Source organism: Mizuhopecten yessoensis, unplaced genomic scaffold (assembly GCF_002113885.1).
Source record: "Mizuhopecten yessoensis strain PY_sf001 unplaced genomic scaffold, ASM211388v2 scaffold10209, whole genome shotgun sequence".
NCBI classification, from domain to species: domain Eukaryota; kingdom Metazoa; phylum Mollusca; class Bivalvia; order Pectinida; family Pectinidae; genus Mizuhopecten; species Mizuhopecten yessoensis.
In genome coordinates, this window is record NW_018408433.1 from 341,226 (window position 1) to 577,466 (window position 236,241).

The 236,241-nt window shown below is 36.1% G+C and overlaps 5 protein-coding genes across 9 annotated transcripts in view; 4 read left to right on the top strand and 1 right to left on the bottom strand.

Annotated features, from left to right (window-relative positions):
• LOC110459769 (E3 ubiquitin-protein ligase NRDP1-like) overlaps nt 1-4,412 on the top strand; it is a 20,203-nt gene extending 15,791 nt beyond the window's left edge. For both annotated transcript variants that reach the window (XM_021512189.1, XM_021512190.1), the window contains exons 7-8: nt 1,623-1,758; nt 2,845-4,412. In XM_021512189.1, the coding sequence (XP_021367864.1) occupies nt 1,623-1,726 (104 nt within the window). In that variant the 3' untranslated portion in view covers nt 1,727-1,758; nt 2,845-4,412. The remainder of the gene's footprint in view (nt 1-1,622; nt 1,759-2,844) is intronic.
• A 39,495-nt stretch (nt 4,413-43,907) lies between these two features.
• LOC110459755 (cardioacceleratory peptide receptor-like) lies at nt 43,908-173,914 on the top strand. Of its 2 annotated transcripts, XM_021512171.1 has the most exons (7): nt 43,910-44,784; nt 110,811-110,946; nt 155,998-156,195; nt 160,072-160,217; nt 169,225-169,378; nt 172,019-172,147; nt 173,426-173,914. In XM_021512171.1, the coding sequence occupies exons 1-7, from the start codon at nt 44,707-44,709 to the stop codon at nt 173,662-173,664; spliced, it is 1,080 nt and encodes a 359-aa protein (XP_021367846.1). In that variant the 5' UTR covers nt 43,910-44,706; the 3' UTR covers nt 173,665-173,914. The 2 variants fall into 2 exon arrangements, with proteins under 2 accessions (XP_021367847.1, XP_021367846.1); XM_021512172.1 differs by lacking the exon at nt 155,998-156,195 and having other exon boundaries at nt 43,908-44,784.
• Nucleotides 121,216-131,742, top strand: LOC110459754. Of its 3 annotated transcripts, XM_021512168.1 has the most exons (3): nt 121,216-121,337; nt 122,923-122,995; nt 129,040-131,742. In XM_021512168.1, the coding sequence occupies exons 2-3, from the start codon at nt 122,930-122,932 to the stop codon at nt 130,966-130,968; spliced, it is 1,995 nt and encodes a 664-aa protein (XP_021367843.1). In that variant the 5' UTR covers nt 121,216-121,337; nt 122,923-122,929; the 3' UTR covers nt 130,969-131,742. The 3 variants fall into 3 exon arrangements, with proteins under 3 accessions (XP_021367843.1, XP_021367844.1, XP_021367845.1); XM_021512169.1 differs by lacking the exon at nt 121,216-121,337 and having other exon boundaries at nt 122,869-122,995; XM_021512170.1 differs by lacking the exons at nt 121,216-121,337; nt 122,923-122,995 and adding an exon at nt 123,209-123,307.
• Nucleotides 173,915-182,881: 8,967 nt separating the features above from the next.
• On the top strand, nt 182,882-195,808 carry LOC110459770 (solute carrier organic anion transporter family member 4A1-like). The gene is made up of 12 exons (XM_021512191.1): nt 182,882-183,013; nt 184,167-184,492; nt 184,869-185,078; nt 185,715-185,817; nt 186,550-186,671; nt 187,471-187,583; nt 188,580-188,718; nt 189,720-189,918; nt 190,311-190,482; nt 193,314-193,585; nt 194,274-194,338; nt 194,808-195,808. The coding sequence occupies exons 1-12, from the start codon at nt 182,883-182,885 to the stop codon at nt 195,089-195,091; spliced, it is 2,136 nt and encodes a 711-aa protein (XP_021367866.1). The 5' UTR covers nt 182,882; the 3' UTR covers nt 195,092-195,808.
• Nucleotides 195,809-199,309: 3,501 nt separating this feature from the next.
• Nucleotides 199,310-223,114, bottom strand: LOC110459768 (acetylcholine receptor subunit beta-type acr-3-like). The gene is made up of 7 exons (XM_021512188.1): nt 222,922-223,114; nt 220,805-220,944; nt 212,761-212,805; nt 206,126-206,235; nt 204,258-204,411; nt 202,707-203,073; nt 199,310-201,816 (listed from the first exon to the last, which is right to left on the bottom strand). The coding sequence occupies exons 1-7, from the start codon at nt 222,992-222,994 to the stop codon at nt 201,395-201,397; spliced, it is 1,311 nt and encodes a 436-aa protein (XP_021367863.1). The 5' UTR covers nt 222,995-223,114; the 3' UTR covers nt 199,310-201,394.
• Between the last annotated feature and the right edge of the window lie 13,127 nt (nt 223,115-236,241).

A 236,241-nucleotide genomic window follows, 5' to 3' on the forward strand; every position in this document is an offset into this window, starting at 1 on the left:
AATATTACATGTTAATAACTTGATTGGAATTATAACCTTGAATTGACAGTTTGATACTTTGAAAATTTTGAGCCAGCCCTACCCCCAAGGGCTGTAGGGTGGGGCTCAAAGGAGTCAGTGTGCTAAAATTTCTTCATTTTCCTTGTTAAGAATCAGAGGTGCTAGTTTCAAATCCTTTTTAGTCTGAAATCTGTATGCTAGATATTGAGTAAGGTGGTTTTATTGTTTTTTGTCACTTTGAATAATATTTCTGTTCATGTTAAAAACAAAATCAACTCTCTGTATAAATATATCAGGTGGCCGTTAAGGCCCATGGGCCTCTTGTTTATGTAGGTTCCCCTTGGTCCATAGCTGTGCAGGGCAATTGTAGAGACTGATCGGATAAACAACATGGCCGACAGGCAGCCATCTTCAATTTTGATCAGTGAAAGTTTTTCATCACTATTTCTCGTGAAGTACGGGAGGGATGTTTCTCAAATTTTAAATATATGTTCCCCTTAATCCCTTGTTGTGCATGTTATATTTTGAGACTGATCATAAAAACAAAATGGTTTAAAAGAAGAACTAAACAGATCTTTCTCATATTGCAATGATCGATTCTATTTCTTTCACGTTAAGTACTGTACTAGTAAATATGTGAAATGACAAACTCACTTTGAAGGTTGGCTTTCATACACATCAGTATTACGTTTAGATCAAAAGTTACCTCAAGGTGCATTTATACTGTTAACATGACTCGATCAAACAGATTAGAGGAAAAAAGAGAAAAGATCGAACTGACAAAGAACTAATGAAGATGGTACAAAGGTGGGCGCCAAGATCCCTCTGGGATCTCTTGTTCTTCCCCCCTATGAATTCCTGTATACATTTCCCTCAATTTACCGTCAAATCCTTTTAAAGCACCAAACGTTTCTCTGGACAGAATATGGGAGTATAATGAGGTTTTACTATACATAAGTGGTAATGTTTTGTGGGGTTGTTCTGTTTGCACCATGTCGTGTGTGTATCTCACCAGGAAAACAGTATATAAGTGATAGTGTATTGTGGGGTTGTTCTGTTTGCACCATGTCGTGTGTGTATCTCACCAGGAAAACAATTGACAATGTATTGTGGGGTCCTTCTGTTTGCACCATGTCGTGTTTGTATCCCACATGGAAAACAATTGACAATGTATTGTGGGGTCCTTCTGTTTGCACCATGTCGTGTTTGTATCCCACATGGAAAACAATTGACAATGTATTGTGGGGTCCTTCTGTTTGCACCATGTCGTGTTTGTATCCCACATGGAAAACAATTGACAATGTATTGTGGGGTCCTTCTGTTTGCACCATGTCGTGTTTGTATCCCACATGGAAAACAATTGACAATGTATTGTGGGGTCCTTCTGTTTGCACCATGTCGTGTTTGTATCCCACATGGAAAACAATTGACAATGTATTGTGGGGTCCTTCTGTTTGCACCATGTCGTGTTTGTATCCCACAAGGAAAACAATTGACAATGTATTGTGGGGTCCTTCTGTTTGCACCATGTCGTGTTTGTATCCCACAAGGAAAACAAGTGACAATGTATTGTGGGGTCCTTCTGTTTGCACCATATGCATGTTGTGTTTGTATTTCACCAGGAAAACAAGCGGTTGTGGTGATGGCCTGCGAGAACCAACACATGCCCGAGGATCTCATCATGGAGCCGGGACTTGTAATGATATTTGCTCACGGAGTGGAATGAGTGTGGATAGCTTCAAGTGTTCCCTTGGTCAGGTGAGCTACACATCATGGTGAACAACATATATGATGTGTTGTTATTGGCTGATGAAGTAGAATACAGATGAACAGCTATTTTCGTCCTAAAACTCGTAGACATGATTTTGGCTACCCTACCACTGATCACATGATAAACTGGTGTTTGCTTCCTTTTGACTATTGCAGGGCCAGAAAATTGGTTTCAAAAACATTAATCAGCGGGCTTGTAGGTTCCAAATTTGCTAGTCCTTTATAACAAGTGATATCATATTTTGACTACTCAGTCAGGATCAGGCTAGTGGGTTTTACCACTACATGTATAGTCAAGCTAGTAATTTTAGTAGACTCAGACTATTGGGCTACTATTATCGTCTACTGTCTAGCCCTCGTTGGGTCACATGATAATATACTGGTGTTTGCTACCATACAACTTTTCACTGGTCATGTGCAATGTATTTGAACCACCTAATTTTCAAACAGTATGATAAGAATTTTTTTATGGGTCAATAATGGCCTTTTCATGGTCAATGCATGCAGTAGTGAATGATTAAGAAAGCAGGGTGTTCTGCTTTGGCTAGGCCTAAATGATGGAAAGATTTTAAGATCCAAGAAGACCTTGTGCAGTGAATTGAAAAAGTAACTCAGTAAGAACTAAAGCATTATGATAAAGGGGTCGGTAAGAGTTGTGAACGTGTACAGTACTGCTATTAAATGTAGATTTGTTACTTAACTGTTTGTTTTCCATTGGTGACGTTGATTTAGTAACACAATTATTGTGTCTCCCTCAGAGTTGGGATCCACTATATATCAACTGTTTCCCTCGGCCTGTGGCCTCAGGGAAAGAGTTTATCTAGTTTGTTCCAACTCCTTGGGAAAATAGTATTGACTGTTTACTGAGAAGTCATGAAACAACCGTAAATAGTTTTGTTCTTATCAGTCAGTGTTCACGGTTTATTCCATTTGTAACACTGAGACTTTAAAAAGATGGGCATTACTTCTATGATAACGACTTATTTCATTCATCATTTGTCTCAGATTCTTATAAGGAGAACATGGACTTTGAGAGAATCAGAAATTGATCTTGATTTTTTTTCTTTCTTTCAGACCCTAACAAAAATTCCCTTGCTGCTGGTTGCATCAGTGATGTCATCAGCAAAACTGTGAAGGGTTCTTTGGAGGATTTATAGTGTCGATGAACTAGTGGATATCTCTGACAAACTCCTGGCTTAGAGCTCAACCACTTCAAGGATACAACTTATTCGTAAAAGATATTTGGATAAAGAAAGACTGACATCTACAGAAGAACAGGAGAAGATTGGATTGTTTTGAAGATAATTCTGATGAATCAGTGGATATCTCCTACTGCTATAAATAGGAGTACTACTGGTTCACTGAAGAAGACTCGCACCAATCAGAAAGTTCCAATGCTTGTTACAACAAGTCCTTCACTATCACATAAAAGATGTTTTTTAAAGCCCATGTGTCTTCCAAAATATGACACCATTCCAAGTTTCTTTCATGTGATGTGATATTTCAGTCCAATTTCAAAATTGACCATTGTAGTTCTGATGTCATTCAAATGCTTTTAACATCAACTTATTCCTTGGAGTGAGTGAAGTTCAAAATATCACCAAGCTAGTTGTGTTTCATCTCTTGAACAGCTTACCATCATAGCAACCATTCATTTTCACTTCTGAGGATAATTTTTCTAAATATGATATTTTGAGTTTCCGATATTGTTCATTGATGACTCGTATACAGAGTTCATCTTAAACATTCATGTATGTGCAGTGCACAGGTCTCTACCAACAAAAACACCCGCTGTTGTCAACAGCGAACAAGTTGGGATGATACACATGGGCAGAGGAACAAAGCGGTGCTGAATCTCACCTTAAACCTGTGTGTGTGATAAATTATATACATATATTTAATATTGTGACCAGAATAGGTTTTAATTTTTATTTAGAGACCCAAGAAAATTTCCCTTCACATTGCTTTCAATCTGTTCTGTCTTGGTATGGCTAATTGTTTGCTGATTTTAAGTAGGTGAACGTTGGTTTACTTTTGTCACTTTATGATAAATCATTATGATAAATCATTTAGCTTAATTACTTGCACTAAGAGCCGGTTTTACCACAAATGACATCCATCTTCAGTGACTTTCGGACACAAACATTTTCATTGTGGGTAATTCTCATTAACAGCAGTAGTTCAACTTGTGTTTTATTTCATGAAATAGAAACTTTATTGAACAGATTTGGGAATAACTACATAACGGCATAAATCTAGAATATTGATTGGCTGTTTATTAGAGGTGCTATTTTTAGTATAGTCTTTGAGCTTTGTTTCACAACGGTGAAGTTTTCCTTGGCAGTGGGTTCTGTTTTTTTCTACACTGATGTCATTGTCTGTGAGACGGCCTTTGTCATAATTTAATGTGGTCATCTAAAACATCTTTCTGTTTGAAGCCAATTCTGTTGGGAGAAAATGAGGTAACACAAAATATCTTTTTTCTGTTTAAATTGGGAGCTCTTTATATGTACTATAAAAACTGTTTTCAGTTTAAACTCAATGGAAACGCCTTCAGATGTACTAGATATTAAATACATGTATACCATATATATAAACTTTATTTATTTTACAACAACTATGAAACAAGTTATTTCAACTTATATTAATCACTCTTGTTGGCCTGTATGTTAGCGTGTGGGGGGGTCTTAGTGTGGGAGGAAACTGGAGTGCCCGGAGAAAACCCACGTGATCGGGCAGGTAACTCCAACCTTTTCATGTCCGATCGGGGAATCGAACCCTGGCCGCCTTGGTGAAAGGCAAGTGCGCTATCCACTGCACCACCCGACCACCCAAATACATGTTTACCATCTCATCAGCAACTGTGATAGTATATATTCCAAGGGCTGTTATAGTACTCGAGAATGATATTGAAAGTATAGTGCACCATGAAATATTTTCGCACTTTTAAATGACACTGGACAAACTTAAGGGTATATGCTACATAGTACATGTGATGTGATTTATGTGAGTTAACTCCCTTTCAAAAAAATGATTGTAATTTAGCATTGTTTACTACCTGAACATCATCAGTGCAAATCTTATTGTGGGTCATTTTAATATAGTGTCAGTCTCAATTAGGGTTATCAGTATTTTCTCATTGCAATACAATGCATGGGACTCAACTAGGAAAAGTCATTTCTTTTCATTGTTAAATCAAGACTTTATATAGAAAAATAATTCAAGCTCAAAATCCATTTGTGTAAAAAATGGTCAGTGTTTAGTTTTCTTGAAAGTCCTTTTTACCTGTACAGTCGACACTCCAAACAAAGTTCAGTCTGACTATAGATTGATCCAGTTCACATACACAGGAAACTGCTCTGTTACTTTGAATTGATATTATGGTAAGAGGTTTATAAATACAAGAAAGTTCATTGAGGCATTACATTTCAGGACGTCGCACCATATCACTACATGTGTAAATTATAACATATATTGCTTGCTTTGATTTAATATTACAATCAGAACACTGTAGTTGAAGCTTGTTTAAACAAATTGATTTTTGAAAATCATTTTTTCCCTTTTTTTTAATCATGTGATGTGGAAACTTCGACAGTTATCTTAATTTCACGGCTGAATTCACCAGTCATGTCTGAAATCATGTTATATCTTTGTTCATCCTTGCGAGATGAGGCGTGATCCTCAAAAATATTTAAAGGAAAGCAATTCATTTTTTTGTAGATGCTTAAATAAACAATGTTTGTAACACACAGGTATCTGCCATGCTAGTGTAGAAAATCAGGTGATACTTACTATATACTGTTACTACAGTACATTTCCCTTATTGTCATGTGTCGTTAACAAAAAAAAAATGAGGTGTGATATTAAGAGGAAAGCGATATTAAAAGGAATTACATCACTTAATGTTTGAGGTTTGATGTATGTAACATATTAAGAAACAAGTTTGTAATAACTGTATCTAGACCTTCTAAATATATGTCGTAATGTGAAGAAATTTCATTTTTTTTTTGGCTCTAAATCCAGGTGTTGGTACAAACTTTTCCATTTGGCAATCACAGAAAGTTATCATTGTTTTCATAAAACTTAAGCCTGTACAGGTAATATTTACATGAGACTTGAAAGACGACTTGCAGCTGGACAGGATATAAACAGCTCGGAGTTGACATCAGCTTTAATGTTAAAATACAAAATGTTCATACCTGTAGGCGGAAATGGTGATTAAAAAATTGTGATATTATCAGAAATATGACATTAAGGGACATGACATTAAGTGGGATATCACATTATTATTGAGTATTTATCAGTTACGTCTTTCACATACTTTTCTGAACACCTTTGCAGAGAGTGCTGTAGATAAGGGGAAGCAATTTAGAGCATTGTGATTTTTGCTAACCACAGGAATGAAGGTCTTTAAAAGATGTCATTACTTGTAAATGGTTATATATATAGATACATATATAAATAAATAAATGTTACTTTTAAAAAGTATTATGTGTAAATGTGTACCCACCATATGTAAATTTTCCTGTAAGTGTTTGTTATAATGCAGAGTGTAAACCACAGGTGCTGGTCGACACACGAATAGTAATATGATGTGTATGTATATACTATATAATATTAAGGTATTTTTTTCTACTTTAAATGAAGATTATTTTGAAGGTAAGGTGTTTAGGAACCAAACCAGTGGTTTTCATGAGTACATTAGGGTTTGCGTTCCGATTTGAAAGCGGTTTAGGTAGCTGTACTGCCGATTTTATTATATATATTTTTTTCAAACAGGTTTTCGGACTTGCCGTTATATACCTTTACTATTATATAGTATACACACGTCATATTACTATAAGTGGGTCCACCACCTGTGGTGTAAACATTGTTTGATGGAGTACATTCATTCAACATTTGTGATAATTATATAGAAAATATTATATGACGGTTGAATCTGAATAGATCTGTATTTTTAGAGGCGAGTGTAATTTGCTTTGGAAGAAATATTTTTCTGAATATACTGTCAATTGTTTTCTTAACCCTTAACCCTTATGCAACTTTAGTAGACTCTACCATGCATTGATTTGATATGGATGAGTCCACTATGGCCTACAGTGGTGAAAGGGTTAAAAGTTTCAAATCGTTAAATTGCCCTGTCGGCTCATCGGTAGAGACAGATTACTTGCAGGGCTCTATAAACACAGGTTGTCTGTAAAAATCTTCCTTTCAGGTTAGTAGAAATGATAAAATGTTTGTGTCTATTCTTTGGGTTCCTATAGGTGTAGTTATCCGTGCTTTCCTTCACTTTTTCAAAGCAAAAGATATAGCCTACAACATCTATATAGCGCCCTGTATAATATGCAAATACAGGGTGCTTTACGACACATGAATAATGTCGCTTGCACAGCTATGATAATGGGCAAATAATGAACACCTACTGCACACAAAGCTTTCTAAACAGGTATTAATGTCTACAAGTTATAACAGCCATCTTACTGTTAGTTTGAGGTATACCAAATACATAGGGGAGGGATGGGGTTAATGTGGGTAGGAGGGGGCAAAGAAACATGTGTACGTTTGATTGATTATAAATAGGTACATGTAGTGGGGTCTAAGTACATGTTAACATTTGTAATTCACACACACACACCCCCTAAAAAATAAAATAAAAATTGGGTCACAAAAATATCCTCATAAATGTATATTTCTGGAATGGTCTTTTCGGTGATTTTGTGACCATCAAAGCGAGAAGGGTGTTATTGTACTACATGTATCTCACCAGTATTCTGTAATGACCTAGAACACTAGGTCAAAACAGCCAAAATGTCAACTTGCGGTACGAGACTTTAAAGCTCTGTAAGCTTCTTCTATCCTTTTTTTTTTGGTTCGCTCCACCATAGTTTTACAGACTTGCTTGAAAAATGTGATTTTTACAGCTTTTAAGTTTTAAATGTTCTGCAATAATTTTCATTCTCTGAAAATAACCAAGTGCACAGGAAACATACTGCATCTTCATTTCATGTCCCTGTCGAATACCCGTAAACACATTATGTTTTGTGATAGAGTGTAACTAGCTCATTGTAACAGTGCTGGGGACACGAGTGACATCACTTGTAACCTTAAGTTATGGATGAAAGATCTGATCAATATTGGCTCAATTTGTTTCCCGAACTGGATCCTAAGTTTGTCTGAACCAGAAGCTCCTGTTTGGTTGGAATATAATGTGTTTCATTGTAACATGACAATACAATTTTTATGTAATCCTGTAATCTAGATCTGTCATTCATGGTCACAGCATAATGTAGCATCATTGTCAAGTGGCGTAGCATACATGTAGGCTTGTATGCTCAAGCATACACGGACATTTTCAATATTTTTTTAATCCTATTATATATATATTACAAATGTGATTTCTTTTTTAATGATTAATATGGACCATCTGTATCAATCAAAAGGAAAGAATGAACAAAAAAATCTTCTTGAAAATTTTAGTCTGATAAAAACATTGAAAAAAACTAGTTAGTGAAGAACAAAATTTAATATCATTCATACAAAAAGTTGTGCTTTACTTGTTAATAATCAGACTAAAAGGATTTCCCAGAACACGAGAGATTGCCTCTAGGACCAAGTAGGATTCTATTATAATTTTTTTCATGCTGTAGGAGGGGGAACTCCCCATCCCATACCCATCCCATACCCTTCACCTCCTCCGGTGCTACGCGTCTCGGACGCTCGATCCTCCGTGAGCATACACTCCAAAAAATGATTTGCTATGCCACTGTTGTTGAAATCTTGAATTGCATTGCATGTTGACACTTTCACCAGTGATTGGGGACCGAGAAATATCATTATAGTATACAATGATAGTTGGTACATGTGTACTTCACATATTCTTAATGGAGAATCGTGCCAGTGCATGTACGTATACTAAGACTAGGCTTTGATTATGTATAAATAATCCAGTTGACATTTTTCAACTTAGATTCATTTTTGTATTCATGTCTTATGTTTTCAGACCATGACATTTTTTCGTTTATTTCATATTGTAATTTTGCATCATCAGGGGATATATAATATTTTGATTTGTCTAAGATATGAGAAATGTGTGTTCAAGGTAAAGAGTACCATGAAGCTATACATGTTTTAACTGGCATTATTATAAAGTTTTTGTTTTAAGGTAATTTTCTACAGATCTTCAGATGCATTTTATGGAACTACACTTGAAGTATTTCAAAAAGAAATTTAAAAAATGAGACAAAAATAAAAGTTCTACTGGTTGCGCTCAGAGCTAACTAACATGTATGTTTATTCAGACGCATCTAAAGAAACATGTGACTATTTCAAATTGTTCGAAGCATGATTAAAGAAAGTTATTTAAACAAAAAATGAAGTTATGTACACTTTGAAGCGCTTTCTCATTTCTAAGAACTCAAATATTCGGTCAACAGCTTATTAGCAACACAACTCTTTTGATTTTCTGAGATTAATGGATTGAGTTAATCATGTTCCCTTGACCAAATTAGTTTCTGAAGTAATTTTGCACTGTCATTATTGTTAAACAGTTTTCAATATCAAGACTTGAAATAATTCATGTACATAGGTTGTACATGTATATACCATAAGTATGTGACAACCTTATTTGGTTTGCCATCAACTTCAGATGTCCGACTAAAAAACGGATAATGTAATTAAATTTACCATTTTCAGCTCTTGATGTGTAGCTTTTGTAAGAGATGTATTGAAGTTGATGTTCAGTGTAAAATAGAAATAAAATGCTATGCGTATCTGTAAATAACTAAAATTTTGTGAAACAAATTTTCGTTTAATAGCATAATGCTTAAAATCGTAGCCTTATTGAGAAGATTGTTCAATAAAATGTGTATGAATTTGAAGGCTTTAAATGTAGAAAGTGCTGGAAGTCAGAGTTGCTTCCCTTCCATTACTTTAGTTCAATGGCAAATTCCCGAAGAGCTATCGATTTGACATATTCCGGGTGCAGATGTGCGAGTATCGTGGATGTTGCTTTGAGAGCTAAGAGAAATAGATTTGTAGAGTATAATAATATATAAATATATGTGTAAAAAGTCACTTTGTAATACATTTTCAGCTTTGTGGTAGATCATGACTGTAGGATGTCTGTTCCGCCGTCGATCACGACAGTATACGATGTCTATAGATCTTGTGTTGAGATTGTATGTTGATGGGTGTTTTCATATTAAGTTTGTGCAAGTGCTCCTGTTTACGTGTCGAGACATTGTGATAACGTGTTTGTATCGGAAATTGCTATTATAAACTATGATCAATGATTCATGGATTATGATTATTTTTGTAAACTTTTTTTCCCTGAAATAAATTAAAAGTATGATAATTATCTAGAAAGTCTCGTTGTTCATGTCTGCCTGTTTATGCCGCCGATACAAATGGGGGGCATCTAGTGTTGTACCTGTATCCTTCCCATCCAGACGTGCCGTGATTCATTGTCACGGCTCAACCGTGCGATACAATTATACTGACTCTGGGCCTATAAGACGGACGTCAGGAAGATATCGTTTGTCCGTGCTGATTGGTTTCCGATCGAGAGGAAAACAGTATTTCAGCCTCTGTTTAACGGATTGGTATCAAAATATGTTTATGTGTACATCATGGGAAGGTGGTGTGTTGCGTCCTAGACGAGGTCACTGTGACCTTTATTTGGCATTTGACATTGACCTGAAGTAATAAAATACAGAGTAACAGAAGTTTTTAGGAGCTTATAATAATCTCCACCACGAGTAAGTGACTTGGCATCATTAATGCCGTGGTATGGTGTAGCCCGGCATATATTGGTTCACCACTGGAGGGCAGTCATGCTCCGGCAGCACGATTTACCCCAAAACACCCAAAAACAATAAATATACGTAAAATATTTATACTTATGCCACCTGACATTGAGGGCATGTATTTAACGTAATGATATTTCCCGCTAATTCGATAGTTATCGTGACGCGAGTAATAATAATTATACGTATTTGAGTTACTTCCACTGCCAACAAGTTTGCCATTTCACCATCCCCGATGACAGAAGCTTTATCGATATTTGTAATGTAAAATAAATTCTAGGGGAATTCACCCCCAATCTCAACATAGTTTTATATTAGTGTGGGGATGCGGCTTCTCTTGTATTACAGGAGTCTAGCTGCTCTCATCATGGCTTCTCTAGGGGTGTTCACAACCAGAGTCTAGTCGCTTATCTGAAGACATTTTCGGAGTCTAGCGGCTTCTCTTGTATCACAGGAGTCTAGCTGCTCTCATCCTGGCTTCTCTAGGGGTGTTCACAACCAGAGTCTAGTCGCTTCTCTGGAGACATATTCAGAGTCTAGCTGCTCACTTCTCTGGGCTGTGTAGGTGCTTCTCTGAAGACATTTTCAGAGTCTAGCTGCTTCTCTCAATACCCCCGGAGTCTAGCTTGTTCAAAAAATAGTAGCATACATATATGGTAGTAAAATTGTTGGAGTGAGAAGCCCCTGATGCGCCAAATGTATTACTGTATGTAAATATGTTGCTAACAAGAGTAATAAACAGGTTAACTGTTTCCTGTGTGTTAGTTGTATATAAAATGATGATTTGATATTTAATATATTAAATTATAGTTTAAATACAACGATGTAGCTAGCTCCTCTTTTGTTTTAGCTGTTATAATAATATAAGTTGTTTTGTATAGTTTATATCCAACTCATGACGTTTCCCTATCCAGTCATGATAATTGCATGGGCTGTATGGTTATAATTATTATATGTTAATGAAGGTATGGTAATTAGTAGATGAGAAATTGACCAATCACAGAGCAGTATATTGTCCTCTATAGGGGTCTCTTAAATGGGTAGCAGCCCCCTTCATCCGGGGAGGCTGCAGAGAACCACGGTTGTTTATGTGTACCCACCCACCATCCCCAGCTACATGCCAAGGTTCATATATGCATATAAGTTCTGCCAATTGTAATGTAGTACTTATCTCTTGTTGTTTCCCTGTATTTAGCAGGTGTTCCTTTTCTCTTTACATAATAAGAGAGGTACCAACACGCATCACAGATTATGTACTTTTATCACGGAGTAAGTCCGTGCTTTTATTATCAAATATTTTGAGTAGCTCGGTTTGAATTTCAATTTTCGGGTACACGGGACTAAAAGTCAAAACAAACACCAACATTGATTATGTAACTCCGTAATAGTAGAAAAAAGACTTTTTGTTCTAACAAAAACGTACATTGATGACTCTGTCGGCAAATTTCTTAGCCATCAATCACTAGAGAAACGAGCCAATCATCGTTCAAGGTAAGTACCTCACCTTATCAGTGACCCCGCCCTCCTGTGAACACAAAAGCTGAATGGTTATTTGGGTGGGTATTGAATATTCGCGTCGCGTGGCGAGTGGACAATTCAGTATGGGTAATTACACATGATTATCTTGTCAGATGAAACTGAGAAAATGAATTCACCAGCTAAACTCAGAATACTATCTCATCGGACAACAACGCAGATGCTTTTCACAGAAAATGGTTTCAAATTAATATTTTCTGATCTTATATAGCTGTTTGTAACAAAATTGAACGTGCGTCAAAATAGTACACGTTTCCTTTGAGCATTGTCCTTGTGTCTGGTCACGGACTTAGATAACAGGGATTTCTAATCTAATCCCGTGGTCTGGTTAGCTCTGTCGCGTCAGAGACGTCTCGTATGCCAATCAATTTCGCTTTCAATGACAGAGCAGAGACGTATATACTACACTCTGGCTTTACATGTCTCTGGACAGAGTGGGTTTGGTTCGGTACAAGCGGTGATATTTAGGCAAAGTTGAGATTGTTTTTAGCTAAGGCGTTAGCCGCCAGCTATTGGTATTACTTTAGTTAATGAGCTCAGATATTCATAAATGTCGATTTCACACAGACGGCCTCTAGCGATAATCACTGGTACTAAATTGAATCATATACCGGACCTACTGTCTTTATTATGCATAACTTTGGACTCAAATGCACTTGAATGGCTTGTAAATATCATTCCTTTTCTTTATAGAACATATGATCTTATCACAACGTCGTATTCTTATTGAAAATGCACCCTGTTTATCTCAATCGGGAACTGCTACTTGACTGTAGGTCATGCATGCTACACGCAACTTCCGGTAAAAATACTTCAGTTAATGAGCTCAGATATTCATAAACGAGACATAACGTCACCTACCAGTAATACTAAACAAACTGCAAATAAAATCCATTACCACGGACTCAAGTTCACTCAAACGTCATTGGATATAATCTTATTCTTAGTTAGAACTAAGTATCCTTCTAAAACTTCGTATTTACTCTTGGAACTGTCGCTGGATTAACCCTTTACACGGAAATATTGTCCTGTGATTGGCTAAAATTGGTGACATTTACGTCCCTGTTTACAATTATATATTGCGTGGTCAGAGCTATGAAGCGGTCCTGTTCCAACTAACTGAGGATAATCAAAAGTGCTAATCAGTAATAATATATCTGATTCACGCTTCATATGATTATAATGTTATCAAAATATTGCATATTCGTTCATCGTTAAAATAACAAATCCTTACTAAAAACTCTAAAAAAAGAAACGACGGCCATGTTAGATCACGCGTGATGTTATCCGTTTCCTTATATGGCCTTCACGGCCAAATATAGTATTACTACTGATGCGGTCATGTTTACTACAATTTCCATATTTGGTCATGACACCCATATTTAGACGTCTGACCTATATCGGAAAGATTGAGGAAGTTTCCAACATGGCAGTCAATTAGGATTTCGCTTGCACTTGTTACGTAAACTTGATAATTTAACGAAATATAAGGCGGAGTATAACTTACAATTATGTAGGAGATCAACATAAAAAGTTCATATTACAAACCTATTAATGGATACGGATCCTGTCAATTAATTCTAAAATCGCCTCCGTGTGATTCACACCAGGCTTGCCTAACTAAAATGGGATCAACCGGCCGGGGCAGATGAGACCGGGAATCATGTTAGAACTAGCCACTGTCCTTCTCTAGTTCCATATTGGTATTCTAACCTGAAGGCTTTTTTTACCTTCGCAGTATTATCATTTTGTTCTATTTTCATCATAAGATATGCTATTGCATTTTTATATCGCCTTCTCGCTAATTACAGCTCAGCCAGAAACGAAAATATGCTCCGATAGGCCTACATTTTATATGTCTGTTGGTGTGATTTGTGTTTTTCGTTTATTGAAGTATTACCATATAACAGGACTCTTTTATTTCAATATACACAAAAACAACAACACCTTCGGAATGATTTCAGACATATACTGCGGGAAAACACGAGTGATCTCCCTTACATTTAGACATGCGCACATTTTACTTTCGTTTTGTGTAGGCCTAGACATCATTCGCAACGCGAAGCGGAAAAGACGAAAATGCAGGCGAGTGTTGACTTAATGTTAGGCATGTTGTTTAAGCAGCATTGACAATGAACAATATACATACACTTCTGCAACGTTTACCTACTACTGATTCATAAATAAGGCTATGTATCCCGATTTCGGTGACTTGTGGCCAAGCATGCGGCCGAAGCCGCAGAGAATGGCGCATGTTGTCAGCGGCGATGACAAAAAGGAAGGTGCTTCTACGGTATGTATAGCAGTTATTATGCAAAAACAAACATAATAAACGGACGTTTTACTCTAGTGAATTACAGCGTCACGAGGAACGTCTTTCTCCAGACGTGTTGCAAAATTTTCGAACTGCTTAGTTGCAAACTGATTTCACTTAAGCGTTGTTTGTGAGGATATTTGGCCTTACATTTCTTCTCATTCAGTTAAAAAAAAACATGTTATAAACATTGTATTATTAGATTCATTGTGATGTTGGCTTTCATTGAAGTTTCAATTGTTATACTACTTGATGTTTTGGAAACTTAAACAAGTATAGTAGTTCTAAATATTATGAAATGACAGAAACATTAGGCCAAACAAATTACTTGTGTTTCTACTATCAGAAAAAAATAGGGTAGGTATGTATTAGCTAGGCATTTTATTGTTAATTTGAAAAATATCTTTACTGCGCTAATATAGAGCAGGAGTTCTGACTTTAACAGTGCATATAAAAACTTAAGGGTATTGTAGAACACAAATCTGAGATAAGTCTGGTTAACCACACTGGTGTCGAACACACCAATAAGTATAGTGTGTATAATATATCATAGTTTATACACATCATATTACTATTAGTGTGTCCAGTATCTGTGGGGTTAGCATAAACTCAATATTTGTTTTAAACTTTTAATTGGCCTTATATAATGATCATTTATAGGTCAGACAGGGTTTGGTTTCCAATTCGGAAACTAGACCTGTTAAAACAGTTATCATTTGTAATTTAGAGATTAAATATTTCTAAGCAGAAAAAAATGAACTATAAATATTTTTCAACCTTTTCTGAGTTGTACAATTTTAGAGTATCTTCTGTCTGAAATCTGAACATAACTTGTTTTATGATAAATGTGTAAAACAATTCCTCATACTGGGGTAAAGTTTTTCTATATATAGTCCCAAAAACTACAGATAAAATCCTTGAGCACGTACAAGATACAAAAATATATATTTTACGTCCATTTTGCAAAACATACAACATAAGCTACAAAGACAAAACATGAGTATAATAACAGAGACCAAAATATTACAACATGGAAAAATAAAATAAAAACATGTATGTACATGTAGTATACTGTAAGCTCAGAAAAAGAGTTTATCACTTGGAAAGCACTTAATAGGCACATTGAACACGGTAAGCACATCAGCACATGGTAATTTAAGCACATTTAGAACATTTGCATACAGCACATAAAAAACAAAACCATAACATGGAAAGCTTATTAGCACATAGTAGGCACATTTGCACATTGTAAGCAAAATAAAGGAGTGCAATGGACATCTCCATGTTTCCTGGTTAATTTCTTCTTTATGGAAACAACCAGGGGAGAGTGATGTTCTGCTTCATCTTTTGTATTAATGAAAACCGTGAATATCTAAGTGCGTGTGTTTAAACTAATTTTGTTTTGTTTTTACTGGTACCTTTTTATGTACACATGTTTTACCACCTAAGGAATTAGATGTCTTAAGCCCCCATATGATGTGCTGTTATAAGTTGAATTTAATGTACATTTTGTTTATATTTAGTTCTGCTACCAAAGAGATTGACTTATTGAAATGTTTTTGAAACATTTTAATGAACTCCTCAGCTTTAATGCCTTATTTCTCACTATACAAGCTCATATTGCTATGCCTCCTATTTGTTTGAATATCATCTCTAAACATTATTGCTGGTGCAGAAATTATATGGTAACTATGTTCTATTTTAGGGGGGGAAAGCAATCAATATTACAACAGACAGGGATGGTTATTGATGGGAGAAAGGAGGATGAGAAATAGGAACTGTACCAACTCTCTCATACCTTTGAGGACTTCATGAACTTTTTCAAAAGGCTGCAAGAACTATACCAACAGTGACATGACATTTTGAAATCTGTCAGTTACTTTATAGAGGAGGAACCTCTGACTAAATCATTTTCTCTCAGACACATGAAAGCCGAGTCCACAGATCCTTCCATCAGCGAATAGTTCAAATGTAGTTCAAATGCTTTCCTCGCAAACTTTTCCTTAATGGAGAAGTCAGTGATCTTTACTTGGAACAGATTGAATCTGTGAATATTGATGCTGAAAGCCTGATGAATGTGATTGAACAGCCCCTACTTGATGCTGAAACCCTGATGAATGTGATTGAACACCCACTACTGACTAAGGGCACAAATGTTGGAAACAACGTTTGTTTTGATCAATATAACACTATGGGTGGTGGGAGCAAATTGGAAAAAAAATTAAAAGTATGTTTTTAAAGATAGAAATACTGGTCATGGCTTCCTTTTAGTTTTTGTCCAATGAATTAAAAGTCAACGCAAATGTTAAGTAGTAAAAGAAATGTAAGATCCCTGGTATACATTGTACTTTTAACAATGCTTATGATCAATATCAATAAAATAAAATAAAAGTTATAATATGTAACTTGATATTTGTTAACTTCGCTCGATTTTACTGTGTCCAACATTTGATATTAAATCTTGTGTGATATATGAGAGGGATAGCACACAAGATTGTATCAATGTCAATGAAAGCAATTATTTCTTAAGTTTTCAACCATATTTCTTGAAACTTCATTTCTAAATTTCATACATCAATTGTTCAAGACAGTTTTAAGGTCAATTTCATTCAGTCAAGGTGAAGGCTACAGCTTCACAACCTGTTCATGTACATGTGACAGAGAAATTGTCAGTGCATTCCTAACTAAGTATTCAAACCAAATTTTATAAACCTTGATCCATCATTCTCAACATTAAATCATGCACTACCTGTTTGCATATACACAAGCAACCTCAACTTTCAATAAGTCCTGTTGTCAACATTTGTTGCACAATGCTATCAGTTCTGAAACCAACAATCATGACAACTGTAATAACATAGTATGTGTTCTAGCTGGTACATTTGCAGTACTCTTTTGAAATGTATTTGAAATTAATATGTGCATCTTATTTCAAATGCTAGCCTATGAAGATGATAAAGCTGAACATATGCTATAAAGTTGTTGTTTTCTTTGTGAAGAATTTATGCAATGGAAATAGAGGGAAAATAATGTAACTCTCCTAATCTTGTGTGTGTGTGTGAGTATGTATGTTTATATTTTGTTTATCTTATTCAATATTGAAACATACAACAATGTATCATATTGAATTAGAGTGCTTTTTATATTATTTGTTCATGGGAACACAGATTCAAAATAGTTCCATTTTTCATAAGAAGAGACCTTTTCACTGCAGTGAATATGTAAAACACTTTATTTAAAAGTTTTTCAAAATTATTGAGAGACTTGTAAATTTATAGGTAGCAGTAATCCACTTGCTTATCCACAATTTAGTTTCGGCAAGTAAACATCCTTATAAATATTGTTCTGTAACAATATACACTGACTGATGCAAAATTGAAACTTGAACAAAATTCACACGTATTAAAAAGCATGCCAACCCTGGTCGATGTGCACACTTTACAAGATAACTTGCTTGAATATATATTGATCAATATACAAACTTAGACGATAAGTTCAAAGTTGAGTGAAATCCATGCCTAATTAATTAGCATACTGTACTCTGATTGGTCAATGGTTTTATGCCAAGTAACTTTGTTAGATAAGGCAAGGGTTGATATCTTATTCAACAACAAAGGCAAAGTTCAAAGATGTTCACAATCTGTGCATAATCTATTCAATGGTTTAAAATAATCAGGTATTGGTCAAAGGGGTAAATGCCAGTTTCAGTTTTTAATGTTCTATGAAATACATTGTATGGACAAAGGGAAGCAATTCCTAATTCCTATGCAAATTAATTATCCAAAGGTTTAAAATGATATATTCTAGAGGAAACTTGGTACCACTCTTCTGACAAACCTATAAAGATATACTGTACACACAAGAAGAATAACTTCACAGTGGTACACTTTTACATAAAACTTTGGTTCATAACAACTTAACAGTAAATCCTTCTGTACAATATGATGGGAACTTCTTCTTTATTTTGTTCTCCATTCCAAAAATAATAATATATCTTTTGCCTTAGCTTTCAGTACTTTCAGTACTTTGATTTTTTAAACGAATTTCATTTCGGAATAAATTTGAACAAGGTAGTGGTCACAAATTATTACAACTTATCATAGCCTTCTCCCATAAAAGGTAAACGTTGATGAAAGTATCCTGATAAATTTTTAATCATCTTGAAAACTCTACGCCAAGTCAACGAAACCTCAACGAAACCTCCTCGAAGTACAACGTTGCTCATTGCACATTTTTTTTAGAATCTTTATCAATTAACAAACTTATTCAATTAACTTTGGAGAAAAAACTGTTATGACATCGTAATAAACCGAAATAAATAAGACCCAGGACTTACATACATGTTGCTGTAATGTTTTATGTCTAAAATTAGATATTGCCCCTGGACGGGATTGGATAAAGTCTGTGGTTATGCATTTATATAACTTGACATGTGTTTTAAAGAGTCAAATATATTTTGATAAATTCGACACGTTACCTACTATTATTATTATTCTCTTTATTTCCTCCAATTTGAAGATAACATTTAAACAGAATAATGCGCACATATTTACATTACAAAAGAAAATCATATTGAATACACATAAGCACCAAATAACATACATGACATATACAGACTTAATTACATTGAAGTCATACATTCAATAAATATCATTAATAAGTGTATATATGATGAGGTAATACATACATATCATATTAAACATTCATATTATTTTTTATATTTATTTTATTTATATTAATCTTTATCAGGATGTGAGATTATATCTACACACTACCGGTAGTATAATTTGTGCATCTTTTCGACAGCTGCTACTGATTTCAATCTAAATTCATTCATGTCTACTACATTTAATTCGTAAGTCATTTGTCCCCAAATTAAAATATGAATTAATTCGTGATCTGTCAGAGAGTGTATGTAGCACTCAGCAGAATACCAATATCACTAATGTTTGTGATAGAGCACCACAACTTTTCCTTTAGGTGTTCAGTATAGCTACACTTTAATATGATATGAGTTAATATATCTTGGTAAATAATACCACATCTATGACATAGCTCTTTGGCTTTACCAGTACGAATATTTACTATTAATTTCGTAACATATAATATGGAATCTTTAAACTCCGGGAATTTCATTGCCAGTTTCCATAGTATATGTGGTTGCAATATATTATGAACCATTACAAATCTGTTAAAATCACTATCATTTGACATTCGTTCTTTCCAATCATGTTCCTCTTTCAACAACACAGATTTATTCACAATTATTTTCCATTGCCGTTTTAATGGGAATACACTTGTTCGAATATACTTGTTCAACATATTATAAAGATTGTACTTTTTAAAAATTCTCAAAATATCATTTAAAAGTCCAAAATGGTCACCATATCTGTTCAGCATTGATGCGTATAGTCTTCTTAAAAATATACGTGATGACAATATATTTTTATCTATATAACACAACCTTCCAAAAAACAACAATTTTCTTATATCTAAATAACTTTCTATGGATGTCCATCCAATCAATCCATAGCACATATCAGTACGTGTTCTGTTGCTAAAACCTTGAATTGATTTTAAAATAAATCTTTGCGCTCTTTCCAACAAAAGTAACTCTTTCTTTGATAAAATTCATAGTTCACAACCATATAGTGCTGACGTATATACAACTTGTTTGATAAGTTTTCCGGCAGTAACTGGATTCAACGCGCAAGGATGTGCACCACTCTTAATTAAACTCATTGTACCACTTTTTAATTTGCTACAAGCACGCATTGTACGTTCATATGTCTGGAATTTATTATTTAACATAATACCAACGTGAACAATATCTTCCACTTCCGGTATAATATTATCATATAAATAAAAACTAGTAGGACATTTCACTTTTTTTCTTCTTATTAAAATACATAATCTTACTTTTGGTGTTAGAAAACAAAAATCTCCATTTTTTACTATAATCTTCACACATCCGTAGCATATATTCCAAATCAGTATATTTATTGCTTACGAGGCATATATCATCAGCTTGAGTGGATATATTAACTCTAATGTCGTTGATCATTGATCCCCTGCCACTCTGTTCAATATTTTTCAGCAACATATTAATAAAAACTAAATACATTTTCGCAGATAATGCGCTCCCTTGTAAAATACCTCTCTCCATGGGTAGCCATCTTGATTGTAATCCATTAAAAATAATGCAACTTTTGACACCAGTATACATTCCTTTCAGTAATTTCCATACTTTCGAGTTCAAGCCAATTTCATAAAGTTTGTATAGCAGGCCTGCGTGCCATACCGTATCAAAGGCTTTATGGCTATCTAAAAATCCAACATACACATTATCATCATTTTCTAAGTTATATCTTATACATTCCTGTAAATTAAATGATGTACATAAGCTACATAAACCTTTCTGATAGGCTGCTTGTTGCCTACATGGAAATGTATCTGATTCAAGAATTGAACTTATTCTTTCTGATATTAACATTTCAAAAACTTTAAAAATAACTGGTAATAAAGTGATACCTCTGTAGTTATTGGGATCATCTTTTGGTTTATTGTTCCCTTTATATAACGTAACAATAATTCCTTTCTTCCAATCAGAAGGTATATATTCATTATCTATTACAAGGTTAAATAACCTCGTTAAGTATCTAAATAACTGTTCGTTCCCATTAATAAGATGCTCGTACACTACTCAATCGAATCCTCCTGCTTTTTTGTTATTTAAACTTTTACACATTTTCTCGACTTCTGTAGCAGTGACTTGATTATTTAAAAAAACGTCGCGCTCGTTGTGTATATTCCAATATCGCTTACACTTTTTAAAATGTTACCGTAAAACTGTTTGTCGAAAAGATTACACTGAACATCTTTAAAAAGGTTTTCGAAATGTGTAGCCCAAACTTCCACTATATCATTAGGTGTGCAGAATGGTTTACCGCCATATTTTATTTTAGTCTGTGTATATCTTGACCTAGCTTTCTTACTCTTAAATAAATCCCATAACAGTTTCTGATCTATTTCTCCTGACTGATCTATTTTTTCAAATTGGTCCGACATGTACCGGTTAAAAGCGTTCCGCAGTCGTTTTCTAAAATCAGCTTTGACATCTTTATACTCTCTGTAACTGTTTACAGTAGGTTCTCTAGGTTTATTTTCATCTATCCACNATCTACCGAGTTTCCTCCCTTCTACATACTGTGCGCCACCAGTAGGAATACTAACTGTGCATATCACCGGACTGTGCTCGGATAAATTCAATTCACAGTCATTTAAAACATAACATTTATTCACAAGATCGTATTCACTAGACTCTATCAATATATGATCTATCACAGTATTGAACCCCGTTTGTGGCCAGAATGTAGGAATTGGCCCTTCACATACATCTTGCACATTTACGGATAATAAATGTGCTCTATCCAAGAAATTTTGAAAATAAACGGTACGTTCGTCGTCTTTAAAATCATATCTCGGTCCTCTGACCTTTACATTCATGTCTCCGAGAAAAAACACATTCCCTTTATCCGAATACGTAAAATATAAACACTCCAAAATATCAACGTACTCAAAAAAAACATCATTGGACTTTGACGCTGCTGGCATATAAACAGCAAAACAATATGTAGTTTGGTTTGCGGAAACAATTATTTCCGCACCAACCACTCTCGGATTGTATATCACAATCTCGTGTACATTAAATTCTGATTTCTTACAAAGTAATGCTAATCCACACCTAATATTGCATTTTTGCCTAAAAGGATCAGTTTCAAATACAGGTTTCGCTATAACTTCATACCCTAAAGTATCAAAATTATTGAAATATGACATATCGTGTTCTCTTAACCAATGCTCGGAGAGTCCGCATATATGTATATTGTACTCTTCTAGACATTGTACAAGATACGGGGTCCCCGATTTCAAACCCCCGGTGTTCCAACACATAAAGTTCATGGTATTAACCGCGCCTGTGCTCCTCCATGAACACTTCGAGGGGCATCCATGGTCTCATATGTATGCTCTCAGGCCAGAAATTCTGACTTATCACAATATGTTCATCATCAGCAACGATATTCATTTGGGCAGATGCGGTATTTTTCCACATTTTCTGGAAATATTTTAGATGTGTCACGCGAACATTAGATTGCTCCAAGAATTCACGCATTGACGTTTCGGACGCAATGCGACTATTAATACCATACACGTAGAAACGACTCACTCTTCGTTTACCTGAACTGTTGTATCCAACAAACTTACTTGCATGGGTTTTAGCACTCTCTTTAACAGTTTTACAGGCTGATGTTGGAAAGTGAACCGGTATTGTAGAGGACGCATGCGTATATCTTTTTGTATCGCTCTGTGTTGCATCTGTTGGTACCGTCTCCGAATGCATAACACTTGGCCTGTCTGCCGCCGAGATCGCACTCGCATAACTCTTCTTGTGTACATCATCGCTAGTGCTGTTAGTATCCAGCGCAGTGAAACGATTCGATACCGTTACCATTACCTGTTCCGTTACACCCGGCTTGTCATAGTTATTGTGACGCGAGTGATATTAAGTATCGCCATTAATTATACGTATTTGAGTTACTTACCCTGCAAACAAGTTTACCGTTTGCCATTTCACCATCCCCGAAGACAGAAGTTTTATCAATATTTGTTATCTAAGTCCGTGGTTTAACGGATGGGTATCAAAATATTTGTATGTGTACATCATGGGAAGGTGGTGTGTTGCGTCCTAGACGAGGTCACTGTGACCTTTATTTGACATTTGGCATTGACCTGAAGTACTAAAATACAGAGTAACAGAAGTTGTTAGGAGCTTATAATAATCTCCACCACAAGTTAGTGACTTGGCATCATTAATGCCGTGGTATGGTGTAGCCCGGCGTATACTGGTTCACCACTGGAGGGCAGTCATCCTCCGGCGGCACGATTTACCCAAAGACACCCCAAAACAATAAATATACATAAATATTTATACGTCTGCTACCTGGCATTGAGGGTATGTATTTAACGTAATGATATTTCCCGCTAATTGGATAGTTATCGTGACGCGAGTAATATTAATTATACGTATTTGAGTTACTTCCCCTGCCAACAAGTTTGCCATTTCACCATCCCCGATGACAGAAGCTTTATCGATATTTGTAATATAAAATGGTGTTTTCCTCACTCTTTCCACATTGTCTTATACAGCAAAGGGAGGAAAGGAAGCAAAAAATGGAGAAGTATAGAAAGGAAGGAGGAAAAAACGAGGAAAACATCCAAGGTGGGCAGACACTTGACAACAGGAAAGAACATACGCAGGTACTATCAAGGCAGGTAGGGACCACCCAGCTATCTATGAAGCAAACGCACATGGATCTACTTGCTCCCCTAACAGCCCGTCATAGACAGGACGGCAGAACTACAAGGCCACAACGTACTAGCAGTTCTCAGAGCTCAACGTACTACTCGATTAGCACCCCTGTCAGTACTGGAAGTGCTATGAACCGTCGCAGAAATATAGGTCAGGCTCTGCTGTTTGGGGATTGCTCCGCCACAGAGTCTCTTATAAGGAATGTGAACACGGCAGCACGGTGTACTACAGGGGTAGTTGAAAACTCAGAACAGATACACCCGATCCAACTCAAACCCTCAACCATCAGGGTCACCTAGCCGAATAATGTCTGGAAACATGTCAGTAAGTGACGATATGGACTCAAACGTCTATCTGGACTCGACTATAATATCAGAGGTAGAGAGGACCCGAATATACCAGGAAAGACCACAGGAACACGGAATCTCAAACATTGCAGAGGACCATACGAATTCCGAGACTCCAACATCACCAGTTCTGGAAAGAGTATAGGAAGTTTGTTTTAATGGTAACTCTGGGAATACTGTAAATATAATACCAGGCAAAGCTATACCAGGAAATCAAATTCGATGTCTGTATTCTAATGTAAATGTTATGACCAACACTAAAAAATCTGAACTAATGGAACATATTAACAACGGAGACTTGGACATGATATGTCTGACAGAATTGTTTCCAAAAAGCAACAGTCTACAGTTGTACACTAAATTTTATGATGTGGACAACTTCAACTCGTACTACAGCGAACCAAAAAAGCGTGGTATTGGAATATACGTCTCGAGAAACCTAATCCGTGAAAAATTTCAATATCTTGTGATGCAGTTACCTACTATGTTTTCGTTGACATCATTCAATATTTGTATCGATATGCATCTACATTTAGCCAGAGACGTATATTATACGTCTCTGATTTAGCATTTGTGTATTTGTCTAGTCAAGCACGGAATTAGATTACATTGTACCAATCTAAGTCCGTGAGTTAAGTTAGGCGACTCTGGGGACATCGTCTGTGCTGTATATTTCCTTTATCCATCCAATTAATATGCAAATATAAGACTTAAAACATAACTTTCTAGAGTTACCGTGTCTATGTGTAATAACATGGACTTAGATAATCTAATTCCGTGGTAATAAGTATTTTTTAGAAAAATTTACGATTTGCCAATTCGATTCCAAATTCATCTCCACTTCCGTCTTCATTGCATAACCAATATATATATTTACCTGTAACTGTGATTTAGATAAGGTACCAGTATACACCTAATCAGTGTACCTTCAGGAACTTGGATTGTTACTGCCCGGGGCACAGACCCGGGACATCTGCCCGAGCCCAGAATGAAGCCGTACTCCAGATAACAGATTTCTATTTCATCCTAATTAGTGTCACAACCTTGGGGTTATTAATAGTAGATGTATATCTCTGGGAGTCATTTCAATTTGGAACGCGGAATTAGGCAAAAACTCTTCATGTTGTTTAGTATTTTCTTTTGGATTGATGTATAAGAAGCGAAACATTATTCGTTTTAATTATCTATTTTATTATAAATTGGTAAATGACAACCTACTCGTCTACCCTTCATTAGATTGATCAGATACTTATATCTGGAAAAAATATTAATCTCATTCATTTTCACGTTTTATCAATTTGCTACTGTTAGATGAACCGGCTTAAGCTTGTCCAAAACAGACAACCAAAACAGACTATCGCTGAGTTAATCAATTAATAGAAAGGACTTCGAATCATATATAATTTAAATACTATTTGAATTTCATCTAATTTCAATTTTACGTCTAATTTATTGCATTATGTTTCTCAGAAAATACGTTTCATTCCAACATATTTTATTGACACTAAATATTCAGAGGGATTGTGCACAAGTTCTTACAATTAACCAGAGACGTATATTACATATAATATATACGTCTCTGAACTTACTAAGCTCTCTCCCAACAATACAATATACAAAAACTAAAAGTTTCACATATATTATGTACATGTACTAAATAAATTGATATATAAAATAGAAAGAAAAAGGAAAGGAAAATAGTTTAATTATGAATATCTTTAATCGTTTAAGTTGACACAATTCCTGTATTTTCCTGCCAAACTTTTAAATGTGTCGACCTCTTTAATTTTTAATGCTTTGTATTTCAAATTAAAATTCCTTATTTATGTTTTTCGGGTGTTTTGGGATAAATACGTCATCAGTCTCGAAATTTTCTTTTTCTCTTCCTCTCTCCTTTATCTTTACATTCTCCCACTTCTTTGTATAAAATATTGTGGAAAGAGTGAGAAAAATACCATTTTATATAACAAATATCGATAAAACTTCTGTCAACTGGAATGGTGAAATCTTGTTTGCAGGGGAAGTAACTCAAATACATATACATGTAGTCAATATTACTCGCGTCACAATAACTATCAAATTAACGGGAAATATCATTACGTTACATACATGTCCCCAATGTCAGGTAGCAGAAGTATAAATATGCGTTACATACATGTTCCCGGTCCAAAGAGAAAATCGCACTTATTTAAGCGTACGTGTGATTTCTCCCTTTGACCGAGCAAGGAAGGCGGTGTGTCGCCTCCGAACATGTGGTTATTGTGACCTCTGTTTGTCCTTGACATCAAATGGAAAACAGTGTAATACAGGTTTTCGAATAATATTTTGTCTGCCATCCATAGATGGAATTCAGATTTGGTGTGAGTGTACTTTATAGTCAAGGAATATGTCGGGTAATTGACTTCAAGATTGAAATACAGCACAGGCATAGGTTTTCGGGGCATACATGTGTCGTGGCTATCATTTTATATATGGATGTCGGAATTTAGGTAAAAGTCGGATGTTGTAATGAAGTAAGATTCACGAGTTCAACTTCCAAATATTTTACCTAACTATCAAGAAATATCTATTGAGGACAAGACATGCGAGGAGTGAAGGTATCCTTGAAGCCTTACACTTCACGCTAAATCTAGTTTCTCAGCAGATTTATACGTCAAAGTTTATACGAATGTCAATTATGAGAAACCTTGCATTAGTTATATGTAATCATATCTTTAGGGGTCCATGATCAAGGTCAAGATCACTGCTGCTTTTTATATGTCAACTACGTATACATGGTCAAGGGCGTGGGTATCACTGTCTGACGGACGTTGTTTAGTTTTTGAATACCCTGCTTAAACAAATTAAGTTGTCGTGGGCTACGAGTGCTTCGTCGTCTGTACTTCAGTTTACATAAGAAAAAGAAAATAAATATGAAGTCTCCATCTTTTTACAACTGCTACATGGGTAATACTTGTATCAATAACGCAGCTAGGGTCACTCTTCCGAATACATGTTGCGGATGCCGAACTTGACCTACAGTTCATGCTTCAGTGACTTTAAAATGCTCTGACATATATCATTAAGAACAATAATTAAAGTTCATATTTGGGCAAACAAAAGTGCTACATGGATGATTAGTTCAGCAGTAATTCAGCTAAATTCATATTACTGCAATTATGTTTCAGAAGCTTAATTGACCTACATTTAACGCTTCAGTGATTTTCTTAATATCACCTCATGTTGTTTTAATGGTGAGCCGAGTGCAGAGTTGTCAGTCATCTTAGGTACAAAATCTCCCTAGAGAGGAGTAACAAGCTTCTACGCACCATAGGAAGGAACATAATTAAATCCATATTTTTGTAGCTACAGTGTGTAAGTGCTACATATATGAGTACATGTTGCAGATGCTGAATGGACCTATTGTATAGTTTACCCTGCAGTTGATATATTGTTGATATATGATAACAAATATTGCTAAGTCCATGTCTAGGCAACTACTTGTGTTACGTGTATGATACTTGCACCAATGATGTATCAAGTGTCCTTACTGAATGCATGTTGCGGAGGCTGCACTTATCTAGATAATTCATCATGTATCACATTAGAAGAATCATCAACTCCCTGTCTGACTAAGAGTCGGAACACTCCTCCCTTTGGGTGCAACCACAATAAACTTAAGTGATACTTAATTATTCTACATTTCCCCCCCTCATCTACATCAAACAGACAATACACACATACCTATACTCTCACTTGTAGACAGACGCACGCATTTCTCAATCATCATCGTCATCATTCATAATCATCATCATCATCATCATCATCATCATCTATAAGCAATGTCGCATCATCATCATCACCATCATCTATATACATTGACATCATCATTTATACAAATTGACAAGCATCATCCTCATCATCCTCAGAGCATCATCCCCATCATCATCTGTTCACATTGACCGACATCATCATCATCATCATATCATCATCATCATCATCATCATCATCATCATCATCATCTTTACCAGAGTTAAAAAATTGTTGAGCTCTTAAGGTTCACAATCTGATTAAACCCACGCCTACACCCTGCAGGGATCACCCCCATAGGGTAAAGTATACGAGTTGGATGAGATTGTCAGGTCAAGATGCCCACTGACATTAGCTACGGCTCCGTGGATTATTAACCGGGGTCCATATTGTATATCATAGTTGCTCATATAAGCTCAGTTTCCATCAACAATTATAAAGCAAAAAAAAATCACTTCTACATTGGGAAAACGTGTTTTAAAATTGTAAATACACAAAATCAACATGCGTTAGTTTTATAACTTTTATTTTAAAAGTGTTCGACTTTAATTAATGATAAAGGCGGGAAGAAATGATATATTTCCCGAAAGATCATGCTTCCGTTGGTGCTTTTAGTATTAAAAAGAGAATCGTGAAACCTGATATACCCTATTTTGTGCCAAAATTCACATAATGACCATACAAATAGCATGCCAGAATGTAATTAGAAGGTCTGTTACATAATATAAAGAAACAAACAAACAAACAAACAAACAAACATAATATAAAGAAACGAAGAATTAAGTGATGGGGGCTACGTTTTTGACCTGGGTGCTGTCTTTGGCACAAAATTCCAACAACATCTGTTTTAAATGAATGTAGCAAAAGAAGCTCGTAATGAGCTAGATTAAATTGGACAATGCATCTGACTTTCAGATATTTCAGTACACAATAAACAGTTTTATGTGAGTTAGGTGTACATTGCTGCCTAGTTGTAACTATATTTTTCTGCAATTGCTTTGGTATCATGATTTATTTGGTCATAGAGAGAGAGACAGACAGACAGACACACAGAGAGAGACAGAGAGAGAGAGAGAGACAGAGACAGAGACAGAGACAGAGACAGAGAGACAGAGACAGACAGACACAGATACTGTGATAGACAGAGACGGAAAGAGACACAGACAGAAGACAGACAGACAGACAGACAGACAGACAGACAGACAGAGAAAGAAGAGATCGACAGAAAATACTTTGGACAGAAATGTGAAAAATAAATTGTGAAAAAAATATGTGACCCCATTGAGTATTACAAACAAACTTTAAGCTAATAAAGAAGCTAACAGGACCGATGTATGGAGCATATCTCTGATCCTGATTTATTAACGAACATAGTGACAACATAGTTATAACGCTCCTCCGGGGAAATCACACACGTTAACCAATATAATGGCTTGTTCGGTCGACTATGTAAACACATGATCGATTTTAATATGATACGTTTTATGTGGAAACAGAATCCAGCAGTGAAACTCATTAACCTAGCTCTGTATTTACTCATAGGAAACAGTGAGCGAGTTAAGAACCACGTGACAAATTAAACATCTTTATATTTATTCAATCGGCAATTTTGGCCCGTGATAGTTAGAACGATGGTTGGATTTTGGGTTCCGGCGTCTTGGTCATTTGTTCTACCATTGTTGAAACTAATACATTATATGTGTGTGTGTCCTATTCGGTAAGCCAAATAAAGGACTTCTTTCACATGTGTAATGCTCGCGTGTATGCGTGTATCTGCTTGAGGCGGTATGTTGATGCATGTAGCTCACTGCGATAGCGCGGAACATGTGCTGACTAGAAAGTGCTAACTTACTGAAATAGCAAGCCAAAGCCACCCAGCATAGCATTTCACCTGGTTATATATTATACTGACAACGGGTTCACAACAATACGATCTATTTCATACAATTTATATATGTTACAATGAATATCTTACAGATATCTTGTGCCCAATTGAAATATGAAATATCTTATATATTGTATGCTCAATCAAAATATGAAATATCCTAAGATATAACATGCCAAATTAATATATGAAATATCTTACATATAATGTATCAGATAGCTTGTATATTATATTGCATATTGATTGAGTGTTTTCATTGGCTAGACATTATTATTTGCTACATATTGAGTTTTGGTCATAATGCAAAAGTTACGAGTGCTCCTATTGGCTAGACATTGAAGATAGACACCAAATTGGAAGATAGAACGAGTATTTCTATTGGCTAGATATTGAAGACGGACCAAACTGGAAGATACAACGAGTCTTCCTATTAGTTAAATACTGATACTTGTTCGTGATATTTTAAGTCAAATAAATTATCGTAATCTCTGTAACAAAATATGATATGAAAAGTGTTGATAGTTCTTAACGTTGGACAAGTTTCAAATTGCCAAGAGCAAAAACCAAATGCGCACAGTAGGTTTGGCCATTGTGTTGACACTAGCTGCGAGAAGAGATTTACTGTTACCTCGGTCTGACTCCTGCTACAAAGCAATTTGTATAATGATCATTAACTGTTTTTATGTCGCGAAAAAAACAGTCGGGTACTCCGATTTCCACCTATATTACAACCCCTTGCGCGCTTCCACCCATCCGTGTCAACAAAGGTGATTTACTGAGTTGGAAAAACCCGTTCAATAATCATTGTAAAATAAATAACTTCTGATTAAATGGAAGAAAATGTTATTATTGAGCAATCGACAAAAATATAAACTTCAATCCTATCATATAGCGAATTAGTGAGTAAGCATGTGTTGACTAATCGGACGACTAATTAAATCATTACATATGTATCTAGTGTTTGAGTGGCCATTGCGACCACAGACTGTATATAGTGTTTGTGTGGCCATAGCGACCACAGAATGTATCTAGTGTTTGTGTGGCCATTGCGACCACAGACTGTATATAGTGTTTGTGTGGCCATAGCGACCACATAATGTATTTAGTGTTTGTGTGGCCATAGCGACCACAGAATGTATCTAGTGTTTGTGTGGCCATAGCGACCACAGAATGTATATAGTGTGTGTTTGGCCATGGCGACCACATACTGTATCTAGTGTTTGTGTGGCCATAGCGACCACATAATGTATCTAGTGTTTGTGTGGCCATGGCGACCACATAATGTATTTAGTGTTTGTGTGGCCATAGCGACCACATAATGTATCTAGTGTTTGTGTGGCCATAGCGACCACAGAATGTATCTAGGGTTTGTGTGGCCATAGCGACCACATAATGTATTTAGTGTTTGTGTGGCCATAGCGACCACATAATGTATCAAGTGTTTGTGTGGCCATAGCGACCACAGAATTATCTAGGGTTTGTGTGGCCATAGCGACCACATAATGTATTTAGTGTTTGTGTGGCCATAGCGACCTCATAATGTATCTAGTGTTTGTGTGGCCATAGCGACCACAGAATGCATCTAGTGTTTGTTTGGCCAAACGACCACAGACTGTATCTAGTGTTTGTGTGGCCATAGCGACCACAGAATGTATCTAGTGTGTGTTTGGCCATAGCGACTACAGACTGTATCTAGTGTTTGTGTGGCCATAGCGACCACAGACTGTATCTAGTGTTTGTGTGGCCATAGCGACCACAGACTGTATCTAGTGTTTGTGTGGCCATAGCGACCACAGACTGTATCTAGTGTTTGTGTGGCCATAGCGACCACAGACTGTATCTAGTGTTTGTGTGGCCATAGCGACCACAGACTGTATCTAGTGTTTGTGTGGCCATAGCGACCACAGACTGTATCTAGTGTTTGTGTGGCCATAGCGACCACAGACTGTATCTAGTGTTTGTGTGGCCATAGCGACCACAGACTGTATCTAGTGTTTGTGTGGCCATAGCGACCACAGACTGTATCTAGTGTTTGTGTGGCCATAGCGACCACAGACTGTATCTAGTGTTTGTGTGGCCATAGCGACCACAGAATGTATCTAGTGTTTGTTTGGCCATAGCGACCACAGAATGTATCTAGTGTCTGTGTGGCCATAGCGACCACATAATGTATCTAGTGTCTGTGTGACCATAGCGACCACAGAATGTATCTAGTGTTTGTGTGGCCATAGCGACCACATAATGTATCTAGTGTCTGTGTGACCATAGCGACCACATAATGTATCTAGTGTCTGTGTGGCCATAGCGACCACATACTGTATCTAGTGTTTGTGTGGCCATAGCGTCCACAGACTGTATCTAGTGTGTGTTTGGCCATAGCGACCACAGAATGTATCAAGTGTGTGTTTGGCCATAGCGACCACAGACTGTATCTAGTGTTTGTGTGGCCATAGCGACCACATAATGTATCTAGTGTCTGGGTGGTCACAGCGACCACATAATGTATCTAGTGTCTGTGTCGCCATAGCGACCGCAGAATGTATCTAGTCTTTGGTTGACCATAGCGACCCCAGACTGTCTCTAGTGTTTGTGTGCCCATAGCGCCCACAGAATGTATCTAGTCTTTGTTTGACCATAGCGACCACAGACCGTCTCTAGTGTTTGTGTGGCCATAGCGACCACAGAATGTATCTAGTGTCTGTGTGACCATAGCGACCATAGAATGTATCTAGTGTTTGTGTGGCCATAGCGACCACAGAATGTATCTAGTCTTTGTTTGACCATAGCGACCACAGAAAGTATCTAGTGTTTGTTTGGCCATAGCGACCACAAAATGTTTCTCAATAAAGCAAACATAACGTCTGTATCTACTTATTTTAATATAATTATCTGTGTCTTGGTCCCTTAAGCCGAACCTTTTACTGCAGACAGTTATTTTCAGCGATTATTTATATCTTCTAAAAAATATACAAATATTATAACATTCGGAAACATATCTGAGTAGGTATACATGTGCACCATATTGACACATATATTATAGTAAAAACAGGTCGTTTGGACAAAGTAAACCAACTTTTGTAAAAATCACAACCAATATAGACAAGGGACAATATGAAGATCATTTAGAATATATGACCACAGGAGAATACTCCAGGGGATACGCTCACTTTCGCTCTCTGCACCCCTGGAAGATGTCAAAACAAAATGGAAGTCTCCATGTGCACCACCTTGACGAGAAGACTAGTTTGATCCTTTGATGTACAAAAATAGAATCTCGCGGTCGCGTGACGGTAAAATTGACTGGCTTTGAAGCCGGCTGTCGCTCCTCTGTAATCTGCAAAGGACAGGTATCAGCCTTAGCGATTGGTCAGGTTTTCTTTACCTGAGACTTATCAAATAGTCCATCGGAACGATATCGAAAGAATTTACCTTAGCATTAAATGAAGTCATTTGTGAATATATTCCAGCTTAAACAACAGGTTTCCTTTAGTTGTATAAAAGCTGGTCAAGAAACCCCATATCATGTTTTTAGAAGAACCCTTCGGAATTTGAATTACAGATGACCAAGCACTCGGTGACTACCCTCCCCCATCCCCCATCCACCTCACACACTACTTCCCTACACATGCGACGTAGATGAAGTAAATATCCTACAGTTTTAGTAATCTGCACCAGAAGACTACTTTTACGTCAATTTTCCCTCTTAACCGTTTGCAACTCAGTCAGCATCATGCGATAGAGCAATGCGTTCCCTTTTCAGACCATACAGGTAAGTGTAATCCTAGGTCGGCATTATTTTTTCCTCAGTTCCAGGTATTGCGTCTCTTCAGTAACGAAATCCTCATCAAACCACCAGACCTATCATCCAAGTAATAATCATTAAAGAACTCCACTGATAGGTTCCCATCCCCCAGGGTGTCAACATACGTTAAATGTAAACTTCACACATTTTACAACAATTATGAAACAAGCTATTACAACTAATATTAATCACTCTTGCTGGCCCTGGTTTTAGCGCACCGGGGTCTTAGTGTGGGAAGAAACCGGAGTACCCGGAGAAAACCTACGTGCTCGGGCAGGTTTACCCAAATCCTTTTTCGCGTCCGTTCAGGGAATCGAACCCCGGCCACCTTGGTGAAAGGCGAGTGCGTTTTCCGCTGCACCACTCGACAAACGTTGCTCTGTTATTCACAAAATATGAGAAAAAACAGATTTTCAAGCAATCAAACTGTTTCACAATCTCGAGTTTAAGTCCCAAAACTTAATGTAAATAACTATGGACCAAGGGGATTTCTCTAGTACTTTCTGAGCAGCAGCGCTAACAAACTTGAACTCCCAGAAAGAGTTCAAGATGGCTGCCTGTCGGCCATCGTGGTTTTTCCGACCAGTCTCAAAACGAAATATGCATAACTGAGGACCGCAGGGAACCTGCATGTGAAAATTGAGAAAGATCCCTTCAACATTTGCTGGAAAATAGCGCCAACAAGAATTTGTAAGGATGGACGGACGGACAACGTACAACGGACAAAAGGCAATTCGAACCACCTACAATCTAATGACATTGAGCTAAAAATGATAGCTGAAGCATTTACGACACTGTTTCGTCCAGAATCTGTTTTCTACTCTATATTCACCAAATGTAACTGTAGGGAAATTGGGTTCAAAAATACCTACGCAAACACGGTCGATAACCTATTATGAAAGATAGTATACTAAATAGTAGCCATCACAATACCACCTTACATTGTTCACCCCCGTGAGACAGTCAAGAAACGCCCACCCAAACGTAATTTCAGCACACACCTACCAATAAGGGGTTCTCGAAATATACTTTCTTCCCACATATATAGCACATTGGAACGCCCCCTACGATTAGAATGGAGAAGCAGTCCAAAGTCTGATGCCTTCAAGAAGGAAATCAGTATAACCGCTTTTGTGTAGCATGTAATGGATTGCAACTCCGTCCGTCAATTTAGCTAGTCCCCCTTTTCGAGTATTTCGGTTTCCCCACTCTCAAGTCTACATTTCACTTAAGATATATATATACCACTATAAGAGCTCTCCATAGGGATTATAGTACGTATTGTTTACAGTTTGTCTGGTAGCGAGAATTCGATGGAACTACAGTCTTCATTTGAACTTTACATGCACGTGTAATTGAACATCTGTTTTCGTGTTTGTCTCCATCACGACCTTTTCCTTTGGTCTTAGCAATGTGAAGTTTTGGACACGAAAACTATCATTTATCTTGTACAAGCGGTCACGTTGAGTACACAGCTCGAAAGATGTCGATCCTGGTTTGGTCGATAGAAAGATAGTTATGGTGTTCCTCTTTTGGAGAAAAAAAAGTTGGCATGTATCGCTAGCTTGTTAAGAGTGCAGATAAAATTTATTTAAATAGGCTAGACACCCATACTCTAAGTCTTTGTTGGAAGTTTTAAGTTATTTGAAATTCTGACCCCCATGTCATTCGGATCCAACACCTCTCAGCACTTTACACCGTCCAGCTATATGTAAAATACATTAAAAATAAGTGATTTTAAGGTTTCAACACCTTTGACCTCTGTGACATTGTACAGGGGGGAGGTAACTCATTGAAGGACATTGACAGTATATCATCCCAGCATATTATTGACCAAATATGAACGCCGACAGAACACCGACTTCCGTCAGTGAGATGAAACCCGCAAGGGCGTATTCATGTAGGCGCAAAACCCTTCAACCAACCAACCAACCAATTGACCAAATATTGTCAACCTAGGTCTCTTGTTTATTGAGTAGAAAACGTTTAAAGAAAACTGTTGACGACGGACGGACGACGGGCACCGCACCACGGCATAGCTCACTTGGCTCTTCCATCAATATGATCAAATAATTACTATATACATTCTAACATTATTTCGTGTTTGTGTTTAAAAAATCATGCGATTTATATTTGACAACTGATGATATAAATTCCAAAGCACGTGGTGTGATACGTAATCAACGTGTGTTGTATGCTCATAGTTATGCCAGAATACATCGGCTGTTGATGCCTGCATGTGGGAACCCCTGCAGAATTGGGGATTTGCTTTCGTGCATTCTACTTGGGGACACAAAAGCGACCAAAATAATTATGCTGCACCAATTGCAATAGTCGGGGTCTTTACATTTCTCTCTACTTCTAACTACTTTTTATTTAGGGCTTGGTAATACCTCATGTTTGGCTTTAATATTAAACGTTCAGGTGGGAAGGGCAATGGGTTCTATCCCCAGGCCGGGACATACCAAAGTCCTTAAAAATGGTACTTGTTAGTCCCTGCTTAACGTTAATCATTAAGGGTTATGGCAACAACTAGTTCACCCGTTGTCAGTATAATGTGACCGGGCGGAATGCTGTGCTGTGGCATGGTGTTTCAGTGAGATAGCACTATAAAGTAGGCACTAGATCTCCGCTATCACAAGGAGGTAAATACACCAACATACCTGTATCCGGCACACATACTCACATGCACGCTCACACAACACACGCGGAGGCACGTCCTTTAATGACCTAGGTGAGTTAAAAGGATGTTAAACAATGTAAATTCCAACCAAACCAATCATAATTATGCTATTTTTATGAGTAATCTTGAGACGTTTGGTCAATATACGGTTTGTTATGGGATGACGTAATAGCTTAACTAGATTTTAATCATTGTCATTATGGCTTAAATATATACATTTGTTTTGCTGAACAACGTCAGCTGTAGTCAGGCCCAACGAAGTCTACATTACGTTAATCTTCAGCCAGATAATTGAATTGCACACCTTCACGTATTTTCCTACTTGATGAAGCGAAAACAACATTATTGTACATTTTAAAAACTCCAGTAAATTGCATTTTAATGGATTTATCTTTTTTTTTAATAAACGTTAAGAGATGCTGGTTGCCTGACAAGGAAGGATTGTGATATTTTTAAACATTTTAATAAAAAATTCCGTCAGAAATAATCGTTGTTGAATAAATGCAGTTAAACCCGGACAATATCCGCACATAACTGTGGAATGCATTCTCGAACAACACTAATCGCGCATTCCCGGGCCTTTCCTTTTCCCCTTTTTCCGAATTTGCCGACAAGGCCCGATGATGTGCTACATGTACATGTATTAACAACACAGGTCCCGGTGTCTAGAAAACCGGACTATACTACTTCGTATACAATCCATATTCAGTCATATTTTCATCGTTTAAGCTTTATTAAAGCGTTTCCATATTATAAGTCTTGATTTATATGCTTATCTTCAATCTTCAAACCCCAAACTAACTGTAAATATGAAAGTTCATTTAAAGTTCAGAACGGGACATTACCGAATGTTGCAACATCTGAGATGTCGGTCTGCAATACTTAATTGCATTGATTCTAGAAGGAGGAACTAGTTGTATGGTGCAGAGTAAATCATTTTTGACACATTGTATATCTGTTACCACATTTTATCGGTGCAATTTCCTGTGTGTCGTACGTTCGTCAGCGTTATGTCTTTTGAATTGACTATTGTAGACGCCTCCCGTAGATATCTCTATAGCACTGTACCGTCAAACGTCTGCCATCATATCACGGTTCAGCTAATGCAGAAGCGAATTTCACAGAGTTGGAATGAGTTAGTGGTATATGGTTTTGACGCCGTGCTGATATATATGTATTTCTAATATACTGCTAACTCTTAATGAATGAAAAGAAGGTGCCGTATTCATTATCTAGCCCATAATAGTAGCCAGACAGCAAACACAAACCCATATCAATCACGCGCAGATTAGCTCAACTGTTTCCACATGCACGTGTCAGCCCGTGAATGCATGCCATTATAAACAAGCGTCTGATTGATTCTGGGTCTGGTACAAGTTGTGTATTAGCTACATCCTTACACATCTCCGTGTAGCAAGGCGGTATATTGCTTCAGGTCCAAAAAATCATAGGCAACGGGAACTATACTAAATAAAGCTTAATGCACATTTTTATATTTGACTTCCTGTTATAGAAATTTAAAATGTGTCTGGTATATTCAGAATGATTGTGATGAATCAAACTGGATTCCTTATAATTAGTATTAATGAGGAAAAAATAGATTTTGAATCATTAACGGGACTTTCTAACTCGCAAATTTCCGAAGGAGGCGGAAGGGACCGAGAATAGGTGAATTTTAAATGTGTGCATGATATATTAAGAATAATTGTAATGAATCAATCTGGATTCCAAATAATTAGAATTTATGAGGAATACCTAGATTTGAAATCATTATGGGGACCTTTCGGCGAACTCGGAAAATTTCGAAAGAGGCGGAAGGGACCGATCATGTGTGATTTCTGTGATATTCGAGGGGCTACTGAAGAAGGCAAACACCATGGGCCATGTGTGGCTTCGCGTGGCTAAGATCACTTAATTCATTCGGTTACCTTCAATATAATTATCTACAAATATACGGATTATTTAAAAAAAACAATATGTAAGCTTATCTATTTCAACGAAAAATTTAGATATTTTATGCGGGAACGACCAATCTCAAAATGCTAGCGCTTCTTCGTTTGTTTTGATAGTTCCAGTTGGTATTCATATTTGCTATGAATGCCAACTATGAACGGTTCAATTCTTCAATATACCTGGTTAAAGCAAGTAACCTGAAGTAAAGAAAAACAACTGATTTGTGACACACGTATTCATCACTTTATAATCATAATAATGATAACAATTCAAGGTTCTTATATACCACTTTATCACAACCTGGTTCGTAGGTCGTCTCAAAGCAGTTCACAAATTATTATCCGTGGTTATAGAGCCTTTGCAACTAGCCAATACCTTTCTCAACACCCTAGGGGGCATATAGCCGGTGCTGCCATTTAGGCGCTCCCAGCTAGCATTCTACAAGTCTAGCACTACCCAACCACGTACTCATTTACAGCTGAGTAGACTGGAACAAGCGGAGTAAAGTATCATGCTCAAATATTCAACATAGAGCCGTGTCGTGACTGGAACTCGCAACCCTTCTGTCACGAGCCCGGCGTCCTACCACTAGACTACCGTGCCCCATAATGCGTCTTAAAAAGAAATTTTCCCGGAAATTTTCGATTGTTCTTCCTATTATTCTTTCATGTAGGAGATATTTTACTCGATATATATCACAAGCAGTCCCCCGGATGAAAAGAATAAAATTTATGAGCTCTATCAGATTAATTAATCAATTGTTTAATTAACTGCTAAAGGATCGCACCATAAAAAAGCCGTGCATTTTAATTCGAAGAAAATAAAAAGCGAGGAAAATTAAATATAGGATGATAGTACGCATGGCGCCCAAGATTGTGTTATAACACGATCATACAATTCTCACCAATGCACAATCTCATGATCATAGCGCATTCCATTTCTGATATCATCTGCAGAATGAAATGTCTGATGAAAGATAAAACGGTGATTGTAAGTATTGATCCAAGTTCAAAGTAGAGGTACCGAGAAGGTCACGAACAGTATGTGTCCAGATATACCCAGCGCAACTTACTTTAAAAAGAAAGGTACATGCACAGATGTATCCCAAAGTTATTTGCATTACCCTACATTCACCGATGTATACAAGAGTTCCAGGTTCTACGCGGGCACCCGTCACAATTTCCCAGAAATGCCCAACAATTTATACCAGAATATCTATACATATATATTTTTTAATTTCAATAATCACAAAGGTACGTGTAATAATGCAATCAACAGTCTATTCAATGTTTCTCTTTATTAATATACATTCCTCAATCTATTTAAGAGTTTCCGTTATTTCTTTATCTTCATCAATCTATCAAAGAACTCCCTTTATTGCTCTACATTCGCCATGGTATCCCCGAGTTCTATTTCCTATCATTCCCTCCCAAAACTCCTTTTATTACTTTTACATCAAACAACAAACTATCTAAGAGTTCCCTTTACTATTCTACATTCACCAATCTATCCCAGAGTTCCCTTTACTACACTCCATTCATCAATCTATCCCAAAGTTCCCTTTACTACACTCTATCCATCAACCTATCCCAGAGTTCCCTTTACTACACTCCATTCATCAATCTGTCCCAAAGTTCCCTTTACTACACTCCATCCATCAATCTATATCTATCCCAGAGTTCCCTTTACTACACTCCATTCATCAATCTGTCCCAAAGTTCCCTTTACTACACTCCATTCATCAACCTATCCCAGAGTTCCCTTTACTATTCTACATTCATCAATCTATCCCCGAGTTTCCTTTACTTCTATACATTCATCAATCTATCCCAGAGTTCCCTTAACTACATTACAATCATCAACCTATCCCAGAGTTCCATTGACAACACTACACTCATCAATCTATCCCAGAGTTCCCTTTACTACACTACACTCATCAATCTATCCCAGAGTTCCCTTAACTACATTAACATCATCAACCTATCCCAGAGTTCCCTTGACAACACTACACTCATCAATCTATCCCAGAGTTCCCTTTACTACACTCCATTCATCAATCTATCCCAGAGTTTCCTTTACTACACTCCATTCATCAACCTATCCCAGAGTTCCCTTTACTATTCTACATTCATCAATCTATCCCTGAGTTTCCTTTACTTCTATACATTCATCAATCTATCCCAGAGTTCCCTTAACTACATTACACTCATCAATCTATCCCAGAGTTCCCTTTACTACACTACACTCATCAATATATCCCAGAGTTCCCTTTACTACATTACATTCATCATTCTATCCCAGAGTCTCATTTACTACACTACATTCATCAATCTATCCCAGAGTTCCCTTTACTACACTTCACTCATCAATCTATCCCAGAGTTCCCTTTACTACACTACACTAATCAATCTGTCCCAGAGTTACATTTTCTACACTACACTCATCAGTCTATCACAGAGTTCCCTTTACTACACTACACTCATCAGTCTATCCCAGAGTTCCCTTTACTACACTCCATTCATCAATCTATCCCAGAGTTTCCTTTACTACACTCCATTCATCAACCTATCCCAGAGTTCCCTTTACTACACTTCACTCATCAATCTATCCCAGAGGTCCCTTTACTACACTACACTCATCAATATATCCCAGAGTTCCCTTTACCACATTACATTCATCATTCTATCCCAGAGTCTCATTTACTACACTCCATTCATCAATCTATCCCAGAGTTTCCTTTACTACACTCCATTCATCAACCTATCCCAGAGTTCCCTTTACTATTCTACATTCATCAATCTATCCCTGAGTTTCCTTTACTTCTATACATTCATCAATCTATCCCAGAGGTCCCTTTACTACACTACACTCATCAATCTATCCCAGAGTTCCCTTTATTACACTACACTCATCAATCTATCTCAGAGTTCCCTTTACTACACTACATTCATCAATCTATCCCAGAGTTCCCTTTACTACACTCCATCCATCAATCTATCCCAGGGGTCCCTTTACTACATTACATTCATCATTCTATCCCAGAGTCTCATTTACTACACTACACTCATCAATCTATACCAGAGTTCCCTTTACTACACTACACTCATCAATCTATCTCAGAGTTCCCTTTACTACACTACACTCATCAGTCTATCACAGAGTTCCCTTTACTACACTACATTCATCAATCTATCGCAGAGTTCCCTTTACTACACTACATTCATCAATCTCTCCCAGAGTTCCCTTTACTACACTACAGTCATCAATCTATCCCAGAGTTCCCTTTACTACACTACACTCATCATTCTATCCCAGAGTTCCCTTTACTACACTCCATCCATCAATCTATCCCAGAGTTCCCTTTACTACATTACATTCATCATTCTATCCCAGAGTCTCATTTACTACACTACACTCATCAATCTATCCCCGAGTTCCCTTTACTACTCTACATTCATCAATCTATCACAGAGTTCCCTTTACTTCTCTACATTCATCAATCTTTCCCAGAGTTCCCTTTTCTAAACTACATTCACTAATCTATCCCAGAGTTCCCTTTTCTGCTCTTCATTCATCAATTTATCATATAGTTCCCTTTACTATTCTACATTCATCAATCTATCCCTGAGTTTCCTTTACTACACTACACTCATCAATCTATCCCAGAGTTCCCTTTACTACTTTACATTCATCAATCTATCCCAGAGTTCCCTTTACTACTCTACATTCATCAATCTATCCCAGAGTGTTCCCTTTACTACACTACATTCATCATTCTATCCCAGAGTTCCATTTACTACATTGCATTCATCAATTTATCCCAGAGTTCCCTGTAATACACTACACTCATTAATCTATCCCAGAATTCCCTTTAATACTTTACATCTACCAATCTATCCCAGAGTTCCCTTTTCTGCTCCACAAATTCTACATGGTTATTAGTAATTAATTACTTTGCTTTGCGATTAACATTGCTTTTTAACATCATGAGTACATGGACCTTTCCGCTAAAGTACATTGTATATACAGATATCTGGTTATTTGCTGTTCGAGAACAATGTTTTTAACGAAGTCAAGTAATAATGTTATTTTGTCAAGTATATCACTTACGTTTACATTGGTTCAACCGAAGTGGATTAAAACTACGTTGTTGAAATTAAAATTTCATAATTGCAGTCCATGAAGATTTAAGACATGTCCATCGTTTTTACCCAATTGATAATGGGAGCCATCATTATAAGTTGTTTTCCATTTCGTGTTGTTGTCTCCCGTGTTTCGGTTGTTGCCCTTTCGCACAGCGTTTGAGTTTCCCGATATCATTTCTTTGTTAGTATTTGNCCCCCTAGTGATTCTACATATTACGTGTATTACGTATTGTGTATGCGATCAGCAGAAATCTACTATCAACATAATTCATCATAAAATGCATCTTAAAATTATTTAAAATCATGTAAATTTATTCTTAATTCAAATCGGCTCACGCATTCGTGATGTTTAATCAGATTAGTGTACGTATACATTATTTCTTACCGCTTTTCTTACTGAAACTGCTTTACATCGTAATGAACTCCAGGTAACTTGAACCCGGATTTACTTTTTCCGTAACAATTTTCTCCGATGGTAGAATGCCCCTGTTCTCCTCAATCTACATACCTATCGATTCTTTACGTCATATCTCTTACTCAAGCTTTAGTAAATATTGTCACAAAAAATACCTATGACACAATTTTAATCTCTCTTGTTGACCCGGATGTAAGCGCGCGGTATTATAGGTCTAAGTGTGGGAGGGAACCGGATCCCGGAGTACCCATATGGTCGGGCAAGTGACCCAAAAACCTTTTCCGCCTGGAGTGTGATTCCCTAGTGTGGGTGGATACCCGAGTACCCGGAGAAAACCCATGGGTTTTTCTACTTTTATTTTAAAACATTTATATCCCTTACAACTGTAAATCTGTAAAATGTATCGCAAGGTTTGATATGGAATACATCGATCTGTATAAAATAGTTTTAATAATACAGATGTTTTATAACACTGTTTATGGTATTAATACATTTTGAATTGATAGAACTATTTGAATTGTGAAAGATTGTATTTGTATTTATGACCAATGCTCGTCTTACTCCGTGTCATCAACTATTTTGCTAACAAGAAGATCGATGCTCTCTGTCATGGACACATGTTCGCTCGTCCTCTTATAAGATTCAGAAGCTGCAATGCTGTCACAGGCGGGAAGCCGCTCGCGTTACAGTATCCACGTGGTCGAGAGATACAGTGGCTGGGCTCAGTGGCGGTAAATGCGTTGCTCTCTGTTATACCAATCGCTGAATTATGTCCGATTGAGTATCTCAACTCTTATTTCATGCGTCGCTGCCTGTTGGATAACTTGGGATGAGTTGTTTTGATTTCCTGGCCAGTTTCTATTAGACTGGACTATAATCCGTTTACTTGATCATATATAATCAATTAGATATTTTTATTAATTTTACACCTCGAAAATTGAAAAAACTCTTTAAAATGTACATACACGTATTTGTTAAATTTGTAAATTGAAATTGTTTATCGAATTTACCAGTTTTGCTGTGTAAGTATTGATATAATCCAATATCATATCAGGTATTTGTCAAAAGCTTAAATTATAATTTTTCATCTTTCTAAGATTCAAACACCCATTCTATACATTCGATATTCAGTATTAATTTACATCTAAAGATAGACTTCCAGAATCCTTTCGTCGAATTTGATCACCATCTCCTCGTTGGTGTTGGCATGGTTTAAAGCAGAAATGCTAATTGCTAGATATCAGGAACAAATACGAATAGAATTGGGAAATATATGCCAAATATTTGTTTTGGCTGTGACTTTCTGACAGAGAGAGAAATTTAGATTTGCATTTTTGTCATACTTGAACAACTCCGTGGCGTAAACAGATATATCAGTTCCTCGAAGCGCGTATTCCGGTGAACGTATACCTGTGTCGTATCAGTAGGTTGCGAACTCCTCAAGCATGCTACTGTGCAGAACAGAAATCTTGAGTGGTAATTATCTGACGAATTCGTTTTTATGTGAAGTGACCGATAACAACGCACTGTGTCTTCAAAAAGAGATAGTTTGAAGGTTCTATTAGTGGCAGACTGCAATAGTATCGCTCTTCAAAGGCAAAAAACGTGGATAAACTATCAGAATACAACAGCTGTATCCTTCAGGTATAGCAAGGTGAGACTGTTCTTAAAGCTCACACCGGTTTGATCTCCATAACTATTATGGGATACGATTATGACAAATCGTCAGGACGATATTTAAGTAAACAGGAAACTCCTCTTTAGGTACTCGGGAAAGTAATCACTGGCTTGTCGTAAGAGTATAAGCCTTGTATTATGATTATAAATCAACTAAGTGAAGGAAGTCAAACTATATAATCTACTCGGGAACAATATCGCACAGAAGGAACGAAAATGGAAGTTACAACACAGGGAAGTGGATACAATATCACAGATGCGACGAATGGAACAGACACATTCTTCTTCTACAAGGTAGGTTTTATATTGTTTCGATATCTTTGTAAAAAACACTTTTTTTTTTTTGATCTACAATGTAACATGTCAGACAACGTTTTTCATTTTCTGTGTTTATTATCACATATTTCACGTGCTGAAACAGGAATTTGAACACAACAAATGTCATGCTTCGGTGTGAAGAAGAAAATGCATAATTGCTATATATAGGGTTAGCACACTGAAATAGTCTACCATCGTTACAAGTGAATGACATGCACCCTGTCTAGGAAGAAGATAGACTGCATTGTGTCACAATTTCAAGGGACTATCTTCAACTGCAATGTTAAATAAGCTATTACACTATAGTGTCTCATGGTTCAGGTCATGCAGCGTCCGTTCAAGTCATTGCTTGGAGTACCACCAGCAACAGGTTAAATTGTATACAGATCCAGCGAACTCAGTCTCTCTCCCATAGAAGTAATCAATAAAACAAGCATCGTGTACATTGTAAACAACAAAACAAATATTGCGTTTTCATGAAGGAGTTAAACCTAGTAGGGAAATATCTTGCTACATAGTCAACCTCTACGGTTCATAATGACAAACATCAAAATAGTATGATTTCGTAGGGCTATATCATTGATTGTGTAACAGATGGTAGAGAATACAAGCAAGTTCCCCTGTAACAGTTATAAATGACCGAAAGTCTTACCAAGACATACTAAATTACCGAAAGTCTTACTAAGACATAATACATTACCGAAAGTCTTACTAAGACATAATACAATACCGAAAGTCTTACTAAGACAGAATAAATTACCGAAAGTCTTACTTAGACATACTAAATTACCGAAAGTCTTACTAAGACATAATAAATTACCGAAAGTCTTACTAAGACATAATACATTACCGTGAGTCTTACTAAGACATAATACATTATCGAAGGTCTTACTAAGACAGAATACATTACCGAAAGTCTTACTAAGACATAATACATTCCCGAAAGTCCTATTCAGTCATTATAAAATACCGAAAGTCTTACTGAGACATAATAAATTACCGAAAGTCTTACTATGACATCATACAATACCGAAAGTCTTACTAAGACATAATAAATTACCGAAAGTCTTATTAAGACATAATGAATTACCGAAAGTCTTACATAGACATAATAAATTACCGAATGTCTTACATAGACATAACAAATTATCGAAAGTCTTACTAAGACATACTAAATTACCGAAATTCTTACTAAGACATACTAAATTACCGAAAGTCTTACTAAGGCAAACTAAATTACCGAAAGTCTAACGAAGACATAATAAATTACCGAAAGTCTAACTAAGACATAATGCATCACCGAATTTCTTACTAAGACATAATAAATTACCGAAAGTCTTACTAAGACATAATAAATTAATACAGTTTAGTCAGCTACGATTGACTGCGGTCAGGTAGCTTTCTATGTATTAATGTGAACAGCACTGGTTCAACATTAAACGAGTTTAATACCTGTAGACAGCCTGGGGTCAACTTCCCGATCAGACGTGAAAGGGTATTGGGTCAACTGTTCATATTTGTTGTTTAACAGACAGGTAATAAGTGTAACTTACGATGTTTTAGTTTACATGCATATTGAAGTAACAATGTAATGAATATGCGAGCCATCACGGCTACATGGTTCGGGGTAACACTGGTGGGTTCATGGTCACATTAGTGGTTGCGGGATTACACTCGGGATTGAGGGATTACACTTGTAGGTTCAGAGTCACACTTGTGGTTTCATGGTTACACTGGTAGGTTCATTGGTCACCCATGTGGTTGCGGGATTACACTAGTGGTTTCGGGGTTACAATAGTGGGTTCATGGTTACACTAATGGTTTCGAGGTTACACTGGTGGGTTCATGGTCACACTTGTGGTTTCAGGGTTACATTGGTAGGTTTATTGGTCACACTAGTGGTTGAGGGATTACACTAGTGGTTGAGGGATTACACTAGTGGTTGAGGGATTACACTAGTGGGTTCAGGGTTACACTAGTGGGTTCAGAGTCATACTAGTGGTTTCAGGGTCACACTAATGGTATTGGGGTTACACTGGTGGGTTCATTGGTCACACTAGTGGTTTCGGGGTTATGCTAGCAGGTTCAGGGTTGCACTAGTGGTTGATGTTAAATTGTATCGACATCGTCAACCAATATAGTAACCCTTCGAAGAGATATAATATTGGTTGCTTTAACATTTGCTTGTGTTACTGGGTTACACTAAACGTTGTTTAAAAGTATAGGTTAGCTTGTGTTACCGGGTTGGACTAAACGTTGTTAACAGTTATATGTTTGCTTGTGTTACCGGGTTACACTAAACGGTGTTAAAAGTTATACGTAAGCTTGTGTTACCGGGTTAGACTAAACGTTGTTCAAAGTTATACGTTTGCTTGTGCTACCGGGTTACTCTAAACGGTGTTAAAAGTTATACGTTTGCTTGTGTTACCGGGTTACACTAAACCGTGTTAAACGTTATACGTATGCTTGTGTTACTGGGTTACATTTAACCGTGTTAAAAGTTATACGTTTGCTTGTGTTACCGGGTAACAATAAACGGTGTTAAAAGTTATACGTTTGCTTGTGTTACCGGGTTAGACTTAACGGTGTTAAAAGTTATAGGTGAGCTTGTGTTACCGGGTTATACTAAACGGTGTTCAAAGTTATACGTTAGCTTGTGTTACCGGGTTACACTAAACCGTGTTAAAAGTTATACGTTTGCTTGTGTTACCGGGTTATACTAAACGGTGTTTAAAGTTATACGTTAGCTTGTGTTACCGGGTTACACTAAACGGTGTTTAAAGTTATACGTTTGCTTGTGTTACCGGGTTAGACTTAACGGTGTTAAAAGTTATACGTTTGCTTGTGTTACTGGGTTATACTAAACGGTGTTAAATGTTATATGTTAACTTGTGTTACCGGGTTAGACTTAACGGTGTTAAATGTTATATATTAACTTGTGTTACGGGGTTAGACTTAACGGTGTTAAAAGTAATACCTTTGCTTGTGTTACCGGGTTACACTAAACGGTGTTAAAAGTTATACGTTTCCTTGTGTTACAGGGTTACACAAAACGGTGTTAAAAGTTATACGTTTGCTTGTATTACAGGGTTACACTAAACGGTGTTAAAAGTTAAAGGTTAGCTTGTGTTACCGGGTTACACTAAACGGTGTTAAAAGTTATACGTTTGCTTGTGTTACTGGGTTACACTAAATGGTGTTAAAAGTTATACGTTTGCTTGTGTTACCGGGTCACACTAAACGGTATAAAAAGTTATACGTTAGCTTGTGTTACCGGGTTACACTAAACCGTGTAAAAAGTTATACGTTTGCTGGTGTTACTGGGTTACACTAAACAGTGTTAAAAGTTATACGTTAGCTTGTGTTGCCGGGTTACACTAAACCGTGTTAAAAGTTAAAGGTTAGCTTGTGTTACCGGGTTACACTAAACGGTGTTAAAAGTTATACGTTTGCTTGTGTTACTGGGTTACACTAAATGGTGTTAAAAGTTATACGTTTGCTTGTGTTACCGGGTCACACTAAACGGTATAAAAAGTTATACGTTAGCTTGTGTTACCGGGTTACACTAAACCGTGTAAAAAGTTATACGTTTGCTGGTGTTACTGGGTTACACTAAACAGTGTTAAAAGTTATACGTTAGCTTGTGTTGCCGGGTTACACTAAACCGTGTTAAAAGTTAAAGGTTAGCTTGTGTTACCGGGTTACACTAAACGGTGTTAAAAGTTATACGTTTGCTTGTGTTACTGGGTTACACTAAATGGGGTTAAAAGTTATACGTTTGCTTGTGTTACCGGGTCACACTAAACGGTATAAAAAGTTATACGTTAGCTTGTGTTACCGGGTTACACTAAACCGTGTAAAAAGTTATACGTTTGCTGGTGTTACTGGGTTACACTAAACAGTGTTAAAAGTTATACGTTAGCTTCTGTTGCCGGGTTACACTAAACCGTGTTAAAAGTTATACCTGAGCTTGTGTTACCGGGTTACACTAAACGGTGTAAAAAATTAAACGTTTGCTTTTGTTACCGGGTTCCACTAAACGGTGTTTAAAGTTATACGTTAACTTGTGTTACCGCGTTACACTAAACGGTGTAAAAAAATATATGTTAGCTTTTTATAAAAGGTAGGCAGGTGTTATGAAATATACCTGACACGCTGTGTAAATAGCGATTCAATCTTTAATTTGCACAATATACTTTTCTCAAAAAACTGTCAAACAATGACGGTTCTGTTCCATTAAATTTTGACTTCTTGGAGACACAGACATTTGCATTAATTCAATTTTCAAAGCACTCCATCAAAACTTTATCACGTTTAACACGTTTACCCCCTCCCCCTCCAACATAAACGCCTACGTCATTTCACGAATAAATATTAATAGAGCGAACGTGGTTCATTCAGTTTCTTTACATCTTTATTCCAACACCCTGCATCTTGCACTAATTAAAAACAGCTCTTTCTTTTCCTAATACAACGACCGCTGGAATATAAAACATGATAATGGATTAATATTTCTAGGAATGGCATCATCAAAGCTGCTTTGCGTTGGATAATCAAAGACATATCTATTTTTATCATATATACCCATATCCGTTGCTAATACTAATACCGTCATAAGATGATCCTTATTCGATCTGAGTGTATGGTTAGTTACAACCATATCACTAGTTCGTCGGCGAATAATCATCTCAGTATCTTTGTCTGTGCGGACAATGTCGTATTAAATCCATGGGAACTTGTCCTGTCTAAAGAGCCCACCACATGCACGTTGCTAGCTTACTTGTATAAGATGTATCGATATTATTCATAATCTTTAACGTTGGTGACTTTAAGATTTCACAAGGTTTTGGCTCTTATGAAATACTGATGGGTTTGGTTTGGTTTAATTTTGTTTAACGTCCTATAAACAGCTAAGGTCTATTAAGGACGTGCCTCCATGTGTATAATGTATGCAGGAGACGGGGTATATTGGTGTGCTTGCCTCCTTTTGAAAGCGCGGATCTGATGCCGACTTTATAGTGCTATCTCACTGAAATGCCATGCAGAAGGCACCAAGCACAGCATTCCGCACCGGGTCACATTATAATGACAACGGATGAACGAGTTGTTGCCATAACCCTTAATACTGAACGTTAAGCAGGGAATACCAACCACCGTTTTTAAGGACTTGGGTATGTTCCGGCCTTGGGATAGAACCCATTGTCTCCCTCCCCTTGGCAAACGCTCAACATTTAAGCCAAAGATGAGGTGTTGCCAAGCAAAGCGCTAGGAAATAAAAAGTTGTTAGAAGTAGACAGAAAGATAAAGATCCCCAATATTGCAATGGGCGCAGCAGGTTTATTTTGGTCACTTTTGTGTTCCCACATTAGTCGCCTACTACGATATATGCAGTGGGTAATAGCAGGTGTATTTATCCCCCCCCCTCCTGCAGGGGTGCTATGAAATACTGAGTAGACAAAATTGGATTACATGGTCAAGGTCCGAAATGAAAATCGATACAAAAAGATCGAACTACAGAAACTGAGAAGACACTTAAATAAAACGAAGGAAAAATGGCTGCGAAGCCGAGCGCTCCACAAGAGTAAGAGTTCCGTGTACCACATCGACACCAGTACGCGTCATGATGTGGATCATCGAAGCTATACAATAGTGATCAGACAAAAGATAACGCATTCCAATCTAAAGTTCATCATAAAACGTTTATAGATTTAAAACCCGGATTCCCGTTGTAGTATGTAATTTGAGTGAGTTAGGTGAGATGTAAAAAATCACCCAGTAGTAGGATAAAACAACGTGTTAATGCGTTTACGTCCGTACCGTCGCAAGAATCGGGGAGTTACAATGGAGACGTCTTGGGCACATAACTTAAATCACCAACGAGAAAAGGTTTATGACCACGGGCTCTGTGAACATCTTCTGCCGAGTTCTGAACAAGTTTGTTTGAATAGTGATTCCATACACAATCTATGGCGTAGTTATATCTGCACCGGAAGTCCAACTCGGATATCAGGCGTAGTAAGGTCTGCACCGGAAGTCCAACTCGGATATCAGGCGTAGTAAGAATCTAAGTATTACTCGTGAATTATAAGCTAATATACTTCGTCAGACATGCATCGATATGTTTCCATTGGTAATTTATCACGCATAGTAGGACAATAATACATGCGCATGCATCTATTACTTCCCATCAATTCAGGCACGTGCAGTTGCAAGTTTAAACTGTGAGCGACTTGTAATCGAATAAGATTTGTCAAGTGAGGAGACACGCGTGCATGTGTCATTTATCGTCTCTACATACAAACATCTTAAACTGCTAGCACACGAAAATACAATACAGCGTTTAGAAATGTGCATGTCTTGTTGGTTTAATAAAAACAAGACAACCCTCCACAAGCGCTTCACGTGCAAACGAACAGCGTATTTTAAATAATTGGATGATCTATATAACGTATCTAATAAGAGAAGAGTTTGGCACGAAAGTACATTTAGTTAAATGTTTCTGCGTGTAAGAATAAATGAAATCAGCATTTGTTTGTGCATGTATATTATATGATTCCGGAATTCGAAAATGTTGTAAGCTATTAATTCATGACGAAACGGCCTCCGTCGCTCCCAACTGTTTCCGCCCTCGTTATACGTATACATTGCACCATAACACACGAACATAGAATATGCTGTTTATTTCTTTATCATCTATTATTATTCATAAATACACATATAGTTTATGCTCCTATCGTTATAACGTAACTTAAAAATTGTCAGGGGTATTACCTCTAAATGAATTTTTTATTGCTGACAAAATTGAAAATAAAAAATGCATGTATTGGGAATAGACTTACAGTCTGCATGGATATATTTGTAAAGCTACGATGGTATTTGGGGAAATGTTATTTTGAATATTTCTATCTTTGTCACAACTGAAAAGGTTAAAAGCAGAATAATAATATATTTAACATGATTTGGTTTTGTCGATTCAGTTTTATAAAGTGAATAGCCAGTAAAAGGCTGCAGCTTTGCCCTTCCGCCTTTCTAGACGGACGCTATATTTAGACTCAGCACGTACCATCTCTGAAATTGCTGACGTTGCTATAGTAGTTGGCTTATTCAGCAAAGTAATACATTTCTGTTATTATCAAAATATTATTCCTTAAATGTTTAAAACTCAAAGTTTTTAGAAAAATTTTTTCTTCGCAATAACTCAATTCAAAAGTGTTCATGGGTGAGTAAGTAGCCCAAAAGCCAATTTAGAATGTTATTGCGTTAAAATATAATAAGTTGGATACAGCGAAATGACACTCCGCCTGCTAACATTGTTCCGAAAATAGGCTTTTCAATGGTACGTCGGTAAACGCTTCGACAAGTAACGAACAACACGGAAGACTGAAAAGAAAACAAATGAGGTCCGAATTGTACTGCAATAAGGCCAGCAAGCCAGTTTTGAGCTAGTCTGTAGCGCCCAGAAATGGACACTGAAGCCAATTCCCGATTCTGCCCGGAGCCCAATATTAGTCACCGTCTATAATCATTGTATGGAGTGTTACAGTAAGTAAAGTGGTGTTTTTTTCAAAACTTTGGAACTGATAAAAAAGGTTATTTGGATGGATATATTATTTCATCCATACATTTGAATTATAGAGTCCTCATTTATATTGGAAAGCACAAGGATATCTTCCAGAGACGTTGTATCCGTGGATATTGCCAATCGAACAACAACAGAATATCTCGGAAACGACATTCTGCGTTCATCAGATATTGCAAGAAATAATACAAAAGTATTACAAGACGAATATTGGTTCTTAAGTAAATATACGTGGTTTGCTTTACCGTATAATAGGCAGTATATGGAATCTCGAACCCTCCCTCAAGGATGGTTTACTTTTAATCATACTTTTGACATAATCTATACCATGCCATCTTCTAAAACCGTTGTATCAACGAAAAACACAGACAGGAGTTTTGTCTAGTACTTGTTGTCTGACAATGTTTATCTGAATAAATCTCACAGACGAAATGTTGTATAAGATACCAGTCGCCCTTTATCCATCCGTAAGTAACTCTTAATTAGGTATGCGTTATAAGTTTGCGTGTTAACATTCTTTGTTAAATTTAAACGCTCGTGACCCCGCTCATTTGCATTTTGTTAATTATCTGGGTCCAGTTGTCCCGGTAAATATTTTGATTTTGATGTGTCAACTGACATTTCAAGATGAGACAAACATTAGAGATCTTGAATGAGTCTCCATTTCAAATGGGATTGATTAAAAGTGTTGAAGAACTTTTGCTTCTAGACACAGACGTGTTTCATGAGATTTACATGTACATAAAATGCAACTGATTGTAATATTCTTTTTATCACATAACCTAAAATGTGTTGCAACTATTGCGTAATCAACATTTTTCTCAAACTGGCTTGATATCAAAAATATTTGATAAATTGATGTCAAACATTTGTATTTGAGATGACACAATACCGGAAGTGTGCGACGCCATTACGCAGTCCTAATTGTGACGTCAGAATGGAAACATAAAATCAACTTGAGATCCGCTAAGTATCACACCACATATGTTCATTACACGATTTTTTATCGTGGATGTTATAACCTTGGTCGACCGTTAACACTACCGTATGTCATTGAATCACCGTACTGTGTTGATAAACCGATAAGACAGCAATGTAACCCTGTGAACTATAATTGCTTTGACGGTCCGCCAAAAAAAATGTGTGGCCCGGCATAACTTACTTGCATTTTTGTACCGTTAACACTATCGTGTGGTTGTCTATGGCGTTTTTTCACTGATGACCCCTTACGAATACCGTGTTGTCGTTCACGACTTTATTGGTTTGGTTCCCTGCCTGAGTTAACGGCATTAATGTGGCCACGTTTGTCTTCATTTTGATGATAGTCAGCTGAAATACCGCGTGACCCTTTATGACGTTATTGTATTGATAAAGCATGCAAGCTATCATACTGTAGGCACTTGTTGTCTTGGTGAAAGATAAAGAGTACCACGTGGTCTTGTATGAAACTACCGTTTGGTCCTTTAGAAAGTGATTGTATTGGTTGACTTCTAAGAATACCATGTTCCTCTATGACAGTATATATTGATTGCATATTCACTACTGCGTGGTCATGTGTGAACTTATTGTGTACGTTGGCCACTTAGACCATGGTATGACCCTGTTCAACGTTATTGTTTTGATGGCATGGAAACTACCGCGTGGTCATGTGTGAACTTATTGTGTACGTTGACCACTAAGCACATCGTATGACCCGGTTCAACGTTATTGTTTTAATGGCATGGAAACTACCGCGTGGTCATGTGTGAACTTATTGTGCAGTTGGCCTTTAAGTACATGGTATGACCCTGGTTCAACGTTATTGTATCGATGGCGCTGAAACTACCGCGTGGTCCTCTATAAACATATTATGTTGATTGACCTTTAAGACAATCATGTAGCCCTGTATGACAGAACATATTATTACCATATGATTTGGTGGTCGCGTGGTGTGCAGTGGAAAGTGCACTTGTCTTTCTTCAAGGCGGCCGGGGTTCGATTCCCTGATCGGACGTGAAAAGGTATGGGGTCACCTGCCCGACTACGTGAGTTTTCCCCGGGTTCTCCGGTTTCCTCCCACACTAAGACCCCGCGCGCTAATATCCTGGACAACAAGACTGATTAATATAAATTGAAACAACTTGTTTCATAATTGTTGTAAATAAATAAAGATTATATACATGTATATCATATGATTCCTTATGACATTGTCGATTTGACGGTATGGACTTGTTTTGTTGGTTCACAGTTTAGACTGCAATGTGTATTGTTCGTCCATGTTTTGTACAAATGCCATTGGCGCATAATCAAAGAAACAAACACAACCAATCTAATAAGGGAAACCACGGGACAAGACACACAAGTCTGATCGATGTATTTCTGAAATGTCTTTATACAGATCCACAATTTACTTGGGATTAAATCGCTCTAAATAAACAGAGCAAATCAGAATTCGTGACCAATTCCATTTTTCGGGGTAGTCGTGTCAGAGAGAGAGAGACGTTAGAGACGATTAACAGGGAGGTTAAAATCTGTGGAGACATCGGTAGGAAGTCTAGATTTTCGTGACTGGAAAGGAAATCATATTTACGGTGTCTTTGATTATGAATTGTTATAAATTGTATCTCCGGTCTGACCTTGTTCGTCATAAAAGGCGTCTAGCTGCTGACATTAATGAACAAGGTTGCAGAATAAGGCCTTGGATGATGAATAGTAAACTTCAGCATATGGTCCCTTATACGACATAGAGTCTTTATTAAACTATTCTGTAGCAGTTACCTTTCACTCAACCGTAACATATCTAGTTCTGGAGACATTCAAAGATCAGGTTAGCGTGTCAAAAGTGACCCCAAGCTGTCTCGTTTTTTGCAGTTATTTAGATCAGCGGCATAGAGGTTGTTCTGGGTCGTCAGGACTACGATTGGGCATTGCGATGTATTGCAATATGTAGGAAATATTGCATTTCTAACCATTCATTGTCTTTCTTGAACTTTAAAGTAAATATTTTGGTTTTATAATGAAAAAAACCCGACCAAAGAACATCAGTTAACAAGCTTCAATGATTAATAAAATTTATTCAATACGTTTTGGTAGTTATAAAACCAATCTTTTTATGATAATATTGATTCAATCCAACACATTTTCTTTTAGTTTTTATCATAGATATGGGTTAACTAGAAATTAATTAGGTAAGAACCTATTGCGGTTATCAACTGTTTTATAATTATACTGCAATACATACATTATTTAGCAAATATCGAAATATATTGATATCATAATGGTATTGCCAACCCCTAGTTAGAATCCCTTTGTGATAAGTCTTCATAAATAATGTATTGTTCACCTTTTTTTGCACCTCAGACAGAGATATCCCACCTCATACCCCATGCTAGACTTTTCTATCTCGACCGATCTGTATGTTACCTTGACGTGACATTTCGCGGAATTTTTACACTGCAATGTATTCATTCATGCGTAAACGGCTTGAAATCGACAAACTGCATTAAACATAATATATTTTGTCGTTATATGTATTGTTTTGATGGTGTAAGATATCTGATGTTGTACATACAATATAATCTACACTGTGTTATACGTTGTAAGGACGGACTACATTTCTTACGCGGAAGCATTCAACTGTAGATTTGATAGTGTAGGGGCCATTTTCACTAGAGGCCCCAGACGTGAGACTTGTAGTCTATCGTAAAATTGAATAGGTTTTTTCGAGCTTAAAGGTGCGATTTTTTTATCAGTAAGTGAGCAAGAATTGTAACATCCTAACCTCGGCTTACTCCTCGGTTGGGATTATGCTACATAATCCTAGCTCTCGACTGCGATAACCCGATCTCGCTCACTTACAGGTAATGAATTGTATTAATCCTGTCTGTTATAACACCTGTCTTCATATGACGTAAGATGAGAAAACAGTTTGGAAGAAGACCCCCGAAACGTGGACATATTTTTCCAGAAATGAACTCTGGATCCGCCCTGTAGATGCATGTGTGTTATAAGGGAGAGCGGCCATATGCTACCCTAATAACGGTATCCCACAAACAGGGAGCATGTATCCTATACGTGCGGTGGAGGCACATATGATTGAATACCAGATGGTTACACTCAGCTGCCAATGGGCTGCTTAACGGTTAAGTATAATGAATTTGTATGTCAGCAAGACCTGTTCATTCTATGTGCTACTTTCTGCATCCTTAAACTCTACATGTAAATGAAAATAAAGCATAAAGAACCCGTGCGCGCTATTCCGAGCAAATAAGACTGGTAAATATACAACCGTTTTCATAATAACTTGTACCGAGGAGTCCCGAAGCAGCTGGATGATGCAATGTAATTATTTTTTACCATACTGTATCTATTACGAAATTGTAAAAGTGCAATCACATCTGTGTGTGTGTCACGTTCATCTTTAAAAAAGTTCTGGATCATTTCAATTTAAAAAAATTGCGTTAAACATATACTATAACCTATTTTCCTGTCATATTTGGTGCTATGTTAAACCTGTATAGTGATATTGAGGTTGAAATTTTCATCTATATAGGGGTGTACTATACAATCTATTTATAACAAGGGGCCTAGTCTCCTTTCATTTTAGGAATTGATAACGTCCTCGTTAAAGACATTGTCATAAGAGGACGGGTGTTTAGGGAGACACCACTGGAAAGAGTGGGTAGATAGATAAACTAAAAGAGCCGGAAAGAAAGAAAACGCAAGATTATCCCAAATGTTGCAATTCCGTCTTTGCGTATTGCAGAGTTATCTTCTCTTGGGAGCAGGTATTGATTGTTACGTCACTTGTTTGTGAGAGTAACGTCATCAATTTTTGAGAAAACGACGTAATTTTCTCACACAAACCAATGACGTAACAATCAATACCTGCTCCCAAGAGAAGATAACTCTGCAATACGCAAAGACGTAATACGGACTGCAGCTCAATTTTGGTGTCTTCATCCGTCCTTGCGTATTGCAGACTTATCTTCTCTAGGGAGCAGGTATTGATTGTTACGTCACTTGTTTGTGAGAGAAACGTCATCAATTTTTGAGAAAACGATGTAATTTTCTCACACACCCCAATGACGTAACAATCAATACCTACTCACAAGAGAAGATAACTCTGCAATACGCTAAGACGGAATTATCTTATTCGAAGACACAGAGGATAATATCCCGATTCTGGGGGAGATCATCCTAAGTCGCATCTTACAAAAAAAATGCAGTACGATACATCAGATCTCTTCTAGGTTTCCCGAATATCCCCTAAACAGAAGATAACCCCCTTCTGAAGGGGATTACTGTCATTGTATTAGACAATTAGGTTTATTAAGAATTCTTTGGCACATTTATGTTAATTAACCAGCGCTCTAGTTCGGAACCGCATACACACAACCCTCTCCCTCGAAATTAACCATCACACGAAGCTGCAGGGTCATCTTGTTGCTCTAAAAACCAAGTGTTCCCTTCATTACATGTAGCGGCTGTCATGAGCCGCCTGTCAAATCAAGGAAACATGTAGGTAATCAAAGAATCTTAAACACAGTGTGAACATGTATTTAATTATGGTGAGTGATGAAAACCGCATGCTCTCTTTTTATATCTACCGTTGTTAGTGGCAGGGGTGATGTATGTATATATATATCAACTCAGCACTTTTACGAATTTCTGTTTACAAACATGTTCCATTTTTTTAATTTTTTTTTCAGTTTCATTTCTTGTTGTATTCATCACGTGGACAGTTATGCCTATGGGCAGATGTACTCGGTTTGTAATTGAGCGAAAATAAGTCCCATCGACGTTGTGGTCTAATACGGGCAGATATAGTTACCAAAGATACCGGCCCAAGTACCGTGTATTGAGTCATATATATGCAGAGTATGATTCTAATATGTATTAATTATTTATAATCAATATATAATTATCATCACACTGATCGGCTGCCCGACTACAAATGACGTTTTTGGTACTATTATTTAATTATATATACTGGTTTTATTGGATTATCAATACCGTGATCAGAGGCTGGGGAATACTATGAACGCGCTTAGTAACGGGAAAATGTAATTCTATTGTCTTTCGCGCTAAAACTGAAGAGCTTGTGCAAGAACAATGGTAAATGGACATTTTATATAAGCAATTATATTCATCTCGTTTAACTTAAATAACAGTATACCAGTATCAAAAGATATCTAATGTCAATTGACGCACACGTTGAAGTAAATCTTAACATAATGCAGGACGTAGGCCTATGCACTTTACCGGTAATAAGGTTTATATATAATAACGGTCAAAGGTAGCGAGACGATTAATAAGATCATTTACAAATTCATACTGATAACCAAAAACATCTTATGACAACTTACACAAAGTTTGTATATTTAAAACGACTTGGAATCAAAAAATATCTTAATAAGGCCGATCTTCAATATGACATATGTCTCCTTGACCATACCAAGGCAATCGCTATGGGGAAATTCTGAAATCCTTTATTGACACGCACTGATTATTTTTTGAATTTTTCTCGAATGTGTAATGATTTCACTAGAATGTGGTGTATCATTCATTGAACTACATGATGTACATACGAGTAAAACTTTTTTTCTACCGGAGTTGTAATGGATTTAAAAGTAGCCAAACAGATATTTGAAGCCGTTTGTATTTAATATACATAAAATAAACATTAAAATGTTGTAAAAGTGCGGATTAAGAGATAAATATGATATCAACATAAACGCCGTCAATGAACTGTGACAGATTTGGACACGATAGCATACGGGTCAAATGAAGACTCAAGATGACCTCCCACATTTTCTTTACATAAAAAGTAAAGTAAAAAAAGTATCCAAAGTGCAAACGTTAAAGAACCAAAAACCGTTAGGAAAGGTAATATCAGCAAGCTTTGATTGAAACGGGACTGTACTAATATCCCAAAACTACTGAAGTCGCATCGCATTAGAAAAAATCGTACACTCACTGAATTTGAGAACAAAATCAGACATATAGAGGGATAGTTAGCATCGCCTTGGCATACACCCATACATTTGTCAAATAATCACAATGGTTATGTTTAATATCCACATCTATACGTCCATATATGTCCACTAATTCTTTTGAGAAGTTTCATAGTATCTAGCTACATGTAGTACTCACTGAGGAAATGCACGGAAATCATTTTGTGTAAAAAGTTGTAAGAATCTTAGCGTAAAGTAAGTTAAGTCGTTTGGGGAAAACAGGAGGGAAAGGGCACCAGGAAACCGCACAAAAAGCCGTAAAAGAGACCACTATATGGTGGGTTGAGAAATTAGTTCACGATATGTGGCTCTCATGTCCCCCCCCCCCCCCCCCCCAAAAAAAAACCATACTTGAAATACCGAAAATGGCCCAACTATTTAAAACGTACTCTGTTGATAGGGAGCCGCGGTTGTCAAGTGATTAAGGCGTCTGACATTCTGTCATTCAGCCCTCCGCAACTGGTTCGCGGTTTCGAGACCTACGTGGGGCAGTCGCCATATACTGGCCGTTGGTCGGTGGTTTTTCTCCGGGAACTCCGGCTTTCCTCTGCNAAAAACCCCCCCCCCCCCCCCCAAAAAAAAAATGTTGAATAGTTGTAAACAGTCAAACGTCAAGTTGACGTGATACGTAAGTTATCTTGGTAAACCTCTTTCTGACTCTGAAGCACATAGTTGTGACAATAGAGGTAAATTACATAGTGTTTTGCACTGTTATATACAACTGTAAGAGCTCTGTTTTAGCCCGAGAAAACGATGCACTTAAGATTTGGTTTTGACGGATGAAGACGTCCCTTGGTAACACCAGGTCAAGCTTAAAACATTCAGCGGAAATCTCCTTTCTACATGTAATTGCTACTGTCGACCGATTGTCTGCAGTGTTAAGGAAGTGCATCTAAAACAACTGCCTCCGGGGATACTCTGGTGGGTTCCTAATGCATACAAACGTGCGAAATGTTGAAACTTTTTTCAATTGCCTAGAATTGATCGAATTGCAAGTATGTTTTTTCTGTACCAAACAGGAGGATATTGCAAAACATATCATGAGGGTTTGTATCCGTCCTCGAAAAAAAAGGCGAATAGTTATGTAATTCCTTAATGTTTAGTTTCATTTTGTTCTTTTAAGGAGAAGAGGAAGCCATAGTTGATTAAGTCTTTAAACAATTAAATATGATTATTAAGTACATCAGTTTCCCAAAAAAACTAATATATATGAAAATTAATGTGTACCTTTGGAGACAACGCCAAATAGAAAGAGAAGTGAGAAAAGATCCCAGGTGTTGCAATGGGGGCAGCAGATCATTTTTTGGTTCCTTCATTGTTCCTTAGCAGACGACATGAAAAGGATCCATAGGTTCTGAAGAGGTCCCACATTAGCAGCCTCTTTGTTCTGCAGGCATTGTTTTCTCCCCCGCCCCCTCGAATTAGCAGGGGTTCATATTTTTGTAGGTACATATATCATTAGAGAATATAACAGTCCTTATATACTAGTTTGGATTGGTTCTCCAATAAGAGTCTAACCCTGTCCTCTGATATATTAGATATGTTGGTGTATTAACATCCTTGTAATAGCGCGGAACTGATACCATCTTTATACTGATATCTCGTTAAAAACCATGCCGAAAGCACCAAGCATAGCACTCCGCCCGGTCACATGATATGTTTCCTGTATTATGTTTGGTCAAATGTTATCTTTTCGAGTTGACGCTTTAGCATACATACCTATATATATATGTATATATTATTTCATATCCTGTTTACCTTAAATCGTTTACCCACGTTTTTTCTTGCCGATAAACTACAATATTCAATGAAGAAGTTTAACGCTGATCATTGTTACCATATTTTTGTTTAACTATGTCAGCGTTCGTGCTGTGATACAGTCTGATATTTTACCTTATATCCCTGCAGGCTGGTTGTACAAACTTAACGAGAAGTCAAAAATCGAGTAATGACTATCTCGGTAGCATCCGTAGCTCCATTTAAGACTTTGTAAATCACAGTCGGATATCCAATAACCGACAGTAGGAGTCAGTAAAAGCCCTAGAAGCAGTTTATAATGAATATACTTACATATTATCCCAGCTGTTCAAAGCCTTGTTAGCTTAACGCTATATTTCCTTAAACTTATCATGTGAATAAGTTATCCGAAAACCCGTGGAGGTTCGGTGAAAAAATAGGCATGCTGTTTCCCCACTGGAATATCGTACGAGGCGACTAATTTGGGGACCCTGCAGAATTGGGAGTTACCCTCCGTGTCTTTTTACACGCAGATAAAAAGACAACACTGGATATTTTCTTTTCGTTTTCCATTTCTCCTGGTTTCTTTTCTATCAACTTTCTCTTTCCCGCGGTGCTTCCGTGGCACCCGTCCTCATAAGACCCTAGCTGTTGCGAGGATGTTAAACACCAAACAATCAAAATTGAACCAAAGAGGATGAACTATTTATTATACATTGGCGTCAACACAAAAGGACAAAGTCTATTCGACAGCAGCGGGGAGTAGGAATGTCAAATTTGAAGGAAAGTCACCATTAACTGCCACAAACAACCGACGGTGTTTATGAAGGTAGAGTAATCTTTGACCAGATGTGGCACCCGTGAAGATGATCATCGTAGGTAAAGGACAAAAATAGCACTAGGTGAATGTTGACGTTACCGGTAAAAGGGTTAATTATTATAGGGCGAAAGTTTCCAAGTATACAATATCACAGATTGTCTTTTAAGAGAGGAAGTGTCTCGATCAGGCTCAATTGTAATCCACGCTTGTCTAGCGCCCAAAATATAGAGAAACAAATTAGACCATAAGTAATGCTAGGGGGTCATTAAATAATTGTTTGTCTAAAATATACTCTAGTATATTTCTAACGCTGGGATACTAATTAACTATATATGGAAGTTATATTTCAACAATCAGACGATCTTTCTAAATCGGGGGCTTGGGCCTGTTTAAGAAATAATTAAAGGACTTATTAAGATACGTCCCAGTCTTATATATATTCATCTATGTGATTTCATCCGTTAAGCATGGTATGATTATGGGCAATTAGAGCTAGTTTTGGTATGTTAATCGCCTCGGAAGGTCAGTGTTGCAATTACGACACGCGATTGATTAATGTTATAATTGGATGGGGAAGACGTCTCTCGCAGACAGTTTAGAGTAACGTGATCCGGATAACTCCACTTCAAAGGTATACACTAGATAACTAATGCATCGCATTCATTGCTAAGGAGAAACGGAACTGGGCATGTTTACTACATTACTTTATCTGTCAGTGGAGAGAATTATCTGTTGCATAAAATCCACCAACCGCATCAAATGAATTTGGAAAACCGCTGTTGAAGTATTGCTTTTACTATCATGGTAGACGCATGATATACACTTCTCCATAGTACTGTATACTCTGGCTTGTGATGACCGGTCCACGATATCACATTCAGCCAGAAAGTAATCCCTATCAACATATGCACTGGAAAGCGACATTGTAACATCACATTTACTGTCGAGTGATTCCATGGTATCATATTCACTGTCGAGTGACTCAATATTATCATATTAACTGTCGAGTGACTCCATGGTATCATATTCACTGTCGAGTAACTCAATAGTATCATATTTACAGTCAAATGACTCCATAGGACCATGGTCAAGGTCAAGTGACTCAATAGCATCATATACACTGCCAAGCGACTTTGAAACATCATATTCACTGTCCATTGACTCAATATTATCATATTCACTGTCAAGTGACTCCATATGATCATATTCACTGTCGAGTGATTCAATAGTATCATATGCACTGTCAAATGACTCCATAGGATCAAATTCACTGTCAAATGACTCAATAGTATCATATTCACTGTCAAGCGACTTCGTAACAATATATTCACTGCCAAGCGACTTTGTAACTACATATTCACTGTCGAGTGACTCAACAGTATCATATTCACTGTCGAGTGACTCAAAAGTATCATATACACTGTCGAGTGACTCAATAGCAACATATTCACTGCTAAGCGACTTTGTAACATCATAGTCACTGCCAAGCGACTTTGTAACATCATATTCACTGCCAAGCGACTTTGTAACATCATATTCACTGTCAAGTGACTCAATAGTATCACATTTACTGTCAAGCGACTCCGTAACATCATATTCACTGCCCAGCGTCTCCATAACATTTATTTCACTGCCAAACGTCTCCATATTATAATATTTACTGTCAAATGACTCCGTAGCATCAAATTTACTGTCAATAGACTCTGAAACATAATATTCACTGCCCAGCGACTCCATGTTATCATATTCATTGTTTTAAATATCATACTATATGTATGATGATTAAGCCTGTCATAACTATCCGCATGTTCGGGGAAAGAAATTGCCTGCTTTATCCCGATGCATATGACTAATGTGTGGCCTCTTCAGAATCGGGATGGTTTCTACTTTAGATTCTGCTTAGGGGAAACCGCAGAATTGGATTTGGTGCTCTATATCAATACTGCAGGTACTTGCATTTCCTCTCTACTTCCTGGCAACCTCTTTTGTTTGCTAGTATAATGTTTGATACCTCACTTTTAACAATGGGTTCTGTCCACAGGCCAGGACTTATCAATGTCCTTAATAATGGTATTTATTGGTCCCTGCTTGGCATTCATCATTTAGGGTAATCACAACAACTGGATTCCAAGTTGTCGGTATAATGTTACTGGGTGGAGTACTGTGCTGGGGGCTTGCATCATGGCATTTCAGTGAGCTAGCACGTAATAAAGCTAAACCAAACCTTAACATGTCACAATCTGTATCAAAAGTCGAAAAGTCGAAAAATTGTTCAACGTATTGTCAAGATATAAGAATGAAAAATCGGAACTGAAATAGCCACAAAAACACACAAAATAAACATAAAAAGCACTTAAGTAAGGAAAATGATTAGGTTCCTCTCCTGTCGAATAAAGTTTAAATGTATCATTTTTATTTAATTTTACAATGCTTACTACTTTGTTCATATTTTACATACGTTTATCAATTAATTATTACGATGCTGTTATACTAGTCTAAATGGCGAATGCATCGGTAGCAGGAATGTATTTAGTTGGTGAACGATGTGTTATAGATAAACACTAATCTTCACTGCCATGTATGTTCATTGAGTGTGCGTTATATTGAATTAATGAAGAAATGTTTTTAGGTAAGACTGTGATACTCAGCAAGGGTTGTCTATTTAGCAAATAGCTGTCGATGAAACTTAATGGAAACACAGCACGATCTGTTCATGCAGAATGGCTAACTTAAATGAAATCATTGATCCAAAAGAGCATGCTGCTTATTCATCTAAATGTTCTTCAAAATAAACAAAACGTAATGTCAACTTGCACTTAATTTTGAAAAAAATCCTTTCAACGGTCATAACTCCTTAGATACTGTACTATGCTAACAAACTAAAAATATCACTCTTTGTCCAAGCTTTCGGGCTTAGCCCTTCGTCAGGGATTATATGTTACCGGGCCTCTACGTCACATCCATCTTGACAAATAGGATGAGTAACTAGGATCCTACTGTATTATATATTTTTTATTCCTTTCGTATATAATATCACTATCTCATAGTTACTTTTTAGTTAAGGAAAATCAATCGAAATCAATATCTTATTGTAGGATTTTTTTATCTTCTTGTTAAAAACGTGTTTTTGCTAAATGTCAAATTGATTTCATTCAGTTCTTGGAGCAAGTCAAAACTACATTTCATCTGAAACACATTGCAAAATATTAAACTTAATTATTTTACCTGCTGCACCGTGACTGGGTCATGATGATCACATAAAAACAACATTATCCTTGAATTGTAAGAACCCCTCTTTTAATTTGCGTTATAGTTTAGTAGGCTAACAAAGCTTTTGATATTCCTCGCGATCTGTGAAAGGAAACTACATTCACCTAAATGTACATAATGTAAACAAACGATATTCTCAGAGGTTTTGCAAATCTTCCATGTACTGGAAGCGAAATAGGATGTGCGTTGTGCGATAATTCATTATCTAAGCTTATAATTAAATAAATGTACGCTGTACTAAGCCTCTCATAAATGATGAAAATGTATTAAGGACAAGATTGGTTCCTGCACTGTTAAAGAGATCGGCATAGTTTTGTCATTTATTTACCCTAGTTTGATGCTTGCTTTCCACTGGGGCCATCACCCGGTCAAATATTGGCAAAACGTCCAATATAAAAGAACATTATTTTACATGTTTACTCCTTATAGATCGTGCGTTTATTTTGCGAGATTGCATTTTTTGTGATAAATTGATGTGATTTGTTGAAAGCACACTAAAATCGGAAACTGTAAATTCTTTGTATTTTAGTGTGTACTTATATTGCCAAAAAATCCCTGTTTTTGTGAATGCTTAAAATAGCAGCTGCGCGAAGAAATTTTCAATATGTATGATAAAGAGGTTCCCGAACGATGTGGTGATTGATGATCATGTTTATCTAACTCGTATTAGTTAATCTTCAAATTGCATAAAGACACGAGGTTTACCGAGTGACTTTTACAATTTGCAAATTAACTTACGAGAGTTAGATAAACGTGATAACTAATCATCACGAGTTTGGGGACCTGTTTCTCCCATAATGTTCGTATTTTAACTGATAAAGCACATTTTACCCTTTGAAATACATCAAGTGTGTTTCCGATGGGGAAAACAAATGCCATGGAGCATGGTGTCATTATGGAAAATGACGTCGAAAAGCATTGTTACGTGACGTCATAAGATAAAGATTGACCAATGAAAACACGTACAAGGTGTTACCCACTAGTGGTAAACCAAAAATGTTTACCAACTCCTAGCAGGTTTGTACAATGAGCCGGGAGTGAGGAAATCTACAGTTCTGGTGGGAAAAACTTTGACTGCTATCTGTAGAGTTGGCGAAAATTTGATGGAAGCGATTGAAATAAATTAACAATTATGAATGGGAGTCAAAAATAGAAAGAAGATATACAACTAGGTTATTGGTAATGTTTGACCTAGCTGTATATGTATTGATAACGTGCAATAGGATACAACCGACAGGGGGTTACCGTGTATCATTTGTGTTAGTGCTCAGAGGTCGTATAATTTAGATTAATGGCCGTAGGTAATTATCATTTCACCGTATTGGATGTGTTCCATCACTAAACTATGATCTGATAATAAATTCGGAAAGGCAGACATAATTACTGTTTCCATTCATTCACTCGAGACCAAGCCTGTCTTAATATCCTCAGATTTTTCTACAGATAAGTTGTTATAACATATCAAGGAGATCACTCACTCATGATCATAATCAACCCATATAGTTAAGCACGGCAGTATTTACAATATTTTCTGTCTATTTCCGATTATATTTGAGAAAGAGACGCATCGGGTTCAGATTCAGGTCAATGGGTAAATGGCTCAATTATGGAGTTATAACCATTCGGCAGTTAACACTCGCAGCGTATAGAGTCGATACAGCCCCATGAATCAAACAGTTTCGAATGTTACTGCTAAATGGTTTCCCCTGGAGACTCACTGCACTAACAATAATGGACCTGTGTACCTATGCATGGTGGTAAGAGGCGATGAGTATGGAGCCTTTTTGCAGAACTGTGAATGAATAAAACTGCTGTATCCGATTGCATGATCGTAAGAGGTGACTGATGCGCCAACGACTGAAGAGTGGGGTGTTTTTCCTTGACTTTCATTAAGAGGACATTGAAAAATTCAAGAATAGACCTGCTGTATTCCATTGCATGTGTATAGTAAAAGACGTTTAATATGGGTCCCCCTGCCGAATCGAGGTTTTTCTTCAATGTCTTCTACGAAGAGAACATGGAAGAAACAAACATTGATATGCTGCCCTAAATGCAATACTCGAGTTCTGTTTTCGTTTCCGGTCTTTCCTTCTGTTCCAGGTAGGCACCCGTCCGCATATGACACTTGCTGTTTCAACCCCAAACAAACAAATCTTGGAGACGTTAAGGAAACCAAAGTCAATCCACAGCCCTAATTGCAACGTCTGTGGCTCGTTAGGTTTTCTTTTTAGCCCACCATCATCTGATGTTGGGCTATTCAAATCACCCTGTGTCCGTGGTCCGTCCGTCCGCCGTCCGTCCTTAAACAATTCTTGTTATCGGTATTTCTCAAGAAGTACCAGAGGTATATTTCTCAAATGTTATATGTAGGTTCCCCTTTGTCCTTAGCTTGGCAGGGCAGCTTTTGAGACTGATCGGATAAACAACATGGCCGACAGGCAGCCATCTTGGATTTTGATAGTGAAAGTTTGTTATCGCTATTTCTCGAAAAGTCCCAGAGGGATCTTTCTCAAATTTTATATGTAGGTTTCCCTTGGACCTAGCTATGCAGGGCAACTTTTGAGACTGATCGGAAAAACAACATGGCCGACAAGCAATCGTTCATGGAGATATGACATTATACTTATACATTCAAACATCAATAAAGGTTAAGTTTAACAACAATTCCTAAAAAAGATTATATCTTTGAGGTTTTGTGTAAATCTTTTATGAAGTAAAGGGTTTGGAATGATGATTCGGTTATATTGTTTTCTCTATTTTACCGTTGAGGAGCTGTGTTGTTTTAGTCTTCTTTAACCATTTCAATGTCTTCATGTTAATCTTCCATTTGTTTACATTCTACCATAGCTCCATCGATTCAAAGATTGAAGTACGACTTTGGGATATCTTTTGTTGTTTTTCTCCATCATAAAAAACCCCTAAAACCAAACGTTATCAAATCTCACCATCGTAATACAACGCTATCGTTCTATCGTGATTGCGGTTTCAGTACACAACGAACGTATAAAGCAAAACACTAAAACAATAAAAGTGTTCTGTGTAGTATTCAAACATCACCATACAAACGCATTGGTAAGGATCTGGACCCTGTTATTAAATGTTTGTTCTGATTAACTTATCTTTATGCATATCGTTTTTTTGTTTAATCTCTAAATTGTTTGAAAATATAATAGATACAAAAATGTGTTCAGTTGTCGTGAACGATCAGCTTGATGAATTTATAACGCAGTTTTCCAAAGTGTAATTTGTTTGAGAATCTTCTGAAAAGTTGACAATACTTCGTGTTTTTAAATGGTCGTGAAGTTTCCCAGGCTTTCAACAACCTTGTCTCAGGCCCTGTTATATTAAGGGAAATACATTTCAGTCAGATAAATGATAAATCAACTAACTATAAACATGTGATGTGTTGATATCGATGACCAATTTTGTTTATATATTTCTTGTGATATTTAAGTTCCAGTTTCACTGAGGACAAAATAATTCAACTGTGTTGCTGAAGAAACATACAGTAATTGACCATTAATTTCCTGGATGATATCACTGTAGTTGTCGCTGACCAGTGGGCTAAGTTGGTTAGGGTGACCATATTGTTTCCATGTAAGTCCTGTATATGATGAGTTTCTTCCTAGAAATGGTTAATTACAGCAATGCTGTAAACATTCTCAATTTAAAGTTACATTTTGGCATAAAAGAAAGACGCTGTCTCCATGGAGGAGAGCGTATATTACCATTATCACACATGAATTTCTCCATATATGAACTGTTACCGTCTTGTCAGAGCGGGAGTAAGACTTCGTCTACACAAATCACTTCAAAAGAAAAGATGACTAAAAAACACCAAAATAGTCTCGGCAACTTTAATCCAGTCTACATGTGTCGGTCCTCTAGTTTCAGATGACGGTCCGCCTTGGGGGCCGAAGCATGTAAACTTGATAAATGTTGCCGAGACTCTCCTTTTAATGTCGTCTGGTTATCTGTCCTTTTGGAATTCGACTACCTCCATGATTATATGCGTAGACCCACTAGGCGGCCGTCGTTAAAAACTAATATACTGGATTTAAGTTACCGATTAACTGGGGTATTCTGAACGTCGTCATTATACATAACACTAGTTGATTATACATTAACAGAATCAGCGAAAGTGAAACTGTATACATTAACAGAATCAGTGAAGGTGACACTGTCTACTTTAACAGAATCATTGAAGGTGACATTGTCTACTTTAATAGAATCAGTGAAGGTGACACTGTATACATTAACAGAATCAGTGAAGGCGTCACTATACATTAACAGAATCAGTAAAGGTGACAATGTATACATTAACAGAATCAGTGAAGGCGACACTATACATTAACAGAACCAGTGAAGGTGACACTGTATACATTAACAGAATCAGTAAAGGCGACACTATACATGGACAGAATCAGTAAAAGTGACACTATACATTAACAGAATCAGTAAAAGTGACACTATACATTAACAGAATCAGTGAAGGTGACACTGTATACATTGACATAATCGGTGAAGGTGACATGGCATACATGATCAGAATTAACGAAAGTGACACTATACATTAACCGTATAAGCAGAGGTTACACTGTTTACATTTAAAGGTAACACTGCCTTATTTACAGTATCAGTTTACAACCAATACTTCGACCACTTCATGCATGAACTGCACAGTATTTGTACACTTAGCCTGGAGATGGTTCTGTTGTATGCATTGTTAAAAAGGCCCAACGAGCGCTTAAGTAAATAAGGAATAACAAATCTTCAGAAAAGTTTCCGATATAACCCCCGCCGTCTACATTGACGGCCAGTGGTTTTATCCCTGTAGACACGGGACGGGCCTGATATTCGAGACAAGCCGCTCTAGAGTGCAGCGTGTTTCCAATTAAGTCCCTGTTTGTGTAAATTTAATAATCTAACGGACAATGCAACGATTTGTCAAAAACCAACCATTACAGTTTAGGTAAAAATCTACGAATATAAAATATTTACACAAAATACGTATTATCAGTTTACACTTTCACAGCATAAAAATTGCTTCCCTCAAATAAGACAATCCCGACGAACCGATTCGTTTCGGTAAATTGTCGGATTACATATAGTAGATCGAATGGTACATAGACCTACCTACCGTTCTCGTGTGAAACACACTATCAGTAAAGATTAAACCGATATATAAAATATCACGTGACCTTCTTATGCTTCATATAATAACTTTTTCTATAGTATTTCTTTGATAGACGCATAATAGTACATTGTAGATGGCGTTGATAGGCTTTTCCTTCATACTTTCTTTTCTATATATTTCATGTCATTTATTGAAATGAAACAGACTATATTTCGCTTTTAGTTTATATGCTATCTTTTTAATATTATTTCATAACTTTATTTCTTGAGATAAAATGCATGTTTAGCTAAAAGGCTAGTCTCCCATATGGTCCATTTGTTAGTAAAATGCACGTGTTTGTTAAAAGATGAATATTAATTATTGACACAAACGTAATGTGTCATATTATATTACAGTTACCTTCATAAAAATGTCACATAATACATAGTTTCGAGCAAAAGTGTTTCGTCAGTTAAATGGAAAAAAAACTATTATTGCTAAAGTGATACATACACTATCTTATTTTGGAACGTTAAAGCAAATTTGATATTCACTTCGTCATGCACAACATGGTCTTGAGTTAATCTACGTTCATATATACGTCAAAGAGCTCGTCAAAAAAATCTGTCACTCGGTTGACGTCACACAAATTATCTTTATTTAGTTTTGGTCCTAGTTGATACAATCTTATGACAATAATAAAGTCTGCGTAAAAAGTAAAGGATTTAGTTTTCAAAACTTTTTAAAGGTTTATAATTAAAGTGCATTTGTATACATCAATCTGGCTTTTAGTGTGTTCGGTTGACGTCAGACTATTATTACTATTCATGGTATCTAGTAAAATGTAATTACATCCTTTAATGTTGTAAACCTTTTAAGTTGTCCTGTACACATATTGTATACAACACATCGTCCGTCAACTGTCCGAAATAGACATCGCAATAAGATCATCATCATCATCATCATCATTATTTCGTTAAATGTGGTGTCGCAGGAGGTAAATATTCGTCTCTTTGGTGTACTGATCTGGTTGAACCAACTTGAATAGCAAGTTACTTGTGGCCACTTATGTAGCCTTATCATTTAAATAAAATTTGTACTGGGAGTTACAAAAATAGTAAGATAGTTTAATAGATTCAGGGTGCACGCTAACTACTACTTTAGTAGCCCGATCTATTTCTCATTTTCACTAATCCCGACATGACTGTGGATCCAAATTAAGATCCTGTTGCTTATTTGGTCACAACTGTATCTCTTTAACGCTTTAATATGAAAAGGTCTTTAAACTTAAGTTAGATTCATTTAAACATCTTCACATGCTATTTCAAAAACATTAGAAACGTTCTATATGATTAAAACGCTGATATGAAATTTAAACACCACTTTAGAATTTGAAAGGTCGTTAAATGACTTAAATCAGAAATGATTGCATGAAACATTTAAAAAAAAAGATTTATGAGGTGTTATGTGTTGGTCTGGATCGAATTGCAAAGAATGACTAACGATATGTTTGTATTTAAAGTAATATAAAAATACATCGGTTTTAATACTTAGCACCACACCGATCTTTTTGAGCAGATAACATACCGGTGTATCCTTCCATACCATAATTAGGCGGACCACTAGGCGGCCGTCGTTAAAAACTAATATACTGGATTTAAGTTACCGATTAACTGGGGTATTCTGAACGTCGTCATTATACATAACACTAGTTGATTATACATTAACAGAATCAGCGAAAGTGAAAATGTATACATTAACAGAATCAGTGAAGGTGACACTGTCTACTTTAACAGAATCATTGAAGGTGACAATAAGGTGACAATGTATACATTAACAGAATCAGTAAAGGTGACAATGTATACATTAACAGAATCAGTAAAGGCGACAATGTATACATTACCAGAATCAGTGAAGGCGACAATGTATACATTGACAGAATCAGTAAAAGTGACACTTTACATTAACAGAATCAGTGAAGGTGACACTGTATACATTAACAGAATCAGTGAAGGTGACACTATACATTAACAGAATCAGTAAAGGTGACACTGTATACATTAACAGAATCAGTAAAGGCGACACTATACCTTAACAGAATCAGTAAAGGCGACACTATACATTGACAGAATCAGTAAAAGTGACACTATACATTAACAGAATCAGTAAAAGTGACACTATACATGGACAGAATCAGTAAAAGTGACACTATACATTAACAGAATCAGTAAAAGTGACACTATACATTAACAGAATCAGTGAAGGTGACACTGTATACATTGACATAATCGGTGAAGGTGACATGGCATACATGATCAGAATTAACGAAAGTGACACTATACATTAACCGTATCAGTAGAGGTTACACTGTTTACATTTACAGGTAACACTGCCTTATTTACAGTATCAGTCTACAACCCATACTTCAACCACTTCATACATGAACTGCACAGTATTTGTAAACTTAGTCTGGAGATGGTTCTGTTGTATGCATTGTTAATAAGGCCCAACGAGCGCTTAAGTAAATAAGGAATAACAAATCTTCAGAAAAGTTTCCGATATAACCCCCGCCGTCTACATTGACGGCCAGTGGTTTTATCCCTGTAGACACGGGACGGGCCTGATATTCGAGACAAGCGCTCTAGAGTGCATTCTACTGGTCTGCTAAATGAAACAGCGTGTTTCCAATTAAGTCCCTGTTTGTGTAAATTTAATAATCTAACGGACAATGCAACGATTTGCCAAAAACCAACCATAACAGTTTAGGTATAAATCTACGAATATAAAATATTTACACAAAATACGTATTATCAGTTTACACTTTCACAGCATAAAAATTGCTTCCCTCAAATAAGACAATCCCGACGAACCGATTCGTTTTGGTAAATTGTCGGATTACATATAGTAGATCGAATGCGACCTTAATCCTATGTACAATTGAACCCTGCCACGCTACTCCCCCCTTTTTAAATGTGTTCGCCCTCGAACACCACAACCCAGGTTCTAACTCCCTGTCACCACAGGGAGGGCCACGGACACCATTTGTAACATATCCTGTTGTTGTCCAGCAGTCTCCCTGACTGTGGCTACAACAGGATATTCTCCTATATATTCCAATACAAATGTAAGAAGCACAAGTACTACTAGCTCTATGCCATTGTATTCTACTTGGTCTGGTAGCCATATGCCCAGTTGTGAGTCAAGAGCTCAAGGTCACTCTACCTATAGAGTCAGGCGTAAAGAAAAAGAACCCCAGACCTATGACGGTACTTCTAGTTTTAGGGATTTTCTGATACATTTTGAACAAATTTCGACTTGGAATGAATGGTCCGACTCGGATAAAGCCCAGCAACTAACAATGTGCCTTAGAGGACAGGCCCAGAGAATCCTGTCTGAATTACAGCCTTCAGACCTGATGCAATTTAATGCTGTGAAAATGGTATTGAGCAAACGCTTTGACCCTCCGGGAAGGGAGGCTGCGTATAAATCAGAATTTCGTAATCGATACCGTAGGGAGGGGGAGAGTCTGGTTAATTACGGGGAGGTTTTAAGAATTGCTGCTCGCAAAGCATACCCAGACAAACAGCTGGACTTGTTAGAGGGTGACATTATAGATCAGTATATTGATGGCCTCAATAATTACGAGCTAGGTCGTCATGTCCAATTTTGCCACCCTAAAACACTTGACCGGGCAGTGAGTGCTGCAATTGAGTTTGAGTCTTTTAGTGCTAGGCAGGTGAGTCAAGTTCCTGTTAGGAAACCCAGGGAGTTAAACCCAGAAGCTACAGTTTTTGTTCAGACTGGTACAGAAGAGTCTAGCAAAACGGCTGAAAGAATCCCTGAGCCAGATTTGGGTACTCTTATACTGGAACAGTTTGAAAAGCTGAATAGGAAATTGAATTCCAGAAGTAGAAATTTTGGGAATAAGAATTCAAGTACATCTTCTTCACAGAAGAAGTGTTATGTATGTGATGAATTAGGGCATATCTCATATAACTGCCCTAAGAAGGAACCTGCCAACGAAATGTCAAAGCAGGTAAACTAGACAGAGCTGGTCTCGGGGCCAGAGTACCAGCTCCGGAATCCGAGTGTAAAGGGCCCGTCATAGTGTTGAATACGATTCAACCCAGCTTGTTTGCTGGAATTAGTGTGGGTAGTATAAATTCTAATTTTCTAGTAGACTCAGGATCTTCAGTGACTTTGATAGATGTTGACTTATACAGCCAATTGGAGGGAAGGTATAAGCCTGAGTTGCGAAGCTGTAATATCAAGCTGACAACAGCCTCGGGAAGTAGCATTGTGGTATTTGGGAAGGCGGAGTTTGTATTCCAGTTGGGAGGTCGTAGTTTCATACAAGAAGCTATAGTGGCTACTCTTCAGAGTCTTCAAGGTATTTTGGGTATTGATTTTCTCTCTGGACATGGGGGAGAATTGAATTTTGGTGATAAGATTCTGAAGCTAGGGGGCCACAGGGTTAAACTTGGTGCAGAACCTATAAATGGGTGTGCCCATATCAGGGTATCGGAAACTGTTTCTATTCCCAGGAATTCCGAGTGCTACTTTGCAGGGTATGTTGAAGGAAAGATCGATAGTGAGTTGGGTATAGTTGAGCCCACGAAGCTGGTGTCCACCCAGGGCCTGCTGTTAGCAAAATCATTGATAGCTCCTCAGAAAGGAGGGGGGATAACTCTGTCTGTCTTAAACCTGACTGATAAGGATATTAAGATTCAGGGTAACACCTTTGTAGGTAGTCTGCAACCTGTTGCGCAGGTGCATGAGATAACTGATGGAGGTACAGATTACAATCAAGATTCTAAGTTACCTCCGCATTTACAGGATATGTTGGATAGAACTTCAGACAAGTTGTCTAAGGATCAAAAAGGGAAGGTGGGAGAATTATTGCATGAGTACCAGGACATATTTACTGGTCCTGACGGTATACTAGGACGAAGTTCAATAGTTGAGCATACCATAGATACACAAGGGGCTCTTCCAATAAAGATGGCACCCAGAAGGATTTCACCTGCACAAAAGGTAGTTGTAGAGCAAGAACTTGATGCTATGCTGGAGAAGGGAGTCATTGAGCCTAGTTCAAGTCCCTGGTCAGCTCCTGTAGTGCTATGCACTAAGAAGGATGGCTCTGTGCGCTTTTGTATTGATTACCGTCGCTTAAATTCCGTCACCCGTAAAAATGCATTTCCCTTGGTAAATATCGAGGAAGCATTATCTGCACTTTCAGGCGCGAAATGGTTTTCAACTCTTGATTTGGCAAGCGGATATTGGCAGTGTCGCATGGACAAAAATGATAAAGAAAAAACTGCATTTGCCACCCATAAAGGGCTCTATGAATTTAATGTTATGCCCTTCGGGCTTTGTAATGCCCCCGCAACATTCTCTAGACTTATGCAATTGGTCTTGGGGGGTTTACAGTGGTCAAAATGCCTCTGTTATTTAGATGATGTAATTGTCTTCGGAACCACATTCGAGATAGCCATGTTGAGTCTGAAAAGTGTTTTTGAGTGTTTTAGAACTACAAACTTAAAACTTAAACCCAAAAAGTGTACACTTCTACAGACACAGGTTTCTTATTTAGGTCATATTGTGTCAGAGGATGGGGTGAGTTGTGATCCTGGGAAAATTACAGCAGTTAAAGATTGGCCAACCCCTACTTCCTCTGCTGAAATTAGAAGTTTTTTGGGCCTGGCAGGGTACTACAGAAAATTTGTACCAAATTTTGCCGACATATCCAGTCCTTTAACTAAGTTGACTAGGAAAGGGAAGATATTCAAGTGGGATGATAAGTGTGACAAAGCATTTCAAAAGCTGAAAGACCTGTTGGTGTCCAGTCCTATTCTCTCATACCCTCAGGATTCAGGCATGTTCATATTAGATTGTGATGCAAGCAATGTGGGGATGGGAGCAGTACTGTCCCAGATACAGGGTGGAGAGGAAAAAGTTCTTAGCTATGCTAGTAAAACACTGAGCAGGGCTCAGCAGAACTATTGCACTACTCGTAGGGAATTACTGGCTGTGGTTACCTTTTTGAGGCACTTTAAACATTATGTTGGGGGTACCCATTTCCTCATACGTACTGACCATGCCTCGTTAACTTGGCTTAAAAACTTTAAGGAGCCGGAAGGTATACTAGCCAGGTGGATCAGCGTTATTGATATGTTTGACTGTGAGATTAGACACAGACCTGGTACTCAACATGGTAATGCTGATGGGTTATCACGCAGACCCTCGAAGCAGTGTGGAAGGGAAGCATGCCCTGACTGTGTAGCTTCGGTACATGTTATCTCTACCCCGGAAGACAAAACAAAACCGTCTGTGGGGGAAAGGGATAGTCAAGAGAAATTTACTAACTGGATAGATTCTTGGGGGGTGGAGGGTTTAAGGAAGGAGCAGGATAGCGATCCCCACATTACCGCATTTAAACAGCTCAAAAGGGATAGGGATAGTAAACCAAAAAGAAGTGAGATGAGTGGGTTACCATACGAAGTCCGAGTATACTGCCAAATGTGGGATAGGGTTTCTCTCTCGGAGGATGGGATAGTGTATGTTACCGATTCTGGGCCAGATGGGAACACAATGTATAGGGTGCTAGCCCCTGTAAGTATTAGGGAACAGATTTTGTCCCAGCTCCATGATAATCGGACATCAGGTCATTTAGGGAGGGATAAGACAATCTCTCAGATCAGGAGAAGGTTTTATTGGCCTGGCTGGTCTGATGACGTAAGTCGATGGTGCAGAAAATGTGAAGTTTGCGCACGCCGCAAGCCTGGTCCGGGTAAGGGGAAGGCCCCATTGCAGTCATCCATACACCAGGTTTCCCGTCCCCTAGACAGAATATCTATTGACATTCTTGGTGGTCTACCAGTAACATCCCATAACATGCGTTACATCATGGTTGTCTGCGATTACTTCAGTAAGTGGACAGAAGCTTATGCCCTCCCAGATCACACAGCCCTTACAGTAGCTGATAAGCTGTGCTCCGAGTTTATTAGTAGGTTTGGGGTACCTTACCAAATACATACTGACCGGGGAGGTGAATTTGAAGGGGAACTGTTCACTCTATTGTGCCAAAAATTAGGGATTGAGAAAAGTCGTACCACCCCCTATCACCCATCATCCAATGGATTAGTAGAAAGATTCAATAGGACATTGATACAGATGTTGTCTACTTTTGTAAACACCCAGTATGACGATTGGGATGATCATTTACCCTATGTTCTGATGGCATATAGAGCTACTAACCAGAGCAGTACAGGCTGTAGCCCCAATCTTGTTATGTTGGGTAGGGAAGCCACCTGTCCTTTAGATATAGTTGTTGGAGTGCCTGCCCCTGACCAAGACCCTGTGTGTCAAAACATGTATGTTAACTGGCTTCAACACAGTATGAGGAATACATTTGATTTTGTGGCCAAAAACTTGCAAGTTGCGGCTGAGAGACAGAAAAATCAGTATGATCAAGGGTTACGACCCCGTGGTTATGAAGTTGGTGACTTCGTGTGGCGTTGGTACCCACCCGCGTTGTCATGTAAGCTAGGGAAGGGGTGGACAGGTCCTTATAAGGTAGTTGGAATTTTGTCCGCTTTGACTTATTTAGTACAAAGTAAACCAGGTGTCCGTCCGATGTCTGTCCATGTAGATCACCTAAAACCCTTTGAGGGAAGGTCTATTCCTGTGGCCTGGAGGGAGGAGGATCAAGGGGAGGATGATGGAATGTCGGATGTGTCCGTTTCCCCGGGGGTTACAGCTGACAATGGCCTTGACCTTGCCCAGGAAGTGGGTGTGAAGGACAATTATACGTCAGCTGCGCCTGCAGTAAGTCGTTTCGGGAGGAGAATCAAACCTAAAGTGCTATTCAGCCCCTCGTAACGTTTGTCATGTATTTCCTTGTGGTGTGTCTTCTATGTGTCTGGATGCTGTAAATAGTAAAAGGTAGAGAAACAAAAAAAAAAAAATGAGAAAAGAAGGAAAAAAAGAGGTAATTCTGTTGTGTACTTTTAGAAGGCTAAAAGCCTGATTTCATGTTTGTATTGTAGAAATGGATATTCTGGAAATCAATACCTCCCTGCAGGATTTGGCATCGGTAAACCGGGATTTGAGGCCGGTGTGGGTAGCGGAGGGTATGTCTTGTCCTGTGTCATCCTGTGGGACAAGATTATATAAAACTTATAGTGCCATGCTCCAGCATTGGGCGGAAGTCCATGCCAGGACAGTTGAGTTACTGGGGTGTCCCAGGTGTGGATTCCACCATGTGAGGCGGAACCAGGTGGTCCGCCATATCCGACGGCAACATGGGTTGGGGATGCAGGAAGCCAGTAGGCTGATGGGGGTTTCGGGGTCTGCCTGCCGAACCCTCAATAAACGGCATGTGCCCTCGGAGGGGATGAGCATACCTGTGAAGAGTGCACCTGCAGAAAGATGCTCAGTTGAGGGATGCTGGGAGGGGGATGACGCCTCCTTATTAGTCATGTTTGATGACCTGTTCCATTGACTGTAATCGGAACAAAGTCAATGTCTATGGACTAAGTTAATTTTATTTTATATATGGCTTTACTGTTATTGTTATATTGAATATTGTTATTATTGTTGGATTTATTGTAATTATATATATAAGGACGTTACCGTTGTCGAGAAATATTTACGGTATATATAGTTTTGCTAGATCTTTACTAAAGGCGAATAGTACAAGAATTAGAAAATAGTATAACTATTTTCTTATTGGAAAGGGAGGTGTGTGAAAGTCGAGAGTATTATGAAACCTGGCCAGGTGGTTGCGAATGGGTATGAGTGATTATATATATAAGGATTGTGTTGGTGAAAGTGTCTGGATGAAAGCCTGAATGAAAGGGGTATAAGAAAGTTATCGCATATATATCTACCGTGGGTGTTCGACGTATGTGTTACCGCTGCTATTGGGACTCTGTGTTGTTATCCGGGCTTTTACTCTTTCTAACTTCCTTCCTTATTTTAGTAACCGGTGTTTTCATTGGATGACCCCTACTCTGTGGTAAAACCGTTCTGATTGGCTACCGTGGTCTACATAACATACCCACACATGGGAACTTGTGGAGCTGTACCAATAGCCTCGGCTGGGTATCTCCGTCTTTCTCTGTCTCTTGTCATGTGTTGTGCTGTCATTATCTTCTGACCGGTCCGTGGTGCTAGGTGGGTGTTTGTGTGTTTCTGTACTGTCCGGGGAAAGCCTTGCTAGCTGCCCGCTGTGTTTATACCGTCATGTAGTGTGTTTGTTTACACCTTTCCCGTACATGTCCCAGTAGTAGCCGGGTAGGGGTTGAATAGCTTGTGTCGTCTGTGTATGTATGTTATATGCTCTATGTAATAAATCTATTAAATGTTATACACTATGTGAGTTGTTTGTAATGGAAACCCTGGAACCCCAGGCTCAATGAACCTGGGTAAGCAAAGCCAGGACTTGCTCCTGCTACAGACCTACCTACCGTTCCCGTGTGAAACACACTATCAGTAAAGATTAAACCGATATATAAAATATCACGTGACCTTCTTATGCTTCATATTATATCTTTTTCTATAGTATTCCTTTGATAGACGCATACTAGTACCTTGTAGATGGCGTTGATAGGCTTTTCCTACATAATTTCTTTTCTATATATTTCATGTCATTTATTGAAATGAAACAGGCTATATTTCGCTTTTAATTTATATGCTATCTTTTTATATTATTTTGTAACTTTATTTCTTGAGGATAAAAAGCATGTTTAGCTAAAAGGCAAGTCTCCCATATGGTCTATTTGTTAGTAAAATACACGTGTTTGTTAAAAGATGAATATTAATTATTGACACAAACGTAATGTGTCATATCATATTACAGTAACCTTCATAAAAATGTCACATAATACATAGTTTCGAGCAAAAGTGTTTCGTCAGTTAAATGGAAAAATCTATTATTGCTAAAGTGATACAAACACTATCTTATTTTGGAACGTTAAAGCAAATTTGATATTCACCTCGTCATACACAACATGGTCTTGAGTTAATCTACGTTCATATATACATCAAAGAGCTCATAAAAAAAACTGTCACTCGGTTGACGTCACACAAATTATCTTTATTTAGTTTTGGTCCCAGTTGATACAATCTTATGACAATGATAAAGCCTGCGTAAAAAGTAAAGGATTTAGGTTTGCATTTTTTTTCAAAAGCTTTATCATTAAAGTGCATCTGTAAACATCAATCTAGCTTTTAGGGTGTTCGGTTGACGTCAGACTATTATTATTATTCATGGTATCTATTCAAATGTTATTACATCCTTTAATGTTGTAAACCTAATAAGTTGTCCTGTACACAGATTGTATACAACACATCGTCCGTCAACTGTCCGAAATAAACATCGCAATAAGATCATCTTCATCATCATCATCATCATCATCATCATCATCATCATCATCATCATCATCATCATCATCATCATCATCATCATCATCAGCAGCATTATCATCATCATCATCATCATCATCATCATCATCATCATTATTTCGTTAAATGTGGTGTCGCAGGAGGTAAATATTCGTCTCTTTGGTGTACTGATCTGGTTGAACCCACTTGAATAGCAAGTAACTTGTGGCCACTTGTGTAGCCTTATCATTTAAATAAAATTTGTACTGGGAGTTACAAAAATAGTAAGATAGTTTAATAGATTCAGGGTGCACGCTAACTACTACTTTAGTAGCCCGATCTATTTCTCATTTTCACTAATCCCGACATGACTGTGGATCCAAATTATGATCCTGTTGCTTATTTGGTCGCAACTGTATCTCTTTAACGCTTTAATATGAAAAGGTCTTTAAACTTAAGTTAGATTCATTTAAACATCTTCACATGCTATTTAAATAACATAAGAAACGTTCTGTATGATTAAAAACGCTGATATGAAATTTAAACACCACTTTAGAATTTGAAAGGTCGTTAAATGACTTAAATCATCAGAAAGGATTGCATGAAACTTTAAAAAAAAAAACGATTTAAGAGGTGTTATGTGTTGGTCTGGATCGAATTGCAAAGAATGACGAACGATATTTTTGTATTTAAAGTATTATAAAAATACATCAGTTTTAATATTTCGCACTACACCGATCTTTTTAAGCAGATAACATACCTGTGTATCCTTCCATACCATAATTAGTTACCACTGAACAAAACTTGTTTGTGGGGTATCTTTATCTTTATCCTAGCCAATGCGATCCGTACCGAACAACACTAGCCTTTGAATGGTATATGTACCTAAACTATCCTGGATGTGTTCTTGTTCAAATGAGTTTTACTACCGCCATTGACGTTATAGATTATTGTGGGATCGGATTGTTGTCCATTATCTACACATCTGCAGTTCGGTCCGTGCTTATTAAGAGTATTGTTACTCTCGTTATCCACAAGATGAAGGCATTATATGTCTGTCAGTATTGTAAGCTGTACTTGTACGCTATTTACACGACACCTCTCAGCAATTGACCTTTTGGGTACACACCTGCGTTTAATCCTATCATCTTAATGACGCGTAATTGAGACAAGTCAACACATAAATAAAACTACCTCTCGTACACATCGAACTGGGGGTATAGTCAAAGTCTCTGTTGTTCTGGATAATCTCGGTTGTCACGTAAGTCAAATAAACCCCTAATACCTTGTGCATTTGTTTGCTGATCAAAGGCTAACGGCAATCATTGTATGGCCATTGAGTTTCGTAGATAACGAAGTCTAGCGACCTATGTGTTAAGAAAGATAAACGTTAGACACACACTGGTGGTTGCACAATTAAAATTGGTAATAATACAGCAAACCGAAATTGAATTACCCTGCATCATGCTGCTGTTTCGTCCATTTTGTTGCAATTCTGTAAATTGCTTGTCAAAGGGTATCCAGCAATGTACATGTATGTTTACAACGATCAATTCCCTGTTTATCATGATTCAAACACTTTAAAGTGTAGGTTGTGTTAGTACAAGAATATATTTTTGTGAAGCGAGTAAGTATGACTGTATTTGTACGTTAAGCGGGTTGGAGTACATTAATGTCGCTGACAGAAAAGTGATTTTTAATGAAACAAATTAAACCCGATTAAGATACTTTCCCCATATCAAATAGTCTTCTCTGCAATCCGATGATTATTATACCTTCATATTTTATTTACATCATTTTAAGATTGTTTTGTATTGGCAGAATTTGTTCAAAAGTCAAATATAAGCCTTTCATAAAATATCACGACAGGCAATATAGAGGGTAGTCGTGTGGAACGGCTGAAAGCATTGTTTTCTATTGCCAAGATGGCATTTCTTCGACCCCTAGGCAAAGGAAGAAATTGGGTCACTTGTCCCAAAACGTGAAAATTATTCGTTTACTCCGGTTTCCTCCCACATTAAGACGCTGTGTACGCTTTCATCCCGGCCAACAGAGGTGATTAATATAATATGGTGAAATTCGTTGAATGATTGTCGCAATATATCTAATCGTTTGATCGCATAGTTGTTTTGATTTAGATTGTTTTAAATATGTTATGATTCATTTTATGTTTATATATACGCTATATGTGTGCGAAATATGACATCATTTTTTCGCGTATAGTATTATTGACATTTATACTTATGACAAGCTTCAGTATCGATTTAAGCTTTTGCCAAGATAATTACAGGACAGGTGACCTCACGCACGCTATCATTGCACGAGGATAATGCGTGCGGTTAGTCATATGTTTGTGTCTTTGACATTGATGACAGGCGATTTTAATACGTAGTATCATAGCAGGAAAAGAAAGATAATGCACATGCTGATTGTGTAAGCTATATGTAAATAATATGGAGAGTCAGCAAAAGTAGCCAATAACTTATCTATTTCTATTGTTGCTTTTAAAGTGCATCATTCAAAGAATTCTATCACGACTCCAGCACCTTTGCGTTGGTAAATTTTACAGTAGAAATAACTTTTGGTTCATAGAGTGTATTTAATAGTTTGTACCAATTTAACTTTTTAACAACATTTAATTACTATGAACAAAAATATCGCTTTGAATTCTTATTTTTTTTACATATCCCTACTTGATGGCAAAATATGTACAAGCACTGGCAAAGGTAAAGCTTGATATAAGTTGTTATGACATGACAGCATATCAGATGATCTTACTGGTATATCAGCGTTATTCAGTATCATTTTTCTATCCATTACTAACAAGTATACGAATGATTTATCAATCAATTGCCGACAGTAATAACACGAATTCTGGAAGGGGTTCAACAATAGGTAGAGAGAGCTTTGTTGATTCCTCTCTACTGGCTGTAAGTGATACAAATGTCCCTGTCATTGTAAATAACACATTTCTTGTATCTTGTCATATCGATCCAGTTGGTAGGACAGTTGGTCAATGTTAGACGCACCAGCAGGCAAGTTGACGGTACATTTTGGTGACAGAAGATTCAGTTTGGAAGATAACGATATAAAGTTCGCAAATTATTTGTATCCAGTTGTGTACACTCTATGAACAAATACATGCAAGCCAGCGAAATGAAAATATCAGCAATGACTTATGCAACTTATAAGAATTGATTAAAATAAATATAAAACATATAAAAGCAGGTCATAAAATCTGCGTATAGGAAAAATAGGGAAAACATTGTTTACCGGTTAAGCTTTCGAGATGAGAATATCTGCCTTACTTTATAAGTTGCATCCAATGTTGCTACGCTCAAGATCAACTCTTTAAAATATATTTGTTTTTTTATACAAAATGTTGAATGACGTCTACCGTAGTAACGTACTTATACCAATTCATGTTATATCAAGAGTTTTTTTGGTTTTACAAATTCGCTTAAAAGTAGGATTCGTGTAATATTACCTAACGACTCGCAGTTATTCTAGAAATCGGTCGGATAATGAGGTACTCCTTTTTTTGTATGATTCAGAATACTGCCTTCAACCACACACTGCGTCTGAGAGCACCAGCTTAACTTGCTTTCTCACTTATCTTTAGTTTCCACTATATGCAGCATTCCACGTGATCAAAAACTTGCAAGGATAACTGTACAGTTTATAGTCTTTCTTTGTAAATGGAATGACTATTTAAGGTTTGTGCGATTTTAGAGTCATCAAAACGATTACAAAAATTACATTTCACAATCGTTTTAAATTTAAAAACTGATATTATTTTGAGAAAAACGGTCTTTAGATTCTGGTTACATCTTTTTTGAACCGTAACAACCAGTCGAACTTGAATATTCAGTCGATTTTGTTTTGAAAACATTAAAGAAACAGACCGATACATAGGTCTAATTTTCTCTCTCTCAGAAATATAGTTAAAGTTATACAAACATACAATCCTAAAATGCGATTGGTTATTTGTATATTTTTTAAGTCCTATCAACAGTTTAGGTCATTTAAGGATGTGCCTCCATGTGTGTTGTGAATGCCTGCCTGTGTGTATGTATGCCGGAGACCGGGAATGTTGTTGTATTTGCTTCATTGTGATAGCGCAGATTTCATGCCGAATTTATAGTCCTATGTCACTTTACCATGCCAAATGTACCAAACACAGCATTCCGTCACATTATACTGGAAACGGGTGAAAAATTAACGTTCACCTTCCTATATTTATCAGATATTACAGTTTATGTACAATTTTTGTATGTAGTGCTGTATCTTGTAGAGTTTCTTTTCCTTGATTTCCTTCCTAGGTTAATGCAATTTCCAGAAGTTTTCAAAGACAGACATATTTTATATTAGATCATTGGCATGCGAATTACTACACTAGTATTAAATCTGTGCTTCATTGATGGAGGAAAATGGTTGTGTCACTGTTCCGTACCGAGTTGTCTGCAAACCGTCATAAAAATATAACGGCATTTAGAAGTATTCAAATGTATCAAAGTTAAACTAGTTCCGGTGTATTACATATGCCCGATGCCAGATGTTCTTATGTGCAATGTAGATAATATACCAGATCTAACGTGCTAAAGCAATTTAAATGATACTCATGGCTGTGATGAGCTGTTTACACTCAAGCCATTTATGATTGAATGTGTCGATTTTGTAGAAATGTGTGAAAATCCTTATCAGGAAGCTTTATGTTTGAATCACATTTCACAAGTTAATTTAACCTTACAACATATTTTCTGCATTGTTACTACGGAACTGTTAGCAACCGTAATGATTGTTGTTGCATGGGTAAGATTGATATTTATATACTATTTACAGTATGTTGATTATCGTATCAGCTTAATTGGTTTGCTTAAGTTTTACGTCACATTAACAGCTAATGTCATTTAAGGACATGCCAGAAATGGCAGTGGGGAAAAGCCGGAGAACCCGGAGTAAAACCACAGACTTGCGGCCTAGTGTTGGAAGGCTAGTATTTGTAGATGGTCAGACGCCTTAACCACTCGACCGACGCAGCCCCAATGAAATGAACAACATTTAAAACACATATCACTAACCATGTCAGTCAGTGCAAAAAACAATATATGCTATCTGATGTATAAAATCAAAAATGTTTTATTTGTTCCCAACTTTTTTGATGAATCACCTTTGCAGAAGAAAACTATTTGAATATATTTTGAATAAGATTTGAATGACAATGTAAAAATTTACATTAGATCGTTGCAACCGTTTGCAGTAAAGAATGCGTCACAAGCTAGTTTGCACAAAACAGGCTCAAGTGATTGATGCTGTTACGTAAAGTAACCCTGTCAACGTCCCAGTCATAGCGTGCAAGAATATATGCACGGAAAGTATTAGCAAAAAAGATATCGACAAAAAACTAAAGTGTATTACAAATTGCATATTCATTCTTTGGTCCTCCTGACAACGCTTTTGTATTTCTTTTCCTTTGTTGCTTTCCTTTATTACATAACTTTTTAACTTCTATTTGCACATCTGTCATCTTCCCATTATGTGCCTATTACACAGTAGGGTCGTAAAGTTCGGTTTGAATAGCCCATCGACAATGCAATTCATTGAGAGCTGAACAACTCTGTAAAACGCTCATCAAAAGGAAAAATAAATAGCTGAAATGTGTAAGAGACCTAAAAAATACATCAACAACAAACGAATTGGTTGAAAACTTTTCCATTTTCATCTGATTTCCAAATATAAATGGAGTATAATCATATATAGGCAAACTGCATCAAACAAACTTGACATAGTCGGTTCATCATACAATTTTTCACGAATTTGTTTGAAATCATACAATGTTTGACTGTACAGGGTTGACCACAAGCATGCAAATCGTCACTTTCACACATGTCCAACATAGATCGAAAGATCTATTCTTTATGCACTAGGTGGTATCAATAACATGTTTCGAAGATCATTACGAAAAGCATTTTCAAACGTTTTCTATACCAACCCATGTTTTTTATGGAAATTAGGCCATGAGAAATGGCACATGACTTGTCGAAATCTCGCGTTACCGAAGGTATTTCCCAACGTTATGACGTAGGCCGGCGAGATTTTAGTCACGTGGCATTGGAAGGCGCGGCTATCAAAAAACTAGAGTAAAACAGAGTAAGTTTGAAAAAATATGTTTTTAGTGATTGTATTAGTTGTTTGAGGCATGTTATATATGTTCATCTTGTGCATAAAGAATAGATCTTTCGATCCATGTGCGACATGTGCGTGAAAGTGACGATTTGTTTCTAAAATATCAGTTTAAAGTGCGCTCCGGGCGCGGGTCGCATATTTCCCGCATATTATAGAGGGCCGGAGTTCTGACGTTTATCGACGACAGACTGATATGAAAAAAGTCGTTAAAACGTCAGAATAATTCGGACTAGACCATGTGTGATGTGAGGTCTTCAGTTATGTTAATAACTCTATAATACACGTTAGTTAATGATTTTATACTTCCTGATTTAAACACCTGAACACAGTACATCGGCATTATGTAATTTAGACGCAGTAACGTTATTTAAAATGGAGTCTTTGTTTCGTTATAGCCCTGTTTGTACATAATCATATATATTACATATACAAAACAAGAATATATAGCCCCTAGAGGTACTATTGACAAAAACGAAAAAGCAATGTTCAGTCCTAAATTAAAGCAAAAGGAAATCATCTCTATACCTTAACTGTAGGAAATGTTTCACATAGTCACTATGCATTGCTATATCAGGTATCTTAGCTTGTAAAAATAATTATTCATGGTTCAATGTTCTCATTGTAGTATAGCGTTGCTTTTATATATCAATACGTACTTTTGTGGTTAGTTTTGGTGTTAATGCTCATCAATAAACCATGTATTTTGATGGATCAGCCGTCAAGACAAATTATAGCACAATGAAAAATTCATAGTTTTAAGGGTATATACCGAATACTAATATATTTTCCCGGCTTTAAATTAATTAGTTGTATTGCCGTGGTCTCTTAGATTGTAGATAGTGACAAATAAACATTCCACATTGACATGACACGCTTTTAAAGGTACTATAGTGCTCGGTCAACTGTACAATCCTTAAGCTGTAGCACGGTATAAATTATTAATTGAAAATACGTTAATTCGTTTACCGATTTGTTATAATTGTGAAAACATACGAAAGTCTCAGTTTCCTAAATTTAAACACAATCAAAGATAAGCCTACACTACACGAGATGCTTGGCTCTTTCCATCTCATTTCGATTAGTTTTTATGATGAAGAATTAAATACGCCTGTAATCGTTCAGATACTAATTATTCTGATAATTTTATTTTGCTAATTTGAATATAAAACGCCACTAATTATACATGTGTTTTTGTGTGATTGGTTCTAACGTCCTATGGACAGACCAGGTCATTTAAGGGCGTGCCATCACATGTGTAATGTTATAGTTGGAGGCAGTTTATTATTGAACTTGCCACCTTCCGATAGCTCCGATATGATGCTCCGTTTTTAGAGTTGTACCTCAATCAAAATATCATACCGAAGGTACCAAGCTAAGTACTCCAATAGCATGGACTTACTGCATTTACAATGGTATCATGTGGGTATACAACCATTCAAGTTGTTAAGGTTTGCTTCTTATAAATTGAAGATTTTCGCATCTTTATTGTGATTAATCAAACTTAAAATTACTGAATCAATATTACATTCCATTGTGTTAAACTAGCAACATCAATGCTACAGTAATAGAAATGAGAAGGAATGATATGAGCCTATATAACTGAATGTTATTAAGCTGCCTTAACATTTTTTTAGATACTGGTAGGTTTTTGATGCTATTTGAATTCCAAAATTCAATTAGTTTGTGCAACGAATTTGCGTGTTGAAACGGAATATCATTAAAATGACTTATTTTGATTAGTTCATGTTTGGATAAGTGCTGCAGCATGGTGAAAACATCCATCATTATGATCAGAAATAATTCATCTTTATTTTTTTATAGAGTATAAAAGTGTCAGTTTGCTTCATGTTATAAACCGGTTCAGTCAATTGATTGTGCAAATATTAGCTCAAAGTAAAAGCACTAAATTATCATATCTATGTATCAGACTTCCTGGCTAATACTAAAAGCCGTAGGTTTGCTGTATCCGAGTACGTAATGTAAACATTTTGTTCCATATTTAACAGGAAGTAAAATCAGGATGGAACCAATATATACATGTTTAGCAAGAAAAAGGTATACATATGTATTCAGGAGGATTAAACGTGAGATGAATTTTGATTCAAAAGGACAGAAGGCGCAATGTTTTGCTTGGCGAAAAGTCCATAGTTCCTCATTGCAAAATGATTTATGAAATATACATATACGACATTTGTAGAAACAAATTTAATTTAAAACAGATGGATGCAAAACACAAAGAGGTTATTGCAACACTACAATTTGTTATAAATACTGGATTACACTTCATCATGCAGGCGTTTCTCCCATTTAGGACTCATCGGTAAAATGTGGGACTTCAGTGTCTGCAAACCTGCGATTCTGAAAAAAATGTCCATGGTGTCGGAGAATAATGATGAACAACATATGTTATTGACTCTACAGTCACAATCATGATATGTTTCAGATTTGCCCTTGAAAATGTTGACCTAACCGGCATACATGGTCTTGCCAGCGAAGTTTTGTACATGAGGATATGTTTATGTTTCTCTTCTCTTGATGCCTTCTCAAATTGACGTTGGGGTTTGAATCAGTACTTCGGTTTGCTTCTTTTGTTCCGATTTCCACACAATTTGAACATTGATCTGCTGCTCCCATGCAACGTTTGGGATCTATAATTGTGTGTTTCCTATCTCGCTATTCTTTCCCTTCCTTGTTAGTTCACTAAACATCATTCCTCTGTAGCGAGGACGTTAGACCAGAAACAAACATGAAAAACAAAAGAAATTGAACATATAGCTATTATATATTCATTCAGAGTTGATAATCAAAAGTTAAAAATGAATATTTTAAACAAAGTAAGGCAAGCAAGCATGTCTATTTTCGTTGACTGGTTTGGTTTGGTTTAGTATTGTTTAACGTCCAATCAATAGCTATGGTCATTTAAGGACGGCCTCCCATGTGTGCAAGATGCATGCGTGTAGTGTATGCTTGTGTTTTGGGAGGCTGCGATAAGTTCGTGTTTGTCTCCTTGTGATAGCGCAGAACTGATGCCGAATTTAAAGTGCTACCTCACTGAAGCATACTGCCGAAGGACACCCAGCAGAACACCCCACCCGGTCACATTATACTGACAACGGGCGAACAACTAATCGTCCCACTCCTTAATTGCTGAGCGTTAAGCAGGAGTGGAGTAGAAACTACCAGTTTTATAGACTCTGGTATGCCTCGGCTAGGGGACAGAACCAAAAGCTTCCTCACGGGCCGAACGCTCAACTAAAGGCCAAAATTTATGCATTGTCAAGGGAGACATTAGGTAGAAGAAAGTCATGATCGTAAGAGGCGACTAAATTTGGAACCTTATCTCTTCTCTCCTGTCTAAATAACTTTCTTCGTCTTAATGTCTCCCTTGACAATGCCTCACTTTTGGCTATTTGTTGAGCGTTCGCCCCTGTGAGGAAGGCTTTGGGTTCTGTCCCCTGGCCGAGACATACCAAAGTCTTTAACAATGGTAGTTTATACTCCTGCTTAACGCTCAGCACATTAGGAGTGGGACGACTGGTTCGCCCGTTGTCAGTATAATGTGACCGGGTGGGGCGTCCTGCTGGGTGTCTTCGGTAGTATGTTTCAGTGAGTTAGCACTATAAAGTCGGCATCACTTCCGCGCTATCGCAAGGAGACAAACACGAACATATCGCAGCCTCCCAAAATACACACACATACACTACCCGTATGCATCTTGCACACAGGGGAGGCCGTCCTTAAATGACCTTAGCTGTTAATAGGACGTGAAACAAAATCAATCAAACAAACAAATCCTCTTACGATCATGCAAAGGGGGCAGCAGGTACAATTCATACGCCCTGTCTGCAGAGACAATTAATTGACTGTATTAACCTTTTAACTAACATTCAGCTTCACTGGAAACATAGCCAGAAGGATGTCTGTCGTAAATACACCGGAAAAATGTTTTGTATAGTTTTACGTTATCATTTTATCACTGTGCCTATGGCGGTGTTAATCTCCCGACGTTCATAATGTCCTGTTGTGAGTTTCTCGATTCATAACACATTAGACATTTAACTCAAAACAAAATGGAGATCACTCAAGGAATAAACGTGCGGTACATTATATGCTATATAACATTACAATTTTTCATATAGTTTTTTCAGGAGTTTATGGATTCGAACTTATTTGCTAACATTCCGGTCTACAGATAGTAAGTCACAGCGAAATATATAAATGTGTACCAGACAGTTCACTAAACGAAATCGTAGTTAAGTACAACCGCAGCATTTCAGATATATGTTCTTTGCAATTACATGTAAATTAGGTTATACAGTTGTTTTCTCTTCAAACAAACATGATTGAACAGCATAAATACCTGCTTTAATTACTGCTTTTTCTATCTTTTAAACAAAAATGTTAAGTGGGTTTTTTTCTGCTGAAAAATATACCACGAATTTTATTTCGCCTCAGTGAATATCCTGTCTACAGTAAACTTACAAAATGTGATAATAATGTCTTGTGCATATTGAAATTTCACATCGCCTGTAGGGTTCCCATTATTTTCACGGTTAATAAACCCAACCGGCGTGTCAAATTGTGACCTCTAGCATTTTTTTGTTACATTATATAACCGAAGCATTCATCTAGAAGAAATAAATTGAATACAGAATAATGATAAAAACCTATAAAAATTATTGGAGTCAGTGCGTAGACAGATAATTACACGTTGTTAAACCTAAACCGGTTAAGAATATAAAAAAATAACTTATCTTATGATGTGCATCTGTTACAGAAGAAAGAACATAGCCCCTTTTACTTTTGATGTTGATGTTTGTCATTAATTTTTACGTTTCTTTGATGCTATTTTTTTTCACGCGTCTTATCTACCATTTATTCGCCCTAAAGATCTTTTCTGTGTTGATGTGCCGTTAAAAATTCAATAACCAACCAAGTTAATGATGTTATTCGCCCTAAAGATCTCTTCTGTGTTGATGGGCCGTTAAAAATATCAATAACGAACCAAGTTAATGATGTAATACACCCTAAAGATCTCTTCTGTGTTGATGGGCCGTTAACATTTCAATAACGAACCAAGTTAATGATGTGATTTAGTCAGGAATGCCACTCGCCATTTGTAAATGAACATCCTGGGTGATCGTGACTTAACGTCCACGTAAGAGGCACATAGTTCCATATGAAGGCATGTGGCTAGGTATAAACCGCAGGAACAGATATATTGTAAAGAAAGAGAGAACAGAAACGATAGATAAAGTAAAAAATCACAGGTGTTGTAAGGGGGGCAGCTCTCCTCAAGGTCTTGTTAGTTTAGTAGAAGACAAAAAAAAAAAGACTTTACATGCGCCCAAACTAATTGCCTCTTATGGTTCACATGTAGTGAGATATAGCATGTCTGTTTTTGGTTTCTACGATGTCCCGTGAAAAAAACACACCAGAGATATCACCCCCCGATTCTGCAAGCGGTGGGTCACCGATGGGAAAGGGAGGGGATGGGGCACATATATCGCCTCTTACGATATGCATTGACCCCTTATCTTTCGCTGAACCTGCACGGGTAGGGGTTTGTCCTTTGCCACTATTTTTGATCACCTAACTGTGTCAGTGTTATAATTGCATTATTTCGATTGACCGTCAGTTCCTAACAAATAATGAAAACATCTGCATATTCCACAGTAATACACGTAGAACAGATGCAGTGCTTAAGTTAATTGAATAGGACTGAAAGTACCCGTATATACAAGAAAGAAAATAAAGTCTCATAACTAACATGTTTGTCGGGGGTTTAATGTCCTCGCACCAGCCAGGTTCACATCAAGACGAGCGCCTAGAGAGACATCGCCTGAAACAGAAAGTAGATAGAAAAGACAGAAGACAGGAAAGATAGGAAAGATAGGAAACGAAGATGTCTCATAAACTGAATCCATTTTTCATTAATAATATAGTTTATTTAGTTCTATAATATACAGCCGAAGGATAATTGGAACAATGACGCAGTTATGATTTATCAAAATGAGTTTCAAAGGTTACATTTCAGTAATAAATACCATGTATGACTTGGACAGTAATGTAGGCTTAGTTACGTGTTTCGAAGAAAAATTACTCCGGAGTTTCTGTAATTTTGTGGCTGCTTGTGATATTTTTATAGTCCGCGAACATATTGAGCGTTAACTTTGGGAAACAGACAGGCGAAAAGTTGATGTCCTGGCAATATGGCGGATAAATCAAGCGTAATCCTAATGACACAAACGTACATGTACATAAGAAGCAAAATGTTGAGGCATCATGAGTAACCAGTGCTCTTCTTTCATGTTACAATAAGAAATCCTCTTTTATTAAGAATATTTGGTGCGATGGTAGGGGCTGGTGACCTCGAGGACCTCGAATAAACTTACGGCGCTGACAATTTATGAATAACAGTGTTTTTAAAGAGGAAGTCATAGGCCTGTTGTTTTGTATTTTTCATTGACTCATCTAATTATAAAGATATTGTTTTACCTAAAGATTTATTTGCCTAACAGAAAAAAACATTTGAAGTTTCAAAAGTGCAAAGCAGTGATCTAAATTGAGAAGAATATTTACTGTAAGATACAACCTCTAGCATATCACACAGTACATAACATTACACTTATTTCATCAAACAATTCCTGTAAAAATAATGCTGTAGCAAACGGTGTATCATTTCTACACTGTATATACAATTATGCAAAACTGAAGAACGGTAGTATATACATCATTTCGTTCTGACATATTTCTGTATTTTCTTTTGTGTGTGACATCACATTATATAAACCAATTTCATCTAATTAAAAAAGAAACCATTAACAAACAAACGTATATTTTTGTAGAAATGTATATTTGGAATGTTTATCAAAGAATGTATGTATCATTTTGAACTCTGACAGTATGCAATCTTTCAGATATTTTCACTTGCACAGAGGAAGCAGGGTACTTTGTAATGTGATAGCAACACGCTGACGTTTCTAATCCTTATTGGCTTTGTTGATTTAACTTGAATAAGGATTAAATATGGAATTACACTGGCTGATTGGTACTTCCGACGTGTTTAAAATATCACCCATGTGATGATCTCATTTTGCACTTTAGAAAAAGAAAGCTTGTTATCACAGACAGGTCAATTGAACTGACAAATAACGGTAGAATCCCCCCATGTTTATACCTCTGTTTGAATCAATGCGCTGAATCTTCTTGATAAACGGCATAGGGTTAAGAAAGCGAAGGACAATGTTCTTGTATCAATGGAAGCTGACTCGCAATTTCCTAAAACCTGTCGCAACGCGTGTTACATATATTGCCAATACGTTTCCAATTGGACTACAAACCGGAAGCTAGACCCCTGGGAGACTCAATTAATTCCTTTAAATTGTATATTTTACTCCAACTGTTATTCGTTCCGGCATTAAGCCAAACTAATTGTTTGTTTAAACTCTACACGGGTCGGAGTGATAAATAAGGTTTTGTTCACAGTTCAACTAGGAATTGATACAGGAAAGAATTTCCGCTCTTTGAAAACCGTTTTTTAGTATATATGAAACTCAAACTACATATAGGAAAATCCCCCAAAACAATTTTGTTTTTAAATAATCAGTAATTGAATAGAGCTCAACATATTTCCCGAAATAGTAATATATTCACTTTTTCTCCAAATAACTGAAAAATGTGAAAAAAACCCCCAAAAAACTAAGAGTAACGGAATATAAAGGAACAAACAAACTATGTAAGCTGTGTGTGTTGTTCGTCATAATGACTATTTTGTTTAGGTAGGAATTTAGCTACAAACATCACATTTTATTTAAGAATGAAAGCTGCTGAAGAACAGCACAGGATCGTAATAAGTTGTATATTTAAAAGTGCATTGTGTAACGCAATAGTCAACAATCATGTTTGTACACTAGAAGAGAAATATGAAATTATCGATAACTCGGGCTAGTTATTAAATATGTGTGGAACTTTGATTTTATAAGACTTCAAATGTATTTAAAAGACATGGTTTCGTAGTTGAACAGAAAGACAATATATCAGATATGTTTCTCTATTAATAGTTGTGTTTTGTTTATTGGTGTTTTGATATCAATAATTCAATATGCCGAATCCTTACTTCACAACGATGGAACCTGGGATGGAACAAGGATATACAATACCAGACAACAGTATTTATACCCATATCCAGGGTAAGCGAAATCCTCACCTCCATTCTAAATAAGTGTGTCTTTCATTTTAGCCGGAAAAGATAGCTTGTATTCACCTAGTGGAAGAAAACCTCGTACTGATAGCATTCACTAAATTGTGACGTCATAAAAATGAAAGGAAACTGCAACGTCATATGAAAGAAAATGATGATATTCATGATATTCGATTACAACAGCCATACTCCTATCAGTGGAGTTGTGGCTGAAATGATTCGACGAGAGAAAAATAATCATCTCAAACCTTGAGGATGTAACAGAGAAATATCCAACCATCGCGGAGGAGATTTCGGTGTCACACTTTCAATTTAGCGGAAAATTATCTTAGTCTCACCCTAGGATTGAGACGACGGGTTCCCCCAGTCATGACAATTGTCTGACGTCACAGTAACAATACACTGACCCCAACCATAAACATGTCATGTTGACGCATCAACTATTTGGCAACTAGAAATTCTATCCTATCGGGTTGATATATATCTATCTCAGCTCCACTGGGTGAGATCTTCTATTACTTCCTACCCAATCCAGAATTTACAGGTTTGGCAGAATGGTTAACGTTTTTTCAGTCATCCTTACAGATGGCTAGGGGCTCCTCGCAGGATTGAAAGCTTAGAGAAAATGTTTCTCTCTCTTGCTGACCTTACTCCTAGACCACCGCTAGCGGCGAATAAGACAGCCCCTCTCGAACATGTGTTGATTTTATGATATACTTACTCTAATTTTAAATCAGTTTAAAGTTGTTTATTGCAGTGAGATTTGGTAGGTTGATAAACCTATTGTTTATCTATTTTACCTCGCCCTACTCTCATCCTTGTTACCTAAATACGTATGTACGTTATCAACATGCATGGATGTAAAACACATAATTTGATACTAAAATCGATACTCAATTTCCCTGATGACTGTTTTTAAAACGATTCCAGTATTTGATTATTTCCTCTTTGGGACAGTCAACTTGTTCTATTACTTGCTATTGTCAATATCATCTTAACATATTTCAAATAGAAACATTATTTGCACATAGTGAACAACCATCGGTTGGTCCCATTATTAACGGTCAGTTAACACGAAAATATCCTATAAGACATAGATGCTGATAACATAACGTAAATATTAAAAAGAGCATGAACTAAACTACAAAACATCTATCAGGATAAAAACAGAAAATAACAATGAAAAATAAAAAGTCAATAACAGGAAATAAATGGAATTGATAGGTGAATGATAATAAGTACTTACATTCGTAGGTTCGTATTTGAGTTCGTAGGTCGTCTCAAAGCGGTTCACAAATTATTAAATTATTTAATTAGGGCCTTTGCAACCAGCCAATATCTTTCTCAACTCCCTGGAGGAGCATACAGCCGGAGCTGCTATTTCGGCGCTAACAGCTAGCATTCAACAATTTTAGGACTGCCCAACCACGTACTCATTGACAGCTAAGTAGACTGGAACAAGCGGAGTAAAGTATCTTGTTCAAAGATACACACAGAGCCTTGTCGTGACTCGAACCCGCATCCCTTCGGTCACGAGCCAGGCGTCCTATCAATAGACCAACGTGCCTACAAACAATCAAGCATGAACAGATGAGATACATTTGTTTGTTTGTTTGATTTTGTTTAACGTCCTATTAACAGCTAAGGTCATTTAAGGACGGCCTCCCCTGGGTGCAAGATGCATGCGTGTAGTGTATGTGTGTGTATTTTGGGAGGCTGCGATATGTTCGTGTTTGTCTCCTTGTGATAGCGCGGAACTGATGCCGACTTTATAGTGGTACCTCACTGAAACATACTGCCGAAGACACCCAGCAGGACGCCCCACCCGGTCACATTATACTGACAACGGGCGAACCAGTCGTCCCACTCCTAATTTGCTGAGCGTTAAGCAGGAGTATAAACTACCATTTTTAAAGACTTTGGTATGTCTCGGCCAGGGGACAGAACCCAAAGCCTTCCTCACAGGGGCGAACGCTCAACAAATGGCCAAAAGTGAGGCATTGTCAAGGGAGACATTAGGAAGAAGAAAGTTATTTAGAAAGGAGACCCAAATTTAGTCGCCTCTTACGATCATGCAATTGGGGGCAGCAGGTACAATTCTTACGCCCTACCTGCAGGGTCTAGATGAGATACAAAAACCAAAGGGTGGCAACATTTCTAGGTATAAAAGACCAGAAGCGGAACCAGATTTTCGCTGGGGGTTATGTGTTTCTTACGGTTCATGTATGATTAGTCTCCCGCCACCTCTAGGAATTTGTATTAGTTGCGTTACGACAAGGGGAGGGGTTTCAAATTGTACATGATACCACAATGTATCCATTATGCAGAACGGTACCAATCTTTTTCAAAACCCGTCAAATGTTCTAAGAGACATCCAAAATCCACTTTAAGACAGTATACGACTTGGCACCAGAAGGTTACCATTTTTCGCTCGTATTGACATGTGCACCAAGAACATGATGGATTATGGACTATGTTCTATTCTAGATGTCACCGTAGCAAATACATGGATATTTACGTCAGGTACATTGGATCAACGACACATCGTTACACTTATATCCAAGTGTTGACTCTCGTAGTATCGAAAGTATAAGTACTATGAAAGTGATCACTGAATGTATTCATGTGTTTGTTTTCGCGTTCGCGTTCGTGTTCTCTATCTGTAACACAAATCAAATAATTGTGTACAACATATGCTAACTAAGATAATGATATTTGTGCAGCATATCCACCCGAACTATGTCATTCAAATCGTAGTATTTCCAGAGAGTTCTAGCCACATTTAAGCATTAACTCTACATAGGAAGATGGGATTAATTGAAATAGCAAATGTTGATTGTGTTGTATGGTATCACTACTGTAGATATATATAGATATCCAATTGCAATGTAATGAGTGTTGTGATAACCTTTCAAACTGTTGAGTATTTCATAATGGTTTTTAAAACCAGCACAAGGGATTATCTTTCTTTTGCATGTAATCTGTGGATATCACGTGGTGCTTCCGGTAATATGTCAAGCACCTGCTTGTAGATTACATTGACCTTCAATCAACTCAGTAATTTCTTGACGATAAATCTCTTTTCGAAACAACTGCCGCTACAACTCTTAACTGCATGATAACTTTTGGTCTGTACTTTTCAAGTCGACATTTATCTTTTACCCTTTCGTTTGTTTCAGGTCGCTACCTTATCATGTTTTGTCGGCCTTTTATTAGCCCTGAAGACGTCTTCAGTATTGCTGGGCCTTTAAGAATCTAGTAATAATAATGTAATGTGCTGCTTCTGAGGTATGGACAGTGTACTCTAAAGTAAATTAGCCTTACGAGTTATTACCGCTATGATACATTTGACATTCTGCAGTATATTAGCATTACGAGTTATTACCGCTATGATACATTTGACATTGATGCGGGGTTAGTAATTTAATTTTAATAAATGAGACAAAGAACGAAACTGAAGGACATTCGAATGAGGTGCAGAACAACCGAGAAAGGCAAAATGCCGAATGGGCCTGGTTGTAAGGTGCTTTAGAACTTTGTTTACACTACACCATGTATGTTTGGTCATACAAATCTGAAAGTTCTAACGTATTCAACTACATGATGATCATGTGAGGCGACCAATGCGTGGGCCACTGCAGTAATGGATGTTTTCTGTTGTGTTCTCGTCTGTAGGACAATGAAGCTAATAACATCGATCTTCTGTCATTATTATAACATCTGTCTTTTCTTCGCTGTCAGTTTTCTATTTATTTTGATCATTGATGTCTCCCTAGACACCTCTGGTGAAAGTAGTGTCAGAACAATGACACTTGAGTTAGATGATATGTTCCCGTGTAAGAGGTCCTGGAATGAACTAGTTTTAAGCAAACTTCTCGTCAAACGCGTATGAACTAAACTATTGTGATTATCATGAAACCTGGATAATCTGTGTTCTAGGTATTTCGACATTCTGGCCAATCGAAAAAACTGCTAGAATCAAATTGATATGAAAGCAATCGGTTGTGAAAATCAACCGATATGATCTGTATAAACTGATATCAGGACTAATTTGACCGGTAACTTGTCTCTAAGTGTATATTACATTAGCAAGGTCACACAGTATACATAATTAAAAGTAGTAATACGTGCATAGGACGTTTTGAATTATTGTCTGGAAATATCTTGTACTGTGTATTACCGAAATTTACTTTACATAATTGGATTTACTGTAAACCAATTATTTTGCTATATTTAACTTCATCTCATTTTAAAATTTGACTTAATAATGTTATTCACTATACATTCTCAAATTTAATTTAGGTGACCGAGCTTGCTTCAGTTACTTAATGTACTTTTAATCATAGTGTTTCCGTAAATCACTTCATTTCATTTAAAATCAATTAACTCGGTTTAGATCAATTCGTTTTTTAAAATGATTTCATTTACTGTAAATTGCTTTTTTTAACATTGATTAACCATTTAACTATTAGAAATTTAGATAATTGCACATATACATTTTAATTTAATGTCAATCTGAACATTTTTGCATATTTGTTTCCGCTTATGTGCTACAAAATACGTACTAACGTGAATTTGAGTTTGCAAAATCAATGATAATTGCTGGTTTTTAAAAGTGTTTCGCGTTCCGTACGAATGAACAGAGCAAAAACATCATTCACAAAAACATTAGGATTTACAGTATGCATTTTTGTACCTAGTGTATTTTCGCAGTTTTGGACTTGTTCAGTGTAAAATCCTTCGCAATGTAAAGCAAGGATGAAATTATTTTGTGTTACTATTTAGCAGTACTGAATGATTAGCTCGTCTGATATATGTTTTCCTCTGAGTGAGACATAAATGACTACCCAGATGGACGGTAACCTCTCATTAAGATTCGTCTGCAGCAGACAAAGATATCCACCTCAATGACTCTTTCATCACGATGAACAATAAGCATTGCTCTTCATAAAGCAGAGATCAATGCCTGTAAGTACGTTTAGATCTCAAGATAAACAATGTACTTATGTTTTCTACACAAAAGACCTGAAGGTGGACACAATTATATTGAAATATTAAGTAGTATTTTTCAACAAACGTGCGTGTTTTGAAATGGATATCAAGTTAATTATATCATTTTCAGTTAGAATAAAATAATAATAAAATTGCATATTTGAACTAAGGTTTATATTAGTTCTTGATACCGAGACCATGCATGAATGATGAACTAAAACACTGTTCACGTTGAGCTCAAAATATCAACAATCAGTCCCGTGCGTTGTGTAATGATATTTCCGACTACATAGCTTGCAATTAGAGTTGACACGATGTTTTTTGTGAATTATGACCTAGCACACGAACATATGTCACTTTTCGTAATAAATATTAATGATTGATGATAAACCATTCATTTGTGTTTTGTAATCAAGACTTGTGTTAAAGTGCACGTTAAAGAGGCATAGCAATAGTTAGAATTTCAAACAAAATATCAATCGAGCGGAATGCATGCACAAATGCATGCAGTTTCATTAATTATTTGTAGCATGCTAACAAGTATCAAGTTATATTGAACTTTTATTTGTGTTTTCCGTCAACAAGTCATTGCAGTTAGTTTTAATGGGCGTTTTCATGATTTCAGTGTCTCGCACGTAACTAGAGTGTTCCGGATAATTAAGGATTTTTAAGTAACATTTCAAAATATGATTATTTACATTTAATCAATTTTTACACATTTTTATAAAACCTTTTTTAAACCATTTGGCCTACTAATGTTGTTTTGGTGCATCTTTTAAGCATTTCAAACGTTTGGTTTATGTTTGCACATGTTCGTTTTTGTAAACGTCTATTTTTATTTTTTTTGGTACAACATGACTCACATTGTCAATACACTAATCAACAAGTTTATCACCGATATATTTTGTAAAACACAATTCATTATCATATTTCTTCAATATGGTGACATCATCAGGCATCTAAGATAATTGCAACATAACAGGAAAAACAACATGAACATGTGAGTCGCCACTGCATACCTTAACAAAAAGCATAGATACATAATTATTAAAAGTCAACATTATGTGCTATGGATGAATGATTGTCTTGCTAGGCATTTTGTGCACCGTTCAGGATGGTTAGCGTTAAATCAAGAGAAGTAAAAACACAATATAGCAACGTAAACGCTGGAATTTCGATAAAAGACACATGATAGCGTCATTTAGCCAGAATCCTAGCTCGAAATGAATTGCAGTCTATTACCGTGATTAGCTGTTTTGACCTACACAACTCGGCCGTAACTCTAGGAAAGTGAATCCATCATACATCTCTTAAGGTGATATTTTTTATAGCAATGTTGTAAATTGCTTTCCACATGAATTGCCGCTGAAATACAAAAAATCAATCAATCTAGGTAAATTTGTCGTTTAGGGTTAGGATATATATCGTGTACTAATCAGCGACCAATTTCTTTTCCTTATGGTATTGGCAGCATCGTGTTGTTGTTCTTGGTACATGACATTTGCTATTCAATTATTTTCCGGTTGAGTTACAAATATAGCTTACAGGTGTGGCAGGGAAGTGGTCGGCGTGGATGCAAATAAATAAACAATTACCTTTGTTGCTGCTTTCTGCAATACCATCTAAGCGAAAAGAGACGATAAAAACCGCAGTTCCCAAGGCGTTCCAGCTAAACAATTTCTCAAACAAAATATAATGCAAAAGGATAGAGATGAATTATTTAGTTTCTACAATTTGACAACAATTTTACCAAAAACTGGAAGTTTATTAATGTATGATTGACCTTTTTCTTTTTGACAGTTTTATTGTTATCCCAAGGTAACAACAACGCAGAAAACGTGCATTATTATTGTATTTAAAAAACTGCCATGCAAGACTGATTAAATACCAGATTAACCTGAGAAAAGAAAATCTAGATTTATTTCGTCAGGAAATCCTTTTGTGTTTACCTTAAACAGATATTACCAATTAAAACCACTGATGGGAACGTATGCAGGTTGATAAATGAGTAAGCAGTAATTATCAATGGCAGTCGTGACTGCCATTTCATTACCTTTGTTGAACCATAAGTAGACTCTTAACCAAGCAAAAACTCCTATGGGAAGTAAACACTGGTCTTGATGAGTTGTGTTGGATGCAATATCACAAAGGTCACGATATTAAGCAATGCATTTTCATGAAGATTTTTCCGCCATTTATTAAACAACATAGATTATTTAATAATTCGACAATTCTATTTTTTCCCGATTTAAAATTATTTGAATGACAAAGACGTTCTTTTTGTTACGTCATTTAAATACTTTGAAGCACAATATACCCTATGTTGAAAGATGACTTTCATTAAATCATAGTAGAATGATAAAGTGTGCGATTCTCGTCAAACCTTACAACGCTATGAACAATTAATGCCTTGACATCTATCATCCTTTGATTTTTATATGAAATTTCGCGTATTTTCAATGGTATTTTAGTGGTGTAGCGCTATGCAGTGGGCATCAGTTCAGCACTATGACGAGGGACATATACACCAACATACCACCCCCAACACACATACACTCATATTTCACACACATGGAGGCACGTCCTTGCGTGATCAAAACTATTAATAGTATGGTAAACCTTATCAAATCAAACCAAAGCTACGCAATTGTCATTTGACAGTATGTACTTAATTTCCATTAATCTTTCTTTTGTAAAACAATAAATTAAAAAAAATATCGATTTAACAGTAAGATGTTACAATAAAGCGAGGATATTCTCTGTAGCGGCCGTGTCCTAGGCTTTTAAGGTAAGCGTTCTCTTGTCCCACTATCGCAAGGAGGCATACACACCAAAAAACCGACCTTAGCGTACATGCACTGTACACATGGAGGTCCGCCATTAAATGACATTAACTTTTAATAGTACGACTTACATGATAATTGTAATAGTGTTCCATTTTTTTTTGCTTCTGTTAACGAGGGGCAAGGGTAAATCATATTTCGTTTATCCACGTAATTCATATTATTTTCATATTTTGCATATGTTACCGAATGAAAGCGCTTATAACAAATTGTATAAGATCACAGTGGCAGAATAAAATTGGAATCAATGTGTAGATCACAAACCACACGTTATTTAACCTTTAGTCGGTGACTATTGTCCACCCTATAAAAACGGCAGTAGGGCGAAACTGCGTCTCGGGACGTCCCGAAAATCTTTGGAAAAATGCCAGGATTCGAGCACTGGCCATCTGGGTCATATGTTTTTGGCATGTTTTTCACTGATTACATTTTCATTGATAAAAGACGGCATCTGTGGTTAATATTTAACATGGTATTACGAATCGCATGGTGCATATAGTTCGCGCATTAACATGTCACTATGTACTTTGGCCATCAAAGGTCAACTCCCTGTTAAGATGAACTAAATTGCTTCTACGCATGAATATGGATAACATATTATACGTCGGAAATGTTAATGAATATATTAGTCAGTTAATCATTTGCCAAAATATGATATTGTGTGTGCTGGTATAGTGAAAGGGAGTTTCGTATACAAAGTTGCCTCATCCGGATATTGGTTAAAATGGTAAGTTGGCCTATAATCCCGGTTGTTCAATCCTAGTTAACTTAACCAAATAAAAGTACATATAACTTGTATAGCAAATTCTCACAGTGGTTTATAAAGAGAAATAATATTTCTATCGAAATATTCTGAAATTTAAAGTAATGTTTATTAAGCAAGAATGATATTTAATGTTAAATAAAAACAACGTTCATGTATATATTCTTGTTTAAATTCCAATTTCAGAGTTATAAAACTAACAATGCTTTTAATATACGGAGACTGGACATTATCACCGGTAAACGATTACCATAAATGGTAATTGAATATGTTATGTAAAATTGATATTCCTTTTGGAAATATACATGCAATTTTTTCTGATAAGAGTATCGAAAATCAATCAAATTTCGCAAACAATTTTGTTCGTAGTATTACATAACGCCGAATTGATATGAGTTTTAAACTCATAACAGTGATAACAATTTCTCGAAAAATCTCGCTTAGATTGTAATATACAATATCGTTGAAGTTTCCTGTGTAATAAAGCGACGATAAATAATTCATATTTAGAAGTACATTTTTTTAATCACCAGTCAATTTTCCCCCTTTCGTTTTCTACAATTAAGAACTTAAGAAAAACTCCTCAATGAAAGAACTCGATATTGAAGGAAATAGAAATGATTTGCTCCAATACGTTTTCTTTATGTCATTCAAATGAAACAACGTAAACCTTTGCTTTTGTTCGACTTAACCCCTCGATATGTATATTAATTTCATACGAAAATATGAAATTAAGGATTGGTTTGGTTTAAATTTTGTTTAACGTCCTATTAACAGCTAAGGGCATTTAAGGACGTGTAGGAGACAGAGTATGTTGGTGTGCTTGCCTACTTGTGATAGCGCGAATCGGATGCCGACTTTATAGTGCTGTCTCACTGAAATACCATATCAAAGGCACAAATCACAGCATTCCGCCCGGTCACATTATACTGACAACGGGTGAACCAGTTGTTACCATTCCCCTTAATGCTGAACTTTAAGCAGGGAATAACATCTACCATTTTTATGGACTGTGATATGTCCCGGCTTGGGGACAGAACCCATAGCATTCCTCACGTGAGCGGAACGCTTAACATTCAAGCCAAAAGTGAGGTGTTGCCAAGCAAGGTGCTAGGAAATAAAGAGTAGTAAGAAGCAGAAAATAAGATAAAGATCCAAAATATTGCAATGGGCGAAGCAGATTTATTTTGGTCGCTTCTGTGTAGAGGACACCAGCAAATCCCCAATTCTGCAGGGGGTTCCCCTCATTTGTCGCCTCCTACGCTATATGCAATTGGTAATAACAGGTGTATTCTTTTCCCGAACCCCAACCTGCAGGGGTGATGAAATGAAGGAATTTCACGTTTAAATATATGATTGATATTATTAAGATGTGATATAATTTTGATCCACCTATTCCAAGGACACTACAAAACGTTGTTGATGAATATCGTTTTGACAAAACACAAAAGAGGTCCAATATCTGACCTTGCGTTCATCGGAAGTTAAGTCAGCCATCCCATCCTAGTACACAGCGATGTCGAGGTCTAAAAGTTTAACTGTAGCAATTGCTTTAGAAAACAATTACCGCCATTTGTTTTCTATTGTCAGCAGTTACTGAAACAAAAGCCAGTTTAAAATTGCCAATCATGTTTACCTTTCGCCAATGGCGCCGATGGCGGTCGAGCCCTATTAATAATATATGTAATATCAGATATTAGGACACACAATACCAACAATGTTTTATTGTTGCAATTCCTTAGACGTCCTCATACGTTGCCAACTTATCATTATTCCGCTCTCGCCAAACTTGACGAGAGGCCGTTTGTCTGGTCAAAAATCAACAAAACCAGTAATTTGGTATATTTATTGATTTGCTAGGAGTTTAACGCCCTCTAATGTAAAGACAGGTGCCAAGATACACGCCTCTGAAAAAAAGACGAGAGACAGAAGAACAACGACAATATCTCAGGAATTGCAATGAGGCAGCAGATCAATTTTCCTTATCTCCAGTGTCCTCTAAATAGCACTCAAAAGTAAAACGAGAATCAGTAGGGAGCTATACGTTAGTATTAATGTATTCTCTTACGTCTTGTTTTGGGGTACAGCAGTGATATTGTTTCCTGGAATCTGCACAGTCACCGTAAATCAGATCAAAATCGATGAAGCATTTAATTCTGTGTCTTAAGTTCATCTCGCAGGTGTTTGCTAGTTCTTGTCTGTTTCCATGCGCTTGTTTAACATACCTAGTAAACAATTTTGAGAAAACTTATTTATATAGAAAAATATTGAAAATGTTTAAGAACTGATGAAAATGCTATTTAAATATTGATATCGAATATGATAGGTACCAAAATTGAAAATGAAGTGCATTATTTAAAACAAATATTCAGCTAAGTATTCTAAAATACATTGTTTTGTATCGTCTCCAGATGCAAAAAAATAAATAAATAGCTGTCAACATTTTATAAGCAAATCCTAGAAAAGGGGTTCCTAATTAAAATTGCACTACATTGAAAGCATTCCTTGCTCAGACAGACATAAGGCTATACATAAGCTGAGCCTGCCGCTTAGGCACAACATGATGAAAGCACGTTTAGTACAAACATCAGCTTCTTTCCATAGTTCACACATTGAATGGGACTAAATCGTACACCTACGAGACATTTGTCCCATTGTAATGACAACAGTATATGTCTATTACGTATGAGAAACAACTCCGACGTCTAAGCACCAAGACCGTCTCCTGTTCGCTGAGACGTTCTTTCTTAAGAGCCCTATTTGTCATTGCTAATTGTGCGAAAAATTGGCATTAAGCGGTATCGGAGTTTGTCTGTTACAGCCCGTAACGTTTCACACTTCGGATATCCCCCGTTAGTCGTCTGGTGCCACAAGTGCCATTTGATGTGTACAGAATAATAAGTATCGGTTTCATACGTTATTGTATACATATACAATTGTGCTTTTATTCTTGAATATGTACAAAAATAATAAGATATCTACTTTTTTTAAGAGGAAAGGGAGTACTTAGCTATAACAAAATGTCTTTTTTTGCTCCGATGAATTTTCTTATTGACAATAACATGACTTATTGTTTTTAATTGATGCTCTTCTGGAAGTAGCTGATTGGTGTATATAACCATATATATATATTGAATAACATTCTAATTATTAATTGGATGATCAGCTTGCCAACTCCAAGAACTCGTTGTGTAGACTTCGTCAGACATTAACCTAGGAACAAATCAGCCAAATAGCATGCTTCAGGGCCTTTCAGTTAATCAGAAAAAGTCGTTTAAAGGTTTTAACAAATTTGATCCCTATGATCTTGAATATGGGTCAAGGTTATTTCTTTTCGCAAATTTGTCGGGCTTCATCTTTGAAACTTAGTAGCCAAATATCATGCTGATTAACTGAAAGGCCCTGAAGCATGCTATTTGGCTGATTTGTTCCTAGGTTAATGTCTGACGAAGTTTGCGAAAAGAAATAACCTTGACCTGTATTCAAGGTCACAGGGGTCATATTTGTTAAAAGCTTTAAACGACTTCTTCTGATTAATTTTAAGGCCTAGAAGCATGATCTTTGGCTATAGGGAAATGAGATTTTTTTTTCTCTTATAGAAAGAAAGATTAACCTTAGCTGATTCCCAAATTGTTGTATCAAATAATTATCAAATTGCTATGATAATATTATTGGTATGTTAGCATCGAGTTAATTAGACTGCACACATTACTTTTAATCATAAATACTGATGTTTTGCCTGTAGCTTAGTTTTAGATCACTTTTAAGGTTACAAGTGTGAGATTTATACTAGGTGAGCGATGCAGGCCCTTTGGACCTCTTGTGTTTTATTTTAAGAAAACATTGAAATCCGAAGTTTTGCAATAAGGACAGCAGATCAATTTCGCCTCTTAATATAAATTATGTTGATAACAATAGGTTTAAGTAGTAGACACTGAATGAAAAGTAAATATAAAAACCGTTATTGCAGGGGAGGGGAAAGGGAGGGGCACCAGTGTTAAGGTTTTCCAGTTAATTCGAAAAACCTATCACAGTGTATCAATTGAAATCGACTGGACTATATTTTATTGATTGCACAATGGACATATCTGTGTAGCTTTTTTCGAAACGAGAATCATCTAAACCGCTATAAAGGAGTTCTCACAATGGGGAAACAACCCCTGACCGAATCGTACTGTTTTACGGGTTTCCGTTTATTATAAAGAACCTCTTCTGACTCATCAGACTCGTATAATCCTTACTGGCGAGTTTTTGTCATCTTCCTCATTACTCAAGCTGACATTCATCCCGTCCTTCTGATCTAATTTGACAGTCATCAATAACGAGGCTACATATCTCTTTCACGCGATCTACGTTAGCTTCAAAGAGTGAATCTTGAAATATATATTCTTGTATGACCGTAAATGAGCTGTGTACTCTTCAATAACGGGATGTGATTTTTCTGCGTCGCTGATATCAATTAAGTTTCTCGTACTTCCCCATGGTTGCTCATCAGTCAACTTGTTTTCAGTTTGAATTAATCTTGACAGTAGTCTAGCAGAAATTATTTACAGTCGATTACTGGTGTTTGTATATGTCGAGTTTCTTGTTTCATTTGATATAGTCAGTTTTATAAAAACGCTTTTGTTTCTACCTTTTAATGGTAGCCCAATTTGTCAACTAGTTCCTTCTTTCGAGTTATAAGGTAAACCATTTCTGCAATGTAAACAAAATAAAAGGCAAGCGTGACATCAAAATTATTTATGTTTATTTATAAGGAAAAGTTTTCGTTTTTAGTAAGATATTGTGATACTTAAACCGTTATTCATAACAATATCACGATACGCTTAATTAATCGAGTGTACCGCTTCAACCAAGATTTTCACATTTAGGGTTACTTACCTGTGAAGACAATGTGCGACAATATAAAAACAACACCAATCTATTTATTCTGCTAAAGATCCCCCCCCCATTTGTTGACAGTTCAGTGTATGAAGAAGCATATAGGATATAAGTATTTTAACGGAATTAATAAAACAAAATAACAATATCGAGTGCTCGGGTTTATTTAAAAGTCAATAACGTTGCATATTATCGACCCGGGACCATCCAACTTATAATAGAAAAATTTCTAGGCCCAGTGCAAAAAATTTTAAGCTTACTGAATCGCTTATGCATATTTTCAAACCGATATGTTATTATAAATACCATAAAAGCCACGAATATGTTTGGAACATTTTGTTTGTTTTTGTCAGATAAGCTGTTATTCCCTTACATGTAGTTTCAGCTTTGAATCAGAGAACTTTATTAGAAAATGTTACATGCATGTTTGGCGCACAAAAGTCGATACGCTAACTATTCTTTCCAACACTGGGTCAGGATCACAGACCAACGTGCTGAAAATAACGCGTGGTTTGCAGAGGATGCCGTTATAAGGTTTATGCGTTTTACTAGGTTTCTCCGACACAATTTAAAAGTGTTACGCTGTACTCGGTAAACATACCACAGCTTCTCTTATGGTACAATATCGTCTTTTGAAGGAATTAAAATTATCTCTCTATTAAAAGCCTCTTCACCTACATAAACTATCTAGCAAGATAATTATTTGACAAAAAGTAATTGAGTGTCGGACAATCTTGCGTTAGGATTGGCCAATTAACATAAAGTTACACTTCTAAGTCGGCGGATATTTGAGGAATTGCTGCTGCGTCACGTACCTTCGTGACTTGTTGTCTTGTATGAATACTCAAAATATGTCAATTTGTAATTCGGGAATATTGCTTTCCTCGTTTACTGGATAAAGTTTAAATCAATTTGCATTCTCAATATGTCAATTTAGTTCAACACGTAAAAAAAGAAGCAAATGTATTTTTGTTTATGCAGCCGGAATAGGAAGTACAGTAAAGTGAAAATTAACATTATTTTTACGTTTTCCTGATTTATTTTGTTTAGCCTAATTTGCAATCCGTGTGATTTCATGATTCGGAGCGCTGAGTGCTTTTAATTTAAAACGTCCAACTGAAAGAGTGATAACACTCAAAGTAATCTAATTAAGGTAAATTATTCTTTAATTTGGGTCTATGGTATAGGAAATTTCGACTTCGGGAAGGTGAAAAATATAATCCTATTGTTAACAGAGCTTTTATTATTTTTTGTTTTTATAATTTGGCGGCCATATTGAAATCTAATTGTTTTTCTCTTTACACAATATTATGAAGAATTTTCATATTATTTTCTGTACTAATTGCATCATTTATCCTTGTTTTTCACATCGTCTCTGTGTACTTATAATCCATTTCCTAATGCAGTCAAATTATTTATGTTATGTAAAAAATGTGTCTGTTTCAAGTGTGTTGACCAATGTCCGGCCAATTATAATTCGATGTCAATGCTAAAGCAACTTCCTTTCTTAACAGCATGTGAATACGTTTCATGCAAAGTGAGCACGAGAAAACCTTGAATGAGTTTGCATTTCAGAGGTCATGCGTTACTATATAAAACAATATGTTAGTTTGCAATTACAATATACAGGACATTTAATTATTACATACACGCACACGTTTTGATTTAATGATACAATTTTGTACACAGTTAAATATATTTCGATTTTGGGCAGGTGAAAGATTGCTGTCACCGAACAGGAGGGTTTCTACTGATGTATGATTTTGTATTGCCCTAAAACATTTTTGTGGTCATAGTTCCGACAAGATACTAGATTAGGATCGTTTGTTTCGTTTGCCTCACGGCAGAAACAGAGTGGACTTCCTACTAGATTTTTATGAAAAAGATGGCCTTTTAGTGAACTTCATTTCATTCTGAGTCTGGCATGGTATATTTGGCCTATTCTAGTACCGCAGAAGTAATATGATTCTTTTTGAAGTAAGTTTCTGTTAAGATATAGCTTTAGTTTTTTATGGATGCGTCATTCCGTATGGCTTCAGGGAGTTCATTCCATAGATTGACAGAAGCAGATAGGAAAGATTTTTGATATAAATTTGTTCTACAATGTACATGTCTAAATCTATTTGCGTAAATACGTTAAATGATGGCATCATTTTCCATCAGGGAAGGGATATTCATATTTTAAATATTTTGTTTTAATTCTGGCTATACATACATATCTTTTGTTTCAGACCCAACAAGTGGCGTTCCTCTGTGTGCTCTTTGTCCTGACTGTGACCGCTAACTGTATCGTCCTCGCTCTCATTTACCTCTCCCGGAAGTTGAAGTCACGTATGAATATGTTCATCGCCAATCTCGCATGCGCAGGTATGTTACTTATGGGGTATTATTGTGTCTAACGTCATCTTCAAAGAAATAAAGAATGTTTAGCCTCATCACTAGATGCATAACCTCTGGGTACCGTTTGTTTGTATAAATAACATTCATTTTGTCATGATGCAATAAGATACCCGTATGTCCTCATTGATAAACTTCGACAAACGCTTGTACCAGAAAAGCGAATTTTCCATCATTGAAATACCGACATCATATCGGCGTTTTCCTGACAAAGAGTATCTGTGAAATAATTAAAGGGAGTTTAAAAGCTTTCCAATAATTTGAACCCTATTTTTTCAATTATCCATGGACTATTAGACAATGCAAGAGGAAAGCAAAACAAAAACTCAATGCCTCGATTAAATATGTCAAATCACGTTACTACAAACCAAAATTTGAGTTTTCCCTAAACTTTTGCATTTTTGCGAATGCTGTTTTCTTTATTTCAGCCTCCCGAGACATGTTTCAGCGTTTTTCAATTTCTTTTAGTTCCCAAATAAATTGCATTGTTTAAATTTGTCCTTGTTAATAAGAAAACTTTTAAAAATACCGTAAGGGTGAATGTACAGATTTGTTTTTGTATTGGGGCATTTTTTCTTATAATAAGCTGACAATTAGCTTCAACAAAATAATATCCAAAAAAAGGAAAATGTTTAGAAAGAAATTAGAGATGTCGTGAGTAAAATAGATGGTGTTATGATGAACATTATTTCCCGCTGTCTACAATAAGGATGATAAGTGCAGCACTGTTAAGAAGAGGAGATACTAACGACACCGCATCAGATAATTTTGCGACAACGTGTGTATCGATCTAAGGTGTCAGCTGAAATGAGTTCCCCAATTAGTGTTTATAACTGTAACCTCATTAAGAAGTATCTTCACCATTAATCTAAAAAGGAATATCGGAACCGATATCAATTATGCAAAGGTTATTGTTATTTCTTAGACACTCAATCGCTTATAAACGACGATGATCTATATCAATAGCCTATCTTTATAGCTTTCTAATAACTTGGCCATATTCATGACGTTCCAGAACATTCTTAATCATCCGCCTGTCTCGATTCATGGCAAATTTGTGGTTGTACTTGCTACGGTGATATTCCTGGATCTGCCGACTAAACCGCAGTAGCTAACGGAGAAAGACTAAGCATGCTCTTTCCCACTACAATAGACGATTAGTGTGGGCCTCTGCAGAATTGCCGGTTTCGGCCATGTCTCATGATTAGAGGACATTTAAGAACCAAATATTTAGCTGCTGTACCGTGGAAATATTTGGGATCTATTATTGTTCCTTTTCTCATCTCACCGCTCTAACTTATCGGTGGTGTCGCCCTAACCGCCCGTTTTCAGATGACCTCAGCTGTAGGGAGGACGTTAAACTTAAAACAAATGTGCTCAGCATATTATACTCCGAGACCCCGTAATCTGCATATGCTATAGTTACACATCATTATTAGCTCTCGTCCACCTGAATGCTCAAGGCTAAGCTGTTGTTTTTTGGGTTACTGTAAACGGACATTTTTTCGAACAATTTAATGTTTTCAATCACATTTAGTATCCTTTCTAACGATATGTGCAATAATCCTCTCCAAAGAGCCGTCAGTAATTGCAGTACATATTCTCCTTTACTGTATTAACAGGAGTCGTGCAGATTAGATTTTCTCTTGAAAAATCGTTCTACTGGGGCGAACAATGGATATTCACATAGGATTGTAAACATTGGAAAATGTTATTCATCATAATAGCATACATATTCACGATATTTCTCCGTTTCTCTAAAACCTGTTTTATTTGATTTGTTAGACAATGTATGTTACGGCGGTCAATTTGAGATTTTGTACCATATCTCCTGAAAAAACATGTACATTTGTTACTTATCCATACTTCCGTAGGCCAAAATCTAAGTTCTAGATAATGATTTGTTAGCGTCACCGTCTGTTATTAGTTTTAAAATAATTTATTGGGGCTAATAGTCCCAAATCTAAGTTCAAGATAATGATATGTTCGCGTCATCGTCTGTTATTAGTTTTAAAATAATTAATTGGGGGCATATTAAATAAATTGAATTACAAATTTTAACTTATTTGCAAACTTAACGTATACATCCTGACAAGGATGTTATGACTTGAACGAAAAAAATCAAAATCCCTCGTAAATATTTCTACGCAGTAACGGAATTGCAAAATTATTAATGAAAATGATATCACATTAAAATGTGACTGAATGATTGTTTATTTAATAAAAAATGATCGGTAGATGCTGAGCAACCCGACATGTTTATTATGGAATATAAGACTCTTTAATGCTCAGAGGCAACCTCGACTAACAGGGGTTACGCTCACCTATGCTCTAGAGAGCGTAGGTGAGTGTAACCCCTGGAAATCGAGGATGGCACAGGGGTGTAGGCTAGGGAAGTTCTCCCGAGAGGATCCTACACCCTTGGGCATAAGAGTATTTTCTCTCTTATTCCAACCACCGGAATAAGCTCAGATACCATGAAAATGCGTTTGGACTGGCCACCATTTTGAAAATACCAATCCCCCTTCTGAGCTTTTTAGACGAAAACGAATCAGCCAGCCGGATTAAACATATCCCATATATTCACAAACAGAGTTTGTACAGGAAAATTAATCACATCTTTCTAACGTGTACGGTAAATGTATCGTAAAAGGTTTTTAATTTCATCACCTCACCTTTTTCACATTGCGGTATCGTAAAGTTCCAAATGGTCACATGAAATGGGGTGTAAGATACAAATGTCCTACATCCCTTCCTTACCATGGACAGCTCTATCTTACACACAGGAAAATGAGAGAAAGTAATTTCTTAAATGTACTTAAAGTTGAATAGTTTGTTTGGTTATTAATGACACAAGCTTCGAAAGTATTTCATTATTCGTATGGTTTGTGAAAATATAGACTAAACATATTGGATTGCTAGTTCTTGCCGTATGATTGTGACAAATGAAAGAACCATCTTGTAAGCACATGATTTCTGTGGTGTCCTCATGCTTTTGTGAATATGTCAATATTTACAATTGTCATAAAAATGGACATATAAGCGAGAACATGTATGTACAGTGTATTTATCCCCAACCCCTGGATATGTTATAAAAAAATGGATATATTCGCGAAGACATGCTTTTGCCAAACAACAGGAAGAAATTAAAAAAAATAAGTTTTTTAATTTGTGATTGTTTCGCAACGCGAATTCGATCTACTGTCAATTGTGTGATATTATTAATTTAACCCAGTTTAAATAATAATAAAATTATTTGCTTTTTCACCTACGATGTTTACATAATACTAGCATGTTGTCAGAACTAGGGATACGTTAAGATGTACTTTTCTGCGTTCATGTTCTATTTTGTTCATTTTAATGGCACCTACATTGACACTCTTCGACCTACTTCTGTTCAAGTAACGTTAATCCCCAACGAAACTTTTGTTTTTGTTTTGGATTAGGGATGACCTCCGTTGCCTCTGATTGGCTCATACAATATCGGTTATAGTTAGAGTTACAAATGGTCTTATTCTTGATACTTTGTGGGTGTGATGCATATGGGATATACGTTGAGCTGAATTGCCAACTTTTAACATTCATGATTCCTTATTGCCACCATGGTCTTTGATCGGTTGAGACAGAAGCGGTTATAACTTAAGTTGTATGCAGTCGGTTATGAGGGAATGATTCATTGGGGATTATGTGATTCCTATAATTAGTATTCCTGTGGCTTGTAGATCTTTTTACCATAAAATAGGAACACTTGATGGGCTATGTCAAATTTTCTGTTGAAGCGCGTTGTTTTACAACATTCGGATTATGTCTGCCGACTCACAAGTAACAAATCAACGTTTGATGGACATCGTACTTTGTATCCTGATGACAAAATTAATGAAGATGCATTAATCATCTTCTTTAATCCAAATTACAAATCAGTGTGCTTCCGAATGCGAACAGCGGCTTGACATTTTGATGAAAAGCTTATCACAAGTACATTTCCTTTGGGAGCGCAGTGGTTCAGTTGGCTTTTTTCTGTGTCTTTGGTGGGATTCAATATTCAAAACACAGAAAACATCAATATTAGTGAAAGAGTAAAACCCCACTTTGCTGACACCTGAATTGAAGTATACCATCTTATGGCTTTTAAAGACTGGTTTACCGTTATCTAAATATCATTATTTTAATGAAGATTAAAAACAAAGAGAAAAAAACAGAATAGTGGTTTGCACTAAAAATTGATGGAACAAAACTATGGCAAACTACTAACAAAGGACAGATTTATAGGGATGCCCTTGATATTGTGCAAAGCAAATAAGACTTAGAATTCATTCCAAACGGAAGAGTAAACGTGTAATTTCTCAGCAATGACACGCCTATGTCATATCAAGGCCGGAGCAATACAAACGTATATTTTAACCATTTTGCACCCTACCAAGCATAATCAAAAACGTCCATATCAATATCGCTATATAGGAAATATAATTGTTCCCGATGATATCATGATGGTGTCCACAAGTATTGCCCATAGTCTTAATCAATTGGCATTTCTGGAAACCCTGTCTTGCACGTTGTCCGTAAACAATCGACATCAGTCACAGAACTAGAGGTTCTCCGACGAGTGATGGTTGTTTGTGATGTTTATCTATCTCGAATTATTTTTCCAATGGTATAAAGACAAAAAGTTTACCGAGTGTTTTTTACAATTTAAAAATTGACTAACGATATTTAGATACACATGATTATGAACCATCACGAGTTTGGGGACCTTTCCCTCACAATGTTGAGATAATAGATCCAAAACATATATAAATATATACATAATATATATTTTCTCCATTCGAAACAACACTTGCCATGAACTATGACAGCGCAATAGAAGATGACGCCGCAAAAACATTCTTACTTGACGTCATAACTAGAAGATTGATCATTAAAATAACGTCTAGTTGTCACAACTCCTAGCATGTTTATACGATCAGTTTGGGAGTAATGAAACTATATTCTTTCCGATATCAAATTACCAGCAACTTGTAAACACCGAAACTATCAATAAAGGGAATGTTCACGACTGGATAATCGAAATCGTTACGATTATGGAAGCCCTCCATGATAAACATGCTGCAATCAAACCTAAACAGTAAAAGAGTATTTAGTAACTTTGATTTAAATTTAGGAGGGTATACATGCGTACGTTTGATGAGTGTTAATTGCTACTTAAAGATACGACGTCCTCGAAATATCGTTACGAAATCATTGAAAATGTCTGACTGGCAAACTGCCACAAAATGCCCATACCACTAGTTTTCTCTTATTTATAAACCCCCTGTTTCAAACAAACCGTTTAGAACGGTTTAGAATCTCATTTTGGCCTCTACCATCATCTATGGATCCTAGAAGTTCGAAACAGCTTTAAGTGCAATCCGTAATCTATTTTTTATTGATTATAATAATAAGCATTTGATATACCGCCATATCTAGCTGGAATAAACCACTCTAAAAGGCTTTACAGTACAAAGGTATACAATTTTTACAATCAATGAAATTAGCATATACATTATCCAATACAATTTTGAGGAATTCGCAGGAGCTGCCTTGTCACGCGCTTACTACCACCTGGCTAATATCTTCCTATGTGTGTATACCTGCATGTGTGCTGGATATGTATTGTGTTCTGTTTTACAGTTGGACCGTGCTTCCAACGGTATAGTGTATAGTGCCACCTCACTTAAACGCTACAGCAGATATCCGCAACATCAACTCACGACCATTTTATACTCCACCTGGGTTGTTAAAATTGTATGGGTAGGAGAAAAACACTTTCTCTAAATATTACATGTGTACGACGACCTCGAGGATCGAGCCCCGGCCGCCTGCGTGGAAGACCGAAGTGTTAACAACTCGACCAATCCGCCCTTTAAGGGGTTTAAGTACCCCTTCTATTTCAACAGTTGTTTTGACCAATTTTTTATGTCAATTATGGCTCCAAATATCAAACGCTGTATGTTACAGTACAGTTTTTAATTGGCATACTGTATCTATTACCAAACCATACCAAACCATATGTGTATCTTAATGTTTTCTGCATCACATAATTATGCACATTTCATGAATTCTTTCTTCAAATCCAGTTCAACAGGTCCTCAATCAGCTATAATAATTAACAGAATAACTCAGTCCTTCTTATTTCTTTATGACGTCGATGAGGTAGCGAATCACTATCCAAGAGTATTACGTTGTAATAGTGATGATCATCTCCAACATGGATGTAATGAAAAAGATTTGGTTTCCTTATTTGAACAGAAATGGCCTGTGGCTCATGTGGTCTTCCCAACATAGCCTTTTCGGCAACACTGAAGAACGACTCCCGCGGCCACCTATGGAAACACTTTGGATCTTTATCTATTTGTGTTCCTTATTTACTATATCCCTTTTTTTGGTGATATTTTCCGAAATATATTATGTTATGTATCTTAATTCCAGCAAATGTTGACGTTTAAGTTTGGTCGTACCTCAATGTGGTCTCAGAATGGCTTCAGCATCATTCGACGTTGTCGCGATTTAATCTTAGCTGTTACGATGACTTTAAGTACCTAGCTAGCAGAGCAGAATTATGTGTACTGACATTTCTACGCATGCTTATTAAAATGAAATGAATTAGGATATACCACTCCAGAAATGTATTGTGCCAAAATTGTAATTCTTAGCAGATAATTATCACAAAGAGACCTGGTTGTTTTTATCATATAATATTTGTGACTTTATCATGAAATATATAATTAATCTTCACCAATCTTGAATCTTGAATTATAAATATTGCACGATTAAACCAGAACCAAATTAGCAGCGCCTCATGTATTTTTGTAATATATGAAGAGTCCAATTTCAGAAATAAGGGTTCGTATGCAGCTCCAATATATGTATATTCAAAAGTTACGTATAGTATCTTATTATTTTTACCGTTTTACGAATATAACACATGGAAGTGTATATGCAGTTTTACTGTTATCTTTTATTTACAAATTTACGACAATTATCAAAGGTGTTAACTTATTTTTGTTTTCCTGGTATTTATAAGTATCTTGTTTTGTTCAATATATGTATGCATGGACTTTTTAGAACTTCTCTGACACTAGAAGATAGATGTACCTGTAACACATTATTTCTTTTCCGTAGTAGAGTGTTATCGCAAATCAGAGGGGAATCCAATTTAAATTTTAGTTTGAAAGGCATAAATTAGCTATGCATAACTAAAACATACACCAAATTAACTCCATTCTATGAAACCAATGACATACAATGCATAAGGTGTATCTTCGTCTTATGTTTCTTATCAGAAATATTTACTACAAAAACAAATCTAGTATTTCTTTAAGAAAGTAAGTTACAAATGAGAATGGAACTAAAACCAGAAGAAATAACACGACTTAATTTGTGTCATTTTAACAGTTTTTAAATTGTTACTTGTTTGTTTTGTTTTTGACTTGTTGTAACACTTCACCAAGACGTGTTTACGATTGACATTTTCCAAGAAGTACAAGAACGAAATTCCATCGGGAAGCAGGTGATTGTGAATCCACATAAACTAGCAGAATTGTTTTGATGGAGTTCCTCTTCACGCTTAAAGTACAATTTATTTAAGTGAATTGCCCTATGGCACACCTTTTGTTTTTATTGCCTGAACACGTTTGTCATTTTTGAAATTACACTTCGATTTAATGGAACAATTTCAAATGTAATGACAGTTAATATGCATCTTATTAAGATCTAACCTGTTGAGTGTGCTGCTGTATGAAATATTATGAAATATAACACAGATAGATGTAGTATATTTTGTTGTACGTTACACACATGCACGCATTCACAACATACACGGAGGCACGTCCTTTAATGACCTTAGCTGTTAATAGGACGTTGATCAAAATAAAACCAAACCAAACTTGCGTTAAAATATCGACATTTTTTTTATGATGTTCTTAGCTTGTTCAGGTTCGGGGAAAGAATAGACCTGCTGCATCCCGCTGCATGTCATAAGAGACGATTTATGTCGGGTCCCGTAAAGAATTTTTTTTTTCATATTTATCGTCTGTTAAAGGAACATAACAGAAATCAAAATTTATCTAAAGCCCCTATAGCAATACTTTGGATATATATTTGTTTGACCGTCTACACTTCTCTTTAGGCAGTGTCTCTCTAGGCAACCATCTTTATATGACGAGCTTTTGCGATTATACTAGCCCTTGATAGCAGTGTTGTGGTTTCGTTGGCACGTCCGCTGTTTGTGCACGTGCCATTTGTTGGATGTGACCGAAATTAACATGACAGGAGTCGTTGATGAGGCAGAAGACTCTTACACTTTCGGAACACCTGGTGCTACTCTCGTTATCCTTCTCAAGGGTAGTTGTGATTAGTGCTGATATTTTGACGTAGTTTCATCGATTTTTAAACCGTTAACAACAAATTTTGTAAGGTCAATGTAGCAAAATAATAAGAATCAATGCGTAGACAACAAATTATACTGTGTAAAACCGAAAATCGGTGAATGGTATCCATGCTATAGAAAAAACCGTCAACATAGGTTATCTTTGCCACTAAGTTTTAAATGACATTAACGTGAGTTATTGCCTACACCAGAAGCCCATTAAATGTAACAAACCAACTTGTAATGAAGATACAAATATGACACTTATATCACTTTTTTGTATGGTACGTGTAATTTCATTACATGGAGAAATGCTTCACTGTCAGTTAAAACAAATAAAATAGAGAAAGCCTACCAAACCAAAGCTTACTATTTTTTACGCGTATTTTAGAATAATGTTTTAACAGGATGGGCTGTCAACGTGATTGATATTTATATTATATGAAACACTTGATTTATCGACTATAAATGATAAAAATGATCTTTCCGGTCATCGTTGACGAAAACTGTCTCTGGTGGGCAGATTAATATGTCAGTCACTTTAACAGCTTGTAAATACAGACGTATATGTTCATTGTATGGCAATGGCAAAGCGATAAAATATTTTTTCTTCATTATAGTTATCTTCTATATCTAAGACAAATCGCACTCAATAAGTGTGTCCAATATAGAAAGCCTATCAGCAGCGTAGTGAAAATAGTATGATAAGACAGGAAATATGTCCTGCAAGCGACGTGTGGGAACTAGTTTCCTTTGACATATATGTTTGCGTGGCCTGAACTGACAACATTTGTTTGAGGAACAAGGATGATATATTGGTTTTGGAAGATCTAGATTAATACATTAATTCTTATAAAAGAAACCGTATTGTGAAAATATTTTCAACATAACAGCAGGAATTGTCCGTGACAACGAGTATTGATAGCGAAGGCGTTGCCAGGAGGGTAACATTTGTTAGCAATTTTTAAAAGAGCATATTACATCCTGATTTAACATAAGGTTTTATCAATCTTGTAAATAAATGACATAACATGCCGTTGGTGTTGCCGATGTTATATAAAATTCGCATCCTTTACATATGTAAATAATGATCGTCGTCCTGAAGTATGCATTTCGGATTGGCACAACACCCTTTTAGACTAGAAAATATTACTTTACAATAGATAACTAGTAAAGGATTTGGCTTTTGTTCTTTGTCAGTAAAACAAATTTTAAAACAAATCTTCTAGACAAGCTTCATCAATATAGTATTCAATGGAACCTCTTCTCTCTGTTTCTGTTAATGTTCCTTCATAGTCTGGTAATCTTACATTGGGGATCCAAGTGATTCAATCAAACTGTCTATGGAGTCAGTCTAAGCACTTTTCTAGACTTTCAAATTCGTTTAGATGTTACATCATACATACCACATGCCGTAGAAAAGAACAAAACTGTGAAAAGGGGAAATGTACGGAGCCCGTTAACTGACATGCTACACACTTATTTTATTTCGTTTTATCGAATTGTTATTTCGTTTTTTCGAATTATTATTTCGTTTAAACGAATTATTATTTCGTTTTTTCGAAATATTATTTCGTTTTTTCGAATTATTATTTCGTTTTTTCGAATTATTATTTCGTTAAAACGAATTATTATTTCGTTTTATCGAAATATTATTTCGTTTTTTCGAAATATTATTTCGTTAAAACGAATTATTATTTCGTTTTATCGAAATATTATTTCGTTTTATCGAATTATTATTTCGTTTTATCGAAATATTATTTCGTTTTATCGAATTATTATTTCGTTTTAACGAATTATTATTTCGTTTTTTCGAAATATTATTTCGTTTAAATGAATTATTATTTCGTTAAAACGAAATAATATTGACGGCGTCTTCGGAACTCTTCTGCTGCGAAAACAACTAAAGCTATTACACCTTGCTTGATCAGGGACGGACGGACGGAGTCCTTTGAAGGTAAAGTTGATATTAAGTATGTAAACTTGTACGAAATGTATATAGATGTGAACTAGGCCTACAGTGCTTGTAAGTTTTGTGCTTTTCAGAAATCGTTTAGATATTAACCAATGACCAGGTCTTTTTATGAATATTTCACTTGATCAACCCTAATTTTCTCGACAAGCTATTCACTAATTCAGTACAATAGGCTAGGCCTACTGGCCGTTTTCGTTTATCGCATTCCAAACGGTTTGACCAGATTTGTTCGGTTTATGAAATATCGACAGACCTAGTAATTTGATGTTATTTTATGTCAAGTCTTGACAGAGATTTTCAAGGCCTGTATTGCCATTTGCAGGTCCGTCAGGTCGTATCCCTGAAATGATCAAGTCTAGAACAGGCCCCGCGCCGGTATTCGGATGATTTTGTTGTGTCTAATACGGATGACTGCTGTCTTTGTGTACCGATAAACTCAATATCATTGTTCTTCAGGTTAAATCTACCACTGAACGAGTTATAAAGGCAAAGAATAGTTTCACTTTTTGTTTTTACATTTGGAGTATTCTCCCTTCTATATAGAAGATGAAGCATTTTTTTCTGACTCTGTGTAACTTCCACTGTCAGGATTTTCATACATTTTTTGGCCAATAACTGGACACTCTTTAAGATGAAATGCTTTAATTCTTAGATGGCAACATTGATAGTGCAAGCTTTGAAATATAAAGGTTCTAAGTTTGTTTGAATCTTCAAATGCTGAAAATTTCAATTTTTAACAGGTTTTTTTATTCCATAAATTGTATTTTAACATGCATATATGTGATGTACCATGAATACTTGAAAAGAGTTTAAAACATATCTTTCAATATTGGCAATGCTTACAACTAATTACCCTTTCCTAGCAGACACACCCTGTCTCATCTGGATTTACCTCACCAACACACTAATCCGAAGAAAACAAATCAGAAACCAGAACTGTCCACATCTTTGGAGATGCTTTTCAACATAAACTCCATCCTCCTAAACCCTCAACAACACAACTTTCACACATGCTTCAACATATTAAAGGACAGCAGCTAAACGACAAAATTCTATAATACTTTCCAAATGTGGTTATTTCACCCCCTCCCTAACACCAGCCCAATCATATACTTTTTCACACACAGTGACACACACAATCCTGTGATTATCATAGACATTTTTCTGACAAGCCCTTTACATCTTTAACTTTTTATGAGTCCCATTACTAAGAAATATATAGTTGGTCTTCAGAAAGTTGGTGAGTACGAAAGGAAAAAGATGAGTCCAGGACTCAAATATCTGAGTCCAAAACATTACTGACCATCACAGTATTACACACATGCATACCCAGTAGCTAACTGGAACATATTTCCTGCAATACCAAACCCACTGGATTTTTTTCATCCTGATCATGAAAGACATTGTTTTGTTATTATTGTTATACATATATGTAATTTTATAACTGTCCATGTCAAGATGATACATTTTCTGTACTGAAAACCCTCTTTCAAAATATGTTAGCAGGTACACTGTATATTTATGGCAGAAATATATAAAAGTTTCATTCATATTTTTTATTTTCCAGATACAGGATGGAAGACTTTTTAAAAGATCGAGGAGTAGAAGGAACCATCATTAATAAAATGAAAGAAGAAGGTGTAAGTAATGTCTTTAAATCAGAAAAAAAGTCTGACTATCAAGGAGTGAAACAACTTGGTAATGGTAAAAGTCCAGGATTTGTTGAGAAATGTCCTTTTTAGAAAAAACATTGTTAAAAAACATTGTTAAAAGGCTTCATTTCATCAATATGGGAAACTGACCCCTACTCCACCACTGTTTTGCCCTAATTTTTTTAACTCCACATTTGATTTCTGTTATTTAAAGATATAGAACCATATCTTAAAGTAAGTTAAAAAAACAATTGATTAGATTTTTTTTTAAATGGTTGATGGCTTCATTTCACCATTATGGTAGAGTGACAATTTCTTTGTTGAGATATGAAAGTGTGTTTATATTTATGCCTGGACCATTTTTTTGGTCCAGCTACTGGGCCCGGTAAACAAGATTTACAGATGACCCGTGAACGTGGTAAAGTAAAGGTATCTACCAGGTATTTTCGCTTACCTGCCCAGAGGGCAATTGAACTTCTGCCATGGCGCAGCGTCCATCGTCCATCCATCAACTTTTCCTTTAAAACACCACTAGTCCTGAATGACTAAGAGGATTTTAGTTAAATTTGGTCTGGAGCAGCCTTGGGCGAAGGGCACTCAATTTTGTATAAACGTGAGTGTGGCCCCCAAGGGGGCAGAGGGGTGGTGTAATGTGGTAATGTAATGTGGTAGTGTGATATGGTAGTATTATGTGGTAGTGTGATATGGTAGTGTACTGTTATGTGGTAGTGTAGTGTAATGTGGAAGTGTGATATGGTAATGTGATATTGTAGTGTGGTGTGGTAGTGTTATGTGATGTGTAGTGTTTTGTGGTGTGTAGTGTTATGTGGTGTGTAGTGTTATGTGATGTGTAATGTTATGTGGTAGTGTGATATTGTAGTGTGATGTGGTAGTGTAATGTGGTAATGTAATGTGGAAGTGTGATATGGTAATGTGATATTGTAGTGTGGTGTGGTAGTGTTATGTGATGTGTAGTGTTTTGTGGTGTGTTGTGTTATGTGATGTGTAATGTTATGTGGTAGTGTGATATGGTAGTGTGATGTGGTAGTGTAATGTGGTAATGTAATGTGGTAGTGTGATATGGTAGTATTATGTGGTAGTGTGATATGGTAGTGTACTGTTATGTGGTAGTGTAGTGTAATGTGGAAGTGTGATATGGTAATGTGATATTGTAGTGTGGTGTGGTAGTGTTATGTGATGTGTAGTGTTTTGTGGTGTGTAGTGTTATGTGATGTGTAGTGTTATGTGGTGTGTAGTGTTATGTGATGTGTAATGTTATGTGGTAGTGTGATATTGTAGTGTGATGTGGTAGTGTAATGTGGTAATGTAATGTGGAAGTGTGATATGGTAATGTGATATTGTAGTGTGGTGTGGTAGTGTTATGTGATGTGTAGTGTTTTGTGGTGTGTTGTGTTATGTGATGTGTAATGTTATGTGGTAGTGTGATATGGTAGTGTGATGTGGTAGTGTAATGTGGTAATGTAATGTGGTAGTGTGATATGGTAGTATTATGTGGTAGTGTGATATGGTAGTGTACTGTTATGTGGTAGTGTAGTGTAATGTGGTAGTGAAGTGTGATATGGTAGTGTGATGTGGTAGTGTAATGTGGTAATGTAATGTGGTAGTGTGATATGGTAGTGTAGTGTTATGTGGTAGTGTAGTGTTATGTCGTGTGAAGTATGATGTGATGTGTAGTGTTATTTTAGTGTGTTGTGGTGTGTAGTGTTATTTTAGTGTGTTGTGGTGTGTAGTGTTATTTTAGTGTGATTAGGTGTGTAGTGTGATGTGGTTGTGTTATGTGGTGTGTATTGTTGTGTGGTGTGAAGTGTTATGTGGTGTGTAGTGTTATGCGATGTGTAGTTTTATGTAGTGAGTATTGTGGTGTGAAGTATGATGTGGTGTGTAGTGTTATGTGGTGTGTAGTATGATGTGGTGTGTAGTGTTATGTGGTGTGTAGTGTTATGCGATGTGTAGTTTTATGTAGTGAGTATTGTGGTGTGAAGTGTTATGTGGTGTGTAGTGTTATGCGATGTGTAGTTTTATGTAGTGAGTATTGTGGTGTGTAGTGTTATGTGGTGTGTAGTGTTATGCGATGTGTAGTTTTATGTAGTGAGTATTGTGGTGTGAAGTGTTATGTGGTGTGTAGTGTTATGCGATGTGTAGTTTTATGTAGTGAGTATTGTGGTGTGTAGTGTTATGTGGTGTGTAGTGTTATGCGATGTGTAGTTTTATGTAGTGAGTATTGTGGTGTGAAGTGTTATGTGGTGTGTAGTGTTATGCGATGTGTAGTTTTATGTAGTGAGTATTGTGGTGTGTAGTGTTATGTGGTGTGTAGTGTTATGCGATGTGTAGTTTTATGTAGTGAGTATTGTGGTGTGAAGTGTTATGTGGTGTGTAGTGTTATGCGATGTGTAGTTTTATGTAGTGAGTATTGTGGTGTGTAGTGTTATGTGGTGTGTAGTATTGGTAATGATGTGGTGTTTAGTGTTATTTGGTGTGTATTGTTATGTGGTGTTTAGTGTGATGTGGTATGTAGTGTTATGTGGTGTGTAGTGTTATGTGGTATGTAGTGTTATGTGGTATGTAGTGTTATGTGGTAGTGTATTGTTATGTGGTGTTAAGTGTTATGTGGTGTTAAGTGTTATGTGGTATGTAGTGTTATGTGGTATGTAGTGTTATGTGGTATGTAGTGTTATGTGGTAGTGTAGTGTTATGTGGTGTTAAGTGTTATGTGGTGTTAAGTGTTATGTGGTATGTAGTGTTATGTGGTATGTAGTGTTATGTGGTATGTAGTGTTATGTGGTAGTGTAGTGTTATGTGGTGTTTAGTGTTATGTGGTGTTAAGTGTTATGTGGTATGTAGTGTTATGTGGTATGTAGTGTTATGTGGTATGTAGTGTTATGTGGTAGTGTAGTGTTATGTGGTGTTTAGTGTTATGTGGTGTTAAGTGTTATGTGGTATGTAGTGTTATGTGGTATGTAGTGTTATGTGGTATGTAGTGTTATGTGGTATGTAGTGTTATGTGGTATGTAGTGTTATGTGGTATGTAGTGTTATGTGGTATGTAGTGTTATGTGGTATGTAGTGTTATGTGGTATGTAGTGTTATGTGGTATGTAGTGTTATGTGGTATGTAGTGTTATGTGGTATGTAGTGTTATGTGGTATGTAGTGTTATGTGGTAGTGTATTGTTATGTGGTGTTAAGTGTTATGTGGTGTTAAGTGTTATGTGGTATGTAGTGTTATGTGGTATGTAGTGTTATGTGGTATGTAGTGTTATGTGGTAGTGTAGTGTTATGTGGTGTTTAGTGTGATGTGGTATGTAGTGTTATGTGGTATGTAGTGTTATGTGGTATGTAGTGTTATGTGGTAGTGTATTGTTATGTGGTGTTAAGTGTTATGTGGTGTTAAGTGTTATGTGGTATGTAGTGTTATGTGGTATGTAGTGTTATGTGGTATTGTATTGTTATGTGGTGTTAAGTGTTATGTGGTGTTAAGTGTTATGTGGTATGTAGTGTTATGTGGTATGTAGTGTTATGTGGTATGTAGTGTTATGTGGTAGTGTAGTGTTATGTGGTGTTTAGTGTTATGTGGTGTTAAGTGTTATGTGGTATGTAGTGTTATGTGGTATGTAGTGTTATGTGGTATGTAGTGTTATGTGGTAGTGTAGTGTTATGTGGTGTTTAGTGTTATGTGGTGTTAAGTGTTATGTGGTATGTAGTGTTATGTGGTATGTAGTGTTATGTGGTATGTAGTGTTATGTGGTAGTGTAGTGTTATGTGGTGTTTAGTGTTATGTGGTGTGTAGTGTTATGTGGTATGTAGTGTTATGTGGTATGTAGTGTTATGTGGTAGTGTATTGTTATGTGGTGTTAAGTGTTATGTGGTGTTAAGTGTTATGTGGTATGTAGTGTTATGTGGTATGTAGTGTTATGTGGTATGTAGTGTTATGTGGTAGTGTAGTGTTATGTGGTGTTAAGTGTTATGTGGTGTTAAGTGTTATGTGGTATGTAGTGTTATGTGGTATGTAGTGTTATGTGGTATGTAGTGTTATGTGGTAGTGTAGTGTTATGTGGTGTTTAGTGTTATGTGGTGTTAAGTGTTATGTGGTATGTAGTGTTATGTGGTATGTAGTGTTATGTGGTATGTAGTGTTATGTGGTAGTGTATTGTTATGTGGTGTTAAGTGTTATGTGGTGTTAAGTGTTATGTGGTATGTAGTGTTATGTGGTATGTAGTGTTATGTGGTATGTAGTGTTATGTGGTAGTGTAGTGTTATGTGGTGTTTAGTGTTATGTGGTGTTAAGTGTTATGTGGTATGTAGTGTTATGTGGTATGTAGTGTTATGTGGTATGTAGTGTTATGTGGTAGTGTATTGTTATGTGGTGTTAAGTGTTATGTGGTGTTAAGTGTTATGTGGTATGTAGTGTTATGTGGTATGTAGTGTTATGTGGTATGTAGTGTTATGTGGTAGTGTATTGTTATGTGGTGTTAAGTGTTATGTGGTGTTAAGTGTTATGTGGTATGTAGTGTTATGTGGTATGTAGTGTTATGTGGTATGTAGTGTTATGTGGTAGTGTATTGTTATGTGGTGTTTAGTGTGATGTGGTATGTAGTGTTATGTGGTATGTAGTGTTATGTGGTATTGAGTGTTATGTGGTATGTAGTGTTATGTGGTAGTGTATTGTTATGTGGTGTTAAGTGTTATGTGGTGTTAAGTGTTATGTGGTATGTAGTGTTATGTGGTATGTAGTGTTATGTGGTATGTAGTGTTATGTGGTAGTGTAGTGTAGTGTTATGTGGTAGTGTAGTGTTATGTCGTGTGTAGTATGATGTCATGTGTAGTGTTATTTTAGTCTGTTGTGGTGTGTAGTGTTATATGTTGTGTAGTGTGATGTGGTTGTTTTATGTGGTGTGTATTGTTGTGTGGTGTGTAGTATGATGTGGTGTGTAGTGTTATATGGTGTGTAGTGTTATGTGACGTGTAGTGTTATGTGGTTTGTAGTGATATGTGATAGTGGTATGTGACGTGTAGTGTTAAGGTAGTGTGTATTGTGATGTTTGTAGTGTTATGCGGCGTGTAGTGTTATGTGGTGTGTAGTATGATGTGGTGTGTAGTGTTGTGTGATTTGGTGTGTAGTATAATGTGGGGTGTAGTGTTATGTGATGTGTTGTGTGGTGTGTTATGTGGTGTGTTATGTGGTGTGTAGTGATGTGGTGTTTAGTGTTATGTGGTGTTTAGTGTTATGTGATATGTAGTGTTAATTGGTAGTGTAGTGTTATGTGGTGTGTATTGTTATGTGGTGTTTAGTGTGATGTGGTAGTGTTGTGATGTGTGGTGTTATGTAGTGTGTAGTGTTATGTGGAAGTGTGATGTGGTGTGTAGTGTTATGTGGTAATAGTGTGCTGAGGTGTGTAGTGTAGTGTGCAGTGGTGTACTAGTTTGATTGTGAATAGTTAGATGTGGTGTGGTGGTTTAGTATGGTGTGGTATGGTGTGATGTGGTGTGTAGTATAATGTAGTGGTGTGATAGTTTGGTGTAGTTTGGTGTGATGTGATGTGTTGTGTTGTGGTGAAGTGTGGTGTGATAATATGTAGTTTGATGTGGTGGTGAGGTTGAATGTGGCTGTATCATGTTGTGAAGTGTGGTTTGATGTGGTGGCACCCTGTTGTACGTGGCGTGTTTGTAGTGTTATGAGGCCATGTTTGAGTAAATGCCTTCAGTTTAGTTTCTAGCCCTTTCACTTTCACTAACCTGAGTAAAAAAACTAGTATTCCTGGGTATCAGGGTAGTGGAATTTCACACCATGCACAAACTTACAGCTACATAGATATAGTATATACATAAAATACTTGTATCTGATCAGTGTTTCATTATTAAAGGAAAATACCATGTGACCCCATCATGTGTTAACTGAAATGTTTCACAGAAGGAAGAGTTTTTCTTACAATGTTGTGCTTTAAGTGAAACTTAGCTAACATACTTAGTTGTTCAGTTATAAATCAATGATGTTATATTCTTTATAATCATTACAGATTGACGAAACAGTTGTGTCAACTATGACAGCAGAACAACTTAGCAAGTACCTGCCTCGTTACGGTGACTGCTTAGCAGCAATTGCATTTTCGAAACAACATCCCTCAAGCAGCCTGAGTGAAGCATCTCAAAGATCCAAAGATCGAAGAATATCATTGCGTGACAGATTGCTTGCTAAGTTGCAAGGGAAAAAAGGTGATGAACATGTAAGAAGATCAGTTCCCCAAGAAGGAAATAAGAATGCCAAGAAGACTTCCAGAAAAATAGAACTTGGTTGGCTTCATACCTATGGAGCTTGTGGTACACTTAAACAAGTTAGATCACCAAATGGAGGAGGAACAAGGACTGTAGACATAGATGTAAATGCTACCATTTCAGAATTGTTGACTACAGCTAAAGGCCTTTTTTTCCCTAATGGGAAGTCAAAGAAAGGAAACGAAAAGGATTTTGATTTCTATGTTGCAAATCAAACTCATGAGAGACAAGAAAGTGACTTCACAGTCAAACAGATATTTGAGTCTACCAAGTTAAAGATACTTCGATTCTATCTGGTAACATCCCCTGCTGCTACTGCATCTACTGACAACAGTGCTGATAAGAAAACACAACCACAAAGCAAAGGAAACCCATTTCATTGCTTACCTGATGCTGATACCTTGGAGGAGTTCACAAACTCTTCAGAAAGTGGAGATGTTGAAGATTTATACAGCATGCGCTCATTTACAGATGATGATATTCCTAGTGAACTTCTTGAAGGTTCAAATGAAACTCTTTTTGACCCACTTCTGTTTGAACCACTTGAACAACAAGAAGAGGAAGAGTTATCAAATGTGCCACAAGCGTTACAACCATATATACAACAAGGACAACCAAATTCTCCACCTGCATCACAAGAACATGCACATTCATCTCATATTCAGGAACAACAGCAAACAACAGACCCAAGCATTATAACTTTACATAGAACAATGATTCAAGAGGAACTTATTCAGCACTTTAAGAATCCCAGTGTTATCAATGCAAAGTTATCATTTTCATTTGTCAATGAAAGAGGCCAAGATGCTGATGGAGTTTCTAGAGATGCATATTCAGGGTTTTGGACATCATTTCTGTTGAGAAATACAGATGGTGAAACATACAGAGTACCAGTGTTGACAAATGAATACAGCTTAGAAGAATGGGAAGCTATTGGCCGAATTTTACTGAAGGGTTATCAAGACCACAGGTATTTACCAACTGGTTTGGCACCAGTTTTCCTTATTGCTATAGTACATGGCGAAGATGTTGTGTCCCCACAACAGTTGAAGGATTCTTTTTTTAATTATCTTGCCCAGTCTGAGAAAGAAGTTCTGGAAGCCGCTTGTAGAGGATCTTTGTTTGATGAAGATGAATTACTTGGTGTACTTGACAGATTTCAGTGTCATCGAATTCCACAGCTGGAAGAGATGAATTCGACGGTTATTCAAATAGCTCATAGAGTGTTAATTCAAGAACCAAAATATGCATTGGATGCAATGAGGAATGTCAGTGGAAACACTCTCCAGTTATTACTACCAGACATTGCATCAATTAGTTCCATTTATACAAAACTGAATCCAACTGTTACCAAGGTGCTTGGCTTATTGCACGCTTCACCAACAACAAAAGAGGAAAATGCGAGCTTTGGATTCCTTAAGAGATTTGTGCGTGGCAGGAATAACGAACAACTGAAACAATTTATCAGATTTCTTACTGGCTCAGATGTGGTATGCGTTGATAAGATAGAAGTCACTTTTGTCCTTCGGTATGGTAAAGGAAGAGTCCCAACCATACACACATGCGGACCTACCTTGGAGTTACCATCGACCTATGTTAATTTCCCAGATTTCAGAAGTGAATGGGAGTCAATACTAAGCAACACAGACAGCATGGAAATGAGTATTGCATAATTTGCGTACAGTTTGCAAGTTTTTTTTATCTGATACAGATATAGCTCATAGTGTTAATTCAATTATCTGTGTTTTATGTAGACTTTAGCCAGAAAAACTACTGAATTACCTGGTTGGATTAGACAGACATGTATGTTATGACATGGTTATCCGACTTCTTTTCCCAGGTAGTCAGAACATGTATATTTTTTAGCTGATCTGGCAAGAAGTGTTACTTGGTGTACGAAGGACAGAAAATGACCTCTATCTTACTGATATATTTATGACATACTTATTTTATGGTGAATTGTCTGTCGTCTGTTTGTTATCCGTCTTCGTCATCCTTCAATTTTTTCTTTGAACGATTTCTTCTGAACTGCAGTACCTAGGTCCATGATATCCGGTCAGTAAGTACCTGGGACAGAGGGCTATAAAATTTCTGAAAACGATGACCTTGACATACTTTCAAGGTCACAGGGGTCAAATTTGTAAAACTCTTTGAACAACTTCTTCTGAATAACAAGAAGGCCCAGAGTAATGATATGTACCCAGTAGGTACCTGGTGTGAAGTAATATAAAATTCCTCAAATAAATGACCATGACCTACTTTCAAGTTCACAAGGCTCAAACTATGTTAAAAACCTTGAAATAACTACTTCTGAATAACAAAGGGACATAGAGCAATGATATTTAACCAGTAGGTTACTACCGCGAGGTGCTATACATTTTCCTCAAATAAATGATTTTGAAGTATTTCCAAGGCCTCAATGGTTAAATATATAAATATTTTTAAAGAACTTCTGAATAACCTGGAGGCCAAGGTTAATGATATTTGGCCTGAAGGTATATTGGATGGAGTGCTATATGCTTTCCTCAAATGAATGACCTTGACCATCTTTCAAGATCACAGGCATCAAATATTAAGAAGCATTTAAAACAACTTCTTCTAAATAACAAGGAGGCCCAGGGTGATGATAATTGGCCAGGAAGTCCCTGGCATTGAGTGCTAACAACTTTTCCAAAACAAATGATCTTAACCCTCTTCCAATGTCAAAGGGGTAAAATGTATTAAAAAAACTATAAACATCTTCTTTATTACATGGAGGCTCTGGATGATATGTCCAGTAGCATGATGGGATTGAGAAGTATGGAAATTTCCCCACGATTACTTCAGTTTCCAGGTGAGCGATACAGGCCCTCTGGGCCTCTTGTTGTTTATACAAAAGAATGTATATCATGTTAATAAATTCAAATGTTTAAATATTGAATCTATGTTTTACAAAAATCTTGACATCAAATATAGACACAACTCTGGTTATTTCTCATGTATCTTGTCAAAATTTACAATTAATTATTGGTTTAATATCTTCTGTCTAGGATAAAGTCAGATATTTCTTATGGTCTTTCAACATTGATATCGAAACAAATTTGATGTCAAGTGAGCAATGCAATCCAATTAGGCTAGAATGTTGCTTTATGATTGATTTTTTATTTGTTTGTCAAAATTGTTAAGTATCATTGGCTTGATAAGCTTGTTCCGTGAATTTGGATGAGTTTAGCACTTGGTCATACTTAGTATAACATGACCTGATAACAAACAACATCCCTAGTGATGTCTTTGATAAACTTCTGCTACTGGTAGTATGTTTTTGTTTTTCTATGATTCAACTACATGTACATCATTTGCATTCTTTTAGCGTCTGGTTTCTTTCCAAATGTTGATGAAACATCACTGTCATGCTTTCATTTTTTGTCACAGAGCTGTTTGCTTGTCATAATCATACAGTGCTGATTTTTAAGCTAACTTAGATGAAACTACATGCAAATTAGAAGCAGGTGTTACATGTCCTCAAAATGCTGGCTCAAAGGACAAGGTCAGAGTTTTAGATGATAGTTAATTTATTGTCATCATTACATCTTTTATTTTTGAGCATTTTTGAATGATAGTCCACTCATGTTTAGTGACCTTTGAGTTTCTATTCTATTAAAGTTAGTGATACCACATATGTTTTATTCATATCACCAAGTCATTTTAACATGAATGCATATTTGTGATCTCATTACAATGATTGGGTGTTCACAATTATGAATTGTTGATATTATCACTTTGTTATGGTAATATCACATAAATGAAATAAAACTTCAGAATGGTAGCCTATTCATGAATGAAGAATTGAAATATCAAAAGTCATATTACAATGGTTTTTATTTGACAGAATTTCCCTCTTCGACAGTTTTAAACAAAAAAGTGCCAAAATTGTTTTTATTTGATTTTAAAGTCATCAAGGCTCATTAAATATTTCAGTGACTTAAAGGATCTCTGATTGAAGTTGTCATCATTTCTAAGTAGGGTTGTTACAATAAGACAATTTGTCAGTTTATTATGTTTAAGTGGGTAGAAAGCAATCACTTCCCCACTTACATCAGGTATGTGGTATTCCGACTTTGTTTTCTAGTTACATGTACAAATATTAATAAAAAAATGTTTCTATATGGTTTGTTTATTCTTGTAATAAAATCATACACACATGTAATAGGCAACATTTGTTGTTAAATTGTTAACAAGTTAATCTCGCGACCAGAGGGTCAAACTACGTTACACGAACAAGATAATCTCATAACTAGAGAATAATGAGTTCATGCAATGTTCATTAAACCTCAGGATCCCATTTCTATTACTTACCAGTAAATCCTTAAAGCATGAGCTCATGCCAAAGCACAGCGTCCTTCGTTTGTCAAGAGTTTCTTATTGAACTATACTCCCCCACAAGAACTTATCATATTTCAACCAAACATGCAATGTTGCATATAATGAACACAATAATAAAGCTTTAAATGGAGGATGTGGGAGATGAGGAAAGGGGACCTGATTACTCTAAAGCTCTTTACAGTAATTGATACAATTTATACAATCAACACAATCTATTGATCAAAACATATTATAGTTAGGATTTTGCAGGAGCTGCATTATAGGCGCTGATTATAAGCACCTGGTAAACGTGTGCTTGTGCACTGGGTATTTATTTACTGTTATTCGATGGGACCGTGTTTCAAATGGCATGGTGCCATCTCCTTGAATGCGACAGAGCAGACACTGTAACACCCACCCCAGACCATTTTATGCTCAGCTTGGTTTGTTGGAGTTATACATGTGTGGACAGGGAAAACCTTTCCTCTGAATACTCCATACAACAATGGATTCAGTGATCGAACCGTGGCCATCTCATGAAAGGTCAGTGTCTTGACAACCACATTTATTGCATTCTTTACATATTTACTGTACCGTATTCGAGAGATAAGAATCAAATTCCACATGAGCTTTTTAGATCACTCAATAATCTCTTTGATTATAATCTAGCAGACTGAAAAACTGAAAGATTAAACTAACATCTGATTTCTTCATCGTCATGTTCTGGCGTGTCGACACCATCAATAGAAAGAGAAAGGAGATATAGCATCAACCTTGTAAAATTATTGACATTTTGCTGTCGTCCCAGTCCCGTGTTCATAAAAGGGAAATTAGTTTCCTTGCTGTGCCTCACACATGTTTCCACAACCAACCAATTGTTATTTGTTTCATTTAGTCAATAGGAATACCAAAGGTGTGCCATCAAAATAATAATAACGTTTGGTTCGTACACTCCTATCATTTGGATGACGTTGATTACCATTAAAAGCTACATGAACATAGACGTTGTCTATGACTGGAGCAGCTTTAATGCCAACAAAAAGCGAAGGAGTCGCACAAACCACGTTAACCTGTTAATCTTTAGCTCACACGTCCATCGTCCGGCGTCAAGATTTAACGTTTAACAACTTCTGAATAACCAAATTACCCAGGATGATATGTGGCCAGTAGCATGCTTGGATGAAGGGCTACAAAATTTGTTCAAATGAATGACCTTCACTCAAATTCAAGGTCAATTGTCTTAAAAATACCTTTAAACAACTTCTTTTGAATAACCAAAATGACAGTAGGCATAAAAAAGGGCTACCAAGTTTGTTCAATTTAATGACCTTGACCTATAATCAAGGTCACAGGGGTCAAATTTGTTAAAACTCTTTAAACAACTTATTCTGGAAAACCACTCACATTTGGTTACCTTCAAATGACCTAATCTCAATAAACAAAAGGTCTAGGGTGGTGATATTTGGCAAGTTGCATGCTGCTAAGAAGGGCTATAAAGTTTGTTCAACGTAATGACGTTGTTCGACTTTCAAGGTCACAGGGGTCAAATGTTTTTAAATCTTTTAACTGGTTCAGTTGAATGACTTATGGTCATACATACTGATCTTTTGCCGGTAGCATTTTTAGACCATATTTGGGAGTAATACCAGAAATGTTCGACAAATAATTCCGCTTAAATGTTGTTTCTGCCTAGTGTCTTTTAATGTTACTAACATTAAACTTACTTCAACCATCTAACCAGGTTAAACACATTAATTTATCTTACTCAAACGAATGGATACAATAAAAGATTTGTCCCTTGAAATATGACGTTCGTTTTATGTATTGCGATATTTTCGCACGTGCATAATATATAATTGCTATAAGTACTGTACTACGCCCATACATAAAACTACGCTCACCACGAAATGGATCATTATCATTGCGGCGAAGAAAACGTTGAAATTGGCACACATGTCCATTTTATGTACCCTTATCACTACGAACAATGAGTGGACAACCGCCGAGTTTCTCCAGTGCGCTCAAATAGTATCCACCAATGACTCTAGGATCACTAATTGTGTGGTACGCGTTAAGCCATATGACTTTACGCGAAAACCCATCCAGGCAACCGTTGATACAAATTCCGTATGGACGCAACTTGTCATAAGAATCAAAATGCCAGATGTAATTGGGACCTTTCGAACAATAAAGGCGTCTCCTTAGTTTATGTCTTCGGCGAAGTTCTGTTCCTGCTGAGTCTAAAATACTCATTAAAAGTCGAACTTCCTCCTTCCTTGCGTTAATACCTTGACATTTCATTTTTTGATACATCCATCGATATCCATGCATTACTCCTGATCCTCGTTGTTCAGACTGTATAAAATCAGCAACTGTCATAATGTCAGCCTCATGTTTATATCTGTACAATGATGCTTTGTGCAAAAGCCTTATCAATTGTCTGCTACTGAGAGAATATCCGTGTCTATGGTTTAAAATCCAACAAATGTCATCATGCTTTAAACCTAATAAGAAATAGTTCTTCAACAGCTCGCCACGATAATCAGCCATTATATAAGTGAAAGAGAGGCTGACATTTATTCGTTTAAACGAAATAATATTTCGATAAAACGAAATGATATTTCGAAAAAACGAAATAATAATTCGTTATAATGAAATAATATTTCGAAAAAACGAAATAAAAATTCGTTATACCGAAAAAACATTTCGAAAAAACGAAATAGTATTTCGATAAAACGAAATAATAATTCGTTAAAACGAAATAATATTTCGAAAAAACGAAATAATAATTCGTTTTAACGAAATAATAATTCGATATAATGAAATAATATTTCGAAAAAACGAAATAAAAATTCGTTATACCGAAATAACATTTCGAAAAAACGAAATAGTATTTCGAAAAAACGAAATAGTATTTCGTTAAAACGAAATAATAATTCGTTAAAACGAAATAATAATTCGTTTAAACGAAATAATAATTCGTTAAAACGAAATAATATTTCGAAAAAACGAAATAATAATTCGTTTTAACGAAATAATAATTCGATAAAACGAAATTATAATTCGATAAAACGAAATAATAATTCGTTTTAACGAAATAATAATTCGAAAAAACGAAATAACAATTCGATAAAACGAAATAAAATAAGTGTGTAGCATGTCAGTTAACGGGCTCCGTAGAAATGTCTTTATCTAGAAACATCTTAATTCTCCATACAAATTTTACTTTAAACATTTTTGGTGACGAAAGTAAGTTTGACAGGGGAAAACCAAAAATCCATTACCTGATCAACGCTCGAAATGTACTTTGTTAAGGAAACTATTTAGATTTAAATTGCTTTCCCGGTCTATCACATGAACCCTACACACCGCAACATCTTGAAATCCTAAACAATTCATGAAAATAGATAAATAAAACGCAGAAGAAAGGTGGGAGATGTCGTCTTAATAATTTGGACATAATAAAGACACGCACTCGCACAACTGAAGGCGAAACTCTAGGGGGCAGGAATACAGTGTACAATATAATCCTAGCCCAACACGTTCCAAATAGATTGCGTAATTGCTGATTTCGATTTTTGCTACTCGTTAAGAGAGAATGAGAGAGAGATCATAAGATGGGAATGAAAACCCCCGTGAAAATTGTTAACGCACAAGATGAAATGTAAGTAAAACGCCCAAAACAAAGACAAATAAAAACAAGAATCCCTACAAATTGTTGTTCTTAAATAAATGTTCTAAAACTGATTTGAAATGATTGCCTCTTAGTTTAAAATCATTTACAGGCGTGAAGGAAGTAAACTGGAATAATTAACCAATTTAAGTCAGTATTTAACTGCAGCAGTATTTAACAACTCATGCATGTTTAATCGAAACTACTAAGTAGGTTGTTTCTATTTTGCAAGGGAATTAATTTCGAACCATATCGCGATTGACAGTATTAACGCTTAGCACACGTCTGACTCGTTGAGGGGAAAAACAGATTAAGTTCCTCACCAATATGTTTTCAAAAGTTGGTTCATGCGATTGATTGGGCACGAAACATAGTCTTCAAGTATTATCGATACCAACGGTGTCTGTCAGTATGAGGCATAACCATATCTTGGCAGGTGATAGGGCTAAGAATGGTTGGAAGGTCAAATCCTAATCCTTTATAAGCTATTGAACTGGAATTACACTGTTTACTTGTGTGTAGAGCGAACATTACTGATCATTAAAATTGTATTAAATTATTTTCAATTTCTCGAAATGTTGCTTTCAGCATCGATCGCGCGAATTAAAAGATCAGGGGATTACTTACTGAAACATAACGATAGACATGAAGATTTAGTGAAGCACTTATCAAAATATTTGCCATCCCGTGAGTTGTTACATTACTATCTTATTAGTTCTCGGCTTTGATTTCGAATGCAACATCAGTAATATCTATACCATCTTAAATTTAGTTAATGCAGATGTTCTTTATGGGGTTTAAAACGTGTTTTCCCCCTGATAACGATATTTCTGCGAAAATACATCCCGCGAATACAGGAAGCAGAATAGACAATGGCCATTAAAACCTGAAACCCGTGATGACCGGATCCCGCGCGTTTAGGTTACTGGCCTCGATTTTTTGACAAAACAACAGAAGGTTATAATGAATTCAATTCGTAAAATATCTATTTGCCAACACTTGGACCGTCATCTTTTGACGATCATTGCTTTTACTTCCACCTGTCAGGAATAACGAGAGTGCTCATTTATATGCAGATATCTTGCATGATGTAAATGCACTCGGAAAGGAGTGGGGAATATAGTGGGCAGACACGATACACAATGTTGTGAACAGCATGCTATATGTCAATGGAAAACCGTTCGAATGCTCGTTATTCTCCAAAAAGGCGGATACGGCTGATTATTGACTGGTTTGGTATTCTTGATTTTAACGGTAAAAGTGATATCTTCAGCATCCTTCCAACAACGATCGTAATTTATCGTGACAGTCGAGAAGTCATTCCTGAATCAGTAAGATTCCATATAAATGATACAATTTCTCTCGAGACCATGTGGTAATATAAAAAAGTAACGCATCCAATTAATTCTGTATACACTGCGCATGCGCCTGGACTGTCAGCTCGTGCTATTCTCGATTTAAGAGGCGTAGCAGCTTTTACGCGTGTTGAGTACGTACAAATCATGACACTTCGAAGATTAGTATACGTCAGGGGATATAGCATCCAATTATGAGAGGAAAAACAGCGCTTTCAATTTACCCAAGCGCTAAATCAACACATAACGTAGTTTCAGAAGAGGGACTCGAGTCCTACATAACCTTGTTCTGATGGTCAACAACTTCCGGTTGGTATATATACAACGGCCAGTTTGTCTGGTTTGACAGACTTATCATGCGTAATCTATCATCTAAATGAGGTTAATCTGACTTACTATTGAAACCAGCAAGAACAAACTGTGACCACCTGTTTTCGGACAAGATATAGTTGTACGATGTGACGTATCGCTATAGAGAGTGACCGCTGATGCAATTACGTTGTATCATCACTGTAGATGTATGATAGTTTGAGACAAATATGGTCATCAATAACGGTGTTTTTTTTACATATAAAATTGCGTGACAAGATATTTATAAAACATATATTGCATTTGCTTAACAACTGAATAATGAAGGCTTTATCTGCTTTTGTATACGCCCGTCAAATTTGACGAAAGTATTATGTTATGGGGTTGTCCGTCCGTCCGTCCGGCATAAACTTTTGTTTGTCCGGCAATCAGCTCCTACATTTTTCGACCGATCTCCTTGCATCTTGGTATACATTATAATCATGCTATGAAGTTGTGTCTCCATTAAAAGAAATTTGATTCGACAATTCTTCGAAAAGTAAATTGCACTTTGTTCATTTCAGTATTTTATTTTTTTGTCCGGAGATCTCCTCATACATTTTTTGATAGATTTCTTTGAAACTTAATAGGCGAAATAATCATGATATGTATTTGTGTTTCCTAAACAGAATTTTGATTCAAAAATTTTGCAAAAGTTATTGCCCTTTGTTTATTTCAGCATTTGATTTTTGTCGGGCAATCCCCTCCTACATTTTTCAACAGATCTTTTTGAAACTTAAGATACATTATAACAATGATATGAGGTTTTGTCTCCCTTAATCGCCCTTAAAAAAATTTTGATTCGGCGATTTTTGCAAATGTTATTCCCCTTTGTTCATTTCAGTATTTGATTTTTTGTCCGGAGATTTTCTTTTATATTTTTTATATCATGTCAGCTAACCACTCTTAGAATGATGCAAATCTTATTTCAATGTAAGAAAGTATATAACACTATATGGCATTCGACGGGCGTATATTGTTCCGCTCCGCGGTACTCTTGTTCATTTTGAATAGTATAATACGATATATATCTCGATATCTAATAATGCTGGTTAAACATGCATACAGGCTACAAATATACCAGCGTTTAAACACATTCTTTGATACTATTAAGTAAAAAACAAACAACAAAGAGTCAACAAAACGGTAATCGAACAAATACTCGGTATAAACAAAGGTAAAATATGATCAAAGGAAAGGTAAACATTGGAAAAATACAATGAGAATAACACCAGGTGTTGCGTAAGGATAAGCGTCTTATGCTTCATCGACAAATTGATAGTGTGAAATTTATATGTGTTTCCAATGTTATTGTTCAAATGAAGCGTATGATACTCCCAACCGACCCAACGCAGCGGTGAATACATCGCCCTGTCTCTGCCTTCGATCTTAACATGGTTTGTTTTTTGGTTGCGCTTCTCTATTCCTTTTAGGCCCATGATCAGATTCTGACCACATGGATTGTCATTTTACTGTTCCCAAGTTACATTTACGGCATTTTAGTTAACCGACACTATTATGTGAGCCTTGGGAAAATACAATGAGAATAACACTAGGTAATCCGTAAGGGTAAGCGTCTTCTGCTCCTCGACAAAACAAATAATTGACATGTTAGTATTAACCAAGTAAATTACAATTTACATCGAGAAATGGGGTAGTGGCAACAAAATTATTAGGCACACTTATAAGCATGCTCAAAAACATCGACCTTCATACTGTATATAGGTAACAATGAGAAAAAGCATTCAACTATATCCAAATTAAAATCATGACGACGGCCATAGACTTTGTCCAAAGTCTTCATCGACCTGCATCTTAGGAAACCCAGTGGTGTTAGTTTGACCGTTTCCTTTTTAAAAAACAGTGTTAATATCCGATAATGGCCAGCAAACAGTTTACGTGCATTACAATTCACCTTGATAAACAGTATATTTTTAGATCAAGGTACAAATATGTATAAAAAACACTATAAAGAGACCTATGTGATATGCAGATTATTTTATAGTTTAAGTCAGTTACTACACAAGGTTTTGCTTTCGATACAAATTAAAATCCATTTTATTGATAATGGAATTATAGGTTGATTTTTGGCCGGAAGGAAATTTCCACTAGTGTGAAATTGATGTGTGTTTCCATATACCAAAAATGACAGTTGATCGTATGATCCGAAGTATTTATTAGACAGAATTGTCCCCTCTCAGCAAGGACAAATGGATGCATGCGTTATTAATGAACAATGTTATTCTTCAAATGAAGCGTATGATACTCCCAACATACCTAAAGCAGCGGTGAAATATACACACAATTATTCTTTTGTAACTACGCACTGCCTCTGTTTTTGATTTTGACATTTTTTTTGGTGCGTTTCTCTAGTCCTTTAAGGCCCGTGAACAGATTCTGACAAGATGGATTGTATTTCACAGTTCCCAAGTTACATTTACGGCAGGTAGGGCGTAATGATTGTACCTGCCGCCCCATTGTATAATCGGAAGAGGCGACTAATTTTTGGATCTTATCTTTTCTCTTCTTTCTAAACAACTTTCTTCTTCCTAATGTCTCCCTCGACAATGCCTCACTTTTGGCCTTTACTTGAGCGTTTGCCACTGTGAGGAAGGCTCTGTGTTCTGTCCCCTGGCCGAGACATACCTGCGTCTGTAAAAATGGTAGTTTCTACTCCTGCTTAACGCGCAGCAATTTAAGAGTGGGACGACTGGTTCGCCCGTTGTCAGTAGAATGTGACCGGGTGGGGTGTCCTGCTGGGTGTCTTCGGCAGTATGTTTCAGTGAGGTAGCACTATAAAGTCGGCATCAGTTTCGCTCTATTATAAGGAGATAAACACGGACATATCGCAGCCTCCCAAACCACACACGCATACACTACACGCATGTATCTTGCACACAGGGGAGGCCGTCCTTAAATGACCATAGATGTTGATAGGACGTTAAACAATACTAAACCGAACCAAATCAGATGTTAATTAACCGACACTATTATGTGAGCCATGTGCAGGTTCAGTGAACGTATAGACCTGCTGCTGCCCACTGCTTGTTGTGCAAAGATAATGTTGGATTCCGGCAGAACCGTGGTTTGTTCTGTTCAGGGACACTAAAGAAACCAAAAGTGATTGCTTTCTGATTGCAACACTTGAAATCTTTGTTTTCTGCTCCGTTTTCCCTACTCTCCCTTTTCGATGGTGTCTTCCTAGGCATACGTCTTCATATGAACTTAGCTGTTGTGATGACGTCAGAACCGAGACACAAAACAAACAAAGGAAAAAACTCAGTATGACCTTGTTTAATTGGCATATGACCATTGGTACACGTACTACATGTACTGTGTAACAACATAACAAATGTCTGGTAATTCTAAATGACATGATTTGTTATCTAGTAGAGAGGTTCAAGGCACGTTTATTATGTACAAGTTGGTATGAGTTCAAAACGTGATATTCCAGACACAATGTAAGGGCTTCGATCTCTATCTAGGCGTTCAACTATAATAAGTATAAGTAAGTGTACTACCTTGCTTTGGTATTTTGTAAGTTTCTTGTAAATCAATATATAACTGTGACATTATTTGGTGGTGAATAAACAATAACCTTAATTTAATTCTAGGAAAAGTTAAGTAAAATCAAATAAAGAAGTTAAATATGCATTTTTCTAATGACTAATTATTACTGCGCTTTGAAAGTATTTTTCTCTGTATCGTTTGAAACAGTTCAGTTAATCGATAATAGGTTAAATGTTAACGGGTGGAAAGATATGTAGGGGGCCTTGGGCATGATACTTTCGATGTGGTTTCACTCTCAAATAGGCATCAGATCCATGCTATTCGCAAGGCGGCAAAATACACCAACACACCCGGCCTCCAGCACTCAAACATACATTATGCACACCTCAAATGACCAAAACTGTTTTAGGACGCTCAACCTATAAAACATACCAAACCAAACTAATCGATATTGTTTTGTGTTGCACCACACCAATCAGACATACTAGAAAAGATGCATATTGACATTCAATGTGATCCACCATTTGCAGTCAGCCATTTTATGATTAAATGTGTTGATTTCAAATAAAAGCGTTACAGATTTTATTATGTACCGTATGCAACGTTTATTTGACAGTTTCTGTGCAACCAATATATGATTATTTACACTCAATTGATCTTAATGAGATGTGATATATTTTATAACCAGTTTTGTTTTGTTTTGCTATTGATATATCTTAATACTTTTACATCTGTTAAACTTTTGTATTTTCAGTTTAATTTATTCCTTTTTGTAAATGTATTTTTTACAGACACTTACCTATGCTATTAACTCCCATGCGTCTTGGTTGAACTGGATTCATCTTCGTTTACCATGTTTATAGGGCGATTCATCCTCTAAAACAATAAGGAAGCATGTTATTGGTGTATTTAAAGGAAAGTAGAATTGACACGGCACCGCATACATCATTTTGCATGAAACGAAACGGGGACAATAATATGGGGAAACCAATTGAACATTGAATACTTTGACAAGAGAAATCCCTCTAAAACACACTAATTTGTTCGCTCCATCTTTTATGTCTACGGAAGGTTACTCAAAGTCCAAAAAATACAGCTCTAAGTGCTATTCGTTTAAAGTACTTTTCCTTAAATTGGCTTTACAGAAAACAAAATTACGTCGGGGGTATATAGGTACATATTAATGTCGCACAATGCATTATTAAAAATTATATAAGTGACGAAACTAAAAGTTGCATTTGTTTTTTCAAAATCACGGTACAATGTATTATTTTAAGCATCAAGATTATGTAACATTTATGTATCTTATTTTAAAAGGGGGTTTATTGTTTTGGGAAAGAAATATCAGCAGGGATTTCAACTTATGGGATATCAAGGCAGTAAAACGAATTGAAACAATTCATTCATGTCGGTAGTAAGCTTTCTTTCTCTAATCTTTAAACCACTGAAGTTTCACTGAAATACAAACTTTGTTTTCAGACAGTCATCTAGATGCGAAGTTCACAAGTGTTCCAAATGCTTTTTTTGGCATTTGCTAATCTGGAAACAAAATTAAGCGGAACTGTTCTATTATTATCTCAAGGGCCGCGGTGGCCAGGTAGTTAAGGCGTCTGACCATTTGCTACCACTAGCCCTCCACCACTGGGTCGCGGGGGTTTCGAATCCTACATATTGTACCTTGGGCAGTCGACAGGTACTGGCCGTAGGTCGTTGGTATTTCTCCGGGAACTCCGGCTTTCCTCCACCAACAAAACCTTGCACGTCACTAAATAACCATAGCTGTTAATAGGACGTAAAACACAAACAAACCAATATATCATTACAAGTTTAGAAATTTAGTAGTAGTACCCAGACAAAACAATAGCATTTCATTATGTAACCTTCAAATTGCATCAATGTCACGTGATACTAAATCACCAAAGTTCTAACTGAAAATTAACCGTCACCTCTGTACTATAACTTTTTCAAGAAGTCATGACAAAGTCCATTTTAATATATATATATAATTTCACGGCTGGCACCATATTGCTGATAATGATGCACTTCCCGTGACAAAATTATCGCTTTTGATAGGTTACGTAGGATGTGTAAGGGGCGTATGATTCCCTTAATACTTCGTCATCCTACTTCTTATCCGAAGCAGGTGCTAAAAACAAAAAACATTTGGACGGTTTAAATTGACAATTTGGCATCGACGATGTGTATTCTACATTAAATGCACATGAAACAGAAACTGAATTAGCTGTGCCAAAATAACCCGGACAATTAAATATCGTGCCAAAACAATTCGTTATTTTCTTGTGTGATTTTATCTGCTACAAAATGATCGTCTTTATAATCAGGCTGCGACTTTTATGAATGCTAAAAAGAGTGGATATGCATACATCTTGTAAGTAAAATATATGTATTCTATATTCAAACAGCAAGGTGGTGAAAGGCGAAATTCCATCTGACAAACATTTTATGGAGGCTATTGAAAACCTGAAAACTCAAATCAAGACTTTTCATCATAGCAAGCTATATTACCATTTGTAAGCCACCATGATTACTACTTTCATGGTTTCATGTCCTTTATATCTAGGTTGACATATCTATCATAGTCAAACATGGTTTTTTTTTATACTTCATCCGTTAACTAGATAGAGTAATCACTCACTTTCGCTAATGTCGGAAATACCTGTCACGAACGCTCTAATATAACACGGAATTAACACATGAGACAAATATGATTTGCCACGATACATTATTCATTAATGAATAGACTAGCTGCTGAAAGGACGTTAAACACTGTACACAAAATCAACCTTCTTTAAAGTCCACCAAAGATACGAAGAATGTACGAATTCAATCCTTCAACTGAAGACAAAAATCTCCAGTTCAGAATTTTGCTCTATAGGCTCTTTACAATTGTATTTTCTTGTTGTTTTGTTCTCTCTTTATATATGAATTCACTATCATTCAGTAGTGTGGTACAGACAAATTGCTTCCGCGTTGTAAAACATACTGACTAACAAAAGAAAGAAGAAAGTACGGTAAGCTAATAACTCGAATATCGTCAGAGGGAAGACTAAAAAAGATATGTTCTGTTTTATTGCTATAGTTTTTATGCAGTTTTTTGATGAAATACCGATGCAATTATTAGACAGGCAGACTCCGTACTGCCCTAGACCACTGGTTGTTAATTATCTATGACAAGGATATCAAGATCGATATCCCTTTTCACCTATGGCGTTGCAGTCGCAAGTTACAAATCATCACGATATACATCTTGGATCCTTTAGGAGTAATGGAAGGATCCTTGTAGAGATGTTGTCGACGGCTGGTGACATTTTACAAGTGAGAGCGTTTCCATCTTTGTTAGATTATTCACATTCTTCCAATTCCTACTTCGTGAATTTTTTAATGATTTCAGCAATCAAAACTGAGCCGACCCCAAAACTTACCAACAATCCGCAGTTTACTTAAAGTTAGAGACGTATAATTAAATTTTCCTTAGTGACCTTTCCTGGTAATTTAGTGAAAATATCTTGCAAAGTACTGATCTCGCGTCCCGTGCTGGGTCATTAAGGATACCACAGGACATTACAAATGGCTACATGCTATTCAATTACGAGTAGGAAAAGATAACATGACTTTTAAAATTGCAAGATACTTAATGAGAAAATTTAAAATGTCCTCGGTTAAGTTAAAAACCTAAAACGAACCTAAATCTTAATGAAGAAATCTTTATTGTTCCTCAACACCAATTGATCTCAAGTAAGATATTAGATAAAAATGAATGCTATAAAGGGGCGCAGCATCATTTACGAATGGTAAATGTTCTCATTTTAAAGGTACACATATGTTAGGTCTTTCGTACTTCGAAACCCTTAATCATGCCAATATGCAATCATGCATCTCGCATGTTTTTTATATATAGTTGAATGGCTAAACCTACATGCTTCTAATGTGACAAGCCTTCTTGGAGCGCGGAAATGCGAATGCGTCAATGCATTCCAGTTTCCAGTATTCTAATTGGTTGTTTGTGGTCAAACGTCCCTGCAACAGCATGCAGGAAAACCACCGAAATGAAAGGGTAGAAAAAGAGAAAATTAGAAATGTGTAGATCGAAAGAATTGCAATGAGGGCATCAGACACGAAAAAAACTCTATTCTGCAGGTTGGCGCCACACCAGTCGCCCCTATCGACATACAGTGGGATACAGGGAGCTTATGCTTGCCCCGAACCTGCTGGATGTTCTCATTATCGTAGCCTAATGAGCAAATGTATCATAAAACAGGTGTGAAGCAAAACAGTTACACAATCTCATAATAGCAATTACAGATAAAATACAAATGAGGTAGCAGAGTACAGTAGAAATGGCTTGACTCTAAAAATAAAGGGCATGTCTCAGATAAACATAGATAGCGGATTTATCCTGCAAAACACACCTACATATATATAAATATATAAATAAAATACATTTTATATTCATTCTTTGTAGAAGAATGTATTTTTTTTCAAAAAGGGAATTCCCAAGATATGGGAAAACCATGGTTACCACATCAAAAAACGCAAAAAACCTGTCTGAAATTGAATAACACCTACTCGGTAACAGAAATACTCACGTTTCAGCATAGGTCGGTCAACTGATTTGTTCACAATATTAACACATGGGCTGAGTACAAAAATAGACTACATGAAAAGGCAGCTTTTGTTGTTTAGACAAAGATTTGTAAGTGGCCAAATATGTAGTCTCAAACCGATTTTTTTGTTTTAAATGTGAAGCCCAAATAGTCTTCTTCTTCATGTATATGCCAATTTTAGTGCTGATTCTTTTTTAAACTTTGATACATGTACTATTACATCGGTTATTCATTGTACAAAAAATCACACAAAGCCACCGTACGCTACTGTACACTGCTACCTAAGCTATTGTTTGGGAGTACATTTTTGTTTTGCTAATGTAATCGGTGCAAAGGCTAAACTATTTGAGATTGTGTTGAACTTCTTCATTATATTGATAAAGATCATATAAAACCAATACATGTTTAAATGTGTTAGTATGTTTGGTTACTATTTTTCCAGTTAATATTTTTGAGTGTATCTGTTTCACTACGTGATACCTTTATTCGAGTATAGGTAACGACAAAGATACTGGCACTTCTGGTATAGCCGGACAGACAAGCAGTTCGGCCGTTCCCGGAAACAACTCTCACTGAAGCCTCACGTCATTCTGTATCCCTAACAAAGCACTGAGAAAATCAAATTATGCAGATATCTATGATGTTATACCCCATGCAACGTCAACTTTAATGTATTTCGGCACCACAATAGAAACACGGTGTACACGCTGTTCGAGGCTACGCGACATCTCTGGTTTTAACTTTTTAATAGTACAGAGAACCTCTATACCGGAAACTGGATTTGCGGCATGAAGCATATGGCATGGCTCGTAATTTTTTAATCAATATTTTTCAATCCACTGAAATGGACACCATACATATGTGGGAAATATACATTTAATGAAACATGGTCTATATCTTGTATAAATACGACCCAAATTTATCTGCATTCATTTGGCATTTATCGTTAACATTTTTAGTGTGAAAGTACTTAAATAGTTATAAATGTATTAAATAATTTGAAAACTTGAAAAATAGTGAAATCCTAGAGGTTCAAGTTGGAAAATCTCGCAGTCCTATTGCTGCTTATGTTTTGATTCTCTTTAAATATACACGTGTAAGACCTTCGTTTAAATTTCATAGAATCACAAAACTCCTTTTGTCATTAACACATCTGCAACGGCACTTTAGTAGCCTCGTTCTGATTACATTATCACGCCGTGACGCTTCATCAAAATGTAATGTTTTCTGTACCCTTTGACCGACAACCGCGATCCTGGTTTGCAATCAATCGGAGGCTTGGTAGACAAATGCCGACATGAAGGATCGGTAAGCGTTTAATTGAGAGTGACAAGATTCAGTGTCTGGATTTAGTCTTTGATGAATCTTTTATAGTTTCCATGTGCTCAGTTATTGATGAATAGAACAGTACGTGGGAGTACATGAATTTATGTATCTATTCCGATTCGATTACCGTTGGCTTGACAGTATTAACTGATGTTGTGGAATAATCCTCTTGATAAAAAAGCAAACATATATGACTACACAGGGATTTACGAAATCAAGTGAATTGCCAGAATAATCTTTTTTTTTATACGTGTAAAAACAGTGCATCCATTAGTATCTAATACAACTGCATTAACTGAAGAACTTACTTACAAAAGAAACATTTAGTAGTTTGATATGTTATATTTAATGCACAGAAGATACATATTTGACGCCAATTGTCTCGTAGATACCATATATATTTCCCGAGTTTGGCAGAACCAGAATATTTTTCATTATCGGTATATTCTACCGTGTGAATGTAATATGTTATATACTGTTGAGGAAACAATTAGTTAATATTTGTTTTTCATTTTAAAGAACTTGCGACAATAAGGAAATTGCTGCTGCAAGAAAAAAACGGGCTTTATATAAAGTAACCTTTTGTTGCAATACTCTAATCACGTAACGCTTGACATCGACGCAGTCATACAATTTTTGTGTTATATCTGGTAGAACAGCTACTCAACATGGTACCGGTTATTTAGTTTTAGTAAAAACATAAGTTTATGTATCAAAGATGTAACGAAATAACAACTGATATCTTATTTATCGTTTTATGAGCATCTGAACAAAACGTCTGCAGCTTTGAATACAATGAATACAAAATGGAAAGGCGGCAGAAACTCGAAAACTGTGCAAGCTACTAAACATGTATTGCAGAGTTATCTGCACTTATGAGCAGGTATTGATTGTTACGTCATTTGTTTGTGTGCGACAATTGCGTCATTTTCTCAAAAATTGATGACGTTACTCTAACAAACAAATGACGTAACAATCAATACCTGCTCACAAGAGAAGATAACTCCGCAATCCGAAAAGACGGAACACGGAGAAATACACAGAACAAAACATTGCGTGTTATTGAACATGGAATAATGAATTGTTTGTACCTGGCATTGGAACACAAATTGTCAATAATGATGCTAGTTCTTAGTTCTGTGTCACGAAAAAACCCCTCAGAGTAGTTATTATTTTCTGTGAACATGTATTAAATGGTTCTAGTATTCTCCTATTAACTTGAACATATACTACATCTTCTCTATAAAACCCTCTCTCTCTCTCTATATATGTATATTCTCTGGAAAAGGGCTTTTATAGGCAATGCCTCTGACTACTCCAATTGTGAATAAAATTGATTTGAAGTAGGAAGCAGTATGATTTGAAAATATTAAGGTTTAAGGATTTCGGTAGTATATCAATTGTCAGATATTTAGTTTGTAGTTATTTGCGCACGGTTTGATTTTAAGTGGAAGCGCACATAAACAAACGTAGTTTTGCTCTCATAACGCATGCTATCAATCCTTTTGCAGCGTATATGACACCAAATAAAGAGTTTTATACAGTGTCTGAAAGCAACCAAGCCCCAACGTTTGGAAAAAATATTTATTTTTTAGTACAAAGTACTTTGTGTATATAAACACCATACTTTAGGTTTGACATTAAAAGCAAAGAAAAGAGAAAAAACCATCAAGGTTGAGAGAAATTAAATGTGTTATTGTTTGCATAATTTACTTCATTATATTATGAAGCGATAGATATTGCTTTACTTTTCGTGAATTCCATAAAACTTACAAGTTTTGGATAATGCAAGTCATGTAGTGCAATGAATCTATTGTTTCCCCTCTGCAGAAGAATGGAGGTTTTTATATGCCTCTCTACCTAGAGAACATTAAAGAAATCGGAACTGGTGCGTTGCCGCCATGACAAATCTTTAAAACTTGGGAACTATGTCGTTAATATTCTGACTTCCATTTAACTTCTTCCGGCGGTTTACCTACGCACCCATCATCGCATGACCTAAGCTTTTACGTGATCGATGAACCCTTAACAAACAAACCAGCAAATGTTTATAAGAAGTGTAATTAGATAGATGGAGATTTGGAAACAACCTCAATTCATCGTTTGATTCCATATTTTATTTTGTAAATACGCAGCAGGATTAGCAAAAATGTTATGAAGTCAGATATGAAGTATAGGTATTACGATATCTCCGTGTAATCTCTTACTCTCGTTAGTATACAAACTATCAAGAGTTCATTTACATTATCCAAACTCCCCACGCACAATCAAAATATCAAAATATCAAAAATTCCAGTATCCATTCGTTTTTTGTGATGAGGGATTTGAAATTAAACTAATAATAAAAGACTGAATTAGCATTAATATTTGTAAAGTTTTAATGCCAACGTAAATACATGTAGCTTAAACTCCTTAAAAGCTTAAAACAAAGCATTCATATACGAAATTAAAAATCATGAAGAAGAAATCAGACCAAATATCAGTAAAGGCTGATACTAGTGACATTAACGGTTTGGTATTGTTTTATATTGTTGACCGTCCTATTATCAGCTAAGGTCATAAAGGGCGTACATCCATCTATATTGTGACAGGGTATGTTTATGACTTGTTCAGATTAGGGATATTCTAAACACGGCGCAAATGAAAATAGGCATAGGACACTGCTTCAATTGGCATAAGAAGGCTTATACAAATCCTTATCTTACAGAAACCAATGTCTTACAGAACTTTTGCGAAAATAATAAGGATTAAAGTCGAAAAGAAATAATTAATGCGTCCCTGCAGGTAAGGCGTAAGAATTCTACATGCTGCCCCCATTGCATGATCGTAAGAGGCGACTAAATTTAGGATCTTATATTTTCTCTTATTTCTAAACAACTTTCTTCTTACTAATGTCTCCCTTGACAATGCCTCACTTTTGGCGTTTACATACCAGAGTCTGTAAAATGGTAGTTTCTACTCCTGCTTAACGCTCAGCAATTTAGAAGTGGGACGACGTTTCGCCCGTTGTCAGTATAAAGTGACCAGGTGGGGTGTCCTGCTGTGTGTATTCGGCAGTATGATTCAGTGAGGTAGCACTATCAAGTAGGCATCAGTTCTGCGCTATCACAAGGAGACAAACACGAACATATCGCAGCCTCCCAAACCACACACACATACATTACACGCATGCATCTTGCACACATTAGAGGCCGTCCTTAAATGACCATAGCTGTTGATAGGACGTTAAACAATACTTAACCAAACCATACCAAATAATTAATGATATGAAAAAAATGGTGACAGACTCGGAATCGAACTCTGGACCTCTGATCAAAATACGGTTACTCTAACCAACTTACCTTCCTGATCAGAGATAGTTCACAGATATAGCCAAAGCGACACATGTTTTGGTAATAGTATGATGATCCTTAAGTATAATATGCTACAATGGAATTTTCTAGTGGTTTGCCTGTAGTGGGAGAGGGATCTTTAACTTACTCCCAGCTTGTGTTTTACGTCAACAATCTTGCCATTTGGTGAAAAATAGAAACTTCTCTGCGCAGTTCGTTCTAAGCGGTAGTTAAATGATAAAATCCCGCTGGTTATATCTACTGATTATTTGACACTTGGTGTTTTTTAAAAAATAAAAGGTTCTTTGATATAAAATACTTAAAAAAAATGCTTAAATAAACACAGGTTATAAATCAAAATGTTGACATACCCATTTGATGTCAATTAAAAAAAGACGAACCACGTCAATCTGTACAGTGTATCTAACTTTTAATACAGGCAAACACTTACATTGTACCAGTGGAATATTCGGTTCAATAGGTTGGCATCTTTAGATCGTTATGGCTGATATAAACCCCAGTGATTCGTTGTGAGACTATAAGTTCTTGTCTGGTTTAAATATACTACTGGGTTTAAATTGTAATGAACCTTTTCTCGAGGGCATGAGAGCATGATCCCTTGAAAAGGGTTGAGTGTCAAAATCTAACGGATAATAAATCAATGTGATCTGTCGCATTTCATTTCTCTCGGATTAATAAATCACGATATCCTGGATCGTCTGAAATGCACATAAATCATCCAAAGTTCCTCACCCAACTTTTAATAGCTCCCCATAAACAATTGAAAATGGGCGATTAAATGTTTACAGCGGATCATAAATTAGACGTGACTGTGTGGAAACGTCTAAAACGTTGCAATAGTTCAAAAATCGCTATCACATGCAGGCTTGAATAATCGTAAACCATGTTAAGTTTGATAATATAAAGGGTGGGAAAGACAATCTCTGTCAATCAATTCAATAAAAAACTAAAATGGTCCTTTCAAGCTTGATACGCTGCAGTAGAAATTCTCTGCAGTTAGGATTTATCAAGGGGATAGATACTTGCTTTAAATGCACCATGTGGAAATATCGTTAAAGTGGTGTCGTATTCTATCTGACATATCATTTCTGTGAAACATTGCAAACAATAAAACAAGTTGTAGGTACAATGTAGTATTAATTGAGTTGCAGCTTTAATTGGCACTCCGTCAACTCACTCCGATTGGCAGAAAGAAACAATTCGCTTGCCCCTGTTGAATTATTTCTAGAAGGTGATGTGTGCATGTGTGGCTACAATACAAAAATAATTGGATATCATTTTGATTTATTTCCGTATTTTTTCGCGAAATAACACGTTTATCATTGACCAGCAAACAATTGATACATACACACGTAGCAACCGTTGACGTCGTAGTCTATTTATATATCATAATCTTTTAAAGTTTTGTGTTTATTGACAAGCGATATTATAATAAAATCATTGATGCTTAAGATAAACAATGATAAAATGGAAGATGCAAAAAGTGCAATATATCGTTAAGCTTTTTGCTTTGAATCAGCCCAGCTGGCGAACTGTAGACACTGGTACTTTCTGTCTGTCGATGAAAACAAAACAGGTTTAACGTATGTACGTAAACCAAAAAAAAGGTCGAGCAACAAACGCCAATATCTAATACTTGAGACAGCTTTTCAGTCATATTCATGTTTCATCATTTATAAGGAACTTTTCAGTTTTTTGTTATATTCCTACAGTGTGATGACTATATTATATTATATTATATCTATAAGACATGTAAGCAGCTTTTTTTTCCAGAATTCTTAAACGTTTTCCCGAAATAATGTCCTGTCTGAAATGAAAAAATAAAACATGTTGCGGCTCACTTTTTAAGACATACAATATTCTTTGAGGAAAGCTATGGTTTCAAATATTTAAATGACAATGCTATTTGTGTTTTGTTAACTAAGACCACGTGTTTACTCGGAGGAGGCTAATTCTAAAATATATCCCATTACTAAAGTTATATAATGTTAATGTACCTTTATGCGAAATTCGGAAGATTCAGTCGTGAAAATCTTTTCCTCTAGATGAATTGTTTAAATCCGGGGACGGCAGAACTATCTCTACTCTTTGATGTCTATGATTGTAGAGGACGCCAGCCATACACTTGCCGCACATTCTAGTCTTAACGATTTGTGACCATAATGTTCGTCCAACTGTACAAAAGACCATATAATGCCACTTAGATAATGTAACCTATACTTGTTGATTTTTGGTTACGCGTTGCCAAACTAAACGCAACACCCGAGTCCCTCTCTCTGATGTGATGTTTCCACGTTCAATAAATTTTCTTTCTACCTATATGTCCATTAAATGAAAGTTTCGATATCTCCCTCTGTGCTTTGTAGACATTGTCATAACTTTACACGTTTTAGAATGGGAACATGACAACTATTTTCCAACTACTGTATCAAAACGTACCGTTTAATTTGTGTAATGACTTCAATAACTGTAGCTTTATGTCATCAGCATACATCAATGTCTAAATAATATAAAATCTAGTAAATCGTTTATGTATAAAGCAAAAACCACTTCCATGAGATATTCAACTGATGACTTCGTGTTCCTTTGACGATGTAACGTGTCATTTTTTCTTTGTTTTTGGTTATTCAGAAGCTGTATTCAAACGGTGTTAAACATAACTATCACTTTTAAGTCGATCTACACTGCATTAAGTTTTTTTGCAATTGTCTAAAAACTCGTCATTGATTGATCTTACAAGGTTTTTAGTACAAACGCTTTTGCGAAGAAGAGACAGCAAACGTTTGGCATTCATATAGCGATTGAAATGGTTAAAGGTATTGTGTTCGGTGGTATCAATGAATTAATTATATTGTCTCAAATACCTTTTATCAACTGTTTAGACAATATATTTCTAAAACACCATTCATCGCCGTTTGATAGTGTGGAAATGTTTTAGAAAAAATACATTTCTTAGTAGGTAAACACCTATCCGTATATCTGTATGTTCTACCCACATAACTATGATTGTCCCAATCCCTCAGTGTATTTCAAGAAACCACAAATTACAAAATTAAACCTGTATCATGGTGAAACAAACAACGTTTTTGCGACGGGGTAACATATCGCGTGTCGCCAGGTTGTCGCTTGGGACCTATTAGGTAACAGTTTATAACAATTATCTCCTCGGCAAGGATTGTCATGTTCTTTAATTGATTCTTGCCGTCTCGTAATTATCCTTTTACATAGGACTTTTAATCTGGTTGTTGCCACAATTTTGGAAGTTACAGTGAGCTTGTCCCTCAGCAAAAGTAATTAAGTTCATTTAAATATGACCTTAGGTAGACTGCGAGTGGCTCAAATACGCAAGATATAAAGTGTCCCGATGTTAGTCTGATGCCTACGAACTATCTTATGTAATCAAACTTGATTTTTGTGAACTGCCAAACCGTAGTAGCCTAGGTCACAGTTTGCATTGGCGTATTTCTCTATTTCACGTAATGCGTTGGGCGTGGTGAGGCTATAATTAGTTTTCGGTAGGCCATACATAAAATTAACCCAAATATGACACCATTCCGTCTCCATCGTGTACAAATTGTGATAAAAGATATTCTTTAGTTTATTTTGAATTAACAGTATAAAGCTTCACATTACTAAGTGCTTTTTTTAACATTTATTTTTCCAATGCAGTCAATACCAAATATCTAAATATAACAATAATTCTATATAAAATACCTTCTATCATTTAATAGATTGAAAATCGTTCACGTTCAATTGAGGTTTTCCTTTATTGATTAGTTCAGCACTGCATTGTTTTTCTTCACAAACATTATTTTGACGAATCTCATGATACATTGTTTCAAATTTTTACATTTCCGTTTCCTTGCACCTATTGCAATCTTTAGAATCTCCATTACATTTATCCCTGCTACTGTTTTTTCGGCAGTTTCTGCCACGGCAACTTCGGTAAGCCCGCGGTCAGAGGGTCGCGACGTGGTGGAGTGTCATTGCAATATCGCAAGGTTATGTGAGTGTTCGAAGGTTTTCAGTGAAACATGATCAGTAAACTTCATCCGTGGTCACCGCCTTTGTAGGACGTTACCTGTAACGAAGACTTAAAGCCTTAATCAACTATACGAGTAATGCTTCCTGCATTATTTACGAAAAAAGCTTTCTTCCAATTTTGTTTCAGATCTATTGGTGGCCTTTTTCTTTGTGCTGACTGATATCATTTGGAAATCGACTGTCCAGTGGTACGCTGGTAATATTGGATGTAAGCTTATCAAGTTTATCCAGGCAGTCGGTACTTACGGCTCGACATACGCGCTGGTCGCCCTCAGTATTGACCGACTGGACGCTATAGCGAGACCTATGAGCATGAGAGGCAAAAGTAAGTAAGTCAATGATTATGTTCCTACTTATGCTTCGTTTACATTATGTTCCCGGTGGCCACGTCAATCACGTTTCAGGGCAACGTGGACAAAACGGGCTAGACGTGAGATAACGCGGGGGGACGGGATGGGCCAACGTGACAGGTTGTGATTGTCGTGGATGCCGGGCCAGATTTTTTAACTGTCAAAAACATTTTTGCCTCGGCAGTCAGGATGCGGAGGAGAAACCTAGTAGGCCGTTGTAAAACCGGGTGAACGCAACAAAACGAGACAGTACGTAAAAGGCCGTAATATAACTTGGAAACGGTCCGTAATGGGACGGGAAGCATGTGTATTTCCCGGTATCTCACGGTCCTTTTAAGTTTTGTCAAGTTCTATCGCGTTTAGTGTCCGTTCTGTAACGGTTGGTTCACGGTTGCTGCGCGTTTTGTCTCGTTTTGCCACGTTTTGTCACGGTTCTCACGGCAAGCTAGGGTGTATTGTAGCTGTTGCGTCGCGGTCAATCCGGCGCGTCCCGGTGTGTGACGGTTTGCACTACGTTTCGGGCAAACGGGACTGTCGTGGCTGCCGGGAACATAATGTAAACGTAGCATAAGTTGTGATGACGTTCCAAAAGAGCACTGTGCCACTGCAGACATAACAATAGGACATTCGTCAGTGGTTCTTTTCACATATCGTAGCGTCCTTTCAAGTTTGTGTTGGATAGGGGAGTGATCCAGATTATTAGCGTTGACCGGTAGGATGGTTGGTGGTCCTTTGTTGGAATCCTGGTCCAGCCCCTGGTCCCGTTACATTATTACTCTCAGTCCACTTTTGTTTGTTGGTTTTTCGGCTTTATGTTTTAACAAAATATTAAAAAGGACAGAAGAAAGAAAAGATTAATCAACCTGATAGTGTGTCGGAAAAACTTTTTCATTTATTCAAAAAAAGATTACAGAAAAGTGATATAAAAAATGCATTATTTTATATGTTTATTTACCTGTATTTCTGCGACTTCTTTCGACGCTTCGCCCCCAATAACACACATCGGGGCTTCGCTCTTTGACTCTTTCGTTATATCATGAATCCGCCCCTGATGCCATTGTCACGTTATCATTAAATTTTTGTATTGTCATTATCCTATAATTATAATATGTGTCATGTTGTAATATCATTATAAAAATGCCTCATTGAAATTTCTCTCTAATTCTAAAACCTTTTTATTTCCTATTGTATTGCTTGACGACACCTTACGTTTGGCTTTAATGTTCAATGTTCGCCAAGGTGAGTAAGGCAATGGATTTTGTCCTGGGCCGGGACATACCAAAGTCCTTAAAATGGTAGTTGTTATTCCCGGCTTCACGTTTAGCATTAAGAGTAATGACAACAATTGGTTCACCCGTTTTCAATATAGTGTTACCGGGCGGGAAGGCTGTGCTGGGTGCCTTCGGCTTGGTATTTCAGTAAGATAGCACAATAATGTCGGCATCAGATCCGCGCTATCATAAGGAAGCAAGTACACCAACATACCCTATCTCAAGCACACATTCACACATGCACGCCTACACAACACACATGGATGCATGGTTTTAGCTGTTAATAGTGCGTTAAACAAAATAAAACCAAACTAAACGTGCCTCATTGATATAATCTTGTTATCGTACAATCGTTAAATCCCTCGATATCAGCATACACTGTAGATTTGGAGCGATGAAAAGGACAATACAGGACAGCGCAACAGTTGTTGTAAAAGAGAATGAAGAAACCAAAACAGTTCTGTAGAAAAAAGTAAACGGCCGAGTTTTGATTACGTGGATAAAGGCTGAAAAACGTCCTACCAGTGATCTATGCTTAAAGCATTTCCTTTGTAAAAACCTTGTTGATCGGGAGGTAACTCACAATCGGTACATTAGTTCTTATAGCAGGTATTTTTAAACTCAAATCCGCCTCGCTTTTCCTTTAAAATAAAATATATTTTGTGTAAGCCAATGCAATGGTGATTGTAATAAGGTGTCCTGACCAGTGGCGCCACCTAGCGCGTTATATTACATAGGGGTTTTCTCAACTAATGGAGGCGATTCTTAATTCGATCGTAAACGGCACCGCCGTGAATCACAAATATTTGAATTATTTTGGGCAGATGAATGCTGTGCTCCTCTTTGTCTCGGTGACCAAGGACTTCTATGTCGTATTTAGTCTTGAACCAAACAACGTTTTATAAAAATGCAATGGGAAACTATGGAATCAACAATTACCTGGACGTTTACCAATGCAAATGATAATTAGCAAATCGTATGATACAATATCCCATTGTGTAATTTTCCAATCACATATTTATATATTCCACAGAAAATATAAATCTGAATGATGACAATAGAATTTTTAAAAAAAGTGGAAATGAAATGTAGTTCGTATTTCCCATATGTCTATTAAAGAGCTTTGGCATTAATCTATTCGGAGTCTTCGTGTCTTGTTGCAAGGTTTACACATTTTGTTTTAGATTATTCATGATACTGACAACTAAAAACGTAAATCTAAACAAAACAAATGGGGTTTTGAATGAGTTTATCAGCACCATCAGTAGCACATTTAGATCCCTAAGATTGAATTCTTGCGTTCAATTCAAATATTTCAATTCCCGAAATGCACCAACTACGTTTTAATGCAAACAATATTGCGTCAAGGCAGAAACGTATTTAGGTGACGAATGTTCATGATTGCACGCTTCCAAATGCACTAAGTTGACTTCTTCAAAAATAAAAGATCCTCCCTTGATATACTAATTGACAGTTTGTACTGCTTTAGGTTTTATTAGGTGCGAAGCTCGTTAGGCTTTGACATGGATAATGGATAAACGCTATGATATTATTTCCTTTACTAGGCTCATGATTTGTTCAAAACTTGTGTTGTTCGAATATCCTGATATCATTTGAAAGATTTTTTTTTTACATTTCAATGTGATTTCTTACACAACGTATGATTAAATTGGCATTTTTTGAAAATGTTTGAATATATTTACAACTGAAAACATTCTCGAATAGATACCTATTTCAGCTACCCACAACTCAGATATTCTCGAAAAGTTGCCTATTTCAGCTTACCTTGTAAAATTCAACACCTAAGTAACAGTTCCAATATAAGCCATTGCGGACGCTCTCGTACTTAACTTCTGTTCAATATAAATGTATCAAAGTGTGTTTGTATGAGTTGTGCATCTTGCGTAAGGTGTTTAAGACTAATATAAAAATCTTGAAACTTAATTGAGCCAGACAGTCCTTAAAGTCTTAATGAAAAGGAACAATGATATTTCTTATGACACCTCATATATCTGGCAGATGTGACAGTTTTTGTATTATACGAAGTTATGAAAGCATAATAATATGGTTGTTCTAGTATTCCCATGGCATATTCAGTGCAGTTTGACTGGTTTGTTTAACTGTGGAATAACTTTGCCAATTTGAGGAGCCAGTGCGTGCAACACGCATTGTTTTCAATATCTGCAGCACTACGTTATACAACTTCAACCCAACATTGTACTATCGGGGATAGGAAGCAGTGGCATAATGTCTTCAATGTGTTTGTTAGGCCGACTTTATCAACAGTAGAGATAGTAAGTACTATCAATTAATATTGTCCTGAACTTTTAAGTTTCGAAAGATGTTTTTTTTTGGAAGAGTACTCTTGCTTGTGCCGGTTCTGTGGTGGTAATAGTCATTGAAACGAGTTATTCTCAAAGTCTCACCGAGCATTTTTAACAATCCCAATCAATGTGATTATAAATAATATCCTCGGAATGTTTGTCAATAGTTTACTAATGCAAACAGAATAAGCCTTGTTGTTAATTTTTTCAGTATTAATAATTATATTATTGCATGTACTATTTTACTATTTAACAGCCAGGCGGTGCCGCATACTGATCGGTTTGAATTGGTCTTGTGCCGTCATTTTCTCCATCCCAATGCTTTTGTCTTACAACCTTCAACTCGTGGATGGACACATGCCTCAGTGTTGGATGGAACTCCCGAAGCCATGGATGTGGAAGGTAATGTCTAAATGAAAATGGTTGGCCTTTGGTTGCTGCTGTACATAAGTACTCGAATCTCAGGAATTTGTTTTTGCTTGCAGTCTGAATACCAGAAATTACATCATCTTTACAATTTCTTTAACCTCCTGACAGAATCGAATCAAGGTACGCACAGTACATGGTCGCATGCCTTAATTATGATAGGGCTTGATTATTCCTGAACATGTAATGGACTCGTGCATACCCGTGCTAGCAGAAATGCTTTGAATAGAGATACAAGTATTTGATCAGCAACATAACAGTAAGATGTATCAGCTTTGATCTTAAAGACGATCTCTGATAATCTACATAGTTTATATCACGTTTATCTGCTTTCTTATTGGTTAAATTGTTGATATCATGAACCAATGAGTGAGCAGACAGTGATTCACTGATTCTATGACCTTTGTGTAACATCCCGTGGACATTCCTACTGGTCAGGTATTAAAAAAATGTCGTGACCAACTGCATGTTGAAAAAGGCAACAAACACAGGGACTCGCATCCTATATAATGGGGAATTGTTTAAGCCCTCTTCTAGGAGAAACAAATTCGACAAAAATAATTCTGCTGCGCACATTGCTACATTTGTAATCTTCATATTTTTCTCTAATTCCTAACAGCATTTTGGTTACCTAGCGCCGTGCTCTGCACTATCTCATCGTTGAACTTAATTTGAACATTTGCCCAGAGAGGTAAAAAGGTCATGGACTCCGTCCATAGACTAGTACTTTCATAATTCCTTAAAAATGGTAGTTGTTGTTCTCTGCTAAACAATCAGCATTAAATGTACTCGCCACAACCGGTTAACACTTTGGTCAAAACTATATTTTACTTGATTAAATACCTTCTGCATGATTCCAGTTAAATAGCACTCTAAAGTCAGCATCAGATCTGCGATTAAACACAAGCGATGACACGTCCTTTAATTATCTAAGGTGTTTGATAGGTCGTTACCTCAAATAAATCCAAACCCTCTCGTCACTTTCTGTATTCTATTTTAAGATCACTTGCACTGATGACATGTTTATACGGAATTCCAATCAGAAGACACAATTTCCCGATTGTTACTTCTTGATCAATGTATTTAATAAACCGTCCTGGGCTAATATGTCATCTGCTGATAAGAATTGCAAAATTTTGAGCTAACTAATACTTGTACAAAACTAACAATATGAGTCCGTATATTGAGATAGATGAACATACCACACACATATGTGATTGCACTTAAACATTTGATAATAGATACAGTTTGCCAAAAAGTAATTACAACTCATCATACAGCTGTTTTGTCCATCTATGACTGCTCGGTGAGGCTATGAGAAAAACAATTCTAAAACCAAATAAGTCTAAGCTACTATTGAAACAAAAGGAGAAGTGCATACCAACCATTGATTTATACATTTTAAAAAAGAGAGCACTTGTTGATTTTAAATCACACTTATCAGACGTTTATAAAAATATAATCAAAAAGCATGTCAAACGCTCATTCCCGTTGTCCAGATCAACGACTTTGTTACAAATGCAATACAATTTTTTTAAGATACTGACTGGCTAATTTGGCACCAGATCAGTTCGGTTGAAGATTCATTTTATTTAAATGAAAGCGTACAGTTTGCAATACTGTACACATTTGATTTCGTATGGTGTGACTTTCCCGATTACGTGTTAAAGATCAGCTTGCTAGGTTATTCAGTTGATACATTTTAGTGCTACATCAAAGGTAAAATGCTACTTAATATTTATATAAATATATAACTTATACTGAATATATTAATATCGATATTTTCAAACATTTCTTGCTAGTGGTTTACACAACAGAACAAATAAATTATATGTTGCTGTTGGTAAAACTTGGTAAAGTCAAGAACATGAACAAAATGTCACAACAAAACACTATGAAGAACACGTCATATCTTAAAAATCGCGTAACGAAAGTGCTGAAAATTGTCAGGTAAAAATATCCTTCATTATGTAATCTTTAATTTCAATAGCGTTACAGCTGATTATAGAAAAGAAAAAGAAAATGTAGAAATGCATGAAATACATATTGCGGAAAATATTGTTATCCTTGTAGAAAATTGGACTCTCAGGGTATTACTGCCCGTGTACCGCGGAGTTGAGTTCAGTATAACCCTTTATTGTTATGTGTATGATGATCAACGAGAGATCCGAATGTAATAAAACAATGTGATTGGAACGTCATTGTTAAGAGTTGTGAGTAACCTGCATTGAAATCTGAAAGATAGCAAGGATATTACAATTCTAAATTTGGACCTAGACTTTAATGTTACTTTATAAGAAATGTAATTAATCATATTGAATGTGCGTATTCATCGTTTCGCGCAATTATCCTGTTGCAATATATGAATTGCAGCTTGTCCCTTTCGACCTTTAGAGTGCTGACGCTTTGTTGGTTTAATACTGTATCATTTTGAGAGAGTTTGATGACTTTTTTGGATTTACGAATTGAGCTCAAACACGGTCTAAGTATCATTTTTGTGAAAAGTCAGTTTCATAGTTCATTTAATGAAACAAAAATTCGTCTGTCTATATTTAGATTGGTGACAAATAAGGTTCAACATTACCTCTTTTCTCCCATATATATCATGGGAAGAAAAAATGATTCGATAAGCGTGAACATTTCCAATTACAGACCGACAAGTTCTGTTTTGAATGACAGATATTGAGCATACTGTTACGTTGCCACGATCAGCGAGCTGTCAATCATATATACATGTCGTGCTCTCTGAGGCTTCTTGAAAAAAGCATTCTTTAAATGATAGGTTACGTGAAAAAATAGAGTTCACATATATATCTACGGTATTTTACGATTTGATGGTGATCTTTGCAGAGGAAGTTAAAAAGATGGCAGAATATCAATTCTAAGAGTACACTGCCTTGAAAGTTCTTCGCCCATTTTATTTTTGTCTCGAGTAAGTGGGATTTTAAATGTATGTTATCAAAAAGAATTACCAAGAGTAATTCTCCATCAAAAGCAATGTGTATTTTATCCCATTAGAGAAGTGTTATTTAATAAATTTTCCAATTAGAGGCATATTTGACTAAGCAAATCACACATGAGTTATCAACTAAAATTGCAGGAGAGGAGTACGCGGAGTAAGCAATGAATATTTTAGCAATTGTTGTCATAGTCCTATAACACCCATTGCTATTGATGACAAACTTAATTAAGCCCGGTCAGCAATAGAGTATTTGCTGAAATATTCATTATTTATAATCACATTTTGATAGAGTAGTTATGCTTCATTTATTTATTTCGAACAGTTTTTGGACAGCATATGAAGTGTTGACAACAATAAAATTGATGACGTCACAATACAGATTGATGACGTTTCAATTACAAATGTTACAACGTTTGCCTTTGCAATGCATTACAATAAGAGGATGCAGAGCAAATGTAGATAATCAGGTGTATTGCAGGACTACTTAAGTACAATCTCGAAATCTGAGATATGTGAAATCTGATAAAGAGAAGAGTTGTTCTTGATTTGCTCACTTTACCTTGGTTAGTGTGGCAGTCCGTCTATCAATTACTTGTAAAAATCTAAATCATTGAGAAAAAAAAATTCGTTAAACACATAAGCACGATGAAAAAAACCGTATTTCAAATATTCGTGAAAATGGTCTTGTTGAAAAATTACGTCGTATTTAAGGACAAACCACATGGCAACGATTTGATGACCAGTGTCGATAAACGTTTAGTTGTCCAAACGCGACCATGTTGCTATATTACCATACGCTATAACGCTATGTCCACAAAAAACTGTCACGCTACACCATACAGTTATCGATAAAACGTTCACATTGAAGTCAATATGATCGGTAAGGCATGAATCCTGACTCGTTACAGAAGAATATACGACGCCATCTTAGGATAGTGAACCTGATTGGGCCATGTCGTTTAAACCATTGAGGTCAGTCGTCACTTTAAAAAGAGTTCCCACTACAACTCGACGCGGCTAAATGCTGAACGACACTTCGGCACACTAAATTTCCTTTTTCTAAGACTGCATGTCCCTGGCATCTGAAATATATTTCCGGTGAAGTTCTCAACCGGTTACGCATGCACTGCAACTCCACGGTCTATGACGGCTGTATGGACAGGATATTACGGTTTTATAGACATTCAGCGCTCTTGCCAAAGAGTTTCGGGAATTTTCAGCAACAAGAACTGCATTACCATTTTGAGTATATCGTATTCATCAAAGCATTTCTACGTAATCAGAGACGAACTTAAATACCAAGTTGATTTTTAAACGATGCCTGAAGAATGAAGCATATAGTGCGGACATGTGAATCGGTTCACATGCTTATCGGAAAATGTATCGTAGTTTCGCGAACACGAGTACGCGTGGTGGGACCGATCTCTCCATAACACGGTTTTGGGAACTAGTAATACTTTGTTGAATTTATTGACATTTCAGGTGACTTGCGTTTAAACGCATACTACCACAGTAACGATATCTACTCATACTTTTTGCATATGACAAACCACACATTGTGAATTTTAACACACAATTAAGAAAACTAGCAATAACATAAATTTATGGTTATGAGGTGCGACTTCTTATTGAACCTAAAGTAAAGTGAGTCTGGTGTAAATGGTAGATATAGCACGTGCCTGACGTATATGGCTCATCTCCGGCGAATATGGCGGGAGTGGCCGGATATCAGTCGGTCCAGAATATAGATTATGTACAACTTAAAAGCAAAAGAACCAATATCACGGACGGACAATTCATTTAATGGAAAATATTATAACGGGTAAATATTAGTCAAATGTATGAATTGTAATAAAAAAAAAACTTCGGTTTACCAGTAACAGTATATTCAGTTTAGTTCATTGTATTCTAATTTAATCATGGTCATTACACTAATCACTTCACTTCATCAATTTATCAAACTTTATTTTTGTTTATGTTGAAACAATTATAAAACATATAAAACAAGTTCATTAACTTGAATTATTCCCTTTGGTTGGCCCGAATGGGAAACATGCAGGGGTTTTATGTAGGAGGAAACCGGAATATTGAGGGAAACCCAACATGGTTTGAAATATGGGTTGGTACATGTATTTTGTTTGCCCCATCGAACATATTTATTACAGGTTGTAACCATTAGCCATTGTACAGTTTCCTGTTCAAGCCGCACGATACCTTAAATTCAGTAGTTTCCCTGATTTTTATTCCGCAATCAATCCTTAAAATGAGAATTAATCATAGATCACATGTGTCAGACGATATGTAAGCCTCCCCTACAGACTTGATACACATGTAAACTGATTCGATGTGTTGGTTTTAAATATTATATAATTCATTGGTTCTGTCATAGTTTTACCAGTTAAGATGTGCAACGATTTCCCAGATAAGCAAAACATTAATATTCAATTTAGCTAAAGTGCATTACCATTTCCATGAAATCTGTGGCAGACCTTTGCAATTAATATGATTATCGTTATATAAGATATTCATCAATACTGATATTTAATCATACAGTCCTATAATAAATATATATATCGACCTCAAACTGTACCTGACAGGTAGTTCATACCAAGGCAAACTCAGCTACGCCATATATTGGAGGAATTAATTTACCATTCCTTGGAACCCAGCTTCTCAATTGTTTTTTTATTTCGTATTTTGATGAATAGTGCAATCGTCTGTCCGTCCGTCAAAATTGCCTTTAAAACGCTATTGGACCTCAACGGCTTAGTGGATATTGACTAAATTTAGCCTAAACTATCCTTGGGCAAAGATGACTATTTGTTTGATAAACAGAGGATGTGGCTCCCTGGGGGATGAGGGACGTCGAAATTGAAGTAAATACTTAAAATCCTTTTTCATCTGTACCATTCGAGGGATTTTAACTAAATTTGGTCGGGAGAATCCTTTGGTAAAGATGACAGACTTACTTTTATATAAACGGAGGGTGAGGCCCTTCTGGGCCCTCCTTAAAACCCTTTTTGTTTAGTTTCATAGGAGTGATTGAATAAAACTTTGTGTACAACATCTATGGACAAGGGGGATACAATTATATATAAACAGAGCATGTGGCACCCAGGAGACAGAGGAGATAGGCCCAATATGGGAACTATAGTAATAAATGTTTAAAGCCATACTCCTTACGTGTAATAAGAGGGATTTTAAACAGATTTTGGCAAAGGGGACTCATTTTTTAAAAGAAAATGGATTGCTTATCTTTGGGTCAGAGGGGCAGCGCAAAACAGGTTAATTTTTTGTAAATGTTAACTTCCATTTCAATTCTTGGGACAAAAGGAAAGGATCAAATGTTGACGGATTTAGGTGAGAGACTATTTTGAAAAAGTTGCAGTATGATATATAATGACATTATTTTCCAAATCTTTTCTTTATAAACAATGCGCGATACACACCCTCTGTGCCTTTTGGATTCTAATAGAATAAAATAAAAACGCAAAATGTACTATCCTCTGCGACGATGAATAGAAACTGTTTAGCCTCTACATTAGTTTTGATTTCAGAGGCATTTCGTGAATTTCGATTTAATGGAAAAAATAAATAAAACAATATCACGTTATTTGAACCCTTTCTGGTCTTGACATCACATATAATCAATATATTCATATGTTTTAAATATTTGTATAAAGGATTTGTCGATAGTTCTATTGTTGTAATTTGATTTTAAATGCGATTCAGATTAGATAACAAAACAAAATCCGTTATGGATAATTCAAATTAAATTACCTTTGTTCAAAACATGCTGGGTTTACTGCACAAGTGTACAGATCTAAAAACAAATACATGGGAGGGCCACTTTTAATGACGGTTCAAAAATGTAACATATATGATATAGCACAAAACGCTGACGTATATTTATTCTTTAACATGCGTATAAGGTTAGTAGACCCTACTTCACACTATATTCCTGGTTACTTTACTACTGATAAGTGTTTCTATCAGAGACGTGCCTAGTGTATACTGCCCTCATAGGGCGGTTAAAGTAATGACCCGATTATTGCTATCATGTCTGTACCTAAGAACACTTTCTGGGTGATTGAGAACGTTTATTAGCCCAAAGAGGGCTTTGACATTTTCTCCGATTCACCCTGGCAACACATGACAAGTCATCAAAGTGTTTGATCTTGACGCTGTCTATCATTAGGGGACAATTTCTTCCGGAGAACATCCAATTTCGATCGGTTAATTTCAACATAGTGATCTTTTTCGCCTTGAAATATATTTTCGTACAATGCGATTTGTTTGTTCAAAATAGTGCAATGAGGTCTTGATCGTTTCCCTATGTTCAACACCAACCAGTGATGAAGTAATGATTACACTATAGAAGTGGTTATATTGCCCCTGGAACGATTTATGATATTATGAAATATAAATGATTTACCACACCTGCAAGTGTTGCATTTCTTTTACGTTTTAATATTTTGAAGCCGCAATCGAATGTAACGTGGAAGTGTTGACAGGGTTTTGTTGTTTATGAGTATTTCAATTTTATAAAAAAAACACCTGACAAATTTGAATCCTTGCGTGGGATAATGTGTCGTTGCAATTCAGGAAAATTGCACTTTGACATAAAACGATTTGAACGGTGCTTTTTTTTTTTGTATAAACAAATAATTCATGCAATTTTATTTTTGATTAAATTCCAGTTGACATATAAAAATGCAATGGGCTGTGTTAGATTGAACACATATTGAACAGAAACATTCTTTTTCGTGGTTTTAATTGTTTCCAAGCAAAATTTATATAAAATGGTCCATGACTATACAAGGGAAAAGTTTGATTGTGTTGTTTTTATTACATTACGCATATTTGAAAGTAAAAATGAAATACAATTCTTAGATCTGTGTCAAATTCCAAAACCTTTTGACGTCATATATGTTGCTGATATAATGTCACGATTCAGATTCATGATTATAATTTGTTTAATCTCTTCTCATGCAATCTCAAAAGGCAGTAACTTAGAGATGTTTCCACAAATTGTTTACTATAGCAAATATAGCAATTGAATACAGCGGGCTTCTTAGGTTGGAACAGTTGTTGAAAACTGGCCATGCATCTGATACATTTTAAACGAACGGCAAACATATCATTATAACATTTTTCGATATTTTTTTCCAGCCTTATTGTAAAAGAAAGTGTGTCTTAGCCAAGCCTTTCACTTGTTATCAGTAATTACCCACCTTACTTTCAAACATTGACGGACTTTTAAAACAAACATTTTTTAAATTAAGAAGTGTTTTAATTTAAAAAAAAAAGTTTATGCCGCAAACACATTAACCCCATATGTGTATAGCTACACAATCTTTGAGTACATGAAGCAGCATTATATTTTCACTTTCTCTGATTTTGCAGCGAACAAGTATTCTCCTATCCCCGAGTGCATATAACAAGCTACCGAGTGTTTTCTTTCTCTGTGTATGCAACAAACAACGATTCTCTCAATCTCGTGTGCATATATGACAGATATATATTTATATATTTGGTTATTGTTTTAGCTGAACAGTCGTGTATGACTTTTTCTCCTACTTATTTTATACTCAGGCATACATAAAGCTGATAGAAAATTTCCCCTCTGATTTATTTTTGACATTAAATACCCCTTTTTAATTTTGCCAAAGGAAGTTTTTTTGTTTTCTTTCTGAAAATTAATCCGGACATTTAGAAGTAATAACGGTTATACAAACTTCAAACCCAACTATATACATAATGTAATATCCAAACATTTTTGCTATGCTGAATCAAGGATGAACCCAATCTTTGAGAAAACATGACTATATTGAAAAGATGCATGTCGTTTTTTGTTAAACGTAAAGTCAATCATCTTAACTTCAAGTGACATGTACCTACTGATTAGTTTGCTTTCAAAATTAATGTGTCCCCTCTTCATTTTACCTTTAAGCGTCAGTCTTGCTGGTAATGTTTCCAATCTGTGGTGTCAAATAAACTAAATGAACCTTCTATTTCCAGGTATATATTACGCTGATAGCAATCCTCCTGCTCATTATTCCGGCTGTTATTATCGCTTTCTGCTACATCTTCATCGTCATCGTCATTTGGCGGAAGTCAAGTCTCTCTCTCAATGCCGCAAATAGTGGCGAGCAAACGCGCATTGTGACAAAAGGTAACTCGTATCTTTGAAGAAAACGTTTATGTGATTATTTCATCATACATGCGGAAATATGTGTTTGTCGGGATTGCACAAGCTTCAGTAGGGATATATACATCTACGAAAAGCAGTGTAAATTGATTGGAATCAGTTTTGTGAATAAGCAAATGGATATCAACCAATCAAATTCAATATCAGTATCTTGGTATTTAATCGATGAATTTAGTGTAAAATCTTACGACATTTGCAAAATCTGAAAATATTTAAGTTGATATAAATTGTTTTGTAAACGGCTCCCTAAAAAGATGTATCATAAATTCAACTTGTTTTAAACTTGTACATCAACCCACTTTCCCAAAATGCAGGTTTGGTGATCGGGGAAAAGATAGGTCTGCTGTATTCAACAGCATATAGTGTTTTTAATGTAGGTACCCCTGCAGAGTCGGGGGATTTCTGTTCTTTTGAGGGGACATTTAAGAGCAAACTTGGTCCACTGCCCCCAAAATTGGGAATAGCTTAATTTCCTCTCAACTTCCTTTCCTAATGCCTTGTTTGGCAATATCTATTTTGTGCCTTAGTGTTGAACGTTTGCCCGAGTCAGCAAGGCAAATGGTTCCGTCTCCAGGCCACGACTAGTCCGAATTATTCTGACGTTTTATCGACTTTCTTTATATCGGACTGTCGTCGATTAACGTCAGAACTCTGGTCCTCTATAATATGCGGGAAATATGCGTACCGCGCCCGGAGCGCACTTCAAACTGATATTTTAGAAACAAATCGTCACATTCACACACATGTCGCACACGGATCGAAAGATCTATTCTTTAAGCACGAGATGAACATACATAACATGCCTCAAACAACCAATACCATCACTAAAAACATATTTTTTCAAACTTACTGTTTTTACTCTAGTTTTTTGATAGTCCCGCCTTCTAATGCCACGTGACTAAAATCTCGCCGGCCTACGTCATAACGTTGGGAAATACCTTCGTTAACGCGAGATCTCGTCAAGTCATGTGGCATTGCTCATGGCCTAATTTCCATTAAAAACATGGGCTGGTATAGAAAACGTTGGAAAATACTTTTCGTAATGATCTTTGAAACATGTTATTAATATCACCTAGTGCATAAGAATAGATCTTTCGAACCATGTGCGATATGTGTGTGAAAGTGACGATTTGTTTCTAAAATATCAGTTTGAAGTGTGCTCCGGGCGCGGTACGCATATTTCCCGCATATTATAGAGGACCAGAGTTCTGACGTTAATCGACGACAGACCGATATAAAGAAAGTCGATAAAACGTCAGAATAATTCGAACTAGGCCACGACATACCACAAATCTAAAACAAAATAATAGTAGTTTACTCCCTAGTTAACGTTAGGCATTTATAGTAATCGCTATAACTCCATTAACCGTTGCCAATATAGTTTGATTTGGGAGGAATACTGTGCTTGGGTGCCTTTGGCATGTTATTTCAGTAACACTCTCAAGTCGGAAACATATCTGCACATCGTAAGGAGGGAACAGTACCAACATACCCTGTCTACAGCACACGTTCACACAAACACGCATACATTCAACACTTTGAGGCCCGTCCTGCAATGACCTTAGCTGTTCATTAGACAATAAACAAAATAAAACAAAAACCAAATCAACAAAAGCAAATGAACATTGATTTCAAGAGACTATTTCCGTGAAATCAAGCTTCAGGCACTTAAAATTCTAATATTTGTCGAATCATTCGCATTGCATGAGGTGTCTGTGAATGCTCGTTTATTTGCCCCGTACTAATTGCGCAATTACTTTTCACCAATTTTAACGAGACCGAAATGGGACCTCTTATAAGTAGCTGTCTGCTGCTCCGTAACTTAGGTGAACGTTTAGACACTGAAAGCAAAGATTATTCTGTTTTCGACAATTGCTCATCTTGCATATGATTTGCTGGAGTTGGCTTGTTTATAAGTTTCTGCGAAAAAACCCATCAAGATAGAGGTTTTCTCCTAAGTTCTACGAGCCCGCAAAACATTTTAAACGAAGCTTGTCCAATATATATATTGGCTGTGAGGGCTTACGTTCAAAAAGCTTTCCAATAAAATATTGCTTAAGTTGACTACTAAAACGTGGCTTGTGAAATCAGTCTTAATATTTATCGAGTAACTATAAAAAGGTATGCTGTAGGAAAAGTCGAATATACAACGTAATTTATGAGTAACTGCTCTTTTATTATCTTACGAAGCCATCGTTGTGTACATTAGGTTAACGATTATGAATCAACTTTACACATTTGGTAAATTTAAAAATATTAAACTGAAAAAGTGTAATGTTCGAGTGTAGAAGTATTTGTGTTGTGACTCTTTATTACAAAGTTTGCAGTGAAGAAGTTCTTTCGAACTCAGTACGAAAAACGCGAATATTTCTTCTCCGTTAGTCAGTAATTAAGTACATGTGGAATACATTTTTGCTTGAACTCTTTTCTATACTCTTTTAATGTTTCCACACTATTTCTAGTTATTGGTCATTTTCTCTTTATTGTTTTTAAACTTATTACGAGTTTTCTTAAAAATAATGAATTGGAAAGTCTACTTCGAATTTATTAATAAATTACAAATTAAAAAACAAACTAAATGTTGAAATATATGTTATACTACAGATGCCACGTCCGACTCCCCTTCTGACCAGAGAAAGCGGGTTCATTGGACTGAGTGCAACGTCAGCTCCCGTGGTCTTATCCCGAAAGCAAAAATCAAAACCATCAAGATGACCTTCGTTATAGTGTTAGGTAAGTGGTATCAAGCTATCAATAATCTTTAGTTTTCTACACACAGATACATTCAATATTTGTGTTTAATTTTCCGAACTTCGACAGTGAAATGGAGTCCCGGGCCCGTATTCATGGAACCGTTCCCATGCTCAAGCATTGATTTTGTGCTTAACCCAACTTTCTGGTAACTCACTTATGTCATGCGAAAGATGAAAGTTATATGTGTAACATTTGAAACAGCATTCAGATCAAAGTCCTTCTGAATCATAGACCAAATATAAAAGTTTAAATTTGTTTATCACCGGAACAAGAAATTTGGCTTGAGCACAGAATATGCGTTTGAGCATAAGAACGGTTTCATGAATACTCCGTAAAAGACTTAACAGAATTAATGCTATCATAGTTTGTTTCATTCAGAGACGTATGTAAATCAATGTCTCCTAGGGGTCATATCATTATAATAGCAGTATAGATTACCCGTATGATCATTGAGAGAGAATTTGTATACCATTAATGAGAATGTCAAGAGAGATAACCCATTTATGATTTATATAGCTATTAATTTGTTAGGAGAATTTTCGTCAAACGCTTTTTTTTTCACTACGACTTTACTAAAATCTGGTTGCTGAAGGAATCTGTTAGATTTTGTTTTAAAGTAATAAAATGTGGCTGTTTGAATAAATACTTATCGAATTTCCAATCCATGATTTTTTTTTTTTTTTTTTTTGTATTTGTATTTAACATTTTATTGTCAAACTAATTGGCTCGTGTATAAGGTATAATTTCGTATCAGAAATATTTTTTTCATCGTAGATATCGTATTAAATCCCTGTCCAACTTCGCTGTTATTTTTCATATAGAGTTATTTCGTTATGGATATAAATGTAGGGTCAAAACAATTCCGTTGACAAGGTAGCGCTGTCGGTTAGAACACTTCTACAACATCCGGAAGTTTAGGATTGGAATCTCCGTCTAGTTCCATTGCATTTTGTGTTTTCTATTAGAACACCTGTGTTCATTATTGCATAGCTGCATGGTATGTTTTTTGTTAAGAAATTATTTATCAAAGCTATAGTCATGTTCGGCAAAATCTGTTTTAGTGCATAGTTGCTGTTTCACAGTTGTACGATGATCCTTGAATTCGTTACAACTTGATTGAATTAACTTTTGTGTGTGGCTCAAGTATGTGAACAACGTAATTCATAACAGGAATTAACTTATTCATCCTATGTATGATATCCTCAGTCCAAGTATTTTTAAATAGATCACAAGATATTTTCGATTCGTTTGTTTCAGCGTTCGTGTTTTGCTGGAGTCCGTATTTTGTATACGACCTGTTGGATGTATACGGTCACATACCAAGGACAAATGAGATGATAGCGGTCAGCACGTTTATACAGAGTCTCGCTCCTCTCAACAGTGCAGCCAATCCAATAATATATATGCTGTTCAACAGCAAGATGTACAAAAAGTTCTTTAAAAGTAAAAAACATAACAGTTCGCCTAGCACAAGTGCCACAAGATCGCATGTATAAAATTATAAATGTAACCAGGAGCTTAATTTAGTATTGCCGTAAACAATGTTTCGCCATTTCCTATATATTTGTTAAGTTTTTTATTCAAACCATTATTAATTTGCGTGTATTGGACCATTCTGCATAAAACAATATTGTATATCATATTTTGTAGAAAATTGACGACATATGGTAAACGGCAATGATTTGAATAGTATCATGGATGCTTGTTTTGTAGAAGTATGTGATATCATTAAAATTATAGCGAATATTTAATTTCTTGTAGTTTTATTTCCACAACAGTTCGCGTGTGTCCATCTTCTTATGACCCTGGCAACAAAACCAAAACACTTGCAAACTATGAATCCAGGTAGGGGTTAATATGAAACATTGCACGCGTTGTGTTAGCCCACCATGATCAACTGATGAAATCGCCTTTCGTCCGTGGTCCGTTCGTTCATTAACAATTCTTGTTATCTCTAATGCTCAAGATGTCCGAAACGGATCTTTCTCAAATTAAATATGTATGTTCCCATTTGTCAGTAGATGTGCATGTTTGCTTTTGAGCAGCAATCCTGCGTTTTGGAGTTCAAGTTGGTTATTGATAATTATCAGGAAATAAACGATGAACTCATTATGAAAGAAACTTCTCAATCGATTTTAAATTCTAACAAACGGTTACTTCTATACAAGATGCATTCACTATTGACAAGACTGTAAATACAGCAGATAAGAGAAAAGAAGAGAAATGAGAGGGAAATATCAAACTTACAGATATCTTATGAAAACCTTACGACAGTGGGCTTTAAGATCCATCTGGGACCGTAAAAGTTTCAACTACAGGAGTAACAGTCGAAGCAATGCGTTAGTCCATTGATTTGTAACATAATGTCATAGTTGAGTTAATATGTAATACAGTCTCGAGCTTATTTTCGGTGGTATGAAAAAATAAAACATTGATCAATTTGAACTGCATTTATGACGAAAAAATCACCGAAAAATTATATAAACACGAAAAATCAAGAATTAGAAAAAAATATTTTGCACTGTCGATTTTAAATTGTTTTGAGCTAAATGTATTAAATACCTACTTGACAACAATTTCAAACGCTTTTCTGAATGATGAATTTACTATTTGTCACGTTTTATGAATTTGGCACGCAGGAGTGAAAATATCGATCGGGTGAATATTGACAATTCGTGTTCATGAATCCCAAAAAATATTTGTGTCTTTGCTGTTTAAATTGCAATATATGGAACGTCATATTGGGTGAAGAACATGGCAAATCGACAATTTGGACTTTTTTTGTTTAAATTTTGGGAACCATTAGGAAAGGGCAGTAAACTCGAAGAAAAATAATTCACATGACAATCTTATTAAAGAGAAGTAGAATTTGATTCGGTACATTCAAAATGTGATAAGTGCAAATCAAATAATCTTAACAATAAAAGATGATATATTTCACAACCAATTCGTTTGATTTTTGATGCATTTAAACATCTTTTACACAGTTTTACCTTTTTATTTAGGCACATTGTCAAATTTTGCCGTAAAAAAAGTGTTTTGGCCAATTACATGAAACTAATCATGGCTAAAATTCTAAGAAATAAAAAGTTATATAAAAGTGAAGGGTAATATGAGTAGTTTGCCGAATTTCATCAAAATGGACAAACACCAAAGTCAAGGAATTAACAAAAAAAAACACTTCATAGAACCAAATGCAAAATAAATAAATGGAACGAAACCGAATGCAACCTCACTGTATACTATTCACGTCCTCACCAAAATACCACATTAATTATTTCGTTAAAGATAGCAGTGCTCTGTTCAATAAGCCTATATATAGTTAAACATGCTGACATCCTATAGTACCATTATGCTTCTAATTCACTACGTTCAACCGAACATAAAGCATGTATCATATAAAACTCAACACCTATGTATGGGAGTGGCCTTCGACGGTCAACCATTTTATTACAGGAACAATGTACATGAAATATAAGGGCCGTGCCCGATCTTTCTTCTCTTCTCCCTTTCTCCTGAATCCGGATCCTGGCCGACGCTAGGAATTCCCTTCTCGGCATCATCCCTGAAGTTCATGCCTGTCTCAAGGAAAACGGGGAAATTCCATAATTCTATGATTTAACAAAAGAAAATATAATTTCTTGAAGTGAGTTGATGAACCGTCAATACTCGAATGACTATGTTACCCTCAAACTACCTTTAATACTCTAAAATACCGTGTCGCCCCTGTAACTCGTGCAGTTACACGTTACCCGTCCCGCCTCACGCGGCTACCTGTGTCACCTTGGCCTCATATCCGGACACTAGTACACCTGTACTACCTGCACTACATACGTTACGGTATACCGTGACTATAACAAATACATGTACGGTTTGTTCGATAAGTTGTCTACATACGAAAAACATATAGCCGTCAAAGTCTTTGATTACAATAGTACATTGATTAACAATAGATTGAGGAAACAGAATATCATAAAGATGCTACAACTACCAAAAAATAAAAATAATCTTGACCTGAGTATATATAGGATCTTAAATGAGTTTTCATTTCATATGAGATTTTATGAAACGACTCTTTTTATTTTTGCGAGCCTTGGCGAGCAAAAATCAAAACTTCGAGAAGAGTTTCATAAAAGCTCATATGAAATGAAAACAAATTTAAGATACTTTTTATCACATAACTCAGAAAACTTGCATTTTGACAGGTTTTAAAGCCAAATCAATCGGGGACAGCCATTTTGTTACACCATTCACAATTTATGACGTCACGTCATTGTCCATATTATGACGTCACAATCGATTTCTGACTGGCACAGCCAATGAAAAAACACTCCAGGGTATATTACACTAGTGACATATGTAAAAATATTACACGTGCGAATTCACTGGATAACAGGCCGATAATGTGATAAAACTTAAATATATCACGGGTTCACAATGGTCATAAACAAAAAAGATAAAATATAGTTGGGGTAACATGGCCATGCACTTTATTTTGTAAGGAATTATTCTTTCGCGTTATTTATCTTCTGAATATGGAAATATGGATATGCACGTAGGATATAAGACATTAAACCCCATTTGAATTTTAAAAGGCAATTACCTTTGTTTTATTTTAAATAAAGCTCCATATATTTTAGTTGTTTTTATTCACAAATTAAGATCTATCAAAAACATGTACATATCTCCAACAAAATTTAACGATCTTTATTATTATAGAATTTCAAATATTCCCTTATATTTGTCGCAGAGATGCGAAAACGAATATGAGCGGAAATTAATATTTATTTACAGTAAAAACCATGCAAAAGAAACAGACAACTTATATATCTATACATTATATACCTCAGTTTTTGAAAACGATCGGACAAGCACGTGTCTGACCAAGATCCTTGTAAATGTTACCCAGGGACAGAGATAGGCACTGTGCTAGTACATGTATAGTTTATCGGTCATGTGTCACCGTATGGTCACCTCTTGACCCTTGTCTAAGATAGCAGATTGTAAACTTGACCAAAATCTAACCTAAATAGTTACCGTCGACATTTACACGGTAAACGTAGCACCTGTTTGTTGTATCCTCGCCGTGAACGGAATTATCCTTTATTAGAGAAAATGTACTACATTATAGCAAAAGCGTTACTTTCGTTATTAAATCATAACAAATAATGTTTAATATATCATCAACAATTATCTACATATCCAAATACCCTGGGTCTCTTTTTCATATCGTTGTTTTTGTTTGCTTATTTGTTAAAATCTTAATGGCCCTTCGACGCAAGAAGATCATTTTGGGCATAAAGCAAGAAAAAAGAATTCAAAACACTTAGGGATCTATAAACGAACACACAGAGACACCGACTTGTATAAATGATACAGACAGACTGTCGTGTTGACTTTCTTAACCTGTAACCACAGCTTAGACATTTATGCGACAGTCAATGCGTTTTTTTCAAGCTATCTTTGGGCTTCATTGAAACACGTTCGACTACCGCGTTCAATATACAAGACACAACACAGCTATGGAGACCATCAACCCGGCATGTGCTTTGTTGTTTATCTAAACGATGTCGGATGCATTGTCCAGTAAATATCGGAAAGGTACCAGTCGTAATGGCCGATGCGCATATCTTGAGTCCATTCAACAAGGAAGACAACAAACTCAGCATTCGTTTGAACTCTATTTATTGCCATATTTCAACTGTGTACAAACATGATACGTGCATAATATTGCAAAGTAAACGTGATTACACCAACTATTGATAGAGAAACATGTCGGCGTATTCTTGAACGAAAAGCAAGTCCTCCGGATGCCTATGGGACTGTGAACAAGCTACAAAATCAATAGTTTGCCATATTTATTTCAACTTATCAAATACCGGCATCGACCCAACTACAGGTATGAAGTTGTATGAATCTAACGTATTGCCAGGGAGTTTTGACGGCTGCAGAATTTGGTTTGTCGTACAGGAAATCGAATGTCGTCGATTTGAAAAATAATACAACATTTTAGACGCAAAACCCAATTAAAAACCACAATACATTGTACATATGCAGTTCATGCTTCTGTCATGCTTGAACATACGTTGATACGTCTGGACGTTTAATTCCGTTGAATTAATCATTGATTTTGTTCTGTTTTATTCAGAGAAAAAACATGAAGAATAACAGAGAGATTAATCCTGTTCCTTCCTATTCATGCATATTTTAAAATTTGACAGAGTTGTATAGTTCGTGCAATTAACACCCATTGTTAGGACATTTTTCATAGAATGTATTAGATAAGCTTCGGCAATTGAAATTTGTTTCTTCTTAAAAACAGCTTTGGAACTTCCAACAAAGAAATGTTTTTTTCTAGCGTGTAAATGTTATGTGCGTATTATATAATGCCCTATGTAGTGTTATTTGTTTGTTTAAATTTAAGTGTATGTAAAAAACTGTCTTTATCTCTAGCTTGTGTATTACGAGCTGATTTAGTTGCAACTTTTTTTCTTGGCTGTTCTTGCCAACAACGTTTAGTCTTACACGACAGATTCTTCACTAAAATAATGAACAATTATTCTGTTCATATCACCGTTTACGGAAACCAAAACAACCACTTAATTCAGTTGGTCAATCAAACCAGTGGCTTATCCAGCGTTGTGATTGTGATAAAAAATATATCACAATGAGTTCAATTAATGAAATATTTTTTTGGTGGAATAAATCTGAAAGTGTAATACAAATGTAAAATGTTATCATAAGAGATTCATAGGTAGTTCTAAGATATTCGCGATGTAACGACAGTTTTAATTGGTTAATTACCGTCCTTTTTTTGGCCAATAGAAAGTGTGCGTGTGTTATGTTCCAACAAATCATGCAAGTGAATTGCTCTTCGAGACGCCTCCCGGTATTGTTAATTTCATACTTCTCCAGAGACCGATCTTTATAGGGTTCCAGTTTACATAGGATTATTTCGTAAGCTACCAACTGGTTGTTCAGCATAAATGAAAAGGTCCATGGCCACTTGTTCGTTCAACTTGTTAAGCCTCTCGTTAATGTCTAAATGAAACATTTTCGGATATAAATATTGGCGGACCTGCAAATGTTTATGCAAGCCTTTTAAGGCTTTGTCAAGGATCGTCTGAAAGCAGCGTTGGAATATTAGGTCCGACATTATTTCATAAACGAACAACTCTGGTGCAAAAAGTTCACCCATTGGGATCGCGATGAACGAAAGCGGCCCGAGATAACGTTATACATGTAGCAAGGCGTGCCTGTGATCTTGGTATCACAATTTTCATTATTTAGTTAGCTGATAGTGTAGTAATAGCGTTACCGTTTATCTCGCTTCGGTAAATAAATATTCGACCAATATCGCGCCTTCTGAAATGTTATTTGTACTTTTCAGAAGTTTATGATATGTTCGAAATACACCTAATAAGAAATTATTGCTGATATTGATGTGCTTACGTTGAGATAGTGCTATATAAGTAAGTTGATTATTGTACTAAGATATACCACACCTAATAAGTAAATGGAAACACAAATGCAATTTGATATCAAATAAATTTTAATACCAGTTCCTGCTGACTTTAGTTGGGTTTAAGAGAATATCTTCCCTGTTTCACAGCTTTGATGAAATTTACAGATCAATGGGGCAACTGGATGGCAACGATCAATTTATCGGTATAGCTTTTCTTAAAATACATTTGACTTTGTAAATTAAGAGGTTCTGTAACGTAAAATGACAATAATGAAAAATTACAGCCACAGCTTGCTTCAGTTTAATTCCGTTACTTAATTCATAATACAGTAACACCGTAACATTTTCAGCAAGGAGCCGAACTAGGTCCCCTGTTATTTAATTCTATTTTGTAGTTTTTGGATATATCAGTGACCTTTTATCTACAGAACACGAAATATTGCAAACCAACTTAAAGTTCATTTAGTAAGCCACCTCGATATCATATTCAATAAATGTATACAAGATACATTATAAAAGATATCTGATTTATATAAAACGATATCCTCTATACTTTAAATGTGGATTTAAAGATACAGATGTACTTAGATGTTTTGAATACATTATAAAAGCAACCCTTAAAATGCATGCAAAATGATCTGTTATACGTCCTTACAAGGCTTTTCTTTAATTAGTAAATCAATCTTGTAACTAAACCTAAATCAAAAAGTTTACAGAAAGTCTTTACATGTAGTTGGAGAATCATTCATATTTTAATGCTACAATCGGCCCTGAATTCAGATGAAAAGATAATTTCTATCTTTCACCTGTCTGATAAACTGGCCACGTATCTGTGAAATATGTGCACCTGTCTTCATCAACTATGATGTCTCACGCGAAAAACCTGTTGACGAAGGAGATATCAGTATGCCGGTCTAGCCGATCTATCGGCCACGATTTGACCACACTGACCACGCAGTCACTTCAAGTGTCAAATTCTGGTCGGACAGCAGCTAGGTAAGCGAACTGTTTTATTTCTATAATGGCTACAGCTTATTTATTTTTTGTTCAGTACTTCTAAATACAATGGTTACTACTTTTTGATGATTTTTTGTTATTTTCTCTCTATCACTCAGGGGCAAATACTGTGTCAGGAAATAAACGACTAAATCGATAATATTCTGTACATATTTTTGTCATGTTCATAGGAGAGAGCGTCGTGACAACACTTTTCACTGAATAAAATGTAAACAAATGAGTCTTATGAAGTTCTTGCCTCTTTAGGAAAACTCATTCTAAACATAATATACCTTTTCGCCATTTTTTGGCTGCGCACTCGTGAAAAATATCAAAATGTAAGCCTCACTCGTGAAATATATTTGCTATTATAAAGAGGCAAGAACTTCATAAGACTCATTTGTTTACATTTTATTCAGTGAAAAGTGTTGTCACGACGCTCTCTTCTATGAACATGACAAAAATATTAGCCACTCGACCAATCCGCCCATAATTACCAATCAACCAATAGCCATGCAAGCATATATACATCTCTTGGATTCTGTTTAAGAATTGTCCCTCTAGTCGTACTCAAAATGCAGGTCACGACCCCCCATACGCATGAAAGAAAAGTCCAATGAAATCATAAACCTGATAGCAGAAGTTGTATTAATCAGATCTGGAGCAAGTTTTTACCTACTTTATTTAATGAAAAGTTCTAGGAAGGCATACAGTACCATATCATTACCGTATAAGACTGTACATTTAAGCCAGAAAAATAAATAATAATAACGAATTGGACAAAAATAAGTCATTGTTATATTACCATTCAAATTTCTGGTACACTTAACCATGCATTATTCAAGAATTATATTATTTTATTGCGTATTGGCTGTAGAGTATCAAAAATCGCGTTTTAAATGTTTTACTACAATACTCGGCTGTATTTTGACGAGATACACGTACATGTGTATTAACAAATATACAATTCACTGGTATGCTATTATTTGAAAGCGTCACGTGTCACCTTATCGTCTTATGGACGCTAGGAAGTCACAACGACCGTACTGGCTGGTGTTATCAGTATAGGACCGAGCTATCTATTCATAATATTTCTGTTGTGTTTACTAAAATTCTTAGTATGATACTAATGAACACTCGTCCCTTTCTTTTCACTATCGTGTAATGTCGGATATGGATTTAAGTGGGTGGGGTTTGGAGCTGGTGTAGAGTAAGGGGTGAAGGGGCGGGGTGGTTTAAAGAGGGGTGCATTTAATTGGGTGGAATTTAGCCACCTCCCGAAATTAGCTTTTAAAGCTCTTAGTGAGATTCTAATGAACACTCATCCCTTTATTGTCACTATCGTGTAGTGTCGGATATGGATAAGGGGGTGGGGTTTGGAGCTGGTGCAGAGTAAGGGGTAGAGGGCATTTAATTTGGTGGCATTTTAAAACACATGCATTTACTCTCTTTTTTCCGTTATAAAACAGCCCAGGTTATTTGGACACCATCCCCTGATTGGTGACCGGTCCTGCACGTTCTACTGTTTAATGCATATAACCTATTGATCACAGTAGATTACCACGTCACAAAGATTGTCGCTATGGCACAAAACTAATTAAACTTCACATATAAATTTTATTCATTTACAATAATTATAAAACAAGTATTTTAACTNAATCACTCTTGTTGGCCCATATATTATAGCGCGGGGGTCTTAGTGTGGGGGGAAACCGGAGTAGCCGGGGAAAACACGCACTTTTCATTTGAGTTTAGTTAATATAAACATGGATGTCGAAAAACGTCATTGACGATTAGAAATACATACATTTTGTACCAATAAAAACGTTGTAATAATAGTCAAATACGAGTCTTTCACATCATTTTATAGACAAGAGACGTGATCTAAATAGGATTGACGGTGGCGCAGTTGATAGTGCATTCGCCTTTCAACAAGACGGCAAGGGTTCGATTCCCCGATCAGACGTGATAAGTTCAAACCTCCTGCACGCTTGCTTCCGAGTCAACAACTTATTTCGTTATCGATATACAAATATTGAAGGTTTATTTTTTATCCAAATCAACGATTCTACATAATTTATTCAACCTTGCCTCAACTTCAGATCTAACCCTACACATCAATTTTATTTGTACGTCATATTTAATACGCATTGTTGAAAGAAATGTACTATACCGGACCAACTAATACAAAAAACAACCCAACGGTTAGAAAATAAATATACCACCATTTATTTTCACCTTGCAGCCGTGAGTATGGCACTAAGTGTTAATGGAAAACAAGAAAATCAGCGGACTTTAGAAGATGACGAAAATGACGATATCAAACGAGATGAAGAATGGGAAAAAAATAATCTTCGATTTGGATGGGGTAACTGGACACCCGGGTAAGAAAGTTGCCGATGATAATGGAACCCTCAGTCTGTTTTTTTATCGATAAATATCAATAAAAATAGTACAGTGTATCTACATGCTATCATAGTCAATTACCCGAAATCTATGACGGGATGGGGCGGGGGCAGAAATGGCAATATATCTGAAGCTCTGTGGTTCTAGAGAGGGCAAGTAACACACTTCATTCAACATAGAACCCTCCTGGTCCGAAATTAAAACAATCGATCAAAACAGCACCTTTTTATTACATCTATTTTCATTGGAAATATATTCATTATTACTGGCATAGGGGAGGTAACTCTTACTACCTTAAACAAATTCTTGCATAATATTACATTTTGTATAACGATTTTACTTTCTTTTGCCAGTTTAGGAATTCTTGGATTTACTGCAAACCTGTTCATTTCTCTTAAGATGTGTATTAGTTTTATCTATTTATTGACTTATAATATATGACCTTACTGCAAATCTGTTAAATTTTAGATAAGTTATCTAGGTGATTGTGTGTCAAACGACTTATTGGCGAGTTCTTTCGGAATTAGTATTTGCAGTAAACTGAAAATTAGTGGGCAATTTATTAATAGAATTGGAGCTAAAATTTGAACTGAAAACGTAACTGGTCTTTGAATTTCTAAAGTCGTGTTGTACATCAAGCGATCTGACTCGTTAATTGTACCATGATCAACCGGTTACGACATCCCGATAACGCCCCTTCCGTTGTTTGCATTAAGAATAACAATGTTCTTGTTAATAACTTAAGATAGTAATAAGTTAATTTTTCAAGGAAATTAAATTCATACAAAAAAAGGATAGTTTCGCATACTTGAAATGATTAACTTGTAAAAATAATGGTTTTGTGTTAAAGCCTTTTTTTCGTAACTCCGTGAAAGCATGTATCAGACAGTAAGTAGAGTGTTTGACAATGGGAATAGTATTCTGCTTGAAGTGTCTCCAAAATTCCCTCAAAGACAAAAAAAGGGAATTTGTAAGTTTGTATCACCGGAACGATAAGATGAGCCTGAGCCCTTAGATTCGCCTGAAAGTTTAAACACGTTTGCTTAACATGGAGTATAACGCTTCTTTGTAATAAATGTATAATGCATGTAGTGTAATCAATTAATAGACGTTATCTTGTATTTGTTGTAGGTGGCTGCAGCGTTTTAACACTATTCGCTGGTTTGTGTTCTGGGCCTGTGTCTTCAGTTTATTCCAGGGTTTTATAGTTAACGGAGTAATAAATGCCATTATAAGTACTTTGGAGAAAAGATTTGAGCTCCCAAGCTCCAAGTCGGGGCTCATTGTAAGCTCCAATGACTTTTTTGCTTGCTTTTTGGTGCTTGTAATCAGCTACTATGGTAGCCACCGTCACAAACCAAAAATTATTGGAATTGGAATTCTGACCTTGGGATTGGGGTCATTTGTGTTTTCGTTGCCCCATTTCATGACGGAAAGATACAGTGTCGGCACTGAAGGTAAAAAAGATGTATTATTCATATCAGTCTCTAATAGACAGTACAGGCAGGGACAGTATATACTTCACTATACGTCCCTGGTACAGGTAACCTGCCTAAGCTGACAAACCATGGGGCACAATATATCTATCAGATTAGACAGTATGCACGCTTACTGAAATCATATTGATTAACGTATTAGAAAAGGGACTTTAACATTTTGTTGGATAAGACAGGGTGTCGGCATATCAGGGGTAAGCTTAGTCAAAGTTCTCTGCTGTGTGATTTAAATAAACTTAGTGATTTACGCTTGTATCCGGGCAAACAAGGACGATTATTTTATATTGATAAAACGTGTTCTTTAAGTTTTGTAAAACACCTTATCTTCTTTATGCAGACACAAACAGTTTCGAAAATGTTTGCCGATTTCAAAATGGAACGACTTCCAGTTCCTGCGAAAAAGAAAAGTCTTCCGACCTCCAAAATTATTTATGGTTGTTCATGCTTGGAAATGCTCTTCACGGAGCAGGTTCTACGCCCATGTTCACATTGGGAACGACGTTCATTGACGAGAATACACAAGCAAAGATGACGTCACTATATTTAGGTAAGTCCTTCATAGATATGGGACTTGTCTGTATAATAATAAATTGCGCCCGACAACATACTGACAAAAATAAGTAGTTCTATAATAGAACGTCCATACATTTTCTTGCTGGATGAGTCACTTACCTATGATAGCTGATTAGGGTTCATTTTTCTCGAGTTCGCGCAGGGACGAAGCTACAAAAACGCCCCTTTTAGTTTAAGGAAATAAGGGTAGGCGTGATAACGCCGGCACAGAGGATAGGGTTAGATTAGGTAAGATTAATTTATTAAGATAGTTAGACGGACTTCCAAAACATAAAACAAAAAACAAAAACACAATAGAGTAGGCTAGGGTCACAAGACAGCCTCGATGTGGTAGACACGCCCTCCCCCTACTCCCAGTCAAAATTGATGAATGAATGAAAATATAAATATATAACAAAAATCCATCAATGTACATGTATGTGCCGAAAGAAGACACTCGGACGGTTGTAAACAAAGGCGCACAGCAAGAAGTATTTTAACGGTAAAACAAATCGTACAAAAATACAAAATTTCGTTGTTTTTCCTTCTTCTAAAATTATGTATTTCATATTTGTGTTCATGGCAATACAACTATAACAATAGATGACGTGTTTGTATTGTTATTTCCTAGGAATCGTATACGCGGCTGCGTCTATTGGAGTGGCGGCAGGTTATATGCTTGGTGGTCAGACGTTGAACCTGTTTACAGATTTTCATGTAGTTGATCCTAAAAAGTATAAGAGATTTAATCTTTAGATACCGATTCATATTGAAAATAATGGAATTCTTTTTTCTTTCTCGATGTAACTAATTTTAGAGCATTTAGTACAATTGTTTTAGGAATTTGCGCCGTAATGGCTTTTTGTACACATAATAAAACATTAAATATAACATACGGAATAAGATTCATCAGTTTTGTATGAATTAAGGCTTTTGCGAGCTTTCGAAAACGTCTGTAATTGTAAACGTCAATTTTAGCCATTTAATACAATATGTATTCGTTAATGCAAGATGTTTTACTGTAGGTTATTTTGTTAATACCGGTAGGAACGACATCATATTTACAGAGATTAAATGGATATGAGATAATGTAAGGTTAACCATCTTACAGTTTATGCAAAGTTTTACATTGCACATGTAGAAATAAACAACTTTTCATATTGTATTGCATTACCACATACTGTTTCTAAAACGCAAAAGTTGCTATTTGGGCAAGCGTTCTTATAACTGTGATATTCCGACTTTTCGTATTGACGAGTTACCTGCTCTTGTGAGCAGGTATTGACTGTTACGTCATTTGTTTGTGAGAGTAACGTCATACATTTTTCAGAAAACGACGTTATTTTCTCACACAATCTAATGACGTAACAATCAATACCTGCTTACAAGAGAAGATAACTCTGCAATACGTAAAGAGGAAATAGCTAAGACACCATATTTTAAGGTTATTTTGTTTCTGTCACTAGTATTGGTCTCTCGCCTATCGATCCCCGCTGGGTGGGGGCGTGGTGGCTTAGCTTCCTCGTCAGTGGAACCGTTATGTGCATTGTGGTTTTCCCGATGTGTGCCTATCCCAAACGGCTACCCGGTAAATATGTTTCTTCTATTCTACTATTTGTAAATGTTAACTGTATGCTTTAAAAATTACACAATTTCCCTAATAACAACATGTATATTTTTGTAGCAAAACGTAAATGCCGTATTCTACTGTATCACATGAAAAGTTCGTTATGACTAAACTTTCGTTGTTTTCGCTGTTTTGCTATATAACCACGAATATAAATACAACAAATATTTCTATAACTCGAAAGAATATACACAACAAAAATGTGAAAATCATATGAACTTTATTTAAGTATATATCATGTACGTGTATTAATATGAGGATGTAGGAACAACGAAGAAACGTATGAAATGTTTATAACTATGCATAAATGAAATGAAAGTGTCGTAGAATCAAGGATTACAAACAAATCGATCGGTAACCTCATGCCGGAACATCGCCGAATAGCTATGTAATATATAAAGGGGAACAGAAACTACAAAGTCCGGATTCACCTGGCCATGTCAGTATATCCGTCCCAGATTGTTGCCCTTCGCTTGTCCTTGGTACTGGAAATACTCTTTTGAGAAGGGGCCTTGATTTAGTACAATTGGAAGCAGCGGAGAAAAATATGAAGTGGGTCAATGCTACTGTAGGTCAATATGTTGTTTATCCGAAGTTTGGTGGGATTGTGTAAAGTTCCGAAATTTAAATTAAACATAGATAAAAGTAACTTACGCCGCAAAACCCGAAGCCAAGTGTATGTACATGTATTTCGCGTGTGCCCTGCTCGTTGATATTACATAAATCTGTTCCTATAGGTGAAACTTGATTATTTCTTCAGGAAGTTCCAAGCTACAAGCAGATCGGAAATCTGAGGCCTATAAGGGAGAAAAGATGGCTGACGACAAATTCGGGAAAGACTGGAAAGCCTTCCCGTTGGCAATGAAGAATCTGGTAGGTTATGTGTGTTTTTTGCCGTGGAATGTTCAAATGCAACGTATTGTGCTGCAAATAAGCTTGATATTTTTTACGGACCGGAAGTCGGTTTATGCGGAGGTTCCTTTATTATATTTTTACTAAATTAACTACGATGCAAAACACTAGACCTGATTTGCTTTTAGGAAAACCGTATCCATTACTTTAATATTAAGACAAGATGAGTTGCTGCCTCTGTTATGATACGTGGATACTTTTTTGTTTTCTTTTTGAAGTTGTTTTTACAATGTCATGTTATTGTTACCTGTGAAGAAAGAAAAATGAAGTTTATGCTAATATTGAGAATAAGATTCATCGTTTGGTATGAATAATGTATGCTAGTTTTGTTTTGAATTCAGAGAGTAATTGAAAACTTATTTCACGAATTGCGAAAACGTCTGTTTCTCTTGGTCAAGTAAAACGTTTTTGCTGGATAAAGCATTAGAAATCTATATGATTTAACACTTGGTGAAGACAAGCATTATACTTGACAAAAGAAAATTTTCAAAAGCTTGCATAAGAAGTTTTCAATTACCGGTTGTTTGTAAAATAAACTGATCATATATAGACATTTATGTGGTTTAATGTATGATGAGTGTTATACTGTCTATCATCATAATTATCACCGTATAATGACTGTAATTGTACTATTATTATTCTTTTATGTGTGTGTCTGTACATGTGCATGTGTGTGTCACTATGTAAGGGTGTGACCATGAGCGTGAATGCATTTTCTGCTCTTTCAATAGTGTTCGAATTGTACGTGTATTGTTCGTTATTTATGTGACTCTTCATGACACGGTTAGTTAATATCGGTGTTTTGTTTTCTGCTTTCGACGTTTGACTTCGTCTCTGTGATATTTTGTTTTGTGTGTTCTAGCTTGTATGGTTATATTCAATCAGAAAATATCGATGGAAAAAAATCGTTGTGAAGGTGTTTTGACCTAAACCATTTTTTTAATTTTCATTTTACAGATATTGAACCCGACATTTTTCTTCCTCGCGATCGGCACGTGCACTGAGGGCCTCATTGTGAGCGGTACGGCAGCGTTTGGTCCAAAATTTATGCAGGAAAAATTTAACCTACCAGCTGCGTTAGCGAGCTTTATCATGGGTAAGTCATGCTTCTGTTAAAACTTATATTTCAGTGTTTAGACATTGTTAAAAAAATATATTTTAAACAAACCCTTTTGTTTTGTTTTGTTAAACGTCCTATTAACAGTTAAGGTCATTTAAGGACGTGTCTCCATGTGTGTTGTGTTAGCGTGCATGTGTGTATGCATAACCCGAATCTGATGTCGACTTCATAGTACTATGTTACTGAAATACAATGCCGAAGGCACCCAGCACATTATACCACCCGGTCACATTATACTGACAACGGATGAACCAGTTGCTGTAATTACCCTAAATGCTGAACGTTAAGCAAGGAATAAGAAATACTATTCTTTAGGACTTTGGTACATTGTATGTCCCTGTCTGGGGACAAAAACTTTTAAATGGCTTAAAAGCATCCGCGATTTATTTGTTGGGTTTTCATGTCTGTTGGCCCCGGTGTATCGATAAAAACAATTATCCTTGTTCCTGCTAGTCTAGTTTTACCTCACATTTCGCTTAACTAGATCCACACAAACGCAATACAATCACTATTTGTATTGAAACGAATAATAAACTAGATCTTTTATCTGTCCCATTCGTCCAACAAAATCCGGGAATATTCTTTCCTTCGTCAGCATCCATTTATCACACAATGACATGATTCGTAATTCGTAATTCATTATTGATCGTAAACTGATACATTTTATAGATACAACATGTATAATTATACTTAAATACAACAAATACTTGCAGGGCCTTTCCAAAAGTACAACATTTAATTATCTACTATATAATTTGCTCGTAATGTGTTTCCGTGATGGACGCATTTTCCTTAACTGCACAATTCCTTCGTATTTACAGACAATAGAATTATAACTAATTGAAAGACGGAGGGATTTATTCGAGACTAGGGCTTAATATATTTGATTCCCAGATCGTTATACATGACCTCGCAGACATGCAACATGGTTGTGTCCTATTTTGTTAAGATATTGTATTGCTAGTATATGCCAACAGGTATCATAACGGTGCCTGGAGCGGGAGGTGGCATGTTCCTGGGAGGATATCTGGTCAAGAAGCTCAAACTTAAATGTAAGGGCATCATCAGGATGAATCTGATATCTGCTGTGGCTGCTGCTGTAATGGGTTGTCTGTTTCTGATTGGCTGTCCGTCACAGCATATAGCTGGGGTGACAACAGAGTATACCTCCCACGGGTAAGACCTTTCCCTATTTACTTTTGCTTTTGCTTTGTCAAATATCTAGAAAACAGTAAAAGTAATGACTCAATTTCAAAACATCACAAGGAGACAAATATGAACATATCGCAGCTTTCCAAAACACGCTCGCATGCATCTTGTATACAGGGGAGGCCGTCCTTAAATGACCGTAGCTGTTGATTGGACGTTAAACAATACTAAACCAAACCAAACCAACCCTGTAACATAAACGGCCAAATGTGGGTCCTTAAGGGTTAATATTCGCAATGATAAATATCAAGTTTGCTATAATTTGAAATAATTACTCATATTGAATGCCGATGGGAAATAACATGAACATGTGTATATTTAAGGAAGTAATGTATTAAAACACTCTGTAACATTTTAAGGCAGCTTTCGAGCAAGCCAGAACTACAAAGCCAGTGTAATGCCGGATGCGGATGTTCCGCCATGATGTACGATCCGGTTTGTGGAATAGACGGATCAATCTATTTCACACCATGCCATGCCGGATGTAACCTTGATTTTGATTGGCTAGAAGGTCCAATGGGTCCATTTAAGGTAGGCAAAATTAAAATGCTGAAATGACCTTAGGTGTTAATAGTTCGTTAACCAAATAAAACCAAACCAAACCAATGCAATAGGGTTCTCGGTGAAAAAACCCATCAGGCAATACAAAAACTCGAACCCTCGACTTCAAATACGGTCTCTCAAACTGACTGAGTTACAATGTTCTTGGAAAACTGAAGTATCACGGGCCAACTGTGCTATAGTTTTATCCAGATCAAAATTAAGTTTGGGGGTTGGGTCACTGTATTTAAAAAACCCAGACAAATGAAGTTGGAAAGGAATCCTTACGGTAATATTTGGTGCTTGCGTATTGAAGAATTTCAATTTGGCATTCCAGATTTTCTTTTCTCGCACCTCAGACAGAGATTTCCCACGTCATACCCCATGCTAGATTTTTCTATCTCGTCCGATCTGTCTGTTACCTTTACGTGACATTTCGCGGAATTTTTACACAGCGACGTATTCATCCGCGCGTAAACGGCTAAAAATTGACAATCCGTATGATACATATTCTGTTTTGTCATTATATGTTTTGTTTTGATGTACATTATGTAATTAGGTACCTGATGCTGTAGATAAAATATACTTTACACTGTGAATACGTTGTCTTCGTTGTAAAGATGAACTAGACGCGGAAGCATTCAAATGTAGCTTTTGTAGTGTACATGCCAAATCAAGTTGAGGCCACAGACGGGATACTTGAAGTATTTAGCACAATTGAATAGTTTTTTTTCGAACTAAAAGGTACGAGAAAAAAAATATATTACCGGTAACTGAGCGAGATCAGGTTATCTCAGTCTCGGGCTAAGATTCTGTAACATCAAAGCCTCGGCTTACGCCTCGGTTGGGATTATATTACAGAATCGTAGCGCTCGACTGAGATAACCTGATCTAGCTCAGTTACAGGCAATATATTTTATTATGCTATTGCCGTGACGGGATTGTTTAATTTTATGTTTAAGGGAATCTAATGACACAGAATGCACATCAGTGTTTATGATATAAACAAATAATATATTTTTTGTCCATCTGCTTAAAACCGGAAATAAAATGAGTGATAATGCCCTGGTGCGTTAATAAAATAAAATCACCCCCCTCAAAACCCCCCAAACAATTGTTGCTCTGTTACATGACGAAACTATTTCAGATTCTAATAAAATTTTCAAATGGTGTTGTCCTCGGATATCCTGGGACTATTCTTACCCCATGTAAGTGAGTAATTAAGAAATACAATCTCCATTACAGCATCCATCATTTAAGGATGATAAAATACATACGAGTGATTGAATTTGCTTCCGATTTCGTTATTAACAGTTGATATTTCATTCACTTTTTTTCGTATGTTTTTTTTCCAATTTCGTAAATGATGCGAATGGTAAATAAAAAGTATCATTCAAAGAGTAAATAAGACGAAATGTGAGAACATTGTTATTACTTTGGAATTTCCACTTTGCGTTATTTTACATTTCACAATTTTCTATCCGTTTGATTTTTGTCGCGTTTAAGCCAAGATTCAATCTGGGTTACCTCCCTTCAACCGCTATCTTTCAGTTAACGCAAATCTTTGTCACGTTAGATAAAAATGAGCTGTCGTGTTGACAAATAATAGGTTAAGTTTGGGTTCGACCCAAATAATTATCACTACCCGTTATTGAAAATAAATGAATAAAAAGTATATTAAATAAATAAACTTCTTTATACTATATCAACAAGGTATCAAGATTTTCCCCGAGAGAGATGCTGACTGTCCGAAATCCATTCGCTCGGGAACCGTCCTATTACCATTTTCAGAACGATCTTTTCACTTAGATATTATTATTTAACAGTTTTTTTTATTGACATGTATTTCTGTTATGGGATGTATCAGTCCACTGCTGCTAAGGTATTCTGCAGGACTTTCCTTCCGGGTCAAAGTTTGGGTATCGAGTGCGAATATATATGGTGAATGTTTGGCATGTGCATGGGTAAATACGCTAAATGTTAATTAAAAAAACAATCTAAAAAGATGTTTTTTTTTTTTATCAAAATGTAAATTTTGAGAAATATCTTTGTTTAATAAGGTTTGAGTATCAATACAGATATTATCTAACGTGACTTTACACTAATTGTAACAGTTTTGATAGTTGTCGGTGATATTTAAAATTCCAGATCATGTATCTAAAATGCTTCTCGATTATTGACAAAGAATGTTCCTGTTGGTTAATCGACAAGAAAATGTTGGAATTGAATGAAAGTAATTTATTTTTTAAAATAGAACATCGGATTTCGGGCAATTATTCGTACCTATAGTTCTACCCCATTACACAAGCCATCAAATACATTTAATTTCTATCCATTGCATTGCAGATTTCAACAAACTATATTGCTTTTTAACAAACTTACTGAAGAAATAAAACTACTAAACAGGCCTTTTATTACCCCTTCAAAATATCGTTGACGAACCCCGTTTCATGTGCGTGGTTTTTTGGAATGTTTACTTTGAAGTTATCGTGTACCATTAAAATATCATTATAAAAAGTCTAATTGGTGGAGATCCTGGTGATTTTATTAGTATACCATTAGATGAAAATACACAAATTTAGTTTAAAGTGCTACTAGAAACATTTATTACTCATGTACTAATTTTGTTAGCGTGACTTTGCAATTTACATCCTGGTCAGGTTTAAGAAAATCTAAATTGAGGGATTTATCTTTGTTATATACAAACCACAAACCAATAAGTTTGCCGACTGTTCACTCAAGAAATGAGCTACAGTCCTTGTTACATTGTAAGTCTTTATGTATTATTTCTGTCTATAAGAGAAATGTTTCATGTCTTACAGTTTTACAAAAACTGTTCCTGCATCACCGCATCCATGATTGCATTGATGAACAGTACGCCAACGTCTGGCCCGGAAGTTACGTCACAGGTACCGATGGCACTGGAAAGCACAACTCCGATGAATTCCGTAAATGTAACGGGCCCTCCCATTGGTGCATTCCAGGGTATTTGCATGTCGGACTGTAAGCTGTTCTATTTGGTTGCTCCGTTGTTTTTCCTGGGTATGCTGTTAACATTTATGACGGTATCTCCGACTCAGACAGCCACGCTTAGGTGAGATCACAAAAGAACAAGAGATCATAAACAACAATTATTCACACATATCAACAACCAAAGTTTGAATCCCCTACCTTTTGTTGTGTGTGTGACATCTGTACGAAGTTAATAGGTGAAACGACAACACTCATCATAAAGACATTTCCCTTTCTCTTTAATGACATATATTTTGAAAAATATTGCGCATATCAGTTTCTACTGATAATTCCAATATTTTGCAACGCAATTTCGTATATAACAGAATAACAGTAATGCAGAACCAGGCACGTGAACAAAAACTAATCGGGGTCGGGAAATATATATAACTGCAAATCGTAGGTATGGTTGTTATCCTGGAATTGAACAAAAGCACTATTACCACTTTGTCAAGGTAAAAAAGAAACACTCAATTACGCTGCTAGATCTTTTTAGACAAGGTAAAACGGTGTACCCTAAGTCGGGAACCCTAGGCCCGCCTTTCTGATGACGGAAAATATTCATAATCATATCTATACATATGTCGTTAGATGTGAAACTTAGCCTAAGTGCATTAAATATAAAGTATTTAAATATGCAACTGATATGATAATGTTAATTGGATCGTTATTTGGATGGTTTTCACTTGAGTATTCAACACAACACATCACATGACGGAGAAGCAATGTCACGATTGAAATTTAAGGTTAGCTATTGTTTTTGTTCCAAGGTGCGTTCCAGAATCACAAAAAACTCTTGCCATAGGAACACAGTGGTTACTGTTGAGGCTGTTAGGTAAGTATCGGGGCACGATGTTTATTGTGTAGACAAGTCGCTACTTAACTAGACACAGAGATTACTAATGGGACTTCTGGATACCTCTCTGCAGTAGTGTTGGCCCCTATGCTGACATAGTGGCCAGTTTTTAAGCCTCTTTTTGTACGTACAGTGTGCATGATAACAAGTGGTTACTGACAAGGTTGGTTGTTTCGTGTAGGGATATCGTGATTTCTGTTCAGACTTCCACCCAGGTGAAGCAGATACATGTAAGCACACATATGGTGACATGGCAGCCGATTACGCGGCTGCTTGTACTTATCAACTTTAAAACTGAACAACAAATATACCGTATTTGTATATGAAAGTTTAAGGGGACTTCCGCTGAATTGAAAACATAGAAGACAATAATAAATGAACATTTTGGAGAACGACTGACTATATTTCCTTAATTACTTTCCCTAACGAAAACATTAAATTGTTTCAGGTACAACTCCAGGGCCGCTTATGATCGGGTCTATCATTGACAGCGCATGTAAAGTATGGCAGGATGTGTGCGGTGAAACAGGAAGCTGTTGGATATACGAAAAATCGGATATGGGAATCAGGATATTTATTTGGTGGTGTCTAGTGAAATCATGTAGTGTCGTGTGCTATTTTCTTGCTCAGTATTTTTATAGAGCGCCAACTGATAACACAGACGAACTGCCAGAAGAGCAAAAGACAATGCACCCAATAGAAACTCTTAACACAAGAGAAAGTGTTATTTAAAGTGTATGCTATTTCAATTTGTGACTTTTAAAATTAGTTTTGATAAACCATTCATTTTTTGGAATCATCCATCGCCAACCACTGTAATTTGTCTGTATATGCCTTTGATGTATTTTTTTATAGTATCTCATGAACATCTCTAGACGTGCTTGATTTAGCCACAGAAATGTGTAATGAAGGCCATAACACAATTACATCAGTCATGGTTGAAACATTGTATAAATTTCAAAGATTAATTCTTCAATAATATTTTTCTGTTTTAATTGAAACTTTGCTATCGAAATAACGAGAGGAGGGTCGAATATAAGTTATACATTTGATTATATTTGTTATTTGTTAAAGTTATGTTAAAGTCATCGACATAGCTGAACTTAGAATTTAAAACAACGCTATAACAGTGTTTACTGCGTATAACTTTAGCAACTAGACTAACAAGAGCTGCAGGAGAACAGCATAGCTCGTCTATTTAAATTATTTTTGTAAAAAGTGCTAATAGTAATTGGGCCATTACAGGATGTCAAATCTTAGATAATAGATCAGGAAACTAGAACTACAGTGTCGATGGAACACTCCCGCTTTCCCTCGCAAGTAGCCCCCAACTACCTCCCTCCCCCCGATTACCATATTATGCAAAAATAAATTACTGTAAAATATAGAACTCATGGTTATGTTTAATTTGATATGCTAAAAGACTATATAAACAAAAATTGACCCCCACGACTCAACCCCTCTGGCCCGGTCAGTAGGGGCCATATCAAAATTCTGAATACATACATCTATTTACCATGTCTAAAAGTTTAAAGTTCCTACTTCAAATAGTGTAATGTTTAATTTGATATGCTATAAGACTCTGCCAAATAGTCTAGGAGTTTAATGGCATACTGTCAAATGTACCCCTTTTGGCCCCGCCCATCTGTCCCCTGGGGGGTCAGGATCTTTATTTGTACAATCATGAATCCCCATTCCCTAAAATGCTCCCTGTTAAATTTGGTTGAAATCTGCCAAATAGTCTAGGAGGAGATACAAATGTATCGTTTGATGGCATACTGTCAAATTTACCACTTTCGGCCCCGACCATCTGTCCCCTGGGGCCGGGAATTCATTTCTACAATTTTGAATCACCTTCCCCTAAGGATGCTTCCTTACAAATTTGGTTGAAATCTGCCCAGTAGTTTTAAAAGAGGTAGAACTTGCCCAAAAACTTTAACCTGTAGAACTTGACTTGCCCAAAAACTTTAACCGATTCCAGTTCTGGACCAATAATGAGCAAATATGGTCCACTATCAAGGAGCCTCCAAGCAATAGCTGTAACCATATTAGAATGTAAAATTAATTTAGAATTTGAGATTAACACAAAAGCACAGTTTGCCCCAAAACCGTAACCAAGTGGGACGCCGTGGGTACTGCTATAGCCCTCATATTCTTCGAATAGACGGGCTTAAAAGTAACATGTTAGTCCTCTCAACGAAGATTTATAGCATAGTATATTTGCTTTGCAAGTGTGACGTTTGAGTACCAACCGCAGAGGAGAGAACGGAATACGCCGTGGCCTTCACAACAGTTATCCCTTGGAGGGCCTCATGGCAAAATCAAACTAACCAGTCACTCATCCCTTCCTTTCGCATAAACCACTGTATAATTATGGAAACACAAAGTAAAATCTCTCCGATACATGACCATAAACATATTAAACTAAGTTTATCTGTGTTCAAACTCAGACAAAGATACTAGCGAGGTTAATAGTTTTAGATATTTATTCATAACATAAACAGCGCTAGCATTTCTGTTGATTCCATTCTGCTTAACAGAACTTACTGCTAGGGCAGTTATTTTATCCTATGAATGCTTCCCACCTGCAATAATAATTCCGTAACGTACCCCTTGCGCTATCTTTTGACCGTTTGGCAACTTTTCACTTCGTAGCGGACACGATACAACACTTTTTCTTCCGCTTGCTTGTACGGCCAGTCATTCTATTCACAAATAAATGGTGTGATATGCGCATGCGCTAGTAGAGGGAAATCCCTGAACAAAACGTTGGTCAGACAGGTAGAAATACCGATGATTATCTTAGATTTAATCATTTTTATGAATTTATTTCAGCCAAATCCGATCGTTATTTTCCATAAGGAGTCTCACTTGATATGTTTGTGTAGTATTTGAAAAAAAGACCACAACAAAAGTAATTTTACATTAGAGTTTTCCTCGCCATTTTTTCGTTCAATACCCAGCCAACTGCTAAGATTCTTAATGATGTAAATATTAGCTCTAAAACAAAAATATCAGGGGTGACCGAACTTGCCCCGGTTTACCGTATGTAGATTTTTGTATCATTGATTGCTACAAAGGAATTTACAATATATTTTAAACATTAATGACGCCATTTTCCTCCAGTAAAAGCTAAAGTAGATATTTGTTTTTGTGCGTAACGTATATGATGGGTCGGATGGCGCAGTGGATAGCGCGCTCGTCGTCACCAAGATGGCCGGATTCAATCCTGATCACCTGCCCGACCACGCGGGTTTTCTCCGGATACTCCATCTTCCTGCCACATTAAGAATTATTTCCTCTGCGTGATTGAGATAGGTTTGGGAAAAAACTGTTTTGTAATTGCTATAGAAAAAGTGCATATTACATATTTGACAATTAGTGTAAGTAAATGTGTAGAGATGTTAGTTAAATACTAAAATTAAAAAAGAATATACTTTAATGTAACTGAGATCGTCGTTATATCGATATGTAGTCTCAATCACTGTTCCATCCCGAAACACCGTATTGAATATCAAATTTTGTAACTGTCACCGATATTTTACTGGTAATGATGCCAAATAGAATTTCACAGTTTCTGTCTGTAACTAGTTATAAATCGGCACGCGTTGTGAAAAAGTAATACGTTGCTGAAAAAGGGCGTTGAACTCGGGTTTGTTGTCTGGAAAATTATTGTTTATTTCGTCATAAACGCATTAACCATTGTTTCTTTCACGAGTAGTGATGCATAAAACATTTATGTAAAGTCTATAACCAGACTTTCAAAAATGTTAAATTTTTCCGTTCATATTCTCAACAACTGGAAATCAAACGTTGATGAATTTTTTAGGTGATGTACACGCTGATCTATGTGTTTAATGCCGGCTCTTTTTGAAGATATCTCCCTGTAGAAATATTAACAGAACCTGGTTGATGACGAAAAGGATATCCAGAAAATATCCCAATTTGTACTTTTTGTGCGTGTGACAAAAACTGAAATAAAAAAAAAAACAGTGAACGCCCACAAAGAGATATGAATGCAACGGACATCATAATTTTCCGGTTATTTTTCATCCTTCCGGAAATAACCGATGAAGGCCGATTGTGACGTGTTTGTGACGTCATAGTATGATAATCTCCGAACGAAGTTTCATGCCTTATCACACAAGCTTTTATGTAATATACTTTTTGATTCAGAATGTATATTATTTGTATCGCAATAAACAAGTAATAAAACATTAGGATTGTTTTCACTATATAAAGATGTTCATGTATGGGTTGAAACACAGTTGTTTTTGCTTCAAGGATACACCTGTTTGCCCACTGGAGGGCTACTTGCGCCCGAGAGCTACGCTCTTATTAAAAATACATACGTTTACAAATAAATTGCTAGCGTAATGCCAATGGTTTTCCTGTAACAGTTACGCGTTAACCTTGATCGTAACACACTAAAACACAAACTCGTTCAGGGTTTTCACATGCTTAACAATTTCGTGTGAAGTTTCCTTTTTTTCACTTTTATGAAATGATGATGCTAGGGCTCCACAAAATTTTTTCCTCTTTGTTCAGGGATAGTATTCCTTATCAAATATTCATCACATCATGTCAATGAAATGTTATATTGAAAAATGTAACTAGACAATGTCCATGAGGCAAGAATGTCCTAGCCTCCGTGCAAAATAAAAGTCATTGTTGACACATTTTCTTTACTTAAAAACGCTTTCGCAGGCTTCGATTTCAAACCCAGAAATTTTAACTGATTCTAGGCATTCTAATATTTATCTATGTATCAAATCCGATCGACATTTGTTTAGAAACGAACTCTCTAGAGCGGTGACACTAAATCATGACTCAAATAGACAGGACTAGACGAAATTGACATGGGAAACACTATAGGCCCTACTTAAATAAAACCGAGACATGAATAAAACAACACAAGTTTTATTCACAGTGATATTCAAAGTACTGAAGTATAAGGATGATAGTGAGTCGATTGCTGTTAACCCTTTTATTGATTTTTCCCTAACTATGACAATATAAATCATCTATCCATATTTGTATATACATATATGAAACACCTTCATGTAAACTTGCACGCAATCAACATCATCCGTTCTATTATCTGTTTTTGCCAAAACGGTAAAAACTGTACTAATTGTCTATAAACATGTGTTCCTATAGGGAACAATGTACGTGGTCTAATAACTTCACACAGGATTTCAATGTCGGCCCATGTAATTAACACTGTATATTCAGTACAATCCTTATCCGTGCAATTCTAACGAACTACAATTGAATCTCCTTATTTATGAGTTAGAAATAAATTTCTCTGGAGAATTCGAATGGGTGCGTTTCTGGTAATATTGTTTTAACGCAAATATCCTATTCATGTTTAGGTCTGTTTGGGCTATATCGTAAAACTGTGATGTAGGACTATAAAGTAACAGGGAAATTAATCGTGATGACAAATCTAAATATACACAACAAAGAAATGCAACCTGAACTCTGGGTATTTATATTATTACGTTTCATTTCTATTATACAGCGATAAGTACCAGTAGTGTTATACATGGAAATCGATATATAATGTCCCCGGAGAAATGTTAAAATAATTGTTAAGGGGTTTGTGTCTACAGAAAAAGGAGAGTAGAGGATAAAAAGTGGGAAATGTGAACAACTGGTATCGGTCAATCACAGCCTACGAAGGTTATGCCGTTACAAATTCTAATCATTGCGGATTGCGAAAATCAAGATTTTATCTCTCCACTTACATGGCATGTTATTAACATACTGCGACATCAGATATTTTCGTGGGGCCCAAAATTTGCAGTTTCCAGAAAAACTACCATTTCATTGATACATAAATTCGTGGATTAGGAGTACCCTCTTACACGATGAATTGCTTCATGTCAAGCTTGCAAATACTTCATGGACCTAATAATTCGTGGAAGACGATTACCCAATTAAATTAATTATTTCATAGTATTTCCGGCTGATAAAATGTTATGGTAGTGCTTGTGATGATGTCACTATATTTATAAATGTACTATATACTATATATTATATTATGTTACTTAAACAAAACAGTTTCCAGTCCTAGCTTTAATAACTGCACGACTTAAATCATAAAATTAACGTGAACTGCAGAGATAATGTTTACAAAAAGACTGTCGATGTGGTCTAATAACACAGGATTTCATATGAACGTATACTGGGAATGTGTTATAAGAGTGGTATGTTGTATACATACAACACAGTTGCATGTTGTCGACGTGGTCTAATAACTTCACATGATTTTATATGAACGTATATCAGGAATGTGTTATAAGAGTTGTATGTTGTATACATACAACACAGTTGTATGTTGTCGACATGGTCTAATAACTTCACATGATTTCATATGAACGTATATCAGGAATGTTTTATAAGAGTTGTATGTTGTATACAACATAGTTGTATGTTGTCGACGTGGTCTAATAACTTAACAACAGGATTTGATATGAACGTATACCAGGAATGTGTTATAAGAGTTGTATGTTGTAAACATACAACATAGTTGTTTGTTGTCGACTTGGTCTAATAACTTGACATGATTTCATATGAACGTATACCAGGAATGTGTAATAAGAGTTGTATGTTTTTTTTCAATTGTAGCCGTCATCGCCCACGCGGTATTGTAAACATATTAGTTACAAAAAAGGTTTTAAAAAAGTGTTTAAATGTCAAAAGATTAGATGTGAACGTATTCATGGAATGGGTATTTAAACTAAGTTTGTTTTGTATTTTAAACATGTTATCAAGCGTGCATAATTAAGTGATTAGTTTACAAAACAGGAGACTGCAGTTTACGTTTTTTCAGTTGTGGCTTGTACCTGCAAGCGTTATTGCTAACAGTCGAATTTGCGTGCAAAACAGAGACAGCATTACACAAAAAGTAGAGTCTACAAGTGTAAGTGGTATACGCAAGTCGCCGAGTTTGAGGTGAGGTGAACGAATCCAGGTATGTGGACTGGTACGAAGTATTTTCAGTATGTAAAAGTTATTTTGGAATAGCAACTATGAACCTCCAAACCCCATTGTCAACATAAAAATCAAAGTGCACAACAGAGTAAGACCGAAAAACACCCAAAAGAAAATGTCATCAAGATGTGTGCTCAATTTTTGACACGTTATCCTCTTGTTATTCTTAAGGTTGCCGATCTTATCAAATTCCTCCACCACGTTGCTATTTGCATGTTTTTCATCGCTTGACGAAGATTCGTCGTTGCTTGTGTTACAAGGCTTGTGCATAGCATGTCCCGTCTCTTCTTTGGCGCTTCCTACTTGCGTTCGTCTTTGTAATTGTTGATGACATTGTAGCATTAACCGAATCCCTTTTGGAAGTTCCATGTCGTCCTCTCTATGGTAAAGATTCAGTATCAGTGACGTCAGTATTACAGCTAAGGCAGATATGCTTAGAACCATCACCAGATACAGTTCTGCAAGAATAAGAAAGTTTTATAACACAAAAGGCGATATTTTTCGAGGAATACCTCATTAACTTAGTACAGGTAATTCCATGAATCAATGTTATATACTATTTCAGTAATACACTGTATACCGGAAAAACATATTCTCGAACAACCCGGAGGCGAAACTCTTGTAAACGGTGAGGGTGAGCGAATTATACAGGTAGTACCACAACAAAGTATTAGAGGCAAACTAAGGTGAATAGAAAGTGTTTCTTGCACCACACTTTGCACCCGCCACTTCAGTCTTATCTACAAAAATACAGGTGTCCGCAATTGTCTAAGACATGGAGTTTGAAATTCGATATGTCATTTTGAGCATTGGTCACAGGATAACAGCATGCTACATAATATTATATTTTCCAGGGGCCCAGATTGCGAGGTGGTTCAAAACACCAATACATTAACGATAACGATTATAAAGGGAATGAACGATAATTCGAATAATGAAGAAATACAAATGGAAAGTAACATCGAATTTCAACAGTACTGCACTTATTGGCATGTAATCTGAAGAACGGCAAATGCATAGTGACTCCGGAGTTATTTTAAGCTTTACAAGATGTGAAATAGAAAAATTGTCAGATCCCGATGCTGATTCCGATCCCGACAGATGTTCAAATAGACATTTCGCATTGATGGTTGTTTAAATGTAATGTTCCCTGTGTGTAGCTCCAATACTACCATTTTAAGACAAATACTGACTATTCCTTTACACCAAACTTTATACTACTTATTATTCAGTTAACATTGATTGTGGATATAAAGCACAAACGAAAACATCGAGAATTAAGTCTCCAGGAAATGAATACAAATAACAGTAAAAATCTGGCCTTAAAAAGAAAGACCCGACAACATACCCATAACTGACGTATGGAGTGAAGTTGCTGGCATGTGAGCGGATACAACTGTCAAAAGGACCTCAATGGCAAGCACAACCGTCAATATAAAAGATATTCGTTCTCCCGACTCAGAAGGCAGCTTGAAAACCATCGGGGTCAAGAGTGACGTCAGCAAAACAGGAACGAGGACATTCATGACGTAGAACGCAGATCGTCTTTCTAGTTGTAGGACGAGGTTTAGATGTGATCGACCTTCCTTTGGTATGGAGGAGATGTACGTGCGCGATAACAGCCATTCACCGTTCACTCTGTAGTCGTTGGTAGAAATATGTGATACTTTGTTCGTTACATTAAGATCTTCCATGTTATATGACCAACCTGATACCTGAAATACATATGAACGAATGTATTAAAACATTTCTCTTCAAATTTTCCCGTGAAGATTCAAGAAAAGATAAGACCTCAACTCGTTTTCATAAAACCGTTCTCGTGCTCAAATATGGATTAACTGTTCAAGCCTAATTCATTGCTCCGGTTATAAATAAACAATAAAATTCTCTTTTGTCAATGAATTGAAAAACATTTGAAGATACATTACCCAAACAGTAATAACTAAGCTTTCTGGTCCTCGTCTATTACATTTGTTTTTCACATGAAAATGTTTGACAATTGACCAATGAAACTCGTCGTTACAACACAATCATAACAGAATAATACACATATTTTATGATGACATTTCCTTGTGGAGATCGGAAAGCTTTGAAACTCTACAGATCTTATTCGCATTCGTTTCTATGAAATAAGCATATGCATACCTCTTTATTTTTAATGGTAGAAATGTCACAGGAACATTTGAAATGATGACTGAACTACACATTCTGATTTGAGCCAAATCATTAACACATCGATAAGGACAACAGTACTGACTTTATATTCCAGTCGTAATGATCTAGTGCATACCGGTTACTCCTGCTATGTAAAAAAAAACACAATAAGAGCTATGCTGCGTACATATCGATGCGAATCCTATTCCACACATTCCGATAGAAGAGACAACTGACATATACAGATAATGGTCACATGCTTTGAATACAGATACGCAGCATAAATAGCTCATACCGAAACGGGAAAAAAACAAGACATACCGATATGAGACAAATTCCATATATACAGCAAACGACATACCGATACAGGATTAATTCCAAAATACAGCAATAGACGTACCGATTTGGGGTACATTCGATACATAAAGCAATAGACCTACCGATTTGGGTTACATTCAATAATACAGCAAAAGACCTACCGATTTGGGGTACATGTAATACATACAGCAATAGACTTACCGAGTTAGGGTACATTCAATACATACAGCAATAGACCTACCGATTTGGGGTACATTCAATACATACAGCAATAGACATACCGATTTGGGGTACATTCGATACATACAGCAATAGATCTACCGATTTGGGGTACATGTAATACATTCAGCAATAGACCTACCGATTTGGGGTACATTCGATACATACAGCAATAGACCTACCGATTTGGGGTAAATTCAATACATACTGATATTATGCAAGTTTGCACATCGAAAGGAAACCATGTTGTATCGACGGCGCAGTGCGTGTTGTATAGACCGGGAGGCTCCCACGTGACAAGTCCATGTGACGTCACACGTAACAAAAGATTTGAACCGGACATTGCAGATATTTTATCAAATCTGAAATCAAAATATAACATTTTCTTGTAAGAACTCACAGATACTAGAATATAAGTAAAGTACGTTAGACTAGCACTTCTAAGTGGGTTTTTTTAAACAACATATGCACGACAGAGCTTAATCCAACTAAAAGTAACGTTTATTAATATATGAGTACACATTCATCTTTGAATACATTTTTTTTTTTTTTTAATCCTGTACCAAAAAGAAACCAAGGCGATGTTGTATTTGTTTTCCCTATCATAACAAAAACGGAAGTATTTATACAGCTTTTTAAGACATTAATCTGTATCTGTTTTTTGGTAAGTTTATTGCAAGTGAAAGTTTTTCGAAATATGTACATGAAGATATCACTAACATGTACCTTACCCGACGTGAATCACCTTAACACTTTTTTCAAGATTAAAACTGCCCAAGTCGCCATTACTCCTTACGATTGAAAATATTTTCCTGTTCAGATCATTAATCATTGTTTTTTATGACCAAACAATATGCAAAAGCTCCGAGAACTTACATATTTTCCAACTAGAAAACACTGGTAATCCACGGACACGTACCAGTCTTTTTCACTACATTATACAAATCCTAGCAAAATGCGTATGTTCAACAAAGGTAACAGAATTGTATATCCTTTTGGAAAGACAAAATCGAAATAGCAAAATCAAATTAGATTACATCAGACGTTTGCATTTTCATATTTTGAGAAAAAGCTAACCATTATATTATGCTCATTTTTAAGCACCAAAGAACAATATTGGTAATACAATTTTCAAGATGTGTAACACAACACCAATAGAAACTCTTTGTTTACTTAACATGCGCATATTTTAAGGAGTCTTATTTATATTTCTTTCATTTATAAAGATTTCCATGCAATTACATCGTTAATTAAAAATTAATCGTTTGTTATATGTATTTTTTCCCACAACCATTTTTATATCAAGAATCAAGAATCAATTTGATAAACATGCTTGATTTCGGTTAAGATTAATTAGTAATCCCCCAGTGGGTTTCACCCTGAACTTTGTTTAAACAGTAAGTCATTTAATAATGAAGTCGCGTTACAATATATTGCACTGGCATCTTTCAATCTGACGTTATTATTCGTGACAATGTTTTGTCCGTCCGGGAACGAGAATGAGGCAGACAAACAAATGGTGTTCTAGGCATAATATACATGTTATGGAAGAAACAAAACTAGATCAAACTTAAGATGGATGATTACTATGCTTATGTAAATTCTCATTAACTAATTACACCTTTTTACATTTTTTTTTATATTTACTGAAGAGAGTCAGGTCAACATGAAACCAATGTGGTAATGTAATCTATTAGGAAGGAATTTCAGTGACCATCAAAACTCAATGATTAGTCGTACAAACTCTAGTGTTTGTATGTTATTGCGCCATCTTACCACTGCAAAATGATAACCGGAAAAAGGGATGTGTAAATGTACTAGGCCTAAATAGAAGCAGACATTTATGTTTAATTTTAGCTTAACGTTACTGGTAAGGCAAAAAAACCACCAAAAAACAATAAATACCGCAACGTCAACATACAAGGACAAATGGGTATCTCAAAATCAACACGAAAAGAATAACAGAAGTATATTAAAGGAACTCAAACATGTCGAGAACATGTATGTTTTGATCAAAACATCTAATTAACGTTATTTAGTCTACATGATTTTTACATACATATATTATGCACTTACGTATTGTCAACAACCATCTGCGGAAGCCATACATTATCTTCGTGGACATAGGTCTCAAGAATATTAGCATAACTAGCGCTTGACCAGTTAAAACGTGGATCAGTCCAGGTCTGCAAAAGCAAAATTATCAACGATACACGCATATATATCATTTATTTTCAAAAACTATTATTAGTGTTATTTAAGAAACTGATGAACCATAATAAGCCAAGATATGTGTACCAAAATAATATTTGAACATTTTTGTATTACTCTACTGCCTACAAACAGTGTGAAGGTGTATAATGAATAAACTATTCGTTGATGATTTTATTATTTATAGTAATTTAATATTATTTCATATACATGTAACTGGATAGAGAAATATGATATTTGTAAATAAGAGCTAGAATAAGTGACTCATAATTCCTTGTTAACCCCCAGCAGCGTACATGTACATAAATAGGTACATGTATGTCCTTATATCTACTGACCTTAGAGATATGCCTTTTGACCTACTGACCTTGACCTATAAGGAGGTCATGACCGGGAATGTCATTGACCTTACCCAGAAAGTGGGATTGACCTGAAACAAAAATGTGGGCAACCTCAGGGGAAAATCCCCAGAGCAGTATTATAGAACAGAGGATCACGTGGTATTTCGAGGTCATTGCCCTGTGCAAATCAGGGGATAAACACAGAACCCTCCTATTATAGAACAGAGGAGCACGACGGCTGTCCCGAGGTCATTGCCCTGTGCAAAAGAATGCGGTTACTTGGGAAAATCCCCAGTAGAATTAAAGAGTAATCTGTGATCAAAATAATTTGAGAAGGCGGTCTTTTTTGACGGATACGTTGATCTGTTTCTAAAATTTAAGCAAGAGTCCAGCGACTGGCCTGCCTGGGTGAAAACCGAGACAGATGCTGCTCGTTCCATTGGGTATTATTTCAAGCGAGATGATATTCGTCTGAATCCCGACAGCATAAAAAAGAACATACCATTGAGATTTTTGGCCAAATTACTGTTAAAATCGTTCAGGGGGAAATTTTGTCAAAGATTGAACATGCCTCAGTCAACTTTCTTTTATGAGTTCGAGGCTGACAAGTTTTTTCAGTGCTTGTCTGATCCAGGAAAAAACATAAAAGATTTTCACATTGTCACCGACGACACATGACAAGTAACCTGGGAGAACTACGAACATTTTATTCGGGAAATAACCAAACCAATATATTCGTAGCTAGCATGACAGCATGCTGGGCAAGACTAAAATTATACAGTGTGTTGGAAATGCTCGGGGAACGCGTCCTCTATAACGACACCTACAGCGTGATATTCGTTAGTAGACAGGGTGACGTTGACCCCCACCTCGGTGACTACCTTGGTGAGTTGACTAATTAGCTCGACCATGACGACTTCATCGTTCATTTTGTATCGGGTGGTCCAAATCAGTATTCGTACTTAACATCTAAAGGAAATAGAGTTTACAAAATAAGAGGTTTTACTCTAAATTATAACAATGCTAAAATGCTAGATTTAATTGAAGCACCGCGTAAAGAAGAACGCAATGTTTCTTTGACAAATCCAAACAAAATAGCTTGACAAAAACGAAAATGAAAAATATATCCTTCAGTTGAAGAAAAAAAAATACAGAATAGTTTATACAAAGCGATATATCCAATGGAGTACATTTGACACGTTACCATATGAGTATTGAATCAGAGAGGTTTAATAGGAACAAAAAACAATCGCCTATTAGGTACATATGTGTAAAACGTTGTTTTTAATAGTCTTCTTTATTTCATGTTAGCAACGTATCAAATATCATGAATTTGTTTACCATCTGATTATTTTTATTAAGTCGACTAATATTTTGTTTATGGAACATTTTTTGCACAGGCATTCGAAACGATTTTTTTTTCATACCTCGTTTTTGTTACATACAAGATTTCAGTTTTGATTCGTGTACAAAAAATCATATCCCCTTTAAGAGGCATGATTTTTTTAAGAAGTCTTCCTTATCTCATATAAACATAGATCAAAATCACTACAATTGTACATGTCACGGTTCAATTTTTCGACACATGATTTCCAGTTTTTCATTCATGTAAGTTTTTTTGTACAACTGAACGTAATGGCTTTTGTTCATTGACACGTTTTTATGTACATTTTCATAACACTAAAACAAGTAAAATCGGTAATTCCATTGCATGCCTGTTTAATTCTGAATGATTCGGTACATAAAATATAATAATGATATACCGTTTTAACATCGGTATATATGAAAATGTGTGTTATGATGTAAGCAATAATTATCTTTGTTCATTATTAAAATTCAATCCAGTTGATGCTTTTTTAGCTTTCTTTAAAACTAATTAACCTGGTGGAGCACCGTTCGTTCGTCTTTTAGCTATGTACCCGTGACCCCTTTGAAGCGGGGATTATCGCCCAATAAGTGTAAGTTACGATCAGTATTAACGATAAACGGGCGTGTACAGCTCTCTTAGTCCACTGTAAAATTCTTGATATTCACGTGGCTTGTGTGTTGTCTTGACAGTGACGGCGTCCCTCATCAGATCGGTGCTGTCTGAATCATGTATAGTTTCTCCCTTGTATATCAATTCACCACGAGTGTTCCACTAACGGTATTGCCCATGGTTTATCAGAATGTTCAGAAGGTGTACTGCTTGTTTTAAAATTTGTTTTGGGATAACGAATTTTATCATGTCCATAATAGAGTTTGTCGTGGGGGTTTCCTGCTGCATCGTGACATACATTTCTCAGGTGTACTAAATCGTCGGATTCTGGGGGGACACCATCATCTCGTATTTCATCCTAGGTATTAGAATGAGTTCGTAAGCCATCGTACACTTTCAATGCCTGTAGAGCAGGTTTTATCAATAAGGGCAATAAACCGTAACGCCTCAAAAGTATTTCCTCTTTATGTCTGCGCCCTATCCGTTTGCACATCAGTGATCGAATGACGGTTTTGTAGGGTTTGAGTTTCTTTATGTAAACACCGGAGAGGTCAAACGCGTCTCTGTAAATGTTCAGGGCGACTTCACACACTGCAGATATCAGGGCTTTTCACTTTTTAACGCTAGGCTGGTACATTAATTGTAAATAACACACGTGTGCTCTCAGTGATCGACTCATTTCGACTGAATGAGGTAAAATGGTGTTTCTTATATTTATCATTTTAGTAAATAAACGGTAATATGCACGTGCACAGTCTGTATTTTTTTTCTGACGAAGGACATAGATCGATCAGTAAATAACTATAGCGTGAAATAGTCATTGCTTTTTCGTATTGTTGTTTAATGAAACTACTTTTCCCGGGAAATATTTGACTTCCAAATGTTATAATCTGACGAGCTTCTCTGACGTTCCTCAATAACAGTACGTATTAACAATTTAGTGATATGGGCCTGGCATATTTCCCGGGCATAGAAAAGTTTTGAGTTAGAAACATGACCGTCACGTGTCCGTCACAGAAAACAAATGCAGTGAGTCCTCGTTTTCAGCCACATGATTCATCATTTCGTCCAAAACGGGAACGGTATGGTCGTTTCCCTGACTCCAGTCCTGTATCTCTTCCCGGGACGGGATACCCTGGTGCAAAACGATTCAAGGTATATCATTTTCCATCTGTTCTAGTAAGGGTTGATACTTTCTGTACGCAAATACTATTTGTGTAGGTTTTATCTCAAACATACCGGAGGCTTGTTTTAAAATATCGAATGCCAAAGTCGTCTTGCCCGACATCGATATCAGGTACAGTAGTCGGGGATTTGAATGATAATAGAGATCTCGTTTCCCATCAGAATGACCCTCTGAGGACATGATGTATCCCTCTCTGATATCTGACTTTAACTGACTATTCGAATCGTATATCATCAAGTTATATAGACAACATACACAGGTTGTTTGACTACAGGCTACTTTGTTATTTTACACACATTTGAACTAATTGGATATATATTCATATAAAAATTTGTCCGCTGAATTACACTGTGTCAACAATTGTACAGCATCATACATTGTCAATTTTTAATATTTTTTCTTACAAACTCCTCAAAATGATCACTATTCAGGCAACCGTGTTAGACTGTCGTGAAACGTGTGACTGCTTATCCAAAACACCACCCAATGCGTACCGGGAGGATGACAGGGATCGGTGTTACACTCGTCGATGGTAGGGTCGGTGACGGCACTAGGTAAAGTGTCACTCGAGCAAACACTGTAACTGTATTCTAGTTTCATTTCCTTCAGGGCATATTTGAATTGATCAGTGTTCATGCTTATCGCGTCTATGATTGATCTCTATGAGAGCCGGGAATTCTGCATAGGCTACACAGTTGAGGGTCTCCGTGGTGTTGCTCCCAAATTGTACCTGTAAGCTGGCACTGCCTTGCCTGACCAGGTTTAAATGTTCCTCTCCGAGTCCACTAGGCGCTAGAGCTTGTATAATCTCTGTTCACGGCCTTTTGCTTGACGATAGCAAAATAAACCTTCGAAGGAAGATTATTTGACTAAACGTTTTGCCATATGAACGATCCTGAGCCAGCAGTGCGCGTGTTCATCTGTACCTCCGTTTTCGTTAGAGGGTATTTTGCCGTAACATCCTTAAGTATTTCGGAATGATTGATTAGAAATCCACTATCTACCGTTATCATGCATGCGTTATTGGACACGTCCAGTATCTCAAACCTGTACGATGGGCTAGTCTTTCCACTTATCACCACGAACGGAGACCTATTACTAAATAGCTTCAGTTTCGGTCAATTCGTTGACTTCCTTTCCTGTAATAATTCGTCGATTTTCCACACGGTTTCTTCACTTTTGACTACTTTCTGAAGTTCCTCCTGATAGAAAGTTCCAGATACCGACTCGTCCATAAAATCCTTTTGTTTACCTCTGCTGGGGAAATGCCTCCTAGTGGTCTTGAAGCTATCGGGTTTGTCCTCCAGTTGATCAATGTATCTGTGAGAGCTATCAAATGTAAACATGCGGAACATTCTGTTTTTTAAGGCCTTGATGGTAATTTCTGCTAAATTCGATTTAGTTTCATTTTCTGTAAATGTGATATGTTCTTTTACAAAACGTAGATAGTTCTGTACGACATTGTTTTTGCCTCTTTCCCCTTATCAAAACGAAGGATCAAGGGTTGTCTTCCCCTGTTAAATATGGACTTCAAAACGCTGACAATATCTTCTGCCGTTTTTCGGTTCAAAGGGGCCGTGAGCACAAAACGAGAAAAGACATACCGTAGGACTAGAATGTACTGAATAACAGCGTTGTGTTTTGCCAGGTTTTTGACGTCCATCAAGTCACCGTCCCATTGACTTTCGAGTCCACTGACTACTTCATGTCTCCTTCTAAACTTTCTCCTGACATTTCTTTGCAAAGAATAGGCTTCTTGTCTCTACAAAAACTGTCTGATACGTGTCAGATTGATCTTAAATCGGCCTTCTTTTTTTAACAGTTTGGTATAATTTGTAGTGACCACTAAATGACCCAGCATGCTTTGGGTCAGACCAAATACTCTCCAAGTACTGTCGCTCCTCATTTGTCAACATTGTAAAGGATTACTCATAACTAATATATGTGTAAGAAAATATGGGCAAATGCATATAAATTACACACGATCTTTTTATTTTCTCCTTACAATGTAAAAAAGAACAATACCCATGCATGACACTGTTAGGACAGGAGGGCATCCAATATGACATGGCTAATGCTACAGACAAATTAGTAATGATTGCAAACAAGTAGATTCTTCAGAAATAAAATCCACTCATTTTCAATTACAAGTAGAGATTCAGTTGAATTCGAGTTCATGCACAAGTTTCCGGATCACGTCAAAGTTCCATAAGGGTTACGTTTTTTGCACTCTATCATACCCATCTGATACTGATGATCGTAAGAAGGCTCACTCTGTTTAAAAGTCAGGGTGATACCTGTACGTGTAGGTTTAATTTCGTCCGCGTTTTTGGGCAGAAACCACCGTCTAATATTCACAACTGGGTACCCTTCTATTTGTATCACTGTTTTAACGTAACCTCGGTAGGTCATATGAACTCTTAACACTATGTGGGATGCTATGTGTGAGACACTCTTTGAATTACAGTCAATGGAAACTTATATTATAATGCTGTATCTGCTGACGCAAGCAAATACTACATATTTAAATGACTTTAAAACCACAACAACGTACATGATTAATTAATACGTGCATGGGAAAAGTCAGTATTGACCTAGGACTCTTCAAGAGCATTTATTCAGCCCAAATCGTGAAAGAATGACAACATACTTCATGTTATCGTCTAACAACCCTACATAAAGATTACACATGAACTTCAATAACAACCAATGTTCATCGATTATTCTAATTAGTCTTAGAACGATATAGTAAAACTAGTCGAACAAGAATAGCCAACACTTAAACATAGTCGACGAAATTTAAACTTTGATGTTTCAGACATCTAAACATTCTTTTTTTTGATGTTTGTCGATGTTTATTGTTATGATATATTATAAATATATGTGATGTAATTAAGTATATCATATATTATGATACTGCAGTTTGTACTTTATTCTACGAATTGTGTTCTAGTTTTTCAGTAGATCATATATTATAAAATAGGTAAATACATACCAATGTAAACCAACCCGACGTTGATAACTTTTGAGAGCGGACATCCTATGGAAGAAAAAAAGAACATGTGTAGTAAATATCTATTTCATCCAATTAAATGGTTATGTCGTTTTTGTCATTTCAGATAACCACTAGGACGGGATATGCAAGGTGGAATAGTTCACGCTAAATAATTTCATAATGGTTCGGGATAGTTTGGTTTAGTATTGTTTAATGTCCTATCAACAGTTATGATCATTTAAGGACGGCCTCCTCTGTGTGCAAGATGCATGAGTGTAGTATATGCGTGTGTGTTTTGGGAGGCTGCGATATGTTCGTGTTTTTTCCTCGTGATAGTGCGGACCTGACTTTATAGTGCTACCTCACTGAAACATATTGCCGAATATACCCAGCAGCACATGTATATATAAACAGGAAGAAAGATACACAACACAGACTTTCAGACTTGGAAGTGTGCAATTAAATATCTGTCTGATGCTCTAAAGTGCTACCGCCAAATCATCATATATTTGACAGATGCAAAAATATCCCTTCTGGTCCCTCGGTAATTGTAAACAAGTGTACTTGTTGCCAGCTATTTTATTTGTACGATATCCCTTTTTAATCCTTCGCTAAAGGCTTAACATGAATATTGTACGCAACGCATACCAAGACGATAGCCTGTATGACATATCATGGGTTCATCTACGGTAAAAGTTTTCGTGAAAGGTAATGTGAATGAACTTCGTTTTGATTGAGCGCTTTGATGTCTCGATAGCAATCCGGTACCGAATGATGTGATAGCTGAGTACATATTTGACTCGAAGTTTTACCGATTGATCAACCACCTGTGACGTATTCAACGAAGTAAGTGTCATAACTGGAATAGAGTGTGTCTTTAAAGAAAAAAAGTAATTCTAAATCAAGAACTGTATTTCGAAAATTTCGTTTCCCCTCATTGAATGCAGTTCTTTTACCACAGTAGCCCTAATGTTTTATTTATTTATTTATGTTCCTTAGCCGACCGGGGTTTGATTCCCCGATCGGACGTGAAAAGGTTTGTGGTCATCTGCCCGACCATTTGGGTTTACTCCGGTTACTCTGGTTATTCCGGTTACTCTGGTTACTCCGATTACTCCGGTTACTCCGGTTACTCCGGTTACTCCGGTTACTCTGTTTAATCCGGTTACTCCGGTTACTCTAATTACTCCGGTTACTCCGGTCACTCCGGTTACCCTGGTTACTCTTGTTACTCTTGTTACTCTTGTTACTCTTGTTACTCTGGTTACCTGGTTACTCTGGTTACTCCGGTTACTCTGGTTACTCTGGTTACTCTGGTTACTCCGGTTACTCTGGTTACTCTGGTTACTCCCGTTACTCCGGTTACTCTGGTTACTCCGGTTACTCCGGTTTCTCTGGTTACTCTGTTTACTCCGGTTACTCTGGTTACTCCGCTTACTCTGGCTACTCAGGTTACTCCGCTTACTCTGGTTACTCTGGTTACTCTGGCTACTCCGGTTACTCTGGCTACTCCAGTTACTCTGGTTACTCCAGTTACTCTGGTTACTCCAGTTACTCTGGTTACTCTGGTTACTCCGGTTACTCCGGTTACTCTGGTTACTCCGGTTACTCCGGTTTCTCTGGTTGCTCTGTTTACTCCGGTTACTCTGGTTACTCCGCTTACTCTGGCTACTCAGGTTACTCCGCTTACTCTGGTTACTCTGGTTACTCTGGCTACTCCGGTTACTCTGGCTACTCCAGTTACTCTGGTTACTCCAGTTACTCTGGTTACTCCAGTTACTCTGGTTACTCTGGTTACTCCGGTTACTCCGGTTACTCTGGTTACTGCGGTTATATAATACTAATTCTACAGCTAAACTCCGACTTTTCCTATTTTCTTATAAATGTTATGCATACCAATACTATCGGTACAGATATGAAAGTGTAGTGATCTGAATAGATCGTATGTCTTCATCTATCTAATTTACTAGTTTATATTATATCATTGTCATATTTCGAATATTTCATGTATCATTAAACATCTATTTTTCTATTTATATATGTATGATTGTAGTGATCCGATTACATCATATATCTTCAAATATTTAAATAACTACTTATACACACATGATAGTATTGATCCGAAAACATATTTTAAACTATCTCATGAACTATATCATTTTTCTTTCTATACAAAGGAATGTTCGTATTACACGTGTCGCAAGGTTTCTAGAATTTATAGAATTGCTAAGCCTAAAGGTCGTCGTAAAGTTGATCTGACAATAGACGGTGGTATTGATAATATAGTCAATGAGTACATAAAGAGTACGGTTGACATATGTTATCTGTATATGTTGATATGCTTAATATAATATTGGACACTGGTATAATACCGAAAAGTTGGAGTACAGGAATAATCAATCCAATCTATAAGAACAAAGCTGATCGCAAAAGATTGGATAATTATAGGGCCATTACGTTGGTCTCATGCTTGGGGATTTTTTTTACGTCGATTTTAAATGTAAGATTATACAAACCTATACAAAAGCTGGTGTCAGAAAGGGTCACTCAACAATAGACAACAATTTTTTTTTTACACGTTTTGACAACGTTATATTTATCCTCCGGTAGAATATTATACTGTGCATTCGTTGACTTTTGAAAAAACCTTCGAATCGGTGTGGCGAATAGGCTTGTGGCAAAAACTTCTCAAATGTAACATAACTGGTAAAATATTTAAAGTTGTAATTAACATGTATTCTGATACGAAATCTTGTGTGAGAAATGGGAATGAAATGTCAGAAATGTTTACTTCCAATGTCGGAAAATTGCTCGCCTTTTTATTTGCTTTATTTCAAAATGATTTAGAAGACTATTTATAAGAAAAAAATGTCGATTGTTTACTAAAGATTGATGAACAATGTCATGATCATATTGGTATGTACGTACAACTTTTTGTTATTTCATATGCTGATGATACAGTGTTAATGTCAGAGACAGCATGTGGTCTACAATCAATGCTATATAAGTTTCAGGATTATTGTGAGAATTGGAAACTAACGGTAAACACAAAGAAGACAATTTGTTTTATCTTTTCTAAACGAAAGAATACTAACATATATCGATTTCTATTATATGATAATGAACTAGACATAAAATTGACACCTCATCCAGAGGACGATTGTACTCTACATTTAAATATTGCGTTGGTTTAGAAGACTATTTGATACGATTAAACGCAAAAGATAGGAAAATTAACTTCAAATATTAAGATTCCAGTAAAAACAGGAAGATGGGTGGGAATTCAAAGACAGGACAGAATATGCCCACTCTGTAATACTGGTATTGGGGACGATTTCTATTACTTATATACTTGTAATAACGTTACTTTAGTCAAAATAAGGGGAAAACATAGTCCGGCCTATTTTTATACAAGTCCAAACCAACATAAAGTGAAAAGAATGTTTACAATTTTTGATATTAAATTGCTGAAAAGTGTAAGCATATTTGTTCAAAAATTAACAAAAGTGCTATAGTGTCTCTATTCTATAAGTTTTTTCTTCTGTTTGCTAGTAACATTTTATATACGTTGAACCCTGAAATATTTGTATGTAACAAACTATGTTATATCTACATGACCTCTTGTTACACACATTTATATGTGTCTGAGTGAAATAAAAATCTTGAACCTCGACCGATTGGTCCCTTTGTCGAGCTATGACTGACAATGTCAGTGAGTGCATACTCAGTAATAGCTTGATAAAGGGACCAGTCGGTCGTGACGTGTTGCGATACGTTTAATACGCACATTGGTTGTGTAGAAGGAACACTTTACATATCACATATCTCAAAACTGATGAATCTTATTAGAAGTTAATTTACTGATTCTTTATATATAAATGTAGTGATCCGAATAACTGATTTCTCTTCAAACATCTAATCTACTTAATTCTACGAATCGTGTTCAATGTATTCGAATACTTAAAATCTCTTCGAATAGCTACGTGCAATTTACTAATTATACATATATAATGGTAGTGTTTTAAATACTTCATATCCTTCCAAACTACAATTTGATTTATTCTACGCATTCAATTGCAATGAACCGAATATTTCATATCTTTTAAACCATCTTATTTACTCATTGAAAATACGTAATTGTGGTGATTCGAAATTTTCTATTCAAACATCTATGTTACTAATTCTACATGATAAAAATATCCCATATCTCTTAAAACATCCTACTTATTGATACTATTTTATAATTTTAGTGATCCGAATATTTCATTTCTTATCAAACATATCATTTACGAATTCTTCATATATAATTGTAGTGATCCGATTGATTCATTTATTGTCAAACGTTAAATTCACCTCATTCTACATATATAATTGTAGTGTTCTGAATTCTTCATACAATGTATTTCTTCCAACATCTAATTTACTGATTAGGATATAAATAATTGAAGTGATTCGATTTATTAATTTCTCTTTAAACATCTAATTCACTTAATTCTACATATATAATCGTAGTGATTCGAATTCTTCATACAATGTATCTCTTCCAACAGCTAATTTACTGATTAGTATATATATAGTTGAGGTGATCCGATTTATTAATTTCACTTTAAACATCTAATTCACTTAATTCTACACATATAATTGTAAAAATATGATTTATTCATTTCTCTTCAAGCATCTAATTCACTTAGTTCTTCATATAGAGTTGAGGTGATCTGATTTATTCATTTCTCTTCAAACATTAAATTCACCTAATTCTAGATATATGATTGTAGTGATCCGAATTATTCCTTTCTCGTCAAACATCTAATTCACTTAATTCTACATAAATAATCGTAGTGATTCGAATTCTTCATACAATTTATCTCTTCCAGCATCTAATTTACTGATTAGTATATATATAATTGTAGTGATCCGAATTATTCATTTCTCGTCAAACATCTAATTCACTTAATTCTACATATATAATCGTAGTGATTCGAATTCTTCATACAATTTATCTCTTCCAGCATCTAATTTACTGATTAGGATATAAATAATTGAAGCAATCCGAATTAGTAATTTTTCTTTAAACATCTAATTCACTCAATTATACATATATAATTGTCGTGTTCTGAATTCTTCATACACTTTATCTCTTCCAACATCTAATTTACTGATTAGTATATATATAATTGTAGTGATCCGATTTATTGATTTCTCTTCAAGCATCTAATTCACTTAGTTCTACATATATAATCGTAGGGATTCGAATTCTTCATACAATTTATCTCTTCCAACATCTAATTTACTGATTATTATATATATAATTGAAGTGATCCGAATTATTAATTTCTCTTCAAACATTTAATTCACTTAACTCTAAATATCAGAATACTTCATATCTTTTATAACATCTGATTGACGGGTTCTATATATTTTTATTGTAGTGATCCGAACATTTTATATATTTTAAAACAGTTTATGCACTATTAATTCTTCAGAATCATTGTAGTAATCAAAATGTCGTTCATAACTTATTAAAAAGTATACCACCTTTTACATAGACAATACTTTTATAGCTAATTATACTGATATAATCCCATCATTTAGTGTGTTTTCATACATTCTATCTAATGCTTTTCAGCAGGTATAATCGGAATATTTTATATTTTTCCTTATGCCGAATGTGAATACTTATTTTGCAGGTAGACTGGAAATATTCCGTGTCACTTTGTTCACCTAAATTACCACTGATTTTACGGTTACTTTTTCTACAGACACAATTGGAAAATTTCGTGTTTTTCCATAAATCTGTAGTACTTATTATTCAGATATAATGCGAATATGTTGTGTATTTCGTGTTATCTTATGGCAGGATATGTCCGCAGGAATGATACCTCTCGGATTTCGCTGGTTAATAACGTTATCGAGAAAATATGATCTGCATAATAATAAGGCAAGCGTAAAAATGAGCTGTGATAATAAACTTCATAACCATAATGTTGTCATTAAATAACGCCCACTTTGTTATGATGATTCATATACATAAAGAGTAAGGATGTTTGAAGATGATGAAAATAGGTTATATCATTTGCTAAACAATAAACATAATGTACACCTTGTTATCGCGATGTATGGTGTTATTAAGCCTATACATATGTATTAGACAGTTTGGGGAGCTCGGAAAAAATCCTATAGGGGTTAGCGCATGCGTACTTGGTATAAATGTCCCATGGGGAACCCCATTTTCCCTCTGGTACCCCCCCCCCGCAGTTGACAAGAAAACAGTAATTCATATTGACGTGAAACCTGTAAGCTTAATAAATTTAATTAAATGTCAAATTATGCAAATCTACACAATACGTTTGGTCACCTGTAAGTTATTTATCAGTTGTAGATGGACAGATACTGTACATACAAAGAGTGTTTGTAAGAAATGATAGGCATTTATTGTAAGAAATGATAGGCATTTATTGTAAGAAATGATAGGCATTTCAATAACTCAATTAAAAAGACACAACTTCCACATGAAGATAACTATGCTTTATTTAGTGTACAGGACAGGTGAGTTAACTGAAACTGAGACCCTGGTGTCTGACCTAGTTTTCTCCTTTATTTGTCTATTTGACACTTTAAATGCCGACTGTCGCGTCTCTGTGCTAACACACCGTGCAATGTAGTTTCTTAAAATGTCTTTATCGCGAAATTATAATCTGTGTAAGTTTCCTTAACAATTTTTTTATTTTATCTATGATATATTTGTAATCCATCTTTTCATTAGCAGGCCACACTAGCCGGGGAGACAGACAGGCGAGGTTTGAGTGCATAATCATAAAGAGTACCTCATTACATCTATACGATTTAGCAACAGCCGTTGCCTTTAATCTTAATATAGTTTTTGTTGAGGGTGATTGGTGTACTTGAGTTATCATATATATGCAAGTTAAAAATGGTCTGAAATTATTATTTTTAATTATTATTCCAATAATGAGTCTAGACTTGGTAAATATAATTACGAGAGTGCATGTAAACTTTAATTTTCTCTTTGAACCGGAGAGGATACGAATCAAGAGGACATAAACCCCTGTGTATACATGTAGTTACAGTCAATACAAGAATTATTGATTTGTTTGCCATACGCTTATGGTTGATTCAAGAAGCTGTCGAGTTTCTATTTATGCACGCTAAGCTATATAATTGTTTGTTTTCGTGTTCTTCATTAATCATTTTAATTTGCACTTTCCAGTCATGTTGTATGCCTAAGTCTAACGTTGTTCAACTTATTATCAATACGATTATAAGTAGACAGTACTCTATTATATCTGTAAACATCTATATACATACTTAAAACACTTTGTTACTGAAGCGTGCTGTATAGGCCTTTCTATTATAACGTAAGAAACATATTTGAATGTATGGTTGATACAAACAGTATTCAACAAAAACTGCCGCTGAACCTTAATTTATGTGACAGCACCATAACTTTAATAATTATAAAACTATTTTGTCGTATATTAATAACTGTTGATGCCATGAATGGTAGATCGCGTGTGGTATCAGTTTTGGAAAACCAGACTTCCCTGCGTCAGGCAGATGACACAATATCTTTTGCATCTGATCGAGGAGTCCAACTTTGATCGTCTTGGTGAAAGAAGCGATCAGGAAAATCTGTTTTCGCCTCTTTTCTTTTGTTGTGTTTTTTCGATTTTTTATTGACTTGCCTTGTCGACCTAAAACTGTGATTTTGTCGATGGAATAATATATGTCTGTCCTTAATTGAACATGTTATTGGCAGGAGTCTATAGTTTGGTGTTTGGTAATGTCTAAACATGTCTAAACTGTATCGGACCCAGATAATCTATGGAAAAAATGAGGAAGAAAGTACACATCAGAGATCAATTTACGGTAGATGTAGTACTGTTAATATTACTACACACTTGCTTTTATTGAATCATGCAAACATTTTGAGTCTGTATTGTTATCTGCACTGCAACGTAACATAAATGTACATATATAACTATGTCATTTAACTATTATAATTTTCATTTGAAATAACACATACCAGTTGGTTGATTGTCAGGAGGTGAAATTCTAGTCCTACGTCAACAGTGCTGGACGGTCGGACAAACCGATTATAGCCATTCAGTAGGTATGTGTGTAATGCACTTCCATCCGATACGTTGAAACAGCAAGCGGGACTCCCTGAAACAGAGTTGTAAGTTTTCCTCAAAGGAATCGTAATTCGGCATAATAAAAGGCTATACTTTGACAAAGTATCTATGTAAGGATACTCCAGACCAGGTGTATATGGTTCCTTTGTATAAGTTACATTGATAATGTATTATAATTTTGGTAATGGAAGTTCCTCTAACATTGCCAAAAATGTCCCAAAATGGTTCCCTGAACAATAGGTGCTTTATGATATACTAACATTTTCAAGATTTTTTTAAATCAAATATTTCTATTAATTTGCAGGTGGGGAACCGAGAAGAGAATGCATCTGCTGTTACCCATTGCATGTATCGTAGGAGGCGAATAATACGGTAACCCCCTGCATAATTGGGTTTTTGCTTTGGTGTCCTCATTTTGGAGACACCACGCGATCAAAATAAATCTGCTGGACCCATTGCAATATTTGGGATCTTTATCTTCTTTTCTACTTCTAACTTCCTTTCATTTCCTAGCGCCTTGCTTGGCACCACCTCACTTTTGGCCGTAATGTTGAGCGTTCGTTCGCCAAGGTGAGGAAGGCAATGAATTCTGTCCTCAAGCCGGGCTATACCAAAGTCCTTAAAACTTGTTGTTATTCCCTGCTTAACGTTCAGCATTTAGGGTCATGACAACAACTGGTTTACCCGTTGTCAGTATAATGTGACCGGGCGGCATGCTGTGTTGGGTGCCTTCGGCATGGGATTTCAGTGAGATAGCACTATAAAGTCGGCATCAGATCCGCACTATCACAAGGGGGTATGAACACCGACATACCTTGACTTCTGCATACACACACGCATGCACGCATACACTACACACATGGAGGCACTGCCTTTGATGACTTTAGCTGTTAATAGGACGTTAAACGAAATTAAACCAAACCAAAACCAAATTATTCATTCCTTTTTTATGATTAATATGGACCGTCCGTATCATAAAAAGAATCTTCTTGAAAATTTTAGTCTGATAAAAAAGTGTTGTTATGTTATGTCTATACACATTGACAGGTCTCGGAGATATACATTTATCACAAACGAGTTAGTGAAGTACAAAATTTGAAATTATTCATATAGAAAGTCGGGTTTTACATGTTAATACTCAGTCTAAAAGGAGTTCACAGAACACGGTAGATTGCTATGGTCCCTCCCCTACCCCGCCCTCCCATACCCCGCCCTCCCATACCCCGCCCTCCTCAGGCGCTACGCACCTCGGACGCTCGACCCTCTGTAAGCAGACACTCCGACAAATGATTTGCTACGCCACTGGCAGTGGAGGTATATAACATTGAAAGGAACACGGTAACCAGTTTAAAATTCTTTTCAGGTAAAATGTCTTAAAAAGCACATAAAGCAGCGTATTTATTACGGAAATACTTAAAAAAAGAAGCGAACTATTGTAGTTTTTATTGACATTTGTTGGCGGTTATCTTAAGTGGCGAACACTCTATTAAAATACCTGATGCGTATGTGAGCAATGTATTACTGTTCCATATGCCACACACAACACACGAACTCTTATGTTTCAACTCAAGCAACAACAGGTATATTTGTTTACAAGATACTAAGTGATACAAAGAATTAAAAAAATACATAGATGCTTTTAGCAACGTCATCAGCGTAAACAGATTAAGGGACCTATAATCTTTAAAAAAATACATTTCTCTATCACAGAAATGAAAATTTGAAGTCAATCCAATGTCTTCAAATTCTACATAGCTATGTATTGTAAGACAATGACCAGTATACCAAGAACGAAAAAGCAACCCTCAGACGCATTGTATGCAATATATATCAGTATATTAGCAAGTTAACATATCGTTATTTGTCGTTATTAAGTAAGAATAGTTAACTTCAAGACAGTGATGACATGCATGGGCCGGTTATAAAACCAATACGACATTATAATCAAGAAGAATCAAATTTATTTTTCGGTTTTCCTCAATAAAAACAAAATTAAAAAAATACTTACCATAAAATGTCATTATTCCTAAACTCCATATAAGCATAATTTGCGATTTATGAACTTTCTCAAGCACATCCATTTTGGAAAACTTGTAACAAAATCAAAGATAAAATACAGTTACTTTTACACGCTAATTAATGCGTGATAAGTAATCTGTAATTTTCAGTCAGCTTTAATCATACAAAGACCATATCTTATTTCGAATTAGTTTTAACAAAGCGTTGTCAGACATTCGAATCTGGTTCTTCAAAACGTATCGTTAGCATGAAAGACATTAATTGTTTTAATTCAATATTAAACAGTCCTTAATGCTATACCATTTCTATGATAAACCATTGTTTTTTGGATCCAAAGAATAGGTAGGCGCCTGATTGAAGTATTTAAATACACATCCGTTTGATTGTTAGGCATTTAAATCCAACGATTAATGAATGAAACTAGATCAACTACAAACAAGTGTCTTCAATGCCGTGGTGATGTCAATTTCCCATATAAACGTGTTACATAACACATTAAAATGTAGCACTACATTTGTTCGAGTCCAATTTTCACTTCACAATATCGTCATTCCTACATATACTACGTGTACGTCCGTCGCCTTGCTCATATCACCATGGCTATCATAAAGCAATCTTAAACCGGTTTTCGTTAATGAAGAATTAATCCAACTGTGAATATAATTACTGTGCATTGTTCATGAAGACAGGAATAACAAATAATCGTAACTAACAGCTCGGAATCAATATTCCTATCACTCACATAGAATGCAGAATATCGATTTAAGTGTCACGTGATATGTTCATCCTAAAGCTCGGTAAGCTTGACAAGATTGAACTACAATTATACACCCCAAATCTTCTCATATAATGACAATATATGAATGTTCTAACATCTGAAAACACTATTCCTTATAAAGTGATGAGCGGGAAATAATTTTCGACTATAAATCAATATCATATTCAGTAATATTTGTGAAATACTTTAGTGCTTTATGTAATTTAGATACGGATTCCCTTATTGACATTAGAATATAAATATTTGCTTATAGGGTCGTCCATTTTATTAAATCATCCCGTCATTCTAGCATGAAGTACCTAATTGTTAGGGAATTGTATTGATTATTTGACATCCAATATATCAAATATTTATTACCAGGTATATCTACACTGAATTAGAATGAAACCCACGGACTTTATCACAGTAGCTGCACAGAGCGGTAATAATTAACGAAATATATATGCGTCACTATGAAGTTATATATATATCCTTTCTCCAACTCAAAGGGGATTTGGTACACACTCTACTGCGGTAGATAGGCAGCATACAAAATTAATGGGAGACAATCAATAACTTTTGACTGAAACCAATCATGAAAAATCGCTAAACCATTAATTGTGAATGCAAACGAGTCATTAATTGTTTATGTATAAATAGGTCACAAAAAGAAAAAAGAAACATACATTTGCCTCCCTGTAGTCCATCTGTAAACCATTGTTTGTAAGATAGCGTTTTAAGGAGGAGAGTTCTGTTTAATTCAGTCAGGCATGAAGCTCACTGTTTTGAAGTACTACTCGATAGAATATGAAATAAAACCCATCCGTAGTTAGTCTAAGAAGTTGTATCATCTATAAAATCATAAAGGTTTTATTATAAAAGAAAGTTAAGAAAAACCGAAACTGACGAAAGAGGACCGAGAGAGTGCTGTTTGAACAATGTGAAGGCGATTTTATCATAACAGCGAATTGAAGTGATCTGCATAATACACATAGTAATCAAATGTGAAGGGCGAAATCAACACTGGGCGAAAATTGATCGATTTCATAGGCTAAGGTCAAAATTGTAATTGGGCGAACATTTCCCGGTAAACAGTACTCTAGGTTTAGTAGCTAAAATGCCCTGTTGCGCAGCGTTTTTATTGCTCTTTGATAGATATCCATGGAATACTAGAATCAAACATATGTTACATTCAACCTTTTGCTATTCAAAATATGCCCATATTCCACTCAGAAGATTTGTTAGCGTCCTAAAGGCAGCTAAGCAATTAGCTTAATTTATGCTCGTAACGTCATAACAAGTTTTGTAGATTTACTGTTATTTTAATTCAAATTTTGGAGCTTGAGTTGTTTGAACAATAAACGGTTCAATGATTGGCTGCCGATGACAGCGTTGACAGCGACAGGGTTTCTGAGGCTGGTCACTGATTGGTCAAGGGGTCAAAGGTGATGCTTTCTCACTTTGGGACATATCCCCGTATTAGGCAGCCACTGTATTTGTACGCTCATCAAGCTCTCAGTATAATTAATTTGTAAACCCACCTTCCCACCCTTTGCCATGCGTGTGTGGTGGCAGCTACTAGGGTTATTCAATTTTTCATATAATTTTCCATATATTATTGATTTTATGCTAAGAGCCCTAGTGCGGCTCTATTGATATTAATAAATTCAAATATCTGATGTATGCTTTTGGCCAAGGTTTCATTTATAACCACTTAGCGATGGAGAGATTCCTCGGCTGTATGGGTTGTGATGACATTCAAGGGTTGTTACGTAAAATGTTATTTCATTAAGATATATATATATATATTTATATTTTTGCAATCAACTCACCTTGATATCAATGACTTGATCGCTGACATTCTTAATCTAACTGACTAGTACCAAGTGAATTGCATGTAAGACAGAACATTTAAATGTTTTTATCGTTGCCTGTGTAAATATTGAAATCAAAGTACCAATAATCACAAACTTAAAATAGTAGGAAATGTGACTCATCATGTAATTAATTGATTTTACTTGATGAAGAGTTACATTAAAAGGTTATTAATCCTAATTAAATAAAGATATTTTATCATCTGCATAGTTTTGTAGTGGCTTCTCGGTCGCTCTCTGAAACAACTATATCAGACAATATTATCTCTATCAAAAAACACTTCACTGGAACAGTAAATGATATATTACTATTTGTCCACATAATTAATTTTATGATTTTATCAGAGAAGACTAATAGCAGGGATAAATCACACGTATGTATGTTGATTCAGTGGATATGGCTGTATAATGAATGACTTTGCAGCCATCATCCCTCATAAAGAACACTTTTCTAATAAATCGTTTGATGCTTTAGAGTTTTATGTTACTTTTTATGAAGGAGCCAGCGATGCACAGACAAGTTTCTATTCACGTTGATGACTTGGTTTAAACGGACGTATATGATTTCGCTGTAATCCCCCGCAACAAAATGCGTAACATTAAATCAGTCGTCTCAGGACTGGGCTATAATTTGTACAGGTGACATGAATATCTAGGTCACCAAGGATGGTTGTCATAAGAAATTTTATTCAGCTTGTGTATTTTCGATTTTTTTTATTTTTTTTTTACATTTTTGGATTTGTTAAAGAGACATAGTCACACATATTTTATTTTTCAGTTTTGATCAAAATGGAGAATACACCGATAATAACATACTTTGAAAATGTAATGTAGTTTTCCTCAGATCACATGCATATCATGGAGTTATTTTGACACATGCTGAGGAAATAACACCAATCGTACTATTCTGCAATTGTATACATTTAAATCAGTAAAGTGAACGTCATTTAAAAGTGACAGAAACATGGCCAGTCATCTGAAAAGTAAAGGAAATTGCTAGGCGCTTATAAAAAAGCAAAGACAGTGCATAGTGATTACCACTATATAGAGATAGTGGGTACCTCCATATAGAAACAGTGGCTACCTTCATTTAGAGGCAGTGGTTACCTCCATATAGAGACAGTGGTTACCTCCATATATACAGTGGTTACCTATACATAGAGACAGTGGTTACCTACATACATATACAGTGGTTACATCCAAATAGAGACAATGATAACCTCCATATAGAGACGATGGTTACCTCCATATAGAGACAGTGGTTACCTCCATATAGAGATCGTGGTTACCTCCATATATACAGTGGTTACCTCCATATAGAGATAGTGGTTACCTCCATATAGAAACAGTGGTTACCTACATATAGATAGAGTGGTTATCACCATATAAACAGTGGTTACCTCCATATAGAGACAGTGGTAACCTCCATATAGGAACAGTGAATACCTACATACATAGACAGTGGATACATCCAAATAGAGACAGTGGTAACTTCCATATAGAGACAATGGTCACCTCCATATATATACAGTGATTACCTCCACATAGATACAGTGATTACCTTCATATAGAGACACTAGTGACCTCCATATAGATGCATTGGTTACCTCCACATATATACAGTAGTGACCGCCATATAGAGACATTGTTTACCTCCATATAGCGACAGTAGTGACCTCCATATAGAGACAGTAGCTACCTCCATATAGAGACTGTGGTAACCTCCATATCAAAACAGCGGTAACCTCAATACAGAGATTGTGGTTACCTCCATATATAGACAGTGGTAACCTCCATATATAGAGAGTGGTTACCTCCATATAAAGACAGCAGTAACCTCTTTACAGAGACAGTGGATACATCCAAATAGAGACAGTGGTAACTTCCATATAGAGACAATGGTTACCTCCATTTAGAGAAAGTGGTTACCACAATATAGATACAGTGGTTACCTCCATATATAGACAGTCGTTACGTCCATATATAGAGAATGGTTACCTCCATATAAAGACAGCAGTGACCTCTTTACAGAGACAATGGTTACCTGCATATAGAGACAGTGGTTACATACATATAGGAACAGTGGTTACCTACATATAGAGATAATGGTTACCTCCATATATAGATAGTGGTTACTTACATATAGGAACAGTGGTTACCTACATACAAAGAAAGTGGTTAAATCAAAATAGAGACAGTAGTAACCTCCATATAGAGACAATGGCTACCTCCATATCAATACAGTGATAACCTCCATATAAAGACACTAGTGCCCTCCATACAGATGCAATGGTTACCTCCACATAGATACAGTAGTGACCGCCATAAAGAGACATTTGTTACCTCCATATAGAGACAGTGGTTACCACAATATAGATACAGTGGTTACCTCCATATATAGACAGTGGTAACATCCATATAGAGACAGTGGTTACCTCCATATATAGACAGTGGTAACCTCCATATCAAGACAGCGGTAACCTCCATATCAAGACAGCGGTAACCTTCATACAGGGACTGTGACTACCTACATATAGAGACAGTGGTTACCTACATATATACAGTGATTACCTACATATAGATATAGTGGTTACCTCCATATATAGACAGTGGTCACCTCCAAATATAGACAGTGGTCACCTCCATATAAAAACAGCAGTAACCTCTTGACAGAGACAGTGGTTACCTGCATATACATATAGTGGTCTTCTCTAAATAGGAACAGTGGTTACCTCCATATAGAGACAGTGGTTACCTACATATATGAACAGTGGTTATCTCCATATAGAGATAGTGGTAACCTCAATATATACAGTGGTAACCTACATATAGAGACAGTGGCTACCTATATACATAAACAGTGGTTACATCCATATAGAGACAGTGGTTACCTACATATAGGAACAGTGGTTATCTCCATATAGAGATAGTGGTAACCTCAATATATACAGTGGTAACCTACATATAGAGACAGTGGCTACCTATATACATAAACAGTGGTTACATCCATATAAAGACAATGATCACCTCCATATAGAGATAGTGGTTACCTACATATAGAGACAGTGGTTACCTTCATATATAAACAGTGGTTACATCCATATAGAGACAATGGTAACCTCCATATAGACAGCGGTTACCTACATATAGAGAAAGTGGTTACCTCCAAATAGGAACAGTGGCTACCTCCATATAGAGACAGTGGTTAACTCCGTATAGACAGTGGTTACCTACATATAGAGACAGTGGTTACCTACTTATAGAGATAGTGGTTACCTACATATAGGAACAGTGGCTACCTCTATATAGAGACAGTGGTTAACTCCATATAGACAGTTGCTACCTACATATAGAATCAGTGGTTACCTACATATAGAGAAAGTGGCTACCTCCATATAGATACAGTGATTACCTCCATATAGAGACACTAGTTACTTCCATATAGATGCATTGGTTACCTCCGCATAGATACAGTAGTGACCGCCATATAGAGACATTGGTTACCTCCATATAGCGACAGTAGTGACCTCCATACAGAGACAGTGGTTACCTTCATATAGATACAGTGGTTACCTCCATATAGAGACAGTGGTTACCTCGATATATGGACAGTGATAACCTCCATATCAGGACAGCGGTAACCTTCACACAGGGACTGTGGCTACCTACATATAGAGACAGTGATTACCTCCATATAAAGACAGCAGTAACCTCTTTACAGAGACAGTGGTTACCTCTATATAGATATAGTGGTTATCTTGATATAGAGACAGTGGTTACTTCCATATAGAGACATAGGTTACCCCAATGTATAGACAGTGGTTACCTCCATATAAAGACAATGGTCACATGTACCTCCATATACGGGCAGTTGTTACCTGAACATAGATACAGTGGTTACTTCCATATATAGACCTTGGTTAGGTCCATATAGAGACTATGGTTACCTTTATTTAGAGACATTGGTTACCTCAATATTGAGACAGGTTATATAGATATTGAATACTTACATATAGAGACAGTGGCTAACTCCATATAGAGACAGTGGTTAGCTACATATAGAGGCAGTGGTTACTTCCATATATACAATGGCTAACTACATATAGAGACAGTGATTACTTCCATATAGACAGTGGTTACCTCCATATATACAGTGGTTACCTACATATGTACAGTGGTTACCTACATATATAGATAATGGTAACCTCCATATATACAGTGGTAACCTCCATGAAAACAGTGGTTACCTCCATATATACATTGTTACCTCCATAAAGAGACAGTAGATACCTCCATATAGAGACAGTGGTTACCTACATACATAGACATTTGTTGCCTCCATATGGAGACAGTAGTTACTTCCATATAGAGACATTGGTTACCTACTTAAAGACAGTGGTTACCTCCATATATACAGTGGTTACCTCCATATAGAGACAGTGGTTACTTCCATATATACAATTGCTAACTACATATAGAGACAGTGATTACTTCCATATAGACAGTGGTTACCTCCATATAGACAGTGATTACCTCCATATATACAGTGGTTACCTACATATATAGATAATGGTTACCTCCATATATACAGTGGTTTACCTCCATAAAAACAGTGGTTACCTCCATATATACTTTGGTTACCTCCATAAAGAGACAGTAGATACCTCCATATAGAGACAGTGGTTACCTACATACATAGACAGTGGTAACCTCCATAGAGACAGTGGTTACCTCCATATAGAGACATTGGTTACCTACATAAAGACAGTGGTTACCTCCATATATACAGTGGTTACCTCCATTTAGAGACAGTGGTTAACTCCATATAGAGACAGTGATTACCTCCATAAATATATAGTGGTTACCTCCAAATATACAGTGGTTACCTACATAAAGACAGTGGATACCTCCATATATACAGTTGTTACCTCCATTTAAAGTCAGTGATTACCTCCATATAGACAGTGGTTACCTACATACATATACAGTGGTAACCTCCATAGAGACAGTGGTTACCTCCATATAGAAACAGGGATTACCTCCATATAGAGACAGTAGCTACCTCCATATGGAGACAGTGGTTACCTCCATATAAAGACAATGGTTACCTCCATATAGAGACAGTGGCTACCTCCACACAGAGACAGTGGTTACCTCCATACAGAGACAATGGTTACCTCCATATATAGACAGTGACTACCTCCATATGGAGACAGTAGTTAACTCCATATAGAGACAGTGGTTACTTACATACATAGACAGTTGTTGCATCTATATGGAGACAGTAGTTACTTCCATATAGAGACAGTGATTACCACCATATATATATAGTGGTTACCTCCAAAAAGACAGTGGTTACCTACATAAAGACAGTGGTTACCTCCATATATACAGTGGTTACCACCATATAGAGTCAGTGGTTACCTCCATATAGACAGTGGTTACCTACATACATATACAGTGATTACCTCCATAGAGACATTGGTTACCTCCATATAGAAACAGTGGTTACCTCCATATAGAGACAGTGGCTACCTCCATATGTAGACAGTGGTTACCTCCAAATAGAGACAATGGTTACCTCCATATAGAGACAGTGGCTACCTCCACATAGAGACAGTGGTTACCTCCATATATGGACAATGGTTACCTCCATATAGAGACAGTGGCTACCTCCATATGGAGACAGTAGTTAACTCCATATAGAAACAGTGGTTACTCTCATATAGAAATAATGGTTAGCTTATTGTAGGGACATTCTGTCACGTCACACTAGCCATCTTAAGACACGAAACAAATGTACTGACCAGTAGTTGTCAGAATGAAGCATAATGTGGCACGGCCCCTCGCCGTGGACCAGGTAGTTCACTGGTTAAAAAATCCGTTTAGAGTTCGGTGGTCCCGGTTGCGAATCACCGTCTTTCCGTGCGTTGTCTCCTGTTACTCAAAGAAGTCTGCGAGGAACTGTTGACGGCTTGAGCAGGCAATCTAATATATACTGAAAACGTATCTGTTCATCCTGTACAAATATTGTTCAAATGGTTCATCTCATTATAAAATATAAACGTTCTTGATGTGGTTTTTTTCCATGTTTAAAGGTACATGTACGGCATTCGACTTAATTACAGACCCATATTCGAAAGCTTGCTGGGTAAGCGTTTCATAGAAATGTTGTTTATAGTGAGAATATTGTACAATGTACAGAGTGTGTCGACGAATCACAAATTCAAACTCAAACTCAATAAAACTAGGGCAAATTTGGCAAAGGAAAACGTATACACTGAGACTTTTGAAATAGATGGATATTTTGTTTGTAGAAAATATTATACAATTATGGACTTTCGTGCTGTTGAATATGATGTTATAAGAACCTGAAAAAGGGATTTTCACCTCGGTTAATATCACTTTTTCGTGTTCATATCACATCATATTTACCAGCACAAAAACCCATATCTGTTTTACCATAAGCTTCAACAATAAAATGCAAGTTTCTAATTTTTTTACGCGAACTTCCGTGTACATTTTAGACAGGGTTAAATCCAACAGTTCAGCAGACACCGTCAAGGTTATTTTCCTTAAGATAAGCATGGAGGACACGCACTGCGTGTTTGGTGATTTTTGTTTGTGTTAACAGCATCTTTATCCTCGAGTAGTATTTGGAAAGTTTTCTTATGTAACGGAGGCGAAGCGTTCGCCATAAGCCGTCGTCTGTTGTTGTCTGACATATCGCGTTCCGGTCTATTTGCGCATGCGCTACGACAGGTTGCGGGGAATTTCAATTGATGCTATATTTAGAAATCGATATTTTCTGAGGACTGGTCACGTGTGTAGGATCCGGCCAATGTGATTGTGATTTGTTTTGTTGCATTAAGTCATGCATAAAGCTCAAAAACTACTTCAAGGATGCTAGAGCTTTTTGCCAAAAAAGCCAACTCTTCACTAAAAGTATTCTTTGATAGTAAAATGAGTAAAAAAGACCTGTGCATTAAAATTACCTCATGGTTGATATTCTGACCATGAATGGTTAATAGGCACGGGTGATGAAGTCGTTTCAGTATTCGTTAAGGAGATTTGATATAAATGTAATTGATAATAATATTTAGAATTATTCACCAATCTTCATAATAGGATGTGGACTGAATGATTAATTAAAATCTATTATATTGCCAAGTGAGTGACGTACCTAAACGTATTTTTCGCCAAAAACAAAAGATAAAAATAATCACAGTCAACCGATCTAAAGGTATATATTTGTTTGTTTTATTTTAAAAAAAAAATAGGCGATAGTATAATCCTACGGTTGTACATTTTGTAATTCATAACTGACGACAAATGTTAATGAGATAACGAATTTTAACTATCTGAATAGTTTTCATTTTGGTACGCAGTCACTGTCTGAAACAGCTATATTAGAAAAATGCTATATCTATTAAAATAGCCAACCGGGGACAGTATACATGTCTCCACCAATAAAGGGTGTGCTTATAAACCATTTATCAGTAATACGAATTCTGATATAGGAAAAACACTCTGCAACGAGTTGCTTCTGCTAAAGTAATAACACTTAGCCTTGTCCGTCTGTTCGTCCGTCTTCTGTCTGTTTAAATTATACGATTGTATCTGAGACGGCAAATAATAGGGAATTCTTTGTTACATGAATTTTTGCTTAGTGAAGGAGTATGGCTACCAGTAAGCCCTACTAGTCAGCCACTATCCCTCATAAACTTCCATTTCAGATAAACTGTTTGGTATGATAAAATTATAACAAACTTCTTTTGTAAAGGTCAACGGAGCGCAGACACTTCTGTATTCATGTTGTTGACTTCTTTTTAACCTCCCTATATGACTTTGCGTCAATCGGACATATTGATATCATCATACGTTACAAAGCAAGGTTGTTATTCGTTCCGCATACATGCACACAAGATGTGAAAAGTTCACTTATCACGGTGTGATCACCAAAACAATTCATTTCAGCTACCGTATTTTCGAAAAATATATATTTATAAAAGGGACATGCCCCAGCTACAAATCACTTTTAAAATGTAATGTAGATTATTTTCTCTGATCTGGGAAGGAAAATCATGTTCTTGATATTCTAAAAATGAATACACTTTGCATTTAAAGCAATAACGATACATGTAGATACCAACCGACAGCACATTGGACAGTTTCATTGGAAGAACGTAATGCCTTTTGTCAGCTCTCTGAATAAAATTATCGGATGAAATACTCCCATAAAGGGACATTCTGCCACGTGTCACTGACGATACAGGTATCTTAATGTTCAGCGATTAGCAAAGGAACGATGCAATAATCTTCCACACACGAAACAAAGTATCTGTTCAGCCTAGGTAGACTTCTTTTAAATGTTTCATCTTTAAAATGACATATACAAATATTTAATTTGTATTGCACTTAAAAACAAACTGAATGTGTGCTGTTGTTTGAAAAGTGTTTTATAGAAGGGTTGTTATTACAATTCTGAAGCAAGTGATCATTTGACATCTTCAAATTTGATAAAAGACCCTGCTCCTAATTATGATGGTTAGATTGTAAAATATATAATTAACAACCATAAAAACACTTCATTGAGGAAATGAGATTGTGATGAATATTGTGTTGCGGAAGAAAGTTTCAAAATAGCGATATATTTGGTTAAAGGAGTAATTGCTTAAACCTGGGTCATATAAATAAATAAAATAAATAAATAAATAAACATACAACATTTGATATAGCGCCCTATCTAGCTAACATAAGCCACTCTAAAGCGCTTTACAGTACATAGATATACAATTTTATACAGTCAATACAATTAGCATATATATATTAATCAATACAATATTGAGGAATTCGCAGGAGCTGCCTTATAAGGCGCTAACTACTAGTCCTATGCCACTGGCTAATATCTCCCTATGTGTGTATGCCTGTGTGTGTATGTTCGAGATGTATTGTGTTCTGTTTGTAGTGGGACCATGTTTCCAACGGTATCATTTACAGTGCCACCTCACTTGAATGCTACAGCACAGATACCGCAACACCCACCCCAGACCATTGTATACTCCAACTGGGTTGTTGTAGTTGTGTGGGCAGGAGAAAAACACTTTCTCTCAATATCCCAAGCGTACGGCGACTTCGGGGATCGAACACCGGCCGCCTGCTTGGAAGCCTGGAGTGTTAACCACTCGACCAATCCGCCCATACATACAAGTATCATATTAATAATTCCTCATTCATAGTTTTCTTCATAATTTAATGTCTATTTTCTTTATTCTACTTATATGATACACTTTTTTAGATACAAATTTTAATCGTCAAAGAATCGGCCTAAGCTATGATAAGTAATGGGTACAACTAAAATCACGCCTTGCAAAGAACAAAGACCTGACATTAGTATTTACGTGAGGATGATACGTGTATTTTTATACCGTATAAACATACCTCATTTTCAAGGAGAAGGGAATCCTTTCGAATTAAGACGCAAAGTCGCCACATGTCTACTGAAGTTAATCATCTTTGATAAGGTAAAGTGATTTTTTTTATAGACATTGCAATATGAACGTCGCATTTAGTTACTTGTTGTTGGTATTAGTATCATAGTTAAAAAAACGGACCTCTAAAGTAAGGTTACAAGGATATTCGTAAGAATGACTATACTAGAAGCATACATTTTTTAGCATAGAGTAAAGTATTCATATATAAACTATGGACATCGTTACAAATATTATGTTATTTGTTGTATTTTAAAGACCAAGTAGATGAGATTACCAAACACTTTGGAAATGTCACCTGTCATTTCTATATACAGTTAACAAATATGGTCGGGTGGAAAGTTGCGCTTTTAAAGTATCGTCCCTTTCAAAAAAAACAACCTATCTATTTCATTTATGGTTCTACCCTATAAACGTAGAGCTGAATTCACGCTGAGTCATTTTGAGTGTAACCGAGCAGGGTAGTTTCCGTGCCATCGATATGTGAAGAATTTGTTTAGGGCATACATCTATGATCAACGAACCAATGAAAGTAGAACAAAGCGGAGAGACCAAACAAATATCGTACGATATTCATAAGTGACGCTATTCATGTGTAAAAAATGTGGAAACAAATTACGAGTTAGAGTGGCCCCCGTCTCAAGGATATTGAATTGTTAAGAACAACAAATTTAAAATGAATAAACAATAATAACAATTTTCGACCCGTCGAATATTTACGTATAAAAAGATACTTATCATTATTCGGATGAAATCCTATCGTGCGTATGATAACACTGTATATAATTCGATTGAAAACAATGTCTTACTGCCAAATCACTCATTTTCGTGGGGTTTTTAATTTCGTTTTGTGAGTACTCTACACCTCCCAATTTATATGTTTACGATGTAAATACAGGTTGATTATGAAGATTTTTTTTCAATTGAGTGGTAGCCTGCCAGCGATTTGGATATTGCTGTTAATTTTCTGGGTACTAGTATTCCAATTATTAATGTACCAATGCTTTTGGAAAATATCACAATATTAGGGCACCACGAACATATCTGATCACACAGAACTTTGCGGAATGATTTTAACGTAAAACTGAGTAGAACAGAGAACGCCTGATAGAAAATCCGTGATGCTTTCCTCACTTTCACGTTGAACCGGAACTCATTGCAGAACAATTTGTTTTCTTTACTTACCC

Excerpts from the sequence above, each read along its gene's own strand:
- LOC110459768 (XM_021512188.1), bottom strand. The coding sequence starts at position 222,994 with ATGGATGTGCTTGAGAAAGTTCATAAATCGCAAATTATGCTTATATGG. Across the intron at positions 212,806-220,804 it reads TCCTGACAATCAACCAACTG|GATGTCCGCTCTCAAAAGTT; the intron begins GTATGTGTTATT and ends TTTCTTCCATAG. Across the intron at positions 204,412-206,125 it reads CAGATGGTTGTTGACAATAC|ATTTGATAAAATATCTGCAA; the intron begins GTAAGTGCATAA and ends TTTTGATTTCAG.
- LOC110459755 (XM_021512171.1), top strand. The coding sequence starts at position 44,707 with ATGGAAGTTACAACACAGGGAAGTGGATACAATATCACAGATGCGACG. Across the intron at positions 44,785-110,810 it reads ACACATTCTTCTTCTACAAG|ACCCAACAAGTGGCGTTCCT; the intron begins GTAGGTTTTATA and ends CTTTTGTTTCAG. Across the intron at positions 160,218-169,224 it reads CGAAGCCATGGATGTGGAAG|GTATATATTACGCTGATAGC; the intron begins GTAATGTCTAAA and ends TTCTATTTCCAG.
- LOC110459754 (XM_021512168.1), top strand. The coding sequence starts at position 122,930 with ATGGAAGACTTTTTAAAAGATCGAGGAGTAGAAGGAACCATCATTAAT. Across the intron at positions 122,996-129,039 it reads ATAAAATGAAAGAAGAAGGT|ATTGACGAAACAGTTGTGTC; the intron begins GTAAGTAATGTC and ends TAATCATTACAG.
- LOC110459770 (XM_021512191.1), top strand. The coding sequence starts at position 182,883 with ATGGCACTAAGTGTTAATGGAAAACAAGAAAATCAGCGGACTTTAGAA. Across the intron at positions 189,919-190,310 it reads ACAGAGTATACCTCCCACGG|GCAGCTTTCGAGCAAGCCAG; the intron begins GTAAGACCTTTC and ends TAACATTTTAAG. Across the intron at positions 194,339-194,807 it reads GTTACTGTTGAGGCTGTTAG|GTACAACTCCAGGGCCGCTT; the intron begins GTAAGTATCGGG and ends AAATTGTTTCAG.